Source organism: Coccinella septempunctata, chromosome 1 (assembly GCF_907165205.1).
Source record: "Coccinella septempunctata chromosome 1, icCocSept1.1, whole genome shotgun sequence".
NCBI classification, from domain to species: Eukaryota; Metazoa; Arthropoda; class Insecta; order Coleoptera; family Coccinellidae; genus Coccinella; species Coccinella septempunctata.
In genome coordinates this window covers 38977452-39265809 of record NC_058189.1, presented here as the reverse complement: position 1 = coordinate 39265809, position 288358 = coordinate 38977452, and the positions used below count along the sequence as shown (strand labels likewise).

Here is a 288358-nt window from a genome sequence, read left to right as displayed (position 1 = left end):
TTTTTCCGATTCGTCCCTGAAAAAAATATATAGCCATTTTAAGTTTTGATAATGAGCTCCCAATAAACACAGATACGTGGAAGTAACGTTGAGTTCTTCAAGTAACGCTACGTTAGAAACCGGCAAAATGTCGTTAGGAAATACGTTTCGTTCTAGTGGTACAGTAACGTAGCGGACAATCTTTTTGGAATGGAAATTCTACGAGAATATAACGTTGCCATTCGATTGAAATAAAGTTGCAACAATACGAAATTCAAATGTTGATTCTAATATTAATAATTATTTTTTTTCTGCCCAGCATCCACTAGTCTTGTAGTAGTTACCATTAGCCAACATTATATCTTTTCCCACAATAGGTTCATCGAGACAACCGCAAACATCCATCACCGCCGGGATTCGAACCTGCTACCTCTGGCGTCCTACCCTACATCGCTGCCAACGAGACCACTGCACCCTATAGTTATTATTGTAGTAGTAGTGAATATTCCATTAGCTTAAGGCTACAAAGTTCATAACATTATATTTACAATATATCTACATCAACAGTCATCCGCTCAATACATATTCTTTATTACCATTACCAGAGTCTTGAATTGATTCAAATTATAAGCAGATCTCATAACTAATGGTAACTGGTAGAACATACTCAATCCATTATAAAAAAGTGATCGCTATTGCTCTTACAATGCCAAATACAGGACACTCATTTTTTTTCGATATATACTACTTGGCAAGACAAGGAAACGTTCTGAAATAGTGGCTACAAGAAGGGGATGTTCGTTGCTTTTAATAGAATATACTTTGAGAAAACACCACATATCCACGTTTCATATTCGTGAGTGCAGTAACGAGTTGTTGAATGATTTCGTAGAAAACGTTGATGTAATGTTATTTATTTCCTATTGAATATACGTTGAGGAAGTATGCTAAAGAAACGCTACATATTGGTGACTACAGTAACGAGTTGTTGAATGATTTCGTATACAACGTTGATGTAATGTTATTTATTTCCTATTGAATATACGTTGAGGAAGTACGCTAAAGAAACGTTACATATTGGTGACTACAGTAACGAGTTTTTGAATGATTTCGCATACAACGTTGATGTAATGTTATTTATTTCCTATTGAACATACGTTGAGGAAGTACGCTAAAGAAACGTTACATATTGGTGACTACAGTAACGAGTTGTTGAATGGTATCGTATTCAACGTTAATTCAATGTTTTTCACTTCCTATTGAATACACGTTTCATGTTAGTGGATTCAGTAACCAGCTTGATCATAAACGTTGATTATATGTGAAATCAACCTATGGTGGAATTTAGGTTTCGAAATAACGTTACAAAATTCAACGAGTAACCTTGAATCAACGCCCCCCACCACATATAAACGTATAATACACGTGTGTGTGTGTTTATTGGGCTGTGTCACCCCTGGAAAAACAAAATTACTTTCAGAATAGTCAGCTAAATCTGTGACACTACACATCTGTGAATTTTTTAAACAGAGTTGTATTCAGCCAAATTACCCAATTTTTAACATTTCACGGATTGTGAAAACGGCGCAATATACGAGAAAATATATATTTCATTTTACAAAACGTTCAAATATACATTAGATAGCGTCCAGCGTCCAACTTAGTTTCGAATGTTGGGTTCTTTGAATTTTTGGTTATTTATGGTACGTAATGGTCAAAATGAGAAAACTGGAAGACGTTAGATGATATCTTGTGTTGAAAAAAGATTCAACAATTGAATGAAAAACTATTTTCCAAAATTGGTTTCATTCGGTAGAACCGGTCGTGAGAAAACGAACAGCCGGTATATTTTAAACCCGCTTCGGAAAAAATGGTAAGAGAAAAAAGTGTTTATTTTGACCTCAGAAATCTACTGTTAAAATATGTGTACGAGTCAAAGACTCACCCTATATAGATCGATAGTTAGGACGTTCATAAGATTTGTATGCGATTCAGATGTGTTTTTGAAGACGATGATCCCAATAAGACAAATCGGCCCTAACATATCGAGCATATACCGGGTGACGCAGGTTTACTATCGCACCCATATAACTTGTGTGATTCGATGAAAAATTTTTCCTATAAAGTAAGTATATATTTCCGAAAATCCCACATCGAATTGTATGAAAATACTCAACTCTTTTCTTCATGGATCATATATTTGTCGACAAAATACGTTTAACCATATCGTATTTACTCAGAATTATTGAATTTTGATAATCTCTCATTGCTTTATTGGCATTCAATTCCCTTTATAATCTTTAAATTATTTTGACAAGAGTTTTGTTAATTGAACAAACATGCTTTTGCGTGCGAAAATGAATGATGAGGAAAATTCATGAGGAATTATAGACATTTTCGACTTGCATTGAAAAATGCTATTTCTTCATATATAATGAAAAAAAAGTACTATCATTCATTAATTTTCCTCATTATTCATTCAAACAAGCCATAGCAGGATTATTCATTTTAAAAAAGTAATTCGTGCATACACGTATTCTGAAACATTTTCTATTATAATAATTTTTTTCCTTTTTAATTTATTTAATACGTACACCACTAAACAGCAGAAGCCAATTAGACAATGGGAATATTCTTGCTGTTTAGACCAGTTTTCATTATCCTTTTTCATCTGGCTCTGATTGTTCCCTCTAGCCTGTTTGATCCCTAGATCTTGTACGTATCTCCCTCCTTCAATGCTCCGTTTTCTGCACCTTCCTTGAGTTTGAATGTACTGTCTTCTATTTTCTTCGAGTCACATTGAGAAGACAACATTCAGTATTCCGTAGTATTCAATCTTTGAGACAAGGGATTCAGACCCATGCAGAAACATAATAGGCTCGCTCAGCCCACTATTGAAAATTCCTACTTTTATTTGTATAGGTCCAGTTGTGGTAGGTCCCACTTACTATTATTATTCCATTATTGAACTAGAAATGAAGTACTAAGATGATATTATATAACCACAGAGTGAGCAATAAGTAACGCAGACCATTCATTTCTTCGGTACCTGTTTGATATTTGAAAATTGCTAGGAGAGTTTCCGTTTTGTATTACGCAACTTTTCATTTACAATTGAAGGGTTTGTCATGCATCCTCTACGAGTGGTGTACGTTTTTCCGAAAGGCAACCCCACTACTTTAGTCCCTGAGGATGATTTGGACATTTTTCATCACAAGGGTGTGATGGATGAACACGTCAAATTCGAATATTTACTTTTTTGTGTAAAAAAAAATAAACGAATTGATTTTTGTCAGCCATACAAACCTTGTTTGAGTACCTATCAGGAAACTTATTATAAAACAGTAATTTTTGAGTTGATCCCTTATATCTTCTTATCTATACTGCATTCACATTTATTTTAGCAGTCGGTTGGCCATGAAATAATTTTCTCAGGTTTTTGTAACTAGAACGGAGTAAGGTTGGCACTCATGAAATGTCGTTAATGTCATAACGCCGTTGCCACAACTTGTATCAATTAATATTACGATTGAAAAAAGAGACAGGGTTTCAGAAATTGCTATTTAGAATTCAGGTCCCCTCATTCAAATAGTTATACCCTGATATTCTAAAATCCACAATACGTCAGACGGTAGCGAACATATTCAATGTAAGAGAACGGAGAATTTATATAATGTTTCATCTGGATCAAAACGACTTATATTTCAGCTGAATATTTCCACAATCAGAAAGATTGTGAATGAAAAGGATGACAAAGAATTTTCTTCTATTGGGAGACCAAAAAAGTGGTGGCATTTGAGAATTTTATGTTTGAGTGAATTAATAGGAAAAGTTACAGGATTTTCGATGAATGTCATCATAGAATAAGTTCCCGAAAATTGATTTTTCTATTTTTTATTTGACTTGTCCTATATGTTGTAAATGTCTTAAGGTACCAATAAATACCTAATTATTATCATTATATCAATGCATTGAGATGAACAGCCACAAATAAACGCCAGTTGTCTTGCTAATTGTTTATTCATGTGAAATTTGTTTTCAAAGGTAAAGTTCATCTTGATTGAAACTTCCTTTAATTCCTTTTACCTATATTGATAAAGATGATTTTTGTTGGAGAATTTAACATTATTGTAATTATCTGTTAATTCCTTCGAGAGATACCCATTCCCAACCACTGCAACATATACATTTCATCTTCGGGTTAATATTTTTGAAATCTACAACTGATATAACGTATTCAAACTTTAGCCAAAGAAGGTAACGAACATTAACTCTCTCAAGCTAGTGCATATTATGATATTATACTGATCTCTTTTATTTTCCATGCAAATAACTGGATTTGGTATGCCTTCAATCAGTTTGTATAAACTTCAATTATGTTCGTCACATATTTTCCGAAGAGATTCGACATTGTGATGAAATACGTAATAACAGAAACTTTTACGTAGAACGGGCAACATAGCGTTGATTTAAAACCCAAAAATGTTTTGACAAGCTTCATAACCCCACATTTTCGTACTATACAGAGTGAAATGTGTCAAATTTCCATGGCCAACCGACTGCTAAAATAAAAGTGAATGGAGTATATGTTTGAAACCCTATTCTGGGGCTTATTTCACGTTTGTTTAATGACTTTAAATGACTCGACCAATCCCTAGGCGCTATGTATCCCCGTTTCAAAACCTTATTTAAGAAATGTTTGAATAATTTATGTTGACCTATGCCCGTTTGCACCTCATCTCATTAAACAAAAATTCAACCTTTAATCACGTTTATTTCATTAGAATTTCTATGAAATGAAGATGGTTTAACAATTTGATCTTTGTTAATGAAAATCTGCATACGGTCATTAGAAGTAAAATATATTAATTTCGCCACCAATTAACCCCACTTATATTGAATATAATGAATCAACAATTTCATGAAATTGTTGATTTTTTATATTCAATATGTTATGTAGGGTTAATTGGTGGCGATATCATATATTTTACTTCTGTTTGATTCGAATGTATTGGCTGTCGAGTCGGCTCGACAGCCGAATAAAGTATCATTGCATGTTTCCTCAGATCAGGGGACTCCTAATTTGAGTAGTATTCAAAAGAATTATTTTCAAAATTTTCAAATTTAATATAACGAGCCTTGAAAAAGGAACAAACCGTTCCGAAACGTCGGCGATGTTATAAGTACAACTTTGACAATAAACTATTGTCCAATTCCCTGTGAATTTTATTAATATAATTCAATAATTGTTGAAGCCAGTATATGAAGGTATCTTCTCTAATCAAAAATTTGTGACATATAACCAATATTTTCCAATTGCATTACGAAACCGTTCGACACATTGAAAAAACTCCTAAATGTATAGATTGATAGCGTAATTCGACAAGAACTTATGAAGTGGTTCGAAGGCATCACAACATGATCTTATTACATGACCTCAGCCCCGAAAAAACACTGATGAAGTAAATTTTATGAGACTTTTCTCGCGAGGATTTATTGCCTCAAGTAAACAACATGTTGGGACGCAATATCAATCAGGGGTAAGGTCGAAGGAAAGCAGCAGGGAAAAGAAAATTATTGGGTTTCACGGCCATGCTTTAAATTGAAACTCAATTCCGACAACGGGTCAAGGTTGTCAGATGTTCTAATTTCCCGGAAAATCGGAAATGAGGGGAAAAGTTTTCTTCCCGAAATTGAAAAAATTCAGCCTACCATTTTGATTTCTTCTTAGTGATAACATATGCAAAAAATTGTGTTACTTACACTTGTGTCGTGTACTAACGTATGCACTCGAAATTTTCACGAAAATCTCTTGTTTTTTTGTCGAAAATTATCTAGGTCAAATTGAATTTACATTATATAAATAAAGAAGGTGTGAAACAAGATAAATTATGGAGGAACGACGTCTTTTGGGAGGTCGGAATGAACGATTATGTAGAGAAATTCAGGGATATAGATCTATAATTATTCACTTTTTCTTTCAGAAGGCGTATAGTATCTGGCAGTCTTTATTTATATCACATTCATGCTAGTTTTTGGTCTCATTATCATCGGACAGGAAGATTTTTGCAGAAGTCTATCCCATATTTGGTTAAATATTTACCAATAATGAAGAAACTACATACTCAATTATCTGAAATTCAAATTAAGTTCGTTTATTAAAAGAAAATGAATATCTCAGATATTGTATCACTAATGTGATAATTTGATTGTCAATAAAATTTATGAAAGCAACTGTTATTCTTTCCGAAAACAAATAACAATTTCATTCCTTAAGGGGAAGTAATAGGTACCTCAAGAATCTCCATTTAAAAATGGCATTCACTGGTTCTTAATTTACGCTTTAAATTTTGTACGTAAAGCCCTGATTTTTTTTAAATTGAAATTAAAGGACGTCTTGATATCACCCCGTCTCTTTTTTCCAATTTAATTTTTCATGAGAAAAAATAGTTGAACTTTAGTGTCTATAAAACTTGTTTTCTGAATCATTTTTCAACATATTTCGATAAAAATAGCGGCGGGGTGACAACGATTCAATTCTTCATATATTGCAAGAAATTTCATAGTGATATATACCAAAATTACGCTGAAATTCAGGAATAACTGAAATCAATATTCCTTATATTATTTCTCGCGTGGTGATTTCTATTTTTTCAACTGTATCAGTTCGTAATTCAGGCTTTTGCTCAAAGACGTGGCACATTTCCGTATTTGGGGTAGCATCTCCATAGCAACCAATGACGATCGTCTTGATCTCGAATCGTATGTACTATACTTCATTCACTTTTATTTTAGCAGTCGGTTGGCCATGGAAATTTGACACATTTCACTCTGTATAGTACGAAAATGTGGGGTTATGAAGCTTTTCAAAACATTTTTGGGTTTTAAATCAACGCTATGTTGCCCGTTCTACATAAAAGTTTCTGTTATTACGTACTTTATCACAATGTCGAATCTCTTCGGAAAATATGTGACGAACATAATTGAAGTTTATACAAACTGATTGAAGGCATACCAAATCCAGTTATTTGTATGGAGAATGAGAATACAAGAGATCAGTATAATATCATAATATGCACTAGCTTGAGGAGAGTTAATGTTCGTTATCTTCTTTGTCTTACATCATTTGTAGATTTCAAAAATATTAACCCGAAGATGAAATGCATATGATGCAGTGGTTGGGAATGGGTATCTCCCGAAGGAATTAACAGATAATTACGAGAAGGTTAAATTCTTCAACAAAAATCATCTTGCATCAATATAAGTAAAAGGAATTGAAGGAAGTTTCAAGTTAAGATGAACTTTACCTTTGAACAAAAATTTCACATGAATAAACAAGTAACAGGGCAACTTGCGCGTATTTGTGGCTTTTCATCTTAATACATTGATGTAATAATAATAATTAGGTGTTTATTAGTACCTTAAGACATTTACATTGTATAGGACAAGTCAAATGAAAAATAGAAAAATCCATTTTAGGGAACTTATTCTTCGATGACATTTATCGAAAATCCTGTAGTAAACTTTTCGCATTAATTCACTCAAACATAAAATTCTCAAATGCCACCACTTTTTTGGGTCTCCCAATAGAAGGAAATTCTTTGTCATCCTCTTCATTCACAATCTTTCTGATTGTGAAAATATTCAGCTGAAATATAAGTTGTTTAGATTCAGATGAAACATTATATAAATTCTCTTACATTGAATATGTTCGCTACCGTCTGACGTATTGTGGATTTTAGAATATCAGGGTTATCAGCGCCTATAACTATTTGAATGAGCGGACCTGAATTCTAAATAGCACTTCCTGAAACCCTGTCTCTTTTTTCAATCACTTTCGGCATTTTCGTAATAAAAATTTATATAAGTTGTGGCAACGGCGTTATGACGTTAACGACATTTCATGAGTGCCAACCTAACTTCGTTCTAGTTACAAAAACTTGAGAAAATTATTTCATGGCCAACCGACTGCTAAAATAATTTTGAATGAAGTATACTTCCCCTTAATTCACTTTTAGAGATGAGGCCTTTTTTAAAAGAATATAGAACTGGTCAAAAAAAAAACGTAACACCAGAAATCCCCTATACAAAACTTTCGAAACGACAAAGGACAAAGCAGTGGAAAAAACAATTATCTTGCGATGACTGCCTCGGCTATATGGTTTCGTTTAGGATATCAGTTCGTTCGATTTTTAAGTGGGAATGAAAATGGGAGAAACTAAGGATTGCCGAGTTTATCTAATTATTTAGTAATTCTAACAATTTTATGAAAAGGATCATTTCGATACCAAACCGATACCACCCTGTACTCCTGTGTTCATTTCTTGACATTTGATGCAAACTCCCTCAAATATCCAACATTGAAAGACGGTATAGGTAATATTTCCTGAAACACTCTGTACGTGTCGCTCGAATGATCTGATGAGTGCCTTAGGAATGGAAATATTAGAATAAACGTCCTTGAAAATTTCGAGCCCTTCATGGATATGTTAAGGCGGATAATAAATCCCTCAGCATCAGATGAATACCTTGCTAGTGAAGGATTAATCCAGTTGAAAAACTACGTACGTGATATCCACCAACCCAGCCCCTCGAATTCGTTACAGAGAAGGCTTAATTTGGTTCAACTCTCGAGTCACACGCGGATTTGAATTTTCGGCTGTTTTCCTCATCTATCTACGACCACCTCACAGCCGAAGAGGATCCGAATTATTATCCAGGATTTCAACTGTGAATAATTCATAGAATCAATTCGAGCTGACAGGAGCTGAAATAAATTCGGGAGCGCTGTTCGGCATGCCTTGGCTGAGGTATTCGAACGGATCGATTGACCATTTTAATTTGAGCTATAGGGAGAGGTGGAGACATAAACAGCATAGGCCGAAGGTGTAGAGTAAAATGGAGAGACGGTTGGCGAAGTTAATTTCAGTTTGGAGTTTGCCATGCTAAGTGTTAGATAACACCCCATCAATTACATCAAGAATTGAAACTAGAACGACAGACTAAGCTAACCAACAGAGGTTCATTCAATCACTTGAATGAAGACACAGGTTGTGTCTATTCAAATATTTTCAGAAAATAGTGAAGAGAATAATATTCCACAAATGGTGCATGTAGCATCAACACCAATATCCTAAAAAAGCAATCAAAAACCAGGTTAACTTTAGCGAAGTAATTTTCTTCTATTTTTAAGATAAAATTAATAAATTGAAGAGCGGGAAATACATGTGGATGACTCATCATAAACAAATAAACAGAAGGTCCTTTTTTCACAAACTTTATTTTGTTGGCTGACGACCAGTTTCGAGACCTTTACCTTGTCTCGAAACTTATCAAGTCAAAGCTACAAGGACATAACCGAATTCAGTACAATAACAAATTAAGGTACAGATACTCTCACATATACCGGATGGTTCGAAAGTCTGGAAACGGTACATTTATTTCGCGAATAGGTGAAAAATCGGAATTCTGATAATGGGGTCTTTGGTAATTTCTCCCGAGGAATCGAATGGGTCCATAAAATTTTGGGCCCAAAAAGGACTTATACAAGATATGAAGCCCAAATTTTAAATTCAAACCCATCTTTTTTATGGCAGAATCGGATTCAGCGGAAAATTTTACATCCGAATTGGTTGAACATTTTTCCGTCCATTTTTGGGCCCTTTGCAGCGTTTTTTTGCAACGAACTAACAATTCGTTCAGATGAATACATCGATGGTTATGTTCTCCCTTTGTGAAATCTCTACGAATTATTCGTTTTTATTTTCGACAACATTCATCGTATAAAAGTTTTTTTGAAGTAATATTATTCTGACGCCTGAAGAAGGCCCAATAAAGGGGCCGAAACGTCACCGAAAGAATAATTTGTGTATATTCTTGTTCCTTTGACCGATACAATTGATCTTACTTATATAGCTTGGGAACGATACTTATTATGACTTAACCTATCAATTCTCGTAATATTCGACTCGAATTTTCTCCGTCCAATTCATAGATAATGAAAAAGTCATAATCCAGGTTCAGCACTGAAAAGTTTAATGAGAAAGTTTCGAGTCGAAACAACACCCTGAGTACCAATGTTTTAAAATTTCATCCTCAAATTTGGAAAGAGCAGATGAACATAAATGAAACTGATTTGATATTTCTGCACACAACTTTTTCACTTGTTAGCTTGAGTCAAATCTAGATGTTTGGAAAATGATGCGGCAAAAAAAAAACTTAATTGTTTTACATATTTCACCTTTTTTGTATTCTCCTAATTTGTGGAAAGCGAGAGGACATGTCCGTATTTGGGACAAATTTATCATAGTGAATGACGATTTAAGATCTATATTAACAAAAACTAAACTTTTGAATGAAAAACAAAAATCAAAAAATTGTATTTACAACATTCACTGTATTTGTGGTAAAACTTATACAGGTGAAACGTCTAGACCCTAGACCTCTAAAAATAAGAAGACGCGAACATAAAAATAATATTTAAAATAGAGAAATTTATAGATCACAGATCGCAGATCATGTTTGTTCTAATCATAGACATAGAGACATGGACTGAGCAATGTCAACATTAAATTGGCTTTTTTTATAGAAAGAGAGAAATGATCGTCTCTTTTTTGTTCACATAGAGGTGAGTTGGCCCAATCAAAATTCTAGAAAAAGACAACTGCATGCCCGATTTTCAGTTTCTCTCTGTCACTTTTTTTTATGGTATTTCATGCATAGATAGAAAGGGAAGGCACAGTCCACGTCTATATGTCTATGGTTTTAATACAGGAGACCACATGATGGATTGGAATAACACTAAAATTGTAATGACAGAACCGGATCATTATAAACGAAAGATTAAAGAGTCCACGTGTATTTTGTTGGATCGAAATAATAATTTGGCCAATTGTTCGGTAGGAATAGATCATATTTGGATTAATTTACTGAAGAGGGAAGTGTCATCCGGTAATTTCAAAATTAAATCAATCAACTTTTCTATGCAGTTTCTGTTTCTATGTATTGACAATTGATGTCGAATAAAAGCTACGATTCAGAAGATTTTCGGAAATTGATTTTCGTCTGATAAAGGAGTATGATATAGACTCCAAAAGTCACTATACATAATTATAATTTCAAAGTTTTTTTTTCAGTTCATTGTCAGGTAACCACTTTTTCTACTTGATTTGCTCTTGACAAATAAGTGCAAGAATTTACTCAGGAGCAAATCGTTTATTTCAATTTTTTTATTGATTTTGGGAGTGAAAACCCTAAAAAATCCTTTATCAACCCTGACTGCGTATCTCCTTTTATTTTCGGGTTAATTTTGATTCATCCTGGAGAGTATTTAGATGTTTTATCTTCAGAATTAATGAATGTGACGCGATGTCAATGTATATTCAGACGAAATTTTGGTTATTGTTTATGCTACATTAAAAATTCCAGATCAGTTTTCATCCAATCTACGAAAAATTTTTGCATTCATATTTGCTTCTTGTGGCTAGGGAAAACGGAGTGTACAATACAGCATTAACCGAACGATTTGCAGGAAAACTCCACCCCTTCCACTAAACACGATAGCCCTGGTTCGAATATCAAGGAATCGGGTAATTGTCCATGAAAAAGAGAATAATAGGCCAAAACTAGCGTTGTAACCTTTGTGTTTGGCATCATTCAAAGACGATTGCCGCACGCCTGGAAATGTCAACCTGTAGTCCCTTTAATTACCACAGCACCATTGTACGCCTAGCACAAAAGCGCTGTTTGCTGATGGCTCATTAGGATTTCAGTTCGAGAAATAATATCCTCCATCCACAAGTGCCGGCACATTCCTGCGATCTTATTATTGTGATTCAGCTAGCTCACTAGCAGATGAACAAGATGGACGGCGTGGCTTGAATCCAAGAGAATATATTTATATGATTTGGGTCCACTATTCGCCGTTTGTTTGTTATTATCGGGATGGGAATGATAGAAAAATTATCTAATACTAATTAGAATGAAGCCTAGAATGCAAGACAATCCTCGGAATTATTTTAATGAGTATTGACTACATATGTTATTCATAATTACCGCAAATTCTTGCAATGCTCAAATATTTGAGCATCTCGCGTAGCTAGTAATAATATAACCCAAACAACACACACACATATTTAAAACATTTTATAAACCATAGCTCATAGACTTTTAGATGATCTATAAAACATCAGAAAGTATCGAATCTGTAACCTAGATTCGACGGAAAAATGTCCGCGAGATTTACGTTGAAAAGTATCACTTCTTTAGACGTCTATTCGACGTAATTCTAATTATCTCTATAACAAGTACCATTTCTGATATTCTCGAGATTATACTGATTTGGTATTTTGTTTGATATATAATAGACGTTTGAGGATGTACTTTATTAAAATCATTCGATAACGTTTATATATCATTAGATTTTTGACATTTTTCTTCGATCAACAATCTGATAATATATAGATGATCTGAAAAACATGGACAATCAGGACATCTAAATCATGTAGCACCAAAGATCTTCTTTAGACTTTGGAGCATTGTCTTTATCGTTGAAGAAATCGGATGTCTATTAGAGAAAAGATTATTTATTGAAAAAGATGGTGTTAGTATTCACCTATTTTAGATGATCAAAGATGAACGTCTGTTAGATATTTCTAGAATGACCTTGTATTGTATATACAGTTTTTGTCCTCTAATTGTTGTCAACTTTGGAATTATATTAGGATAATTTGAAGAACGTGATATTAATGACCTCTTAACTAGACATATTTATTTCACAAGATATGTTTCGAAGAAGGGTCCATGTGAAAGAAAATGGACGTTCCGTAGATTCAAGATCCACATCTTCGAATCATATCTATAAAATCTGACCACTTGAAAATCTACAGATTAGTGATGGGCGAGTTCATATTTATACGGAATGGTTGACAGTTTGTATGGGAGTTGGAAGAGAAAAAACAGGTTCTGATGAATAAATATATTTATAATAAAAAAAACAAAAATAAATATAATTCAAAAACATAACACAAATCCATAAAATTGGAAAAAACATAATATAAATAGATGAGATTATTGTATATGTGTTTTTATTCCTCTCATATTCGTACCGTTGATTGGCTAGTCGTAACCAGTCTTGAATGGCCCGTTTTATGACAGCATCATTCAAGTCTGCTGGCGTTTCACTTTCGAAGAGAACATATACAGCCTCTGGAAGCAACATAAATTACAAATAGCTAAATGTTTCTTGATTGAATATCAATTACAAGTTGAGAAAATATGCGAAAAAATATTCTTTTGAAGAAAAGAAAGCGATGAACCAAAACCTGGAGATAGAAATTATAAATCAATAGGATTCAATTTCCGTACTCTTTAGATACCCTGTAGTATTTTTTAGAAATAAAAAACGCTGCTCTAATGAACTCCTATGGATTAATTGATACAGAATTTTCAATTCGAACATCGAAATACGAAAAAACATTCGAATTCTTAAATGATCTAAAAAACATCTAAACATTTCCTCGAAGATTTCAAACTCCGTATATTCAATTATTCGTCAAATTTCAGATTGAATCCTGTTTTGTAAGTACCTACTTATAATAATAAGGGTTACATTATTCAGCAAGTGTTGAGTGAGGTGATTCAAAATTCACTTCTGAATCGATGTCTGAAGATGTCTATCAATAGACTTTTTCAGATAACCCTCTTCACCAAGTGAATTCTACATAGAAATAGAAAACGCTGCGGTAACGAACTCCTATGGATTAATTGATACAAAATTTTCAATTCTAACATCGAAATACGAAAAAACATCCGAATTCTTAAATGATCTAAAAAACATCTAAACATTTCCTCGAAGATTTCAAACTCCGTATATTCAATTATTCGTCAAATTTCAGATTGAATCCTGTTTTGTTAGTACTTATAATAAGGGTTACATTATTCAGCAAGAGTTTCCTGAGTGAATTGATTCAAAATTCACTTCTGAATCGATGTCTAGAAGATGTGTATCAATAGACTTTTTCAGATAACCGTCTTCACCAAGTAAATTTTACATAGAAATAGAAAACGCTGCTGTATAATGAACTCCTATGGATTAATTGATTCAAAATTTTCAATTCGAACATCGAAATACAAAAAAATATTCGAATTCTTAAATGATCTAAAAATAATCTAAACATTTCCTCGAAGATTTCAAACTCTGTATATTCGATTATTCGTCAAATTTCCGATTGATATTCCTCAGAGGAGCGCATTTTAAATATAATATATACCATTAATAGTACCTATCTAACAAAATAGTATTGACTCGTCAATGGTTATCTAAAAAATATCATTTAATAGACTTTATTAGACGATTGATCTATGAAAAATATTTCTATTTTAAATCTACCTATATCTCAATTTATTGTAGCCAAAAATTCAGGTAAGTATTTGAAAACGATAACTGGATATCATTTTTAACAGAGAGCACAAATCCAAACTAATACCATATCGAAGTAAATGGTATTTTACTATGTTCAAGCAATTTGATTAATGTGTGAAGGGATTACCTGCTGTAACTACCCTAAGTAGAAAATGCACTCACCTTGTTCAATTATTACAGCACAAATCACTAATCAAAAAACGAACACAATCACTAGCCGACTTGACCTTCTTACAAAGAAGGGTTGTATACTAACGGAAATGTTGAATGTTCAAGTTCAAATGGCTATGCTTTATGAACTTTAACTCTATTGGCCCATGGCCGGTTCGCGGCTTCTTGCGAATTGCGATAAGAGTTCGCCACCAAGCGATCCAACCCGATCGAAGTTCGTGTCTAGTCCTTCTCATCGCATATCTCTCGACCCTTCAACCAAACACCTATTTTCTGCAAACTCGGAAAAATATCCTTTTTCCTCAAGACTATCAAGAGTATCTTGGGTTAATCAATAGTTTCGTTCGAAATTGATATTTAACATATTGAATTCAGGAGTCAATCATTCTTCACCATTATTGTTTTTGGAATAGGTACCAATATTCATACTCGATTTTCGATTTATATTAAAAAAATTGTCCAATCAGTTTTATCATATGAAAATTTTCACGAATTTCAATATCCTGATACTATGTCTCCTAGAAAAACATCCCCATCAGTAGGAATACGAATACTTACATGTGCTTTTTAGCATTGATACTTAGATGATAAAACACAATATGAATTTGAAAAATACACTAGGAAGATGTTGATTAGTCCAAAATGTTTTGACTATCGTAGAAATATGGTTTATGAATAATTAATTTCGGAAGTCACTTCAATAGATGACATTGACTTCTTATTATTATTTGGGACACTTGGAATCGTTAAGCTTAAAGACGATCTAGCAATGACAAATCTAGAAGAAATTTATTTGTTCACTGTTTTTCGACCATTTTACTTAGATGTTTTATATATGTAATCTAGGCGTCTAAACAAAGTCAGATATTGATGTGTCATATCGATATGGTATATGATATCTATTTCCCGTCTGAAAACTAATTTCATCATGATTATAAAATTAAGATATCCAATAAACGTTTTTTCAATATATGGTCTTCTTTGAAGATATTAATCGACATATTTGGTACAATTTGAAATCTAATGTTCATAGACGATACAAAATGATATATCTGAAAGATATTCATCTGGTCACTGGTTTTCGACCATTTTAGTTAGATGTTCTCCATATGTGATCTAGATGTCTTAATAAAGTCAGATATTGATGTCTAATATTGGTATGGTATATCATATCTATTAGTTGTCCGCCCAGTGATTCTTTCGCGATTAATACAATTAGATATAAGAAAAACGTTTTTCAGATGTATATTTGGAAACTAATCTATTTTCAGATATCTTACTGACATAAGAATTCTGCCAGGCATAAGACTAGACATCTAAAAGATATTTCAAAAACATCAATCATAGAAAACGTCTTATTTAGATAATCTAATTTTGATCATAATTCAGAGCAAGATCATTTTAGATCCCTTTTGACATAAATGAGATGTCATTTAGACGGAAGTGTGTTGTTTGGGAATGAAAACTGCCCACTTCGCGAAAGTCGCATCGGACCAGAGATTATAGAATTAGGAAGATGAAAATAGAAACGAAGTGACTCAAGTGATGTTACCGCCATCTAGTATTTCAAATGTGTACCATAAGACTGGTTCGAATATTAATTTGAGGGCCATTTGCAGAAACATATGATATTTTTTCAACGAGGTTTTCTTCTATTTTCTTGGCGGAAACCTCAAAATGTCATTCGAAAATTATTGCATGGTGAAGAACTGTGGATCAAATAAGAATTATTTTCCTAACAAGTGCGGAAAGTGGTACTTGCCCAGAGCAGAGTTCGGGTAAGCAGTTGAGTTAGGAACAATATTTTTTTCTACAAGCGCTTGAAATATATGAATACATATATCCATTATAAAATGACAATTTTATAATTCTGCATGTCATTATCAAATTTATCTCTTCGTTCGGTGCTCAAAGACATGACAGAATTTAATTTACTTTAGGATATTTGAATGCGGGAGAAACCCCTGCTGTTACCCCGCACTGCGCATGTGTAAACCGGTTTAGGGATCATTGTCCCTCAACAGTATAGTGTAGCGCTAAAAATTCCATCCTCTCAGAGTAGCAAATTGAGTGCCAATAGTTATACCAAATTTTATACATACATCCTAAATTTCGTTCCCCTGAAGGGTTGGAGCTCCGTCTAGAAATATTTTTCGAGAAAAAGTTTTATTATTATTATTTATTAATCAAAGAATGCGAGGGTGACTTACTGACCAGTAATTCTAATAACCTTAATATAAAAAATGAAATGAATCCAGTAGTAGTAGTACCACAAGCTCATGACAATCGACTCTTCTTTTTTCGTCGAGTAGGTGAAAATTGTTACCGCAGATGATCGATTTTTGCTGTATGTATGCAAACATTTTGTTGGTGAAAAACCTGTGAGATGTAGATATTTAGATTGCTTACAATGGCTTATCGAATCCGACATCGATAAGTTGCCGATAAATAGTCCACTCGGTGGCGACAGGGCCAGCAAAGATGTAAATTCTCACTTGTGTAAAATTACCAAAATCGCATTGCCTATATGTAAACAATGTATTGAATATTTTAAACATTGCATTGCATTGGAGAGCCGACGATGCTATATCGGGATTTACTCGAGCGTCGTGGAGACCTAGTGGATTTTGAAGATTAGATGGTAGAAAGAAAAAAAGGTTCTATGATGTATACACTTTCAGCGGTGGGAAAAGCGTCTGCAGTCTCAAAGATGTAAAAAAAATCGTCAGGTGTACATACTCGAGCGGGTCAGATCAAGATACTGTATATGCTCTTCGTGTCTCTGATAATGAATTTCAAGGGACTGACAATTTGGACGTGACGCAAGGTCACAGCGGTCCTTTGAAAATGTAAAAGAAAATTGTTACTTGTACATACTCGACCGTGTCAGATTTTCATACAGATTGTTAATCTGGGTGTTGTAGACGTGTTGACCCATTAATCTGAAACTAATCAGGGGGGGTTTTCTTAATCTCACACTTTGAAGATGATAAAAATCCCTTTTTTTCGAATATTTTCCCTCCCTGTACCTCTAATCGTTTTTGTATTCATTATGAAAGTTGTAGATAACAAAATGCTACACAACTTTTGTCTGAAGCAATTTTACATACCCTTAACCGTTCTCGAGTTAGAGGGCGATAAGAGCGAAAAGTTTAGCCACACATGCGAAAGGGCAAGGTCAATGAATCCCAGTCTAATCTACAATTGTCAAAATGACAAGGTATTTCTATGATGACAATTTCGAAATTAGTCACGAAAATTTTAGTGTTGTCTGTGACTGAACCTTAGAATGTACTATTTTCCAACGAGTGAATTTCCGCTCCAGCATGTATCGCTAAACACCTCGCATTAATCGCCATATATCTCAAAAACGTTTGAACGTAGAAAAAATTGCTTGGGACAAAATTTGTAGCAAATGTTATGCTCTATAACTTTTATAATGAATGCGAAAAAGATTTGAAGGCCAGGGGAGGAGATAATTAAAAAAAACTGATTTTTGTGATCTATATGGCCAATTTTTATTGTTTCGGCTTGCTAAAACTGTCAGATTATATTTTTTCTGTAATTCTTGAATCATTAGCTTCAAAATAAGAAAAAACGCCACCGCGCTCGAGAATGTATACACATTGAACTCTAAAAGAACTGGAATGGCATCTCGATGCAGGCAAACTAAGGAAGACTGAAAGGGAGGATGTAGAGCAATCTATCTCTCTCTGCGCTCTGTCAATTGGTTTATAACGATGTAAACAAAAACAATTCGGGGCGTTGAAGTGAGACGACAGCTGCGTCCGACGTCTGATGCGGTTATTCGATTGGTTGCCGAACCATTAGAAAGAGATGGGTTGCTCTACATCTTCCGTCTCAGTTGGACACACTTTTCGTCGTATTTCGGTACCTAAGAGGCCCTTCCATTTCTTTTAGAGTTCAATGTGTACACATGACGTTTTTTTTTGCAACTTTGGTGCCCTCCCACACATTTTCGACACGCTTAAATTGTCAGATTAAGAGAATATATACCTTTCAACATGTAATTAACCACATATACCTCAATCTGACACGCTCGAATATGTACAATGATCGTTTTTTTTTTACTATTCTGACAGGCTGTCCTAGACAATTCCCCCTATATACAGGTCTAATTTTTGGTAGATGTACTCTACAGGGTCCAAGGTATGTCCCCTTATATTAATCTGACACGCTCGAGTAAATCCCGAATTTCCCTCTTCGGCTCCCCAACTAATGGCTCTTAATCAATTTTATAAAAATCTAAGAAGTCAGGTATAGATACGCACGGAATGGTAATTGATATCCAATAAAAGTTAAACTCGGTTAAACCACACGTGTTTCATAGCGTTGAATATTTCAGAAACACATGGCAGACTTGTTTTAACAATTCCATGGCTTATGCTAGACTGATAGGAACAGAAAAAGTATCAAATGAATATTCATGGAACGAAGGCGTTAATTCCCATCTGCATTATTCCTTTCCATTGGGACGTTGTATCTGAAGCGGGAACTAATTGTGTCAATTAAACAGCGGACATGTAATGCACTTACGTGCATTGCAAGCAGACGTCTTTGTAGTGAAGATAACTGTTACATTAATGAGCAAGTTGACAACTTATCTGAGGAAACAGATCCAAGACGCAATTCGTGTTAATTTCCTAATCTTGTCATTTTATCGTATCAAGATGAACCCATCCATTAAGCTGGGTTGACAAGTACAAAATATCTCATATGTCACTCGTGTTATACAAATTCATATCGATTTATCTTTCCCTTGGATTTATAGGATGCCGTTAGAATCTGAAACGAAAAATTTTTTCTCACGAATCGAATTTATATTTACAATTGATTTCTCTAACGGCCATCTGATAGATGGGTTTATTGAAAACAGCCGTAAGTCTTCGAAATCAAAAAATTTTGCTCATGGAGTGGGGGGTTTTTGGATTCTTCACTTCCTCATATTCTGAGAGTTGACAATATCCAAAAAGATTGAACCAGACTGCATCGGAAAAAAAATGTTTCAGGTTATCAACGAATTAGTTGAGAAACTACTGGCAGAAGGCCATCCTACATCTTTTCTGATAACAGGTCAATCCACAGGGTCTCCTGGGAGATACTGTACATACTCTTACCAGAGATAGAGAAGTACTAGCTCAGTACGGATTGAATATAAAAAATGTATTTCTGGCTTTCCCCAGAAAGCTACAGGGTGATTTATAGGAATACTGAGACCATCATCAACACCAAACTTTCGGCGGAATTTATTGAAACTGGGGAGGTTATTGACACATGCTGCAATATCAATTATGCCAATATTCCAGGGTCGGATTTCTTAATTGTCATTTGAATTGTTGGAGATCAAAATATCATTTTATATTTCGAATTTAAAATAATTGTTTCGCTTTTTAGAAAGAAAATAAATTAGGCTTCAATACGTAGTACGACTCAAAGTTGTCACATTTACAATTCTTTTTTATGAATTTTTTAAATTGGGCATGGATTTAGGTATCTATCTCGTGGAAGTCATGAATAAATATGAAACGTGGGAATCTTCTTAAAAAACTCAGAGAAGAAAACCACGACACGTGTTTTGGTATCACAGTATCATCTTCGAGTGGGTGAAGGTTTAAAAACTCTTGTTTGGGAAGACAATACAGGGTGTACCAAGTTCGAGGGCCTATTAGACGTTTCTGGAGAACTGAACCTATTTGAGATCTGACAATTTGGATTATGATATTGTTCGACATTATCTACTGAGCTAAAATATTCTTGAAGCCTAGGCACTTTCAGTTATACAGGGAATGGAAGTAAATTTTTCCAAAAATTTTTTTATTCTTTTTCTTTCCTGATATGATAGAATATTCAATTCTGAATATATGTACTTCTGTTCAAATCGTTGCATTTGGCCAAATGGTTTCCAAAATATTGTGAAAAACTGAGTATTATGTTCGATATTTCTATTCTAAATATCTTAAGCACAAACCGTTTTCACTTTTTTGAAGTCGAAGAATGAGGGAATATTGTACATTTTCTGAATTTCGAAAAACTCGCCACAGAGTGTTTCGAATGCTGAGCCAAAAATGGGGATCAAAATTTATCCATCACTTTCGTTTTTCAAATCAGAACTCTAATTTTTTATGATTGCGTTGCAGTCTGCGAAGAAAAATAATGACAGTGTTTTAGTATGTTAATGCTCCTAAAATGAATAATTCCTGAGTTATTTAGGATTTTCTGATTTTATGTCGTACGTAGAGTAAAATTAATGAAATCTGTTTCATATCAATAATCTATGGTCATAGAAGATACATTTTCTCTTTTTCTTGTGAATTATTGGGAAAATAACGTTGTCATAAAAATAGGAAGCATCACCGTCTTCAACATTTACAAGCCGCCAGCTGTATCCTGGCCAGCCCAAGTCATCCAAACACACCCCCATCCTGTTATATACGTGGGGGATTACAATAGTCATCACGAGCAATGGAAGTACAGAGAATGCGACCCAAATGGCAACACAATAGTAAAATGGGTAGAAGATGAACATCTCACCCTTGTGTTTGATGCTAAAGACCGATTCACATTTAGATCAGCAGCGTGGCAACGTGAATACAATCCTGATCTATGTATTGTCTCGACTGACAACAGAGGCCAACCAATAGAGACCACACGGAACGTTCTCCCCGACTTTCCGCACAGCCAGCATCGTCCAGTCATAATAGAGGTAGGAATACAAATCCCCCTAATTACCTCTTTCCCTCGCCCAAGGTGGAATTTCAAAAAGGCCAACTGGACAAAGTTCGTCTAAGTTCTCCACGGAACTAGACAAATGTTTGGGTTGGATTCCCCCTACCAGCAGAAACTACAACAGATTTGTTGGTGCCGTAATAAGTAGTGCCAAAAAGTGTATTCCAAGAGGATGCCGCAAAGAATACATTCCCGGATGGTCCCAAAACAGTGACGAGCTGTACCAAAATTTTTTTGAAACCGGTGATCAAGAGATAGCAGACGAGCTACTTCATAGTCTAGATGCGGCGAGGCGAGAAAGGTGGACGGAAACTGTGGAAAGCTTGAACTTCCAGACATCGAGCAGACAAGCGTTGGCACTACTAAGGAAAATAGGGAGCGGAACCACCACACGAAGACAAAATACAACTGTCAGCCCAAACGCTGTTGCTTCACACATAGTAGCGACATCAAGAGCACCCAAGTATAAAGAACACACAGTTAAGATCAAACGAGAACTTAAAGCCTTAAGAGCTGAAGCCACAGAATCAGAACATTCTCGCCCTTACACATGCGAAGAAGTTTCGAACGCTCTCAAAGATGTCAAGCTAGGAAAGTCTCCAGGGTTTGACAATATTCACCCTGAATTCTTAGTAAACTGTGGCAAGTACGCAAAAGTCTGGATGGCTCATCTCTTTACGGATATCATACAAACCGGCAATATTCCGAGAGAATTTAAGCCATCGAAAATAATTGCCATATTAAAACCAGGCAAACCAGCTGACAACCCCAAGAGTTACAGACCAATAGCTCTACTGTCTGTAACCTATAAGCTACGGCTAATTTATAACAGAATCAGCGAAAGAATACTTGAAGCGATTCCGGTCGAACAGGCAGGCTTTCGACCTAAACGAAGCTGCGCAGATCAAGTCCTGTCACGCACCACCTATATTGAGGCAAGATTTCAAAGAAAACTTAAAACTGCAGCTGTATTTATCGACCTATCGGCGGCTTACGACACAGTGTGGAGAGAGGGCTTAATACACAAGCTCCTACGCGTAATTCCCTGCAAACTAACAGCCCGACTGATAGACAGCATGCTAAACGACCGAGTGTTTCAAGTGGTTATGGGATCCGACATCAGCTCCCCAAGGAAACTGAAGAACGGGCTACCACAGGGCTCAGTCCTTGCGCCGCTCCTCTTTAGCCTGTATATTGCCGATATGCCAGAAACAAGATCTAGAAAGTTTGGCTACGCTGATGACTGGGTACTTGCGACAAGGTGCAGTTCTATTGAACAGTCAGAGGAGACCCTAACAACAGATCTGGAAGTAGTGGGAAAGTATCTTCGCAAGTGGAGGCTTCAACCTAATGCCATCAAAACAGAAGTCACCTGCTTCCATCTAAATAACAAACTTGCCAGAAGAGAACTCAACAAACAATTTGAAAACACCTTACTAACCCACAATAAAACACCTAAATATCTAGGCATAACCCTTGATAGAACACTATCTTTCGGAGAGCATCTATCGAGAACTGCTGAGAAGTTGAAGACAAGAAACAACATAATTCAAAAACTATGTGGCACAACTTGGGGAGCATCGGCTTCCACTCTGCGTTCCTCTGCGCTGGGTCTTGTCTTTTCAACTGCTGAATACTGCGCTCCAGTCTGGTTAAACAGCCCACATGTACATAAAATAGACGCGCAGCTAAAAAACACTATGAGAATGATCGCTGGTGTCATTAAATCAACTCCCACTCAATGGCTTCCAGTCCTAAGCCACATTCCGCCCCCCCAACTACGACGAATAAACGCTCTTGCGAACGAGTATAAAAAGATCGTGGATAACACGAACTTACCCATCCACCAAGAATTCGAAGATGCCAACCATACCCGACTTCGGTCTAGACGACCACCAACAAGAACGGCAAGGGTGGCTGTGGAAGACGAGTTTGACCTTACTAACGCATGGACTCAAGAATGGACTGCACAAGAAAACAATAACATGCCGTGTATCAACCAAAAGCCACCTGGTTTTGATTTATCACGTAAAACATGGTCCATTCTTAACAGAATCAGAACCCAACATGGCAGATGTGCATACTCTCTACACAAATGGGGCAAGCAACCATCACCTCTCTGTGACTGCGGAGAAATCCAAACGATCAGACATATTACAGAAGAATGTTCCATACGATCATATAATGGCAGAACTGAGGACTTCCTGGTAGCGCCCCAGAGTCGATAGATTACGTAAATAGTCTAGATGTTCGTTTGTAACCTCCTAAAGTATGTTTTATACTATAATATATCCTGTTTTGTATTGTACTTTGTATTCTAGTAATGTTCTATACTCTTTGTTAAAATTTCTATTTTTAATGTTTCAAGGCCATACGGAAAATAAATAAATAAATTGGGAAAATGTATCTTCTATGACCATGGATTATTGATATGAAACAGATTTTATGAATTGTTATGCATAGTTATCGGACAATAGAGACGAAATTCAGCCTCACAAGTTACAGGTCTTCAGGTCGAAAGGGGTTTTCGCACCTCCAGTCAAACTACGTCCGGGAGGATGAGAATTTGGACAGAATGGAGTTAGTTTAATCTGAGGTTCAAATTTAATGGTACAGGACGGCGATTTATCTCTAAACTCACCACACTTCCTACGCAGTCAATTTAAATTCTTCGTGATAATAATTAGTCTGTCAAAAAAATTGAATTATCACTAGGCGTGACTCATAATCGTAATCCTCCTTTTAAACGATATTCGCAATACCTCTGGTTAAAGGAACGAAAAATTTCACATTATCAAGCAGCGTGTCTGGAATGTTAAGGTTTTCCTACAATTTCTTAATTCTGAATCGGAATTAAAATTATAATATTCAATGCCAAAACGAGCAGAAATCGAAGACTCATCTTAAAAATTAGATGAATTGAAGAACTAAATCAAACTTCATGTCAATGTACTGATACAAGGATTGTGTGCTTTATATTGAAAATATACTCGATACAGTGCAGAATATCATAGTGCTCACCAGCTTTGCGTAGAATCCAATATGCAATGAAATGCATTTCTTTTGAAATGAGCAGGGAACCTTGAAATTGACATAATATGAGATAACGTAGACCCGATGCGAATTACACTGCTGAAAATCCTAAATCTGCAATCCAACAAATGCTATTTTAGATGTGAGGGGGATATACAACTATAAAACTATTCCTTCCTTCCCCTGCCATTTACGACATTGAACAAATAGATGACAAGATTTAAATTACAGAGATTATTTCAAGATCGATACCTAATACAAATTCAGACCCTTCCACCGATAAATCCCAATTTATAGGCGTACCTATAGTATGAACGGAAATACCACACTAGCCGTCCATATCCACACGCCGCCGTAAAGGTCAGTTGGGTCTTAACGGCCGGAAAAAAATGAAGACACATATAAATTATTATTTATTCAGGAGGGCCAGGATGCCGAAATCAATACTGATCTGCGCGCGATCCTTTATTCCGCAGCATCCCATTCTGCCATAACGTCGTTCTGGCAACGTCTGCGGTACGTAACGCCACAGTGGCCTTATTTTCAGCAAACAGTGAAATATTTCCGCTAGCAACAGATCGTTTGTTCGGGGCGACTTACTGTGTCGCCGTCAAATTGCTTCCATGGAAAACGAGGTGAGATATATGGTCGAGACCAATGGTTTAAACTGACAGAAGAGAACACTTGTTAGTATATCCATTAGTCTTGTCGAAACGGAAACGCCGAGTCAGTAACTTTAAAATTTTAAAAAATAAAAATACGAGATGAAATTGAAGAGAAAATTAATATAATAATGCCAAGAAATTATTTCAATAACGGAAAGAAATGAAACGCTTCATAACATATTTCTCGTTAAAACAAATTTCGTCGTGTTTCGCTATCACAGAAGCGATAGAGTAGAGTAGAGTAGTAGAGATCTAAAGGTATAGCCATTCAAACATTTCATAACGTGTCATATTGAAAATAAGCTGAATTGAAGAAAAAAGCCAAACTCACTTCTTCCAAGGAAGAGTATTCATCTTTATGAATAAAAATGTTATGGGTTATGGCATAACGTAAAAATGGCTGAACCGATTTCATTCATTTTCTCTTTGAAATCTTCCTCATACTTTGTAGAATTTGCTAACGGAAGAGATATTGGAAAAAGCTGCTTGAGAAACTGGGAAAATCAAGAAAATTAAACGAACTTTAAATTTCGCAAGCACGTGTATATTGGGTGATTTACAATCCACAAGTGGTGATCCACAGTTGCTGACGGTTGACAATTGATTTCAACGTTCTCAAATTTCAGCATTTTGATAATCAGTTAATTGATTATTTTGAGTCTTAGTGATCAGTATATTAAATAAAGTCCTATATGTATGCATAACAATTGTGCTTTGCAGTTTTCTATTTACTTTAAATTTCGGTTAGACGGTATAATGCTTTCAAATTACATTTACGTTAAATGGACAATTGGTCTTCTTCAATTTTCAGAGCGATTTGCATTCAAAATAACAATGAATATATAGTGCTTGAGCGTTTACAGCATTAGTTTCGAAAATCCATGCTTTTCACGCAACTATATGTAACCTGTTCCTGTGTTGACAAACTCCTAAATTTTATTTGTTCATGAAGAAGACAAAACAAAAAAAGTTGTTGACAAATGAAAATGTTCCCTTAAAATAAAAAAAATTACATAATATTACATATATGTATGTAGGTATCTACTTAATCAATTTTTTTCAATGAAAAGTTTAGATTGAAGACTTTTTCCACTTTTCATACTATTCTAACTCAATCTCTTTCATCTCTCATTTTACTTCCAATTACTAAATATTTCTTCACCTAGGCAAGACTGCTGGGTCTGCTAGTAATATAATAAATGGGGTGCCGTGGACAGTATACATTGAATAATCTTCTCTTGATTTCTATTTCATTTTTAATTATGATGTATTCAGCTTGCAACCAACCAAAGTAGCTCTGATATTTATCTCCACTGTGTAATCATACATTATTGTTGTTTATTTCATTTTTTACAACAGTTACCAGATTCTAACATAATCCTCTCAGCAACCTTTCATTTTCATATAAATAAATAAAAAAAATTTCTGTGAACCGCGTAAGAATTATATAAGAAAATATGAAGAAAATTTTGTTCTCCAAAATGATCTATTCGTTAGTGAGTTATTTGAATTTCTGGTATTTTTATTGTATGGTCATATGAAGAATGTGGGTGGAACTTTTCAAAAACGATATGCCGAAATCAATCTGTTTCATCCAATCTTTGTGAGATATAACAGAAAATTGCATTTTCTTCGGATATTCTGTATATTTTCAGTAGAAAGTTCGGCTCAGTAGAGCCGAATTGAAAAAAATTGGTAAGGCAAAAATGTTTCTTTCGACCTCAGGAATCTTCTGTTTGAATATATGTACAAGACAAAGACTCACATTTATTTATTTTTATTTTAGAACACATCGTTGAAATCTATTATTGTTTTCCTAACAAGTGCGGAAATTGATACTTTTCCACAAGAGATTGCAGTTGCGGTCAAGTTGTCGAGTGCGGAAAATGCACTTTCCACATGTGTTAGGAACAATATTCTTCCTACTAACGTAAATGAAAGACTTCCGCGGTAGACTTATCGTCTTGAAACTGACGATATGAGAAATTATATTTTTGTGCGCTCAGCCTCATAGAGAAAAGTTTGAATTTTATTTTTGGCGCATAGAGACATGCCAAAATTTTATGATTGATGCGACTCTTTAATATTTGCGTGCGGAAAAGTTCTACTCTACAAACATCAATGCGTGTGGAAAGTAATACTTTTGAAACGCTAGTAGAAAATAGTTATTTTGCTATCAAGTGAGGGCAAGACACTTTCCGCAATAGTTAGGAACAATATTTTTTCTACAAGCGCATGAAATACAATCCCTGGCCAGTTTATTAGACGCACTGAGGATTTTTTTTATATTTACTGGTATTGCCCGAGGAAAAAGCAGAATATTTGAGTTTAATTTCCACATAATGTCAGTTTTATCTACGACTCTCATTAAATTGTCCTATTTGGCATCTACTTTTGATGTTGTAATATTATAGTACTTAAGTATGAATCAGTACTATGTCTTCCAGTGGACATCTTGCATGCTGCCGGTTCGGACGTTATTTCGATAATCCACATATGAAATCATCATCCTCGAATGCAGCAAACCGAACAATTCTGCATTGATAGCTGTATCTTGTGTAATTCTCATAGTTACACAAGATGGCTCAGCAAAATATTAGAATTTCATGTTGAATCATCAATAAATCAATATTTTTTATTGAATATGATATATTATATGTGAAAACCATTTACAGATGAAGTATATATAACATATACATTCAATCTAATAATTCAATATTCAAAAACCAATAACCTAATAACCAATTTCAAAGCGTGTTCAACTGAGATTTTGCATCGAATCAATGCGTCTAATAATATGGCCAGGGACTGTATATGAATATATCCGTTTTACGAAACAAATGAAAATTGATTTGATCAATTCATATATAATGACAGGCCTAATTCTGCATGTCGTTACCATGGATATGTCATCGTTCGCTTTAGGTGCATAGAGACATAACAGAATTTAATTTACTCTATAATATTTGCGTGCGGGAAAAACAAGCACAGGCTTGTAGAAAAAATTGTTCTCAATTCCATGGAAGAACATATTTTTTATTATGCATAAATATCCAGTCTTCGTTTCTATATTTGTCAACCGATCCCTTGGTTTTTATGTGCTTTATAATTGCTTTGAATGATCTTAACTATCATTACCTGCCTCTAATAATATGAAGTAGAGTTAATTGCTTGTTCATCTATATTTTCGTTCGGTACCTTACTTTCACCCACTATGATGATGATGCTATTTTACTGTTAGACAATCACATGCGAATTTTGACCAGAAAACACAATTGTCGCTTACTTAGGTTCTTCTTTGTGGGAATCGACGATAACACAAAACCACTCTGTAGATTGGTTGAAAAACTGATAGTCGTGATTATCGAGACAAAAATACATACAAGGTAATTCATTGGCAAATGGGCGGATGCTTTGATTAGATATGGGACACGAAGGTGAATCAAAATAACCTATATTTAAAGGGTTTATCTGTCTTTATAATCAAGATACAGAGTGTTTTATTGATTTGGTCAATTTATTCAATTGCCTTTCGAACCACCCTCTATATTTTAATCAAATTTTGATGCGTTCATTTTCCGCAAAAGCTTGTTCATACTGATATAGTACCTGAGTTTTTTCAGGTCCGGCCTGGAAAAATTGACAATAAAAAATAGCCCTTTTTTAATGAAAATTCGATAGGAAATTCAAAGAAAGCAGGAAAACCTGGAGTAAACAAGTTACTTCTCGTACTTCCGCATGCGATTTTAATAGTCAATTAATGTAGTCAAATTTGAATATTCAGGCAACACAGTAACAAAAATTAAAAAAAAAAGTTTCGTTCGGTATTTATGAAATTCATTAATTTATTAAAAATTTTGGGAAACAAACGTGAAACAGTGGGAAATCACAGGTCTGATAACAACTGAACAAATGTTATCGTTCTCAGTGGTAAAATAACTTAAAATTATCACAGCACAGATCAACCCAAATACAAATCTTTTCGTTTCTTGTGTTTCTAGTTTGTAACCCAAAAAATAAGCGCCTGATGAGAGGCTGGAGATTCAATTAAATCAGGAAAATTACTAAATAACGAATAAAATTGTATTTCATAAAATTTCGGTAATTATGTTGTCAGAAAATTCCAATTTGACTAGATTTATTGAGTTTTATAATCGCATGTGAGAGTACGAGAAATACCTTGTTCCCTTTAGTGTTTCTCCTTTTTCGGATAATCATAACAAATATAAGGAATTTTATATAGAGGGTTTTTTATTTGAGTTGAACCTTATTCATCATTTTTTCCTATGACGGACCTGACCAAAAATTCATATAACGTATACCAAATATGAATCATCAAAATATATAGGGTGGTTCGAAAGTTATGGGTATTTGAAGAAATTGGCAAAATCAATAAAACAGACTGTATCTTGATTAAAGAAAGAGAGATAAACCCTTTAAATATTATAGTGTATTCTGTCTCACCTCAGTGTACACCGTATATACCCTCAGCTTCCTCCTATTTACCAATTAATCACATTGAATATACCCAAAACTTCTTCATTATACGTTTATTAAAACTGGGTGTTCCGTTTTCTATGTCACTCAGTATATTTTACATCAGGATAATAAGCTATTTCACCAGATATTAGGTATTTAAGCAAAAAATGCTCATGTCAAGGTCAAAAGCATGAAAGAGATTTTGAAAATACGACTCACCTGTGACAGGGGCCTCAATGTCGATCATCGTTTTCTCTGCCCTGAGTAGCTGCGCCCCCTCGTTTACTATCCGAAGGGCGGCGGCTTCATCGATGCGGCCCTCCAGGATAAAATGTTGCTTGAGTACATCAGGCCGAGGTTTTGCCGTCCTTGGGTCAAATACCTCGGCCACCGTTAATTTGTGGCTGGGTGGAAATGGGACAGCTGGAACAAAACAAATATTTGTTAATTATGATCGATAAACTTGGTCAATCTTACTGATGTGGTTAATATTCATAAGTCCGGGTACGACTAGGACGAGAAGATTCAAGGAATGTACTGAACGCCAGTTCGAACGGTTGTTGTAACAGCGGATATTTCGAAGATATTCAAGACTTGTATACACTCCACTCACCTTCAGAATTATTGACATCGAAGCAGTCTTTGAAATGAAAAAAAAACGAAATTCAAAATATCTCTGGTCCGGGACTTATACAGGGTGTTCTGGGAAGAATGCAATAAACGGAAACCATAAACTGAGGCCCTCAAAGTGGCCTAATATCAAGAGGTTTCAATTGACAAGAGCCTTCGTTTAGGATGTACAGGGCAATAATAATAAATTCTTGAACAAATAAACACACTGATTTAAAATTTTGCGGAGGTGTCACACTTTACGAACACCTTCGCACAATATTTTGAGAATTAAAAAATAAATACCTACTACCGGAGTAGAATATTTTTCACTTCTTCTATATACGTTAATATTAGATAATTCTGTACATTGACATTATCAAATTTTGTCACTTTTATGACCATAGAAAATCATCCCAACCATAAATTCTAAGAATTTTGCTTGGCACGATCATACAGGATAAGTAATAAATTTTCAAATTTTTCAATTAGCTTGATTGATATTCCACTCGGCTTCCTACGAACTATCACTTATTACTGTTTTCTCCATTCATTTAGCTGAAATGTTATACAAAAATAAAGTTCATTATTTTCCAAAATCGCAGATGTTTTGAATGAAAATTAATCCTTTCATTGAAACATTCGAATTCTCATGAAAATCAAAAGTTATAATTAAATATCATTTCAACATTAAAAGATTTTTTTCACAATCTAACAGAATAATGGTGTCACTTTGAATTGAGGATTCAGAATGAGAACTTATGATTGATGAAGTATTTTGATTTTTCTATCATAAATAAGAGAATAAATGGGAAAATTAAAGGTGAAATAATAACAAAATGTTTGAAGTAGAAGGTAACTGAGAAAAAGAGAACAATAATTTTCAGTTTAGAAATTGCTCAAAGTGGTACTTCGTACTTCTAAGAGTCTATGTGGTTCAGATACATAGAACTACTAAGTAAGGGTGACCGGCCACCGAATGCGAATTGAGCGAAGCTGAGCTTTTTCAATGCTAAATCACGAGCTACGTCACTCGATTCGTAGCTTATCAATTATATTAGTACTGAAAATGCTCAGCTTCGCTCAACTTCGCATTCGGTGGCCGGTCACCTTAAGGCTTTCAGATAAATTCACCGAATTCGGCAAGTTGTTCTCGTTTTTACTAGTTCAATAATTCTATTATAGTTTCTTCTTCAATTGAAGATGAAGATGAATAGAAAGAGTCGAAAATTTTCCTACTCCGGTCCTGATTTTGATTGATTGGTCTTTGAAATTTCGCTCAACATCTGATTATCGCCCTTTATATCATAAACGAAGGTTTTCATAGAGTCCACCTTGATGCCTCAGTTTATAGTTTCCGTTTGTCGCATTCTTCCTGGGAAATGCAATTGGTCTATGGCTCAGTATACCAACCTGAATTTCGCAACTCAAGATCTTACCGGATGATTTACTATCAACATAATTCCGATTTCCTCAGTTGCCAGAGATGTCCATAATTCTTGGATCGAGTAAAGATCTAACGAATCGAAAAAACTGTGTAAGTACAGTTGAAAATTATGGTTCGATCAGAGTACAGTGTGTTTCACGTTCATTGGATTTTATGACTTATTACGGCGAAATCAAAAAGTGAACCATGAATATGACTCGAATATACAGAAGAATAGAACCAATATCTACCTAATCAACGACATGGTTTTTGAAAAGAAACTTCAGGAATAAAATACTCCATATTTGTATGATAATAATGAAAGAACTTCATAAACTCATGTTTATGATATCCAGAGCTAATCTCATCTATATACGTAATGTCAAGGTTACAAGTGTTTTTCATCGTCATTCCGCGAATTCTATTTGAGTATCTTTATGACTGTGAAACAAGAGCAGTGTAAATTAATCTAAGTATAAGATAAATGCGAGTAACTTAAAATCAATGGTGAATCTTGAAGCATTGAAAACAAATACGGAAACGCCAATCATCTGTGGAGTGATTTCATTTTCGAGACAAAAAGAGGGTCAAAACGTCCAACATACCCTGAAATAAACTTATTTAAAGAGTAACCAATCATTTGACAAAAAAAGAAAAATACCATAAGATTGCAAAAGGGTTGAAAAATATATTTATGAGAAATTGAATAGATTAAGTTAACAAACAGAGATTTACAGTTTTAGATTGAAATGGATAAATAAAAATATATGAGAATATGAAACTATGTCGTGAATCTATGTTACATATCACAGGCAATTCTGGTGAACATCATCATCTCTAAAATATCTGAAATGAGTTTTGTAACCATTAAGAAGTGTTAAACATAAAAGGAAAATTTTTTACGTGATATTTCCACGTCCTAATGATGAATCCATCTTGATTTTTGAAATAAAATTTATCTCTGATTTATTTTAAAAGCTTTTAAGTACCTAGTAACCAAGACCTGAGCCCGTTACATTTTTTTTACGTCCAAGTCCTCAAAAACTCTGTGTAAGTGTTGAAAGCGTAACAAAATACACTGCGCAAAAAAATTAACGCATATTCTGAAAATCTCAATTTTAATGAAAGTTAACTCTACATTGACTTTATAACTTAGTTTTTATGTTCTCTCGGGAAGGTTTTGAACGAAACAAGACACATTAAATGGAAGAACAATTCAGGATTTCACCGAATCTTATGTGAAAGAAGAGAAATGAAGCATTTTCAAAATACTGAAATGCTGATAAGTGATTTAATACTTGGTATTTCTACCCCTTGCGTTAATTACAGCTCGGCAACGACGGTTCATATTCAAAATGAGTGATCTTAAAATGTTCTGATCTAATCCTTCCCAGATTTCTCCGAGTTGGATTCCTAAGTCATTAAGAGTAGCTGGATGTTTTTCTGAACTTCTCAGCCTTCTATTGAGGTTGTCCCAAACCTGCTCAATCGGATTGAGATCTGGACTTCTTGCTGGCCATTCCATTCGGGAGACTTCAACCTCTTCAAGGTACTCCTGAACGATGCGCGCACGATGGGTTCAGGCATTATAGTCCATAAAAATGAAATTTTCACCAATGTATGGGGCAAATGGCACTACATGCTCTTCAAGAATGTTCCTTATATACTTATCCGCATTCATAGCTCCATTATCAACGACCACTAGGTCTGTGCGAGCAGTCAAAGATATTCCACCCCATACCATAATCGATCCTCCCCCGAAACCAGTAGTATTCAGGAAATTGCACTGAGCATATCTTTCATGTGGACGTCTGTACACAAGGGAACGTCGATCACAATGGTAGAGGCAGAATCTAGACTCATCTGTGAAGAGAATTCTTTCCCAATCGGCCTCTTCCCAATGGATATGCTCTCTCTCAAAATCCAAACGCTCCCTTCGATGGGCTGCGGTAAGAGATGGGCCTCTTGCCGCGACACGAGGCCTTAAATCATATTCTCTGAGGCGATTTCTTATTGTCTGAGTGCTAATTTGCACCTCATGAGTTTGCTCAAGCTGAATTTGAAGGAGGCGAGCGGTTGCAAACCGTTGTCTCAAAGTAGAAACTCTCAAGTAACGTTCTTGAATGGCAGTTGTTACCCGTGGTCTATCCTGTCCTGGTCTTCGAACATTCATACCTGTTTCCCTGAATTGCTGCAACATTCTGGACACACTTGTATGGGAAACTCCAAACCTTTCTGCAATTCTTGTGTATGTCCATCCTTCTTCTCGCAAAACTACCGCTTGGGCACATTCCCCTTGGGTCAAATTGCGTGTTTCGCGTTGCATAGCGATCGAGTATAGAAAATCAAACGAAAGAAAAACTATTGATCACTAGAATTGATCGAGAACAACTGATTTTAGAATGGAGCCAATACATTCAAAATCTGATAATATCTTTTTTTTATTCCTGCTGGGAAAAAACATCTGTATTGAAGAAAACCGTTGAAAGTGGATAACATATGCATGCATAATTCTGATAAAAATAATTATCATTGACAACACCTTCAGTTGTAGAATAAATTTGAGATTTCCATAATGTGCGTTAATTTTTTTGCGCAGTGTATATCCAGTTGAAGAGGTCTGTTGATCATGTTGATGGCATCGACAAGGTTGAAATTTTTGCCTATCGAGCTATTGTTTTGAACCATTCGCCGCCTTATTATGATTGTTTTATTGACATTATTTGTCAACTCTTCAAGATTGTCATCGAAACTAAAAACTGAAATCAAAAGCTTTCTACTAGCATGAGTTATTCAACCACTATACGTGTTTTCGCATCTTCAGATGGGTAAAGGTAAATGTTTCACCTCAATTTATCTTCAAGGGCCTAGCGTAAAGAGAATGCCAGTCGTCGTGTTCTGGATGGATATCATAATAATATTTTATTATGAGATTAAGATGAAGGTCAATGGCGTTTCCAGCATTGATTTCCTATCAGTGTCGATTTCAACTTATTTATAGATCATGCGAACACCTGCTGGGAAAATTCATGCGGAAATTTTAACACGGATTGGCTCCAAATATATCCCACTCAGCAAAATTGACAGAATTTATAATTGCCACATAGATTAATATAAAGAGACAAATAATAGGGCTAATCGTATTGAAGTATGAATTGTCGTTCATACCGTTTGTCCAATCACCGAGCGTACTCTCTCAAGTATCATTGCCCAAATCATTATTTCGTACTGTCCAGCGTGCTATCAAGGTGTTTACAAGGGTAAATTGTTTTTAACAAGGAGTTCTCATCAAAATAAATCATTTCTGAAAATCAAGATTTATATGATAATGAAGAACCTGAAACTATGCAAGATTCAGACGAACTTGATGAAGGAATCTATATGATGAAGAAAGCTATATCAGCTTTAAAGACGAATAAGAGAACCATTCAAAGAAAATGTTTCTCAAATATTATTTATTTACTGTCAAATAATCTGTCAAAAATACGAATTTTAATTGATTTTCAACAGAATAATTTTATGAAGTTAAAAATTGAGCAAAGCTCTCCTCCGACCTTTCTCTAGTCGACGCTTCTGACCACGTATAGTACCGGTGGCCACGTATAGTACCCTGATTTTGCAGTGCGCTAATTGAACAAAGCAGCAGCCACACTCTCAGTGTTTTCAGAAGCGGAAAACTACACATTAACATCATTCTCTTTGTTAACTCTCTGAAATTCACTCCTCATTGTTCACATTTAGATTTGTAACACTTCTTTCGTAGTTCATCTCATCAAATTAATATTATTTCAAGTCTTCTCAGTCAATTCTGGTGCTAGTTTGTTCATTTCACAAGGCTATGTACGCACAGTTTCCCAAAATTATTAATTTTACCATTTTCATGAATCACGAGCTGACGAGTTTTCGGAAACACGAGCTGACACGGCCGAAACAAAAAGGATGGCACGCACAAATGAGATGAAAGTACTCAGGTCAATTACTAGTAATACGCTTAGAGATCAGAGGAGAAGCAGTGACATCAGAGAGGAATGCCAGACTGCAGACGTGGTGAGGTGGATGCGAGCGAGAAGGAGATATTGGAACGAGCATGTGTCACGGATGGGAGATGACAGACTGGCGAAGGTTGTAAGAAATGGAAAACCAACATCAAAGCGACCTCCAGGAAGACCGCCAAAAAGATGGAAAGACAGTTGGAGCTCCATATCGCAGGAACGAGAAGAAGGGGACTGAAATGGGTGTAACAAGCTGTTAGCTTTCGTTAAGAAGAAGAAGAAGAAGACCATTTTCATATTCATTTCATTCTGATAAAATGAGTCCAGGTGCAAGATATTTCAGAATCTTCAAACAGATTACTAATCCTTGCTACTACCGCTCAATTGAAACATTCACTCGAGACAAATCAATTAAATGCCTTCTCAGGATTATGTATTTTATTATATTTTATAATTTACATAGATTTTCAGACCTCTCTCGATCTTTTCACATGAAAATGGGTATGTAGCACCAAAATTGAATCTTCTCAAGACTTCCTCATTGATAATGAATACTGATTTACTGTCTTCTCTTGCTAATTCCTTTTAGTTGAATCAGTTATTTCATTTCTCAGCCAACTCTGTTACCTACTCAATTATTCATGACTTATTACTGTTGTCGAGTTTCAGATTAATGAATCCTCCTATGTTCTTCAGGGTGGACCCTGCATTCAGTAGTTTTCTTTCAAAACACGATGTGAACTTCTCAACTATGGTTCAACAATCAATGGTAAACCATAATACAGATTGATACACTCTCGTCCCTGCTCCACCCTGGAAAGCCTGCTTTGGTAATCGTGCCCACTCAATTGGTATGATCTACTTATTGTAACTTGTACTCTTATGATATATTCTCACGTTCATTCACGACGAATGAACGACAATTGAGTGGGCACGACAATGTACAAGAAGAAATTAACCGATCAAGGGATGAATGGTTTATAGGCAAATGCCCGGAACCAAAAAAAGCAGATTAGGTTTAGTGGGTCGCAAACTCGGAAGAGTGAGTAACCCCACAGTGTTCCCTAGAAATGGGTTCCTCTGGGCGAGAGATAGAACCCCGTGTTTTCACGGTCGCAAATTCCCCCTGCTATAAAAAAAAAAAAACGTTCATTCGTCTTGCTTGACATGCATGTTAGTTTTCGGCCTTCTGCACTTCTCGAAACCAACGATTAGTGGTCATCTCGTGGTACTCTCGATTTGCATATCATAATTTATCAATTGTATCTTCTGTTTTTGTGATGGACGTTCTAATCCTAAGAAGTCCGTTTCTTTAAATGTTGTATTCATTAATAAAATTCAGCACTCTTCAAGACCAAAGTACTGTATATTAATTATACTATTCTTGCTCTTTTCAGATTAATTATGATTGTTCTTCTCATTTTATTAATTAACTATGATCTTGTTATTTCATTGTAACATTCTAGACTTTCTCAGATTAATTAATTTCGCATTTCTCATTTAACTTGTATGATGCATGCATTGCTCATACTGAAATCATAATTATTAGTCAAATCACATTTAATGTATTGATCTCTCATTGATCATCAGACTTAGACAATGTAGTTTCACCTCTAGGCCTATTTCACTGTTACAACTCGGTCTTCTCATTAAAATTCATTATTCTTACCATCTGTTTTTCTGATGGAATAAAGAGGCTCTCGCAATCAATTTTCAATTGCTCTGTCAGTGTAAACACAGTGTTAATTTTTAATTTATTGAACTTCTCAAAGTCTGAGACTGACTTCAAGTGACTTCTCATTTGAACTGCTCTGGATTATCTCTTATTTCAGTTGAATAATGTCTCTCTGGATCTATAGATGTTATTAATATTTGTTTCTTATTACTGTATTAGCTTCATGCAGGTGACTTATTCATTTTATGATTGTGAAAGATATGCAATGAATATTTTTATACCATCTCCAACTCAATTATCTTGTCCACTACTCTTTTTTATCCTAATCATAACACTCCTGATTTTGAACAATGAGAGATGTAAAAAGATTTTCCAGGGTCCGAGCTGATGCATCTATCTCCAGCATAATGTGCAAGTAGGATTATTGTTGGAACAAAGTTTCAGAAATTCTCAAGTTAGTGAAAGTTTTTCTGTGAAGTTTGTTCAGTACCACCAAGAAATGCACTCTTTTTAATTCAAACCAACATATGTTTGATGAAACTGATAAACAATCAGAATTCATAGCCTCAATCGAGGAAACAATTCTTGAAATAATTCAATTTTTCATTTTTTCGTTCTGAGCGATATGTTTTCCACGAAAAATTTATTTTATTTCGTCGTTAAGTTGAGATTCCACGAAAGAAAATTAAAGCTGGTAAAATTGAAAATTCGATAACCAAATTGTTTGCTTGGAAATTCGTCTTTTGTTAATTTGGCATCATAAAAATAGAAAAATGCATATTTGGCTTGAAAAAACTTACTGATCATCAAGCAAATCTGAGTTCATTGAATTTCATCCAAATCAATAATTTTTGTTGCAAGAAAAAATTTGAAACGTTTATTGTATTTTTCACAATGAATTTGAAGTTATATCGAAAATCGGTAAATGAAAAAGTTATAGATATGGCAAGTATCTGAAACTATCATTAAAATTGAAAATTCGATAACCAAATTGTTTGCTTGGAAATTCGTCTTTTGTTAATTTGGCATCATAAAAATAGAAAAATGCATATTTGGCTTGAAAAAACTTACTGATCATCAAGCAAATCTGAGTTCATTGAATTTCATCCAAATCAATAATTTTTGTTGCAAGAAAAAATTTGAAACGTTTATTGTATTTTTCACAATGAATTTGAAGTTATATCGAAAATCGGTAAATGAAAAAGTTATAGATATGGCAAGTATCTGAAACTATTACCTTCAAACTTTTTCGATACGTGGTATAATTTAGCCGGAAATCGTAAAAACCGTTTTTCGGCCCTTAAAACCAATACCTACTTACACCGAGTTCCTTTCATTGATATAGTAGTTATTTATTAAGAGGGAGTGTTAAAAGTTAGAATTTATTTTGTGAGTGGAAAAAGTAAAACGTTTCAGAACGTCAATGAGTTTCAAAAAGTGTCAATTTATAGGTCAAAATTGGAAAAAAATAAATATAATAACTTATAATTTATACACAAGTTTCCGACCAACCACATACTGCTAAGATTTTTTTCTGTCAATTCTGTTTGACCCTGATATATAAGCAATCTCGAGGAAATTAATCAAATGTGGTTTTTAAACACCTGTTCGGGTATGATCAAATTTTTGACGAGCTAGAGAATATCTTCATGTACAGGATGGGCAAAATTGGTGATACATGAACTACAACTTTTACGAGATAGAGGAAAACGAATGGCACATTACGTTCGTCTTTTTTCGAGAAACTGATAAGTGATCAACTTCACTCTTCTATCTTCTTTTGTTTTCGAGTTATAGGCCAAAATTGAAATTTGGGTGATTTCAACTTTGGTCATCATCTCCGTTTCTGTTTGTGCTAGGATGTTGAAATAAAAACATTATGGGGACACTTTTTTGATAACAATCCAGTGGCGTACTATGATTTTTTTCCAACAGGTTTATTTGCTGAGCTATAACATAAAGTTTTTATTACTATGGCACGCTTCCAGATGTAAGGGAAGTTTCCATCTTCAAACGGTTTCAAAAATTTTCTCAAGGAGTGTACTAAGGTAGGCAACTCTGTATAAATTGAGAGGGGATAGTGTTATGATCAGATCCCTTACGTTTGTCAAGGTATCGTATAAAATTTTCTATTTCCTCGTCGGTGAATATTGTTGAAGTACGGAAAGTAACATGAGTCAGAATCGTAAAAGGAAATTCACTAATCTTAACCTACTGGGTTTTATCTCAAAGTTTGTTCAATTATTTCAACATGTGTCGAAAATTTCGCCAGGTGTAAGATGTGAACGTGGAAAACCATGCAAAAATATTTCGTTATTTGGTCATTTATTTTTTCTTCGATAAGAGGATATGATATCAATTTCCTTTTTACGATTCACTTTCGCTTAAGTTTTACCTTGTTCCACGATATCATCCGATGAACATAATTACGGATTGATAAACCTAGGAGACATATTATATATGGATCGTATTGCCTACCGCAATATCATATTGATAAATAATGAATAAATTATAATTTAAAAGATAAGGATGACGACAACGCCGATGATATGGATAACATATTTTAAGCACGTCATTTTGTATTCGCGAAATTGCATCATCAACTGACACTTCATCTCGAGTTTCTCCAAATAATAATATTTGCGAATCATTAGGTTGTTAGCGTTTGAATACCTAATTGGGTAACGACGCACTCTATCTCGAATTTTAGATGCCCCAGTTGTTAAGATACATAAAGTAACAGGATAATCTAGGTCAATGCTTCCCCAATAGATATATTATCGATAATTATCGAGTTGTCCAAGTATTTCGCTGGAAATCCGCTCGAACCAGAAGAGTCGTGCAGGAAAGTCTGTCACGACAAAAATAAAAACATTGAAATTTTACGCAAATTATCATTTATCATAGTTCCGGAGAAACAGTGGCATGAAAGGCTGAGAACGATTATATGCCATCTGCTTTTACGTGTTTTTTACCGACCAGAATATAATTGACATGACAAATAAATGAATCGTCGAAAACTGTGAGAATTATCGAATGATAATGATGAGCAAGAGTGCACAGATCTTATTTAGGCCAACTAAACCGGCACGTTTTCCCTTTACCTGCCACAATGAGATAATAAGAATAACAATTTAAATATTTTGATATGATTTATTTTTATTATACTGAAATGAGTACGTCATCGGCCGAAAGAAAATTGAATTCATTCCCAAGAAAAATGTGAAAATATCCCAAAACACTGAAGTTTTTCCAAGCATTAAATGAACCATATATTAGAAAAACAAACATGAATTCTATTTTTCTATTGCATTTGGTCAACGAAGGGGTATTCAAAATACTATTAATGAGTTACTCCAATTTCGTTGGCGATAAATATTAAATTGAGTAGTGGAATTGATGTCTGAGAATTAAATATCAATGAATATATTAACGGCATGCAGACAAATTATTGAATTCTGAAAAAGTACACCTCCGGGCAGGATTCGAACCCGCGCCCCTCCTGATTACCGGTCAAGTGCTCTACCCAACTAAGCCACCAGAGGTCACGGTTTCCATCTGCGTTGACGGACCTATACTGAATCAGAATCCATGTTAGTACGGGTCTCCTTGTGAACGTTTTATTGTTCGCAAGGGTTAGAGATTGTTAGGAGGTGGTAAGGGAACAACATTCACTGTCAGTGATCATCAAGATCCTTTTTACCCATTACCCATGGCATCGTCGACATTTAGCGACATCTGTAGGGAGCGGATGCGGATTCTCCGACCACTGAACAGAATAAGCCGAAATTTTAAATTGAGTAGTGGAATTGATGTCTGAGAATTAAATATCAATGAATATATTAACGGCATGCAGACAATTATTGAATTCTGAAAAAGTACACCTCCGGGCAGGATTCGAACCCGCGCCCCTCCTGATTACCGGTCAAGTGCTCTACCCAACTAAGCCACCAGAGGTCACGGTTTCCATCTGCGTTGACGTTGACGTTTTCAGAATTCAATAATTGTCTGCATGCCGTTAATATATTTATTAATATAAATATTAAATATTGTAATCTCGATTTCTAGTTCTAGTTATATATAGTGTTTCATTGGAAAACGAAAATACTCAAGAGGCGAATAGAGGTTACCGAGGGGGTTCAAGATATAGCACATTTATTGGCTCTGACTGTCTTTGTAACGGTAATACGAAGTTTTATATGGATTTCGTTCCTTTTTCCTGGAATCATAACATACCATAATTTTACCTCCCTGGTGGACAAGAGATCAAATACTCTTTTTTATGAAAAATACTGCGAAGGCATCTTTTCGATATAGTCTGAATCTTTTGAAAAAACCATAATTGTCGTAAACTTCGAAATAATTCGGTCTATGACGGACCACTTTAGATCGTCGATCGGCCTTCCTCAGGGCACCGTAATTGCTCCTGCCCTATTTAACCTGTACAGGGTGGGCAAAATTCGTTGTCTACTGAAGGGATCTCGAGAACTATAGCAGCTAGAAGAAAACGGACGATACATTCCCGAGCTCTTTTTTCCTGACTAATCCAAGACTGAAAACAGATCCAGCTTAACGTTCATAGATTTTGAGTTATGAACGAAAATTGAGAAATTGTCATTTTCAATGAAGCTGAATAACTCGCTTATTTAAACTAGTATTCGAAATCTGGCACTTTTTTAAGAGGAATTCGAATATGATATTATTGAATTTTTTGATGCAGCCATTTTCGACATACGACAGAGATTTCTGATTTTTCAAATGTAAACTATAGTTGAAAGTGCTTTCATCTTGATGCAATTTTTCTGCTGATTTCAAAAATGTATCATATGTCGCTATTCATATGAATATAACATTAGAAACAAAATTCAATACTTTTTCCTGCTTTTCGATTCACTGTTGAATTTTCAGTAGGCTGGTGTAACCATAGCGACCGTTGAAAATGCATCATGTTTCGTGAACTCCACATAATTCTATGTGAACTCAACCTTCTGTGTTAGGAATTACCGACTGTCGAATAATTATTTATTTTTTATATCGATATCGAGATCGATATCCTTCAAAAGAGAGTAAAAGATTTTCGTCTGATGATTAAAGAAGAAAATTTATTCAATTATCGTTTTTCTATTTATGAAAGAATCTTAAAGAATCAGGAATAAAAATAAAATACGATAGCTATCTATAATTACAATTTTTACAAAAGTATGATGATGAAAAATAGGTACTTCTGTCAACGGTAATATTCGAATTGTGAACCATCGTAAGATAAGCATGCCAAACATCGCGCGAACAAACGATGGTTTAATCATCGAAATATTTATTCAGCAATCCGTGATTCCAATCATAAAGGCTCAGGTTCATAAAATATAATGCATATTCAACGGTTGCTATGGTAAGCCAGCCTACTGAAAATTCAACAGTGAATCGAAAAGTAGGAAAAAGTATTTAATTTTTTTCTCGTGTAACATTCATTTGAATAGCGACATATGATACATTTTTGAAATCAGCAAAAAAATTGCAGCAAGATGAAAGAACTTTCAACTATAGTTTACATTTGAAAAATCATAAATCTCTGTCGTATGTCGAAAATGGCTGTATCAAAAAATTAAATAATATCATATTCGAATTCCTCATAAAAAAGTGCCTGTAGAATGTAACAACAGATTTCGAATACGAGTTCAAATGACAATTTCTCAATTTTCGTTCATAACTCAAAATCTATGACCGTTAGGCTGGATCTGTTTTCAGATTTGGAATAGTCAAGAAAAAAGAGCTCGAGAATGTGTCATCCGTTTTCTTCTAGCTGCTATAGTTCTCGAGATCCCTTCAGTAGACAACGAATTTTGCCCACCCCGTACAGTGCATCCCATTTTGGGTGAGACAGCCAGGTTTCTCGCTTGTTATTCCAGATAGAGCCTTGCGGTTTTCACGTTCCTGTCCTACTTTTTTGTGAAACCCAAGTAGGCATATTGGAGAGAAATAAACAAATCTGCAGTGGTACCATGATCGATCGACAATCTAATCACACCCGACAGTTTTCGTGTTAACAAGATGTTCATACAGAGAAAACTGATCATCTTTGGTACAAATTTTCCACCATTCGACTTAAAGATAAGGCAGGAAAAAAGGGGAAAAACTGGATTATTGTCGAGTCGTGCGCTTGTCGTGAGCTTGTGGTACGTGGGCTGATCTAGCTGTCATCGCCATGAATAATTATTGTCTTTCAGACACAACAGTCCCGTCCGAAGAACTTCGTGCATCAACAGAGGCAGCTTTCCAGGATTTACAAAACCTTCCTTTTTTAATATTGAATGCACTCAGCCGTATATTGAAAAGGTTTGTCAATTATGTAATAGGTAAAATGGACAGCAATTTGAACAGTTTAATTAGTAAGATATTATGTAATGGTGAAAATTTGTATCAATGATAATAATATTTTATGGGGTATTTCTTCTGTATCTAATTTGTATTATGATTTCATCTAGGTAGGTACCTACGTTTTGTTTTCGTGTTAGTGATGAATGTATTATCTTTGTTCGCTTAGTATCCTATAAGTAAAAATCACAAATGAAAATTATCCACGTGGCTCCGTGGAGGCCAACTGACTGGCCCATTACGTCCGATCCTTCTTTCTGGAAAATTATTAGCCAACCAGTTCCTCACATTTGGCGATTTCTTTATGCATGAGAATGTGTTTTATTTTTTTATCCGAAAACGGTGCCTCTTACTGCAAAAAGTCAAGAGACCATATTTGCTCCAAATTAAATAAGGATTTAAATAGTAATTTTTATTGTCGGAAAAACAAGTGGCGTATCATTTTTTTATCTGAGAATATTCAGTCTAGCTCAAGTACGGACCCCACTGGTAGAATAGAAAAGAAATGATATTATGCAAAAAGTGCTCTTTGACGCTCAAAGCCTATGTCTCAAATTTCATAAAAATATATCAAGCAGTGTGAAAGTTATTAATAAAAAACATTTTTTTTTCTATATTTTCTATAATTTTAACACACCGTATCTCGGAGAGAAAACATTTCTCGACATATGTTTATATGACAAACTAACCCTTATTTTTGATATAGAATACGTGGTTAAAATTTCTTGGTTACGATCTGGATCATCCTGTATATCAAGACTGCACACTTACGGCTTACCAGGAACCAATTACGGATATGTATATACTCTCTACCTCCGGCAGCGATTGAATGGATAATGAACTTACCTGTTAGTTTTTGATAGATGTTTGTGGACTTGTTACTACTTGATAACGCTTTGCTTTTGTAATTTTTGCTATATGTTCTCACACTTGTTGCTGTGTGTTCTTGATGTTTTAAGTTTTAATTTCGTGTTTTTATGATGCTTATAAGACAAACCATGTATACTTTTGCCAAACGCTAAATAAATAATTAAATTAGATCGTCGAGGTACCTCTTCATCACTTACGTCCGGTTTTACAATCGATGGTTAAGGATTTCGGTTAGGTTACCACCACTGGATGGTTAACTTTATACCTTACGTTTCAGCTTGTTAGGTTTCCGTAACCCTCGGTTCGATTTATATTTTCTAATGTTGGTAGAAATAAATGATTGATTCTACCTGAAAGTGAGTTATCTGATCAGTTTCTCTGCGGAAGATGTGACATTTGTCTGAATTCGTGGATATGAACCGAACATACACTGCGCAAAAAAATTAACGCACATTATGGTAATGATAATTATTTTTATCAGAATTATGCATGAATATGTTATCCACTTTCAACGGTTTTCTTCAATACAGATGTTTTTTCTCAGCAGGAATAAAAAAAAATGATATTATCAGATTTTGAATGTATTGGCTCCATTCTAAAATCAGTTGTTCTCGATCAATTCTAGTAATCAATAGTTTTTCTTTCGTTTGATTTTCTACACTCGATCGCTATGCAACGCGAAACACGCAATTCGACCCAAGAGGAATGTGCCCAAGCGGTAGTTTTGCGAGAAGAAGGGTGGACATACACAAGAATTGCAGAAAGGTTTGGAGTTTCCCATACAAGTGTGTCCAGAATGCGATTCAGGGAGACAGGTATGAATGTCCGAAGATCAGGACAGAGTAGACCACGGGTAACAACTGCCATTCAAGAACGTTACTTGAGAGTTTCTTCGTTGAGACAACGGTTTGCAACCGCTCGCCTCCTTCAAATTCAGCTTGAGCAAACTCATAATAACAATAAGAAATCGCCTCAGAGAATATGATTTAAGGCGTCGTGTCGCGGCAAGAGGCCCAGCTCTTACCCCAGCCCATCGAAGGGCGCGTTTGGATTTTGCGAGAGAGCATATCCATTGGGAAGAGGCCGATTAGAAAAGAGTTCTCTTCACAGATGAGTCTAGATTCTGCCTCTACCATTGTGATCGACGTTCCCTTGTATACAGACGTCCACATGAAAGATATGCTCAGTGCAATTTCCTGAATACTACTGGTTTCGGGGAAGGATCGATTATGGTATGGGGTGGAATATCTTTGACTGCTCGCACATACCTAGTGGTCGTTGATAATGGAGCTATGAATGCTGATAAGTATATAAGGAACATTCTTGAAGAGCATGTAGTGCCATTTGCCCCATACATTGGTGAAAATTTCATTTTTATGGACGATAATGCCAGACCCCCATCGTGCGCGCATCGTTCAGGAGTACCTTGAAGAGGTTGAAATCTCTCGAATGGAATGGCCAGCAAGAAGTCCAGATCTCAATCTCTTGCGCAGTGTAGTTGAATCGGAAAATTATGAAAATTCTAAATAAAATCGAATCTTTTCGTTACTAATCAGTTCAAATTTGGCCATTCGATCAATACCTTTTGAATACCTAATGTTTGTGTATATGTTACGGCTAAAGATAGGTGTGAGCATAAACTTAAGATTAGCCGGCTAAACTTAGGTTTATATTCGAGGATCGGCTAAAGTTCGATAAAATATTTATCTGCGTCAGGTCTTTTCATCTTTAGCCGGCTAATGTGCACATTACCCAAAACGGAACGGCTAAAAATGTATTCGATGGACACGCGGAGAGGTGATGACCATGAATGGTCGGATGGGAGAGGACTAACGCACACGACCACTTTTTTGTTTTAGAATTGAAATATGCAAAAGAGCATTGAATATATTGGGATTGTATTACGTAACGCCCATGGGTTTTCAATTCAACATTTAACCAGTTATTTTCATCTGTTTAGGAGATTAATGCTCTTCAAATCAAGCCCAATTTGTGAAAAACCATAATATGACCCCACAAGGAAATGAGATATTAGACATAGAAAATTCTTCCTATTAACAAAATTATATTTTCCCTACCATTCAATAATTGAATTTATGGAAAAATTACGAAATAGGAACTATATTTATAAAGTTGCAATTTCTTTCGAACCAATTCTTTCGCCAAAAAGAACAAAAAAAACTATGAACATGAACATAGTTGAAAACACTTTCTCCAGCTGATTTTGTTGAAAATTTCTTCTCGAGTCATTGAACATATACGGGTTCCAAAATACGCCACCCTTGATGAATCATCCCGGGGGATACAAGTGCATTCATCGTAAAGCTTATCAGCCAAATAGTCCGGTTAACTACAAACAATTTGACCTTTGGTATTTTGATGAAGAAGTTTGCGGCATCATTCTCGTCTTCATTCTATCCTTTTTATCATTCAATTCCCCTCAAATTATGAATAATAACAAGATGAAAAATAATCATTAACACTACAGTTTTCCCTCGCACTCAAAAGAGCAATTCTCGAAATTTGTCATCAAGCTTTTAGATTCGTCAATAAGAATTCGTTGAGACACAGTTGAAACAAAAATATATGTTCATTCTCCAATCTCTCAACTGCTTAGCAGAATGCTTTTCTTCTATTAAAATTTGTGAAATTCATACAAAAATTGCATTGCATTAATAGTTTGATTATACTCGTAATTCTATTTCTTTACATTCTTTTATAATTTGCGCCTCTCAAGCCTTGTACATTTTAAGCCGATGGGATGTGGTTACACTTAAGTTTAGCCGGCTAAAGATAGAAGAAACTAACATTAGCCAATACCCGAAGCTAAACCTAAGTTTAGCCGGCTAATCTTAAGTTTATGTTCACACCTATCTTTAGCCGTAACATATACATAGCAAGAAACATGAATATTCTCTACAGTTCGGAGAAGTTTGGAACCACTCTACGAACAATTTTTTGATTATACTTTCCTATTGGATGTTGGATGAGCGATCAAATGCTATATTTCATCTAAAATACCAGAAAACGAGCTGAAAAATGGTCCTTTCGATAGTATGCCATTGAAAAAATCATAATTGTCGTAGACTTTGAAATAGTTCGGTATATCGGTATATGACGGATCACTTTAGGTCGTCAAAGTTGCTCTTCATCACTGCGATATGTGCTATATACGTCAATATGTATAAGGTACATATAAACAATCTAATAATTTTTGAATCAATAAAACAATTCTTGGTAACTCCAATCTTCATTATTATAACGGTGATTGAAGTATACTTCAAAAAGTGATTATGATGGATTTCGAATAAAATTCATAGAAAAAAATTCTGTGATTTTACTGCAGGTTTACCCATATTTCAGGTATTGGTTAAGTTTATTGATAGCATTTTTGTGTGATTGTAAAACACCTTACCTGTAAAAGTTCCTTAACCGAAGGTAAACCTTTGATTCTTAAACCAGGCGTTAATATTGAAATCCTTTATGCCCATTCTAACTATTTAATTTTTGAATCAATAAAACAATTATTGGTAACTGCAATCTTTATTATTTTTATATCGTTGATTGAAGTATACTTCGAACTGCGATTATGATATGTTTTGAATGAAATTCATAAAAAAAATCAGGTATCAGTAAAATTTATTGATAGTTTGTGTATTATTGTAAAACGCCAAACCTGTGAAATTTCCTTAATCAAAGGTTATAACCTTCAATTGTGAAACTAGGCTTTTACCTTTCATTGCAATTCATTGAACGCTCAAAAGTTCTTTTTCTCTGCCAGGTTGACTATAATAAAAACAAAATTCTATTCCGAATAACAAGCTTATGGTTGTATTCTGCTTTTCATCTGTAAGTTACAAATCTGTATCGTAAATAGTTGCGGATTCCTGTAAGCTACAAATCACAAGAAACGTCCAGAATTACAATTTTCCTGTAAGCTTATGAAAAGTTAGAGTTTGGCTTACACATAAAAGCAGAATACCACCATTAATCTATGACACTACACATGTTTTAAGTTTTTAGGTTAATTGTGTGGATCTTTGACATAGAGTTGCATTCAGCTAAAGCATAAGATCAACTTAACGCTAAAATAGGCACTTTCTGATGTCGATTTCTCGAAAGGCATTTCAAAGTTCACCTCCACCCACCTGAAGATGCTATTGGGAATTCAAAACAAGCGATACGCCCCCTGGTGTCAATTTTTGTAAATAAAAAGTTAATGCACTTTTGTTTGTTTACATCGAGAAACGGGGAATATTTTGGGGTTTCAATGAGATCTGTCATAAAAAAATATATCCTAATCTGTTGAAAATATTTTTATCTATCTCGTGATAATGGGGAAAGCTTAGTGAAGTTTTCATAATTTGTATTCTTCGAGCAAATCTTCGATTACGAATTTCTTGTGAAGATGTTAGTTTTTACTATTTTCCACGATGAAATGAACTTTTAGTCAATGTTTATGGACATATGTAACTCGTCCTTTTATAGCATAATGAAGGTTTTGTAGATTTCAGGTCAGTTGAGAAGAATAGGAGGTGAATTGAATAACCTGGATATATAACCTCAAAATGAAAGGATTTACACAAAAAACAAATCTGTTTCCCTCAGACAGGACTTTTTTCATCTAGTAAGTGGATATACATATGAACTAGCTGACCCGGCAAACGTTGTTTTGCCATATAAATAATTTCCATGTTGTATCATAAAAAAATAGAAATTAAAAATTTTGTCTAAAAAATAAAAAAAAAAATTAGGGGTGGACTACCCCTAACATTTAGGGGGATGAAAAATAGATGTTGGCCGATTCTCATAGATAGCCAATAGATAGCGTTGTTTTGCCATATAAATAATTTCCTAATGATTAAATTACTAAAATGGCTATTAAAAAATAAGGGTTGATCGTAGAAGGGTGAAAATTGAGGATTGTATGTATTTTTGTATGTTGTATCATAAAAAAATAGAAATTAAAAATTTTGCCAAAAAAATAGAAAAAAAAATATAGGGGTGGACTACCCCTAACATTTAGGGGGATGAAAAATAGATGTTGGCCGATTCTCATAGATAGCTGACCCGGCAAACGTTGTTTTGCCATATAAATAATTTCCTAATGATTAAATTACTAAAATGGCTATTAAAAAATAAGGGTTGATCGTAGAAGGGTGAAAATTGAGGATTGTATGTATTTTTGTATGTTGTATCATAAAAAAATAGAAATTAAAAATTTTGTCTAAAAAATACAAAAAAAATTTAGGGGTGGACTACGCCTAACATTTAGGGGGATGAAAAATAGATGTTGGCCGATTCTCATAGATACCGGATAAGCACAAAAAATTTCAACAAAATCGGTCAAGCCGTGTCGGAGGAGTATGGTAACGAAAACTATGACACGAGAATTTTATATATTAGATTTCGATAACATTCACACAAAATTCATTCAGAAAATCATTTCTGATTCCCAGTTCAACTTGGACAAGTTTTCTTAGCATCAATGTTGCAATTTTAGCCATTGTATATAATGGAGAAGGTAAGATATCATAGTTGTGGCTACCATAAACCAATTTCCTTCTTTATAATCGTGTAAAGAGCTAAGAAGTTTGGATTCAAAAAATATTGCTCTTATTTACCAGCTGATTCAGAACATACTCGGTTTTTTTTTTAAAAGTACTAATACTTCATGACATTTATTTACCTAAAATTGATAATAATTAACACACTTAAATTCAGTTTCGAAAACCAATCTTCAAAATTGAGAGAAAACAACTATGAACTGAGAAAAAAGGATTTATTGGACGAAAATCTCAAAATCCTCTTCAAAAATGACATTTACTGCATTAACTTTTTATTTCGAACTGTCAACACCATGTCGCTGCCATCTACATTTGAATTCCCAATTGTGATAGCGAAACACATGTCGTCGTTTAAAAAACTCATTTTGTGAAAACCGTATAATCTGTTTCAAGTTCAAAGAAAATGACGACTCTTAATCAATAATAAGTGGATTTCTCGTTACGATAGCTGAGCTGGGAGGGTGAATTATTTTCATCATTAAGTCTCATATGAATTCGCTCTTGGCCATTACTCCCAGACAAAAGTTTATAATTTTCCGACAGATTCAGATTGTCGACGCCGCTCTGCCTGCCGTTCAAAGACATTCAGCGATAAAAGATGCGTCCGGAGTCTGGGGTGTCGTTAACTACCCTTCTCCAGATAAACGCCCTCCATTTGCTTTAGTTGTTATTCATTTCCCTCGCAGACAGTACTTGAAGGCATTGTTTGAGTCGTGACCGAATTCCCAGCATTGAACCCTCGCCTATGAATTCCGTCCTTTATTTCACGAGAATGATTCCTTTTCTTCTTTATATTCGTGCGGGTTCGGGTTTACACATTTGGCGGAAAGTAAACTTACGCTTTCTATAATTTTTAATTATGAAAGTTTTAGAAAGTGACGAGAGGATGTAATGGTGGTAAAAAATTATATTATAGCCGAGCGCCAAGGTAGCCGCGAAGCACCAACCTAAAAGTTATAAAAACGATGCTGCAAACCCTTCTGAACTGACATATGATCAATCAAAAATTAATCAGAAGAAGCTGATCTGATAGATAACCGTGAATTACCGTGGAAATAAACCATGAGGTTCATTTGGTTTCCAGTAATGATTCCGACTCTCGTGTACGGCAGAACTGTTTCAATATTGAAATTTCGACTTGTTGAACAATTCTTCCACTTTTAGAGAACACAGGTTAGTTTCCAAATTTCTTACTTTAATGCATTCATGTTGCTCCTCGACTATAATATTTTTTATATGATAAGCAATATATTTGTAAATCAGGGATTCAAACAACTTAGGAATAAATTATATAATGCTGATAGGTCTATAGTTTCGAATTAAATTAGTTTTTCCACTTTTGAAAATAGGTGTTACAGATGATAATTTCCAGTCTTGTGGAAAAACGGCCGTTATCAATGAATGGTTAAATATTATGCTTAATGGCTCGATCAAGTTATCGGCGCTGGTCTTGAACCTTTCGACGTGTTGATGAAAATGAATAAGTCAAGTGAAAATCCCAGTGCCATAGGTAATAGAAATAGTACCTACTATTTTACACATAAAAGGGTTTTTCTCGAAATTACATACAAATAGAAATGCAAAGATGGTGAATTCACCGAATAAGAAAAAGGGATCCGATCTCAAACGCGCCACGGGTGTAACGGATTCGTTCGCCAGTCAGAACCTAGCCTCACACTTAAGGGGCAATGATGTCAGAACTCAGCGGGGGTAGGGTTTGAGCAAGACGGCACAGAAACTTGGCGGCTCACCTCTGAGGGCTTACTGTTCCTCTCAAGTTTCCATACCAGCGGAGATTCGTACTAACAGTAAAGGTGTACAGTGGCAAATAAGGAAGAAAAAAGAACGGCAGTTCACCCCTGAGTGCGTTCTGTTCCCCCTGGGTTTTCACAACAGCAGAGAATCGTACTAAGATTATGCCGTCGTTGTGGCAAACGACGGATAAAGGTGGAAGCTGAGGTTCCCAGATAATAGTACGGAGTGCTCTCTTATCTCTGGACTCCTTACGGCTCGTCAACAATTGCCCTTGCACCGGTGTAGTCTTTGGCAATTTACTATGACGGTAGTGAAAAAAATGAATGATAGCAGAATTACGGAAATAATTAAAACGGTAAGGAATCGCGGCTACAAAATTATGCTTAGACGTACCTTGACACAAATCCACAGACTTTCAGAAACGGGCTTGGCACGATATGGTGCAAGCGGAATACACGGAATCACTTCCTAACACCGGGCCAATAAAAATTTGAATGAATATCAGTTAGAATAGCGAAACTCTGACAGAACCATAGAAATACCAAACGTTACTTTAGCTCGTTGATTCATTCATTCATTGCTGTATCCCGTTACCGGGAATAAATCTACAAAAAGACTCAAAAGACAAAAGTATCGGTGCGATCAAACTTATAATTTCTTAGGGCTAGTTGCGACTATGTCGCCCTCCTGTGACAGAAGAGACCCAACCGTGACCTACAAATCCTTGAAAATCTGGTCATGGACCGTCACCAATCAGATCTGGCCGCAGCTATATTCCTCTCGAGTCTCCATTATAACTGTGTACCAAAGACCTTCACTGTGACCTGTCTAACGCTAGTTGTTCCCAGTTATGATTGGCATTAACTGATTTTAGGGATTGATGCAGTATATCCTTAAACCGCTTATACTGGCCGCCTGGTTTCCGAGCTCCCTCTGTGAACTCGCCATACAGAGCTATTTTGGGGAGTCTTGTGTGTTGCATCTTCAGAATGTGGCCGCTCTATCTGAGTCGGGCCCTCGTCTCAATTGTTGTACAACTCGCGCGTTCCAAGACTTCTGCATTTGAAACATTGCGGTACCATCTGATTTGCGATGTGTTGCGTTTGTTCAAGCTCTTTGATATGTCGCCTGTAGGGCGTCCTGCTTTAGCTTCCGCGTTGGGAGGAACACTGCTTTATAAACAGCTGTCTTGGTCTTCAGATTGAGGTCATGATTTCGAAACACTCTGTCCTTAAGCTTCCAGAATGCCCGTGATGCCGAATTGATACGGTTGTGTATTTCCTTGTCTAGGTTAGCCCTAGTATTTATAAAGCTTCCCAAGTATTTGAACGGCTCGGCCGGTTCTAGAGATTCATCCTCCAGGCTTATATCTGTCTGAAGGCTTTCTGGGGGACTTACCAGGATTTTGATGATATTGAGTCTAAGGCCTAAAGCTTATATACGTTTATAGGTGTCCAACATTACCTGTAGATCCTCTGAGCTGCTAGCTCAGTCGCAGTCGTCAGCATATTGAAGTTCCGTGATAAACTTTGTACGGGTTTTTGCTCTGAGGCGCTTCAGGTTGAACAGGCCTCCATCAAATCTGAGTCTTAATCCAACACCTTTTACAGGCATACTCATATCAGCAATTATCGAGACAGCTATGGCGAAAATATTGGACAGTAAAGGCGCTAACACGCAGCCTTGTTTTATTTCAGAGTTGGTTGTAGAGCAATTATGCTGTATTCTAGCGGTGTTGGTATGGAGGCTTTTACACACTGCTAAGAATTTTTCGGGTACTCCAAAGCGTATCATGATTTTTCATAGCGCTTTCCGATTTACCGAGTCGAAGGCCTTACTTAAATCGATGTAGGCTGTATAGATCCTTGATTGTTGATCACGGGCCTTCTCTTACAGCTGTCGCAGTGTGAAAATTAGGTCCACCGTACCTCGATTGGGTCAAAAGTCGTACTGGGATTCAAGTAATAACTTTTCTAAAAGTGGAATCAGACGATTAGCCATAATCTTCGAGAGAATTTTACCGGCCACACTAAGCAACGTTATGCCCCTGAAAGTGTTGCAATTTGACGTATCGCCTTTGTTCTTATAGAGGTTGATAACTAAAGCGTCTCTGAAGTCATGTGGAACATCTCCTTGTTCCCAGATCTTGCGGAATAGGAGACTATTGGCAACATCTCCATCCAGGGCTTTAAATATCTTAACTAGTTTCTGTGGATTACATATTGGTAGTGCACCTTGAGAATTTTCGAGGAAGTTTGTAATATTTAAATTGAAGCGGAAATACTTTTTGAAGATCGGAGATCGATTGATGTAAAAATTGCATTGATATCGTATGTTTTTAGTTGGACACAACTGCAGGAACTAGGTAATTGTTGTATAGTTTATGGTCATGATGAAAAACAACCAAATTCTGTATATCAAAAAATAAAATGTCCGAAACTTCGACAACGTTTGTCTGAGTTTTATTTATTTTCCCAATTGAAGTCCAACCTAGCCACGACATATTTATAAATTATTTCACCGTATCTACCCGCTTTGCAGCTCTGGGTTTTACTATCTGTGATTCTTGAATTCCTCATCGGTATATTACCTTTCGGCTCTCTCCACCAAGAAATAGTTTCAATTAGGCACACATTCAGAAATAAAATTGATTCAGACGTTTGCCTGTATGACTTGGCAAAACTTGTAATTTGCGATAAAAAATATGCGATGTCTCGAACGAGAAGGTCAAGTTTGGCAATTTTTTTTCATTGAAAATGCAACTGCAAGAAAATTAGATTCGGAAGAAATAATTTTTTCATTCTCTAATAAGAAAGCAACAAGAGTCTATTTTTCCAGTTGACCTGTTCTGGTAAGTATGCAGAGTAGGTGCCAAGCAGTGAGTTCAAGGTCATGCTTTTTATTGATAGTTTATAGAACTATGAATTTTTGAAACTTGGAATATTTCAGGGTTTCGAACTACGTATTTCATACTTCAATAAATATAATTTTTTGTTACTATTATAAATATATAGTTTCTTTGAAATCTCAATTTTCCAACCTAAATATCCCCACACTGACGAATTCCAAAAAGAAATCGACTTTTTCTGAATACAAAACACAAATTAATTGAAGAAACTAAACTCTTGACGCGCAGTTTATTCGAACTCATTTACGGTGAATGTGAAAAATATAGTTCAGAAATCTTGAAAAAATTCTTCGTGTACTTATATTATTTACCTGACAATACAATTGTTATGGCTAGCGAAAAAAATCTTATTGTTCACCGTATTTTCGTTCTATTGCCAAGTTTTCTGGCCTTCCTCATAAATTTAATTGTCGTTAGCATGTGCAGCTTTAACTAAAAATAAATCTTTCAGATTGCCCGATCATCAACAGAGGTAGTTCAAAGAAAAATCGAATCTTCATCGTTTGCCGCGTCCAGGAGAATCAGATTTATTTTCGGGAATTCTTAATGGATTTTGATATCCACTAAAAATCGCCCACGTGATGTGATTCATTGACTGACTTTGTTACTGTAAAATATCCCATAGAAGCCCTTCTATACATGGTGAGTATTTGACTCCTACAGATATTTCAACAGTAGAATATTGAGGTGAATAAATCACTTTTTTCCTATATCACCATTTCCGATTCGGCCCTGATAAATTGATATAACCATTTTAAGTTTTCATAATGAGCTGTGCCACCTCTGGAAAAATATTACCTTCAGAATAACTAGCTAAATCTTTAACACTACATCTATGGATCTTTTAGAAAGAGTTGCATTCGGTCAAAATACCCAATTTTTCGAATGTAAAAGATATTTTTTTATCTTTGAACATTAAATTACTCGAAAACGGCACATTATACGAGAAGTAATAAAATATACTTTTTTCGTCGACCTGAAAAAAAAATGAGATTTCACATACTAATTTCAGAACGAAAAGTCGGCTATTTTGGAGGTGAGTACTTTTCGTACTGATTCACTTTTCATACTGGTTTACTTTTAGTCCGGCTTTCGTCACTAACCAATAATTAGAACCTGCAGAGATTGAATCAATGTTTTGAATACAGAATTTGATGAAAACATAATAGTCCGAGAGCTGGCAGCAAAAACAACTACCTCATAAGTTACCAAAAGTTTGGTTTGGCACTTTGGTTCAACTTTATTACCAAAACTTGAAACCGCCCGTCTGCCGGGCGTGAGTGGTCGCCTTATGGGATAAAAAAAATTGAAAAGATGAGAAAAAATCGATTGGAACTTCCTAATAGTTACCAAGATGAATGTTGTGTCAAAATGGTCTAGGATCTTAACTGAATTGAAATCGTAAGCGTCTGCCAACAGGGGTGGTCGCTATTTCGAAACAGACGCTGTCAAATACAGGCTGGTCCAGATCATAACCAAGAAATTTTAACCACGTATTCTACATCAAAAATAAGCCCTAGTTTGTAATATAAAAATATGTCGAGAAATGTTTCCTATCCGAGATACGGGGTGTTTAAATTATAGAAAAAAAAATGTTTTTTATTAATAACTGTCACACTGCTTGAAATATTTTTATGAAATTTGAGACATAGTTTTTGAGCGTCAAGGAGCACTTTTTGCATAATATCATTTCTTTTCTATTCTACCAGTGGCCTCCGTACTGCAGCGAGACTGAATATTTTCAGATAAATAAATGATACGCCACTGGTTTTTCCGACAAAAAAAATTACTTTTCAAATCCTTATTTAATTTGGAGCAAATTCGGTCTCTTGACTTTTTGCTGTACGAGGCACCGTTTCCGGTTAAAAAAATAAAACACATTCTCATGTATGAAGAAATCGCAAAAATTTGATATAGCAATAAAAAGCTTACTACGGTTTTGTAGCAATTTTCTAAGATTAGATAAATTCAACACACACCCAACTCCTATTTTAGGGTAGATTAATTTGATTAGAAAACTTAAATGACAGTTTTGGTTTCCAATTACTCGTTTCAATACAAGCATAACCATAAAAGACTGTAATTTCTTTATTGTGGAAAACAAAGTGTGCCATGGAGGATACTTCGTGAATTTGATAGGAATCCAACAACAAGCAGTCGAATAGCAGCTCGCACACTTCTATTTTCTAAGTCAAAAATTCTTGCAACCCGTCCAAGGTTTACGAGAGGGTGATGAACAGCGAAGGTTATTTTTTTGCCAATGGATTCTTCGTTCAATTGAGCAGAATAGAGACTTTTAAAATACCATATTATGGACTGATGAATCGTGTTTTAGTCGTCGGGGCGTGGTAAACTTTCATAACCAGCATGTATGGGCCCACCAAAATCCACATACCATTCGATCAAGAAATTTCCAATTCCAATAATGTTTGCTTGGAGTTTATAATAATCACCTATTTGGACCCTATTTCTTACCAGAACGAGTTAGTGGTGAAAATTTTTTACAATTTCTAATGGCAGAGCTTGCAAATATGTGGGAAAATATTCCAGTAGAATCAAGATTAGCGGCTTGGTTTCAACTTGACGGTTGTCCATCCCACTTTCATAGAAATGTGAGGAACTAGTTGGATAATAATTTTCCAGAAAGATGGATTGGACGTAATGGGCTAGTCAGTTGGCCTCCACGGAGCCCCGATATTACCCCTTTGGACTACTTCGTATGGGGGTTTGTGAAAGAAATCGTATATATGACTCCTGTGAACTCAAGGGAAAAACTTATTGGCCGTATTCAAAATGCTTGCGACGAATTAAGAAATCGAAATTTAGCTGCTGCTGTCGGATCTATTAGACGTCGAAGTAAATTATGTGTTCAGCAAAATGGGTCATACTTCGAACATCTTCTTTAAGTTCGTTTTGACTGTGGTTGTTAATGCTTATTTCTTTTTAGTTGCACGTTTCGTTCACAAAAATAGTCTTATTATTATTATATACCTACCATATCAAATTTTGGCGAATTCTTCATGCATGTTTTATTTTTTTATCCGGAAACGGTGCCTCCTATAGCAAAAAGTCGAGAGACCGAATTTGCTCCAAATTAAATAAGAATTCAAAAAGTAATTTTTATTGTCGGAAAAACCAGTAGCGTATCATTTTTTTATCTGAAAATATTCAGTCTCGCTGCAATACGGACGCCACTGGTAGAATAGAAAAAAAAGGATATTATGCAAAAAGTGCTCCTTGACGCTCAAAACCTATGTCTCAAATTTCATAAAAATATTTCAAGAAGTGTGAAAGTTATTGATAAAAAACATTTTAACACCCCGTATCTCGGAGAGGAAACAATTCTCGACATATGTTTATATGACAAACTAGGGCTTATTTTTGATGTAGAATACGTGGTTAAAAATTCTTGGTTATGATCTGGACCACCCTGTATTTGACAGCGTCTGTTTCGAAATAGCGACCACCCCTGTTGGCAGACGCTTACGATTTCAATTCAGTTAAGATCCTAGACCATTTTGACACAACATTCATCTTGGTAACTATTAGGAAATTGCAATCGATTTTTTCTCATCTTTTCAATTTTTTTTATCCCATAAGGCGACCACTCACGCCCGGCAGACGGGCAGTTTCAAGTTTTGGTAATAAAGTTGAACCAAAGTGCCAAACCAAACCTTTGGTAACTTATGAGGTAGTTGTTTTTGCTGCCAGCTCTCGGACTATAAGTACCTGTGACAATAACTGTCATTTGATGTTGTCATATTAATTCTTTACAAAATCTGCTAGATTTTACCAGTGAATTAGGTACCTACGTGGTCTGAATGTTAGTTCAATATAATCAAGAATGGATAGCGATATAGATAGCAGTAACACTTCACCAGAGCTCAGGGAATCGGCAATTACGGACACCTAGATGAGGCCATGAATCGGATAATTTCTTACTTTCATAAAGGTATGTGAGGTCGACGAAAAAATGTAATATGCAACTCGGGAAAAAACTGTATATATTGTCTCGCCTGCTTGCTGTCCTCGGCTGCGCCTCGGCTATCAATTTGCAGGCTCGACTGTGATAGACAGTTTTTCGTCCTTGGTACAGAAATTACTATTATTTTAGGTACAAAACGTTCAAATATTCATAAAAAAGGGTCCAATTAAGTTTCAAGAGTTAGGTTCTTTGAATTTTTGTCGTACTTAATGGTCATAATGAGAGAACTGAAAGACATGGGGGTGATATCTTCTGTTCGTAAAATAATTATAAATTAAATGAAAATCTATATTCCGAAATTCATTTCATTTGATAAAACCATTTTTCATGGTTTTTCAACGGCCTATATCTTTTAAACCGAGCCGATTCGAAAAAATTCTAAAAAAAAATGTTTTTTTCGACCTCAAAATACTTCTAAAATATTTGAACAGGTCAAAGACTCACCATGTATAAGAGATTTAGCAAGACCGAATTGTATTTCTTTTGTGATAAAACCGAATAAAATGATACCTGCTATCTTCCTTTACTTTTTCTTGTTACCATTATTTTTGTCTTTGTTTCTAATGACACCCTTTTTTGTTTAAATTTGAACAGCTAGATCTCGTGAACTATCAAGCCTATCAATAAGATTATGTAGCCCATTATTTAAAAAATTTTACATACCTCAAAAAAGAATATAAAGAAATGTCGTTGTCAAAAAGTACTCCTCCATTATCAAAAAAGGCGAAATGCGAAATATATGCAAGATTTTAGCGATTTTCACGATTTTTTACGAAAGCTGTATCTCGTAAACTATGAGTCCTACAGTCATGATATTGTTCTCAGAATTAAAAAAATTTCATGGATCAAAAATGATGTATTGAATTGATTTTGTTGAAAAAGTACTCTTTCACGGTCGAAACTGACGAAGTCTTAAAAAAGTGCCCCGGAAGTTCGCTATAGTCGAAAAATTGGATTTTACAATACCAAACAATATAAACGAAAGAACCTACCACCCCAAACTATTCAATGAAATAGGTGAATGGGTTAAGTTATATCATAACAATTCGATTCGTGTTATTCACGACATATCGAAATGAAAAGCGCGTGAAATAATTTAAGTGCTTTCAATCATATAAAATACCGAACGTGACGATACGAACCATTATACAATTTAATTTTCACTCAATAAAATGAGCGATTTCTCTAAGAATACCTGAGAAAACATATTTCAAGGAAATTCTGACGAGACGAAATGAATGAAATCATTTGAAAAATCGTTAAATTTTCTTCATTTATTTATGTATGCTCGTTAAGCGCACAACTACATGAATAAACGACTTTATGATCATTCATGTCGGGAAACTTTATATCGTCGCACGAAGAAATAGAATTATTCGTTTCTCCTATTAACCATTTTATGATCTACCGTGTGGCATATGACTTCATTCCGTTCCTCCCACATCGCGATATCGAATTACGGAATTCATCATCGATCGAATACCGTAAAATGATGTACTCGTACCAACCGATTTTCATAATAAATCAGGGAATAATGTAATTGTAGGTGATCCAATTCAAGATTCAAATGTTGAAATCATCGTAAATTGAAATGATGTCGATAATAATCGAAAGTGCTTGAAAAGTCAAAAATTACCAATATGCATAAATGATGTTTAATATATATTTGGTTATTGGGTATAGGTAACCGAATTTATTCCAGTGAAATACTCTTTATTTTTATTCAACAATGACGACGTTTCGGCTATTGGTTGTAGCCATTCTCAAGTCTAAAAAGAAATTACTCTACTTCAGATCATACAATAATAATTACAATAATACTATACAGTTTTATATACTCTTTAGGAACACAAAAAAAGGACTTTGAAACAATATCACAAATAAAAGAATACAAGACAGGAATCTAGAGAATTCTCTCACCACCATGAAATAAGTATTCCTACAACAGAGCAAGCACTATCGTTATCTGTATTCATGATCTCTGAGATGTTCTTATTTTAATCTCTTTTTAATTGATCTCTTGGTCTCCTTCGGTAAATTCGCATTCTCCTTTTGTCTTCCTCTGGGTCGTAATCAACAAGTCTCCTGAGTTCTTGATTCGGATGGTTTTTCGCTGTTTCGAATAATTTCTCTGCTTTTCTGTTCATGAATTCCGTTATGGTTTCCCATTTCAGGTCCCCATAAATCTGTCCATTCCTGACAAACCAAGGTGCATCTATTGCACATCGTAGCTTGTTTTCAGTGGCCTGAATTCTTTTGATATGGCTCTTTGCCGCGAAACCCCAGGCAACTGATCCATAAGTCAGTTGAGGCCTAGCAACGGCTTTGATTATCTTCAATTTTGTCTCTTTCGACATGTGGCTTCTTCTTCCTATCAGAGGGTAGAGTCTATTCATCGCTGCTTTCGTTTTGTCGATTGCTTGTTTGATATGACTTTTCCAAGTAAGTCCTTTGTCAAGCGTTATTCCTAAATATTTGGCTTCATTTTTCCAGTCGATTTCTTCGCCGTCAACTTCTAGATTCGTTGTGGGTCGCAGTCTTCTCTTCTGTAGTAATATTGCTTGGCTCTTTTGTCCATTGAGCTTGATTTTCTACTTTATGCACCAGTCATTTGTTTCGTCAATCGTTTCTTGTAGAACTCGTTCTATTACTACTGGGTTGCGGTGTCGAGTTGCTATGCCTGTGTCGTCAGCATATAACGTTAGCATGGTTCTTGGATTCTTCGGAATATCGTGAATGTATATGTTGTACAGAAGTGGCCCAAGTACTGACCCTTGGGGTACTCCAGCCTATATATCTCTTGTTGTGGAACATTATTTATCCTTCCACTTTCACGTAAAATCTTCTATTTTTGAGATAATTCCGGATCAACTTGCATATTTTGATCGACTATATCCAGCACATCACATCTTATATATTAATCCTTCATGCCATACTCTGTCGAATACTCTGGCGACGTCTAGTAAAACAAGACCTGTAGCTTGTTGATTTTGGAATCCCTCTGTAATGTATTCTGTGAGCCTTAATAATTGTTGCTCTGTTGGATGCTCTCTTCTGAATCCGAACTGTTTTGGTGGTATTAGTTTCAGATTTTCGGTTTCCTCATTTAGCCTCGTGGCTGTAATTCTTTCTACTACTTTTCCTAACGCCGACAGTAGACTTATCGGTCTGTAGTTTTGTGAGAACTTCTTCTCTTTCAATGGAACACTTTTGTGAAGAATTTTATCAACTCAAAGCCATATCCGACGTCGATTGGAATGAGCACGTGAATTTCATGCTGCTATTGGACCAAATTTGCTAGGCCCGCAGAAGGTTCAAGTTTCAGAGCTATACAGGGTGAGTCTTTGACTCGTACAAATATTTCAACAGTAGATTCTTGAGGGCCAAAAAAAAAACACTTTTTTCCCATACCATTTTTTCTGAATCGGCTCGGTTTGAAAGATACAGGCTGTTGAAAAACCATAAAAAAATGTTATTTTCAGTTCTACCTCGCAAACAATTTTATCGAATGTCGAAAGTCTCAGCTTATTATGATACAGGTTGCGGCAGTAAAACTTCCTTATTTAAAAAGGAATAACATAGACCGTCTGTTCCGATATTCCTGAACAGTACTGTCAGTATTTCAGAGACGATGCCTATTGGCCCAGTCGTTCGAGTTCTATTGTTATACGATTGCGGGCCAGTAAAACCAGCAATATCGGAACAGGCCCATAGTAGTATAAAATCTTTCGTTCAAGTTATAGAGACAACTGAAGTTGTTGATGTATTATGTTCTTAAAGTTATTTCATTATGGTGGCCTCTGCTCTGAGCAATGCATTAGATAGTCGAGTTTTTGTTCAGCCAGAGTATTTTTAAATAAAGGTAGTTCTTCTGCCAAACCCTGTAGTTAGTTCGGGTAACTTGGTCATCTACATTTATGGTTAAGGTCAAAAAATTCTCACCTTAATTTACTAGAATTCTCCTTGAAAATAATACGAGTGTGCTTTAATGAAGCGAAGTAAAATTTTGACATTGGAAATATATCAGAGAAATTGAAATTTTCGAATAGATGGAGTACGCTCAGCAGAAAATCTACCAAGTTGAATTGTACATATTCTGAAAAATGGGTGGCCCTATTGGTTCAAGTAAAATAAAATTTATTCATTTGATATCGTTCATCATCTCAACTAACGCTGGAATGCAGCAAAATAACCGAGAACATAATCATGCATGTCGATCCTAACATTAAAATCTGCAATACCAAAATACCATTTGTATGTTCGATAAACACATAGAAGGCTAAGAATAACCATTGTTAGGAGCAGAATAGCACATCCATAAATAAACTTAGTGATTATCCACTTTATAAATATCAATTATACAAACAGGACAACCAATTAACTGAGATAATGATCTACGACACACAGACCGTAGGTAGACACACATACCGCAATAGGAAGCTCTGCACAAGTTATTTATTCAGAACAAATGATCGTTTTTCCGCAAAACAAACACCACTCCAGGCTCTTTCGAAAGGACGGAATTGAAATGGCTGCGAGAACATTAATTGTTTATATGATGACAAATCCTAATTCCTTTCGACACAATTTCAGAAATGGTGAGCATATTTGTACTCAGAAAGTATGTGAAATATTATTATAAATATGTACTTAAAAACGGAATTCATTAGTTCTTAATTTACGTTTAAAATTTTGTACGTAAAAGCTTGATATTTTTTTCATTGAAGCTAAAAGACGTCTTGATGTCACTCCGTCTCTTTTTCTTCAATTTCGTTGGTTTTTTATGAGAAAATAATATTTGAATTTAGTGTCTATAAAACTTGTTTCCACAATCATTTTCCGACGGTTTTTCAACACTGTTCGATATAAATAGCGTCGGGGTGACACCGGCGATTCACTTCTTTTCATATTGCAAAAATGTTCATATTGATATATACCGAAATTACGCTGAAATTCAGGAATAACTGAAAATTATTCAATATTCCTTATATTACCTATCGCGTGGTAATTTCTATTTTTCAACTGTATAAGTTCGTAATTCAGGCTATTGCTAAACGATGTTGCACATTTCCGAATTTGGGGTAGCATCCAAAGCAACCAATGTCATCTTGATCCCGAATCGTATGTACTACTTCTCTTTAACAAAATTAAGAATAAGGGGTTTCATTTCATGAAGCTCGATATTCTGGCTTGAGATGTCAACTAAGATTTATCCCACTAGAATAAATAAAACATACGCATCAACAAGGCTATTGAATTACTTCGTGTATAATGTATAAGAAGAGTTATTTAGGTGAGAGAAAATAAAATTCAAAGAATGTATGTATTCACAGAGACAAAAAGACAAAATTTGAGAAGGTAGAAAAATTAAAAAGGGGCCAATAGGCAAATTGCAAATGGGAATACAAGAAAGGCTACACTGCTACACAAAGATATTGAAGCCACACAACTTGTCAGGTGTTTGAACACCTACAAAGAACGAATGAATGGGTACCTTCACCATGAAAAATAAGAAAAGGTAGACCAAAGGAAAAGGTATATTCGGGGTGATTCACCGCGATCCCAATTTTGTGGTGCACATTTGCATGTCAGGGTTTTCGATGATTAACTCCATCCCTTGAATATTTTCAGACCTCTTCGACTTCCAGTTATACTGGAAACAACCCACTACTTCCTTATTTCAAATGGCACACCCAGTACACCTTTGCATCGTTGTAGCTGATTTCAACAGCAACAGTAACAGCAATTTCAACAGTATACCATACCTTGAGCAGAAATTCTATGGTTCATGAGTTATTTGGATTCTTATAAAAAAAGTGGTGAATACGTGGTGCAGAGAGGTTTTTTCATAATGTTTTTTACCATTTTCTATTTTGCAACAGTAACAGCAATTTCAACAGTATACCATACCTTGAGCAGAAATTCTATGGTTCATGAGTTATTTGGATTCTTATAAAAAAAGTGGTGAATACGTGGTACAGAGAGGTTTTTTCATAATGTTTTTTACCATTTTCTATTTTGCGATTCTTTAGTATTTAAACGCTGTTTGCTGTTTTGACCAGAAATGTACAGGATGTTTTTGAGAAAATCATCAAGTTGGACAAATCGAATTAATCAAAACCCGAGATTTTCAAATTAAACCTTTTTTTCGATCGATTCTACGTAGAAAGAAGGGTGTTGCCTAAACAAACCCTAAACCTAAAATGGAAAATTTCAAAGTAAGGAGAGAAGCCATTTCGAACTGCTCAATCAGTCTGACATACTGTTGCAATTCAAAACTGATCAGCTATCCAACGATGCAATGGTTGTGCTTTTTGAAATAAAGAAGTGGATGTATGTTTCTGTTATAACCGGAAGTTGCAGAGGTCTGGAAATATTTTTGAGATATTTCATTGTCTCCCACAGCCGAATTTTCAGCACATAATTGTGATTAGTTTAAATAGGCCATCGTGATGAATCACCCTGTTTTGGTGAGTAAAATTGAACAGGCCAATCATTTCATATTGAGATATAGATATAATATCTATAATAATATGTTCTGAGATGTTAATTGATAATTATTCATTCAATTTACTTACAAAATTTTTGTGTGTAATTCTTCTAGCAGAGAACCGCCTTATGAAAAGGGGTTTCGGGAAATTTCAAAATTTATATTGGACTAAAGAGCATATTTTTTTATTATAATTTGTGTTTTCGTTTTCTTTTCCATCAAAGATTTTTCTGTATGAAAGAAATTATTTATCACGAGAAGAAAAAAGAATAATAACAATTTGGCGCCGAAGGTGGGTTCATATTCAGAAATGTGAATCTGAAGAAGCTGCATTATCAGCAAACAATATTTCACAAAGCTAAAACAACATAAAATTATAATTTCAACGTTCTTTATTTTCAGTTTATTGTCAGGCAACAATTTTTTCTAGTTGATTTGCTCCTGACAAATTAGTGCAAGAATTTACGCAGGAGCAAATCGTTTATATCAATTATATCTTCTCCAAGATGTAGGTACTCTAAAAATAAATGAATAAAGTGATATACTGCATCATTTCTTTCGAATCTTATGAGTCTCAAGTCTTGAACGATGTACCGAAATCTTTCCGGGCTTGCACACACAACAACAAATAAAGTGTGCAATCAGAAAGTTTGCTGGTTTCCCGTTTCGTTGGCGAAGTTTCCTTTCTGATTCCAATTACACAGCTTCTATTTCTATTCCAGGCTATCTTTCCTGTTTCTTCAGGAAGTTAGAGAATACGGAAGAGTCGTAAACTCAATCAAACTATGTTTAGAGCTTTTTCACAGTAGTTTGGATACCCAGTTTAGTCGAGTGGGGGTTGATGTTTTTCAAATTGACAATACTCTTTCCGGTAGCATCCAATTCGGATATCAATAAATTATTTTTCTACAAGCGTGCGCGTTCAACCTTTTTCCCGCACGCATTTCAAGTTGCAAAGAGTCACTTTTCCCGCACGCAAATCTTATAGAATAAATTAAATTCTATCATGTCTCTATGCACCGAACGTCAACGATGAGTAACCCATGGTAACGACAAGCAGAATTACGTCCGTCATTTTATATGCATTAATCAAATGAGATATGATCTGTATCGTGCAATTGATATATTTATATATTTCAAGCGCTTGTAGAAAAAATATTGTTCCTAACTCTTGCGGAAAGTGTCTTGCCCGCACTCAACTGCTTACCCGAACTCTGCTTCGCATCGTTCGGGAAACGGCAGTTTCGTGCGGGCAAGTATCACTTTCCGCACTTGATAGGAAAATAACTATATTGTCCTCTATAAAAGTACCTATTGCCTCTTCACCAAGAAAACTTGGATTTACGCCAGTACAGCATTAACAAATCATATAAGTTTATTTTGATTATCATTCATATTATTTATCATATTTGTTTGCAGCATAATCCAATTAGATGCAAAGTCGACAAAAAAAAAGAAAAATATTATGAAACAGCAATTAATTCATTTGAAGCAATATCGCGACTTTCGGACGCACCCTATAGTTTATTTCGAGCACAAGTAACACAAGAAGACAAGACATTTCCTCTTGGAAATGAAATTGTGCAAATTTGACCAGCTTCAACTAGCTCACAATGCATCTCAATCTGTTGCCGAAAATTTATGAGAATCAACAAACATCTTCAGTTAGGTGAAGATTAATTAAAGTGAGGGTGAGCTCCCGTTAATCATTATAGCGAAATTCTTGTAGTGGTAAATAACGCATTCTAGTGAAAATCACGTAATTGCTGTTTTTATGGTAAATTATAACTGAGGCGAGAACACAAAATGAAGTTTGATAAACTTGTTGTTAGCAAGTTTTTAGGCCATTAATCTCTATACGGGGTGTAAATATGCCTCATAAATATGGGACCGCAAACTGTTCGTTTTCGAGAAAGTTTTTCTTTCTCTTATAGTATCTACACTTCACAAGATATTCAACTGAAATTTGTCATAAATATTACAAGTGATAGTTCACACAATGTGACATGCAAATTTCGATAGCAGATTCACAGGGTGATATTTTTCCTAGAACAATGTCCTCTGTTTTCCTCTAGAACTTTTTTTTTCTGTGTGCCACCATTAATTTGAAAGAAATTAAAAATCAGTTTTGTTGTTATACTAAGCTTTATGGTCAATTGTAGTTTTTTTTGACGATTCTCTCAAAATCCTCAAAAAAATCCAAATTGTCATAAAAATTCAGTTAGTAAGCTGTGGTGAATAAATTCATTGTTAGTTTTGACATATCGAATTGAACTCGGTATTTTTAATAATTAATGTGTTTTTACAACTTCTATGTGTCTGCGTATAATCGAACTGAGCGGTTAATAAGTAAACGAACTAATGAAAACTTCAGATGTCTCGTTTACAACATAGAGTCCATTCAAGAATGATTGACATCCTAGTAGGTCTTGAAAGTCCAGGCGCAGCTTAATATCTGGTCACAAAAGATCTTTAAAAATTTCTGTACTTTCAATCACAGAACTGGAATATATCAATATAACCTAGAAAAGTATATGAAAATAAGAAATATTCAGATTTGCAGCATATTAATCAGTATTCAAAATTGTGTTTTCAATTTATACGATTAAATTAAGAGCATAAACAGCTGTACAAAATTGAAATAACCGTCGGTAAGTGCATAGATTCACATATATATAAATTCGATTTTCCATAGCCACCCGAGATGTCAATCATTCTTGAATGGACTATACATATGTTCTGAAATACTCAAACTTTTGGTTTTTAAAACCTCTGAAATTTCATCAGTCGAACAAGTTTCACGTTATCTACCTCAGTAGCACATAATTAAAAAATGTCTCAAAAATTAGGACAGGACTACATCAGCCAATTTTTTAACTCAAACTCAAACAAAACACCCGGCTTTGAAGTACTTTCCATATTTTCGTTATCAGCATATATTACCACTTCCAAATTGATGATTTATTATAATTCTTCATTTTTGGCCTATTTTTAATGAAAACTATAAGAAAATATATCATTTATTTTATTTTTCCTGAATGACTTGTCATTCCATGGATAACCTAGTACTTTTTATGGCGAATGTTCGACGACGTTTTCAACAATTTCAACACACTTAGATACTTTTCCATTCGATTTTTCAGAAAACAGGGTATTAATTGAGGAAAAATGCGTTTTCGTACGAAACTCGGACTATTGGTGGTGTTCTGCTTTCATCTGTAAGCCAATCTGTAACTTTTCATAAGCTTACAGGAATATTGCAATTCTGGACGTTTTTATTGATCTGTAGCTTACTGGAATCCGTAACTATTTACGATAAGTAGTTCGCTGTAAAGAAGATACTTACAGAAACATTTCTAGAATTGCATTATTTACTGTGAATCGGACACTGACAGACGTACGCTACAGATTTGTAACTTACAGATGAAAAGCAGAAGCATAAATCTTTTTACTCAACCTGTGTAAACGAAATGACTCTGCGGCCTTCTCAACATCAGAAAAGATTGGACATATATACATGCAATGTTCTTCTTTATACTAACATAAGAACAAGGAGTTAATATACCCCTCGATACACCCCTATTTTCGAACTATCTTGCATGAAAAAAAATAACAAGATATCCACATGCTGTTTCCAATCAATCACCTTATTAAGTTTCAATTTGTCCGTTTACTCGTAAAACACCTTATTTCTAATGAAAAGGTGAGGATTCATTCAGATGAAATAACCCCACCTGAACACACCACAGAAACTATGGGTTCTTTGAAGTTATTCCCAAATGACTTCATCTTAATTGCTGTCTCTAAAATATAACTCTGCTATTATGAAAGCATTTCACTAAGGAGCCACTTCAAGGATAGCAGAAATCTATCAACATGTAATTTACCCAGCTCCGGCAATTGTTACTCTTATATATATGATATATCGGCAGATAGTCGATTCTTAATTGATTTCAAAATTGCTCGTGCGGAGCTGTGACGGTTCAGCTAGTTTCCGATAATCAATTGCCCATGTTGAACCTCATTTGAATATGAAATGTGTTTATGCAAATATCGCTCACTTCACGACCTGAACACCTACTGTTTTTCCGTAGATAAGCCGATAAATTTTACTTTTCATCTATTGAACCGCTGCAACTGCAATGAATAGAGAAATCTCTACACAATAGACTACCATGAACTAAAATAGTTTCAATAGAATTGCATGAAATATTCATTGTGCCGCTTTTAGATCATTCTGTCTCCACAGCGTCTAGATCAAATCTCCTATTTTCTTTCACTCAGAGGATACGCATAGAAAATGAAAATACTTCAGGATGTGTATTAACTGTTATCTTCAAGGAACCTTTAGAAAAACTAGTAATTTGGGGATAAGCAATCTATATCTTTCTCGATTATAATTTGTTTCGGCCTATGTTATCACGAAAACAATGGATTGAATTAACAATAAATCTTTCAACGTCAACAATACTCAAAAAGACATAAGTTAGTGTCCTTGAGCATTAGTTGCTTTTCCTTTAGAACGAATAGCTATATACAGGGTGTGGCGTAATGAATGGATAATATGGTGCTTTCGGGTACAGGACCTTATGGCGGTTCAGAAAAATATATTTTATGTTCAGTAAAAGTCCCTTGGTTTTCGAGATATTCGAGATTTTCGAAAATTCAAGAAAATCACACCCTTCGCCACTCTTTTTGCAGGCAAGACTCCAAATGGAGGAATTTTTTCAAACTGTTTTTTGGATAGTATTCCTGGATAGATGCGCTATCGAATGTAAATTATTATTTTTGAGGAGCATGAATATTTTTTCATAAATAAAAGACTCGATAAAAGATAAATCAAATTTTCCGTTTTGCTTATTTTTTTTCCTAAGTTCAAACCAGCGTGGTGTGAAAAATAATATGGTTACCTGAGTTCCAAAGCAAGAGAAAACATGCCTTTTTCACTGAGATTTTGAAATGGTATAACTCACTCTATTTTCAGCATTAAAAACAAAATAAATTTCATGAGTCAAGGCAGAGTTTGCTGTAAGCCTTTTTCTTTAATTTTCAGCAACTGAATTGAGACTTGCAAGCCGAATAAAGCTATTATTCATAAGAAGTTGTAGAGCATCTAGTAGAGCTCCTGATGCACACTTTGAACACTTTTTGTAAAACTCGATTCAATTAAACGATATTTTAAAATTGGTTTTTTTCTCTCGTATTCTTTCATTATTAAAGCCCTATAGTAATAAAGTTAATAGTTTTCAAGCGAATTTCAAGTAACGAAGTGAATTTTAGCACTTTTGTAATTAAAAAAAAAAGCTGAAAATTGGGTAATTTCTATTACATTGAGTCAAGACCCTTGTTACAAAAATGCTGAAATTTAATGCATAACTTGAAATTAACTTGAAAATATTGATTTCACAACGTTGGGGTTCAATAATAAAAGAAAACGAGAAAAAATAACAATTTTAAAATATCGTTTCATTGAATAAAGTTTCATAAATCACAAATGATGCTTAAATTGGCCACAATGAGTTCTGATACATGCTCTATAGTCTACACTTTGTAATGAATCATAGCTTTATTGCATATCAACAATTTTAAAATGAGTATCGTTCCATTGAATTAAATTTCAAAAAAGATGCTCTAAGAGGCCACCATGAGCTTCAGTATATGCTCCATACCTTCTTATAGATGCATCTATGATTGCTTCATACTGCTTGCATTTCTCATTTTAGCTGCTAAAAATTTTAGAAACACTGTTTACATTAAACTAGGCCTCAACTGATTGCCATAGGAATTTATTTTGTATTAAATGCTGAAAATACAGAGAGTTACACCATTTCGGAATCTGAATGAAACGGGCATGTTTTTGCTTGCATTGGCTCTCAGGTAACCATATTATTTTTTACACCGCGCTAGGTTGAACTTATGAAAAAAAATTAGCAAAACGGAAAAGTTGAGTTAGATCTTTTTTTCATGAAGAACTATTCATGCGCCTCAAAAATAATGAATTACATTCGATAGATCATCTATCCAGGAATACTATCCAAAAAAACAGTTTGAAAAAATTCCTTCATTTGGAGTCTTGCCTGCAAAACGACTGGCGAAGGGTGAAATTTTCTTGAATTTTCGAAAATCTCCAATATCTCGAAAACCAAGGCACTTTTACTAAACGTAATAGTTATTTTCCTATCAAGTGCGGAAAGTGATACTTGCCCGCACGAAACTGCCGTTGCCCGAACGATGCGAAGCAGAGTTCGGGTAAGCAGTTGAGTGCGGGCAAGACACTTTCCGCAAGAGTTAGGAACAATATTTTTTCTACAAGCGCTTGTTATATATATAAATGTATCCAATTCGCGAAACAGATCATATCTCAATTGATTAATTCATATATAATGACAGACGTAATTCTGCATGTCGTTACTATGGGTTTCTCATCGTTGGCGTTCTGTGCATAGAAACACGATATAATTTAATTCACTCTATAATATTTGCGTGCGGGAAAAACCCCTGCTAATCCAGAAAAAGCAGGCGTTTTTCCCGCACGTTTTGGGAAAGTGACTCTTTGCAACTTGGAATGCGTGAGGGAAAAAGGTTGAACGCGCACACTTGTAGAAAAAATATATTTTTCTGAACCGCCATAGAGTCCTCTACCCCCAGGCTCAATATCATCCATTCATTACGGCACACCCTGTATACAGGGTGTTCCTGAATTGGAGGTACAAACGAAAAGAGGAGGTTCCTTGAGTAATTCAAAAAAAAGTCTCAGATACATGGATCCGCAAACGATTCGTTTTCGAGTTACAGAGTGTCAAAGTTGAAAAAATTTTCAAGTTTTCTTCTTATAGTATCTACACTTCACAAGATATTCAACTGCAATTTGATACAAATATTAAAATTGACACTTCGTAGATGTGACATGCCGATTTCGATATCAAATCTACAAGGTGATAATTTTTCTGGATATAGTGTGATATAGAGGATAATTTTTCTGGAACACTGTAGCCTGTTTTCCCTCTGAACATTTTTTTGTTGAGCCACTTTTGATTTGAAAAAAATGTAAGAAGAAGCTTTGTTGTTATACTAAACCTTATGGTTTTTATCTTATCTGCTACCGATTTCGAGAAAAAAAAATTGAACGATTCTCTCCAAATCCTCAGAAGAATCCAAATTGTCACAAAAATTCAGTTAGTAAGCTGTGATGAATAAATTCATTGTTAGTTTTGACACATCGAATCAAACTCAGTATTTCTAATAATGAATGTGTTTTCACAACTTGTTTTGTACCAATCATAAAATTCAAATTTTGTTAACACACTGTAACTCGAAAACGAAACGTTTGCGATCCTATGTTTATGTTTTCTTAAAATTATTCAAGGAATCTCCTCTTTTCGTTTGTAACTCCTATTTAGGAACATCCTGTATAATTATTTACGACAATAGTTGTGTTTCGAACTTCTTGAAATTTTCGGAAATTCCATTTTATTAGCATGATGAAGGAAGTTCAGAGCAGCTCTTATAACAACTCATTATTCAAAATGACATTTGATGGGAATCCATTATCAATCTAATAAGAAAATTGAAAATAAAAAAATTAATAAAAACAGAGTGTTGTGTTATGAATGGATCATATGGTACCTGTGGGTAGAGGACTTTGTAGCAGTTCAGAAAAATATGTTTTACGATTGGTAAAAGTCCCACGGTTTTCTAGATATTCGACATTTTCGAAAATTTAGAGGAATTACACTCTTTGCCACTTTTATGGCAATGAAGGAACTTTTCAATCAGTTTTTGCGTTAGTATTCCTGGATATATTCGCATTCAAATGTAACCTGTGGACACTGGATGAAGGCCTAGTTTAGTTTGAATCTTATTTTTAAAATTGTAAGCAACTGAAATGAGACATGCTAGCAAACTGAAGAAAGCATTAGTTAGAAGGTGTAGAGTGTAGAGCACATAAAAGAGCTTAGGGCGGCCACTTTGAGCACAGTTACTTGAATAAAACGATATTTTAAAATTGTTATTTTTTGTCGTTTTCTTTCAGATTTAATCATCACAGTTATGTAATCAATATTTTCAAGTTACATCAGAAACATTCAAAAGGCCTGTAGCAGTACTGCGACCCATTCTGAACCCTGACTGACAAACCGGCAATATACTGTTTACTCCAAGGTGATTCTGTGATTCATTAGCTGCTCATGGATGATCGTTCCCAGAATCTTGGATAAAAGTGGAAGCAAGTTTATCGGGCATATGTTGTACTTCTAGTTCGAACTGATCCACCTATCTATCAACTGTGTCAGCCCCATAGAATTTTATCAATTTTATTTCTGACAGGACTCTAAAATCAAACCAGTCAACCATGATTCTCACAAACACAACCCATTCATAGCAACGTTAAAAATCCAATGAATTAAAAAATTTACAATCCTATATTCATTTTCCCATTTTCAGAACATTATTTTTTCACACGGAAAAAACTATTGATTACAACACAGGAAAAATGAATACATTTCCCACGGTTGTCTTTACAACCTCAGGTAATACTATTCATATTTCCCTAGTTTTAATAATAGCTATTTTTTGAACCGCCACGGCGCCACAACGTACTCTACGTACCATATTATCTATTCATTAGACCACAACTTGTATGTGATTCGGTAATGAACATGCATTTCATTAATATGTGTCAGATTTCTAAACGCTACTAGTACTTCGATTTCACAATAGGTTCTTCCTCGTTTTTTGCACATAGCACAGCATAGGAATAAAATTGTTCATATGATTTATTAAAATTTTTCAAATAAAAAAAAACTTTCCGAGACTTCCAATTATTCATAAAGAATGGAATAAACGTACTATTAGCTCTAAAAATAAATAAACATAATTCTGGATTTCCTTGTAAAAACCTTTGAAACACGATGTAACGTGAGATTTGATATGCTTTTTAGTTTTTGAGATGATATGAATCGGCTAAGGAACTCCCCGAACACCTATTTTGCAAATGCAACCCACCATATGGATCTCATCTTTTAAATGCCAGAATTCATTCACAGATCAAAATATTTGGTCAAGTTCAAGGTAAGGAAGTTTTTGTTATAATTTTTAATATCGCAGATAATCCGGAAAGAACTACCTACTGCTAAATTATTCATGAAGGTAAAGTTCGGACTATGGAGTGAATGTACTCTGAACGTGAGAAAAACAACACTATTTACGTCACTGAAGAGTATTTTTTACTGGTCGAACTTCACGGAATAAGGAACTAAAAACTGAAATACACAAAAGTTTTCCTGCTAATTAATGAGCGTGCGTCATAATATAATATTTCATGATAATCAATTCACTGTTCAGTAATTTTCTCGAATCACACAATGGTAGTCTCCAAGTTGGAATGATTTAAATATATCAAGAATAGTTTTATTTGTTATAAAAATACGCGCAGTGAAATTGTATACCCCTATATAAATCTTCATTCCTTTATAAAAATGAAAGACAAAGCGCTGAGGCTCAAATTTTTACGTCCGCCATTATTATCATATACATGTATGAATATAGATTCCTATAAACTCAATAGAAAGAAAGAAAAACAAAATTCCAAATAAAAAAACGTAATGTAGACTCAATCATAGGTCCAAACTGTTTTTGAAGGCATACACGGATGGCGTGTCAACAACGCTCTCAGGAAAGCGATTCCAGAGGTCAAATACGCGGTTGATCAGAAAATGCCCGCTGCAAGGAAGCCTCAACTCAACAGTGAGCGAGGATTAAAAAAATCGGTCCAAGTACCGATCCCTGGGGTAAACCACTAGTAACGCTTGTGGCTCCCGATATAGACAATCGCCCACACGGATTCAAAACATTCTATTGGAAAGAAAATCACTGATCCAGGCAAGAAAGGAGCCACGTACGGTAAGTTCTTCAAATTTCGTGAAAAGTCTTTCTCATAGTACACGGTCAAACGCCGTCCAATATCGACCGAAACTTGCTCGCTAGAGAAATGGTGGTGAATGCTCACTACCTTCGATACGGCCTCAGAAGTATTTTGGGAAATATTTCGGGTAGCGTGAGTAGAATTGGAAGTGACAGTGGCAGTGGCATGAGCGGTGGGCAGCGGAATTGACGTACGAGGATGTCCTGATATCTAGTTAGCCTAGACCAGTTCCATGCATAAAAAAAATATTGCGTTACCATAGCAACGAACAATAACTCATCAGAACTATCAGTGTGAAGTTTGAGGTCAAAAAAGTAAACCAGAGTTACGCAATATATTAAGAGAAAAATGATGTCCACCGAAATTGTGAAAATCGAACAATTGGAGTATCGGACCATCATCAAGTACCTGTATTCAAGAGGGTTAAGAGGTAAGCAGATTTACGAAGATATGCTTTATACCCTTAGAGATCAATGTTCGTATGCGACCGTGAAAAATTGGACTGCAAGCTTCAAAAGAGGTAAATTTTCCATTGAAGATAATGACCGATCGGGAAGGCCAGTTGCTGTATCAGTCCCCGAAAATACATCAATGCAGTTAATGACATGATTTTATCAGACCGTCGAATTGGGCTAAAACGGATATCTGAAGCACTGAATATTTCATACGAACGCGTTCAAGTCAATTTGGAAATTACAAAAATTGCTGCAAAATGAATCCTCAAATGTTTGAATGTTGACCAATAGCGTACAAGGGTAGAAGCATCGCGTTCGATCTGTGCTCGATTTGAAAACGATGTAGACTTCTTAAACCGAATTGTTACTATAGATGAGACTTGGGTACATTTCTACGATTCAGAAACAAAGCAACAATCGATGGAATGGCGACACTCTGGTGCACCAAGACCTAAGAAGTTTCGTGTCCAAAAATCTGCTGGAAAAGTTCTTGCGTCTGTTTTTTGGGATTGCTATGAAGTAATCATGATTGATTTTTTGGATAAGGGTGGAACAATAACCAAAGATCACTATTCGGCATTACTGACCACTCTACGGGAAAAAATTGAAGAGAAAAGACGCGGAAAGCTATCTAAAAGTGTTCTGTTTTTGCAGGACAAAGCCTCTGCACACAAATCTCATGTTGCCATGCAAAAAATTCGTGATTTAGGGTTGAATTACTAGAACAGCCCCCTTATTCACCAGATTTAGCTCCATCCGACTATCATCTCTTTCCTCAACTGAAAAAAAGTTTAAAAAGTCGTAAATTTTCTTTCAACGAGGAGTTAATAAAAGCTGTGTAGGTCTGGTTTACAGAGCAAGAAGAAACATTTTTCTCGAAAGGTCTATAGACGTTGCAGGTTCGCTGTAATAAATGTATCCAATTAAGAGGAAAATATGTTGAGTAATGAAATATTTTAACATTGAAATTTTGTTTGGTTCTATAGTAGGCTAAGAATTTTTCAATATATCCTCGTAATTACATTCTCGCGCCAACTTTCCTATCGAAATCCCTGATGCTCACTGCCGCTGAAGTGAGCTACATGTGAACCGAGTATTACACTATAGACTTCGGAGCAAAATTCCACAATTCAAAATGCGTAATTTCGAGGTTAGGTTGAAAAAACTAGTAGGAGCCATTTCCTCACGTGAACTTTCAAGCGATGTGAGCCTTCGTAGAATCGGTAAATATCTGCGCTTCCAATAAATCGAATCTCTCTCATTCCATGTTGATAATCCATTAAAACTCCATGAGAAACTCGCCCGTGAACATTTCTGGTTCACCAATTGCTACTTCTTCATGCCTAATGGAAATTTAAGGTAACGAGTGTTTTATCGATTTTCTGAACGTCGAGTGCTTCGAGTCGTAAATAATGATTACACCGTGTAATTTTATTTTAATATTCACCTTTTCGGGCACCGAATGCGCGCGATGCATTAGTGATATTGCTATTCTGGCTAAAAAATTGATAGAGAAATTCATGTTATTTCCATGAAATAAACACATGGAATGAAGTTAGGGTTATGCCGAGAGGGGTTAACGTTTAGGGTTAATTGTATTCCAACTACTCAACCATTGGTATGCATTAGACGACCGGGACCAAGTCTCATGAACTATTTTGTATTATATAATAATGAAATATTTGTGATTGTAAAAACTGAAAAAACAAGTTTCCAATAGAAGGCTAATAAAAAGGGTATGCAAGTTGCACTCTGCTTCCTTCGTAGTGTTAGATTCGAATTTTAAACTCATATAAAAACCTCGATAAAAACACTCACTTATCCATGAACATATCGAATATTCAACACTGAAAAATATGTAGTTCCAAAAAATTACAAATACAAGCTTCAATGGAATATCACTAAAAATTTAAAAATATACTATCAAATATGGATAACATTGTTATTGAGGCATTAATTAAAGTTTAATTTTTTTCAAAGCTGAAATATTTGATACGTCATCGATTAGTTCTCGGTCTTCTTATGGTCATTTAAAATTTGAATCGAGGTGGAATCAATAATTTGCGAGTTGTGAGAATGTGTATTAACGTCCCTCCTCACGTTCAATCTACAATAGTCTCTTTATTTCAGCAGTAGAGTGACGTCGCTGATGGCAAATATCATGTTGTCGCACTCGCACACAAGTTGGCAACTCCTAACTCTTAGTTTGTCCATGTGATAATACTGATTGCGATTTGGTTTCACAAACATAGAGGATGGTCTTCTCTCAATTTTCCGATTTTGAAATGAAAATTTTACAACTTTTCCGCTCTTTGCATCCCCGTAATTCCAACCTCCTAACCGGGTTGAGCCCAAACCATTGATTTTGACTAGGGATGAGGGGTGTTGTGATAACTAATTTTGAAGCTAGTATCGAATACTATCCGACAGTAAGATTTCGCTTCAAAATATCCATCGATAATGAAATAACAGCGAAAATAGTGAAATGAGTACCTAATGTAGAATTTATCTCGAGAATATTATTCATATCCGATACATCTCAAAGGTCTTTAGTAGTTATGTTGTTAATTTTTTGTCTAAAAAGTAGACGGACCATATTCTTGATTCATCTAATCTGAATTTTCAAAAACATTAGTGTGTCAAAGCGATTGTGAATTTGTAGTAGGATTAAGATGGTGTTTTCAGTAGATAAAAGGGTGAAAATGATAAAATTATTTTTCAAAAATAATGGCTCTGCGCGGACGACAGTGGCTTTATTTAACGAACGACATCCTGAAAAAAATGTATCAGCTGCTTACGATGTGCGTCGAAAACAAAAAGAAGATGCATGAAAGAGACGAAGCGAGGGACTTGGTTGTCTTTGGCCATGTAGGAACGGATCCGACCTAGTATTAGGAAATTCTCCGATATATCTGGTATTTCACAAGAATCATTACAACATAAAGTCCATCCGAACGATTAATTCAGGAACTGAATGAGGATGATCCCGATCGCCGACTTCAGTTCTGTGGTCAGTGAAATGATTAATAGTTGGGGAGCCGACGATGCTATATCGGGATTTACTCGAGCGTCGTGGAGACCTAGTGGATTTTGAAGATTAGATAGTAGAAAGAAAAAAAGGTTATATCATGTATGCACTTTCAGCGGTGGGGAAAGCGTCTGCAGGGTCTCAAAGATGTAAAAAAATATCGTCTTGTGTACATACTCGAGCGTGTCAGATTAAGATACTGTATATCGTCGTTAAAACCTGAAAAATGTGTAACTCCATTTTAGTTGATTTGACAGGAGAGGCAAAAAACTTTTTATTATTACCCGTACTCCCTTAATATTTACCTTTGTTTTCACAGCAAAGCAGCACTATTTTTCCACTACTTCTTATGTTATCCACTGATGTGATGTGGATATATGCACTGACGCCGTGCTAGTGTAAGGGAGGTACACGTATTTCTTTTAAACAATTTCAAGCACGGAGATACACATTATTCTATTTTGCGCGGGAAAAATATTTAACTGTTCGATGGAACTACACAAATTTCAGAGCATGTAGATGTTGAAAACCGCTAAGGGATGGCACCAAAATCTCTTTTTTGATTAAATTGGGAGTTACACATTTTTCGGGTTTTAACGACGATATGCTCTACGTGTCTCTGATAATTAATTCACTCTGACAGTTTGCTTGGTGGGACTGGCCGTACGGAAGAGTTGAAAATGGTAAAAAAAAATTGTTCCAGCGTGTCAGATTTTTGGAGGATATGTTGATTGGACCCAAAGGAAGCTACTTTTCAAGGGACTGACAATTTGGACGTGTCGCAAGGTCACAGTGGTCCTTTGAAAATGTAAAAAAAAACGTTACTTGTACATACTCGAGCGTGTCAGATTTTCATACAGATAGTTAATCTGGGGGGCTTCCCTTAATCTGACACTTTGAATCTTTATCATCTGATAAAAATCCCTTTTTTTCGAATATTTTCCTCCCTGTACCTCTAATCGTTTTTGTATTCATTATAAAAGTTGTAGATAATAAAATTCTACACAACTTTTGTCTGAAGCAATTTTACATACTCTTAACCGTTCTCGAGTTAGAGGGCGATAAGGGCGAGAAGCTTACCCACACATGCGAAAGGCCAAGGTCAATGTAGAAACCCAGTCTAATCTACAATTGTCAAAATGACAATGTATTTCTATGATGACAATTTCGAAATTAGTCACGAAAATTTTAGTGTTGTCTGTGACTGAACCTCAGAATGTACTATTTTCCAACTATGAATTTTCGCTTCAGCATGAATCGCTCAACACCTCGCATTAATCGCCATATATCTCAAAAACGCTTGGACGTAGAAAAAATTACTTGGGACAAAATTTGTAGAAAACGTTATGCTCTACAACTTTTATAATGAATGCGAAAAAGATTTGAAGCCCAGGGAATGAGATAATTCAAAAAAACTTTTTTTTGTGACCTTTATTCATTGTTTCGTCTCGCTAAATCTGTCAGATTATATTTCTTCCGTTATTCTTGAATAATTAGCTTCAAAATAAGAAAAAACGCCACCGCCCTCGAGAATGTACACGTGACTTTTTTTTTGCAACTTTACGCCCTCCCACACATTTTCGACACGCTTAAATTGTCAGATTAAGAGAATATATACTTTTCAACATGTAATTAACCACATATATCTTAATCTGACACGCTCGAGTATGTACAATGATCGTTTTTTTTACTATTCAGACAGGCTGTCCTAGACAATTCCCCCTTATGTCCCCTTATATTAATCTGACACGTTCGTTAAATCCCGTATTTCCCTCTTCGGCTCCCCAACTATAACGGTAATCAAAATAACATGTTCGAGATGTGTTTTTCGGACGAGTGTTCATTTTACCTTAACGGCATTGTAAACCGCATAACTGTCGGTATTGGTCAGATAAAAATCCAAGATTATATCGTGAGGTCCATATTCAGCTTCCCTAAAAATCAAATGTTTGGGCGGGTATTTATGGAAATCATATAATTGGCCCTTTTTTATAACCAGTAATTTCACTGACCAAATTTATTTAAATCTATTGGAGAACGCTATTAATCCAGCCCTCGTGCAGGTATTGAAAAATGCAGTAGACCATCAAACGATCATTTTCCAACATTTCGTTCAACCGGTGCACCTGGATTGGAAGAAAGGGATAAATTGAGTGGCCACCCAGATCATGCACTTGATCTGGATCTGAATTGAGTAAATATTAAAATTTCCATTTCCATAGACAGGGATATTCCTCATTCATCGTGATAACTAGAAGGTTATTTTGACCTGTTGGCAACCCTGTATTTCATTCGATCCCTGACATCATGGTTTTGCTAATGTGTAGACCATATTTAAAAACCAGTTTCATCTTACCAAATAAATAGCATCTCATTAGTAGAAAACCAACCTGAAACAAGAAAAATAAAATATTATCACCTATTGAAACATAAACATGTAATGCGTCAATGAATAAAACGACGTACTTATGTAAAGGGTGGATGACCGAAAATCAAAAGTGATGGTAGAAGATAAAACTTGGTCATATTTTACCGTTTACAAGTCGGAATATTTGAGTTTTTTGGATTTGTTGCACGTTATTTGAGCATCCTCAATTCTTTCTTTTTTCTAGTTCATCCATGCAGGGTCGGGGACTGACAGAACCAATTTTCAAGAGAATTCAGGTATTTCAAAGGGAACAATACAAATAATACTTCAAACTACTTCACTACCCTGTTGAAATAGGATGAAGAATGAGGAAAATCTTGCCTCTTTTAGCCTCAAGTTATAGATTTTATTGATTCGCATATCAAAGAATAGAATTCCTACTTAAAGTTAACACAAGACCTAAGCATTCTTGTTCAAAAATGGATTGTTCATTATCATAAGGCGCTTAACATTCGTGCACTGTACGACTGCACTTGAAGTGTCATCTTCAACAGAAAACTGTTGAGACAAATATAGTCATTAGGATAATCGATCGATATATGAAGGGAAGATTAATTGATAAAATGCTCATTCAAACGTGAAAATTCAATTCTCTTCGAATAAGAACCCCTTTGTTTAGCTATAATTTGATCTACATGCAAAACGAACAAATTTCCCGATCATATTTCTAATTTTATTGTTCCCAAAATACAAGCTGAAGTGGAATTTAACTGTTTCCTGGAATATTCAGATTTCAATATGCTGGTCGAGACATTTCTCAATATTCGATCTTGACCTTTCGTATTTCGACGACATCTAAATCATGAAATCTGTTCTTTATTACCTTTGCGTAAATTTTTTCCACAATTCTGGAGATCGAGGCTGTCAAAGAAAAGCACCCCCCAAAGATCTTCGAATTATTCCCTCAACATCTGATGAATCTTCTTGGACGAATGGATTGAAGCGTCATCTATTCGGAACCACCGATTGGATGACATTAAATGCCATTTCATTTTGCTAACCTACTGATAGCAAGACAAATAGCACCTGTCAAATCTCAAGTTTATATCTCTTGTGGAAGATATTGGTATTTTATAAATTTTGGTCGCCACTTTCAATGATTTAACCTACACAATATTCATTTCCTTAGTGTCAAGCAGCGATGGTTCGATGGTTGAATTTACGTGGCAATAAATTTAAAGAAGAGTGTAAACGTGAAGCTTCCAGGCTGAAAGTCAGAACTTTCCTCATTCAAAAAACAATGTGGAAAGACTGATTAGAAAACGCAATATTGTTCAATTACAAGTGAGTTATGGAATACATAAAAGCTGAAAAACTCTCCGACAACTTCTCATTCCGAGAATATAGAAGCCATCCATAAACCGACTCCATATTACATGTTTTCCTTGGTAGAAGCAAGCATCGTACGTCATCTGTGCTGAATGTATGTTCTCGACAAAGTTTCTCCGATGATAGGAAACCATAAAATGTGACGCTTACTGTTGGGAAGCTTATTTGACAAATAAACTTGTGTAGTAACGTAGTTTAGGGTCATATTTCAAACATAAGTTCAGAACTGCAACATAGTTCGACCGACATTGAAGTAGGTGAACTGATAGTTCCATTCCGTATATGGCTCCCTTTTCACCATTTACATCGACACCTGTTTTCTAACGATTTCCATAACCGGAATACATGCAAATATTTTATGTTTATACTGCCACTAAAACTTTCGTTGTACAAGCACTCGGGTAATTCAACGCCATAAATGAACTGATATATCGACATACAATTAAGAATGCGCTAATGTGGAATGCGAATATGTTGTTAAAATATGTTACCCTGAATGGGTTTCATTTTTTAGGTATAAAATATGAGATGCTGCAGATACGTACGGGAATTTTCTGACAAGGATTGATTTGATTACAGTAGCGAGGACTGCAAATAGTGGAAGGAAAAATGTGATAGATGAATCATTCTATGACAACCTTTCACTTAATTCTTACATACTGATTTATAACAAGACTAATGAACTTTTTCTCAAGAAAAACCACCTAGGCAGAAGACCGCCTTGTTGTCAAGTCACAAGATATAAGAAATGTCAGTTTTCCCATTTTCTTGTAAAGTTCTCGGAATAGCGAAAGCGCGAAAGCATATAGTTCGGCAGTTCCAGGGTTGAGAGCAACGCTGGACCTGTGTCTGTCGACACTAAGATGTCTAAAACTCTGGTGTATTCACTGATTCGATTTTGTTTTTAATTTCGTGGGGATATGGGATCAGTTTCGTTTCTCCCACTGTAGGTAGCGCTGTTTGGAATTTGACAGAGCATTGTCAATTGATATTTGAAAATAATTTGAATACTTCCTTCGACTCACGAATATGTTCTATTTATAAACGATTATTGGTGTGTGAAAATATATTAGTTTCGAGAAAGGGATGTAGAACATTCATTTATTCAACATTTCGTTCAGTTTTCTGTATGGACAATCAAGAACTACAGCTAAGAATTCGGTGTTGTTGGAATTTGAAGCAGAACCAAATGAGATGAACGAACATTCGGGACCGATATAGCTAAGTTTTATGGAAACTTCAGCAATGTTTCAAAGAAACTGTATTGGAAATACGTAATGTGAATTGTGAGCACGTATTGAGAATCACAAATACATAAATCTATTCGAGTCCGTTACTTAAAATATTCTTCCTGAGTAGATATAGTGAAAATTCCCTTTCCGTCAACTGAATATATTGGATATTTGACCAACCAACTGTGTTTTATTAATATCATATTGAATTATCCCCCTCACGAATTCAATTTGTCAAACGGGAATTATCTTGAAGAAAAATAGTAAATACTCCTTCGAACCCTTATTCGATAGTGTTGAAAATATTGAAGGATTTGTTTTTACAAAGAAAATTAAAGTGTAAATCACAAATAATCCTTAACAGCTGACAAAATGGGCCAGTTCATATTTTGAACTCGTTGATCGATATTCGATATTTGAACGCAAAACAAAATAAAACGAGAGATCATTGGACTTCCTTTGGTAGAACAAGGATAGAACGAAGCAAATGACATGGTGGCGCCGCCACGAAACTGATCCCATATCCCCGATTTTCTAAAATGTTGATGCTTGCAAAAAGTGACAAGTGCACACACCAGTGTTTTAGACATCTTAGTCGACACAAACAAAATAACCGCTGTAAAGCAGTTGTTCGATGAAGCACATTTAATTTCTACAGTTTCCGATTCCTACTATTCAGGTATTTGAGGTAATAAGTTGACTCTATTTTTGTGTCAAAGTGTGCTTTCCCACCTTATTGTGTCGAATTCATACAGAGTATTTCCAAATAGACGTGAACCTTGGAGGAGGTGTTAGTATCACTCATTTGCTGTGGTTTGAGATATATTTATTTATAACCAAAAATCAGCAGTTTCCGAGATATTTGAGTTCTTGTGTTTTTCAAAGAATTTCTCACCTTCCTTAATTTTTCGTCAATTTTTTCTATGTTGACCAAGTTTGTTTATAATTTTGGATTATCTTCATCAGAAAAAGATATGAGATGTATGAAGAAAGCTATCCTGTATTAGATGTTGACAAAGAAACCTTTCGATTACTCATTCACCATTTTTCATACTGGACATTCAAAAGGTTGTTTATGAAAAAATCTGCTGTAACGAAACTAGTGATTGCATTCTAACGAAAACTTTTTTAGGGAATGAAGAAGGAATTTGGCAAGTTAAAATAATTTTTTTATACATGAATTTTTTAATTCAAAAGTTGCAGGCAAATTGATATTTTCTTTTCTTCATATACCAACTTTTAAATCATACTAACATCTGATACTGGATAGTTTTGCTTTCTTCATACGTATCATATCTTTTTCTGATGAAAATAATCCAAAATTATAATCAAACGCGGTCAACGTAGAAAAAATTGACGAAAAATGAAGTAAGGTGAGAAATTTTTTGAAAAACACAAGAACTCAAATATCTCGGAAGCTGTTGATTTTTGGTTATCAATAAATATGGTTCAAACGACAGCAACTGAGTGATACTAACATCTCCTCCAGGGTTCACGTCTTATCTGGAAACACCCTGTATATTAACTGGTAGTTCCGAAAATTTACTGATATTTACTAATATTTCGGATTGACTTTGAAGAAATAAAAATACATTGTACATACCGCTACTTTCGAAGTATTTCCGATAATTCTGAAAAATATCTTGTATTCTTGATATTGTCCACCTATATTTCTTTGACCTTGAAAGAATAACGATTCATTGCGGATATTTCTGGAAAATGTCCGACGATCTTGAGATATTTCTGCAATTTCTGGAGAAAATGTCCGATATTCCCGAAATATTTTTTTAATTTCCGGACTATTTCTGGTATTCTTTCGTTTTCTTCAAATATGTCTGGTATTTGCAGAGCGAAATCAATCCATACAGTTACAATCTCCTTGAAGACAAAGCATACTTCATAAATAATATCACTTCATTACAAATGATGTAAGGACCAATAGATTTATTTAATATGGAGACGACAATTCGAAGAATTGTGGTCGCTAGTGATGAATCTGCGAAGGAATTCCTAGAGAAGCAGAAACATATATACAGGCCGGTTTCGGCATTATGGTTCCTCATCTGTACAGTGCAATGTAACACATCTCAGCCAAAGGATGGTGTCTTCAAGCGAGAAAGGGGGCCCGCCATGAGGGATATTTTTCAATCCTCATCACGCACCAGCTGTCCCACCAAGACTGAACCAAGCCTCTGTAGAATCCCACACCCATCCATGACTCCCAAACAATATCACATGACCTGCAGTCAACGAAAGTACATTATTCGCCGAGAGACTGCAGGAGAGTATAAGGCCGACTACAGTGACTATATACTCCCCAGTATACAGTATGTAGTCACTGTAAGGCCGACCGGCCACCGAATGCGAAGTTGAGCGTTTTCAATGCTAAATGACAAGCTTCGTCACTCGATTCGTAGCTTGTCACTTATATTGGCATTGAAAACGCTCAACTTCGCATACGTTGGCCGGTCGGCCAAACTTGCAAAAAAAACGTCACGTGGACATTCTCAAGCGCGGTGGCTCTTTTTCCTATTTTGAAGCTTATGTTTAGAGAATAACGAAACTAATATAATCTGACAGTTTCAGCAAGCCGAAACAATAAAAATTGGCCATACAGATCACCAGAATCAGTTTTTTTTTTAATTATCTCTTCTCCTGGGCTTCAAACTGTTTTCGCATTCATAATAAAAGTACAAATTTTTTTCGAAACAATTTTTTCTGCGTATTTTGAGATATATAGCGATGAATGTACATCAGACTGGGTTTATACCCAGCCTGACCTTGGCCTTTCGCATGTGTGGGTACGCTCCTCGACCTTATCGCCCTCTAACTCGAAAACGGTTGAGAGTATGTAAAAGTGCCTCAGACAAAAGTTGTATGGAATTTTATTATTCGCAACTTTCATAATGAATACTGAAAAGAGTAGAGGTACATGAAGAGGGATATTTAAAAAAATTTCTTGTTATCATCCTCAAAAAGATTAAGAAACCCTCCCCCCTGATTAATGTCAAATTAATGGGTCAACACGTCTGCAACACCGAGACTAACCATCGGTATGAAAATCTGATACGCTCGAGTTTTTGCATTTTCAAAGGACCGCTGTCACGTCCGAATTGTTAGTCCCTTGAAAAGTAGCTTCATTTGGGTCCAATTAACATATCCTCTACAAATCTAACACGCTCGAAGAAATTTTTTTTACCATTTCCAACTCTTCCGTACGGTCAGCCCCAGCACGCAAACTTTCAGATTAACATGACTTTATTATCAGAGACACGTAGGGCATATACAGTATCTTAATCTGACACGCTCGAGTATGTACACCTGATGATTTTTTTTACATCTTTGAGAACCTGCAGACGCTTTCCCCACCGCTGAAAGTGCATACATCATAGAACCTTTTTTTATTTATACCATCTAATCTTCAAAATCCACTAGGTCTCCACGACGCTCAAGTAAATCCGGATTAAGCATCGTCGGCTGCCCAACTATTGAGTATCTTTTGTGTTTATAGCAAACAGACTGCCAGATACGCGAAGGCTTTATTTTATAATATGTAATACTGGAATACACCCTCGAAGTTGTTTCCTGAAATATACATATTATTCGGTTGATTACTATCAGTTGAGGTCATTGGAAATAAAAACAATTTTGATGGCTTCAAGAAATGAATATGAGATTTGATATGCGTAACGTGACCATTTATTTTCTGACTCAAAACGGGACACTGGTTTATTTGGGTCAATATATATGTATATATAACGGGTATTCAATGAAAAAAAAATTAATTTATGTATTCACAGAAAATAAACTAGCAGGTATTACAAATAAAAACATTTCCAAATGTTTAGTTGTATTTATATTTATCAGGGGAACAAATTTCCTTCAATACTGCTTGTATAGGTGATGATTTTGTAAGAGTGGAACTCTAAGGGAATTTGTAACTGGGTATTTTCAGATGTCCACAATTTATTCATCATAGAAAATACTCTCTTTACTGGAGCATCTGTAGCCGGCAAACATAAAATATATTCAATTAATATAATGATGTTTTCATGCCGAAAATTGTTGGTGAGAAAATGTTTGGAATGTTTGGATACTTCCATCCAACGTTTCCGTGGAAACATTTAAATTATTCCATTCGATTATTTTTTGCTCTGTGATGTACATAGTTTGAAATCAATGAAAATCCATCAAAAACTTCTGAATCTTTATTAGAGTCAATATATTCCTTCTCAATTAATACATCCAGAGATTTCTGAACATTTTCCAGGGTGGTAATTATTTTAAATCTACCCAATAAAATATCTCCATGTCTTTGGTAAGGAAACAAGTCCACTGCTCCAGATATTTACTGGCCAGCTCTTTAATTTTAGCGCAGTTTTCGAAAACGGGACAATTTCGCGTCCCGGAGTTCAGTTCGGGGACACCGGGACAAGCAATCAAAAAAAGGGACAGTCCCGTTCAAAACGGGACGTCTGGTCACGTTAGATATGCGCCTCAGTAACATCCGACAACTTTTGGTTACGATTTCTGAGGTTCTCTAATTTAAAGGTAGTTGTTTGGGATGGTAAAGGATCGAGGCAATCTGTAAGCTCTCAATGAAGCACACAAAAAACGCATAACATCTATACTTGGTGTTTCATTGGGAAACGGAAATACTTAACAGGCAGATAGGTGGCACCAAGATGGTTCTGAAGATACCACATTTATTGGCTCTTACTGTCTCCGTAGCTGAGAAACAGGATGTTTCTTCCTGATGCCATATCAGACTAACCATCGGTTATATTTTCGTGGAATAAGACTATTCTCCACGTGTTGACGATTTCCGTTATTCTCATTATTTTTGAGGAAACATTGTTCATCGTTCATTCAATGATAATATACATGATGATTCATAACTATTGGACATAGGATAGACACTAAGGATAGAAATATATCTAGCGATAGGACTAATTATCCCTTGAAAAGCTTTTGGTGTGGGAAAAACATACAGAGTGTTAGTTAAAGTTGAACGATAATAGATTATAATATCACAGCGCAAAAATAATTCACCTGGAGAAAAATATTAAATCACACAGCAACATTTTTCTGGGATTCGAGAGCCTACCTTTCATGAATTAAAAAAATGGAGATTTTCCTCTGAGATAATGAAGGCAATGGAGTCTAATTCCCTTTAATATCACCAATATTCTGAGCAAGAGTATTACGGTCAATAAATAACAAAGAATTAGTAACTAGAATTAATCGAATAGCTGCACACATCAAAATTTAGTTGTGTTTGTAGAAAGCTTCATATAATACCTTCGAATTTCAATTTTCATATTCCGAAACTTTTCGTGATATTATAACATTAACTTCAGAACGAGCTTCAGAATGAGCCAATTGAAACCGAAAATTTTTCGGGAAGCATTCGATTGATTTAACAAATTCAAAAGAATCATCACTATTAATTATAATCATACTACCAAAGGCAAATAATTGAAAACATTACCCAGTAGATTAACTAGAGTAGATATGCATTATAAATATACCTAGTCAGATTTAATTATTTCGAATATTGAGTTGATGTGGTCGATACTTGATGAAAATCCATATTTGAACTTGAAACACATTATAAGATTATCACAAAATGAGTTTTCAAACCATGAAACGTGTTTCTCTGTGACAATAGCATTTTCAGGTGGATGAAGATAAACTTCACCTCACCGTCACCCACCTGAAGATGCTATTATAATAGCGAAACACGTGTCGTGGTTTAAAAACTCATTTTGTGAAAATCGTATAATCTGTTTCAAGTTTGAATATTTCGTTTTCACAAAACGTTATGAACCTCGAGACTGCGAGAATTTTACGAGACTCTCGCACGAGACGAGGCTAGAGCCTGCGAGACGAGACTCGAGACGAGACTCGAGACGAGACTTCATGACTTATAGGCGAGACTAGACGAGACTTTAGTAAAGTCTGGAAAAAAAACTCCGTGTTTCAGAATGGCTTCTTCATCCCAAAATTCTATATTTGATTCAGTTATTAATGTGATTTACGTGAGAAAAAGGAGCTGCATTCAGAAACTTTTCGTAAAGAACCCTTCACGATAAAAAGTGTTTTCGTAAAAGAAAAAGAACATTGGTTTCTGGAATATCGTTTCACGAATAAGTTTCCTAACCCCCAGTGTAGATCTGAAAGTTCAGAGGAAACTAAATCGAGCGCATTCTCATTCGGCTAGAAACGCAACTCGAACTTTCCCGAAACTTTTCTGATCTTCGTGTCGAAAGAATCCGGTTCGTAAAGCAAGACTGAAAAGAACAAATTCATTAACTCAGGCTGCCATGAAGATAAACAAATCGTTTGAACCCGGTTGTTTGCATTGTCTTGTTGCAAAAAATACGACGAATTTGGAGATTCAATCGGATGCTGACAATTCGGAAGGGGTCACAAATATTTGTAAAGATAAATATTGAATGAGAATATTTTTCTCCTGAAGTATGCCTTTGTATCTCGAACAATGTGCTTCTTACTGAATGATGGTCCTCTGCATAAACGAATTGGAATACTCGACAGTAATAAAATGTGAAATGCTCGTAAAAAGGATGTTGAAGCAGCGCATGCTTTTATGAATTACTTATCAAGAAGATATAGGAAATAGTATAGAAAACACCCTCTTTATTGAATAGTGACTGTCTAGGCCTAGGCGATAAAAATTAATGACATAAATAAGGATAGTCCCAAACTGATCCACATCAGCCTGTAATCTCTCCGCCCAAGGCACGTGTCTACTTTTTGAGCACAAAGCAAAAGTGCTCAGCAATCTCTAGCACTGATCATACGAGGATGTATTGATATCTAGTTAGCCTAGACCAGTTCCATGCATAAAAAAATATTGCGTTACCTTAGCAACGAACGATAACTCATAAGAAGTGTCAGTGTAGAATTTGAGGTCGAAAAAGTAAACCAGAGTTACGCAATACATTAAAAGAAAGAAGATGTCCATCGAAATTGTGAAAATCGAAAAATTGAAGTATCGAGTCATCATCAAGTACCTGTATTCAAAAGGGTTAAGAGGTATGCAGATTTATCAAGATATGCTAATACCCTTGGTAATCAGTGCCTTTCGTATGCGACCGTGAAAATTGGACTGCAAGCTTCAAAAGAGGTAAATTTTTCATTGAAGATGATGACCGATCGGGAAGGCCAGTTTCTGTGTCAGTCCCGGAAAATATCGTTGCAGTTCTTGACATGATTTTATTAGAACGTCGAATTGGGCTAAAACGGATATCTGAAGCACTGAATATTTCATACGAACGCGTTCATCATATAGTTCACGTCAATTTGGACATGAAAAAAATTGCTAGAAAATGGATCCCCAAATGTTTGAATGTTGTCCAAAAGCGTGCGATTTGAAAACGATGTAGACTTCTTAAACCGAATTGTTACAGTGGATGAGACTTGGGTACATTTCTACGATCCAGAAACAAAGCAACAATCGATGGAATGGTGACACTCTGGCTGTCCAAGACCTAGGAAGTTTCGTGTCCAAAAATCTGCTGGAAAAGTTCTTACTTGTTTTTTGCGATTGCTATGGAGTAATCATAATTGATTATTCTGATAAGGGTAGAACAATAACTGGAGATTACTGACCACTCTACGGAAAAAAATTAAAGAGTAAAGACGCGGAAAGCTATCCGAAGGTGTTTTGTTTTTGCAGGACAACGCCTCTGCACACAAATCTCATGTTGCCATGCAAAAAATTCGTTATTTTGTGTTTAAATTACTTGAACACACCCCTTATTCACCAGATTTGACTCCATCCGACTATCATCCCTTTCTTCAACTGAAAAAAAGTTTAAAAGGTCGTAAGTTTTCTTCCAACGAGGAGGTAATAAAAGCTGTGGAGGTCTGGTTTGCAGAGCAAGAAGAAACATTTTTTTTGAAAGGTCTAGAGACGTTACAGGTTCGTTGTAATGAATGTATCCAATTAAGAGGAGAATATTTTGAGTAATAAAATATTTTGACATTGAAATTTTGTTTGGTTCTATAGTAGGCTAAGAATTTTTCAATATATCCTCGTATTTCATATTATCCTGATTCTCCGTAGGTATCGAAGTACCCATCAGAAGCTATGTGGCTTGCCAAAATTTTATGATTGATGCGACTCTTTGATATTAATATTTGCGTGAGAAAAACCCCCTGCTATTCACTTTCCGCACGATATTGTAAAACTACTACTTTCCAAACGTCAATGCGTGTGAGGTCAAAAGAAACACTTTTTTCCTATACCATTTTTTCCGATTCGGCCCTGATAAAAAAATAAAGCCATTTCAAGTTTTCATAATGAGCTGCGCCACACCTGGAAAAACGAAATTATCTTCAGAATAACTAGCTAAATCTGTGACATTACACATCTGTGGATCTTTTTAACAGAGGTGTATTCAGCCAAAGGAAACAATTTTTCGAATTTCACACATATCTACCTTTTAATTTTTGAACATCAAATTACTCGAAAACGGCGCATTATACTAGAAAATGTGAAAAATACTTTTATTTTACAAAACGTTCAAATATTCATTAGATAGCGTCAAATCTAGATTCAAGAGTTGGGTTCTTAGTATTTTTGGTATTTTTATGTACGTAATGGTCATAATGAGAAAACTGAGAGACGTGGGTGATATACCTTTTGTGTTAGAAAAAAATTCATCAAATAAATTAAAACTATATTCCGAAATTCATTTCACTCGATAAAACCGTTTGTGAGAAATAAAAATTTCGTTTTTTATGGTTTTTCAACAGCCAGTATTTTTCAAAGAAAGCCGATTCGGAAAAAAGTGTTTCTTTTGACCTCAAGAATCAACTACTAAAATTATTATTATTATTATTATTATTATTATAAACATGGAGTAGAGTTGAGATAAAATCTATAAACTCAATAAAATTACAACATATGAGGAAAAAGAAAAAAAATGAATTGTCACAGTCGTTAAGCACAGCACAAAGAACTGTCACTGGGCGTTGCTAGCGAGCCATCTGTCCAAAGAATTCCTAAACGCGTTTACCGAAGGAGCGTTAACCACGTCGGTTGGTAGTACGTTCCAAGAGCCGAAAATCCTGTTGGTTAAGAAGTGTTCTCTACTGGCAGACTTGAACCTTTCTTTCGCCAATTTTAAATTGTGTCCTCTTAAATGAGTGATAGGATTGAGAGTGAAGAGAACCGATAGATCCACATCAAACAGATGATGTAAAGCCCTATAGGATATAATTAAGTCTCCTCTTAAGCGTCGAGCTTCGAAAGTTGGTAGGCCCATCAAACCCAATCTTTCCTCATAACTAGGTCTTATCACACCGTAAGGCATCCTTGTGGCCCTTCGCTGGACTGATTCGAGGAGGTTCTAATCACGGGATAGGACTGGTGCCCACACTGGTCCAGCGTATTCAAGAATAGGACGCACATAAGTGGAATATAGAAAGTTGCTGGTCTGAGGATCACAGCGTCCAATATATAACTCTGTTAGTTAGCGATATCATTCTAGTCATTATTCACGCCAAAAAAGTCATCTCTCATACCGTGACGTGATATAGCTGGATAGTAAGTCATGTTCACCTTTTTGTCTCCCCTTATAGTAGCTGTCCAAGAAACAATGGTCTGAACTTCATAGAGTACCATCATTCTTACGTGTGTGTGATGGGAAATATGCGCCTAGCAATTTCATCTCTCATAAAAAGGGAGGTCTGACTGTCGTGAGCTTTTCAGACTCCTTTCTAAATGTCATACAGTCCCTGTCGTGATAAATGCACAAATCAGACGCTTACTTTCATCATTTCCATGCACAAACGTGATATCGTTCACATACGAACCATTACGGCGAGTATTCGTCCTGGCATATTAATGAAGAAAATCTTGTCAAAAGAAAATTGGATCTCACTCCTTTCCATGATACAATATACGGGTTTTGCCCCGAGGGGGCATGTTATCCTCTTTCTGAGTTCAGAACGATGTCAGATGGCTGGGGATTATAACGGAGTCTATTATGGAACGTTGTTGGCTCGAAATCCCGCCGAGATCATCCGAATGAATGAATTTATTCGCTGGTAATATTTCCCTGCCACGGCTCCATTTTATAACAGAATCTAGCTACATCTACATATCGCCATTGGACTGGAAAATCGTTCAGGAAGCAGTTACCCGAACCCGGAGACACTTCTCTTCATTTGCGAGATACTCAGAAACTTGTTTGATTATTACCAACTTTGCACTATAGCTCCCTTGTCCATTCGATATAAACTTGGACATCGATTTTCGAGCATTCATCGTTCATTTGTTCTAAAATGACGTAGTTCCTGTCATTATATTACCCTATAACTATACTGCATTCAAATTTATTTTAGCAGTCGGTTGGCCATGAAATAATTTTCTCAAGTTTTTGTAACTAGAACGGAGTAAGGTTGGCACTCATGAAATGTCGTTAATGTCATAACGCCGTTGCCACAACTAATATCAATTTTTATTACGAAAATGCCGAAAGTGATTGAAAAAAGAGACAGGGCTTCAGGAAGTGCTATTTAAAATTCAGGTCCGCTCATTCAAATAGTTATACCCTGATATTCTAAAATCCACAATACGTCAGACGGTAGCAAACATATTCAATGTAAGGGAATTTATATAATGTTTCATCTGAATCAAAACGACTGATATGTCAGCTGCATATTTCCACAGTCAGAAAGATTGTCAATGAAGAGGATGACAAAGAATTTCCTTCTATTGGGAGACCCAAAAAAGTGGTGGCATTTGAGAATATTATATTTGAGTGAATTGATGCGAAAAGTTTACTACAGGATTTTCGATTAATATCATCGTAGAATAAGTTCCCGAAAATTGATTTTTCTCTTTTTCATTTGACTTGCCCTATACATTGTAAATGTCTTAAGGTACCCATAAATACCTAATTATTATTATTATATCAATGTATTCAGATGAACAGCCACAAATACGTGCCAGTTGTCCTGTTAATTATTTATTAATGTGAAATTTTTGTTCAAAGGTGAAGTTCATCTTGAGTTGAAACTTCATTTAATTCCTTTTACTCATATTGATGCAAAATGATTTTTGTTGAAGAATTTAACATTGTTGTAATAATCTGTTAATTTTTTCGAGAGATGCCCATTCCCAAGCACTGCATCATATGCATTTCATCTTAATTTTTGAAATCTACAACTGATGTAACGAATTCAAACTTTAGCCAAAGAAGATAACGAACATTAACTCTCCTCAAGCTAGTGCATATTATGATATTATACTGATCTCTTGCATTTTCCATGCAAATAACTAGATTTGGTATGCCTTCAATCAATTTGTATAAACTTCAATTATGTGCGTCACATATTTTCCGAAGAGATTCGACATTGTGATAAAATACGTAAATTTTACGTAGAACGGGCAACATAGCGTTGATTTAAAACCCAAAAATGTTCTGACAAGCGTCATAACCCCACATTTTCGTACTATACAGAGTGAAATGTGTCAAATTTCCATGGCCAACCGAGTGCTAAAATAAAAGTGAATGGAGTATTGTGTTCAAAGATATTTCTCGACGATCTGATGTTCAAACTCTCACGACAGTTATATAGGGTGGTTCAACTAAAACTTAAACCCTCAATTTTCCGAGTTTAAAATAAAAATGTGGGAAACCACTTGGATCCGTCAATTTCTGATTCGAGGAAAATCAATTTTTCAATATATATATTGAATTGAATATTATTACTATCCGACACATTTATTAGGTATGTTTCTACTTTTTTATCCGGTAAAGTATCAATTTTTTGTTCGAAAAAGTAGACGAACCATGTTTTAGATTTACCTTAGTCTCGTGAATTTTGAAGAACGTTACAAGTGTGTCAAAGCAATTGCAAATTTGTAGTAGAATTAAAATGGTGTATTCTGTAGAAGAAAGCGTGGAAATGATAAAATTATTTCTCATAAATAACGACTCTGCTAGAACAACAGCGGCTCTTTCTAACGAAAGACATCCTTGAAAAAATGTATCCGCTGCTTACGTTGTGCAACTGGTTGGCAAAAACGCTACTGGTTCAGTCGGAAACAAAAAGAGGGTGCATGAAAGAGACGAAGGGAGGGACGTGGCTATCTTAGGTCATCTAGCAATCCATCCGACCTTCAGTACTAAAAAATTTTCCGCGCAACAATCATCAGAATCCTTAAACAACATAAATTCCATCTTTATAAAATACGATTGGTTCAGGAACTGAATGAGGATGATCCCGATCGCAGATTTCTGTTCAGTGAAGTGGTCAGTGAAATGAATAACGGTAATCAATATCTGTTTTTCGGACGAGTGTTAATTTTATATCAACGACAATGTAAACCGGCATAACTGTCGGTATTGTTCAGATGAAAATCAAAGATTATTTCGTGAGGTACATACTCAAAAAAAATTAAATGTTTGGCCAGATATTTATGGAAATCAAATAGTCGGCCCTTTTTTATACTCGGTAATCTCACTGGCCAAATTTATTAAGATCTTTGCAGAACACTATTCATTCAGCCCTCGTGCAAATATTGGAAAATACGGAAGACTATCAAACGATCATTTTCCAATAATATGGCGCACCACTCCATTTCGTTCAACCAGAGCGTCAGTTTTTAGATGAAAAGTGGAAGAAGGAGATATTGAGTGGCCACCCAGATCACCTGATCTGGCTTTACTGGACTTTTTTTTATTGGGATCCCTGAAATCCAAGATTTAAGCTACCAAGCCTGAGTCGCTGGATGATTTGCTAACTCGGAACATTAATGAATGCCGTCAAATTACACCAGAAATCTTGAGTAATGGACGTGAACTTTTTCACCAAAACTTATATTACTGAATGGAAGTGAATGGTGCCTATTTCCAGCATTCAATAAACTAATCACAAAAATAAGTATTCTTCCACTATTTTACCTGTTATTCCGTTATCGATAAAAATTTTGAAGCGAAATTTGTGGATTAGATAGTACTCGATATGATTATCAAAATGAGTTATCGCAATACCCCTCATCCCTATTCAAAATTAAGGGATTGTACTCACCCTCGTTATAGGGTTGCAGTTACGGGGATATAAAGAGCAGAAAAGTTGTTTCCCATCTAATGAGAAATTGGGGGCTACTATCGATTTTCTACATTCAACTTTGAAAGCTGGAAAATCGAGGTGTTAAGCTTTCGTTGGACTACACTGTATAATATTTATGTTTTGAACACTGATCATAAGCCTTCGACTATGATATATATATATATATATATATATATATACTAGCTGACCCGGCAAACCTAGTTTTGCCATTTAAATTATTTCTAGGGTAGATAATAATGACTAACTCATCGTGATTGTGTGACAATGTGGCATATGAGTAAAGGAGACGTGCTGTGGATGATATTTCATAAACAAAAATGTGTCGAAAACCTATAAGTACTCTATGATTGCTCGATTGGTCGTAAGAAAAAGGAATGCCTTTTTTTCTGTTCTGTACAATTTGTTGGGAATATTTTGTTATATAAACCTTGCCCTAACAATAATAAACACAACAAAAAAAGAATTGTCCAATTTGGTGCGATCGTTTGAACAATAAAGCATTTTGAAGTAAACCATAGATCCTCTTTTATTAATATAGATATATATTCAATTTTATAAAAGCACTCGGTTGGCCTTAGCTATTTGACGCATTACACACTGTATAGTACGAAACTAAAAGGTTATTAGGCTTATATCAAGATATTTTTGGTTTTTAAATCACCGCTATGTTGTCCTTTCTACGTGAAAGAATACAATTACGTATTTCCAACAATTTCCATTTATTAAAGAAGATGAATTCATTCAAAACTCTGTGATGAACATAATTAACTCATTCCTAATCTACTTATTTGCATGGAAAGGACAAGAAATCAGTTTCCAAATATATTTATTCTGCTACGGAGGAAAATTAAATTATTGACACATATATGTAGTTGCTTGAAAAGAGTTAAAGTTGGTCATCTTGTTAGCTAAAGATTGAAGTTATTGAATTCAAAAAAATCAACCCAACCCAAAAAAGAAATGCATCTGATGTAGTGGTAGGGAATGGGTATCTCTCAAAGGAATTAATGGATAATTAAAAGAATCATCTTGCATCAATGGAAGTCGAAATAGAGGAAGTTCCCAGGCAAGAGGAACTTCACCTTTGAGCAGAAATTTCACATAAATTAATAATTGACAGGACAACTGGACATATTCATGACTGTTTATTTTAAAAATTTTAATATAATAATAATAATATTGTATTCATTGATACATTCATAATGTATAGGACAAGTAAAATGAAAAAGAGAAAACTTAATTTTCTAGAACTTATCCTACGATGATCTTCATTGAAAATCCTTAACGCTGTAAGGTGACTTTTCTGGTGGAGATACATTTGATGGTTTTATTGATCAACTTAGCAGTGTTAGTTTTTTCAGTTTTCTCGATTAAGACCGTTTTTAAACTCCTAAAAAACCCGAGAATGCAGTGTTAGGCAGATGATCATACAAGTTTTCCTTTTCGAAATTATAATCCTAAATATGCTGTTGCGAGTCTTTTTCTAAAAATAAAGTCCTCAAATGCCACCACCTTTATGGGTCCCCCAATAGAAGAAAATTCCTTGTCGCCTTCTTCCAAAATCTTTCTGATTGTGGAAACATTCAGCTAAAATATAAGTCATTTATATGCAGATGGAACATAAGTAACTTACAGTGAATATTGTAAGTTCGTTATCGTCTAATATATTGCTGATTTTAGAATGTCAGGGTTATTAACTGAATGAGCGGCCTTCACTTCTAAATAGCACTTCGTGATATTCTGTCGTCTCTCTTCTTCAATCACTTCCGGTATTTTTGTTATATAAACTAATATTAAATGTAGCAATGTCGTGTTGACATACACGACATTTCATGAGTGACAACCTTAGTCTGTTTTAGTTACAAAAACTGGGGAAAATTATAACATGGCCAAACAAGTGCTTTTATAAAAGTAAATGGTGTACACTCATAAATAACAGGTCCCTCTTCTCAGATAAAACAACTAGTTTTTCTAGGTTTCTAAAAAGAAATATTCGATAAGTTATTTCAGGGTGAAGTTTTCCCTGAATGAGTTGTTCATATGCTCCAACTGCAGGTTGATAATAGTCATTCGATCCAGTCAGCGTAGGACACCTAGGTTGCCTATCACTAAATTTCATTTCTCAGTTTTTAATGTGAAGCATCTATAGCGGCATGTGAAGTCGTGTATAGTCCATTTACTTTTATAACAGCAGTTGATTGTTCATGGCATAATTTTATTGACTTTTTGAAACTGGAACGGAGTAAGGTACCCTTGAAATGTCGAGAATGTCAAAACGACTATGCACAACCATTTGCCAACTTCTATTCGTTTACGCTGCAGAAATGCCGGAAGTGCTTGTTCAAAACCAAAAAAAAAATCGCTCATCCTTATAGTAACCCGGCTATTTTGAAATCAACTCTTTATAACACGGTACCTATCGAACATATTCGATGCGAGTGAATTTTTAGGTATTATATTGAATTGATGTGGCTGATACTTGATTAAAATCAATTAATATCTAATAATAATCGAACTAAAAACAGAATAATTCGATCTCCACCAACATGAATTGTTAAACGACCTTGCCAACTGTATAGGTTGGGCATATTACTTTATAAATCAGTTTTATGTTGTTCCATAAAACCTTGTTGGCAAGAAGATTTAACAACTCATGTTAGTGAAAATCATATAAATCTGTTTTTAATTATAGGTGTTCTGTTTTATCTGCACCTGAACGACTACTATATTTACTACATGTCTCGAGGATCATCAAATAAGTGAGTGAAAAGAATGACAATGAATTTCCTTCTATTGGTAGACCCAAAACGATGATGGCAGTTGAGAATTTCATTTCCAAAAAATATCTGCAACGACAAATTTGGAATTTAAAATTGAAAAATGAATACTGCATTGGCACACTACTCAATTATGGCAAATATATTTTGGAATACGGGGAACGGATATCAGTGTTCAAAATTTTCAAATCAATGGGTTATAAGTGCAAAAGGAATAGAACAAAAGTCGTTGCAGCCAAAATTACTGTCCTGCAAAAATATTCTGAATATAAATTTTTGGATGAAAATATCAGATTGACGTCGTGTCGTCTTAAACTGTCCAAAAAATTAACCGACATTTTCTCAAGGATCTGGAAATATGTGTTAATAATATGATTATCATTCAGAGCAGAGATGATCTCTTCTACTTTCTATTCAAATAACTAAATATGATTCTATCGGTTTATATGGAAGTTAATTATGTTCATCACATATATTTGATAATAGCCAATATTTTTATGCAGTATAGCATCTATTTCGGGAGTAATCTAAGTAGAAAAAAAAGATTATCTTGAGGCTATTTCAAAGATGGCAGAACATAAATTTATTCGACCTTCTTTATGTTCTTCCCTCAGAAATGTCGCTCAAAATTCCCGATCCTCCTTCTATAACCTAACCAGCTTCCAGATTTCTATACGTATCGAAAATAGGTTGAATATTACACAATAGCGACTCAACATCGACAAAAAATTCTCCTCATTAGGTTACGCTGGAAAGTTTGGATTTCATCGTTAGTATTTTATATTTTCCTTGATTATAAAGCATCGTTCTCATTAGGAAAACCATAACAAAGGTCGAGGTAGGTATGATAGCTCAATTAGCATTCCATTTATGATTTTCATTTCAGTATTCAGCGCCCATCAATAAAATGAATAGCATTTGATTCAGTTCAATACAATGTTTCGAAACAGAATTAGATGGAAGATGAGAGAAAGAAACTCCTATTGTTTATATTTTAATAAAATGAAATCAAACGATTCTTCTCTGTTCCAAGTTATATTCGAAAATCTGAAACGAATTGTGTCATTCGAACAAGGAAAAAACTCTCCACCAGGTGACTTCACACTTTTATCAACTATTTCGAATGGCAGCAGATATGAACGAATTGCCAAGGTCGAACAGAATATGTATGATTATATTTGACACTACTAGTAAACGAATTCCCTATCTACAGATAATTTCGAAAACATCATGGTGAACAACGAGTCAATTCATTGACATAATTGTTATCTCTTTGAAATGATTTAGTTGCACAATGACAGAATATTGATTAAATTTTTCGGAATACACAAAAATAAAATGTCCCAGTGAATTCCGAAGAACAAATTGAAAACTCTATCATAACTCATAACGTTTTCCTCTCTGAAACGATGGAAGATGAATTTGTCATTATATCAGTCGTTCCAAATTTGACAGAAATCAAGTAAAAAGAAATATAAAATCCGATTTAATTCGGTAAAAACTTGTTTTTCTTACCACAGAAAAAATAGAATAGAAAAATATATCCAAAATAATGGAATGAATTCACCTGGAAAATTACAAATTTTATTAAATGAACAAATAGACAAAACAAGAGACGTTTTCTGAACGACATATTTATTGAAATTTCTTTCAATCTTTTTATATTGATGTAACAATATTAAGTAAGAAATTTGAGTGTGAAGAGTCTATTTGACGAAAACACTTCCGACTATTTCGGTTTGAATTGAAAACGATGAGTAACTTCTGATTTGTTATCAGTAAACGGTACCACTCTCGTGAGGCATTATAATCAGAGTACCAACTCGATATGACATGTGATAACAAAAAGCCGAGTACAAACAGGGCTGCCATTTGAAAATGGAACAGAGCCATTCACGGGCAAATTGGCCACATTCGTTGAAAACGCCGAAACAGGTCGACTTTTGTTTGGAGGAAGACACTTTCTGACGCATAATTCATTAGTGAAATAAATAAACATGGCGGCTCCTACCTTCAAATTTTGAATAGAAAAGATAGGTTTCGATTGAAATTTATTCTGGGAGGATTCTGCATTTCCTGGAACTTTTGAGGGTTTTCACTCCCAATCTCTGAAACAAAATCAATTAAAAAAAGAAATAAACGATTTGCTCCTGCGTAAATTCTTGCACTAGTTTGTCCGGAGCAAATCAACTAGAAAAAATTGTTGCCTTACAATGAACTGAAAATATAGTCCATTCAAGAATGATTGACATCTCTGGTGGCTATGGAAAATCGAATTTAAGTTGGTAATAAGTTCAGACTTTGTGTTGCGGAATTCAGGTTGGTAATGTGAATAAACGGCAATGCACATACCAATTATTGTGAATCTATGCACTGACCGAAGATAATTTGAATTCTGTACAGCTGTTCACATTCTTAATTCAATCCAACAAATCGGAAACATAATTATATCAATTTTGATTGCTGATAAATATGCTCTGAATTTGAATATTTCCTCTTTTCAAATACTCTTCTAGGTTATATTTAAATATTCCATTTCTGTGATTGAAACTACAGAAATTATTGAAGATCTTTTATGACCAGATTTAAGCTGCTTCTGGACTTTCAAGTCCTACTGGGATGTCAATCATTCTTGAATGGACTATAAAGAACGTTGAAATTATAGTAATTTGGCAAATTGTTCGGTAGGAATAGATCATATTTGGATCAATTTACTGAAGAAGGAACTGTCATCCGGTAATTTCAAAATTAAATGAATCAACGTTTCTATGCAGTCTCTGTTTCTATGTATTGACAATTATTGTCAAACAAAAGATACAATTCAGAAGATTTTCGAAAATTGATTTTCGTCTCATGAAGGAGTCTGATATAGATTCCGAAACGTTACAATATAAAATTATAATTTCAACGTTCTTTATTTTCAGTTTATTGTCAGGCAACTAGTTGATTTGCTCCTGACAAGTTAGTGCAAGAATTTTCGCAGGAGCAAATCGTTTATTTCATTTTTTAATTGATTTTGATTCAGAGATTGGGAGTGAAAACCCTTAAAAGTTTCAGGAAAAAAAAGGAAGGTTGTGTAATACCTCATGTGGAAGCTTATGACGTCGGCTTTCTATCTTTGTATTTTTCGCGAAATTCGGAATGAATTTGACTAACTAATGGATTCTGATTCGTGATAAGACATGAATATTTTCTTCGAGTTGTGATTATTTTTTTATTTCAAAACTATGGGTTCTTAGAAATTGACTTCTAGAAGTGAAATAGCCACCCCCTAAGCGGGGTGGCTACTCCTCTCGAATTTTCAATACGGGAATTGGCCATTTGATACATCATTTGAAAGCTCATCACTTCAATTTTTCTTAATTTGCACCTTTTTGTACCATTGAATGGAATTTTAATAATTAATGGATGTTCATCATATCCTCGAAGAATATTTCCTGCTTTGTGATCTTGACTGAATATTTTTTCACAAATATCAGATATTTTGATTTTGTTTATTATGTCTTTTTTTGACTTATTGAATCAGCAAATATTTGCTTGCGAATCACTCAAATAGTCCTTGGATGGGATCAGTCAAATTCAATCTGATTTTCACAAAAAGTATGAAAATGGAATGCTGACGTCTCGGCTGACGTCATAAGCTGTCATATGAATTATTACACAACCTATCTTCCCTTTCAAAAATTTGGAGGTGGAAGCCGCCCCGTTGCCACCATTCAGGGGATGGCTATTTCAATCATGAATTATATGTCAAAAAGTGTCGCCTTCAAACAAAAATAGATCTGTCTTAAAAATAGATCTCTTATTGACCATATTGACGAATGATCAATTAGGCCGTAAATAGCTCTGTTTTCGAATGACCAACGTGTATATTGACTAACACGCAAGAATCTTGCCAAATCATTCTGAAATAACAGTTTCTTCAACATTATTCCTTATCACCAACACAATGTTGTATTTTTTCCTCAATAATTATGGAAATTATATGAAATTTTCCATTATACTCACAAATCATTTGAAACTAGTTTTCTGATTCAGGCTACGCAACATAATTATTCCAGAGATGATAAAAATGAAAGATTTTTATGAGATACAAAACAGAGAAATTTGATAGCAGAACCTGTCAATTTCATAATCTTTTTCACTCGACTATATTTCAAACAAAGATTCACATCCTTTCCACATGTTTGATGAGATTCTAGATTATAACAGGCGCAATCCAGGGGAGTACCAGAATGAGGATAAGGAAAAAATCATTATGATTATGAGATTACGTGGAAACCTAAAGATTTCTTTCTCAATGAAGACATTGTTTCATTGACTGGAGAAAAATGTTGGTAAATGATCAACATAGCAATGAATATCTTGATTGAAACAGCAAACGTAAAACAAAGATCAAACACACAATTTATTATTAGTAAAAGAGGGGAAAATGTACTTTATGGGAAAATCAATTTCGAAAAGAAATAATTTTGTACGAAACGAATAACTATTATATTCATTGTCCGCACGCTTGCAATTCTAAACTTCTTCATAATTTTTTGCGTAAATCCTTCATTTACAACGAAATCAAATGTTGCATTGCGTAAATAAATAATGTTAAAATTTTCCTCATCATATTCGAAACCAAACCGGATGTTATACCACTGGTACCGATAGTGAATTTTATGTATGTAAGTATATTCGATACAGTCTGAATTCGTCAGAACATGAATGTAGAGCGTGTCCCATGTTCCATAGTGCCCCCAGTATCCAGTATAGGGCCTCTTCCGATATTGCTGGTTTTACTGGCCCGCAATCGAATAACAATAGAACTCGAACGACTGGGCCAATAGGCATCGTCTCTGAAATACTGACAGTACCGTTCAGGAATATCGGAACAGACGGATAGAACAATATGCCAGAGCCAGAGCAACACAGATGGCATAGAACAAGATCCAGCTGCAGAATCACTACGTTCATTACGTACAGAGACAAACACACATTTTCACATACGTTTATGGACAGGAGAATACAATGATAACACCGCAGCCTGTCCAAAGTGGCCGCAAGTAATTTTAATTAAATTAATGTTAATCAATATTCCAAGAAAAATTTCGTTCACTCCGTTTTGAAATAAAATATCATCCACATCATAGCAATGCATGTAAAGAATACTAAAATCCATAGCTGCCGTTGCACACTCGGCGGCCGCAACTACCTCGCAGCCAGGTGTAAGCAGGTAACATTTCGATGTATTCCTACGTTCATGACGTACATGGATGTTTTTGATATCAAATTAAAGTTAATTTTTTTTCGAATATGATGATATATGGCTGCCTGTGAAAAAATAGCCGAAAGTTAGGTCTGCCATCTGTTAAAATAGCGAGATATCCGAAATAAAGTGAAAGAGATGGCGCGCAACGCCACTTGTTAGATGAGAATGGCCAGCCATGTGAGTATTTAAAGCCATTGCGCATGCGTCGATAGATAGGGTTCTTAGCCGGCGGCTCAAACAATAGTAAGAACGACTTGAAATTTACAAAATCATGATTACGTAATGAATATTATGAAAAAATCTTAAAGTATTAAGAGATTTATTTTATAATAAAAAATAGTTTTCATCAAGTACAAATGTAATTAAATCTCAAGAATTTTTATTCGTGTTTCTTCAAAATCAGTCTCTTGAATCAAGTTATATTTTATATCAGTGTCTAGTCCAAGTCCGATTCCTCGTTGTTTTCACAATCGCAGTTGTCACTATGGTCGTCGCAATCAGAGTTTTTTTCATCATCTGAAAATGCGTTAGCTCAATTACATATTACATTTTCTACTTGTATCGGAGTTGAACTTCCCAGAAAACATGTTTATTTCAGGACACCATCCAGAGGAAGCCAACCATTTATTCTCCGCACTAAACTTTAAACAGTGGTACTTAGTAGCATTGAGCAATATCGAGCTCAATTGACGAAAATCGTCCGTAGCACCTTTTGTTTTAATGACTTCCAACACGATAAAATGTGGGTTGAAACAAACCCTTCGATTTTTTTTATAAATTTTTCATTATTCTCTTTTGCCGCATACATCTTGTTGAACATGATAAATCGTCCAGTGTCTTTGAAATGAACTTTGGTGAGACTTATCATCTTTTAAAAAAGTTCTTCTTATGTGTCAATTTTAATTTATTCAGACCGTATTCTTATTAGAATCTATTATATGCATTGCGCCCGAAATCTCAATATTCGTATAGCGCCCGACGAAGGGTTAATACATTATAATATAAGAATAATTCAGCTGCACTGTTGAGAACCCTAAGACTCCTTTCACACCACGGGTTTTTATCGTCGAGTTCTTACCGGAAAACAACCGAATAAAAAATTATTCATCGGGTTTTATCCGTACGGTGGACACATCCAGCTCTCGAATTTCGTGACGATAAGCGCCGCCGAAAGTGCAATCCGGTTGTTTTCCAGGGCGAAACTAAACCGGAACACTTGTGAAAGATCCCATTATATCAGTAGATATAATTCGGAACATCGGGTAAAAACCCGATGGTGCGAAATGAGTCTAACTCTCTCTTACTTTATTTCGGATATCTCGCTATTTTAACAGATGGCAGATCTAACTTGCAGCTATTTTTTCACAGGCAGCCATATATCATCCTATTCGAAAAAAAATTAGCTTTAATTTGATATCAAAAACATCCGTGTACGTCATGAACGTAGAAATACATCGAAATGTTACCTGCTAACACCTGGCTGCGAGGTAGTTGCGGCCGAGTGTGCAACGGCAGCTATGGATTTTAGTATTCTTTACATGCATTGCTATGATGTGGATGATATTTTATTTCAAAACGGAGTGAACGAAATTTCTCTTGGAATATTGATTAACATTAATTTAATTTAAATTACTTGCGGTCACTTTTGACAGGCTGCGGTGTTATCAGTGTACTCTTCTATCCATAAACGTATGTAAAAATGTGTGTTTGTCTCTGTACGTAATGAACGTAGTAATTCTGCAGTCGGATCTTAGACTAGTACCTTTCTATGGAAAAGAACTATGGGAAAACAAATCCTTCTGAGATTAAAGAAATTGAGATTTTAACGGTTTCCCAACTTTCAATTCTTCGAAGATAGAGACCTGAAATGCGAAACTTCTACTGGATTTCCTTACAATAATTCTGCATTTTGCAGAATTTTAATCAAGATTTCGAATTATGCAACAAGGTAGTACTTTTTTCAAGGCGAATTATTGAATTTCTCATCTTTGAATTGGAAAAAAATACAGAATCAATAGTATGAGTACATCTCTACTGTTTTTTCTTAACAGAGCTACAAAAACCTGAAATTGAATCAAATGGGAATATTTTCTTGCCTTAATTTCATCGAAAGCATTGAGGTGAACATAGGAAGTTGTGAATGGAGTCTGATGCTTCAATATTTCTAATATCTAATGGTTGAATTGCAAAATTGCTACAATTCGTTGTAATTTCGTGATGCATAATTAGGCGAATTATGAAGAGTATAATTTGATCGAATGAATATGATGGATCGAATTCCATCCGAACAAAAATTGTATGGATGCCTTGGAATTTATCCCCAAGGAAAAATTGCCAAAGTTAAAAAATTCCTAAAATGGTATACTGCAATCTGGAATGCATGACGTCCATAATCTTCAGATCTGATTTTACGACAATTTCTTAAAAATTGTATAGAAAAAAGAAAAGAAAAATTGTAAGAATTGTAAAGAAAGAGAAGTAACGCATTTTTTTAAATAAGAACCCAGTCCTATAGTCTTTAAACTCATAGAGCATCTTCCTTTTAAGCATTGGCCAAATTCGAGTAAATGAAGAAGAGTTCACTGAAATTACGAATGAGTGCACACTCTTCGAAACCATATCTACAACTATGTAGATGCAGAACATTATTCGAAACTTGTTCAAAATCGTACGTCCGGTTTGATTTAATGTCTCTTTAAGCTCTTCAATGCCATTTTTAGTAGGATCCAAAGAAGCTAAAATTAAACATACTTCAAGTTTGACTATGAAACTGACCGTGAGAGAGCAAAATCATAAATATGCTCCAAAACAGAATTTTCAAAGAATAGCATCAGGATCTGAATGATCATTCGGCAGATTCCATTCCCTCTACTGTAATAGAGAGTAATAATTCCCACATAAATAACTATAACAAGTGTAATCCTCACTTGAAAAGTTGATTTAAAAAACTAACATATTCCAATTTAATAAGTACTTCAAATCTTGGGTTTTCCCCAGAATCGTTGTTTCCTTGGTTTTCTTAAACATTATCGTAGCACTTTCTGACTAATTTTCTCTGGAATAGTCATGTCGACTACTACTCGAGATGAAATTCAAGCCCGTGAAATTTTATCTCTAGTATTATTACATATTAGAGAATTTTTGCCAAGACAAATACAGAGTGTATTTAAAGGTCAGGTAAAGGAGGTAGAACTGATCAAAATAAAGCGTTCCACAAAAAATCACCTAAACAAAACTTTCAAAAATGACAAAGTGGAAAATAATCCAAAAATAATAACTGAAATAAATCCTAATACGACCCTATGTCATTTGTCGTCCGAATTATCTCAAAGCAATGGAAAAAACTAATCTCGTGATGACCGACCATATGGTTTAGTTTAGGATATTGGCCCGTACGATTTTTGGAATGAAATTGGAAACTTAGTTTTGCCGAGTTTTTATCTATTAACTTAAACGATTTTATGAAATGGCTCATTTCGATAACAACTGACAAAAAAATATTTACGACAAGTGCAAAAAAAATATAATATTCATTCAGAATCCCACCAATAATGTTCGTCTAAAGTATTCACAATCGTCGTCACAATCTTCTTCTTGTACGAACCTTCCAACAATGGCGTAAAAATAGGGTTAAATAGACATAAGCACTTTCAGTAAACTATCTCAATTTTCATAACTATTTTCACCCCAAATCGCAGTATACAAAAATTTCTTAAGTGACCTGATGCAACTATTCAGATGAACTCGTATGTACTGAACTATTCATTGTTGTGCCATGTGTTTATGTTTTGTTTAGTTTTTCCGATCATAAAGTCACCTTCCACAGTCCAGTACTTGAAATTAAATGAAATTTTGTCGAAATTCTAGGGGTTGTAGTTCAGCCATCTTGAATATTTTATATAAAGGATTTCTGTTGAAATGACTTATTTTCATGACTTCTACCTTCTGTCATAAAAAACATCAGATATCGATTGAAATTCAATCTGGAAGGACTCTGCATCTTCTGAAGTTCTCTAGAAAGAAAACCAATTGAAAAATTGAAGTAATCGATTTGCCCCTGCGTAAATTCTGGAATTTCGAAATTATAACTTCGTCACGATTCGGAGTTTGTATCAGACTACTCACTCGATATCGAGCTCGATATGCAGTACATGACCTATCAGATTTTCATCACAAACATAATGCTTACATGTATACCTACATAATACCTACATGCAACGATTCTCGTGTTTGTATACTGTCTGTAATGTATTAAATTGAAATATTTCCGAGGTTTCCGGTTGGCACTTGAAGGAGTACTGTGTACTCCATTTCCACGTTATTTCCTGACCGAATGTGGTCTAGCGAGCGAACCCTCCTGCTCGCATTGAATATATGAAATGGTTGTATTAATAACTGTAATAAATTCAAAAGTTTTGGCGGAATGAGTAGTTGGAACAATTTGACCTTCATCATACAGTCCAATATCTCTGTTCTCCCAAATAACTTGATATTGATATTGGATAGCACCCACAAGTTTTCTTGTTACCTGAACTGCTAGATTTAACAAAGTTAAATGAAATCAGCATCTACGTAGTCGTTTATGCTTTCAATCTATGATTATAGTGAATCATGAATCCTTTGCCATCTTATCTTTAGGATTCGACCTTTGATGGTAAAATTCACATATTCTTGGAACAGACTCAATCTGCTTAACGAGTTGATCATCGTCTAATGTTGCTAAATGGTTTGAAAATATTCTAAACATAAAAATAGTGATTTATCGTCCCCAAATTCGTATTGTTGTACCATTTAAAACTTATTGAAATTTTTCCTTTAACCTTGGGAATTGTTATTGGATTGGAATTCCTATTAAAATTTCCTCATGAATAAACATAGTTTTCCTCAAACGTGAAATGCATACTACTTACTGCATTATTCGATACATATACACACTAATTAAATTTGAGTGTATTAACTGAGAAGTTTTGTTCGTATGTCTCACTAAATATAAAATAGGTAGGAAATTTGTGACTTTTCATGCTAGCCCAATTAAAACAGTCCACCTGAAATATTTCAAATGAGAGATGTTATTCTCAAGAACATTCAGACTATAATAATTGGGACTGCTTTTCATCAGGAATTCATGAATGAACGGCAATTTCCCATAAACAGGAAACACTTTTATAAATCTCGATTGGCACCGAGAGTCAAGTGGCACACTACAAGAGGCTTTTCAATTGTCGTCGAAAACATTTTTACGACGAGCTGTGTTTTTTCGGAATTTTGGGCCTAAAATGGTCTCAAACGAAGGGGGTTTGCGTCAAATGCTCGGTCAAATGTGAAGAAATCTTGATCAAAATAACCTCAATCGCCTGAAAATTCATTCATTTAATACAAGGAATACAAACAGGCGTAGCCCACAAAATAGTATTCACCTTTTAGAAACTACAAATACATCGATTCAACTGATAAAAGAACTCTACTAGTACTAGTTTCTGTCTTTTGCATGACAAACTCCTGAATTATACAGAAAAAGTTGCGTGATTTGAAATAAAAATTGACTCCCTTTTTTCTATGAAATAATAAAGAAGTACCGTAAATATGAATTCTGTAAGCAATTTCTTAACCACTATGTTTACAAAAATACCAATCCAATTGAATTGAAGAGATAGTAAATATCACTAGAAAATCAAAAAGGAAAAAACTGGGGGTATCTCAGAAATATTGAGAATTTTTTGTCTGGAGGTCAAGCACAGTTCGGGAAAGTTAACCATTTTGGTTTGAGCAAGACGCATAAGGTGCTAATTTTCATATCCCATCCCTCATTTTCTTCATTTTACATCTGTGCGTTATCAATCTTGAAACCAGACAAGTATGTATCCTTTAAACGTTAAAAAATGACAATAAACACGAGTGCCATTTAGATACATTCAAGGTGATGGACCCATGACCTCTACAGATATTTCGATATATGATCTGCATTGTTGCACCTATAACCTCTCCTGAACGCGAACTGTTATATTTTTAAGTCGAACGACTTGGCTACACTTCAAAAATTTAATTTGTTGAATAATTTTCTGAATTCACGAAATTCATCGAATCGTGACAGACGAATATCAATTAAGCATAATATAATCGTTGAATATTTCGGCTAGAATTCTCACACATAATAACTGTGAAGACACGCGTTGTTGCAAGATATATCGAGTTATAAGATGAAAATCTTTCTTATTATTTCATTTCAGAGAGGAAAAACATGAAATTTATATGTATAAATATGACTGTACCAGGAGTTGTGTAATATTATGTAAGTTGAAACTTTTTCGTCCATATATTAACACAAATAATATGACAGATATTACCCTCGTATTTGTCAATTTAACTTACGCACGGAACCACCCATTTAGGGCTATTCTCTTCCACAAAGTTCCTTTCAAAATGAAGTTGAAGAATATAATTTCAACAAAAATCCTAAGATGAAGAAAAAATATTGAGAAACAGTAAAATATTATTTCTAAGATGAGTTGGATATAGAATGAGTAATTCGAGAGGAAGAAAAGATATCTCAGAGTGCCTTTAATTCATGATCGCGTTGCCAGGCCTACCTCAGTTTGAGGAAATGATTACCTACTTAGAAATATACTTTTCTGTAAACATAGTACAAACTTACTGACTTGATAAATCTATTGAGAGTAAGATATGATATATGCTCCTACTCTAAAAGCCACAGGAGGTGTTCAATTTTCTGTACCGCCACTTGTTATCAAAGATTGTAGCAAAGCAAGGAAGATCTTTTTGATATGAAATATGATTCAAAATTTAAAATATCTTCTGTCGCTCTAGTGACCCCTTATACACCCAAAATGTCATAGGATTATGAGATCAATTTTCATTATTCTTTTTTATCGCATAGGTATGATATGAATAAGGAATAGGTATTTTCCTATCAACTGCGGAAAGTGAAACTTGCCCGCACGAAACTGCCGTTGCCCGAACGATGCGAAGCTGAGTTATGGTAAGCAGTTGAGATGCATGAACAAAACCAGCCGCGAAATAAAGAGAAAAAATATTTATTTTTCTTCACCACCATTTACGTACCATTTCTCCTCTAATCCCTTCCTGTATGTACAAGTCGAAGACTTACTTTATATAGCGATGTTATTAGGTATATTTGTATATGACCAGTAAATAAGAGCTCATTAAGTAATCAGTTGTGGTTATACAGTGTGAATCTTTGACTCGTACAAATACTTTGACAGTAGATTCAAAAAGTCAAAAGAATAACTTTTTTCGTATACCATTTTTTCTGTATGCACTCAGTTGGTCGTTATCCAACAAAGAAAACAAAATGTCGTGTATTGTGAGCAATGTTGCATGTGTGTTTTCGAGATAACAATAAGTATCGATCGTCCCACATAAACTGCATTTGCCAAAACGGACACGAAATCACATACGGTAAATCTAATGAATTCCGCAAATTAACATAAAGCTCTTATCCGGAATATATTAATTCACGATTTTCTTTTCAGAACGATGCTTAACTACGACTACAGACGATATTTCCGCTATCGGCGCCCGATCATTGGAGAAAAACCTGAAAATTTAGTAGGTTAGAGTTCGCGGTATTATATTCAAATCACGTTTCAGATTGGATCAAGTTGCATTATTAAAACTAAGTTTTAATGAGATTTTGCCTGCGACTTTTCACCCTAGCCAAGTCGAAAGGTAGTTAATTAAGAGGGGAAACATTTAAAGATCTTTTATGCGTCAAGGGAAGACGCTGATGGAAGCGTTTCTCAGTCAATAGACTCATTTTCCACTTGCTTTTTCAGTCTAGGATGTCACAATAGAAAATTAAAGAGAACAAAAACAATAATTATTTCGGTAATAGTACACTATGCGATAATACTCTTTTCAGTCTGTTTATTTGTTAGTATATTGTATTGACTTCAGCAACTGAACAACTCGTTTTTTTCTCGGCATTTAAGAAAATTACAAGGAGTTGTTTTCACTATCACTCCAACCTTTACATATCACCTATGAGACGTAATCGGAAGAGCAATTCTCAGAAAAATTCACTAAGTTTGAGTTTTTAGTCATTTTTCAGTGTTTCTCATAAGCAGAATGTTCACTGAAGACGCTGCTAAACTTCAGCAGGTGATTCCGTTTCCCAATATAAAATATTTCGTGAAACATATGGGGTTGAATATGCACCCCTCCTGAGAAATATATAGGGATGCCGAAAATCGAAACTTTCCTCACAGCCTAAGTATGCAAATTTGCAGCTGAAAACCTCACTCTCTGAAAACTTTTTGTTCAGAATAATAGAAGGCTACATATCTACATATCGAAGACTGCAACAAAATATCTCTTCATTTCATCAGAGGAAACGCGACACCCCCATATAATTTTGATCACTTCAATCACATGATTTTTTTTTCGAAACGAATTTATCATTGTTAATTTATTGCTGTTCGTTGTTGGTCTTGGTTTCCCCTGACATCCATCATAATGTACATATGTTTTATTATCGTTGAATTATATGGGATCGATCGGCTGTAATCAGAAATAGGAAACTTCATGTGATTCACACATCTGTTGAAATTTTTTTTTATTCAGTGAACACATTTTTCTCGTTATCGTCGCCTTGGACGTGAATGGGTCTAATACACAATTTTAGATTTTCTGAGTTAGAACTGTAAAAAACTAAAGAATAAGAAATAAGAAGGTTCCATTCCAGTGTTTTCGTTTTGGAAATCGGGTGACTCTCAAATAGGTGATTAGGTTTTGTGTAGCCCGCGAAAAATGTTAAGCATTGAATTCGGAAATGGACGTTTAGTAGTTTGGACATTCTTTTGCATAGAATGCGTCCAAAAATTCGACCACCGAAAACGACAGAGGACATAAATTTGTATCCATATTCATAAACAGATTGCTATAAACCTTCAAAATGCTTTATAACTAGACAGTTTTCCTCCTACAACATCAATTATCTAATGGTTCATTGTACAATCTAATCACAAATATGAAATAATCTTAATTGAATAAGAGCAACAACACCACTCTATGCATTCATATAGTGATTATTAGTTCCACTATCTAATCCATCTGCTGTAGAAATCGAGATTGGGCGGAGTCGTAACTATCTCAATTGAGTACAGATATTGTTGATAAACTACGATCCTTTCATATGTACAGGGTGTTCGCCAGAAAAGGACCCTACATACCTTATATGCGAAACTTCAGAAGCTACTGAAAAAATTTTCAAATAAAATTTGTTCGGCATAAATCAGTCTTCAATAATTCATTAATAATAATAACTCATTTGTATACAGAGCAATACAATACAAAGTTACCTTTTCTTATATAGAGTACCCTATACTTCATTCGACATAAAATGAATAGAGCTTATGAAGACGATATCAAATATTTATAGTTCCATGGGTCTCGTTTCAGATTTACTCATAATTTTTAGCAAAATTCAGTGCAATATTCGAAAAGTAGGTTATCTTTCTAGATATAGAATTGAAGCTTTCACCAAAAAAAAATTAGAAATATCTAACTTTGAGCCCTTTTTATAAACAGATCCTTTCTGAGAGGTCAAAAGCAGTGTTGTCACATTGTGAAAATGCGTCATTTTCCTTTTTTCTCCAAATCGGACTCCTCATATAGATGGCATCATTTGAAAGCTCTTTGTATTCCGAATCTAACCATATACATATGTATCATCACTGTCATGAAGCCAGGTTTTTTGTTCGTTTGATTATTTTTATGAATGCCCCAATCATTCTTATTCTCGTTTTCGGAGTTTTTGCTGGTTCCTAGCAACAAGAAGCATTATATAGGAAATACAGGGTCTTTCACGAGGAACCTCGAACAGTTTTTTGTGAATAACTCAGAAAATATCCACTTTAAGGCAAGGGTGTGATGCATACACTCACATTATTTTTTAACGTAGATTCAATATCTGCCATAAAAAAATGGGGTTCTAATTTGAAAAAATTGATTTTTCAGGATTTTGTCATCCCTAACTTTGAAAGCGATTTTTTCACCCCCTGTATAATGAATCGCGATTTCGATTTTCGAAGTGGATACATCAATCTTATATCTTGAAAAATCCCAAAAATGAAAATTTTCCATCCAAAAACCTCGAAGTTATTCTTGTTTCAGCGGAGCTCTATTTTCGATTTTTTTTTTCGAATTTTCCCGCTCAGAGAAAATTATTCAACCAAAACTGAAAAATGTTACATCAAAATAACTTGAAATTTTCTAAGGAATCTATTTCTGCAATAAAAAAATGGTGTTCTAATTTGAAAAACGGAAGTTGACGTCATTTCCGGAAAAACCGGAGGTGCTCATGCCTTGAAAATATTTTAGATTTCATCAGCATCGTGAAATACTTATAAGTGCTGAATTTCATGAAAATACGTTCAGTAGTTTCCCGTATAAATATGGGTGAGATTCCTCGTGAAAGACCCTGTATATTGTTTACCTATGTCATTATTGAAATTGTTGCCTTTCCCGTTGAAGTAAAAGCGAAAATGATACATTTTCAAAATGTGGCAACAGTGCGTTTGAGGTCTCAAAAATTATCTGTATACATATATTCTCAATAGTTTTTGGCTGAATGAATATGTGTTCCACCTTTGAGGTGATCATAAGAACGTAGCTGCTTCGTATTTGTGCTCCAAATGTTATTTTAATGCGACAAAAAAGGCACACTTGAAACATTAGATTTGTTCGTAGGGTGGTACAGGTTCGTAGGTGTACAGAGCAAGCGCATTTCCATTTTAGGGTAAAGAAAATCCATTTGCGCTTGCTTTACGAACAAGCCTATTATTTCTGCATCATAGCTGCTCGTTTATATGGTCACCTGGAAATTGTTGTATATATATGAAGTAATATCCGTCAGTCAGTTCTATAATAGGTCCTTCCGTCTGTTTGTCAGTGTAGTGCGAGGTGTAGTGTAATCTACACTACACTTTGCAGCAGCTGATTTTCAATGTAATTGCGCAAACGAATGAAAAAAATACTGACGTTAGGTTGTCACGCTCATAGACTCATAATTTTTATTTAATATATGGTAACGTTTCTCAGAAGATTTGTTACTTTTTCATCCTCTTGTAAAGTGATGAACTTATAGCAAATTTTAAATTTAATCGTATCCATTTTGAAGTAGATTACTGGGATATGGAGAATAGAGAGCTTTGAGACCATAGCTTTTTTGTCTCCTAAAATATGTACCAATAGGGTAGTTCATGCTTTTGCCAACAGGCTCGCTGGCCATCACACGGAATGGCGAAATTTTGATTTAAACTAATTGTAGTTGGCTGAGTGAATTGTCTTCCTGGTGACAGATGATTAGAATATAAATTAATTAATTGTTTTCAATTTTTGATAAGAGAACAACCATGGTGAAATGTTGAAGAGTGCGCTAGTGTAAAGCCGGGTCCAGACTATGTAACAAAACCTTTTATTAACAAAGTTATAAAACAAATGTGTTATACAACTTTGTTATATAACTTGTTATAAAATAGCAGAGACATCCAGACTATGTAACAAAATAAAACTAAACAAAAGTGCTCATCTGGAAGCAGTGCCATCTGTAGTATTGAAAATGTCCTCAAACGTAGAGGATGTCATTTTGGCAGCAGCAGCTTGCTTGATTTTATGTAGACGACGGGTGAAATCTAAACGGAGATTTTGGGTACGGCTATCGTTGAGAGCTAGAGGAACATATAGTGGAACAACTCTTTTGAAGGATCTAGCAATGGATGACATAGACCCATTGACAGGGGACATTAAATGTGATGGTAGTTTTAAAAATTTCCTAAGGATGACAATGCAGCACTGGCTGGCTGGCGCTGCAGTAAATGTTGAATAACACAAGTGTGGACAAGTTGCGGCGTGTTATATAACAAAGTTATATTACTTTCTTTGATCTTAAAGCCGAGTACATACTATGTAACAAAACAGGTTATAAAGCAAAGTTATAAAACTTGTTAGAGAAATTCAATTCAAAAAGTTATATAACACAATGTTATACAACATTTTTCCTGCTATATAGCAAATTTTATGTTATCCGTTGGGTGTCGGTAAAGATCAAAGAAAGTAATATAACTTTGTTATAAAACACGCCGCAACTTGTCCACACTAGTGTTATTAAACATTTACTGCAGCGCCAATCTTTCTTTTACTGGTATCGCATCTCGAAATGTCGTGTCTTTTTTGTCTATTTTATGGCCGATTTGATTTATAAGGTATTCGAAATCAGAACTTGTCATCCCTAGGAAATTTTTAAAACTACCATCACATTTAATGTCCCCTGTCAATGGGTCTATGGCATCCATTGCTAGATCCTTCAAAAGAGTTGTTCCACTATAATGTTCCCCTAGCTCTCAACGATGAGATTTCACTCGTCTACATAAAATCACACAAGCTGCTGCTGCCAAAATGACATACTCTACGTTTGAGGACATTTTCAATGTCCTACAGATGCCACTGCTTCCAGTTGAGCACTTTTGTTTAGTTTTATTTTGTTACATAGTCTGGATGTCTCTGCTATTTTATAACAAGTTATATAACAAAGTTGTATAACACATTTGTTGTATAACTTTGTTAATAAAATATTTTGTTACATAGTCTGGACCCGGCTTTACCGACACCCAACGGATAACATAAAATTTGCTATATAGCAAGGAAAATGTTGTATAACATTGTGTTATATAACTTTTTCACTTGAATTTCTCTAACAAGTTATATAACTTTGCTATATAACATGTTTTGTTACATAGTCTGGACCCGGCTTAAGAGTGTTTTGGCATCGGAAAGAAAGGGAGAATAAAATTTCCGAGAGCATTTTTCAGAGAAAATTGGAAAAAACCTTACCTCGAAAATCGACTCGGAGTCAATTTGTGTGTCAAGAGCACTTTTGCGATGAACATATCAAAAAGATGATGGATTCATTATGAAAGAAATCGAAATTGTCATACCTCTTGGGAAGTGGACTCTACTGAATAAGAATATCTAACCAATAAAACTACATGGTTCAGAAGTGGATATTCTTGAAGAATTTTGTTGGCACAACATAATATATCATTTATAACGGTTTTCAGCTGAGTATTGGAAACAGAATCACATTTTTAGTACGGCGATCGTTCTCCTTCTCTCTACTCTCCATATACTGGGTCGTCAGTGACATAAACATCAAATTTTGCATTTCACACCACAGAATATAAATATTACACCTCATTTCGATTAGCTGTCGATAAACTACCCTTCCTCTACATTGGTGTAAATCCAATCAGCAAACGAATACTAAAATCGAGTGTAAATTACACCGAGTGTAGAAAAGAGCTACACTTCCTATTCAAACGAAAGGAATTCTTATTTTTTATTTTCAAACATCAAACAATGTAAAACATTCCTCTTTGCCCTCTGATTTTTTAAATACTTATTCTATAATAATATTATGTGTTATATGATAAAATTTTGAGGGTGCCAATAAACGGATATAGGCTGCTCAACTATAATGGTAACATTCACATTAGTATACCAGTGTGAACAGAAATTTAACCTTTCGGTAGATATATAGAAGTAAGTATATGGGCTTGAGCAGATTTTGACAGAAAAATTCAATAAATACTAGTTCTAGAACTCATCTGGGTTATCTTCCAGAGATAAAAAAAGTGTTTCGTATCGTCTCAAGGTATTGTGAGTAGGTTGTGTAGGCATTTTTATTGTTTCCCAGAATGGCTGATCATTTATTACTTTATCTAAAAGTAGACCTCTTCACAACTTTCAACTCTTCTAGGGAATAATTTTTCCATAAAATAAAAAGTAGAATAGTTGTTTACGATGGAATCAGAGAGTTTGTTTCTGTTGCCGTTGAATTGTGTTGTATAATATCTGACATTTGACACTTGATAGTTGCGGTATTGCCAATGATAGTCTTCCATCAAAGGACTCTCGGAAACCTTGTTTTATCGAGTGGAAAGTAGATAAAATGTGAAATTTCCTGCATGAATCGAAAATGTTGAAAGAGTTCAACTATAGATCAATGGTGTGTATCCAGCAGAGAGCATTTTCAGAGAGAGGAGTTATGCTTGTTTCTTAATATGGATTATGGAGAGGGCTTCTGATAAACGTCACGAACGCTATATTTTTTCGAAATGAAACAAATTTTCCTTGTGTGATCTGAATAATTTATTTCGATATATTTTCTCAAAATTTTATATCTTCCTATCATCTACATGGAGATCCGCCATTTTCAATTTGTGTTGATGAAAATACCTATTTGCGTCAGTCTACCATTGACCGCAACCTGCCAGCAGTCCCCACGGTTTATGTAATTTTCACTTATTTTTCATCACATATATTGCTGAAATTACTTCAAACATACGAAACCGTTTCCTCAAATACGTCCTCGATATAGAAATATTTTGTTGAAAAGATGTTCCACTGCATAACGAATGTGTTTACATTCAATAATTTTTACGATATTTGCTATGTTGTCTGCCTCTGCCTACCATGTTGCCATTGTTATATTAAAATGTTCGTTGAACAAGAAAGATGGAAAAATATTTATTCAATATCTTCAATAAATGAACACTAAAAAAATATTGTAAATATTTGCGAATAATAAGAATTTATTACATTAGCACAAAAAGCAATATAGAAACAGTCATAACAGTTATACAGATACAGAAGAGGACAAGTAGTGTAAAGGCAAAAGGAAATTCATTTTTGGTACCTAGTTTTAACTACATTCCGCCACAGAATTTTACGTTACACTTAGGTGTCTAATTACTGAATTCCGGAGGTATATGTATGATATGCAATGTCACTCCTTAAAATTAAAACAAATTGATTTTTATGAGAATTAATATATTTCCAAGTATATTTCAAGCTTTCATTGATGTACAGATAGATGGCAGCGTATTTCTGCTGAAATGAATTTTTCGTGTTTTATATCATTCTTAAAGCCCCCTTCTGCAGAAAAAAACAATTTGAACGCATCAGGTGAAATTTCCCACACCAAGATATCACATTTTCAACGGGTTTCACGTTCGATGATGATTACCTGATGAACGATTTAATACTCACTCTGTTTCTGATATGAAATCACAGAAACCCAAAGACCAATTATTGAACCTGTAATTTCGGAAATTGCCTGAGTTCAGTCTTAAAAACTTTTCAGGAGCACGGCATTGGCTCGGTGCAGGTATAGTCCATTTTTCGAAACAATGAAATGAAGTCATGAACGGCGGATCAGTCATGCCAACAGTTTAGCACCTTGGAATCAGCACAAAACCAAGCGCCTTCTGACAGTTTATGTTTTCAACTCTGTGCTACGTTGCCTGTGCACTAACGATTCATTTCAATCATTTTGTTCTCGTCAGAGTAAGGTCAACACCGTACAATTCGATTTTGGGTGTTTTCGATAAATTCTCGTCTGTTATACTTATATGTTTTTGTTTTTTCACAATCAGTTCTTTTCAGAAAAACCAAGTTCTATATTGAGAAGTTCCATTTCGATTCCTAAGAAAACATGCCCAAATTTTGTCAAATCAGACTTGAAATTTATGGTAGTTTCATTTCTGAATTATTTTGAGGATGAAACTGATGATGCGGGCCCATTTGTGACCAATTATTTCATAACTCACAATAAGTTTTAAATGTCTGCAAGAGTTTCTTTACTTATCTTCTACAGTAAAGTGCTGCTGCCTTAGAAATAAGTTAATCAAATGTTTGCAATATTGCTTCTCAGGTGGACCATAAGAGTGAATGAATGAAAATGTACAAATCCAGTTGTTGATATCAATAACTTAGACCATACTGCTATATGCAATCTGATATATGGTATATACAAAAATAGTAAGTATTCAACCTCCTCCGATGGTTGTCATTTAATAAATTTGTAATCGTTTGAGGGTAGGTTTCAACTCTGTTCTTGAACCTCTGGTTGTCCTTGATCACTGATTTATCATTGGGTTGTTGCATGAGGGAAGTTCTGGACTCTCGAAATTTTCACCATTCGATTTTGAGGGTTCAACAAAAGGATGCACAGAATTCATGTTTGTATATGTATAAAATCACAGAGTATGGTACAACCTAGCCTAAATTCAAATAGTATTTCGCTGTTCAAATAGTTCTATAGATGAATTTTTCGTTTTTTATTGTTAGTATTTCATCAAACAGCCTCTATAGTCAATGGTGTTGGTAATATTGGATCAGCACAATGAGTCCGTTCACCCAATTTCCAATGGAATCTTTGTCATTGTTTCCTTGAGGTTCGCAGGAATCTTGGGAATAACAATCCCTAAGAAAATTTTCAACTCTTCCGTTTTTGACATTATGTCGTGTTCCAAACAAATCTTGCTTGCTGGTTTTAATAAACATTTCTACAAAATTATTGATTGTTGGAGTTTCAAAACAGGACGCGAGGAGAAGTAGTCATCTCGCCATGACAAAAATTGTGAGTCACTATTATAATCATAGATTCCATTACTATTACTGAAACTACAGTAATCTGTGGTGCCAGACATCAGACTTCTTCTGGAGATTCGAGGCCTGCTTCGATGTCAATGATTCTTGAAGCTCTCTGGGCCACATGGAATGCAATGATCTTCTTCAGTCTGATCCTGAATAATCAATCTCATCACTCGAAAAATCAAATTAACTTATTTTTCTCATGCTCAATAGTATATTAAAACGAACAAACTCTTGAGCACAATCAGGGTAGTAAAAACTGCTGAAGACTTCACATAACATAATTAATGAAATAAGAAAAACTACTTCGTGATTGATTGTAATGATCCGTTGAAATCAGCCAAAATTATAGTCTTTTCTGTTTTATAAAAACAGTCGGTTGGCCATAGAATAATTTCCTTGAATTTTATAACTAGAACGGAGTGAGGTACACATGAAATGTTGGTAATTTCAAAACATGGCCACAATGATTTATACACTTCAGTATTGACACACTACTTAATTATGCGAATGATAATTTAGAATAAAATGGAAGACAAAAAACGCAGAACTTTATTTCTTCCGAGAATTTTCACAATATAGATGTTCAGATTCAACTATCAGATTTGTGTTCCTATATCAACCTTGGATTTCGCAAAACTCATGTCGTTACGTCTTCAGAGAACTAAAGATCGACATGGTTGCAGTTCTTGAAAGTCTAATAGAGCCCGGTTCAATACTTCTTCAACATTTGGTCCAAGATAACAAACATTTACTTTCTCAAGCATCTGCATATTATGTCTCAATAATTTGATTTTCCGTGGTAACAAAAATAGATATACTTTAACATTGATCTGTTGTACTTCCAATGTTCATCACATATGTATATAGTTAGTATATTCACATCGTGAGAAAAACGCAATTAAGTACAAAGGCTTTCACGTAGAAAGAACAATATAGGGATGATTCGAAACCCAGAAATATTTCGACAAACGTCATAACCTCACGTTTTTGTACTTCACAGTGTGGATTGTGTCAAATTTCCAAGGCCAACCGACTGCTTTCATAAAAAAGATGGACTATTATGCCTGAATACGAATTTTGATTGCCCATATGGGAATCGATTATCACAGCACTCAAGAAATGTCATTCATGGCTATGACACCTGTTACAGCTGTCTAGTTGGTTCGATTCTTCCTTCGGAGTATAATTCTAATACTCGATTTCCTTTTCCTTCTTTCACTCCAATACCAAATCATTTCTTGTATTAGATCTTCCAAAACTATTTCAATTTCGAGAATAGAAACAAATATGATCATCACTAATCGTTCGTTATTGAACTATAGTTGCATCTGTTTCCAAATTGGAGGTGTAATAAGATAATACTTGTTTTTTCTTCCGACTCCTCTAGGAAAGAGGCCACTCCCTCTTCATTGTTCATCAGTTCTTTATTTTATTTGAGAAACTAACATCAACTGTTATCATACAAGGGATTAAAGGTTAGGAGTTCGATGGGATAATGTGAGGTTAGTATGTCACAGGAGTCCTCTCATTCAGCAGCTTGGATTCTTCATTGTTTCTTCATTCATACCTTTAAGGGTTAGTTTCAAATGAACAAAAAGGCATACACCTCCCTAAAAAACAACACATAAAATTAAAATTGTTCAAATAATAAAAAAAAATGAACTTGAAAAATCAATCTCTTGCTACAATTCTGATTGTAACAATTTTCTACGAAATAAAGAAAGTACTCTGAATATCTGGCATGCATCAACACCTCAGTTCTCCATAACAATCATATACTCTTGAGAAACATTCATTTCTATTCTCTTTTTCCTTTGTAAATCTTACATACTTATTTTACCCAATTTCATTTGACCCTATACTTCCACGCCCTCTGGTATACAAACTCACCACCTGGCAAATTCCTCTCAACCTAAATCCGATGACAATGAAGGGTGAAACACCTTTTAAATTTACAGAACAAACTTCACCTACAAAAACTACTTCAATGTCATAACCAAATTGAAAATGCCAATTCAAAACGAGAAAGCAAACAATTGGAGGCACAATACAAATATTGCATACTTGATAATGATGTATCAACATATGTAGACAGCGGAATACGAAACTATACTCGAAAGTACAGCTGACTTGTCACGAAGCCAAAAAAAAATCGGAGTTGGGTGGGCGCGATACAGCTTGAAAATATTACAAATTGTGTCAGTAGAAGATTGGGTAGAAAATAGATGCACAACAGAAATAAATATATCTACCTAAGTGGACACATTCATCGAAACAATTTCGATCGTTAGGAAACTATTGAACGATACATAAAGTGTAGAGATTTGAAGGTATGAAATGGATGGAAAAATTATATGGAGTCGGAAATATCCGGCCGCAATGTAGGTTATGGGTTATTTCGGAACAACAATTCATTAGGAATGTTATCACAAGAATAGCACTTGTTCGTATACGAATTATATTCATAAGGAGGTGTGTTTACATTCAAAGTGAAAAAGTGGAGGTCGAAATCGATAGTCATGGCGCCCAAAAATCAATCCGCGACGAGCGAAATGCGCAAGAAGAAAGTAGAGATTGTTACGATGAGAGTGGTGAGATATCTTAGAAGTAGGTAATATGTTTATAAGTTAGAGAAATGATGGTTGTAGAGACTGACCTTGTATCATCCGTTGCGTTGTGGTGAGCTTTTGGTTCGTAGAAGACATTTCTTGAATTTGGATGGGATCGAAACACAGAACTTTACACTATAAACATCGGGTAGTTGCGGATCACCGGTGGCACAGAATTATCTACTCGACTCGGTCGATTCGGTGCCCGTAAACTCGGACTGCCTTTCGACGCGGTCAGGCTAAAATCTACACTCAAGATGGAGCGCTGTGAAGCGGCGGCTAAGCGAAATAGACGTTTGACCCAGCCGGAGCGAGCTCTGTGCGCACGTCTACAGCGTCGGTCGAAATCGCGGCACTGTGCCTACGCCGCCAGCGCCACCACATTTCATACGACCTGTCAAACGATGTGTCCGCAATGCTCGATTCGCATTGCCGGTTATAAGAGAATTTCGGCAATTCACGTGAATTCTTATCATAGAGGAACGGAGCAGATAACCTTCATTCGCATATTTGAGACTATGAAGGCGAAGAAAAGTTGAGGCGCATCCACCATATAATTTTAATGTGTGAACATTTCTTTCGGCGGAATTTTTCAGCGGCTTTATAATGCAGTGAAGCAGTTTCACGCAGTAGCATGGGCGGAGTTTGCAGAAGGGAAGAGATGTTCTATATGTAGGAGCAGGAAACTCGGGCCGTAATTGCCGGATCGGGTTATGCATTCAAGTTGAGAATTGAATTTTCTCTTTTATGTTTCTAGAGTAAGTGGCGTACTGAGGTAATTGGAGACCATAAGGAAATTCTTTGAACAAGGCCAAGTTTTCATATTGCACTATGCCACCCCTGGGAACTTGACACTGACATTTTTACAAGCATTGAGTATACCATATTAACCTTGGAAATGTGCTACTAAAGTAGAGAAACAAGCATAAAAGTTATTTTCCTATCAAGTGCGGATCATACTTGCCGCACGAAACTGCCGAACGATGCGAAGCATACTTCGGGTAAGCAGCTGAGTGCGGGCAAGACACTTCCGATAGAGTCATTCGGGGCAACTGTGCGCACTTTTGCCTTTCAAGCCATACCTGTTTCAAATGTTTAAGCTAGGAAAATTAAAACATATTCATAAGATAGAGAATTTTCTAATCTTTAAAAAAACATCAAGAAGCAAACAGACAAAAACGTTTTTTTTTCCGCCAAAAAAAATTCAATAGTGAAACTCGGATTGCGTTCACATGTCCCTTATTGCGGGTAAGTGTGCGCACCCTCACGGGGTAAGTGAACGCGGTGATTAGTGAAGCACACAACCAAAACAAATCACAAAATAATGTCATCAAAATGTTACAATATTAGAGAAATGCTGTTTATTGTCAATACAGAAGCGCCTTTTTACAAGCACTGCATTATTGTTCGTGCTATTATTGTTCGTCCTAGGGCGGTGCCAGCGGTGCGATCGCACCGGGCGTTGCCATGAAGGGGGCACCGAACGTTAGGTACTACAGGGTGGGATCTCTGCCTGTGAGCGCCTCTACTTTCACCAGCGCGAAACGCGACAAGTGGACAATCGTTTTGGTATGTACGCAATAATCAAAGATAATAATCTTTGGCAATAACATTTTGTCAATGGTGAAATCGGCTAAATATTTATCATCCTGGACTGTACACCTGATGTAAGCCATGTTGAACAACTATTTATGAAATTCCGTTTTGTTGATATTTATGAAGAAAACGTAGATGTGAGAGAGCCTTTTGTGGCTTATAAAACGACTGTTAAGGAGCGAGACTCACTGGCATTTTCCTTGTCACATGAATGATATAATTCATGTCAAAGTCAATATTATCTAGGTTAAGGGTACGAAAATGGAGCTAACACAGTGGGAGTCAGAAAGCATATCCAAACAAGAATTTCAAAAAATATCCTTATGTATGGTCGTTACCTTGTTACTGCTCAAATTTAGTTGACGGAGCAAAAACTTCGGTTAAATCGGTTTCTTTGTTTGGATTTCTTCGGACTCGTTATACTCTCTGGCTCAACGAAGCGATGGGACATGATATCGGACCATTGAAGGGTCATCCATCAAAAAAATTTGCGGAACTCGCTAGGACAGTAGGGTTTCAAGCATTGCTTCTGTTCGCTTCGTCTTCGCTTAAGTTCATGATGCTGTTTTTGAATCTTCCTGCTTCCTGAAGAAATAAATGACTCAGTATCAGAGGCCTTGTCTTTAGTTCGACATGGGGAGCTATTTGAGTTCATAGTTACGATGATGGCTTGGTACGACATATTGTTTCAAGTAAACATTGTTAGTAAAGCTATCCATGGATTTACCGAAGACGTTGCAGTTCCTGAAAAATTGCACGGAATTACCGTTTAAACTGCCTTAATATATTAGCTACAGCTAGGGAAAGACCTCTGAAAACTGGAATTAATCTGATTCTCGAATTTGTTCGATCAAGAAGAAAAACAAACAAATATTTGATTACGAAGCTGCAGATAGATACTGAGTAATCCAGAAGATTTCTCCAAAATAATCCAATGCTTGACGCTTGACACAATCAAAAGTGCACCCAATAATACCTGGTCATTTTTGTATGATGTAAAAATTCCTGAAAGGTCCATAATAGAAGAAGACAGTGCTCTTCAATTCAACAGATAGAGCACAATATGACGTGTCTATTTGCAAATTTGTTGAAAAACTCTTGAGCTTGAAACCATTACCGAAAGACCTTGAACCAGCAGGGACATTTTAAGTTCTACGAGTTATCAAGGAAAATGAGGATTTTCCCGCATGTGTGAAAGGCGCTTCGTATAATACTAACTATACTCCTAATACCTACTGTCGCAGGAGGTGAACTCAGCTTCAGGACCACCGCTGTTCGTGCTACCATTCCTGGTGAACACAACACTTGATACATTCCCCTGTTGGTGGCTCTTCATATTTTTATGAACAAATAGGACAATATTGATCAAGTCTTAACCAAGAAAATCAACAATGTCATAATTTATTCCCCACTATGAACTAATGCCCATATAATGAATCTATGCGCACACTTTCCCCAGTAAGCCAAAATTTAAATTGACGTTCTTATAGAGTTGAGCAGCCAAGAGAACCTAAAATTTTTTATTATATATTTAGATTAATATGCACATGATCGAATAAAATATTGTTTAAAACTGTTGGACTCAGAACTTTGACCTGGCAGAATTGCTAAAAATTAACAAGAAAACTAGTGAATTTGATTGATTGCAAATAAAAAGTTAACGAAACGTCGCACAGCGCACTCCTATGAAAAACTAATTTGGCGATTCTGCGCCCTTGCTTCACCCAAATGAACCCCTCTTTTATACATTGCATAGTCGAGATATACGCACTACGCACACTTACCCTCTGCGCTCAGTTACCCCGAATGACTCTAATTATTGAAAATGTCGGAAGGAGTCGTTGAGAAAACTATAAGAGATAGGGAAAAATTACCAACTAGAATTTTGTAGATATCAGGAATTTCCATAAAAAAAGTCCGCGATGCCCTATTCCATATATTCATCTCTCAAGGATAACCCACAATAATCAATTTTAACATTTCAAATTTGATTCGAAAATATGCTCTATTTGAAGTGTTCTTTAGACTGTCTTGAAATGAATCAATATACAAATGAATATGACCTTCATCTTCGGCATTTATTCCTGACGAAAAATGCTCTCCGCACCATCTTCCTTCAACGAATAGTTCGCGAGATATTGCAGGTTGAAAAGTTTCATATTTTGGCGAGTAATTAATGCAAGGGTGAGTCTCAATTAGGGTTGTTGAAAAAATATCGATATATCGATATTTTCAGTTCGAGTGTGTCGTTTGTTCTCGAGAAATTTCGAAATTTGAATTTGTGTTCTGTGGCCCACACATCTTTGGACAGAGACCCTTTCTCCATGTCTTTGGAGTTTCATCGGATGAAGTGGCACAGAAGCCGAGGTTTACCTCTTGAGGCGGACCCATAGACCAAACACTTGGGGTTATATCTATGGATAAACCTTTGCGGTACACCTAAGATGTCTAAAACTCTGGTGTATTCACTGATTCGATATTGTTTTTAATTTCGTGGGGATATCGGACCAATTTCGTTTTTCCCACTGTAGGTAGCGCTGCTTAGAATTTGACAGAGCATTGTCAATTGATATTTGAAAATAATTTGAATACTTTCCTACGACTAACGAATATGTTGTATTTATAAGCGATTATTGGTGTGTGAAAATGTATTAGTTTCGAGAAAGGGGTGTAGAACATTCATTTATTCAACATGTCGTTCAGTAAGTTCAGGTTTCTGTATGGACAATCAAGAACTACAGTTAATAATTCGGTGTTGTTGGAATTTGAGGCAGAAAAAATCAGATGAAAGAACATTCGGGAAGGATATAGCTAAGTTTTATGGCAACTTCAGCAATATTTCAAAGAAACTGTATTGGAAATACGTAATGTGAATTGTGAGCATGTATTGAGAATCAGAAATTGATGAATCTATTCGAGTTTGTTCTTCAAATATTCTTCCTGAATAGATATAGTGAAAATTACCTTTCTATCAACTGAATATATTGGACGTTTGACCAATCAATTGTGTTTTATTAAAATCATATTGAATTATCCCCCTCACGAATTCAAGTTGTCAAACGGAAATTATCTTGAAGAAGAACAGTAAATACTCCTTTGAACCCTTATTCGGTAGTGTTGAAATGTTGACAAATTTGTTTTTACAACGAAAATTGAACTGCAAATCACAAATATTCCTTAACAGCTGACAAAATGGGCCAGTTCATATTTTGCACTCGTTGATCGATATTCGATATCAACGCAAAACAAAATAAAACGAGAGAGTATCTTGGACTTCCTTTGATAGAAAAAGGATAAAACGAAGCAAATGACATGGTGGCGCCGACACGAAACTGATCCCATATCCCCGATTTTCTGAAATGTTGATGCTTGCAAAAAGTGACAAGCAAAGATTATAGAGTAGGAAGATGGAAAACGACCCTATATCTCTAGTAATAAAAACCGACTACACTTTGGGCCTGTGTTACAGTTGTCTGCTTTATAATTTAAGGGCGCGAAATTCGAATTTTATTCCTTGTATTGGATTCGAATATCGACTTAGTCGAGACCAGAAAAAAACATCCTGAGCGACAACACAAAACCAGGGCTTTGTTTCGTGATCAGGATGTTTTTTTTATGTAAACATTGTTTTGAATCAATTAATATTAATGAAATACTCTGTTAGATTTGCTATATTTTTATTCGAAATTTATAAAAAAATATGACAGAATTGAAGATTTTACAGGGTATATTTAAAGGTGAGGTTTTTTTTGACATGTACAACTGGTGAGAATATTTGTGTTGAAATTCTCACCTTTGAAAACACCTGTATACAAATAATACGGCTTTGAATAAAGGATACAAAAGTACATATTGAATATTATATATCAATGTTCTTATTTCCATGCAATAAATTTTTTTGAAGCAATAGAATTTGTTGAATTTGTACAATTTTTATCAGAAATGGAAGTACTCTACAGAGTGTGGGAACTTCTTTCAGGTACACTCGAAAGAATATCTGAAAAAGGGGAAGTACTTGTAATCTACTTTCATAATAAAACAATTAATTCAATATATTGCATAAATTTTCTCATATATAAGATGATAATTCATTGAATTATTTTTGTCACAGATATCTAGGATGACTTACCATCAGTATTTGTCGTAACACTTTCAATCTGCTTGCTTTCCATTTAATGTGACCCCTCCATGAACGGAATGCTTCCTGCATATAAAAAGATATGCATTCAATATATGATAAATGAGTAATGAATTCAGTTATGCATTGCAGATATCTAGGAAGACTTACCATCAGTTTTCGATGTATCAGTTTCAAACTGCTCGCCCTCCATCACATGTGGTTCCTTTGGTGGCCCTTTCATGCATGGGATGCTTCCTGCATACAGCAACTTGCGTGGATGAAAAGATTCAAATTGACTTTAAGTAAAATGCAAAGATTATAGATTATAGAACCTAACTCTTTGGTAGAATGTTCACTGCACATGGTGTAGCTTTTACTCAAGTCAATGTCTTGACGCCCGGAAAATTCTATCCACTTCAGAACACTGAAAATAAAAATCAATCAACATCCGAGTCACATGGTACTAGTTTCAATACTTACAATTCCATTTTCTTTGGTAAATTCAAAAAACTTATATTCGGAGAATCCCAAACGGCAGTTTCAACAGTTCTTCACCATACAATATTTTCCATACTACATTTTGAGAAAAATCTGTGATTTTGAAGTTTTCACTATATACACAAATAACATTGAAATAAGGTGACTAGAACGAGCGAGTTGAACGAGCGGTTCACGAAAATCAAAACGTAAACAAAACGGCCATGTTGAAATATCTCCATGAAATGCCAAATGGCCCTTGAATAAATATTTTAACCAGTCTTAGTATTTTAATACACAACGGAAGCACCAGGCGGCGCTCACGCAAGTGTAGTCGCTTCGTTTCCCATCTTCCTTCTCTATAATCTTTGGTGACAAGTGCACACACCAGTGTTTTAGACATCTTTGGTACACCTACAACGGCCGGTTTCACAATCAAACGTAAAGTCGCTTCAATTTTAAAGCTTTCTTTAATCCTACTAAAAATGACACTAAAGGAAGCTTCTGAACGTGAGTTTAGTGTATGGCCATAGCCTAAGGCGAGCGATAGCGCAAGTGTCTTCGTGTTTAAATCAAAAGTGTCAAAGTGAATTTGCTGTTTATGTAATTTATATGTATTTTTCTTCTTTTTGGGTGTTGTTGGAAAGTTGCGATTGCGATTTTGTTCAGGTTGATAGGTGCTCTTTATTTGGGTTCAATTTACTTTTTCATGTTTCATGTTTCATATTTGTCGTCTGCCAAATGAGTCCGTTCAAGTCAAATCAAGAAAATGACGAAAAAGAGGTTTTCCGTTTATCCTTAGACTATAAAAATCATAGTCCATGATGAAAATCATAGTGTAAACACCGAACGTTTTTGACATATGATACTGGGTGAGTGGGTGCATGTCCAATGGACGAGCCCAAGGCTCCCCAACGTGACAGTTTGGGAAAAAAAGAAGAAGAAGAAGAATCTTGAGAGGCAAATTTTCAATACGAGTAAAAAGCGTCGGAATGATCCCCTTCATTTCTGAGTAAATTACAAACTACATAAGAGTTGGAGAAAAATGTTCAAACACAATTTTTTTAAAGCTGGAAAAAATCTATGAAAAAGAATGTCATAAACTAACACCGGAGGATCAGTTTCAGCAGAGTAAATTTGATTCGAAATGTGGTATAATAAAATGAATTAATATACAAATAAATGTTGCTTTAATTTTCGGCATTTATTCCTGATAAAAAATACCCTTTACAGCATATTCTTCCAACGAATATTCCACGAAATATGGCAGGTTGAATTAATGAAAATTTTGACTAGAAATTAGATGAAGGTGCTGCTTCGGAGTTCGGATAAATGCCTGAAGGGCGATGTCTATAAGGCCCATTATCTCCATCTATTGGTTATGACAATGATCAAAGAGTTTTCCTTACTTGCATTAAATTCGCTATTTTATCCTTATTTCGTAATCGTGAGGCGTGGGGCTCAACCCAAAAAAACGACCGCAATACGCCGACAAACACGACCAAGTTATTTTGCAGCGAATCGTACAAACCTATCGGAAATATTTTTGGTTATGATAAAACACCAAATAAAGGCTCTTTATGTGATAAACCGATCATTAAAGGTACTACAATCCTGTCAGCATCTTGAAGTGGGTGAAGGTATGCAACAATAATCAGTTTATCTTGCATAACTCACATAACCGAAATGAAAGATTCCAAAAGTGGGTTTTATTTGAAGATAGAAAATAATGTTATTTGATTCCCTAATAGCACAAAGTAGTCCTATGGACATCCATAGGACGTCCTCTTCGGACATTACGGACATCCATGGGACGTCCATTTCTGGTACAATGGACGTTCTATGGACATCCGAGGGACGTACAAATGTCACAACTTTGAACAGAATTCGGACGTCCATCGCGGACGTCCAATGGATATCCCGTTGGGACCATCATTAGCAATCTCAACGGTACAAAAATTTACCACGACGTTGGCTATCCTATCTATTAGAATTTTATGTCCTAGACATTGGGTGTCTTACACTCAGACGCAGATATTATTTTTTCTGTGTTGTTCTCATTTTCATCCATACTTACTAGAAAGTTTTTACACTTGGCCCGGATTCGAACTCGCGAGTACGTGGGGACACCGCATTACTGAGTCTTCGGTGCAACCGTCCTAGCTACCGAGACCATACGATATACCTACTTGTAGGAACATATTCATTGTATTGTTAACTGATTTATGGAATAGTAGTCGATTAATACAGAAATACCATATAATAAAAACTGAAGTCTTGAAACTCAAATATAGATTATTTTATAATAGTAATTACTCAAGTATTTAGTCTTCGTTCATCATAACGTTATACATAATATAATATTCATAAGATATTCATATACTACAAAGCGGAAAAATGGAGTTTAGTGAAAAATAATATTAAATTTTGGTGTTCATTGATATACATGTATGTATTATTTGGTCCATATTACGGACTCCTAGTGAATATCCGGTATGGACATTCAAAAGATGTCCCTACCGGATATCCACTAGGTGTCCTTGATGGACGTTATAAGGACCATGTAACATATACATGTTATTTGGTCCATATTACGTCCCTTACGGACTCCTAGTGAATATCCGGTATGGACATTCAAAAGATGTCCCTACCGGATATCCAATAGGTGTCCGTCATGGACCTTATACGGACCATGTAATATATACATGTTATTCAGTCCATATTACGTCCATGACGGACTCCTAGTGAATATCCGGTATGGACATTCAAAAGATGTCCCTACCGGATATCCAATAGGTGTCCGTCATGGACGTTATACGGACCATGTAATATATACATGTTATTTAGTCCATATTACGTCCATTACGGACTCCTAGTGAATATCCGGTATGGACATTCAAAAGATGTCCCTACCGGATATCCACTAGGTGTCCGTGATGGACGTTATACGGACCATGTAATATATATATATATGAAAAGTTATATGGTCCGTACTATGTTCATCTCGGACAACTAATGGATATCCAGTAAGGACATATATTTGACATTGCATGTATCAAGTCGGTCAGGGACCATTTTGGGACTACATGATACGGACATGTGTCATATGGTCCGTATTATGTCCATCACGGGCATCCAATGGATATCCGATACGGACATTGTACATAAATTGGACTAACAATGGATATCCATCTTGGACGTCTTAAAACTGTCCGGAAACGGACGTCCAAAGGACATACAAATCAAGTACATGGACGTTCCGACGTTAAATGGACATGAATTGGACGTCCCAAGGACGTTGTGTGCTATTAGGGTTATGAATCTTTTTTCGAAATCACAAAGGGTAGTTCTCGACGAAGTAACTCTTTTCTGTAGTGTTCTCAGTTTTTCTCTAGATATTGCGTATGAAAATAATACTCTTTAACTATTGATTTATCAACAAAAACTAAATCTTTCCCAAGAAATTCAACTCTAAATAGATCTGTTCGTTTTTACTTTTACTTTCGACCGTAGGTACTGTTCAAGATTTTTTGTTCAACTTGTTGTAGTTGTACTTTCGGAAGGAGAACATGCCCATCTTTAAACTCAAATTACTAGAAAACGGTCAATTTGTCAAGACTACCTACCTCTTAAGGCAAATTTTAGATCAATTGTTCCAAAAATATTGCGAGATTACAAAATATGGTTGACGTTAGATATATGTAAAAGATCATTCATCTACAGATGGAATAGGAGTGAAATTCGTCGAGGCATTTTTTAGAGGACGCATTATTTGAGTCCTATCAAGTAGGTTATATGTAGGTATTCTCCTTCGTGTTGGAGGAAGAATTTGAAAAATTTGTCCTGCGAAGCGGGCGGGTACAGCTTGTTCATTTATAATACAATGTAGATATGACTTACCGCAATTTCGTTAGTGATCAATATTGAATTTTCTCTTCTTGGTTTTCTATTTCATTTTCGATAATGATAAAACGGATTCAGCCTACCCATATTAGGGCGCCAGTTTGGCTAGCGACGGCCCTGAAGTGGATTATTCAATATATTCAGATTTTCGGATATTCTGTAAATTACTCACAAATACCTTACAATCGACTATTATGTAACAGATACTTCAATTCAGGTTTAGCACGCAAAAATCACTGCATATATGCAGTATCAAGAAAAATTCGCAAAAAAACAAAATGATGAATCAGTTGAAACTTTATTCAATATTAAAGAAGCAATTGCATAGCTTTGTGAGGAAACAGAAATCGAATACCTACCCAAATTCAGCGAAATGCGAAATGTGCAAGAAAACTATTGTTACCCTTTCAATCTTCATATTCAGCTAAATGTGGATTTAGTGCTGAGAAGGATTGAATTGCGAAAAAAGAAATCATCTGGATTGGGTTGCATCTCTGGGCAAAAAACATCAAAGGCAAGGATCTCAGTAAATTGAAATAATAAATAAATATAAAAATCTTCATTGAAATTATATCGAATTATAATTTGTTTGTTTGAGTAATTTGATAAAAATTGATTACAGAAACATCATTGATGGACACCATACGTTGAATAAGAATAATAAGATGAATACTGACTAGAGATATATCATTCAAGAAAAGTGCCAAGGTTCTTTCTTTACTCCGCTGGACTTTCTTCTTTGATTGGATGAAATCGATCGGTTGATTTTATCAATCGACGTCCGTGGAGCTGAATGATCAGGCAAAGAGTTTGCTTGTGAACTTCTACGACACCCAATTTCAGCTTGATCACCATTTCCATAAGTCATGTTGTTTCCTATTGCTGAATCTGTTTTAATCCTGAAAAGCAAATAAGATTATAATTTTTGGGATGAACTAGATATGTTGCTGAATGAACAGGAATACTTTTTTGAACTTCGTGAAATTAAAGAAAACATATAGAGATTTATGAGAAAGAATATTAGGCTTATTCCTCAATATATGATTGTTTGAACTCATTCGAACAGAAAACGACATCACTGCCAGCTGGAAGACATTGCTTTCCTTAGGGCGTAGTGCACCTTCACAGATTGAAATGATGAATTTGCAGTCATTCAAGGACGATTTATTTTTGTTGCATCTACTCTGGAACACAATTGAGAATATGAATTTTTTGGCAGATGGTTTGACCATTGCTAAATGTACGGCAGACACCATTTTTATGAAGAAAAAAAAGTGAAATTTTAAACCGTTTCAGGAAGGCTGACATTTTGATATATCATTTGGATATTCAAGAGTAAAACATGAAATTGTCCGACATTAATTCGGTTGCTAAAAGAAAGCCGATGTCCTGAAATGCTCAAAATACTACGTTATCGGACATGGCATCGAACTGAATGATGGCAAAAGAGTCAAGGAACCATTTCGGGAAGGCAGAAATTTTGATATCACATAATTATATCATTTAGATATTCAAGAGTAAAACATGAAATTAACGGACATCAATTCGGTTGCTGAGAGAAGGCAGATGCCCTCAAACTCTCAAAATACTGTTCCATCGGACATGGGCTTTTGCAAAGGGATGATCTCTACAAATCCTATATCAGGAAATCTGATATTTTGATATTATACATATCATCTGGATATTCAAGTGTAAAACATGAATTTGGCAAATTTTGATTCGGTTACTAAAAAAAGGCAGGCGTCCTCAATATCTCAATATACTACATTATCGGACAGAGCACTTCTGAAGAATGATCGCTAGTGAATCCCACGAGACCAACGAAACAGACTCTACTGTCTCGTCTCATTGAACTCTAAAAGAACTGGAACGGCATCTCGATGCAGGCAAACTGAGGAAGCCTAACCTTTAGGCCTTTTAGATGTAGAGCAATCTATCTCTCTCTGCGCTCTGTCAATTGTAACTGTCGATGTAAACAAAAACAACCCGGAGCGTTGAAGTGAGACGACTGCTGCGTACGACCAAAGAGTATCAACTCTTTCTCTGATACTCTTTGGTACGACGTCTGATGCGGTTATTCGATTGGTTGCCGAACCATTAGAAAGAGATGGGTTGCTCTACATCTTCCGTCTCAGTTGGACACACTTTTCGTCGTATTTCAGTACCTAAGAGGCCCTTCCAGTTCTTTTAGAGTTGAATGAGTAGACTACTAATCTCGTTTCGTCTCGAGTCTCGTGCGAGAGTCTTCAAGAGTCTCGTTGTCTCGTGGTTCATTCTAATTATTAATTCTTTGTTATTTAGAAACCGCATTACTCATATTGAGTAGCAACCATCAAGTTACATCAAAACTGCGCTCATGTTATAAACTGTTCGTATGAATTGGGGAAATTTAAAGAAGCTATATTCAAAGAGAAGACACCTCACCTGATATTACCCTAATAGCACACAACGTCCATGGGACGTACAATTCATGTCCATTTAACGTCGGAACGTCCGTGGACTTGATTTGTATGTCCTTTGGACGTCCGTTTCCGGACAGTTTTAGGACGTCCACGATATATATCCATTGTTAGTCCGATTTATGTACAATGTCCGTATCGGATATCCATTGGATGCCCGTGATGGACATAATACGGACTATATGTCATATGTCCGTATCATATAGTTCCAAAATAGTCCCTGACCGACTTAATACAGGCAATGTCAAAAATATGTCCTTACTGGATAACCATTATGTGTCCGTGATGAAAATAGTACGGACAATATAACTTATACATATATATTACATGGTCCGTATAACGTCCATCACGTACACCTAGTGGATATCTGGTAGGGACATCTTTTGAATGTCCATACTGGATATCCACTAGGAGTCCGTAAGGAACGTAATATGGACCAAATAACATGTATATGTTACATGGTCCGTATAACGTCCATCACGGACACCTAGTGGATATCCGGTAGGGACATCTTTTGAATGTCCATACCGGATATTCACTAGGAGTCCGTAATGGACGTCATATGGACCAAATAATACATACATGTATATCAATGAACACCAAAATTTTCCACTAAACTCCATTTTTCCGCTTTGTAGTATATGAATATCTTATGAATATTATATTTTGTATAACGTTATGATGAACGAAGACTAAATACTTGAGTAATTACTATTATAAAATAATCTATAATATGTTTGAGTTTTAAGACTTTAGTTTTTATTATATGGTATTTCTGTATTAATCGACTACTATTCCATAAATCAGTTAACAATACAATGAATATGTTCCTACAAGTAGGTATATCGTATAGTCTCTGTAGCTAGGACGGTTGCAGCGAAGACTCAGTAATGCGATATCCCCACATACTCGCGAGTTCGAATCCGGGCCAAGTGTAAAAACTTTCTAGTAAGTATGGATGGCAATGAGGACCACACAGAAAAAACCATCTTCGTCTGAGTGTAAGACATTGGGTTCTAGGACATTAAAATTCTAATAGATAGGATAGTCAAGGTCGTGGTTAATTTTTGTACCGTTGAGATAGCTAATGATGGTCCCAACGGGATATCCATTGGACGTCCGCGATGGACGTCCGAATTCGGTTCAAAGTTGTAACATTTGTACGTCCCTCGGATGTCCATAGAACGTCCATTGTACCAGAAATGGACGTCCCATGGATGTCCGTAATGTCCGAAAAGGACGTCCTATGGATGTCCATAGGACTACTTTGTGCTATTACCCAGTCAACCAGAAATGTAACAGTAAGTCGCAGGGAGTACCCAAAAATATCGCATTGAAGATCGCAAATAGATTCCTGAAGTTCTTCAAGAAATTTAAAATTATTAATAATGCACAACATGGTTTTCTACAGAATAAAGGAACAGACACTGCTATGTATGAACTAGTAAGATCGGTCTTACATGGGATTGAGATGGGGAGGATGCCTCTTGGCATCTTTCTTGATCTGTCAAAGGCTTTTGACCTGGTGGATCACACATTACTAGTACGGAAGCTTGAACGATATGGTATCAGGAATGAACAGCTAAAACTGATAAAAAATTACCTAACAAATCGCAGGCAGAGAGTCGAGGTTACGGTGGATGGCGTTACGTATGCCTCTGGAGAGGAGAGTATCACCCGTGGGGTTCCCCAAGGAAGCATCCTGGGGCCGCTTTTGTTTGTTGTCTTTATAAATGATCTTCCGGAAATCCTTGATCAAAAAACTCAGCAACCCTATCAATACGCTGATGATACAAACATAATCGTAGAATCCCCCAACATACCACAGCTACAAGTGAACTCCTCTGATGCGCTGTTAAGGGTAACGCAATGGTGCGACAGCAATGGTCTGATGCTAAACATAAATAAAACCGAATATGTTGCTTTCTGCACTGATCGTTCAAGACAACCCCTGCCGCAGATACAACTTCTGGACGGCACTGTCGCTGGAATTTCGCCATCAACTAAATTCCTAGGAGTCCACCTAGATAAGGACATGAAATGGTTTGGCCACATCGATTATCTGAATAAAAAGCTATCGTCAGCTGTCTTCTCTCTACGTGCCCTCAGATTGCATGTGGGAGTGGACATTCTCAGGATGGTCTATTTTGCAAATTTCCAGTCTTTACTATCATATGGAATTATATTCTGGGGTTCTAGTCCCAGAGCCGAAAGAATATTCATAACTCAGAAGCTAGCTCTAAGGGGCATGCTGAGGATGAAATACAGGGAATCGTGTCGAGGAAAGTTTAAGGAGAATGGGATTCTTACAGTAACAGCATTGTACGTGTACAGATGTCTTCTGTTTCTTCGAAGCCATGGTTGTTATTTTGAGCGGTATAGAAGTTTGAGCTGCACTAGACATACTCAACCATATCTCTATCCATCTGTCAAACTCACGCTCAGTAAGAATAATGTGGAGTTCATGTGTATGAAACTGTACAATGCTCTTCCTTCATTCATTAAAAATATTGATGATTTCAAAATATTCAAAAAAGAAGTGCTCAAATTCCTTTTGGACATGGAGCCATATAAGATAGGTGAATACCTGGATGGGTGTACCAATTAATTTGATATTTTTTTGTTGACGTGTTTTCTCTTCACTGTTTGTACAGTTATTTGGAAAATAAAATGCATTATTATTATTATTATTATTATTAAGAACTTCTTTGAGAATTTTCATGGATGTACTTAAGATTTCACATTGTGGACATTAACGTCCGCATATTGTTAAGTTTGCGAATTCCTCAACTTTAGATCCCTAGATTCCCTAGTGGTTGCATGTAACATCATATCGAGATGTTCCGATGAAGTGAACATAGCTACTACTATGCGACTTCTCTCTGTTGATGTTTTTGAAATATTGAATCTGTGATATTTTTAGAACATGAAATGAGGTGTTGTGAATAAATTTCGATGAACTCTACTCAGCGACTTCTCTAAGAAAAACTTTCAGTAACTGTCTGAAATATTCTATTTATCAACACGTGGTCTCGAGGTTAACTCATAACCTAAATCCCGCTATGCAAAACGTGGTGTGACTATTCGTGTTTCGTGCTGTGACTGCGTTGTGTTGAGAGAATGTACAAACAAAATCTTTATGAAGGAATTTTGAGAATAATTTTTTTAACCGAGCTGTTCTATTATTGAATTTCGTTTTAGTTAAGTGTAACTTGACGTTGATTGATTAATTAACGTGCAGTAAAAGGTGAGTAGTTATATAACCTATTGAAATAATGACTATATCATGATCACTTCTTGGCCCTCTTATCGTCCCCATTTTTGCACCTTTGTAACGTTCAACTTTCAACATACCTCATATGAATTTAGGTGAATGTCATAAATAACATTCACAACCCTCAAAATCAAACTTGGAATTGATTTGAATCATCGAGAGAACTTCAAATTATTATTTTAGATACTGTGCCGGAAAAAATCACCTTTTACTGTTGTTAGATAGATTTTTCATGACACTCAATTTATTACTATCAATACAGCTCTGATTTTTTCTTCTTTAGCTGGACCATGCCGTTCCTGAAGTGGAATGAAGATTTATAACAAGATATATGTTCTTTATTTGGATTTGTATGAAACATATTAATCATGAATAAAAAGATATCAGTAATTCATATAGTTGTTCCATTTCCCTTTTGAGAATGAAATATATGTAGGTAAGAGTAAACACAGGGTACAAAGGAGGCGTTCAGAGCTGAAGAGGCCCAAGCTACAATTTTTCTGAAATTGAGGTTACGAGTATATAAAATTTTGATTCATTTTTAGGCAGTTCTTACTGTTAATTCAATTTCAGAAAAATTGTAGCTTGGGTCACTTTTGCTCGGAACGCCTCGAATATAGAGTGCAAATTGATTGCCACGATGGTAATTATCAAATTGAACATGAATATAACTTCAATAGAGGATACATTTTGGTAGTTTATTCTGTCAAAATAATCGTTCCAAAAACCTCCAAAATGAGAAGTCGCAATGTTGCCGTCTATGGTGCTTTTTTTACACCTACTATGTGATGTATTGGGTAATTACCCGCGATATGCGATGTTGCGGACATTAAGCACTCTCCAGTAAGTACTGGTGGCCTCTTTTTAAATCAACATTGTGAAGTCGCATTTCCACAGTGGTAATTCCCAACAACTTCCCTGTGACTGAAACTGGTTGACTGGGTAGGGTATGCATCAATGTATGAAAGGAACAAATTGTAATAATGCACCCCGTATCTTGATCAGTGGAAGAGCGGCTTTCCACTGGTCATGGGGTGATTATTTTTAAGATGTTAAATACACAAATCGAATGCCCTCGAGAGGGGAAAAATGGGGATCCGGCCCGTCGCACGAAGGACAGGTCTTGAAGTTGATATTTTTTTCTGGGGAGAAGTTTAAATGAAACTCATGAAAAACTTTAACAAATAAATCTCTTGGCAAAATAAAAATTGGAACTTCTCTACAAATACGTACTCGGTCGAAGACGACCAACAAAAAATCTTCAATTTCTTAAACGTAAGCAAATGCTTTTTGCCTCCCAACTTAGCCCACAATTTTAATCGATACTTAATCAATGAATTTTTAGAGGAGTTTCCAGGACTCTGGACGAATAAAAAAAAAATTGGAATTTTCTACCTTTCTCTGCGACTACTGTTTGTCCGACGCTGCCGATGAAAAAACTTTTCGACACCAGACTTTACTCGCACCAATCGGCGAATTCTTTACACTTAACCGAACTTCCCGCACTTTACCGTCGCAAAATTTTTCGCTTTGAGTTTCCCTATCCAAAAGTTCAACACAATTTTTTATATCGAATCTTACTACAAATCAAAATCAACGATCACTCCTCGTCTACTACTTTACTAATTTCCGATATTCAGTTCCTACTTCAACAAACCATCAAAAACAAAGGACTGGACTTTTCTTTATACTTAACCTTTCCAAATATATATGAGCCGACCGAGTCTCCTATTCTATTCCGTGATCTACCTATACTTTTCTCGTATCTCGTGAAAACCTATTTATTCTAAGTCCCTTTTCCCTATCTTTAATTACTGACTCTACAAAAGACTTATAATTCCTCTACTATTCCGCACCGACTCGAAGGGGTATATTTTCGATATTTTTCAGATCACGTCCCCGGACCGACTGAAGGGGTATTCTTTTTTGATCACTTTCCTCGGACCGACTTAAAGGGGTATTATTTTTGATCACGCTCCCCGGACCGACTTGAAGGGGTATTCCTTTTTGATCACTTTCCTCGGACCGACTGACTGACTTTTTTCCGATGTATAATACTTTTTCCCCGGTCTTTCTTTCCCACGCTATGGGTGGCACCAAAACGTCCCAAAATCGAAATCATTGGACGATCATCCTTGCTGAGTTGAAAAATCAGCGTTCCCAAGCTCGGCGGTTACAAGAAAATTTCGGCTACTTCGAATTCTGAGAACTGTTTTCCTCTCAGGGTCTCCAGACTAATAAATTTTTCTTAATCTACATGACTGACCGTTTTCACCCATTCTGAAGTCCTTATCACCGGATATTGGAATCAATTACATAGGCCAGCGATCGCCGGTTGCTCTCCGAAAACGTACATTGTATCAATATCGGCAGAATTTCTGACTGAGTGACACTAACTCTTTCAACTCCTATCGAGCTGGTTATTATTTAAATTCCCGCGACTTGATACCGCCTGATCTCAAGCGCCTCAAGGTGTCATATTTCCAACTAAAAATCGCCTCTGCAGCACGGCTGCAACAATGTATGAAGGTTCCAGCGATACCTCGTTTCAATTATCCCAAATTAATTCGAATTTCTTATTCCGATTTATTACAATACTCCCCCCTTTTAAAAAGTTTTGGCATTGGATGCCACAACTTTTCAAATCATCATTTATTCGTCCCAAAGTCCATCATCTTACTCTTTCCTAAAACTAACATTCACCAAAAATTAAGTTTCACAAACAAATTTTCCTCACAAGCTACAGTTCCTTCCTTATCACTTAATCTACAAATTCTATAACAACTCTACTTATGTAGTACTCCTTTGAATCACACATCATCTTTAAGCTCTATAAACATAAAATAACAAGAAAAACAAACATGAACAAACTAAACCTAAATAGTACATTATTCGGACAACGGTCATCAAAACAGTTTCTACCCACATCATTCGATTTATTACAAAATTCTTTTTAGATATCAGTATAAAGGTTGATTCATAATCATTATGACATTGCCGATACAATAATAAGTTGAATCGGAATATGACGATGAGATCGAGTATGAATGAAATATTGCTCTAGAAAAAGATCAAAGTTGTTTTTTTTTTTCGTTTTTTGCTGATAATAGGTCCTTTCGTTTGCATAGGAAGTGTAGCACTTTTCTACACTCGATTTGATTTACACCAGTGTAGAGGGAGTTAATTTATCTGCATATAGTCAAAAGGAGATGTAGTTAAACTACACCTTCTTTACACTGGTGTAAATTCAGTCAGCAAACGAATACTAAAATCGAGTGTAGAAAGGTGCTACACTTTTTATGCAAACGAAAGGACCTAGTGTCATCACAGAAATCAGCACAGAGGTACCTATAACTTAGCTTATTTTATTTATTACTTCAAATTTTGTTATTCCGATCGCCACCTATGAGTAATTTCTCCTGATGAAATAAAACGGTGGCTATTTTCAACAAAACTTCCTAGTAATTTAGATTAGAAAGTAGGATATAAAAATCATTCAAGACAAGACGTCATTGTCTCAGAGGGAAATTTCAATTTTATTTAATTCATGAAAAGTTTGCTCTCTAATATCAGAAAAATGTTGATGTGTTGCTAACTGTTTTTCCTCCAAGTGAATTATTTTTGGTGTGACATTATAATCTATTGTCGTTCAACTCTAACACCCGTCTGTATGGGGAGTCCGGGAGAGTTGAACCACTTTTCACTCTTTTTCACTCCACTTAAGTTGACTCTATAAATGGTATCAACTCGTTTTTTGCGTGAAGATATCATTCCCAAATAGGTTACGATAGATAATTGCAGAGAGTGATGGTGAGATGAAAATGTTGAGTACAGCAATTCTTTTTTTTTTGGAATCGAAAATTGGCTCATGTCTTCCTTACCCATGGTACTGTTGAACAGGTGGCGAGAAAGACTTGACCATAAGTAAGTTGTTCAGGAAAAACATTGAAAGAAAACAATTTTCAATGACCAACGATTGTCTATGTCAAGGTTTTCATCATAAGATGTATCAGCGTATGAAAAACATATTTTCTATTTCAGAGTCACGCTCACTTGAGGTGTATGTGTTTACGGGAAACATTAAAACACTTGTGGAAACGAAGGAATATGTTTATTCATCGGGAGATCTGTTCTAATTACAAGAATGTTTCGACCGTTGTCGATAACTGCTAACCAGTCTCTGTAACCACTGTCCTCTTTTACCTATATTTTAGGTATTTATATACCTGCCCAATGGGCTCCGTGGACTTGCGCCTCCCAAATCTTTCTAGTCCCTTGTACCTGAAGTGACTCATATGACATGACAACGAAGATTTCATTGCAATTCGGGAATTTCCTTGACGGTGGAGAAAGTTGAGGGTCAAGTCCAAGAATGCCATTGTTACAATGTGCAGGTATCTTCTGGTGATGACAAACTTGGTTCGACACGTACACTGTGTCGAATCGCTTTTATCACCACATACCCCCTTACCAGTAATAACGTTACGATGAAAAATGAAACAATTTATATTTGTACATTATTACTATGGAAAATTGTGACAAAGAGAGAAAAAAAAAAATTAGTATTAGATATGCTTGAAAAAAAAAATGTATATATAAATGGTGAATGTAATTGGCTTAATCTAATCCGACTTGTAATCTATCCGGGAAACGTACTCTTCTACCTGAACGTGTAGTGAAATGTTCGCGATTACTATTTCCTTCAGTATGTTCGGGTTTGAAAGTTTGATCGGGTACAACTACGGATTGAGAATTAAACTCGCTTTCGGGTTCGCAGTCTTTCGTCAAAAGAAAGGCTCGTTTCAGTCGGTCTAATGAGACGGTCACTTTTTTGTCGCCTATTTTGATTACGAAATATTTATCATGGCGATGTACTACCTCGTATGGTCCGTCATACGGAGATTGCAAGGGCGCGCGAATATGGAGGCTTCCATATCTTCGATTGGCGCTACCTCCGACCACCTTGAAAAACGGTCAATACATGTAAGGCAATATCGGTAGCCTTGTGAATATGGCATTGTGATAATGTCGATGTGGACATGTTCGAATCTACCAGCTAAACTGTCAAACTGTTTGATTGGCGTGGAAACGTGGCGAGTTATTTTATTTCGTTGACACGGGACACAACAGCGCGTCCACTCGCGGCAGTCTTAATTCATCGATGGCCACACGAAACGCGAACTTATTAATTTGTTTGTGGCTTTTATACCAGGGTGCGAAAGGTTGTGCAAAGAGTCGAAAATGTTTCGGCGAAACTGTTTTGGCACAAATGGTCTAACGCTTTCGTTGGTTAAATCGCAGTAAATTTGGACGTTGAAATCGAGAAAATAGACTTTCTTTATGTTGAGGGAGTTTTCATTTCCGGATTCGAGGATTTTGAGTAATTCCTCGTCGATTTCTTGCGCGACTGCGAGAGTAAGATGGTCAACTACCTCGGAAATTTCTTCGATTCGCGATAATGCGTCGGCTACACTGTTGTCCTGGCCTTTGATATACCGTATATCAGTAGTGAATTGGCCAATATAGTCGAGTTGCCGAAATTGTCGAGGGGAACATTTATCCAAATTTTGATTGAATGCGTATGTGAGTGGTTTATGATCGGTGAATATCACGAAGTTTCGACCTTCCACGGCGTATCTGAAACGTTTTACAGCGTAGTACATTGCTAATAGCTCTCTGTCGTATGCGCTATATTTACTTTGAGCTGTAGATAGAGATTTTGTATAAAACGCTAAAGGTTGCCACGAATTATTAGTCAATTGTTGTAGAGCTGCTCCTATCGCGTAATCGGAGGCATCTACCACAATGCTGATTGGTGCGCCAGGGATAGGGTGCGCTAACATAGTTGCGTCAACTAGAGCTTGCTTTACCAAGTTCAAAGCGTTAAGTGCGCTTTCATTCCAGGATATCACCGCGTTTCTTTTGATTTTACCTTTCAATAGGTCGGTTAAAGGTTGCAAGATTTCAGCTGCGTTGGAAATGAACCGTCGATAAAAGTTTACCATGCCTAAGAATCTGCGAAGTTGTTTGATATTTTCTGGTTTGGGAAATTTCACGATAGCATCTACACGTTCCGCCAAAGGTTTTATGCCTTGTGAGTTAACAGTATATCCGAGAAAAGCTATTTCGTTTACTCCGAAAACACATTTCGCCGGATTGATTACAACGCCGTACTCATTTAAACGTTTGAACAAAATGTTCAGGTGTTCGTAATGCTGCGTCTCGTTATCCGAAGCAATTAAAAAATCGTCAATGTACGCATAAACAAAATCTAAACCACGAATTATTTCGTCGACAAATCTTTGACAGGTTTGTGCAGCATTACGTAATCCAAACATTGTGTTAACGGCCTCGAAAAGACCGAACGGGGTAATGATCGCGGTTTTTTCGATATCTTCTTCCGCGACAGGAATTTGATGGTAGGCTCTCACTAGGTCGATCTTAGAGAATACTGTCTTACCATACAATTTCTGGGAGAAATCCTCGATATGAGGTGGTGTGTACCTGTCGGGTATCGTCCTAGCGTTTAAGGCGCGATAGTCTCCACATGGACGGAGAGTGCCGTCTTTCTTGGGAACGCTGTGAAGTGGAGATGACCAGGGACTCTTCGATGGGCGGATGACTCCTTGTTCTATCATAACTTCAAATTCCGTCTGGATCTGTTTAAGACGGTCAGGGGCAAGTCGTCGTGCTTTACAATGGATTGGTGGACCAGGTGTCGTTTTTATATGGTGTTTGGTTCCATGCTTAATTGCTTCCTTCCTGAATACCGGTGGCCGAGTAAGTTCAGGGTATTCTTCTAGAAGTCGATGATACACTGATTCGCCATTTACCACTTTCACGGAAGAAACGTCTGTTTTTACTGGTTTACCGTTCGTTGAAAAGTTTGTTATCGAATCGATCAACCGTCGGTTTCTCGCGTCCACTAATAATCCATAATACGACAAGAAGTCTATACCGATAATAGGTGTGTTAACGTCCGCCACTACAAATTTCCACCCAAAACTTCGTCGAAGGGACAGGTCCAATTTCAACGCGATAGTGCCGTATGTACTGATGCGTGTGCCGTTCGCTGCAGAAAGTTCATACGTGTGTTTTTGCATCGGTTCCTTTAGGCGATTTCGCGGGTAAACACACAAGTCCGCACCCGTATCGACAAGAAAAGATACTCTTGTCTGTCTGTCGGTAACGAAAATGCGGCGAGCTTTCGAGTCGTCATCGTGAGCCGCGTTTACGGACGACTTTTGTCGTTTCCCGACGACCAGTTACACGGAGGGTTACACTTTTTGGCCTTATTTCCAAACCTAGAGTGGTAAAAACAGAGACCATCCTGCTTTTGGTATCGACCGCGGCTTGAACTTTGCCGCGTCTTCGTGAAGGTGAGCGTCGCCTGTTTAGCGACAAAGTTTCAATTCGCGAACGCAACTGTCTTAATTCTTCCCGCAATTCACCAAGTTCACTGCATCCGCGATCGCTGGACATTGCGGCGATTCGTCGCGGTTCTTCGCGTATTTCGCGTATACGGTCAGCCATCTCGATGATAGCTGCAATGCTTGTCTCGGTAGACGCGGCCAAAACTCGCTGAATGTCCGTAGGTAGACGACTTTTCCACAGCGTCAGAATGAAATCGTCCGGGATTGTCGCGGTCGCAAGCTTTTTCAAGTCTCGGAAAAACTGCGAGGGCGTTCGGTCGCCGATTTCCTCACTCTCGATCAACTTTTTCACTCGCGAACTGTCTGATTCGGTTAGTCTCTTCATCAGTTCTTGTTTTAAGTACGCGTATCGATTCGTCACAGGTAGATGCAGGATAACGTCCTCGATTTGTTCGATGTATTGTTCGCCGAGGTTCGCGATAGTTATGCTAAACTTCGTGTCGTCGTTGGTTACGCGAGCTGAAGTGAATTGAGCTTCTAAAAGCTTGAACCATAGCGCGATTTTATTAGGCTAGAATTGGGGAATTTTGAGGTCTCGCACTGCACTGATGGAATCTTCGGTCGCTTCCACGTTGGTGATTTCGTCGGTAGGATCAGAAGCCATTTTTAACACACACTTCCGTATCGAAATTTCGTAAACGCAAACCTCTTTTTTTACACGCGGATCACGTCGGGGCCACCAGTTTGAGGTGTATGTGTTTACGGGAAACATTAAAACACATGTGGAAACGAAGGAATATGTTTATTCATCGGGAGATCTGTTCTAATTACAAGAATGTTTCGACCGTTGTCGATAACTGCTAACCAGTCTCTGTAACCACTGTCCTCTTTTACCTATATTTTAGGTATTTATATACCTGCCCAATGGGCTCCGTGGACTTGCGCCTCCCAAATCTTTCTAGTCCCTTGTACCTGAAGTGACTCATATGACATGACAACGAAGATTTCATTGCAATTCGGGAATTTCCTTGACGGTGGAGAAAGTTGAGGGTCAAGTCCAAGAATGCCATTGTTACAATGTGCAGGTATCTTCTGGGGATGACAAACTTGGTTCGACACGTACACTGTGTCGAATCGCTTTTATCACCACACACTTATTGCCGAGATGTTTTTTACTTTTTTGAATTTTTTTATATTTATTTCTATTATTCAATTTTTTGAATGGCATGGGTCAAGTCTCCCGCACTCCCTTTTAGTCTATTCAACGGATATTTTCTTGAATAAACTTTTACAACAATTATTAAAAAAGCTTATAACACAAAGAACCTATTTAATTTTTCAGACAGTGTAACAAACAAAAATTCTTCATGTTCATACTTCCTAACAACAAAATTACGTTTAACCATCTCACTCCTGAACTTTTCTGATGGTGGCCAGAATGGAGCCGCCACTAGTTGTGCCTTATTACGAGTTATTCGCAAGCTATTTAAGATACCGGCAGCGCGAAATTTGAATTGAAATATTTGAGGAGCTTCAAGTCCCCTCCCTGAGCAAGTCTCCCGGACTCCCCCTTTGTTTTTTTTTTCGCAGCAAAACCTTTTCAAGGCTTATTTGGTCCAATCGCTATATTTCGATCCTCAGAGTATGACCCAATAGTTATGAATCACCACGTATTTAATCATTTAATGCTAACCCACAATGTTTCCTCAAAAATAATAAGAATAACTGTCCCTAAGAAATCGTCAACAAGTGGAGAATGGTCTTATTCCATCAATTTATTGAAGGCTGTCAGATGGTATATCATGAAATTGGCAGACATCAATTCGGTTTCTAAGAAAAGTCGGACACCCTCAAAATTTCAAAATTTATACAACATGATCGGAGAGAGCACAAGGGCGATCCTAGACTGAATTTCTGGGGGGGGGGGTTGATAATAATGGGCTATTTTCCTAATTTTCAAAATATACGTCATTAAAATTCTTACAACTCAAATATTATGTCTAAATATATTTTTTCGAATCGTCCAGGATGTTGTGCGATGGGGAAGACAGAGAAGAAGGGAGTAGAACCAGCATGTGAGCAGAATGGACCCTCACAGATTAGCCCGAATAGCGAGGGATTTGAAGCCACTAGACAAGAGACCACCAGGACGTCCCTTCAAGAGATGGCGAGACAGCTGGCAGTCTACATCGCAGTTACTTCTGCAGAACTGACCATTAGATTCTAAAGATCGTCAAGAACAGGCCTAAGGCCTAACATAAGAAGAAGAAGAAGAAGAAGCATTTTGTCAGTTGTTCAGTTACGAAAATTCTGATTTCCGCAGTGCCCTCTTACGAACATTCTACGTCATTTTCACAATCCGGCAACGCCCATCGTGTCAATAATGGTCATGAAAGTTTTTTTTATCACCATAGACTTAATAAATATTAAGTTTGGTGATCACACTTCACAAAAAAAACAAACAATGACTCAAAATGTGCCCGACGATCATTTCTCTCTTTCTATAAAAAAGACAATTTCCTGCTGACATTGCTCAGTCCATGTCTCTATGTCTATGAGAGTTATAGACACAGAAACAATTTTTTGCCATCTGTGGACTGTGGATACAGAATTTTATATCTTCTTGATGGTGATCAGTTCCACTGTTGTCGAATCAAAAAAATTACTAGACTTTAGTAAAGGCATTCTAAAGGTTTGTGCAAAATTATCGCGAATTACTAGATTTTATCTAGATTGAATATTCATTGCATTAAAACCCGTTTGCACCGACTTATTCAATACAGGATTAACGTAAATTCGGAGATTGCTACGGTAACTGCTATAGAAATCAGAGAAATAATCAAGTATTAACGTTAATCTCGCCTTAAAAGTCGGTGTACATGGCTGTAATTGAATTCATTGTATTGCAAAACAGAGATTAGTGAGTATTTAATATAAATATAGGTAATAGAATTAATAATTTATTCTGGCCCCATTCGCCGCAATGCAGGCCTCTAAGCGGCGATTCATACCACCGATGAGAGACTCCAGATGTTTAGGTACGATTTCGTTCCAAATTCTCTCGATAATTACCATCCAGTTGTCGATGGAGCGCTGCATTTCCTCTTTCCAGGTCATTCTTCATAAGTCCCCATAGGTTTTCAATCGGATTGAGGTCTGGAGAACACGCTGGCTACCCCAGAACTTCATATTCGTGATCCTGGCTGGTACCATTCCATTGTTGACCTGGCTTTATGGGCGGTCACATTGTCTTGCTGGAACACCAATTCGTCGGGATAAAGGACATCAATGCTAGCAATATTCTCTTCTCTTCGAGTGTTTGCTGGTATTTTTCAGCAGTGATCGATCCTTTTATCATCTTTATTATTGTGATCCCGCTCGCAGAACTTCCAGCCCAAACCATAATTGCAGGTCCATGCTTAGAGCACTGGAATTCTGACCTTTCCTTTCTCCAGACCTTTACTTTGGCGCGGTAGAGCTGGAAATAACTTTCATCGGTGAAGACGACCTTGGACCAATCCCGATTCAAGCACGATTCCACCCGTTTTTCCATGTGAAGAGGTGTCATCTACGGCACAATTTTGGGCAGCCATTTGATGAATGCTGAGTTCTTCAATGACCGATATATCGTCCATTGAGACACTTCAGGAGTTCCTCGGTCTTTGGCCACTGCGGAAATGGTCACGCAGTTCATCATCGGGTTGTTATTGGCCAATAGGGAATACTCCTTCTGACGAAAATGATGTATTTTTTATGAAATGTATATGAAACGTTACATTTTGAAAGAACCATTTCAACCGTTTCCCAAAAAAAAAATTATTTTAAGCACTTGAAAATGAAAAATAAATAATTTAAAGCGTTTCATTTCGATTGCACAAGTTGGCAACATCGACTGAAATATGCCTTGATAATAAAGGATAACAAATACATTATATTGATGAGATAGACAAAGATAGGTGTCTATGAAGTCTGCGACGAACGAGGAAGGTAAAATTTTATGGGATTTTTATGGCCGGTTGTAGTTGAAGCTCGCCAATAAGTACGCGCCTGTAAATCAACAGCTGTTATTTTATAAACAAGCTGATCGGACATTGTTCTTTTCATTGTCTAGTAGGCGCTGTTGCCAAATCGTAAACTCGAAACCAAGCAATTTAAATTTTAAAACCCCATATTTGAAGAATGATTTTGAATAGTTTCCGCGGTGCATTTGAAAAAATCATGAATGAAACTCATAATTATTCAGTTCAAACTTGCATATGCAGTGATAACTCAAATTGAGGAGAATTCCCCATTGGGATATCCTTCGTCGGTCGTTAGCGTTGAGTTTTGAAGGTATTTCGGCTTCTGGCTTCACCGCTTTGGATCCTCCTGATGGTTCGGTAAATTGTGGACAGATGTATTCTTGTTGCATTGGCCAGGTATTTCGGGTCTTCCTGGCCGGCGTTCCATAGCCAGAGGAGTGTATTGCGGCCATCCACTTTCAGCGATTCCTTGTTTAACTTACTTTGATTCGCCATTTAATTGAAGTTTAAATATTAACATGTGGCATATCATTGGAAACTTCAAAACGAATGCTATCCAATGCGCTATTTTAAACTTTAAAATAATAACGTACGTTAATATTGAGAGCATAGAACAAAACCCTAATTTTTCGCCATAATTATGCACAGAAGTATACGTCTCAAGCTTTTACTTATCCGAACGTTTAGTAAGTTTCGAAGGGTGTATTTCTGAAATTTCTGTATTTTGAAGCGAAACTTTTCTTGTTGGATAACTAATGGAAAAATGTTTCCATAAATAATCTTAAATTCCATTTTGGAGATTTAGGAAACTTGCCCATTGAATGAACAATTTAAATTTCAAATTAAAACTTCAAGTAACACCCTGTAGGTACCTAATACGAAGCATTTGCAGTCCCATATTTATAGGACTTTTTTCTTACAATTGTAAGAAGGAATCTCTCCTTTTCATTTCATCATTATATTATTTTTTCTCGGTTTTTTCGTAAATAAAATTCAAAAACTCGAATCGGTTGTAGTGCCCCTCCGTAGGACCGCCCTTGAGAGAGCACCTGCGAATTTAATGTAGTGTTTGTAGTGCATATTTATCAATCTTCCAATTTATTTTTCACTTTCAGTCAGTCGATCCTTGATATGTTTAATTGGTGAGGAACACTTTATAATTATTTTTAGTGGATTAATCGGACGAACTCATACTCAAGCTCTTAAATGAGCTTACTTGAGTTTACAACGAGAAATTGTATGTGGTTCCATTTTATACGTTTGTATGTATATATGTATGCTGTTGTTGAATTTTTCAGTCAAGGGCGTGACAATCAGCTGACTTCCTAATATTTAAATTTAGCTCTCTTACAATTTTCAATATTCTTACTTATCTTTTCTAAAACGCAATATAACATACATTACTAAAACTATATGTTGAGGTTATCCTCAATACACATGTCCACATTCGTAAGAAGAAATATCAAAGAATCATCAAACATAGACGCTACCAACCAACAGATGGAAATTACACGAAATTACCCGATTAATGGTTTCGATGACATTGTGGTACAGTAAAACGTGTCGTAAGGGTTTCATAGACAATATAGGTACCACCTTGAGATTTCGCATATCGTAATACTCCTGTGGACCAAATTCAATTATTTTCATATGACCAAGAATTAGTTAGTAAGTGACCTCTCGAATAGAGTTCTTGGTTTTGTTCTTCCCAGGAGAATATATTGTATTCCGAATCCTATAAGAACAGGTCACGGACGTTGAAACAGTATGCTTTTTCGATGGAATTCAGTTGAAAGCCCTAGTTGTGAATGAGGGGAACAAGAAAAAACCAAAAATCATCTGGTTAATCATTGTCCCATTTGTAAACTTCATGATGGTTTTAGGTCTATTCATGAGCTTTTTCGAAATGGGTTGTGAATTTAAGATCAATCTAACATACAGGATGTTTTCTAATTGAGTGTCAATATTTATTAAGGTGATTTTTGGGCCCATTTTAAGAAAAAAACTTTATATGAACATATGTCCTAAACGTCTTACCTTTTGAGATACAGGGTGGTAAAGTTTTCAAAAATAAATCATTTATTATCAATATCTACAATACCACTTCAAATATTTTAATGAAATTTGTCATACATGTATAATATGAATCAAGAGGCATTTTTAATGTATCACTTTTTTCTTAATTTACACCAGTGGCGTTCATACGTAATTTGATCTACCTATTTTGGCAGACATTGGTGGTGCGCCACAGATTTTTCCTGAAATAAAAATTATTTTTGAAATTCCCCATCATTTCTCACCAAAGTTGATCACTTGACTCTTTTCAATCCGATTCACGGTTTCCGCTTAAAAAAATAAAAACCGTTTCTCTGCATGATCATAACAATATCCTTAATACATACATATGACAATATCACCATGCAGAGACATACGTAGATTATTGGCGTGCCACTGACTGTCTAAATAATACCACCCTGTATCTCAAAAGGTAAGACGTTTAGGACATATGTTCATATGAAGTTTTTCTCTCAAAATAGGCCCAAAAATCACCCCCATAAATATTGACATTCAATTAGGCAACAGCATGTATGGTTAGAACCTTAGAACATAGAATATCAGGAAGGAGCTTTTTCGAATAAATGTGACGGGAATTGTGCGACGGAAACGGCCATATTGGTCTTCCAAGTTTTTTTTTTAAAAGTGGCAGACTTGAAAGTCAAATGATTCTGTTATCTGTGGCCAAATGAACAAAGTGATGTTTTGAATTAATTTTGGTAATTTGGATTCTTGAAATTTGCTGGAAATGAGGATTTTGGATATTGTAGCGTGAATAATTCATAGGTAGGTGATTTTTTTTAACTGAATAACAGGTATTAATTATTCCTGAATTTCATGACATATAACAAGGTTATCCCATGACAATAACACTCCATGGGCGTAGGTGATGTTAAGTCATAGACCTTAATACCATTAAGTATCTAGCCAAGCATTGTTAGGCGGGGTGAATTTCCGCTTTGATTATCAATTTGAACGAGCTTGAAAAAGCTTCTGACTTTACGTCAGTGCTTTCCTAATTTTTTTGATTAATCAGAATCAACTGACTATTGAAGTTAGTTTTTTGGAAACTTCATTGTCCTACGTCATTGTTGAAACGGAAATATATGTCGGCCATATTTCTCCTCCATTCCGGTCAAATTGAACTGAGCAATATGCTCCTTCCTGTTATTCTATATTCTAAGGTTAGAACTCAATTTTATTATCTCACATATTTCAGTTTTTTTCTGAGATGTGAAGAAAAGAATAGGGAAACTCTAGTGTATATAATAATTTTGTTTTCTCCTCTTCAATCACCTTTAAAAAAATACAGAAATAGGAAGCAAGTTTCTTCTTCTTCTTTCAATAGGACCAGATCCTGTACAATCCTCTACATTTGGCCTTCTTCTGGGATCTTCCTGTGATACTGAGTTCCAGCTCTCGTACCACCTTTTCGGTGGTCTGTCTACAGGTCCACCTATGTTTGGTATCTGATTTTTAGAACACTTTGCCCATCTGTCATCTGTCACCTGTGTCACCTACCTGCGTTGTACATGGTCCCTCCAAAATTGTCTTTTTGCTCTGACCCATCTCACCACATACTGTACTTCCAATTCCTGTCTTATGTTATCACTCCATGAGAGTGACACCCTTGATGGTGCGCAATATTTTCATTTCGGTGGTTCTCATTATTCTTTTTGTTGTTGATGTCTCCGCTCTGGTTTCTGAGGCATATGTCAGTATGGGTCTCACACACGTTTTGTAAATTCTGGTCTTGCTGCTTTTTTCTTCCAACCTATGTCTGTCCGATAACCGCTGACTCTTGATGCTTTTATCGCTTGTGTTCTGGCCTCCTCTAAGAGGTTTCTTTCACTTGATATATTCAATCCCACGTAATATACTTTTGATACATGCTGTATTATCCCTGCCTTAACAATATTGTAAAATCTGATAAAGAAGATTTTATATATGTAGGTAATGAAAAGACAATTAGGCAGATTATATCATTGATTATTATAAAATAAATTGAGGAAATGTGATTCGGATGAACTTTTCAACGAAACTTATTAATTTAGAGATGTTTTCTGTTTTTATATCTGACAGCATTATACATGATAGAATATTGTGGAAATCTTATTGCCAACACTGTTTCTAGTGATTGTTAATTTGACAGTTGGTAGTGTATTTGTGGTCAGTATGTTTTGCCTTTCACAATGTATACAGGGTGTTTCATTGGTAAATGAACATACAGTAACCTGAGCTAGAGCTACCCTAATCAATTCCATAACCGAGATACAGGGTGCTTCATGTATTCACCTAAAATTTGAATTTCTCATAACTTTTGAACCAACCAGTATAGTCGGTTGATATTCGGAATATATGATTCGCTTGCCTAGGTCGTAGAGCGTACTCCATTTGGGGCCTTGACGATGGCAAATTGGCTAGTTCAATTCAGATCGTAACACTTGTTGATATTCATATCGTCGGGTGCAAAGATTATAGAGTTAGGAAGATAGGAAACCAAGCAACTACACCTGCGTTAGCGCCATCTGGTGGTTCAATTGTGTTTCTAAGATGCTAAGAATGGTTAAAATATTTATTCGACGGCCATTTGGAGAAACATAATTTGTATTTTGTAAGATTTGAAAAAACATGGCCATTTTGTTTTGATTCTCTATCCGCTCGTCGTTTATTTAGCTCATTCTAGTATTTTATTATTAAAGTTTTTTGTGTATTTTCTTAGTGAAAACTTCAAAATCAAAGAAAAATATCTTTGCTTAAAATGTCGTATGGAAACTATTGTATGGTGAGGAACTGTGGAAACTGTAGTACAAAAGATTCTCAGAATATAAGTTTTTTGAATTTACCATAAAAATGGGAACGTAAGTATTGAAACTCGTACAATGTGACTCTGATATTGATTGATATTTATTTTCAGTACTCTGAAGTGAATAGGATTTTCAGTATGTCAAGACATTGACTTGGTGAACTGCAGTAAAATAGTTTCTCCTGGAATGAGTAGAGTCATTATTGATTCTTAGAGGTTGCATCTCCCAAATACTGAGCAGAAAAAAGAAATTTGTTCTCTGATGTTCGATGAAATTAGTCTATGTGAAGAGTTGCACTTTGACGATTACCACATTGTCTATGAGTAAGTGGTGGGACAAGCTGAGGATGATATGAAAGAGTAAGTCCAAAACTTCAAGTGAAAAAGACAGAGCAATACAAAGTACTTGAGAAACCAACAGGTCGAATTTGGGAATAATTTTTAACTTTAAATCTGATTTTCTTAAAACCAAATAAAATGCACTCGTACTCCTAGGCTCTTACACACCGTTTTATGAAAAATGAGCGCTCTTCTAAATTTTTAATTTGGACTGCTGAAGTTGGGGCAAATGTCTCGCAAACTTTTTGATTGAAAAAAGCCTGACTTTTGAATACACCATATTCAATCTTCAATTTTGTGAAATATTTCTATATATTCCAAATAAAAAGTATAGCAAATCTAACACAGTATTTCATTAATATTAATTGATTCACAACAATGTTTGGATGAAAAAAACATCTTGATCACAAAACAAAGGCCTATTTTTGTTTTGTCGCTCGGGATGTTTTTTCTGGTTTCGACCAAGTCCATATATTCGGATTCAATAAAAGGAATAGAATTCGAATTTCGCGCCCTTTTATTGAGGAATAGAATTCGAATTTCGCGCCCTTCAATTATGAAATAGAAAACTGTTATTTAACAGTTTGACAGTACGATTTCAGCGCCATCTGATTGTCAATTGTGTGCAACACAGGCCAAAACGTAGTCGGTTTTTAGTACTAGCGATATGAGGCTGTTTCCTATCTTCCTAACTCTATAATCTTTGGTCGGGTGGTATGCATCTGAATTTATCCTTATTATGAAATACGATGTGCAATAAGTGGGACAAAAAAGCCAATTTGATCACAATGAACGAGTTTTCTGAAGATTAGAGGAATTCAAATATATTCAATTTGATGTTTCCCTGGAGTTTCCTTTGAGCAAAATGACGTGCGGATAATGAAATCTGCTGAATCTCATTGAAAATTTTCTGCTCTTTTCAAATATCTCAATCAAATTCCAAAATTTTAATTTACAGGGTTTTGAATTTCAGCTTGGAAGAAGTCCCATATTTTTCAAATACGGACCTGGAATTTTTTAGAAATTTAAATGTGGATCTATCGACCTGTGTAAGTGAATCATATATTTCAAATATCAACCGACTATACTGGTTGATTAGACCTATCAATTATGGGTTTTTTGGACTCGCCTAGGGTAGCTCTAGCTCAGGTAACCGTATGTTCATTTACCAATGAAACACCCTGTAGACTTATTTCAGAACAACGCTTGCAAATTGTGCAAATTTGTTTTGAAAAAAATGGTTCAGTTCGTTAATCTTACCGCTCCCAACGTTTATCTTTGTTCAAACGGCTACATCAATAAACAAAATTTTCGAATTTGGAGTGAAAAAAATCCAGAAGCCTTTATTGAGACGCTCTTACATCCATTAAAAGCCACTGTTTGGTGTGCTTCATGGGCAGTTGGACTCATTGGTCCCTATTTTTATAAAGATGATACCAACATGTTTCCGTCAATGGAGAGCTCTATACAGCCATGATTGCCGACTTTTTTGTTCTCCGCAGTTGAATGATATTGATGTGGCAGAGCTGTGGTTTCAACAAGATGGTGCAACATGCCACACAGAGCGAAACTATCAATTTATTGCGGGAAACATTCGAAGAATTCATAATTTCGCGAAATGAACCTGTGATGTCACACATAAACCTAAGGATTACTTTCCTTGGGGATATGTGAAGTCACACGTCTACGCAGACAAACCACAGTTGTTGGACCTTATAAGCCTTGTTATTGTCGATAGAAGGCCCCAATTGCTCGAAAAAGTGGTCGAAAATTTGACGCTTCCTTGGAGCCAGCCGTGGCTTCCATATACCCGAAACAATTTTTAATGGCATAGAAATATATTTTAAATAAAACCAATACCACTATTATGAAATTTATTTTTAGGTGTTTTATTTCATTTTAAAGTTGTATACCTTTAAAAAAAACATCCTTTAGAAATACTTGAAATTATTATATCGGTTATCGGGTTATATTACAGGTAGGTAGTTTCAATGTGATAAATTCCGGTCAGCTTATAATATTCGGTATGTTCACTACAAGTCTCACTGATTTTCACATTATTCACTGAAAACTTTCCCGATGACGATATTCTAAGATCCTGAGCTCGAGACCCACTAAAAATCCTTAACTGCTTCTTGAATATTGGTTCCGGGCATTTGCCTATAAACCGTTCATCTCTTAGTCGGTTTTCTTCTCGCACACTATCGTGCTGGGATTTATGTGTTTATCCTCTATTGGATAACACTTTATTGGATTTTTCAATAAGTTTCTGTTCTTATTTTAATCTCTTTTTAATTGATCTCTTGGTCTCCTTCGGTAAATTCGCATTCTCTTTTTGTCTTCCTCTGGGTCGTAGTCGTAGTCTCCTGAGTTCTTGATTCGGATGGTTTTTCGCTGTTTCGAATAATTTCTCTGCTTTTCTGTTCTTGAATTCCGTTATGGTTTCCCATTTTAGTTCCCTATAAATCTGTCTATTCCTGACAAACCAAGGTACATCTATTGCACATCGTAGCAGCTTGTTTTCAGTGGCCTGAATTCTTTTGATATGGCTCTTTGCCGCGAAACCCCAGGCAACTGATCCATAAGTCAGTTGAGGCCTAGCAACGGCTTTGATTATCTTCAATTTTGTCTCTTTCGACATGTGGCCTCTTCTTTCTATCAGAAGGTAGAGTCTATTCATCGCTGCTTTCGTTTTGTCGATTGCTTGTTTGATATGACTTCTCCAAGTAAAGTCCTTTGTCAAGCGTCCTAAATATTTGGCTTCATTTTTCCAGTCGATTTCTTCGCCGTCAACTTCTAGATTCGTTGTGGGTCGCAGTCTTCTCTTCTGTAGTAATATTGATTGGCTCTTTTGTCCATTGAGTTTGATTTTCCACTTTATGCACCAGTCATTTGTTTCGTCAATAGTTTCTTGTAGAACTCGTTTTATTACTTCTGGGTTGCGGTGTCGAGTTGCTATGCCTGTGTCGTCAGCATATAACGTTAGCATGATTCTTAGATTCTTCGGAATATCGTGAATGTATATTTTGTACAGAAGTGGCCCAAGTACTGACCCTTGGGGTACTCCAGCCTCTATATCTCTTGTTGTGGAGCATTCTCCTTCCACTTTCACGTAAAATCTTCTATTTTTGAGATAATTCCGGATCAACTTGCATATTCTGATCGAATATCCAGCACATCTCATCTTATATATTAATCCTTCGTGACATACTCTGTCGAATGCTCTGGCGACGTCTAGTGAAACAAGACCTGTAGCTTGTTCATTTTGGAATCCCTCTGTAATGTATTCTGTGAGCCTTAATAATTGTTGCTCTGTTGAATGCTCTCTTCTGAATCCGAACTGTTCTGGTGGTATTAGTTTCAGATTTTCGGTTTCCTCATTTAGCCTCGTGGCTATAATTTTTCTACTACTTTTCCTAACGCCGACAGTAGACTTATCGGTCTGTAGTTTTGTGGAAACTTCTTCTCTTCGAATGGTTTATTGAACACTATGACTTCCGCTGTTTTCCATTTTTCTGGGTAGTTCTGTCCTCATAATTCCATTCGCGATATTTGTTAGAGCGGCTATACCTTTTCTAGGTAATTTCTTTAACATAACATTCGTTATTCTATCGCTTCCGTATCCTAAGATCATCACTGGTTGATGTAGGTTTTCCTGGGTAGTTTTCGTACTTTTGGGCAGATCCACCAATCCTCGATTTTCGAATATTCTTGTGGGATAGAACATTTGGCATCTTCCTTCTCGGTTAGTAAAGGTGGAGGTTTTTAGAAGAGGGTTTTTTGGAGAATATAGTGGAGGCGGTAGGTATCTAATAGATTTAGAGAAGTAATGGATATTCCGATGACGAAAATAACATTTTCATTATTGAATTTTAGCGAGGTATAACAAATGCATTAAAAATCTAGTTTGAATAGAGGGACTCATCTTCACTATCTACTTAATGTACCTAATAGAACTTTCGCTATAAGTCCGCCTAAGTTAATTGAACCTCTATATAGGACAAATTATCCAAAATAATCTGATTTTGATGGAGTTGATGCTTTATGTTTTTCACAAAGTTTCTTAGCATTATATTGAAACTGAGTGCATTAATCTGATCAACTAAAATTGAATGAACTTGAAGTACCTATGTTTTTGAAATTGGTCAAGTTATAATACATACATCAATATGTGCTTTGATTGACTCACAAGTCGCATGTTTTTCCTACGTAAAATGGAAGAATTTCATTATGATTTCAGTGAATTTCAATGAGAGGGAAAAATGAGCAAATACGATGAGAAATATCAAGAGACTGTGTTTCATGTATCTTGAAAGATAAAAGAAGTACATTATTTCCTTCTTTGTTTCATTTTATTCTTATGATACGCCTTTTGGGTATTATAGATAAGATTGATTCGAGCTTTCTTGAATATTAGATTGAACTTAGCTTCTTTAGGAATAGCTTTTGACTCATCCAACACTTTGTCGGGATCCTTTTCTGATTAATTTGATCGAGTTTCGCCACTTTTTCTGAGAACCAAGATACCTACTCGGAAATATCATTCATGTTTTCACGGTACTGTTGGAAATAATGCGATATCTTGTTAACAGATGGGCTGAAAAGTTCGTAGGCTAGCTCAGAAAAAACTTTTTTTTGATAGAATTTGGTTTTATTATTCAATATACATATACTCCATTCACTTTTATTTTATCAGTCGGTTGGCCATGAAAATTTGACACATTTCACTCTGTATAGTACGAAAATGTGGGGTTATGACGCTTGTCAAAACATTTTTGGGTTTTGAATCAACGCTATATTGCCCGTTCTACGAAAGTTTCTGTTATTACGTATTTTATCACAATGTCGAATCTCTTCGGAAAATATGTGACGAACATAATTGAAGTATACACAAACTGATTGAAGGCATACCAAATCCAATTATTTGCATGGAAAAAACAAGAGATCAGTATGATAACATAATATGCACTAGCTTGAGGAGAGTTAATGTTCGTTATCGTCTTTGGCTTAAGTTTGAATAGGTACGTTACATCAGTTGTAGATTTCAAAAATATTAACCCGAAGATAAAATGCATAAGATGCAGTGGTTGGGAATGGGTATCTCCCGAAGTAATTAACAGATAATTACAAGAATGTTAAATTTTCCAACAAAATCATCTTGCATCAATATAAGTAAATGGAATTAAAGGAAGTTTCAAGTCAAGATGAACTTAATTTTTGAACACAAATTTCACATGAATAAAAAATTAACAGGACAACTGGCGCGTATTTGTGGCTGTTCATCTTAATACATGGATATAATAATAATAATTAGGTATTTATTGGTACCTTAAGACATTTACAATGTATAGGACAAGCCAAATGAAAAATAGAAAAATCAATTTTCGGGAACTTATTCTACGATGACATTCATCGAAAATCCTGTAGTAAACTTTTCGCATTAATTCACTCAAACATAAAATTCTCAAATTCTACTACATTTTTGGGTCTCGCAATAGAAGGAAATTCTTTGTCATCCTCTTCATTCGCAATCTTTCTGATTGTGGAAATATTCGGCTGAAATATAAGTAGTTTAGATTCAGATGAAACATTATATAAATTCTCTTACATTGAATATATTCGCTACCCTCTGACGTATTGTGGATTTTAGAATATCAGGGTATAACTATTTGAATGAGCGGACCTGAATTCTAAAAATAGCACTTCCTGAAACCCTGTCTCTTTTTTCAGTCACTTTCGGCATTTTCGTAATAAAAATTGTGGCAACGGCGATATGACATTGACGACATTTCATGAGTGCCAACCTTACTCCGTTCTAGTTACAAAAACTTGAGAAAATTATTTCATGGCCAACCAACTGCTAAAATAAATATAAATGGAGTATAGTTGCCTTCGAGGGCGATACAACGATTTTAGCGGACATACGATTTTTCGATACCACTTTTATAATAATAATAATAACGTTTATTGATCCTTTGAGACATTTATAATGTATAGGACAAGTCATAAGGTGGAAAATAGAAATTACATTAGCTAAGCAATATAACATCATTAAGGTATTCATTTACTGTATAATAACATTTGTTCAGCATCAAGTTCTTAACAGTTTTTCTAAAATTTCTGGAATCGAGAGATCGAACACTATGAGGCAAATGATTATAAAGTCTAATACATTGATAGGAAGGAGACATCTCAAACTTAGTTGTTTTATGCTTAGGGACAAATAGAGTTCTTTCACTTCTGGTACCATAGTTATGAAAACTAGACAACCGAACAATATTTTCCTCATTTTCTTTCACGTGCAGAAGACATTTGAAAATAAAAATGGAAGGTAGGGTTAGTATTCTATGCTCTGTAAATATGGGTCTACAGGATGAACGTGAAGGTATACTGAATATCAATCGCAAGATACGCTTCTGTAATATAAAAGCTCTTCCAACGTCCGAACAGTTTCCCCACAGCAGAATATTATAGGATAAGTGGCTATAAGCCAAACTGTAGTAGATGTTTATGAGTGACTCTAGCGGAAGTAAGTTTTTAACCCTATTCATGGCATAGTAAGAACTGTTCAACTTTTTGCATACGGACTCTACGTGCAAGCCCCATTTCAAGTGGTTGTCAAGGTGAATGCCAAGAAATTTAGTATCATTCTTAGACAAAATAACATTATTTAAATGGTCAAGCACCAGAATACGATCACTTTGCCCGATTGTAAAGTAAATACATTCGGTTTTATTTATGTTTATCATTAAGTTATTTTTATGACACCAGGTTACGAAACTTTCTATTAATAGCTGACATAGAGCCTGAAGCTCATCGAATGTTAGGGCTGAAACCACTACCGAAACATCATCAGCAAACAGACTTATCATAAAGTTCCTTATTAGCGACGAAAAGCCTCTACACGTGAGCACTTTCAGGAACATTGCTCTCAAATTAACGGGGAGATCATTGATGAAGAGCAGAAAAATAAGAGGCCCAAGGACCGATCCTTGTGGTACTCCAAGACTCAGATAATTTTCGTCAGATACGCAGCTACCAACTCTAACAAAAATTGATCTACCCTCAAGATAGCTCCGGAGCCAATCCGAAAAAACACCTCGAAAACCCAAGTTGTAGCATTTGTCGAGTATGAACTTAAGTGATAAACTATCGAATGCCCGCGACAGGTCAAAAAATAAACCTGCTACATGTAGGCCATTGTCGAGGCATTCATAAACATAATCAACAAAGGAAACTGCAGCTGTCTCTGTTGAGCGACCCGATCTAAAACCGTGTTGAGCATCATCAAGTATATTGAACCTGTCAAGATACCCAACCATTCGGTTGAACACGACTCTCTCAAATACTTTAGAAAATATGCTCAAGATAGATATCGGTCTATAATTAGTGATGTTATGAGGATCGTTTTTCTTGAATATTGGAACAACTAGAGCTTTTTTCAAAATAGTGGGAAAGATTCCAGAACTTACAGAAACATTAATACAATGAGCAAAATGTTTACAAATCTCAGAGCTTATCAGCTTCAGAATCCTAGCAGATATACAATCAGCTCCTGCGCACTTATTACTCTTCAACAACTTAATTACATCAGCCACCTCGCACTCAATTACAGGATGAAAAAAAAAAGTTGAGTGCAACATTGGTGACAAAGTGCAAGAGGGAGATAAAGAATTCTCATAGTAGGTATGTAAGGTTTTCTCTGTTACCGTTGAAAAGTAGTTGGCAAAAATTTTTGTTAATTCCACAGTATCACTGTGCAGGATACCATCAACGAGAAGCTCAATACATTTATTATTTCTGTCCTTTCGGCCAGTCAAATTATTTACTATGGACCATACCGTTTTGTTTTTATTATCCGATCTATTAATAAGCTCATTATGAAATTTTAATTTGGTATTTTTGATTAACGAATTATCTCGCATTTGGCCTTCTTGTATAAAAAATATGTGTTCTGGCACTTTACATTTGAGTGTAACCAATGCAAATCCATTAGTTGACGTTTCGCTAGAACCACTTCCGTAGTGATCCAACTATTTAATTTGTGAGCGTTAATGGGCAATTTTACCATCGGACAACATGACACAAAAGTACTATGAATGGCATCAACGAATGCTTGAAAACATTCATCAACATCAATGACGTTATAAATGGCATGAAAATCATAAATTGAGATATGATATACAAAATTGTTGAGATTTTGTTGACTCAAGTTTCTGATCATCTTCGAACCACCCTGTGTATTGACTTGAAGTATGCAATTAAATTCCACCAAGATAGCACGGTGGTCACTCAAAAGAGGTTCAAAAACTTTAACATTGGAGCCAGATATGTCTGCACTTGTTAAAACATAGTCTACTTTAGAAATAGATGTATGACCAGTGTTGTCAGTGAATACTCGCGTAGGATCTTGCGACGATATCTTTAAATCAAAACAATCCAGCAAATCAACAAATTGCTTACGGCTAGTACTCTGAGTATCCAGGAAATCAACGTTCAGATCACCACAAACAAAGATAACTTCTACAAGACTTGAACAGTAGCTGAGGGCATCTGATAGTCTGTCCAGAAAAACTTTGAAATTACCGGAACACGGCCGATAAACACCTTTAATGCCTATTCGGAGCACGCTGGTCACCACAATAATTCCGCACATTTCACAATGCATCTCCTCGGAAAATTGAGACACGCACAAACTTTTCGATTTCATGCCAGCTTTAAGATATATCATCGAGCCCCCATGTGCACGAATAGGGCGGCAATAATAGTCAGCTAACATATAACCAGGTAGAGTCATTGATTTCACGCTCTCGGCACTGCACCAATGTTCAACAACACTCAATACATCGGGATCATTCTCATCTAGAAGTAATTCCATATTATCTAATTTATTTGATATACATTGGGCGTTTAGCTGTAGAAGTCGCAATTTATCAACTTTACTAGGATTTAGTCCGTTGGACGGTTCTTCATTCTGCGGTGAAAAAAACGGTGTATATTAGCGTTATTTGGCCAATTTGATCCATCCAATGCTTTTTCATATTCGGTACTTGGAATAATAACCTTAAAAGATGAATAACTCTCAGGATATCTAGAGATAATTTTCTCACACTGCACGGAAGAGAACTTCTTAATTAGAAATTCTTTTAGATCTTTATCCGTTGTTTCAGGTTTTAGATTCGAAACGTGGAATATGCTGAGCTTCCCTATGCCCTCAACAGCCACATTTTCTGTACAACTTCCAACAGCTAACGTTTTATTACGTTTTCTAACCAATCTCTTATGAGAAACGACATTCCACTCATCATTATGTTTTGTTGTCTGAGTATCAAAATTTTGCTTGCTTCGATGATCCTCCATCTGATTGTCCACCGCCACAACCGATTTATTTGAAACATTCTGTTTTGATTTCGGATTTTTAATGATTGGTATCATATTTATATTTGTTGATGTTTTCGCATCCGCAACATATAAATGGGGAGTAGCACTCGAACAGCCAGGACGATCTGTTATCATATTATTATCGGAACCTGACTCACCACGTCTCGCCTGAGATGGCTTGTTTATATTTTTATTCGCCGTTTTTTCCACAAATTGATCAATTTCGGCATTTTTCTTCAGAATTTCACTTTCAAGTGTTGAAATTTTGAATCTCAGAAGAGAGTTATTCTCCATCAGCAATGAGTTTTTTGCTTCTAACTCGCAGATAATCTTCATTAGGAGGTCCTGTTGGGTAGACTCACTAGATATTATGTTGTTTTTATCCACAATGTCAGCCATCGGTGAAATATTACCGGCATTATAATCAGCGGCAGATGGTAAATCGCAATCACAGCACTTTTTAATTTTATTAGCACATCCAGGATGGTAGAATTTGTTACAATTTTTACATTTTATAGAACTTTTGACAATTGTTCTCTTGCAAGCAGCACATTCGGGAATTAACAAATGAAGAGACTCGCTCGACACAACCTTCTTATTCGACGACATCTTGTCGTCTTCTATAATAGGTACGAGTCGTCTTCAACTTCAAAATAGGATTCAGTTTTGGCGATAACCTCTCCATTGGCGCAAAATTTTTGTCCAGCTAGCATTCTCTTGAGGTCTGAAGACAGGAAAAAGATGCTGGGGCCAGATCTGGAGAATACGTTGGATACGCAAGCAATCCGAAGCCCAATTCATGCAATTTTGCCATCGTTTTCATTGATTTGTGACAAGGTGCATTGTCTTGATAAAAAATCACTTTCCACAATTTGGAGTCGGTTCAATAGGTGCAGTGCACACGGCTGACTGTCGATTGGACTCCGGTGTGAATTGACGAAGCCATATTTCATCCACTGTCACATATGGGCGCAAAAATTCAGGTTTATTACGATTGAAAAGCTCCAAACACTGCTCAGAATCATCAATTCGTTGTTGTTTTTGGTCTATTGTGAGCTCACGCGGCATTCACGATATATCCAACACGTTCCTTCGCTATCTTTAGGGTCTCAGCTATCTCAATCAACTTCACTTTTCGATCATCCGAAATTATTTTGTGGACTTTTTTGATGTTTTGGTCGGTAACAGCCTCTTTGGGGCGTCCACTGCGTGCATAGTTCTCGGTGCTCATTTCGCCTCATTTTAAGGCAAACCACTTCTCAACGGTTGATTTTCTTGGGGCAGAGTCCGAATAATGTTCATTAACCCAAGCCCTGGCTTCAACAGTATTTTTTTTTTCATTAAAAAGCAGTGCTTTCGTAACAAACGATATTCCTTTTAATCCATTTGTTTTCAAAAAATCAATTCTGGGATTCAGTAACGCTTCTCGTACTCTGCACTTATGTTGGAATCTCGTACTTGGTGTTTCTTTCGAACTCAACGTCGTACTTGAGATGCTCGTTCGTTGGATGTTACACTAAGAAATGTATTTCACGTGATTTTCTTCGAATCTTGATGTAGTCGGTTTCTCCTTTTCAGAGATTAGATAACGTTACACTTTCATTTTTGGGTTTCTACTAGTAATATCCCATCCTCGTCGCCAATTATTTTTTTGTCTCTTCAATCACGTTTTTGAAAAAACACAGAAATTTGCCGAAAGTAAGTTTATTCTTTGGAAGTCGAAAAAACATTCCTTTCGCATCTAGAAGCAACTAGCAACTAGATAAATGCTGCTCTAGACAAGGTTCTTATTAAGAATACTTCAGGTTACGATTGCGTAATACCTAATATGCAGAAACGCCAACTCTGGTCATTAGAGAAGTGCGTTAGAGTAAGTAACAAAATTACAAGTAAAAATTTATGCACCGAGATTACGAAAATATTATTCCGAACATGGGGATTGCCATGAAAAAAAGAACAGCGGAAATGCACTCACTCAGTTTCGAGAATAATTTTATTGCTTACGATAAATTATCGAATGTTCATATGAACCTCTCTGAAGAGTTCCTACAATTTTTTGACACCAAAGTGGGGACTTCATATTCGTGGTGGGTGTACAGAAGCAGCAGAACAAGGATTTTAAAGTTATAGATCTTTGCAGTAGAATATACGATCACGACGGAAAAACTTCACAGATATATTTACTGATGATCGGTTAAACTCGTTACCGATAAGAAAGGCGTAGCCCACTTGAAATAAATGGGGAACATCCATAGACTGATAAAGTCTATGGTCTATGGGCACACATCAAATATGGAGCAGTCCAGTTGAATATTGATTTATCTATAACAAGCCATAAAATTATTCTCGCATTGGGCGATTCCATTTTTTCTGTACTCTTCTTTGTCATGGCATTCCCTAATTATTTTTGTGTTCTGTATATGACTGCTTCATGGGCGCCTTTGCTAGCCTAGGGCGCTCTCGGCTTTTAATTCGGCTTAGATACAATTACAAGCTTCGTTCATATATTCAAACGAAAACAGTTTTATACTATAATTTATGAGTTTAGGGCTAAAATTTGGTTTTACAAAATGTGCATAGTGCGAATGGAATAATCTGAAAATCTTACCTGTATAATTGATTCTTGTCTATTGATATCTCAATTTTTCTCATTTCTTCCCACACATCCTGTTCACTTATACTGAATGCGAGGTGGTGTCCCCTATATTCACTTGGAATTAAGAATAATTTTTTCAGCAAGGTTGACACTATGAGAGGCCTGAAGGATTTGTTTGATTTGGATTCCTCTACGGCAGTCACAATTGAGGAGAAATCTTCTTTTGTTCCATATTTATCAAGTGTTCTTCTCAAACCTTCCATGAATTGTTTACTTTCTTCGATATCTGCGAGAACGGTTAATCATTATCACTAAAGAAAATACTAACAGCATTCCGAAAAATTGATGACTTCATGATATCATTGAATATGTCAGATTAGGTTCGAATATGTTAGGGATCATATAGAAACTTCGTATATCTCGAAAATCAGTGAAAAGGGGGTGAACGGTGAAGAAGAACTTAAACGCGGTATTGTAAGTGCTTATGAAATTGCTCGAAATCAAAGTGAGATTATTGCTCCCCTTATTTTTACCATATTTCCTCAACGAACAATAGGTTGTTAATGCAACACTCTTAGTGAATTGAATTTCTAAATTCAATATACATATATATTTTCTTTTGTTTCGAAACGATCGTTGAATCAACGCGTCAGTTTTTATAATTAATTATCCTTTTTTTCTTTCATTCATTCATTTGTGTATATTTCAATTCATCATCGGCAAATACGCTGGAAAATCTCGGACTGCATATGGAGACATATGGGCGAGATTAATATAACTTCTCGATTGACGAAGGACGGAGACAGTGCGAATTACAACCGAATTTCGTCGATTTTTCTAAATTCAGATTCCGTTTTTTTCTCAAATAGTGCTTTCAAAGATAGTGCTCTCAAATCGGACTTCGAAAGATAGCAGGAAGTGCGAGCTCCCCATTTTTCTGGTGTTCATCCCAACAAGGTAGGTCGAGTGCTTCCAGCGTATCTTTATATTTTCTATTTTTCATCTTTTCTTCTCATATTCTCTGAGCTATCGTAATGTTGGTCCAATTCGAGCCAAATTTTCTTCAATTTCCGTTGCTTCGGCGATTGTTTCGAAATTATTTCATTTCTTTATCCACTTCCGATACTTTTTTCATTGCTTTTTCTTCGGTTCGCATATTGAGTGTTGCATTTCAATTTGATCTCTCATATTTACGCCTTATTCAATTCATTCACCATGAGTGTTAATAAATTAAAACAAAATTACGCTATTCGACAGTTACAAATTGATGATATTGAGGAAATTCTTTCTTTGGCGACAGCAGCTGTCGATGATGCAAGTCGTCATGTCAGATTTCGACTTCGATATGAAGAGTTGGATGATATTCATGAAAAGTTTCATACTGTTCACAATTCGATCATATCATTTCTCTCAGTTTCGGAAAACCCTGATTTAGAGTCAGAAAAACAGATAAAGTCGACATTCAATGATAACTATTTCACTATAAAAACAACTTATAGTAATTTATTTCCTTCAACAACTATTGATGATGTTTCGGTAAAGTCTTCGAAAGCCACACCTAATGTCAAACTTCCGAAGATTTCGTTGCCATCATTCAGCGGAAATTATAAAGACTGGACAACCTTTCATGATATGTTCACCAGTTTAATTCACAAAAATGCTAATCTGTCAGACATTGAAAAGTTCCAATATCTTCTAAGTTCTTTAAAATCTCAGGCTTTGTCATTGTTCAAAGGTTTTCCATTAACAGCACAAAATTACCATATTGCCTTCGAAACTTTGACTAAACGATATCAAAATAAACGTCTTTTGGCAAATTCATATTGGCAGGAGATCACAAACATTTCAAAGTTGACAAACTTAGGTTTGCCTGTTGATCAGTGGGACTTTATACTTTTCCATATGATGATTCAAAAATTAGATAATGCTACGATTAAACGTTTCGAATTGCAAGAATGCTCTTCAGATATTCCATCATTCACAAATTTACATAATTTTCTTCTAAATTTGTGCACCGCTCTAGAATCTGCAGCTCTTTCTACCTCAACCAAACCCAAATACAGTCCACTTTCTCAAACTCAAACTAAACAAAAAAATCGTTCTTCAAATAAATCAACTTCTATTTTCCTTGCTCAATCTAATAATACGCCTTCAAAAATAAAATGTATTTATTGCAATTCATCGCATAGTATTTATAAATGCTATTCATTTCTGTCCAAAACGCCAACTGAAAGATTGAAGATCGCCCAAAGTAACAATTGGTGTGTAAATTGTTTGCATTCGGCACATGACATTTCGAAATGCGCTTCTAAATCCTGTTGTCGTTCTTGCTCTAGAAGACACCATTCTTTGCTACATATCGATTCCGATGAAAAGGAAGAACAAACTTTACCATCTTCAGAAAATAATTCATGTAGTTCTGCTCAGAGTTTCACTACCACGGCATCTTCGATCACTTCCAATTTTCTTCTCGCTACAGCTCAAGTAGAAATTCTCGATGCCTGGGGAAATTATAAAACTGTGAGAGTTCTTTTAGACAGTGGTTCCCAAACTAATATCATCACTAGAAAGTGCGTTGCTTCACTTGGACTTCCATTATCCAAATCATTTTTATGCATTAAAGGAATAGGGGAAAGATCATCTCCATCATCTTCTACTGTCACTTGCACAATCCGTCCCCGAGAAATTACGCATCCAATCTTTACTTTCGATGCTGTTCTGATCCCAAAAATTTGTTCAGATTTGCCAAATTTCACAACCAAATTTTCATCATATGAATCACTGAAGTTGGCAGATCCTAATTTCAATAAACCTGGTAGTGTTGACATACTACTAGGAGCAGAAATCTTTCCTTCTTTACTTCTTGATGGTCGTCAGGATGGTGGGGTAGGAGAGCCTTCAGCGCTCGAAACTGTTTTCGGTTGGGTCTTGATGGGCAGAACTCATTCTTCTTGTAATGTAGTGAATTCATTGCATGTAACCCTAGATTCATCTCTGAACGCAACTTTAAAGGCATTTTGGGAACTCGAAGACCTTCCAATTCCGGATTCGGAATCATATTCTTCCGATGAGATTCTCTGTGAAGAGATTTTCAAGAAAGATATCTCTCGCGATAGTATAACAGGTCGTTTTAGTGTCTCACTTCCCTTCAAGCAGTCTATTCCCGATTCATTTGGCGACACTTATTCATTGGCATTGCGTCGTTTCTTGTTGCTGGAGAAACGACTCGATAAAGATTCCTCTCTCCGGCAACAATATAATGACTTCATGCAGGATTATTTAGAATCTAACCATATGACGTTGGTAGAGTCAAAGCCTTCTGATGAATCTTCTTATTTCATTCCACACCATTGCGTTCTCAAACTCGATAGCACTTCCACTAAACTCAGGGTTGTGTTTGATGCTTCAGCGAAGGTTGCTGGTCACTCGTCCTTGAATGATTGTCTTCTTACAGGTCAAAAACTGCAGAAGGATATTGCCACTATTCTTCTCCGATTTCGTACGCATAAGTTTGTGTTCACGGCCGATATACGACAAATGTATCGCCAAATTCTGATTCACTCAGGTCATCGTAAATATCAGCGCATTCTCTGGAGATTTTCGCCCTCAGAGTCAATAAGGTGTTATGAGTTAAACACTGTTACTTATGGGTTGTCTTCAGCTCCTTTTCTGGCGCTTCGAACCTTGCGTTGGCGGTTGGCACGAATTGAGAAACTACATCCAGGTTTAGATGGAATAGCTCGTGTACCTACCGTTCGTACTAGCCAAAGTGTGATGCAACGTCCTATAGTAAAGTTGTGTCCATTACCCCAGCAATAATCATTGCTGAATTTTAATTTTTTTAATTTTTTTCTTCTCTTTAAAATATGTATATTTTAGGTGGGCGGTTATGTTAATGCAACACTCTTAGTGAATTGAATGTCTAAATTCAATATATATATTTTCTTTTGTTTCGAAACGATCGTTGAATCAACGCGTCAGTTTCTATAATTAATTATCCTTTTTTTCTTTCATTCATTCATTTGTGTATATTTCAATTCATCATCGGCAAATACGCTGGAAAATCTCGGACTGTATATGGAGACATATGGGCGAGATTGATATAACTTCTCGATTGACGAAGGACGGAGACAGTGCGAATTACAACCGAATTTCGTCGATTTTTCTAAATTCAGATTCCGTTTTTTTCTCAAATAGTGCTTTCAAAGATAGTGCTCTCAAAACGGACTTCGAAAGATAGCAGGAAGTGCGAGCTCCCCATTTTTCTGGTGTTCATCCCAACAAGGTAGGTCGAGTGCTTCCAGCGTATCTTTATATTTTCTATTTTTCATCTTTTCTTCTCATATTCTCTGAGCTATCGTAACATAGGTACTTTGCGAACTTCAAACTAATGGTGGTAACGAACAGTTTTTGTGAATCATTCAGAGCAACTTCATTGGTGGTATTGAATGAGTAATCAGAATTTTATGAAAATACCTAAAGTTGCCTATTTTCGAACTATTTTTTTCAATCACAGGGCCAGTTTGTGACAAAGGATAGCGATTTTAAATCATATTAATCCTAGATTATTGTTTTATCACACCTAATCAAAATTATTCCAAGTAGTTCATCGAAAACCCAAGTAAAAGTAAATTGAAACAATTGTTTTTTCTACATAATTTTTATTAATCAGAATAAACCCCCTCTATAGGGGTGATAATATGGGCGAAAAACGCTGTCCTTAATCACAAATTAGCCCTGTGATTAGAAAAATAGACCAAAAATCGGCAATTTCAGGTTAGGTTTTTTTGGAAACGGTACATTTTCGCTCAACTAATTTTGGTGTCATTATTTGATCTACTCTACCGTGATGTGACGTTTGATTCACTAGTTTTGGGACACCCTGTATACGTCATTAAATGCGTTTCTTGAAAATATCAAATATATCGACAGAAACGACGAAGAATTTTGGGACACCACAAACTAAGTTTTTTCAGCTTGATAAAATATGAAATGTCTTTTCTCTGCCTATTTCCTTGGATCTATGTTTTTGTCAATTTTTTGTTGGAAAATAGTTAATATCTCCGAGATTATCAGGAATAGGGATAATAATAATAATAATAATAATACTTTATTAATCCTGTCAGACAAATACATGTATAGGACAAGTCAGAGAAAAAAACAAAATCGAAATAGAAAACTACTCACAAGAATCAGAAAAATATTCAGCAACAGAATAATAACATCTACTAACTAAAATAACTTTAACTGCTTTTTTGAATTCATTCAACTTAAGACTTCGCAATGATCTAGGTAAGTGATTAAAAAGTTTGATACAGTGATACATTGGTGAACATTCGAATCTAGAGGAATTATGTTTTGGTACACACAACAATCCTTCGTTTCTTGTACTGTAGCTATGAAAGCTAGAAAGTTTGGTGAACTTATTTTCGTTTTCTTTGGTATAGATCAAACATTTGAGAATGAAAATCGAGGCCAAGGTGAGGAGGCCATTTTCAATGAAAACCGGTCAACAGGAGGACCTAGGCTCAACATTAAATATCATACGCAAGATCCTCTTCTGTATAACAAAGACTCTGCCAACGTCCGATGAATTACCCCACAGTAGGATGACAGTATGATAGGTGACTGTACACCAAACTGTAGTATATGTTGAGAACGGACCGCAAAGGAAGTGAATTCCGTACTCTACTTAAAGCAAAGTAAGAGCCATTGAGTTTTCTACAGACAGAATCGATATGAGTGCTCCACTTCAAGTTGGAATCGATGTGGACACCCAGGAACTTGGTATGGTCCGCAGATGAAATAACCTCGTCCAAATAGCGTACAACCAATCTGTGTTCGCTGGATCTTAGAGAAAAATGAACGCATTCAGTTTTAGCAACATTAATCATTATTGAATTAGAGCGACACCAATCAACAAAGCACTGGACTGAAAGGTGACATAACCTGTGTAGCTCGTCAAAGCTTCGCGCAGTAACCAATGCTGAGGTGTCATCGGCGAACAGTAGTATTCTGATCATGTTCAATAGACGATGAAGATCGTGGCGGGATGTTGCAGCGATCATCATCTTTTTTAAGTTGCATGGTAGATCGTTTATGAAAAGTAAGAATAGGAGCGGCCCCAGGACTGAACCCTGAGGGACACCCAAATTCACCTCATGTTCATCCGAAAATGCGTTGTCAACTCTGACGATCATAGTTCTGCCCTCAAGATAGCTGGAAATCCATCTCAAAAACACTCCTCTAAAACCCATACTGTAGCATTTTTCGATTATAAGTTGGAAGGAGAGACTGTCGAATGCCCGTGACAGGTCAAAAAACAATCCCGCGACAAACAATCCACTATCCAGGCATTCATAAACGCACTCAACAAAGCAGAGAGCTGCGGATTCAGTTGAGCGGCCCTTCCGAAAACTATGTTGTGCGGTGTGTCAAGACATGATGCTTATCGAGGAAATTCATCATCCTGTCCAGCACAATCCTCGCGAAGACCTTGGCAAAGACACTGAGGATGGAAATTGGTCTATAGTTGGCGATTTCGTTCAAGTCATTCTTCTTGAATATGGGTATGACAATAGCCTTCTTGAGATGGCTGGGAAATATGCCACTACTTATTGAAAAATTGATAATATGGGCAAAATGTGGAGCAATGAGCGCCCCGATCAGTTTTAAAATTCTGGCGGAAATAAAATCCACTCCACTGCTTTTATTATTTTTGAGAGACTTTATTGCATCAATCACTTCAAATTCCAGCACAGGATGAAAGAAGAATGATGAGCTATTCATTGAAGATGTAGTGCATGAGGACGACAAAGAGTTATTATAGTACACACTCAACGTTCGCTGGGTGATTGTCGAGAAATAATCTGCAAACACAGAGGCCAGATCCCCAGCCTCGACATATGAAACACCATCGACTAAAATCTCCTTCGGCCGAAGTCCTTTATTTCCTCTGCCAGTAAGAGTATTATTATCGGATTTTTCGATCAATCCAGTATGGTAATCTAACTTTGCCGTCCTGAGTAAGGAGTTGTAGGAAGATTTGGCACTCCTATACAGGTCACAGGTGGACTGACAGGCCATACTAGTACGCATCCAGTGAAGATGCTTCAGATCGCGCTTTGCCGATACGATCTCTGGAGTAATCCACTTCTTGGGCTGATGAGGAGAACCATTACACTTGAAGAGTGGACAACACATCTCAAATGTCGTCTGAATCACATCAGCAAATTCACCGAAACATCCATTCACATCCAGAACGCCATACATCCCACGAAAGTCACTTACAGATATACGGTACACAAAGTCGTCGAGATTATATTGACTCAAATTTCTGACCAACTTTGACCCATGCTTGGCCACCGGCGAGAGACTAATGGGAAATTCAAGCGAAAGAGCTCGATGATCGCCCAAATAAGCTTCGTATACTTCGGTGGTACAGACGGACAGGTCCACATTACTCAGAATATAGTCCAACTTTGATACGGATGTGTGGCCTGTTATGTCCGTGAAGATCCTAGTAGGTTCTCGAGAAGAAATATGCAAATTGAAACATTCAAGTAGATCTATAAATAATTTAAGATTAGGACAATTATTATTTAGAAGATTGACGTTCAAATCGCCACAAACAAAAATTTTATCGGCTAAACCGCTACAATAGTCCAAAGTTGCAGAAATTGCATTCAAAAATATTCCGAAAACTCCAGAGGATGGTCGGTACACGCTGAGAAAAACCAAGCGGATTTTTTGGACGAGAACTATTGTCCCACTCACTTCAAACTGCATCTCTTGGGAGAACCGCGACACGCACAATTCTTTCACTTGAACACCATCTCGGATATAGACCATAGATCCACCATGAACTCTTGAAGGGCGGCAGTAGAAATCAGTCAGGTAGTATACCGGAATGGTCATTGTTAGGATCGCCTCAGGACAGCACCAATGCTCAGAAATACAAACGACATCAGGACGCTCGTCGGTGAAAAGAATTTCAAGATTTTCCAACTTGTTAGAAATGCAGTGGACATTTAATTGTAGCAATTTGAATTTATTTTTGGCATCAGGGCAATTATTATTGGCGATGGATGTTTGAAGCGGTTCAGAATCAGCTTTAAAGTTCAGTTTGTGACCACAGGTTGATGTCGCTTTATAAAAAACTTATTCACAGCAATTCCTTCAGGCCAAAATTCAGGATTCATAACTGTGTTGAAGTATTCTGTAGGTAGTGATACCTTGAACGAAGAATACAACTCCGGTTGTTTCGAATTAAGTTTTTCGCAGGAGACATTCTGTATATGTTGTTTAAGGAAATTTTGCAATTCAAGTACGGTCGTCTCTGGACTGAGCCGTGATACGTGGAGGTAAGATAACTGCTTTTTAGGTGCTACATGCAGGATGTTCGACTTGAGTGTACCAACCAGAGGCCTATTAATTTTTTTGGTTACTGTCGTTGTTTCAGATATTGGAATTCTCGGAGAAATAGGATTTTCAGCAGGTGAATTTCTTGGGTTCTTATGTTTTCTTCTTTTAGTGACAGTATTCCACTCGGAGGAATTCTCACCAGTTACACATAAATCGCCGGTCAAGGTTTCATTCAATTTTGGAATTTCCTTATTCGGAATGCAAGCAGGTGTAACATTCAGTGATACCGATGCCGAAGATAAAGATGAATCATCGGGGATGTTCCGAACCGGTTGATTGCTGGGTGTATTACTGTCATGCGGTGCAGCGATAAGGTTCTTTTGTTTTTTGAATGAACGTAGTTCTGATGAGAGTTCTTTTAACTGTTTATTTTGGTTTGTTATAATAGTCTTCAATTCGTTGATCTCTTTGAAGAAAATAGCACTGATATCAGCGACGATTTGTTCCCTCAACTTGGAAAAGTCCATTGTTGAATGCAGGTATTCAGCGGTCTGTGTTTCTCGATTGATGAAATTAGACGCGTTCTCACCCATTTGACGGCAATTCTCACAGATCCATTTATCGGCACAATTTTCACGGAGTTTATTGTAGCTTACAAGTGATAAGTTAGCACATTTTATGTGATAGCTATTGGCACAATTTGCACACTCTATAGAATCATCGTGGCGATCGATTTTATTAGTACATTGCGTACAGCAAATTCCGCGACCTCGCGTCATGCTTGTCGAATATCGAATATGATAGGAAAGTACAAGACAAAATACTTATATGGGGATAGGAAAGCGAAAAAAATTATGATAAATAAGATGTCCCATTAGAAAACGAAGTAAATTAGTAAAGGTTCCACCGTTGGACACCCTTTACTTACATCCTGCATATGAAATATAGGTACATAATAGCAAATACTTGCTGGATTTGGAGAACTTGTTAAAGAGAAGGAAAGAATTTACCCACTGTGTGAAACATAATTCCAAGTTCACTCATTTCAATTTGAGAAGTATCTACTCACCTCCATTTCTTTTAAATATTATAAGCACATCCCCTTCATTTGGTGTTTCAAATTCTGTTGGTTTGTAAAGAGTACCTCCATCTCGCTGTATCTGGGATTTATACATCACAACCTATAAAATAAATCTTTTCATAGCTATTTTATGAGTTTTTAACAGTAACAAGGTATCCATAAAGCAAGGCTTGTAAATAGAAGAAGAAGAATTTAAAAAAATTCAAATTAGTTTCTATATCTTCGAGAACATAGAATACAGGATGATTATACGTTTATGGAAAACTGATCACAATTTGAATTTTGGGATTTTCGACAATGAACTTTCTCCAAAAATATTTCTTGAACTTGAACTTGTCTTGAAATCAAGGCGGGATCCAGACAAGAAGTAAATAAAGAATTTCAAGACAAGAAAAGAAATTTAATGTTAATTCTGGGAGTTTCTATCAATAAATCTCGAAATATCTTGTCTAAGCATGTTATAACCAATTTTCTGTCAAAAATATACTCTGAAATTTTATCTTGTCTCTTAGTTCTTTCCGCTTCAACATTTCATCATGGTTGAATATTTTTTCCTCATCAAAAATTTTAAATAAGGTAATAAAATATTCTAATCATTTGTCACCACTACCGGAAGGCAGTTCACTCAGCCAACTTCAACTCTAGTTTAAATCAAAAGTTTTTTTCTATGAACGCTAATTCATTAGATAGAATTAATTCTATCTAAATCTAAATTAGATAAAATTATTTCTATCTAATGAATTTTAGTTTCCGGAAGTCACAGATTTTCCTTGATAACTCTGAAAGTTTCTGTTTTAGGTATAGGGTTTATTCAGGTCACCTCCCTTTTTTTTAAGTAGGTATAAAATAGTCTGATGTAATACAAAAAAATTGTTGCATTCGAAATTCTCGAGTTCTGATCAATTCGATTTGTCCAACTTGATGATCATCTCATGAACTCCATGTACATTTTCCAAACAGAAACAGTGTTGTTATACTACATAATAGAAGAATTAAATATGGTGAAGAATTTTTGAAAAATCATATACAAAGAGATACATTCTAAAAAGTGTGATCTCTGATCTCACGTTTCACTATTCATTTCATAAGCATTTCAATATCTCATAAACCATCGAGTTGCTACTGAAGTTTTGGTATACTGTTGAAGTTGCCATCAAGTTACGGAGCTATCTCACAATTCGAAAATATACATTTGAAATAAAAAAAGTAGTAGGCTGGTTTCAGTAAAACCGGTATATGTAGAGGTTAGATAATATTTCAGGGAGAAAGTTCGTTGTTCAGAACCCCAATTTTCAAATTGTCAGTTTTCGTTAACGTCTAATATATAGGCCATCACAGTGAATCCCCCTGTATACAGTACCAGAACGTTCTTGACTTTTTCTATACCTATATGTTAATATCAGATCAACCCTTAACACGGTTCCTAATTATGTCTGGAAATAAACTAAAATTCATTGAGGCCAATGAGACTCTTGGTATGACTACAGAATTCTTTCAAATTACTGACAACGTGATTTCTAAGGTTGTCTATATGTATTGTACAATTAAAATACTTAATTGAAATTCAATAATTTTCATTGTATCCTAGATAAGCCAAGTAAAGGTCTAGGGCAGGGCCGGACGCATATACAGAACAACAAAAAAGCTAGGCGAAGGTAGCAAGCCAAAGTTGTAAACAATAACAACAACTCTAGGATTAGGGCGGGTTATAACCAGGGACGTCGAGGGTTTCGGCAGGCCCTGATGAATACTGTGATTATGGCTCGGAAATATATATATATAGGTACAATAATACGAGTAATTTTAAGGGTTTAACGACTCTTTTGTGGAATGGAAATACTCTTTTTTCTCAACCAAGCTTTCGCAATTATTTTATTGCTTTCTTCACTTTCGAAACCCTGAAGAAGCAATAAAATAATTGCGAAAGCTTGGTTGAGAAAAAAGAGTATTTCCATTCCACAAAAGAGTCGTTAAACCCTTAAAATTACTCGTATTATTTATAGTATAGACTCTGATAGTACATAAACTAATTATATAGGTACATATTACAAATTTTTTAAGTTTTAGAAAATATAAAATAATGAAAAAAAAATGGAGTTCGTCGTTAACTAATTTCAGAGGAATGTGCAAATTAAGCAGACACATAAAATAAATAAACATTTTTTCATCATCTGATGATTGTCTGAATCTGCGCCAACATTTGAGATAGATGCCAGGATCCGTCTATGTTAGTTGAAAGTGTGATGAACCTATTTTTGATTTTGTCCCTTTTCTCAAAAGAAAGGTACCACTTTAGCCCAGATCTTAAGATTTCATCATAATATGCCTAGTCACACACGTAATGACAGTTGATGAAAAAAAGTACTCACATTCAAAAGAAAAAGTTTTGGTGTATTCCTCCAGTGTCCATTGCAGAAGGTACTCCATATTTTATAAAATGGTAATGGGGCATCTCCATCCATAATGAACTGTCCTTCTACCTCTACACCCCAAAATATCAGTAGCAGTAGACTCTTATCCTTCTGGGATGTTTTCGACACTGAAATATTAAAATATTTCAGTTCAAACTGAACTCTGATTTGCATACGTATTCTATACGAAGAGGCTCTACGGAGGAGTCAAGGTGGGCTAAACGCTAATAGTAATAGTTATCTTTATTCTTGCTTTACAATTGATCAATATCGTTTGCACTCGGCAATATAAGATCTACTGTATATCTATATTATGATGAATACAACGAATATAAAAATGCAATAAATAAATTAACAAACTCAACAAATACAATGATCACAAACCAAAAAACAAAAGTCCTCAGAGGTATTGGGTAAAATCACAGTTAAAAAACGCCTCAATGTCATGAAATGCACACTCGCAGTCAAAATATTTTTAACTAAATTTTTGAAACGGTTCAAGGACGTATTCTTGAATTGAACTGGAACTCTACTATACAGGGTGTTTCATTGAGAAGCGGAAATACATAACACTCACAATAGGCGGATAGGTGGCAACGAGGTTGTAATATTGCACCCCGTATCTTGATCAGTGGAAGAGCGGCTTTCCACTGGTCATGGGGTGATTATTTTTAGATGTTAAATACACAAAAGTTGAAGGCCCTCGAAAGGGGAAAAATAATGAGGATCCGGCCCGTCGCACGAAGGACAGGTCTTGAAGTTGATATTTTTTTTCTGGGGAGAAGTTTAAATGAAACTCATGAAAAACTTTAACAATTAAATCTATTGGCAAAATAAAAATTGGAACTTCTCTACAAATACGTACTCGGTCGAAGACGACCAACAAAAAAAAACTTCAATTTCTTAAACCTAAGCGAATGAGCGCAAAACAATAAACATAATTTTTGTAACCAAAATCTTGGGTTAAAATGCAACTTCCCAACTTAGCGCACAATTTTAATCAATACTTAATCAATGAATTTTAGAGGAGTTTTCAGGACTCTGGACCATTAAAAAAAAATTGGAATTTTCTACCTTTCTCTGCGACTACTGTTTGTCGCTGCCGATGAAAAACTTTTCGACACCAGACTTTACCCGCACCAATCAGCGAATTCTTTACACTTAACCGAACTTCCCGCACTTTTCCGTCGCAAACGTTTTTCGCTTTGAGTTTCCCTATCCAAAAGTTCAACACAATTTTATATCGAATCTTACTACAAATCAAAATAAACGATCACTCCTCGTCTACTACTTTACTAATTTCCGATATTCAGTTCCTACTTCAACAAAACCAACAAAAACAAAGGACTGGACTTTTCTTTATACTCAACCTTTCCAAATATACCGGGTGTTCAGAGCTTTTAGGCCAGCAGATATCTCAGTTACCTGCGGAAAAAAAAAATTGAAAAAAATACTTGTCGTAGGAGACCATACGCTCTTTCATGCAGCATAGCAAAATCCACCCCTTGACAAACAACCCCTGAGAAACAACCCCTAACTTTTGTTTTTCAAATGGCACCCCCATGTTTGTTTGGCTTCAACTGACAGCTCTTTTTAATTCTCAATCAATGATATATCATAATATGTAGTTGTAAAGATAGTCACTCGATAAAATTGAATTCGTTAGTGGGTACTGTTAATTGGACTGATCGAATTAGTCCACATTGTAGAGTCAAGAAAAAGTGGATGTTGAAAAAAAAAGAGTCAATAAAATGTTAGAACTTTTTGTGCTTTGTTTTATTCCTACGGTATCGGTATCTTTAGTATAATGTTGCAGTAACAATACAGCTGAGCGTATAAATTCGTATTTCATTTGTATTTTTATTTTCCATAATTCTGCATGCCATTCTAGCTACCATGATACATCATTGAATGAGAAATGAAAAAAACTGTAAGTTGAAGCACAACAAACATGGGGGTGCCATTTGAAAAACAAAAGTTAGGGGTGGTTTCTCGGGGGTTGTTTGTCAGGGGGTGGATTTTGCTATGCTGCATGAAAGAGCGTATGGTCTCCTACGACAAGTATTTTTTTCAATTTTTTTTTCCGCAGGTTACTGAGATATTTGCTGGCCTAAAAGCTCTGGGACACCCGGTATATGAGCCGACCGAGTCTCCGATTCTATTCCGTGATCTACCTATACTTTTCTCTTATTTCGTGAAAACCTATTTATTCTAAGTCCCTTTTCTCTATCTTTAATTACTGACTCTACAAAAGACTTATAATTCCTCTACTATTCCGTACCGACTCGAAGGGGTATATTTTCGATATTTTTCAGATCACGTTCCCGGACCGGCTAACTTTTTCCCCGGTCTTTCTCTCCCACCCTATGGGTGGTACCAAAACGTGCCAAAATCGAATTCATTGGACGATCATTCTTGCTGAGTTGAAAAATCAGCGTTCCCAGTTTCGGCGGTTACAAGAAAATTTCGGCTACTTCGCATTCTGAGAACTGTTTTCCTCTCAGGGTCTCCAAACTGATAAATCTTTCTTAATCTACGTAACTAACTATTTTCACTTGTTCTGAAGTCCCTATCACCGGATATTGGAATCAATTACATAGGCCGCCGATCGCCGGTTGCTCTCTGAAAACGTAGGGTATCGAATATCTGCCGATTTTCTGACTGAGCAACACTAACTCTTTCAACTCTTATTGAACTGGTTATTATTTAAATTCCCACAATTTAATACCGTCTGATCTCAAGCGCCTCAAAGTATCGTATTTCCAACTAAAAATCGCCTCTGCCGCACGGCTGCAACAATATGAAGGTTCCAGCGATACCTCGTTTAAATTATCCCAAATTAATTCGACTTTCTTATTCCGATTTATTACAAGGTGGTTCTGGAGATACCACATTTATTGGCTCATACTGTCTTCCTGAGGCCATATCAGACGAACCACTCGGTATATTTTCTTCATATTTGACAAACGTGTTTCTTATTGAAAGCTCAAATGCATCAGCAATAACCGCAAGGAAAATCCAGGTGCGGGTTAACAAAAAATTATGAATTGTTTCAATAATCAACACCCTGTAAATCAAAATTATGAAAATCTGATTCAATATTCAAAAAGACCACAAAAAACTACACAGAGGCGTGTGCTTTAAATTTTCGCGCAGATAGTTTTACTGCATAAATATCAACATTCCGATATGATTTCACAAACTAATAACAAGTCGGTTAATATAAATCTATCGGCCCAGCGGTTGCCAGCAGAAAGTCTTCAGGTCTAGCGTTGTAGGACATTCCTCCGTGATGTGTTTAATCGTTTGATATTCTCCGCAGTCGCAGTATAGTGATGGTTGTTTGCCCCATTTGTGCAGAAGGTACGTTCTAATTCTATTAAGTGTGGACCAGGTTCTGCGTGGAAGGTCAAACCCTGGGAGCTTTCGGGTAATGCAGGGCATTCTATTGCCTTGTTGAGTGGTCCATTCTTGAGTCCATGCCTTGGTCAGGTTGAACTCCTCTTGCATTGCTGCACTTGGCGTTTAGTCGGTGGATTTCTGGAGCGGAGACGATTGTAGTTGGCGTCCTCAATATCTTGATGTATTGGGAGATTTCTATCCTCCATGATCTTTTTTTATTCTCGTGTAAGGGCATTTATCCGTCGCTGCCTTGGGAGTTGGATATGGTTTAATACTGGGAGCCACTGCGTGGGGGTTGACTTAACTGGGGTGTAAAGCTAGTTCGCCTCCTCGTGGTGCACCCTGGATAACGCTAAATGAACTAGCACATACTGGCTGTCAGACAATCCTAGGATCTCCTGACCACAAGACACAATCTCAACCTCACGAAAACATATATGAACGAGATAAATTTTCTTTACGAGAGATATGACTTATTGTGTGAGATATCTTCACTCTCCGAAGAATTTTATGTGATTGAAAAATGCATTCTGCTTCATCGCCTGCACGTGACAGGTATAGTGGGGGTCAAGTACCTGCGCTGAATTGTTTGGATGAATCAATCAAAATGTGAGTGTGAAATTTAAACAATCCAGTTGATTAAATATCTATTAGATTCAAATATGTCGTTTTTACAAAACGTTATAAACCACGAGACTCGAGACGAGACTATAGATATTATAGATCCCATGAGACGAGACTTCATGTTCATTCTGGGGCAATGAATGGCCACCTGTTTAATAAACATTTTGAAAAAATGGGTCTGACTAGTTGTTCTCTGTGCCGCTGGTGCAGGAGCACTAATGAAGCTGTTGAACATATTATGTTCATCTGCGGAAATCTTGAAGAGGTGACTTCATGTTCATTCTGGGGCAATGAATGGCCACCTGTTTAATAAACATTTAAAAAAAATGGGACTGACTAGTTGTTCTCTGTGCCGCTGGTGCAGGAGCACTAATGAAGCTGTTGAACATATTATGTTCATCTGCGGAAATCTTGAAGAGGTGACTTCATGTTCATTCTGGGGCAATGAATGGCCACCTGTTTAATAAACATTTTAAAAAAATGGGACTGACTAGTTGTTCTCTGTGCCGCTGGTGCAGGAGCACTAATGAAGCTGTTGAACATATTATGTTCATCTGCGGCAATCTTGAAGAGGTTGTCATGCTTTCCTATAGGTTACACAACAGCCAGTATTCCTATGGTGATGCCCTCTCTGTCGACTTGTGGCATTTTTGTCCACGTGTCTCAGGGTTTGAGTCTCTTCAACTACAAGCGGACGAACATTGGGCCACTAGGCCTCAGTTCATGCACGTGGAAGAAGAAGAACTCTGTCTCAGTATTAAAAAAAATTGATGCTAATTAAGTAAGATACTAGACTCACTAAGAGGGGAATGTTATTGATCAATCAATAAAAGTGAATGAATGTTTGTCATCATTTATATAAATAATTGAGTTCATCAGAATCTGAATGAATCATAATTAATCTTCACACGAAAATTCGTTGTGAGTTATTTCAGCATTTGATTAATAGTCGTATTGGTATCAGCACGACCGATCACCATCGCATGTTGGAAGTTGGAAGAAATTTTGTCGCCTGTTTAAATAAAAGTTTCAGTACGATATCGATTGGTCAGCGCGGTTAGATGCTATGGCCTGCGAGATCCCCTGATTTGAATCCTTTGGATTATTTTGTATGGGTAATTTAAAACAACAGGTCTACGCACTGGTCATTACTTATCAAGAACATGCAATTACATAGTTATAGTAATATTCCCTTATTTTTCAATGGCCAGCCTGTATGGATGATAATGGTAGCGTTTCGGAACCATTGCTTCAATTATTTCTGTGTTTTTTTATTATGTAGTGAAGTTGAAAATTGATAACACGAAAAAAATTTGAAGTTCAATATCTCGGAAACAAAGACATAAAGTTAATCTTACATTTTTCATCAGGAATATCGTCCCGTAGATATATTTCCTTAGTTTTTCGGGGTGATAGTTGTTGACATACAAATTTCTAATTATACCGGATATTCCTTGGATGCATATTTGGCACGAGTGATGTAAAATAGCTCATCGAAGTAGAAAAGAGTAGAATTAGTGTATGCCGAGTTTCTCGTTTTTCTTTCTTATTCCATTATATTGAATTGTGACGTTGCATTGTTAATTAAAGTTCTGAATATTTCTGAAATGCTAGATTTCATGATAAGTATTTGGTATAACCGCGTGGATCTGAGTTTCATGTACCTACTGTCTGAAGTCATTCGGTCACTACAAGAAACGCAGCTAAGCTAAGTCAACCAATTTTTTATCAATTAAAATTTGCTACAAATAACCGGTTGTGTTCAATTGTAGGGAAGGCTATCAAAGCTCATGTGTTCGCAAACCGGTTACAAAAATATTTACTCACCCGTATTCAAGGTTCGCAGAACATTTTCTGTAGTATCCATTTTATGTTTGTTTGTTTCTGGTAATTTTATATTGAGTGATTTTAGAAACACAACACATTTTTCAAGAAGTTCGTCAGTCCGTGTGAAAATATGTACACACTCCCTTCCATCCAGTTCCACATCATATTCATCTGGTATAAGCTCTGTTGAGGGTGGAAAATCAATATTTTTCATCCCTGAAAAATTCATTAGATTCTCAGTCGTCGCACAATTTTCATCACCTACTGAATCAGAGTCTTTGTTCGGCTAAATGAGACTATTATCATATCTAATCAGATATTAATTTTGATGGAACATCGAGATGAATCATTTCAATGGGAGTCGTTCACCTATTTATACAGGGTGGGCGTTGGTCGATCGTATATTAGGCAAATTTATTGAAAATTGTGTTTCTTGAGTAGGAACAGCTGCTCTATCAATCTGAAATATTTTCAATGTGGCTCAAAAAATTAATAACTACCTTCATATTTCTAATGAGACAACCTGTATATTATCCACTGATTATTCCAAAGCATTTCCATATAGCTTCTTTTTAAAAAGATCTGATTCAATAATATGCCAGTTCAAAAAACTGATTTTTCATAAAGAACGGAATAATATGTTTTGTCCATCTTAAGAATGAAATAACGTCAGCAGTTAGAAGTACAATATATCGTTGCCAGACTGTCAAAACAATCCTACCTTCTACTGCTGACATTAGTTATAAAGAATTTTCGTGTGAAATAGAAGATTAAAGTGATCAACTGATTTAATTCAGATGCATACCACCCGTTGATATTAATATCAAGTGTTACGATATGAATTGAATTTAGCCAATTTGCCATCGTGAATCAGTTTATTAATCTATTGCCTTTAGGCGTGACCTTTCTGAAGTGAAGTTTCTGTAATGATAAACATTTCACTTTTATTGATTGTTTTCAGTATCATTTTCTTCAATCATTTCTAAATGAGCTTTTAAATACTAAGACATAGGTGAAGTTGAAAAAATTTAATTAAGTAATTAGGTATATACTGATCAAAACCTATTCGACAACTTCTAGGTCTCTACAATTAGGAGGCTGAAGCTGAATGACTTATCTAATCCCAGTTCACTTTGAATTCATTGAAATTTTGATTAACCTAACTATTCGACCAAAACAAAACGATCGAAATAAATCGCTAGTCCACTTGCCATTGGACTCAAAACTATGCTACGTTACCACGTAGCATAACCCAAACTGTGAAAAATTACTCAGTTTCGTGCGCATTCTAATAGATACAGTTGGCAGAAGTGATCCGCCTTTTGTGACGTCATTTGCTACTTTTCGTCAATGGGGTATAATACGAATTGATCCTTGATTGACAAAGCCTTGGTACGACCAGGATACTGCGATACAATAATTTTAAGAAAACACACTAATGAATAACTATTTAATTATTATACATTTGGTTTTCTGAAGAACATAGCATCGCTCTCCTCCACTTTGAGCTAAAAAATTTATGTTCGATTGAGGAACTTCCATAATCTGCCGATGAACTTGTTCAACAATCTGTAAATAATAATTAATTATCTGAAATAGTTATTTATGTAACAAGGATGAAAAACAGTCAGTTATAGTCAAGCTTGTAGTCGCAAGCGAGACAATATAGATAGTTTTTTGACAAGGTGCATATTATTTTTTTTCGTCTAACTCACATACCTTTATGAAAATAAGTATTTAAGTACCCGTTTGATGGACAGAATTTTCTCAGCTCTAGAGATATCCATATCGCTATCACTATCCATTCTGGATTATAATGAACATTCAAACCACGTAAAGTCCGTTCTAGGATGATTGACATCTCGGGTGGCTATGGAAAATCGAATTTAAGTTGGTAATAGCTCATAAGTTGAGATTTTGTTTAGCGGAATTCAGGTTGGTATTGTGAATAAACAGTGATCTATAGTCCTATTCTGTGTGAATCTATGCACTGACCGACGATAATTTGAATTTTGTACTGCTATTTATGTTCTAAATTTAATCTTACAAATTGGAAACATAAGTGTTTCAATTTTGAATGCTGATTAACCCTTTCCAGCCCGATTTATTATCTGCCCATTGAAAAAAAATATTTCTTAACAATAACTATGTATAAGAAGTATACTAAATACATTGGTGATAACCCAAATTTTGGTAATGTCATCTACCAATGAACGATAGATCCAAATCATACAGAGCTCATTGTGGAATAGCTTTCTGTTTTAATGAAATGGACACTCTTAACCCAATGATGCCATATGCCATCATTGTGCTGGAAAGGGTTAATATGCTCTGAATTCAAATATTTCTTCTTTTCAAATGCTTGTCTAGGTTATATTTGCATATTCCTGTCCTGTGAGTGAAACTACAGAAATTATTGAAGATATTTTGTGATCAGATATTAAGCTGCGTCTGGATTTTCAAGACCTACTGGGATGTCAATCATTCTTGAATGGACTATACCTAATTCGCTCGAAAAATAGCAGATTTCATAAATAATTAATTTGACAACAGCAAATTACAGTTATTGTCAAGGCCACTTATGTTTTCATAAAATTCTGTTGATTCAATCGTTCCTCTTGTATTAGTATCTTAGTGACGAACAGCCAGACGAAAAGAGTTTGCGGACGAAAAGTACTATACTCGACATTTCATTCGGAAAATAACACAGGGCTTATATTCAAAAAAATAAAAGTTATTACTGCATCACTGAAGTGGAGGACTGAAAAAAATCTTCGACTACGCCACTGCATTCTACATGAAAAACTGTATGTAGAATGTAACGTTTGTTTTCCGATATCACTTATACTTTACGAAAGGGTAATGAGGATGAATTTGTTTACGCAAAAAGGCCCCATCATTTTAGAAGAATTCTTTCGTTTTGAATAATTCTTATTTCATTTCGATTTTTAACATGAATTTCAGTTTACAATTCAGGAACGAACGAACATCACGAACGACATCGTTCGAAACTGTTAACATTGGCGCCGTTTTTACACGCCTTTTTAACCATTTTTTCAGTTCTGAAGAACGATGTCGGGCCGTGAAAAACCTCCTGAATTGAATAATAACCGAGTTTTTTCTGTCGGTACCGATAGACAGATCGACGCGAATGTTACCGATTTTCTACATCTGAGGCACATTCAGTTTCCAACTTCCCCTCAGGTAATTTAATTCGATAAATTCTGTTAATTTGATACAAGCCGTGAAGACCGTTCAATTGAATCTTGTTCGAGTAGTGTTTAAAATTCGATAAAGGCTGCGAATTCGATTAATCCTGTTGAGACCAAAGTGCCATTTGAATCTCGATAGAGTTGAGTGTATGTGGAAGCTGTTTTGACCCTCAACCCTAACTGTTCGGGAAGAATTGTGCTGAGAGACGACGATTTAGAGTCAAAACCCCCGACTAGCCGCCTTGAATCCAGAATCACACCGCAATCGAGCCCAGAGGTAAGATAACCTTCCATATTTTACTTGAGAATTTCAGTTTCAGCCTATTGTGTACTATTTACCCCGTGTCCTTTCTTCGTGTTGGGAGTAAGTTTCTGGCTGGCGTGAAAACACGTCAGAAACATAAACCAGTGGGGTAACCTGTTGTGTACCCTTTATCCTATTTCCTTACTCCGTGTTGGGTGTAAGTTTCTGGGTGGCGTGAAAACACGTCAGAAACAGAAACCAGCGTGGTAACCCGTTGTGTACCCTTTATCCCGTTTCCTTTGTCCGTGTTGGGAGTAAGTTTCTAGTTGGCCTGAAAACACGTCAGAAACAGAAACCAGCGTGGTAATCCTCTGTGTACCCTTTATCCCATTTCCTTTCTCCATGTTGGGAGTAAGTTTCTAGCTGGCATGAAAACACGTCAGAAACAGAAACCAGCGTGGTAACTCGTTGTGTACCTTTTCTCCATGTTGGGAGTAAATTTCTGGCTGGCGTGAAAACACGTCAGAAACGGAAACCAACGTGGTCAACACATGTAGACCTTTTTTCCTTTCTTTGTGCTGTGAGTAAATTTCTGGCTGGCATGAAAACACTTCAGAAGCGGAAAACAGAATAGAGGACCGTTGGCTAACTCCGTACAGTGTTTTCCCCAACCTCCAATCTCGTAGTTTGAAACTGAGCCCCAATTACCTTGTCCGTTCAGGGTATCTTTGGTTCTGTTTGGCGAACGATTCCATACCATCCGTGACACGTTTGAGATCGGATCCCCTTTTCTTTCTTTCCGTCCGTTTCACACCGTGAATCCATCATTTTTGTATTTGATTCCGAGGGAAACATCTTTAGTTTTGTATCTTTTACTAGACCGAAACTATAATTGTGCCTGTTGTATTCCTCACTACGAATCAACGAATAAATATGTGAACTCTGGTTTTGACTTTCACTGGTTACCGCTAACACCCCAGAATAGCTCTGGCGCTCGAGATACCCGAGAAAAGGGCGTTACAGGCTCCAGTACCTACGGAAAGCCGAAAAATAAGTTTTCACTTATAACTTGAAAACAAAAGAAGATAGAAGGATGCGGTTTTGGCCATCAACAATCTTTTTAAAATCGAGGTCGGAAACGTGTCATCCTTTTTTCCCTAGCTCTATCGGTCACAACCTTTCCTGGAATAGGCGACGAGTTGTTGCGCTCGACACAAGAGGCCATTTCCTGGCTCGAACAGTCGAACAGCTATGCCTGGAGCTGTGATAGTGGCGACAATGATTGTGATTGTATTTGTGAAGTGTGTTCTAGTGTTGTGTTGTGTGTACCTGTGTTTACTTTCTCTTCTTCTTTCAGGGTGGGGAATATTCGTTATCTACTCAGAGGATCTCGAGAACCGAGCTCTTTTTCAGAAAAACAAATAATGGTGAAAACCGAAGCGATTCTTCGTTTTTAAGTTATTAGCAAAAATGAAATTTTGACAATTTCGAAAAGTTCTGATAACTATATTGTCTTTGAAGCTACAGATAAATTTTTTCTACTTGTAAAAGCCCTGTATTTCTTCTTTTTATAGATTTTCATAAAAAATACGTCATGAAAAGCAGAAAAAGTTATCTAATACAAAGTATTTCGTTTTATTTCTCACTATTGATACAAATAACAACGATTTATTTATTTGAATGGATTTTTTTTCAAATGTACAAAAAGACTGAATTTCTTCTTTCTACAGATAATTTTTACATGGAACCCGATATGGACAGATCCGAAACAAGGTGCACTTTCAGAATCTGCAGAAATATACAGGGTGTCCCATTCAAATAAAAAAAAGTTTCGTCATTTCCGGTTAAACCGGAAGTATATCATTAATGAAAATATTCTCATCAGATGCATTGTGGTCCATTACACTCAGCTGCCAAATTTCAAAAATATCGCCCGTTTTGTTTTAAAGATATTAATTTGGTGCCAAACTTTATCCCAACCCTGTATATATGTTTCAGCTTCTCTGGGAATTCCTTCGCTGATTAATGACTAGCACGCATTAATGGAACGACAATTCTTCGAATTGTCATCTCCATATTAGAGACAAATACTGCTCGCACGTCGAAACTTTCTGAGAAAATATACTATGGAAATTTCAATTTTCGAGCTTTCAGTACCACATTTCATCGGGCAATTCCAGTTTTCCCGGTTCTCAATACATAAATAGCAACCCTCGTATGTAATGAAATCTTCCTATCTCAGAACGCAGGAAATAAGTATAACACGCAAATTATAGTTTTTCCAATGTTGAAAACTGAGCTCGAATATTTCAAAGGTTTTGAAGTTGAATTGACGTCATATTTAATCGAGAAATTATCATTCACTGTTGGGTCTAAATTAAGAGTGCCGTGCCTAAGGTGATGTAAGGACACAATAACAAAGCCAACACAGAACTCAAATCATTCTCCGAACTCGTACAAGCTCACATAGCTTCTCAAGGGTACTTCAGTACCTTTGGAGAATCAGGATGATATAATGTAGTAGTGCAAACAGTCGTTACAAAAAGCTTAGAGCTTTTATACCTACTTATATCGAATTTGAGAAACAATTTCTTCAGTCTTTCTGGTATCGAAAAAGTAACAGAAGCATTATTACCAAATAGATTATAAAAAAACTCAAATCAGCTGAGCCAATTTTACAAATCGAAAAATTGGACTTTATCAATCAATATTTTTTTATTGCAATAATCTAGTTTCACCTTTGGAAAACGTGATTAACGATAAGATAATTCCCCATTGCAGTTAGCTTTGTTTATAGAATGTCAGTACTCGGTGCATTGTGCTAGTTTTTCCTATAGATATCAATGGCCACCTCAAATACAATAGATGCTACTGCCTTTCAGTATGTTCAACCGGAAGTGGTCAAAGTAACCGAGCCATCTACAGTCATAATTGGTGAGTCGTGGATTACGACTTTTATCCGTATTTCAAATCATATATGAGGAAAGTTTGGAAGCCCTTTCAAGCATATTTCTATAAATGTCTTAGTGATTAGTTTTGCAATTAATTCTAATATTATGTTGTAACGTGGAAAAATAAGACTAACTACCAGGAAGTTTATTAGTTGGTGAATTAATACTCATTGCTAATATCGACGATGAAAATGAATCAAAATCACTGAGTATATATAAGCTTTCAGAAACAAGCCACGAGAATTGTACAGGTTAATATACTCAGTGCCCAATGGAGTCAATATAAATATGAATATCTTAGAATAAAATAATAATATGTAAGTACTTATTATATCAATATTGTTTCGAACGTGTTGGATGATAATTAATTTAAATGGGAAGTTACAGTGAGTAGCAATACATAATTTCTCCTCCCTAATTATACGCGATCAATTTCACAACTATTCGCAACGGTTAAATAAGCCAGAATAGGTATACAATTTTCATGAGAATTTATTTGTTCCATTTTAAAGTTATGTTGTTGCTACCGTTCATTTATAATCTACGTTAATTAATCAAAAATTCGTTTCATAGGAAAGACAATCAAATACACTGCGCAAAAAAATTAACGCACATTCTGAAAATCTCAATTTTGATGAAAGTTAACTCTACATTGACTTTATAACTTATTTTTTATGTTCTCTCGGGAAGGTTTTGAACGAAACAAGACACATTAAATGGAATAAAAATTCAGGATTTCACCGAATCTTATGTAAAAGAAGAGAAATGAACAATTTTCAAAATACTGAAATGCTGATAAGTGATTTAATACTTGGTATTTCCACCCCTTGCGTTAATTACAGCTCGGCAACGACGGTTCATACTCAAAATGAGTGATCTTGAAATGTTCTGATCTAATCCTTCCCAGATTTCTCCGAGTTGGATTCCTAAGTCATTAAGAGTAGCTGGATGATTTTCTGAACATCTCAACCTTCTATTGAGGTTGTCCTAAACCTGCTCAATCGGATTGAGATCTGGACTTCTTGCTGGTAATTCCATTCGAGAGACTTCAACCTCATCAAGGTACTCCTGAACGATGCGCGCACGATGGGGTCTGGCATTAACGTCCATAAAAATGAAATTTTCACCAATGTATGGGGCAAAGTAATGTTTCCTTATAAGGCACTGTTTGCGAACAATGCACGCAATATGCACAGGCGCTGTAAACACTCATCGACGCTGAATAAAGTTTACGAAGCCTGTTTCAAAACGTTTAAGAAAGCTCGATCCCGTTCCGTCTCATGCCGGTAAACCGACAAATCATCAAAGGGATTCTGATTTCCTTGCACATCTGGCGTCATATCATCGAAAACACCTGTGGACCGTGATAAGTTATTGGGTCTTGGTATTTAAATTATTTTGAATTTTGGTGATATCTCTTGAATCGTGATTTCATAATTAATCAATTCATTTGAAATGGAGTCCATTTACGATGGCTTCACAGACAGACGGTAATAATTTTCGATATTGATGGTTTTGAAATTCGGTAAAGGTACATGACACTTCCATAAGAATCTTCTGTAGCCAAAAATCGAAGTGTTAGTGCAAGTCTAACCGACGCTGGAATGCTCTCTCGATAATTGGTGTCTTTCTTGGCACTTTTTCCTCAAATTTGGCGAGTAATATATTAAAATCCGATAGTGACATGCGGCAGAAATTTCTAAAAAGTTCAGTTTCGTCTGCTCTCAAGTCATCTAGCAACTGGGTATAATTTCTTCCTTTCAGAAAAGAATTGACCCAGGTTGTTCGTCTCCTCCTTTGGCGTAATTCTTTCAGTCGAGAGAGTATTACTATCAGAGACTCTGATTACTATAGATTCAGTAGAAATTGCAATTTTAGATAATGAGGGCGCCATGTCGGTGCACTTTAGAGAGACCTCGTTGAATTATCAAGAACAACTGCTCGTTCGGACAGGCGCAGGCTGTGTGAACACCTCCCAATCTGAGTTTTCGAACGTTTGAAAACATTTCGAAACGTTTTGAAACGTTCGAAAACAGTGCTCGTTTGGTATAAATGCACCTTTAGAGAGACCTCGTTGAATCATCAAGAACAACTGCTCGTTCGGACAGGCACGGGCTGTGTGAACACCTCCCATTCTGAGTTCTCGAACGTTTGAAAACATTTCAAAACGTTTCAAAACGTTATAACAAATTTCATTATTTCAAATGGAACCCCCATCTGTTATGAATTCTTTTGCTTCTCTATCCCCATCTGAGTATTTTTGTCTAGTACTTCCGTATACCTTTTCTTGATACTTTTTCTATAAACATGGATCCAATGAAATAGGCACAGGAAAGACATTTCATAATTAAGGAAGCTGAAATTTTGAAAATATATCCCTGAGATCCAGAGGATGAGTTTCATGTAGAAAAAACTTGGTTTGAGATATACAGAGCGTTCCAACATTCTTCGTCTTTTCACTCGTTACAAAAACGTCAAAATGTTGATTTTTCTCAAATAGAACTCCCCACTTTTCATTTGTTATTTTCAGAAACAATCACAACACGCATCTAATATAATATCATGTTTTTTTTACAAAAACCTCTTGGTTCTCAGATGGGAATAGAGAGGCGAAAAATGTTGTTATAATAAGTAAATAGGGTGTCCCATTTGAAATAACGAAGTGTCTAGTATTTTTTCGTGTGACAGCAACATTAGAAGTATTTTGAGCAGATATAGATCAGAACCGTAAACCCTAGTAGCCAAATTCTGAGAGCAATCCTATGATCCGTTCTCCGTAAACGTCTAATATGCCACCCACCGTGAGTCATCCTGTAGATCGAGTATTTTTTATTTTGTCCGAATTTCATAAAAGTATAATCTGTAGGTACCAATGCCAATTTGACCGATACTGCGATACTGTTCATGCTGTGTGGGATGCTGCAATTTATATAAAAAAGCTGAACAGCCTTGAATCTATTTTTGTTACCAAGTAGCTACCAGTGCAGAGGGAGCATAGGTTTCTCGGCAACCCTTAGCCCTGAGTAACCGTTTCTTGCTCAAATTCGTATTTCTTCAATTTTGTATTTATAGTTCACCCAGCGTCGGCCATAAAAGCCTGAAATCAACAGCTTCATGCACAACTTATTTAGAACAAATCAATATTTTTTATCATCTTTTCGTTTCCTAGGAATGACACGAAAATTTAATTTCTTGAATTCTCTACGCTATAGTGAGATTCTCATCAAAATCGGACATATAGTTCGGGAGTTACGGAAAGACAAATATACGAACACAATTTTTTCCAAAACTTTGTTAACTTTGCCAAAAGATTAGTGAACTGTTGATTGATCACTTTATGGAATGCATGAAAGTGCCAAAACCTGTTCTGATTTTTCTTGGAAAACAGTTATAAACCCAGCTTGGCATGATGTCATATATTTTTCTGGTGTTATTTCTTGGTACACTATTCTTTTGACCTCAATTTTGTGATCTGAAATAGTTCTCATACTTCTCATATGGAACAAATATTTGCGTGATCCATATTTGAACTATTCATGTTCTCCTCAGAGAAGAGATGTGTTCCTTGTTTGAGGCCAACATAGGAGCATAGCTGCTATATAACTCTTTTATATTTGTGCTTTGAATAATATATTTTTAGGTTACAAAACATCTCACCAATAAAATTTCCTCTATCATATTGTTCACAAATTTTATCACAATGGTCATCACAATCTTCTTCTTGTTCGAACCCTCCAACAATCGTCGTAGAAATGGGATGAAATAGGGCAACAATGATATCACTTTGTCAACATAAGCAATAAACTGTCCCAATTTTCTTCACCCTAAATCGCACGATACAACAATTTTTTCAAGTGACCTAATGCAACTAATCAGATAGTCTCGGATGTACTTTTCCAGCCGTAGGTTTATGTTTTGTTCCGTTTTTCCGATGCCGGAGTCACCTTCCACAGTCCCGTACTTGAAATCGAATGAGATTTTGTCGAACTTCTAGGGGTTGTAGCTCAGCCATCTTGGATATTTTATATAGACAATTTTTTGTGAAATGACTTTTTGATGACTTCTACCTTCTGTCGAAAAAAAAAGAACACTTTTGAAAACACCCTGTATTTCTGCCAGTAACACTGGTACTCTGGAGAAGCATTCCTCAAGGCGCAGATGAAATTAATGTTCTCTGATGGTACTTATTTGATTTTAGTTGAATATGTTACAAACTTTCAAATTCAAAATGGTCAAATATATATTATTATGTTCTCTTGAAGAAACTTTGCTCTGAAGAAGCTTCGAAGTATTTAATAAGAAAACTCTCAACCCTATAGATATCTATTCCTAAGAACCTTCTATCTAACAAAATTTTTTGGCATCGGTGTGATAATCTTTTTTTTATTCATCTAACCTTAGTCCTTTTTTCAGATGATGCAGAACAATTCGGACGTTTCGAAGAGAGGACAACATACATTTTGGATAAATTCGAATATCCTAGGAAAGGAAGAGAGCCGGGATTACTAATTATTTTCAATCAAGTTCATTTCAATAATGAAAAAACAAGAACGGGTAGCTATAAGGACGTGAATGAAATTATTTTATGTTTTTCGAGATTAGGCTTTAATATTCGATCGAAACACGTTTTTACGGATCTGACCAAATCAGAAATGTACTCAGCGATACATACAGGTGAGAAATAAACATATGTCACAATAAAATTCCATTTCTGCCAAATTATTGACCCAATTGGATCACCCTAGAGTGAAATCTGGATTCGTCCTTGAAATCTGAACGTTGAAATTATGATATTGTTTGATATTCTGTGTTGAAATATATTCTGCTTCCTAAAGCCCGTTTACAACAGCCGAGAATTCTCTAGAAAATTTACTCTCTTTCGGTAGCATTCACTGTTCAGTTGCATATAAAATAATCTCTGCCGCATTCTTACCAAAATTTGGTTGAGAATTCTCCAGATAATTCTCGGCTGTTACAAACGGGCTTTAGTTATTTCAATAACACAGACAATGAAAATAAATTGCCTATTGCCTCAAAAAAATTTTTTCTTCAAGCGTGCGCGTTCATCGCTTTTCCACACGCATTTCGAGTCGGAAAGAGTCACCTTCCGCGCCCAAATATTAAAGAGTAATTTAAATTATCTATGCACCGAACGCCAACGATGAGACAACCATGGTAACGGACATGTAGAATTACGTCTGTCATTATTTATATTATGAAATCAAATTTGATCTGTTTAGTAAAATGGATATTGGTTATATATTTCAAGCGCTTGTAGAAAAAATATTGTTCCTAACTCTTGCGGAAAGTGTCTCGGCCGAACTCACATTGTTCGGTCAACAGCAGTTTCGTGCTCTTACTATTTTCTTCTGTGAAATGATTAAGTATCGTCCATTTTTTTCAGATAAGTCGGTTCTTCTGTTCTCCTTGTAAATTTGGCACATTCCTCACTGAAAACACATGAAAATTTGAAGTTATCACGCTTTCCGAAAAATTTTTGGGTTGTATTGTGACGTTTTCTTCGTTTGATTAAAACGTCCAACTGATTTAAATTATTTATTTACACTTAATACACTTATAACTCACAAACTAACTATGACACAACTATTTATTTCCACTCGTATTTATTTCCACTAGTCGCTTGCACTCTGAACTATAACTGTACTTGTACTTCCTACCAGCTCCTCCGCTGGGCTTATATAGGCGGCGGAAACATTCAGGTACCTTCGCGGTTGTTCCAGAATCTCGCGACCGCTCTGGTTCTCGAAAGGTCCTTCCGCAAGGGCCGGACTGGTTACACTGTCCCCTCCTTAAGCCTGTTCTGTCCCAGAACAGATTTAGTGAATTTCTCCGAGGACCGTGGCGAAACTTGCACTCATCACCATTCCTACAGTAGCCATTCTGATGGAAGTAGCACTCCACAGTTTTTCCAGGCTCCCTGGCCTGCTTCGGGTTGAAACTGCACACCAGGATCCGTATACCGGTCCCCTGAAATACCACCTCCAGCATGCTTCGCACAACTCGCCAATTCAGCTGGTCCAATCCACAACCGAGCTTGGGAACAGCTAATTTCCTAACTCCGAAGCGTTGAAGGTCTTCTTTCAAGCTATGCAGTGCCGTCCATAGATTCTGATAGGTTGGCTTCTGATAGGAATGTTGCTTGGTGACTAGGTAATAAATGAACCGACCTTCAGCCTTCAATTTCAAAACTTTTCCGATTCTTGGCTGCTGTCGCAATAGTTGTTCCTGACGTCCAAATTTATTTCTGAATACTCTTGCTATTCCTTTGCTCATACGAAGGTCCTTCGCTACGCAATGAACGAGAGAGTATTCCTCAGACACGGTAAAGAGATCTTGATGTACTTCCTGTGTAACGCCGAACCGTGCAACGCGTGTCTCACCATAACAATCCATAAACTTCTGGTAATCGCTGCTACCTTGCATCGGGGCTTCCACAAGACGTACTTCTTCTTTGTCCTGCGCGTACGGGGCTAATCGGTTGAAATGGACAACCTTTGGTTTTCCTCTGGGGAGCTTCCTTATCCGGTAAACTACATCATTTATCCTCTTGATTATTTCATACGGTCCCTCCCACTGTCTCTGCAGCTTTGGTGAAAAACCTTTCCTCCTTTGTGGATTATGTAGCCACACCAGATCTCCAGTGGTGAATCCACCTTCAATAGCCTTGATGTCGTAGCGCATTTTCATTCGGTCACTTACTTGCTGCATTTGATTGCGTACCTTGTCATGAATGTAATCCAGCTTGTTCCTCAATTTACTAACGTAGTCCTCTCCAGCTACGTCTTCTCCAGGCTTACATTCAAACTCTAAGTCGCAAGGCAGCCTTATTTCTCGGCCGAACATTATACTGGATGGTGTTTCCTTGGTAGATTCTTGAACCAAAGATCTATATGCCATGGTGAATAGATGTAAATATTCATCCCAATCCCGCTGGTGATCAGAAACTATTTTGGCTAGATGTTTTCCCATGGTCCGATTCATTCGTTCGACCATGCCGTCTGATTGTGGATGAAGAGGTGTAGTCCTTGTTTTGTGAATCACCAATTTGCTGCATACTTTTTGGAATAACTTCGATTCAAAATTTCGGCCTTGATCACAATGCAGCTCCAGAGGTATTCCGAATCTGCAGAAGAATTCTCTGACCAATTTATCAGCTACCGTACTTGCCTCTTGATTAGGAATACCGTAGGCTTCCACCCATTTCGTGAAATAGTCCATCGCTACCAAAATGTACTTGTTTCCATGGTCTGTTTCGGGAAAGGGGCCAGCGATGTCGATAGCTACTCGTTCCATAGGAGATCCGACGTTATATTGCTTCATTGCTGCTTTTCCTTTACCATAAGGTCCGTTAGCAGCAGCACAAACCTTGCATCTTCTACACCAATCTTTAACGTCCCTCTTACAATTTAGCCAATAAAATCGCTGCCTGACTTTTTTCAACGTCTTGGTTATCCCGAAATGTCCACCTGAAGTTCCATTATGTAGTCTGGTCAGAATGTCTGTCACACGGCTCTTCGGCACAATCAACTAAAGTCTCTGCTCAGTTCCATCTTCATTTTCCCAACAACGTTTCAGAAGACCTCCATCAATCTTCAGCGTTTCCCATTGTGCCCAATACGACTTTATATTCTGGCTCAGTCTGGATTCTTCTTCCCAAGTAGGTCGTCTACCGCTCTTCTTCCAACTCAGGATTACTTTCAAGTCGTTATCTTCTTCTTGTGCTCTTTGAATTTCTCCAGCCAGTCGTGTTCGATTACGGTGGTCCGCCTTAAATCGATCTTTCCTTCCAGGCGCGAACAATGGCTGGAATTCTGGGGACACTCAATGGTTTTGGTCGAGCGATTGTCTACCACAACGACTCCTTTTATTTTCCCAGCTGTAGCCCTTTCAAATTCTGGACGATTTTGCTTGAAATGCCTCCTTTTGTTGCAGTTCCAGCACACAGCATCCTTTTTCCTAGCAAGCAATATTCTGCGGACTTTTTCTCTGACAATTTCCTCGACAGATCGATCTGTTTCTTGCTCTTGTCTTACACGAAGGTGTTCCCTATGCGACGCTTGCTTCGCTGCTTCGATTTCCAAGGCCTGGGCTAAGGCATCATCTACGGTTCTAGGGCGTGCTAGTCTCAGGGCTTGTTGTATTTCACTATCCTTTATCTCATCCACGAATGTCTGGATTGATAGCTGTTCCAGGAAGCTATCTGGAGCAGATTAGTCAGCCAGCCTGACTAATCTCACCACATCAGCTTCAAACTCCTGGAGATTTTCCCCTGTTTTCTGCACTCGGTTCTTTATTTGTGCATGGTAAATGGTAATGTTGAAGATGAGCATCGCCATATCTCATCTGAAGTTTCGATGTAAGAACTTCGTAACGCTTGTTGACTCTCCGGAATCGTTTGCAGAATGTTGAGTGCCTCTCCTCGTAGAGCTAATATTAATGCCGTGGCTTTTTCGTTATCGCTCCAATTGTTCGCCAGCGCAGCAGCTTCAAACTGTTTTGGATATGTCGACCAGGGTATTTTTCCATCAAAAGTTGGAGGTTTGATCTTCATTCTACTACCTTCGCCATCATTTACCGCTTTCGCTGTGCTGTACGGTGATGAAGCCAGAATATTTGTTCTATTTGACATTATTTTCAAGGAATCTATCAATTTGGCATGATGTTTTATTCCTGCCATTTCTTCAAACTTTCCGTTAACCTTGTCAAACTTTTCATCAACCTCGTCAAATTTTCCACTGACTATATCGAATCTCTCGTCCACTTTATCGAATTTTTCATTTAAATGTTTCCAGTTGCTCATCCAATTTATCTGTAAGTTGACTCACCACATCGTTACAATTTTCCCTAATCCGGTCCATTTTCTCATTCAATCTTCTAGAATTTTCTTCCAATTGTTCATTTAACTTACAAGAGTTCTCGTCCATTTTCTCATTCAATTTTCTCAAAAAGTCCATTACCGCTTGAGTCTCCATCGCGTTCTGTAGTCTTGTGGTCACTGGCATGTACTCCAAATAACCGAAAATATTCATTTTATTCGAGCGATGTTGAACCCCACACCTGACACCAATGTAACGTTTTCTTCGCTTGATTAAAACGTCCAACTGATTTAAATTATTTATTTACACTTAATACACTTATAACTCACAAACTAACTATGTCACAACTATTTATTTCCACTCGTATTTATTTCCACTATTCGCTTGCACTCTGAACTATAACTGTACTTGTACCTGCTCCTCCGCTGGGCTTATATAGGCGCCGGAAACATTCAGGTACCTTCGCGGTTGTTCCAGAATCTCGCTACCGCTGTGGTTCTCGAAAGGTCCGACCGCAAGGGCCGGACTGGTTACAGTATATTGTCCGCTCTACAAGGCATTACGGTATTTACATATTTCTCACAATATGAATTTACAGAAAAAAGTTAATACGACAATATATGCTGAAGGTAATTAATTAACGTTTATATAAACTGCTTCAAGGTATTCCTTATTTAGTTATACTATCATTTCTATAATTAAATCTCAAGAAACAATAAAGTTTTCAAATGGAATTTTTTTTCAATACCATAATTTTGAATGATAAAATTCGAAGCCTGTGAAAAGTTATGGTGAAAAATATAAAGGGGCTGCCAATTTTCCCTTCTCTATCTATGAGATATGACTGAAGAAATGAATTTCAGGTGCATTTCTATTCGAAACATAACTCTACAAAAATTCATCCGTTTATCTTGGTCGCACTTCGCAAAAATTGAATAAATTTATAATCTTGTTTTCATCTTTGAAGCAATGTAGCTCTTCAACGAATCTCATCCGGGCATACTTCCATAGAATCTTTTCGTCTTATTTTGAGGTTATGAACCTATATCCAAATTTATTCCTATTAATCTTGGGACACCCTGTATGTTCGGAATTATCTTTCGTATGAATAAGTAGTGTGTCAACACTGAAGTAATGAAAATGAAAAAATTTTTCAAAGTATATTTTCAAATTTATCAGTGCAGATCTTTTCTGAAAGTAAAATCCTCAATTTTCTTCATCCTTTTAACTCACTATTTCTTCTTGAATGTGGAAACATGTAGCCAAAATATAAGTATTCAAGATTCCGATGAAACAAATATTCAATTAGGTAATTTACATTCATCGATTTCACACTTACATCGAATATGTTCTAAATCGTCCAATAAATTATTAATTTCAAAAAATCATCATGAGCAGATTTCAATTCAAAAGAGCAATTCCTGATACTTTTTCTTTGCTTTTTGACAAGTATTTCCTGCATATGCTTGTAGGAAATTGTGTACCGTCGTTTTGACATTGACGCAATTCCATGTGTGACTAGAAGTAGGATTGGCATCCTACAAAAACTGAAAATTATTCCATGGCCAAACGACTACTACTACTTACTTCTATGAAAGTAAATGAACTATTATAGCCAATTCTGAATGTCATTTCATTGAAATTATTACATCCGTAATACAGGGTGTTCTACAAGCTCTATGACAAACTTTGACAGATGGTAGCTGTGCTTATTCTGAACTTTTTTTTTTCTATGAACATATGTCCGATTCGTTTTTGTTTAGAAGATACAAGCATTTGAAAAATCATATTTTTATGTTCAAATCATAATAATAAATGGAAATTTTGAGACTATAAAAATTTTTCAGATTGTCCACCTTCGGCTTGAATGCAAGCTTCACATTGACGAACTAAAGATGCCGTTACTCGGCGGATCAGATTTGCGTCGTTTCGTATTTGATTCGCTGGATCTTGAATCCTATCAAGTAATTGTTGATGAGATTGGATTTCAACATGATAAACAAGCTGCTTCTTATGTCCCCATAAATAAAAATCTAAGGGATTTAGATCAGGCGAACGAAGTGGTCCTCCTTGACCTATTCATTTATTCAGTCAACTGACTACTTGCCTCCCTCTATTTGGTAGTGCACCATCGTGCTGATACCACATATTTCAAACAATGTTGAGCTCTAAGTCATCAATGATTCGAAAAGATTGTGCTCCAAAAAATTTTTATACAAATCTGCATTCAAACGATCATTTAAAACATGTAGTGGCATCAAATCATTTTTAAAAATCCCACCCCAAACATTTACACTGAAACGTTGCTGAAATTGTTTTTGTTTAATGCTATATGGATTCTGAAGTGCTCATACATGTTCATTATGGATATTGTTGATACCATCCTTAGTGGGACAAGTGTCAAATGAATAATTAAAAACCGATATTTTCTGTCCGCCTACTTAATCAGAACATGATAAAAAATTTTCAAATGCTTGTAACTCCTAAAGGAAAACGAATCGGACCTACTTTCATAGGAAAAAATGTTCAAAAGAAGCACAGCTACCTTCTGTCAAAGTTTGTCATAGAGCTTGTAGAACACCCTGTATATCAAATATCAAAAGCAACTGAATAAGTGGAAACATGCATAGTCAGTATAACGTTAATTACACAAAGCAATTAAAAAGTAACGCATAAAATTGATATCTTCAGTAATTGCTATTTTATAGAAAAAAGGTCGAACAACTCGATTTTAATTTTGAAGCAAGCACCAGTTCATGTCTACTTCAAAACTACTACATAAGTCACATATTAGCTAGCTGTGGCATGATTCAAATATCATTCATTAAGGCAGTTTAATTTTTTTTTTTTTGATATTTCAATAAATTCCTAATATCTTATCATTATGTGGTCGAGTGCAGCAATTCCTCCTAATAGAGCACAGAAATATGTAAAATAATTGCTTCTGTGTTGTTTCATACGTCACCTCTAGAGAAATAAAATCCCTTCACTTTCCAATAGAATTGCAATATTATAACGAAGATGTTGATAAAAGACTGCATCTAGACACATTCGTGGTTTCAATAATATTATATGATCCCATTGGGGGAAAAAACTTTGCTACAAACTTGTACTCTCGCACAGTGTGCGAGCATGGCAGTGTTCTGCCATGAATCAGAGTAATGTACAGCTAGCATAATTCCTGTTTCTATCAACATAGTCACGAAAACTTTTCGACGCTTATGGTGTTATAATATGCTCCTCTCAAAAAACATTTGGCCTTCAAATTCATTTTTAACTTTTTGTATTCTTTTTCAGTACTCGAAGATGATCTCAGTGAATTCAATTGCCTCATTGTATTTTTTCTCACCCATGGTACAAACAAGAATAAACTCATGACAAGAGATAAAACATTCAGTGCTACAGCTGTGTGGAAACAGTTTGCTGAAAATAAAGATCTGCTCCACAAACCAAAATTGTTCATTTTCCAGGTATGTGAACATCTCCAATAACAGCTCTATCTCATACTGTCATATCTAAATCTTTTTTAAATAGGCATGCAAGGGCTCCAACCATCCTAAGCCGTCAGATCTTTTGAAAAAAGTATTTATAGTACCTCATACAACATTCACTGTGGATTCCATACTTCCGGATATGGTGATAGTTTTTTCTTCTGTAGAAGGTAAGAATAAGACTGATTTTCCGAAGCTTTCCAGAGTTATTATCTATCCAGAATGATCAGGAAAATGGTTATAGGTTGGAATATTGGAAGGATGAAATTTTCAGAAACTGTTGAAGCAATGTTGTATGACACAGATATTCAATAATAGCTATTTATGTAACAAGTACATAAATTAGGTCTTTATGGACGAGTCCAGAAGTTTATGGCAGAGCGAGCAAAGCGAGCGAGGCCAATAACTTGGGCAAGTCCATAAAGCCTAATTATGTACGAGTTGCATACAAAGCTTTATGTTCGACTGCAATGCAGCAATTGTATTTTCCAAAATGGCTTATTACTGAAAAACATTAAGTGTGCTTTTGATTTTCTTACCTTAGTAACCAGCGACCTTAGCAACCTCAGTAAACACAGTTGTTTACTTCCTTGATTCTGTGACAAACGTCATAATAATCCAAAAAATGGATAGTACTGGAGAAGAAAACGTAGAAAATTTAGCCGTAAGCGACAAAGAATCTTTCTTTGTGCTAAAAAGCACAAGCTAAAAGTGCTTATGAAAATATGTATGCGGCCTATAACAAGTGGTATAAAACGAAGGAAATTGTAAAATCAACAGAAGACAGTATTGTGGCTTATTCAATAGTGAATTGAAAGCTCACTAAGTTTCTTCGCTATGGACTACATAGATGAATCAGAAAGTACTAAAATAAGTGTTGCCACCAGAATATTGGGCCAGGAAGTAGTTGATCAAAAGTATTGCAGATCGAAAACTGTGCTTTCACTTCGAGCTCGACTTTTTATGATAACAAAGAATGTGTTTTTAATATTCACTACCACACTAATGCTTAGAATAGTTATTCATACTTTTGTTTTAAGGTCGAAGTTCATTTCGTCTTCCTTGAATAAGGTGTTATTCGCATCTAGTATATTTACTTGACAGAATGATAGTGACAGTTGAGTCCAATAAAGTGGTGTCCAATAAAGTAGTCAATTATGGACACTAAACGAATTCATAAATGAAGTGTTTATGATGCAGTCGAACATAAATTACATTTACGACTTCAATGACAACAAAATCACAATTGTGGCATTACTTCTTGTGAAATACAAGAATTTCAGATATCGATTGAAATTTATTTTGGGAGGATTTTGCATCTCTTCACAAACCTTTTAGGGCAGGAGCAAATCGTTGATTTCATTTTTAATTGATTTTGTTTCAGAGATTGGGAGTGAAAGCCCTAAAAGGTTTGTGAAGAAATACAAGAATTACTTCAATTCCAATTATCCTAAAGATTGAATAAGAAAGAAGAATGAATTATAAAGAAGAATACATAATAAAGAAGTAAATAAGAACATTGATTCAAGGATGAAAATATCTAGGAAAATGTTTAAATTATCAATGGATCAAATTCAAAATTGAATTTTTCAGGATGTATTTAATGTTTCTTCAAAATCCACCTGACGCTAGAAAAACAATCCTAGATTCTGGTCAGTATCATTTCGACAATCAGTGGATTGAGAGGATCCAAAACTTTAATTTCTTTATTTTCGTCAACCACAACATTTCTCTTTTCGCTGATTTTTTTTATAAAAAGAAACGAAATACTTCGCGTTGTCCATTATTCTACTGATGATATCTCTTGATGGTCTTGGACAGTCAGGATAACGTCCAATGTACAGTTTGATTGTTGTATTCACAACTCGATCACTAACGTCAAGAATAAATGATACTGAGTGAAAAATCACAACTACAAGTGACTTTTGACTATCATAAGTCCATGGGAACGTATGGATTATAATAAATCACTTCTTGCATGGATGGTGGATATTCTATATTCATATTAAAATATAAAATATTCGTTCTAAATCACGCACTAATTATTTCAGATTGGATGTTTATTACAACTAAAAATGGTCTTTACTTGCAGGTTCCGTATCCTTCAGAAACAACGAATCTGGATCGTGGTTTATTCAAGAACTCTGTCGAAATTTTTCTACATACGGTAGAAGAGATGACGTCATCACATTACTCTTACGAACTAACAAGTGCGTAGCAAGAAATTACGTCTCAGAGTATGGGTGCCAGCAGATGCCTGTCTTCATATCCACGTTGAATAAAATGTTTTACTTGAATAGAAATAAGGACAGGAGTGCCCTTCAGGAGTTCAACCAAAATAACGATGAAATATTGAGATCTTTGAACGATTTAAACATGCGAGTCGAAGAAATGAAGGAATTGACCAGGAGAAAACATGGAGAAAATTACCAATCGGAAAATAATACATGATTTACATCTGTGTTTGCTAGAATTATGTTGTATCTGAATACATATATGATGAGAGATTTAGTTCAATTTTCTGAAGTTGCCTACACCTTCATGAGAATGAATCTAACCATTGACATTGTCGAGACTTCTGAAAGTCTTACCTCGACGATAGTATATGAAGTCTCGTCTCGTCGACTCCAGTCTTATCTAGTGCCGAATCTCGTCTCAGGTGTCCGTGAACTTTTTCGAAAATGAAGAAATTTTTTTTTGCATTCGTTAGTAACTCGTTAGTAACTATTTGTAACACCAAAATTTTCGTTTGTACCTTAAAGATACTGGTAGAAAAACACCGCATTCCGCTGGGTGCTAACTTCACGGGCACCAAATGTTCGATTTTTCGCGAAAAATAAAATACACTTTGGAAGTCCATCGTTAGTAACTATTTGTAACACAAAAATTTTCGTTTGTAACCTAACCTATGATGGGAAAATGACACCCCCAAAATGCGAAGTTAGCACCCACATTTTCGAAAATGAAGATATATTTTTTTTGCATTCTTTTGTAAATCGTAAGTAACTATTTGTAACACAAAAATGTTCGTTTGTAACCTAACCTATGATTAGAGAATGACACCCCCAAAATGCGAAGTTAGCACCCACTTCTCGAAAATGAAGACAATTTGTACAACGAAAATTTTCGTTTGTAACCTAACCTATGATGAAAAAATGACACCCCCAAAATGCGAAGGTAGCACCCACATTTTTGAAAATGAAGATAATTTTTTTTGGGTTCGTTTGTAACTCGTTAGTAACTATTTGTAACACGAAAATTTTAGTTTGTAACCTAACCTATGATGAAAAAATTACACCCCCAAAATGCGAAGTTAGCACCCACTTTTTCGTAAATGAAGACAATTTTTTTTGCATTCTTTTGTAGCTCGTTAGTAACTATTTGTAACACGAAAATTTTCATTTGTACCTCAAAGATAATGCCAGAAAAACACCGCATTCCACTGGGTGCTTACTTACTTATTAGAATATCCATCGTTAGTAACTATTTGTAACAAGGTTTGTAACCTAACATATATTGGTAAAATGACACCCTCAAAATGCGAAGTTAGCAAATACACATTTTTAGGAAAATCTCCATTTGCTCTTTGTTTCCAATAGATGTACGTCGTTAGTAACTTTTTTTATTTGTAGAATTTCGTTTGTACCCTCAGCTATGATGAGAAATTGACACCCCCCCAATATTCGAAGTTAGCGCCCACTCTTTCGAAAATGAAGATAATTTTTTTTACATTCGTTAGTAACTCGTTAGTAACTATTTGTAACAAAAAAATGTTCGTATTATAACTCAAAGATAGTGCTAGAAAAACAACGCATTCCGCTGGGAGCGTGTTCGTAAAACAAAATTTTTTATTTGTAACCTTATATGCAATAAACTAAATAGCACCAATAAAATGTAAAGTTAGCACATACATATTTTGGAAAATACTGAATTACTTTATTGCTTTCGATAATACTTCATCTGTTAATATTCGTGAAACAAATTTTAATGTAATGTATGGTAGATATAACTTTCGGGTATAATCATTGCATTAATAGGTTATATCACACATTCAGTTTCTCAAAACTTTCAGAATTTCTCAATTAATAAATATGTAGTTACAGAGGAAGTACTCATTTTACGGAAGCAATACACTAATTCAGAATTCTCCAAAATGTGTATATGCTAATTTTGCACTAAAGGGGTGTTCTCAATTGAAGAGTAGGTTATTAATGAAAAATTATGTGTGTCGAATATTTAGTAACAGGGTACTAACGAGTTACAAACGAATGCAAAAAAAATTAATAGTAACTTACGATGAACTTTTCAACCGTACTTTATTTTTCGTGAAAAATCGAACAGTGGCCTTGAAGTTAGCACCCAGCGAAATGTGGTGTTTTTCTACCAGTATCTTTGAGGTACAAACGGAAATTTTTTTGTTACAAATAGTTACTAACGAGTTACGAACGAATGCAGAACGAATTTTCTTAATTTTCGAAAAAGTGGGTGTTAACTTCGCATTTTGGAGTTGTCATTTTTGTGTTACAAATAGTTTCTAACGAATTACAAACGAATGCAAAAAAATTATCTTCATTTTCAAAAATGTAGGTCTAACTTCGCATTTTGGGGGTGTCATTTTTTCATCATAGGTTAGGTTACAAACGAAAATTTTCGTGTTACAAATAGTTACTAACGAGTTACAAACGAATGCAAAAAAAATTATCTTCATTTTCGAAAATGTGGGTGCTAACTTCGCATTTTGATGGTGTCATTTTCCCGTTATAGGTGAGGTTACAAACAAAAATTTGTGTGTTACGAGTCGTTAGTAACGATGAACTTCCCAACTCTACTTTATTTTACGCAAAATTTTCGTCATTTTCGAAAAGTGGGTGCTAACTTCGCATTTTGAGGGTGTCATTCTCTAATCATAGGTAAGGTTACAAACGAAAATTTTTGTGTTACAAATAGTTACTAACGATTTACAAACGAATGCAAAAAAAATATCTTCATTTTCGAAAATGTGGGTGATGACTTCGCATTTTTGGGGTGTCATTTTCCCATCATAGGTTAAGTTACAAACGAAAATTTTTGTGTTACAAATAGTTGCTAACGATGGACAGCCCAAGTGTATTTTATTTTTCGCGAAAAATCGAACAGTGGGTGCCCGTGAAGTTAGCACTCAGCGGAATGCGGTGTTTTTCTACCAGTATCTTTAAGGTACAAACGAAAATTTTGGTGTTACAAATAGTTACTACCGAGTTACTAACGAATGCAAAAAAAAATTTCTTCATTTTCGAAAAAGTGGGTGCTAACTTCACGGACACTCGTCTCAGCCCCGTGCGAGAGTCTCGTAATCTTGTTTGTCTCAAGCTTTTTCGGGAGCGGAATGTTTATATCCATTTATAACTAGATCCTAATATAATAATAATAATAATAACTTCGAAAATATTTCCTAAACAAGGCTGTTTCGTCAGAACTCCATCGAGTAGTTTGTGTTGCTGATAGTTCTACTCCGTTGGAGGTACAATAGGACCACCTGAAAACTGTCGAACACTCTGCAGAAAGCAAAATGCAGAAACTGATTGGCCAACCTTTGCATGGAAGGCACCAGAACGAGGTCAATCATGATTACGTATAGGGACGGATTAACCAATCCGTCCAATCATTTGCATTTTGCCCCATGGTTATGTGGGGGGCCCCTAGGCAGTGCAATTTTCGGGGCCCTTTGTCAAACATCATAATAACAAGTACATAAAATATTTATTTACACCGGACCTTAGAACCTTTTTTTGAAAAAAGCGGAGAAAAAGTAAAAATTGAAGAAAATTCACAAATTTTTTGGGGGGCGATAGAATATTCCGATTTGAGTTCAACTATAGCTTCTTTTGATCATAGAACTGATCACCAATTTTGCGATTTTTTTTATACTTGCCGTTTTTAGACTTATAAAGATCCAAATTTGTGTTATTTATTACAGAGGTTGTTGCACTCAAATCATTCCTGATAACGCTTCTCAAGGAAGTTGTTGCAAAGTAAGTCGATAGATCTGCTGTATAAAATAATAATAAGGGATCGACTTTCTCCATCAAATCATTATCACAAGTATAGAAACAAGGACACGAATAACGTTATATTTTGTAGTTTTCACTCCCAGAGATCTATCGTTCAATTACCGAATTAAAATATCCTTGAAACTATAGTTTCAAAAATTTTCTCTGGGCCGCTATGAGTTTCATCAGTGATGATCAATAATTAATACAATTTTATAGGCAAGAAGTAATAAAGTGTCACAGATGTTAGTTGAATGAAAAGAATTTAATACTTTCAAATAATTGAGCTTTCACGAACGTAACTTTTATTGTAATATCTGTACCCACCCGTTAAACATATTCACTTCCGATCATGTTCCAAAATTTCCTGAAATACTATGATATGTCATTCTAGAGAAATAGCGAAAATCAAATTATTGAAACTTGTTTTCACCGAAGAACATTGAAAATTAAAGAATAGAAAAGGCGCTCAACGAAAAAATCAGCTACGTTTTTAATTATGGAGCTAACCTGCGATGATAGAGTACAGAAATCCAAATACACTTAAGAAACTGAGAAATATTGTCTCTTAACTCAATCTCAACGTGGTTTCGAATTCTCTAGAATGAAAAGAGGAAAAACAATATTCTGTAATATTGTTCTCCTTCTCGAGAAAATATCTTGATTGGAGAATGGATAATCATTTTTGAAATATAGAAGATGACGTCTGAAGACTCCCACATCAAAAAAGCTGCCTACTTATAAAACTATCATCTGTTGGCTTTATTTTTCTGGTATCATTGTACCTTCCTGGGGTACTATTGAATTTATTTGTTTTGCGTATTATTATCAGAAAAATATCGCGAATCGGGCAAGTTCGTGATAATCGGGGGCCCTGCTCTTTCGTTTGGCTAGGGGAACCCTTTTGTTCCGGAGCCCCTCTGCATTGTTGGGTCTGCGGGGGCCTCTGCTACGCCACTGATTGTCAACCCTGCAAATCGCTACGTATTGAATTCAACATAATGGGAATTCCCATAATGTGCATGAAGTCTAGTATTCTCTCAGCTGGCCTCTCACGTACAGAATCATGCCAATTAAGTTTTCCCTGTATGAAACATTCAATTTTTTTCGTGCACAAGCACGGAGCAGGGGGTCCCTATTTGGCTGAACAGAAAAATACAGATTTCGTATAAAAAGAGCCCTGTTAAAGTAAGAATGTTGTGATTTCTACAGGTTTCTAAGCGTATCAAGTTCAATATGGTTCCAAGAGTACGCTTTTGCACCATGAATACATTGTTGGGCCTATTTCCTCAGAAAATTATTCCAAATCTGGCTATAGATTGGAAACTCGATAAATACGCGGTTTTCAAAGTATTTTGGTCGGAGTAAGGTTTCAAAATACTGCCAAAGTAAAGAAAAAAAAAGTTCATCCTCCTTCTCAGGCCTTCAATATGTAGATTCCACTGAATATGGAAGATTGTGATTAATGCTTTGACACCGTCATTTTGATTAGTGAATATGAATTTCTCATCATTGAGTTATTTCAGTTATGTAGACATTTTTTCAATTGAATAGTGGATCACTGAAAGAAAAGTGCAGATATGAAACTTCATTTGTGTGTTACAGAAACTTTTCAGTTGAATTGTGAATATTGAAAAGGCAATGTAATGGATGTAGAACTGTTAGGTCAATAAATCATTTCTCTTGTTTTCATAGCAGCCCTCTGGAACATAATAGGCAATGATATTGTTGTATCCAGCATACAGCATATAAAAATTAGGTATACATATTTCAATATAAAATGAGCTGTTTGATGCGGATTAGAGATATAGGATATTTTATTATATTATTTTTTCACTTGCTGCATATAATGTGTAGAAATAAAGGAATGAATCATTTCTTTCGAATTCTCTCCAAACAATTGTGCATATAATATTCTATATAGATGCTCTGTAATAAAGTCACCTGGAAAGAGCTTTAGTTTATATGACAAACTCCCTTTGATTCTCGACAAGGATTCACCACTTTCGCATTAACTTTGTAGCACCTGGTATGAAACCTTCCTTTCGCTCTTCGAAAATCATTCGAGGAGTCTTTTACAAGTTACCAGAAACTTTTATCTGAATATGAAAGAAAATAAAAGGACAAAATGTAAAATAATGAAATTGAGTGCAATATGTCAAATTGATCTGAAATTCACAACCCAATTCAAATATCATTCAGAAATTGCATGTGTAGATCGAAGACCTGAAAATTATAAATGGGGCAATTATCAACCAGATGATTTATAGATTCACAGTTGATAACAAAAGGTAATGAATCATCTATATCAAATGTAAAAAAAATTAAAACTTTATTGAATGGCATAGACAATAAAATTTTAGATGATTATGAAATATGACATCGTAATATGAGAAACACAGCACTCCCATTGATAATAAATGTTTAGGGAATTATTCCATTTTTCCAGATATCACCTTCAATTGATTCAGAATACCATTTAGAGTTTCTGATGATTTTATGACGAAGTGTCTATCTTTATTCCTATTCAGGTAAAATTTTTTGCTGAGTGTAGAAACTACAACTGGAATCTGTTTTTCCACATCTCCTAGATTTTGAAGGTAATAATTCGTACAAATGCATTTGGTAACTCTCGTCGAAAGGGTCAAAATGTCATCTCTCCGTCCATAGGCAGTAAAATTTTTACAGATTTCTTGAATTAGCCAGGTTCCCTTTTCTATGTCTCTGAATGCATATTTTCCTGGAACAAAAATGTTAATCTTTCATTTGCAGAAAATGAAATTAAACAGGATCCTGCAACAAACTCGCCTCAGCCCATATCTCAATTCGGAATGGAAATGAATTTTTTTCTTTGTCACCTAGCGGTACCAACTCTACAAATTAAAAAAAAATCGGACACATAGTGTTCAGTTTTGCCATGGGTGATCTCAACTTTGCCTTTTCCTAAGGCCACCTATATTTTTTAATTAAGTTTTTCGATTCTACATAGAAAATATGCCTTTTTTTCGAAGATTTTCAGCAGGTATTTTCATTCAATATTCGTCACTGATATTATCTGCAAATATTAAATTGTGCAGAATAAACTATTAGAATTGAGATTAGGTCAAATATTGTTCGATAGTGACTCTTTCGAGTGACATATCAAAAATCCACCTGAATTATATAAGGTGGAAAAACAGCCTGCCAAACATTTTAAATAAAATATTGCGAAATGCTCTTTATTACCGAAGAAACACTATATACAGGTTTTTCCTAAATTGGAGATACAAACGAAAAGAGGAGATTCCTTAAGTAATTCAAAGAAATAAAAGTCCCATAAGCATGGGACGATTAGGGCAATTCTATTTCGAGATACAGAGTGTTACAGTTAGACTTTTCAAGTTCTTCTCTTATAGTATCTACACTTCACAAGATATTCAAGATAAATATTGTAATTGATAGTTCACATCATGCGACATGCCAATTTCGATAGCAAATCTACAGGGTGATATTTTTTCTGGAACACTGTCCCCTCTTCTCCCCCAGAACTTTTTTTGATGAGCCACTGTTTATTTGAAAAAATATAAAGAAAAGCTTTGTTGGTATACTGAGCTTTATGATCTCTTGTAGTTTTGTCGTACCTATCTGCTACCGATTTCGGGAAAAAAATTTCGAACTGTTCTCTCGAAATCCTCAGAAAAATCCAAGTTGTCTTGAAAAATCCAGTTAGTAAGCTGTGGTGAATCAATTCATTATTTTTTTTATGAATATTTTCTCGATCTGTAGCAATGATTCATAAACTTGTATAATCATTACAAAAAATGTATTACTCAAATTCAAACTTTACCCCTCCCCTGTATCCCGAAAACGAAAGTTTTGCGATCTTCAAGGGACTTTTTTCTCAAAATTACTTAAGGAATCTTTCCTCTTCGTTGATGATGAACATAATTATAACCTTTTTATAAACTGATTCCTTATCTACTTTTATTTGCATGGAAACTACAAGGGATAAGTGTTGAAGTAGGTATAAGATTTATATTTGCAATGAAAAAATATTAAATTATTAAAATTATCCATTTGGACTAATGCTTAAAGAAGTTACAACTGTTTCACACAAATCTGATATTTTCATCTGAACATTTATATTGTAAAAATTATCACAAGAAAGTAATTTTGGCTGCAAAATTATTTCCAGATGAAATTTTGCGTGTCATTTGTATTCATATAATCCATTGATTTTGAAATTTCTGAAAGTGATGTCCGTCACTATAATGAAATTATATGGTTCCGGAGTTAAATATGAAAAGCATCTTCAAATGAAACATTATTTTGAATTGCATTAAAAATGTTAAAATTGGTCATAGTGGGTGACCTAATCCCGGGAGTTAGATATATGACATCTCGAAGTTTTTATAGAACTTTTGGGGCTGTACAAAATTGTACTTGATCATTTTCCTTTATCTCTTATAGTTTCATCCAGCGTAAACTATAAAAGCCTGAAAGCAACAGGTTCATGCACTTCTCCCTATATTGAAATTCCCATCAGAATCGTATATCTGGTTTCGGAGTTATGAGAATACAAGGAAACTAACAAACATAAGGACTTTCACTTTCATGAAATAAATAAGAAAGAATAAAGATTTCGTCATGAATTCCATGTTCATTTCCTCTAACAGAAAGAAACTCACCTTCCATCGTGCTATAAATTATGATTATATCTGGATATATTTCGCTGAATGTTGATAAAGGTACAATCTGCTTGTTCCCACCCTCGGTCGAAATTACAGTTCTTTCGTCTCCTTTGCAAGCCTGAAAAAGATGGAAAAATTAAGAGAACCGATGTCAGTTTGGTGGAAAAATTCTTTGCATTTCATTTTTATCTTGATAGTCGTGAGTTTCGCAATTCAGAACATCTGTATTATCTGTATCTAATCTGTGTTCATTCTTTATCCATTCATAATTTCTATTTGACTCTTGATTCGATTTATTCATATCTTGATTTTTTCACCCCGATCTGTGTATTATTTCCGCTTTCTTGTTTTTCAGTTTTGCATTTTGCAAAGAGAGCAGAAGCCCGGTGTTTGAGGTAGGTCCCTGAACGAACAGTAAGTTCATAGCCATCATCCCCAAATAAAAATTTGCTATGCATTTACTTTAATTGATTAATTACCGTGTGTATGCAATCATAGATTATAAAGAAAAAATATAGGAAACGAAATTATTTAAATGATGTGTTTCAAATTTATTACTAAGATTAAGTTGAAATATTAATTTGATGGGCCATTTGGAGAAACATATGAAATTTTGTAAGATTTCAATGGCTATTTTGATTCTCGTTTGTTTATCTCGCTCCTTCTAGTTGCTGATTATTGAAAATTTTTGAGTATTTTTTGGTGAATCACGAAAATTATTGCATGGTGGAAAACGAATACAAAAATTTTCTAAGTTTCATACTCCATCAAAGGAATTGGAAATTTTAAAAAAGTATTAAAACTCATCATAGAGGGGAGGATCGAAGGAGTAGAAGGACGAAGTGGACCAGATTGAAGAAGGGTATACTAGCTCAAAAATTTGAGAGAATAGTTTGGAGTGACGAAATTATGATCTATACAAGGCGACAATTTGAAAACTTGCCAGTGAAATTATGTCACGACGATGATGATTTAGAGAAAATGCCGGAACAGGTCAATTTCTATTCGTAGGTGGACATATTTTGAGGAGAATTGTAAGCCGAAATCTCCTCAACCATTGGTATAGGAGCTATCACCCCTAAATTCTCAATAGAGAATAGGGGGTGAGCTATACCTCAATTGAAAGATCACTTGACCCTCTACATGACTACTATGATTTGCAAATTTTTGAGTCCTTTAAGTAGTTACAGGGGCTGACAATTTGAAAACTTGCCAGGCCAATTATGTCTCGACAAGGATGTTTTCAGAGAAAATGCCGGAACATATCAATTTTTATTCGGAGGGGGACATGTTTCTAGCAGAATTGTAAGCCAAAATCTCCTTAATCTTAGGTGTTGGGGTTCTCACCCCGAAATTCTTAATAGAGAATAGAGGGTGCGCTACACCTCAATTGGAAGACAATAGTATTATGTAGAGGGACATATTGTCTTCCAATTGAGGTTTAGCTCACCCTCTATTCCATATGAAGAATTTAGAGGTTATAGCCCCTACACCTAGGTTTGAGGAGATTTTGGCTTACAATTTTGCTCAAAATATGTCCGATCCCTTTAAAAGTTGACCTGTTCCGGCTTCTCCTTTTCAAATTCTTACATAGATTTTCAGTAAATTACAAATAAAAATATAGGCAATCCAACAGTGTATTTCATTTATATGAATAAATTCCTAATTCAGATGAGGATAACATCCTAATCACAAATCAAAACCATACTTTTGTTTTGCCGCTCAGGTTATTTTTTTTTCTGGTCCCGACAAAGCCGATATTCGAATCCAATATAGTCCATTCAAGAATGATTGACATCCCAGTAGGCCTTGAAAGTCCAGACGCAGCTTAATAGCTCAATATCTGGTGTCAAAAGATATTCAATAATTTCTATAGTTTCAATCACAGAACTGGAATATATAAATATAACCTAGAATAGTATTTGAAAAGAAGAAATATTAAAATTCAGAGCATATTAATCAGCATCCAAAATTGTTACAATAATTTTTTCGATTTGTACGATTAAATTAAGGACAAAAAAAGCAGTACAAAATTCAAATTATCGTCGGTTAGTGCATAGATTCACATATAGATCACTGTTCATTCAAAATACCAACCTAAATTCCGCAACACAAAATCTCAACTGATGGGCTATTACCAACTTAAATTCAATTTTCCATAGCCACTCGAGATGTCAATCATTCTTGAATGGACTATACAATAATAGAATTCGAATTGCCTGCCCATCAATTATAAAACAGAAAATTGTTATTCAACATTTTTTCTGCATTGAAAGTACGTTTTCAACACCATCTCATTGTTAAATGTGGGAAATACAGACTAAAATATAGTCGATTTATTACTATATATGAGGGCGTTTCCTATCATCCTTACTCTATAATCTTTGGTTTCATACACCTCTATGTTCCTGATTCCTAACAGCCTAAAAGACCATCGCTCAGTCTGTAAATTAGATGTTGAAATAGATCTAAGGGTGCCGTTAGTTACGTTCTCATATCTTTTCGTATCGTATCAAGATATGCAGTTTTGTTTCATAATACGATGGATCAACTTTTATCGAGAACTCCAGAATAAGAAAGTATTACTTCTAACAAACATCTCGTCTAATCTATTCTGGCCATGTTTCAAATTTAAAAGCACAAACTGTTTTTAGTACTCAAACGTTTTAGATTTTAAATTTTGCTATTATTATTCTGGTAATTAATAAACTATAAAATAAAGTTACAAATGGATTATTCATCAATTCACATGTTTATTTGAACATAAAATTTGATGACTTGATGGTTACTGGTAAATTGAAATTGAAGAAAATTATAAATATATATATAATAATATAAATATATATGAGTTCTTCGCAGTTCACAAGCTAGCACGAGAATCAGGTTGATAGTATAGTAAATTATCACAATAATGGTTTATGCCTTCGAGAGTAAAGCAGGTAAAAATAAACGAAATCAACCACCAAACTCAAAGGGACCATCAATTCTTCGAGTTGGGAGTTGTTCTGCTCTGACTTAGAACTTAGACTGTGGGTATTATATATACTGCATTCACATTTATTTTAGCAGTCGGTTGGCCCTGAAATAATTTTCTCAAGTTTTTGTAACTAGAACGGAGTAAGGTTGGCACTCATGAAATGTCGTTAATGTCATAACGCCATTGCAACAACTTATATCAATTAATATTACGAAAGTGATCACAAAGTGATTAGACAGGGTTTCAGAAAGTGCTTTTTAGAATTAAGGTCCGCTCATTCAAATAGTTATACCCTGATATTCTAAAATCCACAATACGTCAGACGGTAGCGAACATATTCAATGTAAGAGAATAGAGAATTTATATAGGCTGTGGTCCGTATATACACTTTGGTTTCTTCTGGTTAGTAAGTGGGCGGTCCGTATATGCCGAATTCCGGACAATTCAGTTCAATATCTGTCACCAGAGTAAAGGTCAGTTCATATTATCCGTCCGTCTCGGTTCAGTTCAGCTCAGTCAAAATATCTTTCAATGTGTTTTATATGGATTAATTCATACTATCCGTCTCCGACCCTTCAGCACCTATCGGCACGCTTACGACCGTCCGACGGTATTCTTCCAGAGAATATTTTGCAGATGGGCTGAAGGGCGTGGTTGGACTGAACGAGACTGAACGTATAATATGAATAAGCAACCGCTCAGTTCAGCTCAGTCAATTGAGGGTTTTCCTTTGTCGTGAAAGCTTCTTTGAACTTTTCTTTTGTATTAATTGCGACATTTTTCACAGTATACAGGATGATTCATAACTATTGGGACATAGGCTAAGGGCAGATTGATTGCACCAAAATATGGCGATAGGACTCAATAAAATATTGCTGTGCGAAAAAGATAGAGGGCGTTAAAGTTTTTTTTCGTTTTTTGCTAATAATTTCACTGTATATTTTTTCATCCGTTTTTAAGGAAAACACAATTGAACAGTTCAGAGCAACGGAAGGGGATTTGAAGTAACGACTTATTTATTTTATTTATTTATTTCGACTATAAGGCATAATTAAAAACAATATAACATAAAAAGAATAAACTTAAATTAAATGTTCTACGTGTCCTCCCCCTACTTCTATGCCTTTTCTAATTCTTTCAATAAAGGACTTTCGAACTTTGAAGAAAATATTATTCTCTCCCCTTATAAAAAATTCAACTTTAACGCCCTCTATCTTTTTCCACAGCAATATTTTATTGAGGTATATTTGGTCCTTTCGCCATATTTTGGTCCAAACAATCTGCCCTTAGCCTATGTCCCAATATGAATCACCCTGTATAATCGAAATGATGTCCTGTTCATTCTAAAATAGTGTGGACCAATTTTTTTATAATGTCCAATATTCACCTTCAACTTTCCTCTTTTCAAATATTGGTTAGACACCCAATCTTTTTACCGACTTTTTGTTCCTCTTCATCTTCGTCTAATAATAATGCAAAAGCACATCATTCATTCAGGCGTGCTGTTTTGAATGTTTTGATCAAAATGAAAGGCTTTATGTGTCAAGTGCTGGTCGATTCGAATGCAACCGAAGATTCACGACACACGAAGCGGAAGGTGACTGAGATCGTGACTGATAATATGAACGCAACCTCCGTCAACGGCTAATGATCCTTCCGCCGGCCTGAACTGAGCGGAACGTATAATATGAATCGACCTTAACCGCTCTGGTAACTTTCGGTTACCAAATGTGTATATACGGACCATACGCATAATGTTTCATCTGAATCTAAACGACTTATATTTCAGCTGAATGTTTCCACAATCAGAAAGATTTGAGGATGACAAAGAATTTCCTTCTATTGGGAGACCCAAAAAAGTGGTGGCATTTGAGAATTTTATGTTTGAGTGAATTAATGCGAAAAGTTTACTACAGGATTTTCGATGAATGTCATAGTAGAATAAGTTCCCGAAAATTGATTTTTCTATTTTTCATTTGACTTGTCCTATACATTGTAAATGGCTCAAAGTACCAATAAATACCTAATTATTATTTAATATATTAAGATGAACAGCCAAGTACGAGCCAGTTGTCCTGTTAATTGTTTATTCATGTGAAATTTTTGTTCAAAGGTGAAGTTCATCTTGACTTGAAACTTCCTTTAATTATTTTTACTTATAGTGATGCAAGATGATTTTTGTTGAAGAATTTAACATTCTTGTAATTAAATGAAATGAAAGAATATTGGGACTCTTGGACTAATTTTCTTTATTGTTCTTCAATACAATGCCGACGTTTCGAAACGACTTGAAAAAGAAACAAGTCGTTTCGAAACGTCGGCATTGTTTTGAAGAACAATAAAGAAAATTAGTCCAAGAATCCCAATATTCTTTCATTTCATCTAACTAAATGGACGATAACCTAAGAACAATTATCTGTTAATTCCTTCAGGAGATACCCATTCCCAACCTCTGCAACATTGATATGCATTTCATCTTCGGGTTAATATTTTTGAAATCTACAACTGATGTAACTTATTCAAATTTTAGCCAAAGAAGATAACGAACATTAACTCTCCTCAAGCTAGTGCATATTATGATATTATACTGATCTCTTGTATTTTCCATACAAATAACTGGATTTGGTAGGCCTTCAATCAGTTTGTATGAACTTCAATTATGTTCGTTACATATTTTCCGAAGAGATTCGACATTGTGATAAAATACGTAATAACAGAAACTTTTACGTAGAACGGGCAGCATAGCGTTTATTTAAAACCCAAAAATGTTTTGACAAGCCTCATAACCCCACATTTTCGTACTATATAGAGTGAAATGTGTAAATTTCCATGGCCAACCGACTGCTAAAATAAAAGTGAATGGAGTATAGGTATCGAAATTTATTGCGTTAATAAATAAATAATTGTAATACTTTACCTGTACCACAAACATCTTAGGTTTTCCTCTAAGCGCTTCACAATTCGCAAACTTTGACAGTAAATCCTCGAGTTTGAAGCCATTTGAGCTGGTGTGAATTAAGTTACAATTGCCACCATGAGAAAGAATGAACACCAGTACAGAATTAATTTGAGATAGGTCAGAATTCAGCACTGAAAAAAATATTTTTCTAAAGCTGATCTGTACGAAACTTCCACCACTGAGTACCTATCAAACCAGTTTAATACTGAATGCTTATATCTAAAATATCATTTCCTCAAGAAATTGATGTAACCTATGCTAAATTATAAATTCATTTAAGGTAGTCCTTCGATCTGTGACGGCCCAAAGTTCAGTATACTTCATTGGGTAAAAAATTTTGAATTTCTGGGGCCTATTATTATTCACTTGTCGAATTGGTTGAGGGTTGAATGATACATAACCATCCACTTGTATTTAACCATACTCATGTCTCAAGTGAATCTACAGAGTGTTAGTGAATAAGTGAAACGAATTTCAAGAAGTGAATCTGCATCAAACAATATTGACAGTTTGCTCCATAACTTTCTTCTGCAAATACATGTTTTACGAAATACCTACAGGATGTTAAAGCTTCTCTCAAAAACTTATTTTTGTTCTAAAATCGGTATGGAGAGGCTTATAAAATTTGATATTTCAATATGTAATTATTGGGCATTTTTTGACATACACTTTAGATTGAATATTGATTGTTAGCGTCATACGGTTAATCAACTCAATTTTTTCAATGAAATTTTAAGTACGCAACTGAGATATTGTAAACCATAATCATTTGTGAATTTCTCCTTAAATGCCTTTTGTTCGTAGGAAGCGGAGTTTTCTGAAAAATTCAACATCTTTACGAATGATTCAATATTATTTTACCATGTAGGTTCTGAAGAAATGAAAAATTTGCTTTAGACGTTTTATTTTCATCATATAAGCGGCGCCTCCAGCGGAAAAAAGGTATGACTACTTATCATAACCTGAACAAGAAATCAGTTTTATTCAGGAATATCTTAGTGGCATACCAGTTTTTTTTTTCGAAAGATTAGGATCATTATTCGTATGCGGCCTATGCGGGCCAATGATGAACATAAAATTTTTAATTGCATGTCAAAAATGCGTAATACCCACTAAATTTCGTTCGATTATCTCGACCAGTTTCAGAACAATAAATACCTCCGAAAAGCATTTGTAAACAAACTGTCTGAAATCGAATAAATCAGATCTGTAGTAGAAATATTTCAGACTATTCCTATTTTCGTATATAGTGGATCACCCTGTACGTGCACATGATGATATGATTTTTTTCACCACAAAAAATTACATAATCCAAAATAAAAATTCTTAATCTCTGTTTGGTACTGTCATACAGGGTGATCAATAAACATTTCCTTTTGAGTTAACTTATCGGTAGAATTATTTCGAATTTTGCAGTTTTATCATCCTTTACGATCGTACCCCAAGACAAAGTACAAATGAAGTGAATACAATCCTATAGGTAGTGACAGAAAATCCATCTACCAGTAAGCGCAGAATAAGCAAGCAGATGAGGGTCCCTAAAATCAGAGAACTTAAAACAATAAAAAAAAACCAGAATGCATCCCTATCATCAACAAATAGTGCAAAAATTAAAAGAAGGTGATGAAATTCCAAGTCTCATTTTTTCTCAAGATATCATAGGCCATAGATGAATGATTTCTCGGATTTTTTTCACCTATGAATCGCAATTCACTAGGGATGGAATAAAAAATTCTCGTAATTTTCATGATTTTAAATTCGATCTCAGAAGTTATCCCCCTTTAATCAAAAACTGACGTGTTCGAGGATTTTTTCGAAATACGATTACTCCGCCTGTTATCTCATTCGTTTCGTTCTCAAAAGCCTACCCTGTATGTATGTATGTTTTTTGTCGAGAATGACAATTCCTAATGCTTTTCACGGAAGGTACTTTTTTTCCTTCAAAAATGTTTGATTAAAATTCAAATTAGATCACTCCATAAAAACTTATAATTAATTTAATGGAAGGCCCCTCCCTATTTTCCTTGCAACTGAAGAAATCAGTAAGTTCTTTTTTATCAACAGACGATTCAGTTGAATTTCATTACAATCCGCCAAATTACGACAAAGCTATCGCAAATTGAATGTATTTTGGAGGCCATGTCGAAGAGGCTCTAGTGCCTTCAAGATGCATTTTAGGACCTAAGGTGATATAAAGTTTCCTTCATATTTCAACCTCCAGGATCAACCCCTGAAATACCCCTTGAAATCAGGACACCCCATATATGGCTGACGAGATTTTTTGAAAGAATGTTTTACCCTTTCCACATTCCCAATTTGAAAACTTGAGAGAATAGCTACACATGAGGAATGAATTTTGTAAAGCGAAATTCCATCAAAACAAATATCCCGGCAAAAACGGGATTTTGAAAAACAAATTATGACAACTACCTAATGAGGGTGTCGTATGGTTTGGGCAAACTTTATAGGAGTGTCCCAATTACTTGTTTTAGAATAAACGAAAAATTTAAGAGAATATATTCATTTTCATCAGTAAATTTACCTTCGTCAACTTTTTGAAATAATTCTTTTTCCGAACAGTCCTTAAAAATGTGGTTTTTTCGTATGTTGAAACCTAATCTACCAAAACAAGTGATTATATCTTGAACGTCCTTTTCAGATCCTTCTCTTGTTTCGTTGCTTCCTTGGAAGTGTTCCTGGTTGAAAATGAGAACCAAACCGGGATCATCACCATCCCGTGGATATTCGAGGGCATCCAAACAGTATTCACGTTTATCGAAAAATCTTCCGAACACATCTGTAGTGCTTGTTGATTCCACTGAATTCCCTATGGGGTCTAAATTTTCTGCCTGTGGATTGATACCACCTGAGTCTTTTCGATAAGCTGCTGTTGCGTTCACTTCAAAAAAATACATGAACATTAATACAAGTGAAAAACTTGAACAATTTGTGGCAATTTGGAACAATCACCATTTCTACTTCATTTAAATTCACTTTATAAGTATCTATATTTATCATTCAAGTGCAAAAAAAAGAGTTTTTTTATGACGTGGAAAAAAACCAGAAACTTAGTATAAAGTTTTCACATCACCAAGGTGCTTGTAAAGTAGGACTGAGCAGATGCAAAGGTATAACGTTTTAGGCAAAGATTATAGAGTAGGAATATGGGAAACGAAGCGAATAAAGTTATGTGAGCGCCTTCTGTGTCTCAAATGTGTTATTAAGACCATAAGACTAGTTAAAATATTAGTTTCGGGGCCATTTGCAAGACATATGAAATTTTGTAATATTTCAGATGGCCACTTCGATCAAGATGTTTTGAATGTTTTAATTCTTGTACCGCCTTTTGTTTATTTAGCTCCTTTTAGTTGCATATTATTAAATTTTTTTGTCCAATTTCTTGGAGGAACCTCGAAATATCTTTCAATATGGATCAAATAAAATGGATTTTCCGAAATTAAGATTTTTACTTCACTTAGGAAAATGGCAATGTAGTATTAAAACTCGTATGTGACTCGGTTATTCATTGATTTCTAATTTTTCTGCAAGTCATTGAGAACTGTTCATCCAAGTAAATTGTTGAATACAGGAAGCATTCCTTGAATGAAGAGATCATTTAGGGAAATTTTTATTGATTTAGTTTTCTTATTTGCTTTTAGGAAAGCACTTTCGGTATGTTTGCGCCGTAAAAAATAGTAGTTGATACATGGTTGTGGCAACGTCGTTTTTACATTAACGACATGTCGAGTGTAGCAACCATACTCCGTTCTAGTTACAAAAATCATTTCATGGCCAAACGACTGCCAAACTGACTGAAGTGAGCAGGCCCGGATCTAGGGGGGGGCAAGCGGGGCGCTTGCCCCGGGCGTCAGCTTGAGGGGGCGCCAAAATCAACCAGAGGTTGATATTTTTTTTTTAGTTTCTCGGAAAAAATTAATTTCCCAGAGCTTAAATCGAAACTGTAGAATGGAAACTTGATAAACCATCACTATGCCAAAAATCTTCAAAATCAATGAGGGATGGATCAATTAACTGTATATGTATTATTCAGTCATCTAGGAATGACCGCCACACTTGGGTGAAATAGGTTAAAAGATGGGATATGTCTACAATGTGTCGCAAGCATAGAGCCATTAATTTCTTTGCCTGGGGAATTACCGACTCATCCCAATTTCATCTGGAACTAAGGGCCAAAATTTCCGATTTTTTATGGACCATAACTCAAAAACTAATCCTTTCAGCAAAATTCTGTTCGCATATTCATAATCTACGCCCTCGATTTCGTAAATACAACAATATTAGTGGAAATAGTGGAGATTGAAAATTTTTCAAATTTTCAATACTGTATGGATTTTTTGAAAAATATTTTTGGTCTCCGATCAAAACCAAATTTATACAGTACACTAAAATGAGGGCGTAGAACACGAATATGCAAACAGATATTTTTTAGAAATTAAGTTTTCAAGTTATGGTCGATGGAAAATGGGAAATTTTGGACCTTCGCGGAAAAAATTCTAAAATCTAAACTGTTAGCGGTAGATGAATGAGGTGTGCTTTTTTCTATTCGCAAAGAACCAATCTATCACAAAAAATCAGCATATGACTAGTGCTTTTTTTCTGGCTGCTACAGCTCCTCAAAGTTGACCAATTTCTTCGAAATTTTGCACTTAAAGTGATTTATTTCTCAAAATATACGGATCCTACAAAAAATCAAATTGCATATTCGTGATCTACGACCACGAATAAATAAGTAAAATGACCCGGGTCGATATATGTCGCTGAAAAAATTAATTTTCGTTCGGAATAATTTCGTTCGTAAAGCGCGGGTAAAAACGATAGGTTGCAAACGACATTCTTGTAAAAACAAACTTTTTTATTTTTCGAACGATTTCAACCCGAGTCATTTTTTCTACTAATTCGTGGTCGAAGATTACGAATAAGCAATTAGATTTTTCCTAAGATGAGTACTTTGAGAAAAAAATAACTTTTAATGGAACAATGGGAAAAAAATAAGAGTTATTTTTTTCCTAAAGTACTCATTTAAGGAAAAATCTAATTGCATATTCGTAATCAACGACCTCGAATTAGTGGAAAAAATATCTCGGGTTGAAATCGCGATGACGAATATGCAATTATATGTTTCCTAAGAACCTTAGAGGGGAGGGGGGCGCTATCATGAATTTTTACCCCGGTCAGAAAAAATCGTAGATCCGGGCCTGGAAGTGAGTGGGGTATATAATTGTTATTTTGACTCAAGGAACACTTGCCATGGGCACAATTCTATTAGGCTAATTTTAAGCTAATTCATTACCCTAGGAAAAATTCTTCTGCTCTCCAAGTGTTGGGGAAATAGCCCGAAAGCTAATCGAAGCAGGGCAAAACATCAGTAATCGACTTTGTATTATGATTCTGATCAAAACAAAATTTCAGACTCACTTTGGACCACTGCAGATTTTACTAATGTCTTCATCCTTTTATTCGTTCCGCTTGATTCTGATTCTGTTCCCAGCTTATCAAACGAAAAAGTGCAATTTTGAAGATTAGGCCTAAGCAATGTCTATCAAATTAAATTGGAGAAAAGCAGTAACTAGTGTTTCAAAGTTCGGCGGTAAAGAATAATTCATAAAGATGTATTTTTGTTTCAAGTTATATCAAAATTGCAATAGAAATAGAAGGTGTTATTTGACTGTCTCTATTGTAAATAAAAATGGAGCTCTGTGGGGCCCCATTCTCAAACGTCTATCGGGTCTCTCTCGCATGCGACATCACTAAATTGTCGAATGAAATCGAAATTTGGTATTCTCCAATGTCTATAGTCGATATCACGCGACTCGGGGCCCCAAGAATGATAACGACCACGATTCCACTCGAGATTGGGTACAAAGCCATTATTGTGGGTTTCTGACTCATTTTGAAAATGATGGACGAAGAAATAGAAATTTTACAAGCTATTCAAAACCTGGAGGATAATGAAGAAGCTGCAGAATTTGGGAGGCATGTTCACCGTTATAATAACTGTTTCAGGGGATTAAATGATAACTTGTTTGTGAAAAAATTCCATGAAAAATACCTGAAATAATAGGTTGTATTGACTGTTCACATATAGCCATATTTCTCCCCAAGAGAAACAATATATTTATATTAACAGGAAGAATAGCATAGAGTTCTACATTACCTTTTAGTATTCAACTCAATGACATTACTCTCCAGAAAAATGTAGTAAAATCATAAATGCAAGTGTACTTCTACACAATATTTTTGTTGAAAATAATGTAGAACTGCTGCAAGATTAAGATAAAAGGAATGAAGAAATCGATTCGAGCTATATTTCTGTAAAATATACTTATAAATGATCAGGGAGAGGGTAATATCAGAAGGCAAGATCCTTTGTTGGTACGTGGAGAAAGAAATCAAAGAAGAATTATCCAATCCATGAGACCTCAAAGAGCTCATTTTATATTTCACAACATTCTTTTGCTTAACAGTGTAAATAAGAGGAACAATAAAGATTGGCGACTTATTCTTTCGATGAAAATAACGTTTATCTCAACACTGTTTCCAGTCTTTCTGAGAATCGAATTAAGAATTTGAATTTCTGTCCATTTCCTCTCCGCATCTCTCATTGTAAAAGATTGGGAGAATTTTCCACTAACTAACTTCCGGTTTCACAATCAAACCTAAAGTCCCTTCAATTTTAAAGCTTCCTTCAACCCTACTAACGTCCAGTTTCATAATCGAATTAAACGTCACTTTAAGCGTGAAGCTTCCTTTACTGTCATTTTAGAAGCTTAAAATTGAAGGGACTTTAGGTTTGATTATGAAACCGGCCGTAAAAATGAAAGTAAAGGAAGCTTTAAGCTTGAAGTGACGTTTAATTCGATTATAAAACTGAACTCCTGTTCATTCTGTAACATATCCACCAACTCCTCTTTTTGCGTTGCGAAACAATAAGTTTTCTTGAAAATTTTCATCATGACTTAAATCCAATTAAATTAAAAATTACTGTCAACTACAAACAAATATGTGTATGTGCTTGTGAATGAGCAAAGAGTATTTTTTGAAAATACACAACATTGCAGTCGTTCTTCTTCTTATTACATGGTTGTCAGATCTTACCATTCGACATGATAATCAGGTCGATTCTGTTTGGAAATAGTAATATGGTTATAGAAAAGATATTGCTATCACAGCAAAGTTTGAAAAACTGGTATTCTAATCATTGATTTTGAGCAATATGATCTGTCAATTTTTAGAAGATCTTGTCATTTCAGTTTGCTATATCAGCAACATCATTTAAGTACTTGCTATTTCATAACAAAGTTGAAAATGGCAGTGAATCTCTTGTTTTTACATTTTTTCCAAGCGTTAGAAATTTAGAAAAGAGGAAGTAATTATGAACAAGCTTCGTTTTAGTAACTTTTTGGAAACCTTCACTTGAACTTTTCATTTATAGCGAAAATATGAGACTACAATTTCGATACATTAGGGACACCAGTAATTCATTTGAATTGCCTGATGAAAAGTTTCTGGAACTGTTTCGCTTGAATAAGGAAAGAAGAGTTGGATGGATTGGTTGAGGAACCGACCAGTAAAAATACAGTTCCTTTTTACATACAAGTGGGTGAAAATCCATAGAGAATTTCTAGGAGATTGATTATCAAATCAATTCCATCTGATTTTTTGTTGTTTTCTTATTTCCAGACATGATGCACAGTTCAACCAAAAACTCACAATCCAAATACCGAATAAAACATTAAACCAAAGAGTATCAATTGATGATACTCTTTGATTAAACACAACTTATTCTTCTTTTCCATAGAACAATTATAGAATTACATGTTCTATTCTATGAAATGAGAATCTTACCCTTCAAAACAGTGTTGTCAGCTCAAACATTCGTTTATTTTTCAACAATATTGCTATGGCCAAAACTCATAACCAATCTTGCGTAAAACGGTGAAACAGAATATTCGTTCGCTCAGTCATATTTCTATATTTTATAATTATAACAATGTTGTAGATTTAGCAATGTTATAACAAGATGCGAACAGAATCGACCAGATTGTCGAGCGACTTCCAATGCCGAGTAGTACCCGAGAACACCGATTTCAAAAGTCAGTCAGTCAGACATTTGTACTCGACATTTTGTCACGTTCTACATTTTTGATAGACATTTGAGAATTGCGCCCTGTTTATTTTGGCATCATGGCATGACGTAAAAACGTCTGAACGGATTTCATCCATTTTTTTTAAAACCTTCCTCTAATACCGTAGCAGGTTATTCCGGGAAACTCGCTTGGAAAACTGGAAAAATCAAATGTTCACGCACAAGTGTAGAGCTGTGAGGCATAGAGGTGAAGGTAAAAGTAGTAGGTTTTCCTACCTACATGACGATTGGCCATCTAATGGCGGTTGACAGTTCTCAACAATAATAATAATTACTTCCTATGCACACAAGTTATGACGAAGCATTGTACCATTTCGAAATCAGCATAAATAGCGCATATTTTCGAACAAGTTGGCCACTCAGGCTCTCAAATTTGAAGTTATGTTTTATTTTTGAGACCTTGGACCTCAATTAAATTTTACTCAATTCGTACTCCACTTGAAATAACTTGCAGACCCCTGGTCTAGACGTTATTGGAAAACAAATTTTGAGCATTTGAATCAAAGTTCATTCTAGGAACGTAAAACAATAACTGATCCAAAAAAAAACGCAAACCTAAAGTACCTACTTGCCTGATACTGAAAAAGTTCTCAAACGAGGAGCAAAAAACATTCAGAGATAAAAGAATAAACATAGCTTTTGAAATGGTCATTAAATTTCACACTTCTCCATAACGATATAAATGTTGAAAATAAAAAGCAGTCCTACCTTGCTTAGTAGAATTTTTTCTTTTTTGTGGAATCAGTTTAGCATCTCTTCGTATATTATTGTTCTCCATCTCCATCACTCGTTAAAAAATAATGGCTTCAACTTTTTTCACGTTATACTGCAGTTTCGATTAATATGAGTCACAAATGGAGTGCTTACTATCTTATCTAATATTCGATCCGTTCAAGATCATAACACTTGACATTCGGAAATAGGTATTTATTGTTATCCGATGCAACTTTTGGAACGACCTCAACTGCCTTTTTCATGAACGAAATGTGGATGTGTATCTCAACCTTCGAAAAACCTCAGATTATATAGGGTTTGATGATTTTTTATCTCTAATTGCTTATTATAAAAGTGAATATTTTTCCAAGGATAGTGTAAAATTATTGTTACTTTCGATTATTGTTACTTTTGATTTGAGATCGTACATTGTTTCGAGATGCTAATGTAATCACCTTATCGGATACCCTCATTGTAGTACTGTCAATCATAAAATAATATTTTAAACGGAAACCAATGTTACCATCGTTCGGATTTGGTCAAATACAGACGATAATTGGTCAAATACAGACTGAGTAAATAGAAAACCTACCATGCATATCTTTGGTATTTCCTGTTTTTTAATTGCTTATATTCAATTATAGTTGGCGAGCCGAAGAGGGAAATTCGGGATTCATTCGAGCGTGTCAGATTAATATAAGGGGACATACCTTGGACCCTGTAGAGTACCTCTACCAAAAATTAGACCTGTATGTAGGGGGAATTTTCTAGGACAGCCTGTCAGAATAGTAAAAAAAAACGATCATCGTACATACTCGAGCGTGTCAGATTAATATATAGAGTCATTCGGGGCAACTGTGCGCACTTTTGCCTTTCAAGTCATACCCTGTTTCAAATGTTGAAGCTAGGAAAATTAAAACATATTCATAAGATAGAGAATTCTCTAATCTATAAGAAAACATCAAAAATCAAACAAACAAAAACGTTTTCTTTCCGCAAAAAAGAATTTAATAGAGAAAGTCTGAGTGCGTTCACATGCCCCGTATTGCGGGTAAGTGTGCGCACCCTCACGGGGTAAGTGAACGCAGTGCTTAGTGAACCACACAATCAAAACAAATTACCAAATAATGTCATCAAAATGTTACAATATTATAGTAATGCTGTTTATTGTCAATACAGAAGCGCCTTTTTACAAGCAGTGCATTATTGTTCGTGCCACAATTCTTGGTGAACACAACACTTGATACATTCCCCTGTTGGTGGCTCTTCATATTTTTCTGAACAAATAGGACAATATTGATCGAGTCTTAACCAAGAAAATCAACAATGTCATAATTTATTCCTCACTGAACAAATGCCCATATAATGAATATACGCGCACACTTACCCGCGCACACTTTCCCCAGGAAGCCAAAATTTGAATTGACGTTCTTATAGAGTTGAGCAGCTAAGAGAACCTTAAATTTTTTATTATATATTTAGATTAATATGCCCATGATCGAATAAAATATTGTTTAACACTGAGGGACTCGAAACTTGGACCTGGCAGAATGTGCAGAGATGCTAAAAATTAACAAGAAAACTAGTGAATTTGATTGATTGCAAATAAAAAGTTAAAGAAACGTGGCACGGCACACTTCTATGAAGAACTAATATGGCGATTCTGCGCCCTTGCTTCACCCAAATGAACCCCTTTTTCATACATTGCATAATCGAGATATACGCACTGCGCACACTTACCCACTGCGCTCAGTTACCCCGAATGACTCTATGTAGTTAATTACATGTTGAAAAGAATATATTCTCTTAATCTGACAATTTGAGTGTGTCGAAAATATGTGGGAGGGCGCCAAAGTTGCAAAAAAAAACGTCACGTGTACATTCTCGTGCGCAGTGACGTTTTTTCTTATTTTGAAGCTAATGATTCAAGAATAACGGAAAAAATATAATCTTACAGTTTTAGCAAGCCGAAACAAAAAAACTTGGCCATAAAGGTCACAAAAATCAGTTTTTTCGATTTATATTCTTCCCTGGGCTTCAAATCTTTTTCGCATTCATTATAAGAGTAGAGCATAACATTTTCTACAAATTTTGTCCCAAGCAATTTTTGCTACGTTCAAACGTTTTTGAGATATATGGCGATTAACGCGAGGTGTTTAGCGATACATGCTGAAGCGAAAATTCACTCGTTGGAAAATAGTACATTCTAAGGTTCAGTCACAGACAACAATACAATTTTCGTGACTAATTTCGAAATTGTCATCATAGAAATACCTTTTGACAATTGTAGATTAGACTGGGATTCATTGACCTTGCCCTTTCGCATGTGTGGCTAAGCTTCTCGCTCTTATCGCCCTCTAACTCGAGAACGGTTAAGGTTATGTAAAATTGCTTCAGACAAAAGTTGTGTAGCATTTTATTATCTACAACTTTCATAATGAATACAAAAACGATTAGAGGTACAGGGAGGGAAAATATTCGAAAAAAAGGGATTTTTATCATCTTCAAAGTGTGAGATTAAGAAAACCCCCCCTGATTAGTTTCAGATTAATAGGTCAACACGTCTACAACACCCAGATTAACCATCTGTATGAAAATCTGACACGCTCGAGTATGTACAAATAACGATTTTTTTTACATATTCAAAGGACCGCTGTGACCTTGCGTCACGTCCAAATCGTCAGTCCCTTAAAAAGTAGCTTCCATTGGGTACAATTAACATATCCTCCAAAAATCTGACACGCTGGAAAAAAATTCCTCACATTAAAATGTTTCCTATCTTATCCGGGACATCCTGTATATTCTGCATACACATTCTGCAATTTTTTTCAAGTTGCTTAATATTCCACGTTCGAACCTTTTAGAAGTCTGTAAAGGGTTCTTTATAAGATTCTGATCAACTTATAATATTGAAAGACGTTTTTTCCTTTTCTGAAGAAAGCAGCAATCGACATTTCGTCAGAAAATCTTGTCATTCAGTTTAGTTTTAAACAATTTAAATGTAAATTATTATCCGGTGATATGAATGATTCTGTTGGTAAAGACCGTCACTTCATTTTCAGTATCAATTATAAGACGCTCCTTTGCACTTAACCGCGCATGTTTAGGACGCTGATTGACGGTCTTTCCACCGTTGAAGATGCAGCTGACAATGGTTTTCATTCGTTTTGAGGTAAAAACAGTCAGTTGACTGAAATTCATGCGGTATCAAATGACTTTTATTTCTTAAATTTGGTCGAGTTCATACACGCGGCAGAGGTAATAATCCACCATCATTCATGCAGCTGACGGTTATTTTCCCATTAAGAATGATCCGAATTATTACGGATTATGGTGCGGTATCAAATTACTAGAAAAATTTTCTTTTTCGGCAACTTTAAAATTGAAGAAGGTGATTACCCTCGTAATTTCTGCCAGTAGCCGATTATCAATCGATTAGGGGTCAACGAGACAAGAATTCTCATCTTGATGTCAAACTTCTTGTCTTGTCTTGAGGAAAAGTCAAGAAATTCAAGAAATCTTGTCTTGACGCTCTCTTGAGATATAAAATCTTGTCGTGACTCAAGAACTTGAAATTTCTGGATTAACCAGCGACACCGTAGGTACATGGTGATTCCTCGGCGAGTTTTTCATTGCGTTTCGTGCTAACGCGACAACCTGGTGGTTCCCCGATATTAATTTATTTGTTTTCTGACGAACTTGAAATGACGTCAAGCAGTTGCACACTCTACCCCATCTAATTATGAGGGGTCTACACCGTTTTAGTGATCAGTTCTAAAAGAGAATAGTTATTTTCCTATCAAGTGCGGAAAGTGATACTTGCCCGCACGAAACTGCCGTTGCCCGAACGATGCGAAGCAGAGTTCGGGTAAGCAGTTGAGTGCGGGCAAGTATCAAGAGTTAGGAACAATATTTTTTCTACAAGCGCTTGAAATATATAAATGTATCCATTTCACGAAAATGCGTGCGGGAAAGAAATAGCAGGCGTTTTTCCCGCACCTTTTGGGAAAGTGACTCTTTGCAACTTGAAATTCGTGCGGGAAAAAGGTTGAACGCGCACGCTTGTAGAAAAAAGAGGTTTCATTATAATTCAATTCAATCAGTTCGTCAGCTCGGAAAGTCAGAAACTTTTTTATTTGTCAAACGGAAAAACAAAATTTTTTTTATAATTTTTTTTTTCCTTGAAGAACAAAGATTCATTCATGTTATTAACTTTCCGAGGTGAAATAATCTCTTAAATGAATTTCCACATGAAAAACTTTCTCGAAAAGTCTTGCTATTGGCTACAATTCTTATCCTGGTGAAATTGAAAAAAGACGTCCGTTAAGTGCTGCCAGTTTTCCGACTAAAAAGTTGAAACTATTGTAATATTCGTAACTTCTACTTATCGTTCGAGTGTTCTAGCAACACCCCACATTCTGAAAGTCTTTCCCCCTTTACGCCTTATACGGATGGCGGGAAAGTCCCGTGGTATAAACTCCTCTTAAGTGAGGATATAATTACCAAGAAAATATAAAAAGAAAGCCTAATAGAAGATCGAAAATACTCGGCTCAGGCAGTGCAATTTAAATTATAACAACTTTTTGGCACAAAATTTATTTCAAATTATCTTATTTTTAACTTCACGTATTACTTTTATCTATCGATACGCCTCTGCTAACGGACCCAGTTCTCCAAATTGATCTTGACTTTGCCACCTTCCAATCGGCTTTGAACTGAATTTCAATTTATTTCTGTAGGTACTTACTCTTGATTATCATAAAGTGGTAGTCTTATTTTACCAGGAGTGACATTTACCCTTCAGTAAACAGAACTACTTCTGAACCATTTGGCTCCCGATTGTGACTCAAAATATTCACTGACATGGAATACAGAGAAACGTAAGTTTTAGTAAAAATATAAAAGCATCAGTGAAACTGAAGCGACTTCGACTAATGCGAGTGAAAATGATAAATCTCAATCTTAAACCGGAGCTGTGAAAGCGTTAGAGTAAAAGGAAAAAGCAGCAGCATTCACCAATGCAAGATAGTGGTAGTATTGCTACTAGAAGATAATACTGACAGAAAGAAATTCTGTTATTCTTTAGAAATACATGAGTACCAACGACGAAAATAATAAATAAGCAAAATTATATCATGTTTTCTTGAACATAAAAAAGTGTAGGTACTTATGCCTGAAGGTAGTGCAAATCTAGAATGCAATTAGAGTTTCAACAAGATTGTGATTAATTATTTTCAATTCACATTTTTCTAGCAAAACTGTGTGTAATAAGTGAAATAAGTGTTTCATGTTAAAATATGGTATCTTTTTCACAAATAAAAAATTCGTTTTCATGGTTAGACAAGATATTTCAAGATTTCTGTTTGAAAAGATTATAGATTACAGATCCGTAATCTGTGGTTGCAATTTAGACTATGTCAAGGGCGGATTTAGGGGGGCACGGGGGCACGTGCCCCCCTTCCAGACGGACGGATCTTTCTATACATACTTGAACGCTTTAAAATAAAAGTGAAGTTCATTTCTTACATTTACTGTTGATTTTTTGCTCGTCTGCCCGTTGTGCCCCCCCCAGAAAAAAATCCTGGATCCGCCCTTGGACTATGTACACGCATATAAATGTGGATGCGTCTTCTCTAGTTGGCTTTGCCAATCGGCACACAGCGGTATTATACTAAGAGCTAGCAATATTTACGAGCAAGAATTTTGGGAAGGCTGATTTTTCAATATATGATTCCTTAGACTCACTCGAACACAAAACGACACCTCTGCCAGCTTGGACACTTTGCGTTCTCCAGTGCGCAGTGCTTTTTTATAGATGAAAAAGATGAAAATGCACTCATTTCAGGAATACTTATTTTTGTTGAATCCACTTCGGAACACAATTGAGAATATACATTTTTTTGTTGGGCAGACGTTTTGTCTGTTGCTAAATGCCTGGCAGACGACATTTTTGATGAAGAAATTAGTGAAATTTCAAACCATTCCAGAAAGGCTGAAATTTCAATAATATTAATCGTAATAATATTCAAGAGGAACACATGAAATTGCCAGACTTCAATTCGGTTGCTAAAAGAAGGCAGACGCCCTCAAAGTTTCAAAATACTACTTCGAGGGATCGAACTTCAAGGGGTTTTATCTCAGCCATCTTGGATATTTTATATAGACAATTCAAGGTTTGACTTAGTTTGATGAGTTCTACCTTCTGCCAAAAAGAAAGCCTCACCTTTGAGAACACCCTGTATAATTAAGGAGCTTGAAAGAACCGGTAAGTGGTAGTGGCGAAAGTGTTACTTACTCCACGTCTTTGAGCTATACGCTCTCCGACAAAGAGTTGTATTTCACAGTGCGACAAATAGTGAAAATATATATATATATATATATAATAACAAAAGTGAAGATAAATTGTTTATAATTCAAAAGAAGAGGATGAATAAATGAATTACCTAACTATAAACGTTTCACTATGAACAACTTATTTCAAAGAATACATTTTTCTTCGTCTTGATTTTGCGCTCATGTTTGCTTGTGTTTTTTTTTTCTTCATTTGTTTACTGAATTATTTTCGGGTTAGATGGAAGAATAGACGCATAGTTAAATTAACTTATTTGCACTCTAAACTTTAAATTGTATTAGACTGTGCGAGCTAAATCTCGCCCTTTAAATGTATCATTGTTTAAGTTGTAATTACGTTTTGATGAATAAAGACCTTTATTATTATTATAATCCACTGACAGTAGAATCAAAATACCGGATATGGTATTATCACAACCTTCCAGAGACGACTGTGGTATTTATTCATATGGCATATTCATTGAGTAATAAAAATACGTAACATCAACACTGGCATAAAACGCGTTGACGGAACTTGGAAAATCCTCATATTCGGTATTTATTTTGTAAACGTTCTATCCTCGAAATATGAACTTTGCGGGTTGTATCAATATATTGTATAATGTGTTACTTATTATTTATGTTCGATAATTAGATAAAATAAAGTTTGGTCACACATCCCAATTTGCCGTTACTGCTACAATCTAATACCTCCAAGCAGGCTTATGATCTGCAGATCCTCTCCTCTTGTGAATATATTTATCAATATCGTTCAAACGGGATGTCGTATTCGATCTCGAACGAAACTTTGTCAGTGCATCTTGTTTAGGTATTCTCCTCTGCAAATTTCCCTCAATCGACGACGATCTTTTCAACTCAGCCACTGGCTCTGGCACCTTCGTATTTTCTTCGGTATTTTCGGGCAAATCTTTTTTAGCCTTCGTGAGATAGATAATATTTTCTTTGACTTTCTGGATGGCCTCCTCAATTTTCGAGTACTTCTCTCTCAGAGAAAGCTGTATGCCACGGTGTGCGTTCGGTTTCAGATAAAATTTCCTAGTCATTGTGGAGATTAATGTCGGCTGACTTGAAAAATGGGCTATTGTTAGAAGCGAGGAAATGTCTTCACGTTGTGCGTAATTTTGAAAATTACTACAGAGTGAATCCATATATTCCACTGAAGTTTTCAGATCTGAAATTAAACAGAAGTTATATCCAATCCAATTACACAGGTCTACGATAAAAATATAAAGCAATAGATTCAAGCAATTTCTTTGTAATTTCGTGTGCTGATTCCGTAAATAATTCTCAAGAAGTCATACATTTCTTACATTTTTATGTGTTCATCAGCTCATCAAAAGTGTCAATAAGATAGAAATAATTCAGAAAAATACTTAAGTATTCAACTCAAAGTAATTGAGATAGACCATGCAAAACTAAGTACAGGGTGTCCGAGTTAAGGTGTCCCTATACCTTATTGTGGAAACTAGAGGAGCTAGAAGAAAAAGTCAAATAAAAAACTTGTCTATAATCGATTGAACTTTTATTTTTATAACCCACCTTAATACAGGGTGCTCCGTTTTTTCCCTGTTGGTATCAACTTTCTTATTTTAAATGGAACTCCCTGTCTATTATTGCATTTTTGAATTCCTTGTCAAATTTTAAGGTAACTTTGGTATGATAACCATGGTCCTATATAGCACCGATTCTGAGATATTCCACTTTTTCCTAAAATTTTGACGGCTGTAGGTGCTCACTAAAAAAGCTGATACTACTTTTCTAATGAATGTATCAAAACTAAATTCTGCCCAGCTCTTATCAGCATATTGGATCATGCGTTACATTTCTATTTCAAGCAACCTGATATACAGGGTCTTCAAAAATTGAAGTTGAAAATTCAAATAGAAGTTCAATCAAAACTTAATTTTTTCAAATGCAACCTATATTTTTTTGTACTCATCATGTAGAGCAGGTTGAAAGGAGCAAGAAAAGTATTCAAAACTTTTCTGTAGTGAAATATAAATATATATAAATAGTTGATACTAATTTTCTAATGAATGTATCAAAATCAAATTTTGCCCAGCTCTTGTCAACATATTGGATCATACGTTACATCTCTATTTTTAGCAATCTCATATACGGGGTCTTCAAAAATTAAAGTTGAAAATTCAATTAGAAGTTCAATCAAAACTGAATTTTTTCAAATGGCTACCTATATATATATTTTGTGTTCATCATGTAGATCAGGTTGAAATGAGCAAAAAATGTATCCAAATTTTTTTTCTGTAAAGTGAATAGTTTCAGGAATATGGACGAAAAAGTGCATTTTCCCGTAACAACCAACGTTAATTAACAAATTAAGCTGATAGAATATGGTAACTATGGAAACTAGCACTTATTTAATTGTGTATTTTTGAGTTTTATTTTTTGTTTTCAGACAACTAGTTGATTATTTTGAGAAAAATGTATGTCTGTTAGTTGAGTCTCCCTTTAAAGTTGAAATAATTTAATTTTATTGGGAGCGAGTACTGATTATGAGTAAAAGAGTCTCTTTGTCTTTCATAAGTCAATCTAGTTAATTAAATTTATCAAACAAAATCAAAGAGAACTATATAGCATCAACAGTTATTAATAATTATCGTTGGTTCTTACGGGAAAATGCACTTTTTCGTCCATATTTCTTAAACTATTCACTACAGAAAAGTTTTGAATACTTTTCTTGCTCCTTTCAACCTGCTCTACATGATGAGCACAAAAAAATATAGGTTGCATTTGAAAAAATTTAGTTTTGATTGAACTTCTATTTGAATTTTCAACTTCAATTTTTGAAGACCCTATATATCAGGTTGCTTGAAATAGAAATGTAACGCATGATCCAATATGCTGATAAGAGCTGGGCAGAATTTAGTTTTGATACATTCATTAGAAAATTAGTATCAACTATTTTAGTGAGCACCGACAGCTGTCAAAATTTCAGGAAATAGGCGAATATCTCAGAATCGGTGCTATGTAGAACAATGGTTGTCATACCAAAGTTACCTTAAAATTTGACAAGGATATTGCATTTTTTTATTATTATTGGTATTCTATTTAAAATAAGAAAGTTGATACCAACAGGGAAAAAACAGAGCACCCTGTATTAAGGTGGGTTATAAAAAATAAAAATTCAATCGATTCCAGACAAGTTTTCTGTTCAACTTTTTCTTCTAGCTTCTTTAGTTCCTACAATAAGGTAAAGGGACAATTAAACTCGGACACCCTGTACCTCTGTAGGGTGTAACAAGATTAATGGGAATTAATTTGGATATAGTTGCCGAATCTCATAATGAGACGAAAAGTTGCCATGGAGGCATGTCCAGAAACGCTTCGTTCAAGAATTGCGTTTCTTCAAAGATTATTGCTTGATTATGGAATAGATCAATTCAATTTCCATAACTTCCAAGTCTCCAAATAACATTGTTTTTTCAATACGAATTTTTCATGGAGAATATTCAAGAACTGAATGAAAATACGGTGAAAAATAAGAAGAATGTTGTCGACTTTACCCCTCTGTAGCTATGGGGGATGAGTGAAAATTAAGTTCAAGGTCACCTTCATTTGAAAAATACCACTGCAAATTTTCATTTTCGTCCCACTTTGACAAAATTGAATGAATTCATAATCAAGTCGTCATCTTTGGAGCAGGGTAACTATTCAACGGAACGTTTCCGGGATTACTATAGATACTTTTTGTCCCATTCGAGATTCTGAACCTATATTTTCAAATTCATTCCCATTAATCCTCTTTAATTGAATATGATTCGTACCATCGTTATGTTTGAAGACAATTAGCATATCAGCCTCAGCAGGTATATTATAAGAAAATATGCCACTATATTTCCTACTGATGGGTAAGGCATCTTCTTCTGTGTTTTCTATGTGTTTCACACCCTGAAAAGGATACCGTCTATTAACTCAGAAAATATATATGTATATAGTTACGTAATCATATAGGGTTTTCAGAGGCAGTCCCTAAAAAATGGAGAAGTATTATTAACCTTAATCCGTGTATTAATCAATCAGAAACTCACATTGAAAATAAAAATTTTCGCTTTGTCCTTGAGAAATGGGCAGTTGGATGGAACAAATTTACTCCAAATCTCTATCAATTTCACCGAAGATCCATCTCTCAGTAAGAATTTTTTGTCGTCCCGTAGTAAGCCCCAGAAGAGCACGATGAGACAAGATTTACCATTAGCCTCATTGCCAACTGAAAGCAATAAATTAGTTATTGTTTATAGTGTAAGAGTGAGAGAGTGTAGGAGAATTTTATGAAGGCTGATTTTTCAATATACAGGGTGTTTCCTAATTGAATGTCAATATTTATGGAGGTGATTTTTGGGCCCATTTTAAGAAAAAAACTTCATATGAACATATGTCCTAAACGTCTTACCTTTTGAGCAGTGGCGGATTTACCATAGAGGCTAAGTAGGCTGCAGCCTAGGGCGGCAGATTCCAGGGGGCGGCAAATTTTGGGACAATTTTGCTTGCACTAATTATAGAAACTGAAATACTTGTATTTCATAGATATTTTAATATCTATCTACATCTGATTTTCCCTAATTATAAAAAAAATTTGACCAAGTAGTGCATCATTACTATTTTCCTGATCCACTCTTATTTCGGCCGCTTTGGACTCTATACTGAAATTTCGTGAGGTTGAAAAATTTTGGTGTAACCAGATTCTGAATCGTTGGGATGTGTTTCTTCGGTTCCTACGAGAACACAATTCAAGAAATATTTGTCCAGAAGTTCGTATCTATGGCTCTATTGCCTCTATTTACAAGGTGAGCAAAATTCGTTGTCTACTGAGGGGATCTCGAGAACTATCAGAGCAAGAAGAAAACGGATGACACATTATCGAGCTCTTTTTTCATGCACAATCCAATTCTGAAAAGAGAACCGGCCTATCATTTCTAGATTTTGATTTATAATGAAATATTGGGATTTTGACGAATTCGTTCTCATAGCTTTTTTGTGTTTGAAGTTACATATCTGAAACTTACTTTCTTAGTCACTTTTATACGTAGATTCTACTAACAGAATCTTCTTTTCCAATCCAAAAATTACAAATTCAATTTAAAAAAACGAAAGTTCGCCTAATGTTTCGAAATGAAAAAATATTTGGTGCTCGTCAGTGGATTCTACGTAAAAAAGGGTCTGTAGAAGGTTCAAGTTTCAGCTCTGTAACTTCAAATACAAAAAGTTATGAGAACTTTTCGAAATATTCAAAATTTCATTTTTTGCTAATAACTCAAAATCGGTTTTCACCATTCTTTGTTTTTCTGAGCTCGAAAATGTGTCATCCGTTTTCTTTCAGCTGCCATAGTTCTCGAGTTTCCCTCAGTAGATAAAGAATTTTGCCCACCCTGTATACACCAACGACTTATTGTTCGGGTGAGAGAAGCTTTTTTTGCTTGAAAAAGGTGAAAAGTTAGGTACCTAAGAACCACATTGAGCCAAGAAAAGCTGAACGCTTTCGTGTATAAAGTCATAACTAAACAAAATTTCGTATGACGACATCGCAGAAAGATATTTTAACAGCGGGTTTCATAAAACTTGATTTCTAAAACGAAATCACTGAAACTTTTTCATTGCTAAATATATTGAACAAGTAGCAATTGAGAATAATTTAATGGACGTATGAACATAATTTGATACGAAAATGATATTATGAATGATCATGACTGAATTATCGATTGAAAACAAATTGACGTCTTCTGTTGATCAATCAAGCGTTGATTCCCTGATCAAGCTTTATGAAACCCGAGATGAGACTTTTATGACTTACGTTCCTATTTAATTGTCATCGTCAGTTAGATTGTGGCGATATAATACATATAATAATATGAATAGTAGGAAAGGTCTTTTCTTTTTTGTGTTACTGCTTAGTTACAGCCCCCTGAAGATGGCGCCCGAAAAGCAGTTTTTGTTTTTTTTTTTATTGAAAATCAATGAACTTTCCTGTATTAAATCAAGCAGATATTTTATACGTACGGGAAGGTATCAAAAAAATTTTGGTTCTGTTCGTCTATGATAGAAAGGGGTAGAAAAATCCATCCCTGATCCTTGCTTCGCAAGAAACTTTTTCGATATTCATATCTTCTAATAAAAAATTAATTTTGGAAAACTTAATCCATTCTCAAAAAATCATCTCGAGATTTTTGTCACACATACTCATCAAGATGATTGTGTGCACAAATGCAGAAATATTCGATATGCACTTTGTTTACGGTCTTTTTTTTGTGTGAATTTTCCCAAGAAACTACAAGAGACCTTATTTATTAGGAATGGATCAAGCTATCCAAAATCAATCTTTTATTTTGAAATACGGATATGGAAAAAAGTTTCTTGCGGAACAATGTTTAGGGGTAGCTTTTTCTAGCACTTTCAATCATAGTGGAACAGCACCGAGATTTTCTACCCCGCATAAAATATCTGCTTGATTTCGTTCTTGTCAGTTTTTCGATTCGCAAGAAAAAAATTGAAAACTGCTTTTCGGGCTGTAACTAAGCAGGAGGACTCAGAAAAGAAAATTGCATATTAAAGGTCCACCCTATTTTCTGACGAAGAATAACCCCCTTAATTTTTTTGCAACTATTCCTATGGACCATGTAACCATGTATATATGCTGTGCCATACTTAATGATAATAAATTTCTCCTTTTCGTTTGATATAAAATTTATCTATTCTATTTTGAACTGTGTGCCCAACAAAAATGATCAAGTTTACTGAATGTATATCACTGTGTGACTAATATCAATTAATATATCCATTACTTCACCCTATTAGAAGTGTATGACTAAATTTTTGTTCATTCAGAAATAAACGTTCTATTTCTTGTGAAATCTCAACTTAATCGTTGCGTTGTAAAAATGATCTGGAAACTCGGACACATCGATTCCCTAGGTCACAATAATTATGAGTTGTTATTAGGACCAACGTGTACAAATCCCAAAGTTACATTTTCACTGACACAAAAATTGTCATTAATATTTTGAACTAAATAATTATGGTAAGGGCGGCAAAATTTGAATAGCCTACTGGCGGCAAATATGTAAATCCGCCACTGCTTTTGAGATACAGGGTGGTATTATTTAGACAGTCAGTGGCACGCCACTGACTGTATTCAACTATGAGCAAATTTGATCTCTTGAATTCTTTTAGTCCGACGCACGGGTTTCATCTAAAAATATTAAATCTACGTATGTATCTGCATGGTGATATCGTCATATGTATGCATCAACGATATTGTTATGATCATGCAGAGAAACGGTTTTTATTTTTTTAAGCGGAAACCGTGAATCGGATTGAAAAAAGTCAAGTAATCAACTTTGGTAAGAAATTATTGGGAATTTCAAAAATAATTTTTATTTGAGGAAAAATCTGTGGCGTACAACAATGTCTGCCAAAATAGGTAGGTCAAATTACGTACGAACGCCACTGGTGGAAATTAAGAAAAAAGTGATACATTAAAAAATGCCTCTTGATTCATAGTATAAATGTATGACAAATTTCATTAAAATATTTGAAGTGATATTGTAGATATTGATTTATTTTTGAAAACTTTACTACCCTGTATCTCAAAAGGTAAGACGTTTAGGACATATGTTCATATACAGTTTTTTCTTAAAATGGGCCCAAAAATTACCCCCATAAGTATTGACATTCAATTAGGAAACACCCTGTATAATTTCTCAGACTCACTAGAACACGAAACGACACCTCTGCCATCTAGCAGACTTTGCGTTCTCCATTGCGCAGCGCTTCTTTATAGGTGAAAAAGATGGAATTGCACTTATTTTAGGAAGATTCACTTTTGTTGTATTCACTTTGGAACACAATTGAGAATATAAATTTTTTTTGGGCAGACGTTATGTCCGTTGCTAAATGCCTAGCAGACGACATTTTGATGAAGAAAATAGTGAAATTTCATACCATTTCAGGAAGGCTGAAATTTTAATATCATCCATATTATTTAGATATTCAATAATAAAACATTAAATTGGCAGACATTAGTTCATTTACTAAAAGAAGGCAGACGAGGTAGACGCCCTCAAAGTTTCAAAATATTTTGTTATCGGGCAGGGCATTATGCGAAGTGAATGATCGCAAAAGAGTCGTGAAACCGTTTCAGGAAGGCTGAAATTTTGAGGCTATATTATTTAGATATTTAAGGTTGAATATCTAAATAATTCAATATCAAAATTTCAGCCTTCCTTAAATGGTTTTTTGACTCTTTTGCGATCATTCACTCTCATATGCCCTGTCCGATAACATAATATTTTGAAACTTTGAGGGCGTCTGCCTTCTTTTAGCAACCGAATTAATGTCTACCAATTTCATGTACTCTTGAATATCTGAATAATACAATATCGAAATTACAACCTTCCTGAAATGGTTTGAAATTTCACCATTTTTTTAATCAAAAATATCGTCTGCCAGGCATTTAGCAACGGTCAAAACGTCTGCCCAAAAAAATGTATACTTTCAATTATTGTGTTCCGATCCGAAGTAAATGCAACAAAAATAAATCTTCCTAAAATGAGTGCAATTTCATCTTTTTCACCTATAAAGGAGCGGTGCGCACTGGAGAACACAAAAGGTCCTTTCGTTAGCATAAAAAGTGTAGCACCTTTCTACACTCGATTTTAGTTTTCGTTTGCTGACTGAATTTACACCAGTGTAAAGGAGGTGTAGTTTAACAACATCTCCTTTTGACTATGTGTAGATAAACTTCACTCCCTCTACACTGGTGTAAATCAAATCGAGTGTAGAAAAGTGCTACACTTTCTATGTAAACGAAAGGACCTAATGTCTCCAGCTGGCAGAGATGTTGTTTTATGTTCGAGTGAGTCTAAGGAATCATATATTAAAAAATCAGCCTTCCTAAAATTCTTGTTCTTTCGACGTTGCTAGCTCTCGTACTATTATAGAAGGAACGGTTTTTGTTGATTAAGTATTTCTAATAACAAACCTTTGGAACGGTTACAAACAACTAGAACTTTGTGGTTTTGTTGCTAGGAGTTAGAACTTATTGGATCGACAATAAAATAGATAGATTTGAAAAAATTGAATAATGCAAGAATATTGAACATAGGAGTTTGAGAACTAATTTCAGTTACACCTTCCTGGCAAGAGATTCCTCTTACCATGTTTGTTGAACCAGCCCCAGCTTCTGTGGAGCTTATATGTGCTTGTTTATTCGTCCCTTGGCCAGTTGGCGTAATGAATGTATAATATTGTACCTCCGGGTAGAGGATGTTGTGGCGGTTCTTCTTCTGTCACGTGCGGTGCCCCAACGGGCTGAACTGAGGTCTAGTGACCTATTGTTCATCCGTAGTTGGACAGACTAAAACCCTAAGACACGCTGACAGAAATGCCACAAGTCGATAGAGAGGAGCCCTTCTCATCATAGGAATAGTGGGTGTTGTGTGAGTGTTGTTTCCTAGATGTCTCATCCTTAACTCTTCAACATAATATGAACATATTATGTTCAACAGTTTTCCGGAGAATTTTTGTTTGATCAGGGCAACGTCTTTTCGTGGCATTGTCGGCCAGCTCGATTCGTTTTCGGGGCGTAAGTTTGTAATATTCGGAGTTCTTCTGAGCAGTCATTTATATCGGACATTGCTGTTTATCTCCACTGTCTGTTGATTTACCAGTGGCGTCATGTCGTATCTGAATCACCATGTCTGCTTCCGACAGTGAGAACAAGTGTGGTCATTGTAAAAGGAAGGTTGTGGAGCCTGTGAGCTGTGTCGAATGTGGTAACCATTTCCATTTCAGCTGTTCCAATAAGGCTAATGCCATTGAGCCCGAAGGGGTGATTATGTGCTGTAGCCCGCTGCAGCTGGCCTCTGAAGCTGATCAACTATTTGGACGTTTAAGTTAGCTATTCCAGGAAAAATTTTACGGTTTCAAGAAAGATATTGAAGAGAAATATCTCGGCAAGATGATTGAATTGAGGGGGGAAATTTATATAATAGCTAGTACTCTTGCTGCCCAGGAAGAAAAAATTTTCTCATTGCAGAAAACTATTGCGACTCTTGAATCTAATATTCGACCATCAGAATGTGCTGAAAATACTTTTTCTGCCGAAGAATTTTATACAGAGCTTGAGGAGCGCAAGCTTCGTGCTAGAAACGTAATGTTTCACGGTGTCCCTGTAGTTAAGTCGACACAGGATTCAAAGAAAGTGGTTCAGGATATTGTATCCAAATTGTTCCCAGAAATAAGAGTCATCAGAACCATGCGTGTCGGCAAGAAAAAGGATGAAGACCTGATGTATGTTAAGGTTGTCTTGGGGGATTCCGAGGATGCACTCAATATTTTGCGGAACAAAAATAAGTTAGGGCAAGTCAGGGTGAAGGCTGATCTAACGCTGAAGCAGAGAGATTATATGTCGCAGATACATCGGGAGCTGGAGAACAAGAAATCCAATGGTGAAGAAGACATAACAATCCATTATATTCGAGGTACACCAAAGATTGTTTCCCTCTCAAAAAATCGTCGACCACCTGCAAACGAGCAACTGGAGCATTAGCGTTTGATCACTTGAGTGTTTACGATCACAATGTAAGAGGTTTGCGCACCAAGTTCTCTAATCTTATGCAAAATGTATATGTCTCCTCATACGATGTTATTCTGATGACTTAAACTTGGTTGGATGGCTCAATTGGTGACCTGGAGCTGCAGCTGAGGGGCTATAATATCTACAGGAATGATCGTTCTTCTTTAACCAGCGATAAGAAAGGAGGTGGTGGTTGTCTGGTTGCTGTGCGGAAAAATTTATCTGTGCAGTACGTGACGCGGGTGCAAGTGTCCGTGGAAGATTTATTGGTGGTTGTGACGATCGGATGCCAGAAGTTCTTGTTCGTGACGGTCTAAGTATCCCCTTGGATGACTGTGTCTTACCATGAGAATCACTGTGCGAACATCGAGGCTGCGGTTGAAGAGTTAGAACCAGACGGAGTATTCATTATTGGTGACTACAATCTACCTAATAGTGTGTGGCCTAGTGACCAGTCGAATTTTTCTGTTGAGTCAGGTTTGTGTCAGCGTTCTGCGTTCTCAGGTTCTACTTGAGTCCTTTAGTTTTCTTAATCTTCACCAGAACAGTTCTGTGATAAATGTCGGGGATAAAATGTTAGATTTAGTCTCGGATTTAGTATTTTCAAGATATGAATCACTGAGGGTTAATGCTGTATTTGATATCCTTTCGAGGTTGGACATTCATCATCCAGCGCTAGACTTTGAAATTCCTACTGGTCAAAACTTTAGGAAAATACAAGAAATTATTACTTGTAATTTTAAGGCTGCAGATTATGAAGGTCTGAATGGGCGCTTGTCGAGCATAGATTGGTCAGCGGAGCTCAAGGCAGCGGACGAGAGCGTCAGCTCTCAGGTGGATGTTTTTTACACTAATTTATATGATGCCATTGAAAATTTTGTTCCAAAAATTGCAATCAGACATTCAAATTTCCCCAAATGGTTTTCGAGTGAATTGAAGGATCTTGTTTTTAAAAAGAAATTAGCACATAAGAATTTGAAAATTTCTAATACATGGGATGGATAATTGTTTACCCAATATTATGTTGCACGAGGGTAACGAATGTCGTAGCGAGAAGGAGATATAGCTGATGCTTTCGCAGGATTTTTCCAATCGATTTATAAACAGTATAACGACAACATTTCCTGCGACGCCACTGATGGTGCATTTCGTGATAATGATAACACCATTTCTTTCTCGATGATTCATGTTGAACAGGTGCTGCACGGTATTGAATCTCTCGACATAAACAAGGGTCCTGGACCTGATAATATTCCAGTCTTATTTTTGAAGAAATGCAAAGAATTCATCGCTCTACCACTTCAGATATTATTCAATAGGTACTTAAGTGATGGTGTTTTTCCGGACATTTGGAAGACTGGATTCATCAAACCTATTTTTAAGTCGGGATCCAAGGAGGACGTTTCCAATTACAGACCGATAACGATACTCAGCGTAATCCCTAAGTTATTTGAATCAATCATTCATGAGAAAATAAAATCGAGAATATATGATAATATTATTTCTGAACAGCATGGGTTTTTCCGGGGTAGAAGCGTTGAGACCAATCTTCTGGTTTTTGCTCAGTTTGTTCTTTGGAAAATCACAAACAGGTCGATGTTGTTTACACTGATCTTGCGAAGGCGCTCGATAGTGTGTCCCACAAAATTTTGGGTAGAAAGCTTAGAATGTTTGGTCTCCATGACGGTTTCTGTCGGTTGTTGATGTCTTACGTCTATGGCAGATACCAAACCGTTAAAATAGGTGGAACATTATCCTTATCGATACCGGTAACTCCGGGGGTTCCCCAGGAGTAGTCACCTAGGTCGATTGTTGTTTTTGATTTTTATCAATGACATAAGTCTTGTCATCCGATTTGTTAAGTTCTTGATATTTGCGGATGATTTGAAACTTTTCTTTTCAGTAAAATCGTTATCCGACGTTGAGAGATTGAGGTCTGATTTACGTGCAGAGGAGGAGTGGTGTGCTACCAATTGTCTGACTATCTACGTCAATAAGTGTAAATTCATGACAATATCCCGTCTGGAGCGCCCTATCATGATCGATTATTGTATTGGTGGTGAGAATTTCGATAGAGTGTTTGTTTTCAAGGACCTGGGTGTTTTATATGATAGCACATTGTCTTTCAGGGCACACATTCAGGTCATTTCTGCGTCATCTCTTAGGACTTTGGGATTCATTATTAGAAATACTAGGGACTTGAACATCGAGACTTTCCACCATCTATATATATCTTTAGTTAGACCTATGTTGGAGTTCTCATCTGTCGGGTGGTCTCCATACTCATCGGTTGATGTTTCTTTTTTTTCTGGAGAGAGTTCAAAACAGGTTTCTTAGGTGTGTTGCAGTTAGGATGGGTACTTTTTCAATCTATACTTTCTCAGCTAGTCAAATGCGAGACCGTCTTGGACTGTCCTCCTTGAGGACGAGGAGATTTCATGCGGATGTGATATTCATAGCTAAGCTCTTTCAAGGTCTTTTGTACTCTCCAGACTTGTTATCGCAATTCAATTTATATGTTCCTCCTAGACCCATCCGAAGGTTTGATCTGTTTCGACTCGCCCATTGCAGAACTAATTATTGTTTTCATTCTCCGGTTTCGAAAATAATGCGTAACGCTAATGTCGTGGACTCCTTGGGAGTTATATTTCATGATTCCATTTCGAGGTTGAGGAGAGATTTGAAATACCTGATAAGGCTGTGATATTTTGGATTAATTTGTATTGTTGCCCTTATATTTTCTTTCTATTTTTGATATATTTATATGTATATATGTGTGTATACTTGCATTTACACTACGTCTACTCTCTTTTGTGTTATGCTGAATTGTTTTGTATTTATTTTTTTTTTGTATTTTTTTCTTGGTGAAAAGGTCAATTGCCGTTTATGAATACATACCTAAATAAATAAATAAATAAATCAGTGAGCGGCACAGAGAACAACCGGTCTGTCCCATTTCATTTAGAAATTTATTAAACAAATGGGCTTTTTCTCAGACATAAACTATATGCTCTCACTGATATAGGGATGCTAAGGGTACTTCATGAGGTTTTTGCATAGATATTGAAATAATAAACAAGAGCATTTTCACAATTTTGGTTTCATATCAGGGAGTTCTTCGTGACGAAAGGCATATCTACTTTCTGAGAAAAAAAATTCAGGATTTTGAAATTTTTTATTTTTTTTATTTCGATTTTTGACAGTGGTAAATTTTTGACCATGGCAAAAGAGCAGAGTGTCCTGAATTTGCTGGTCACCTGAATTCTTTTTTGAAATAATTCGATATCAAAAAGAAGAAATCATGGATATTTCAATTCCTTTCCGAGTTTCTGGAGACTTCTTATATTAGCTATATCTTGGTTTATGTTTGAGATATTTCAAAAATTCCCAAACTTTTTTCCTATAATTGTCATGACTTCTAGTTCACTTATTTTTTCTGATCAGATAAAGAGAGTACAGTCCGTTCTTCTGGCGCTTGTACATTCTCTGGGTAGAAGCCAGTGCATTGAATCTTCTGATCCACTTTGAGTTTAGATCTACTACTCAATAGGTGAATCCAATATAGACTTACCCGCTTCTTAGAAGAAGATAGGAGCAGGAAGTTCCTAATTTCTCCTCTAATTCTCTACGGTAAGACTATTCCACTCGTAGAGGAAGCCAAATATTTAGGTATTACCCTGGATAAGATGCTTCACTGGAACTTCCATGTGGAGAGAGTCATCCACAAAGCCAGGCACTCCCTATGGGCCTGTCAAAGGATTTGTGGAAAAACTTGGGGGATAGCGCCGAAACAGCTCCGCTGGCTGTACATCATGGTGATCAGACCATTGATCACCTAGGGCTGTATCACCTGTTGGTCCTGCACAGAACGCGCTCAAACCCAAAACAAACTTTCGAAACTCCAGAGAACGGCATGATTTCGGGGACATTCCGTTCTACTCCAACTGTGTCCATGGAGATGCTATTAGACCTCCCTCCCCTTCACATTTTTGTCCAGGGGGAAGCAAGACTAGCAACCCACAGGCTCCACCACCTTACCGTAAATGAGCCTGACAAACTCATTTTCGTGCCCAATCGTCTTGCAGTCCAATTGGAGGCAGACGAGTTGATGGGCATGAAAACTGATCAGATAATCACAAGATCCAGCACGGGTGGAACCTTCAGTTCTCTGATTCCAAGCAGAGACGAATAGCTCCGTCACAAGGAATTCTATCCTCAAGGACCTTGCTGGTTTACTGATGGCTCCAGAACCAGTCAGGGATCTGGAACCGGAGTTTACAGTCGTTGACCGCTGCCTGAACTCAGTGCCAGTCTGGGAAAGTCGACGACAGCATTTTAGGCAGAAATCTTCGCCATTGATCTATGCGCCAACCATTTACTTAACATGGGTTGGGCGGGTAGGTCAATAAAAATCCTAATGGATAGTCAAGCTGCGATTAAATCTCTCGCAGCAGACAAATGCAACTCGGCACAGGTATTTGAATGCAGATCTAAACTCTCCAAATTGGGAAGTTTAAACAGACTGCAGCGGATTTGGGTACCTGGAGACTCTGGCTTCAGAGGCAACGAAGTATCGGATGCTCTAGCCAAAGAAGGCGCAACATCAGCTCTTATTGGCCCGGAACCAAGTATAGGAATTTCCAATTCTTCAATCAGGGAACGGAACAACAGCTAGAACAGGCAAAAGGTCCTGGAGTACTGGCGCAACCGTCTCGCACAGAGCTATTTCAGTTCCTCCCAGCCCATACACCAGTCTTTGGCTAGGATTTTCTATAACCAATGTGAGAGTAATCATGGCGGTTTTCACATGACATTTTAGACTCAGAGCCCATCTTAAAAAACTCTGCATCGTCAATGACCCGCTCTGTAGACTCTGCTTAGAGGAAGACGAAAGGACTGAGCACATCCTCTGTGACTGCCCGGCGGCAGACAGGGTCAGACTTGGAGTATTTGGTTCTCCGAAAATGGTCCTAGAGGAACTCAAGAATCACTACCCCTCCGACATCATCTCCTTTTTGAGTAGGATGGGACTGGAGGGAGAGATCTATCTCTACGAGCTTGCCTGTGTAAATAGACAATAGACCGCTTGGTCGCAGTGGCAGGTTTGGTTTATCCGTCCAACTCACCAAGCAATCAGTAAAATCAGTAATCAGTACCCGCTTCTTGTTTTAGGGCAATGAATTGACTTGATTGTCTTCTAAATGAGCCCACGTAAACATGGCTACAGTGGCTATAGGTGGTGTACTGAAGTTTGATTTCTGTTTAAAATCGGTCTCTATTTTTGGATGAGTCTGCGGTTCTTTCCTGTTATGTTTCAATTATTATATTTTTATTTTAATTACAATTTAAGATTAAGAAATTGTAGGAAACCGTAAACATACCTCATGGTTTTCATACATAATGAGTTTGGGGATAACCGTTTTATCAAACACAGTTTCACCGGCGCGAATTCTACCATTTTTAGCATATGGTAGACATGCTTTTTTCTCTCCACCGAGATGGTCTATGAAAGAGGATCTTTCCTGCCCAGGTCATTCATTCTCGATAAGTTACGGACCGAGTGTTGGGCTGCTTTAACGTCTATATTTTGTTTTGTTTTTACCTGAGTTATTGCGTATGTCGTTTCGAACGAGATTGCGAATGCAAAAAACGGCTGCTATGAATATTTCATACTGACACTGAATAAATTAGTACACTTCAATAGTTATCGCTGACACTCTAGATAGCAGGAAACCTTGTCTTTGACTAGAAGCCACCAGGGTGGGTTTGCTATTCCCTCTATAAAGAATTGGTGGCTCTCGAGAACTCCAAAGAAATGCCTAGTTCCATGAGCATTAGCCCTCTATACCATTATTCCGACAGTATGGTGCAAAAAGATCCCGTCCTTCACCAAACCGCCTTTTCACTTTGCATATCATATTCCTAAACAGAAGTAATGTTATTCCATTGAAGATGATGCCATATCTGATAATCTCTGCACTTATCCAGTCAATCTCTTCGATGCCTAGGAGTGAGAGGTGGGACAAACTGATGACAGTCCAAAACTCCTGATCCGGAAATGTGCAGCTCGCAGTTCGCTTTTTAATTTGGTTGACAGGCTCTGCAATACATTCCTCCGCAAATGACCTTATGGACGTGAAGCGGTCCTTTATATCCATAAGCCTAAGGCCAAAGATTATAGAGTAGAAAGATGGGAAACGAAGCGACTAAAGCGATTTGAGAGCCATCTGTGTGTCACGCGTGTTTTTAAGACGCTAGGACTGGTTAAAATATTAATTTGAGTGCCATTCGCATATGAAATTTTTTAAGATTTCAGACGTCAATTTTGATCAAAGAGGTTTTGAATGTTTTGATTCTCATTCCGCTTTTTGTTTATCTGGCTCGTTCTAGTTGCTGATTTTTGAATTTTTTTGTCTTATTTTTTGGTGAAAACATCGAAATATTGTTCGAAAATTATTGAATGGTGAAGAACGGTGGATCAAATAATAAAAAGTATTTTACGTGATTAAGTTCTTCACTCAACTAAGGAAAATGGAAGAGTAAGTATTAAACGTCGTAACATGTGAATCGGTCATTCATTGATTCTAATTTTCAGTGCTCCGAAGTGGATAAAATTCTCGAGGCTTGAAGACAATTGTAATAAATAGGAATATTGACGAGATATATATGCTTATAGAATATTGGGCTAGGAAATTCTTTCTCGGGCTCTCAACGTCCAAGATAATTGAAAATAAAGGTTTTGATGACAAGCGTATGAATGATAATTTTCCACTCGGAAGATAAGTGTCGAAGAAGTAGAGTTTCATGTAGGATATAAGGCCGATTTTAAGTTAAAAGGAAAACGGTTTAGTTTAGATAATAACTCGCCCATAAGAGCTTATATATCAATTCAATATTCGAAGATAATTGATTCGGCGTTGTAAGAATTAGCAGGCTCTTGAGTTTTAACCGGCTAATTCAATTAGTTCAGAAAAATGCAAGGTTAGCGCGTCGTAGAATAATTCTGGATACACCCACGAGAGGTGGAGAGGAAATTTGGGTTTTTGGTCTAAGAAGGGGAATGATAAAAAGGAACCAAAAAAGGGAAGGGAGTCAGTGGGAAGTTAGTTGGTCGAAGAAAATATACGTCGGGAAGACGGAAGTAGAATCCGGGATTCTAATAGGGTAGATTTGGAAGTCCGAGAGTAGATTCGGCAGTTCGAGAAATTTAGAAGTATTTTTCGGAGTTAGGTCTCAAAAAAGGGAGACGGGTACGAGCTATTCGGGGAATAGTGTAAGAGATTTAGTACCGTGGTTAAAGTCAGTTAGGGCGTAATAATTGTTTTTATTTGTGGTATAGATCGGGTATAGGATTTTAGGGATTTAGTATAGAGTCGAAACGAATTGCGTTAATCGTTGACGACGGAAAAGTGCGGGAAGTGCGGTTGAGTGTAAAGAATTCGCCGTTCTGTGCGAGGAAAGTCTGGTGATCGAAAAGTTCACCAGCAGCCCCAGGCGAACGACGGTCGCTGGTTGCAGAAAAAAGGTAGAAGGTTCCAATTTTTTGTTTGTCCAGAGTCCTGAAATCTCCTCTAAAATTCATCTGATTTTTGATCATAGTCTTATTGTTGTTGTGAAATTGAGAAAAGAGAATTTGTAATCCAAGATTTTATTGATGAAATTTTAATAATTATTGCTTTGCGCACTTTGCATGTGTTAAAGAAATTGAGATTTTATTGTGGTCGTTATCGACCAAATACGTGCTTGTATTCAAATTTCTGCAATAGATTTATTCGTTAAATTTAACAGATTTTCATTTAAATTTTCTCCCCAGAATATATAGAAAAACATCAAAGACCTGTCCTTCGCGCGACGGGCCGAATCCACCATTTTTTGCCCTTAAAGGGGCCTTCAATTTTGTGTAGTTAACATCTTAAAAATAATCACCCCTTGTTCAGTGGAAAGCCGCTCTTCCATTGATTCCAGGTAAGGGGTGTTTTATTTCACTGGTGACAGCGGTGGGATGATGTTAGTTGATTTTTCTGGGGTTGAATACTAAATTTTTTTTTCTTTGAGAAGTTTGGAATTTAAAGTTTTGGTTGTTTCTGGAGCGTGTCAATCCAAAGCTAATATTTTGTTAGGCGTCATTGTAGAAGTGAAACGTATTGGGAGAATTGTGTCTTAAGAAATTTTTGTTGTTGATTTATTAAGGGTTTTTGAGAGAATATATGATGTTTTGTTTACATCAATGAATTTGAGGAGGACTTTCAGATGAAGGAACTGTGAGTTATTTTATTGTCAAGGATAATTTAATTTTGCGTCGGGTTTTGTTCATTTCAAGAGTTAATTGTGAAAAGCGAAGTGAGTTAGATCAGAATTTTATTTGAAAAGCGGTGGTAGTAATCAAGTTTCAAAATCGGGAGATAATTTTATTTGTGAAGAGCATAGGGGTTTAATAATTTTTGAAAGATTTGATTGATGGAAACCTTGAGAAGATTTAATAGTAGTTGATTAATATTGAAGATTGAAATTTAATTTTTCGCAAGAATTTTATTGTTTGAGGGCGCATTCTTGGCTGATGGTGAAAGACATATTTTTTTTTTTTTTTCAGGATATTTGTATATTACTGTGTGGTATTGAAAATTTTGAATTTGAAGTAGTTTGATGGTTTTGAAGTGAATATTTCGAAATTTTTGTTGTTGTTGAGTATCAAATACGTAGGATTTAGAACGTAGAGTTGATTGATCGGTTATTTTTTTTTAACAGAAAGCGGAGTCGCAAATTAGTTTGTTTCTTTCAAAAAACTTTTGAGAAATTATGATCAATTTAGTTAACGCGAATATGGAAAATTAAGAATTTTTGTTTTTTTTTTGTGTTGTTTTGTCAGAAGTTGAACACGGAATTAAGAGTGAAATCCTTTTAATTAAATATTTTCATTTTTCCAATTTGGACGTTTGAATACTTTGGAATTTCGGTCATTTCAATTCAATTGTTTAAAATCAAGTGAACGTCGGGATAATTCGGAATTTTAAGATAGTTTGATTTAATTTTTCTAATCGATTTGATTTACAGAATAGTTCGGAATTTAGGACAAGATAGGGCTGCAGGATTTTTTTTTTTCACGAATTGTTTATTGAATATTATTTGCTGTTGAGATATAATTTTTTTTTCAGGGCGTTATTTATTTTTTCGGGATATTATTTGCGTTCAGGAGAAAATATCTTTTTGGTAATATATTTTTTTAGGACGTTTCCATTTAAGGTTCATATAATTGTGAATAGTGAGATTATCTGGTGTGTAGAGTTTGACTAATTCTATCGTGTGTGCGCAGCATATTTTGATTTCGAAAAAGGGAAACTTGATTTTCAGTATCTTTGCGGAATTTAAAGATAGTTTTTAGATTTACTTGTTTTTGAGGTTATTTGGTAAGTGTCGAAAATGTTGCCGGCGGCAACTGCTAGTAACACCACCCCTACTGTGGCGGCAAAAAGTTCTGTGCAACCCCCTTTCATGTATTCGTTGGGGATGATCGCGACCACTCTTGATGGGTTCTCCGGTAAAGATGTGAATAGATATTTTGATAAATTAGAATTACGAGCAAAATTAGATGATTGGAGTGAGGAAGATACCCTCATCTTACTAAAACTTAAGCTTGTGGGTGATGCCTACAATTTTTTTAAATCGGATCCTACTCTAAATTCTTTAACTTATACTGATTTAAAAAATAGATTCATACAAAAATTCACTTCAGATAGATTGCCGGGTGAATACCAATGGAACTTGAGTCGTTGTTTCCAAAGACAGGACGAGGATGTGTCCTCGTTTTGTACCAGATTGCGCACAATAGGGGCTAATTTGTTGATCGAGGATCTGGCCGGAGCAAAGAAAGAGGAGGAGCCTGGAATACGGAAGAAGAATAAGAATTTAATTTTAAATCAATTCAAAATTGGTCTCAGGAAGGATGTCATGAAAGAAACCGGAATTTTATTGTTGAAGGAAAAGGATTTGGATTTGGAAAAGGCCGAAGAATTAGTGCGGTTGCAGGAAACAACCAATAGGATGTTGCAGGGGAGGTTAACAAATATGAGGATATCAACAGTTGACACTGGAACGGTGTGTCAATTGTGCGAAAAGGAGGGACATTCGGCGAAGAAATGTAAAAGTACCTGGCGAGGTCAGGGAAACCCAGAGAAAAGTAACGGAAGGAAGTGCTTTTCTTGCGGCCAAACGGGACATTTTGCGAGGGAATGCCGGAATAGCAGGAAAATGGGACAACGGACACAAGGATCGTGTTATAACTGTAATCAACAGGGACATTGGGCAAGGGACTGTCTCAAGAAAAATTCGTTTGAAAGACGAGAACAAAGACAGAATTTTGGAAATGGGTCATGGAGGAGAGAGGAAGTAAGTACACCTGGTGGGCGACGTATGAGCGGGGATAGGGATACAAGGTATTCCAGCAATAGGGAAACACTTCAATTATCAGGAATTAACATTTCTACCGGCGCGATTTCGAAGCAGTCGCGATCGCCGTCTAGTTTTCTATTGGAAAATTCAAAGGAGGATGGGCAAAATCCAGTTTTACAGGTCGACGGACATGTAAAGAAACTGAATCAGGTCGAGGAAAATATACGGAAGGGTATTAACAATATTAGAATAGTGGTACCAGGTATATATGGTCGAACGTCAGGGGATATACCTAATGTTGTAAAGCTGAGGGTAAATGGTATTATTAGTTATTGTATGGTAGATACGGGGGCCGCAGTGACGCTGATAGGAAAGGGGCTGGTATCGAAGGAGGATATAAACTGTGAAGAAATGGACAGTTATCATTTGACGAGTATAACAGGGCAACTTTTGAGAACATGGGGTGTGGCCGAGGTGGCCATAGGACCCGAAAATGGATTATGGGGGACGGCCTGGAGGGCCGTGGTGTGTGATAATTCCACATTAGGGGATGTTCAGGTGATTTTGGGAAGAGATTTTATGCATGCTAACCAGGTGCATATCGATTATGTTCATGGCCCTTTCATAACAATCAGAGGACAAATTTTCAAGTTATTATCGAGAGAGATGATTGATAACTTAGAGAATCCGCACCTAGCAGGGGTAGGTCACATGGGTGGTGATGGATCGGCGAACCTAGAGTCGTTGGTAGAAATTCCGATAAGGGAAAGGGATAGCGCGGTTAAGAAGGAAATTAAGGAGAATAGCGTCGAAAGGGAAATCGCTATGGAACAGCGCGAAGAACAGATTTCGAAGGCTAAAGTAGGAGTTGTGAATCACAGTACACAAACGAGTTTCATGATAGGAGCTGTTGAAGAAATTCGAAAGAAATCAGAAAATAGTAATCGTGATACTAGGAAGAAACCGAGAGATGATAACAAGAAACAGGGAAAAGGGGACACACAAAGGTTTAATGAAATAAGCAGTTCAAGTATATACAGGAATGAAGAGGGGTATCAAGGTGAGAATAGACCCAGGGGGTCAAAGTCGACTAAACGGGTGTCATGGGACATCGATGCAGAGGAATGTCGGATGGCAAAATTTAAGTTAAGGGACCTGGTATATTTAGAAGAGGTATCTGAAGAATTGGGTAAAAATTGGTTAGGGCCGTACAGGATAATTGAAGTCTTTGATTCGGTAACATGTAGGATACGAAAATGTGGAGGTTGAGGGGAACGAATTGTCGATGTAAATAGGCTGAAACCTTATGTCGCTAAGGTTCGGCAAAAGTGCACCGAAGGAGATCTGCTAGGAAGGGACGAAAGATTTAGGGACATCTGTGAGACAGATGCGGAAATGGGGAAAACTAAGAGGTTTCATCCTATGTTGGTACCACAGGCTTATCAGACACATAATTCAGACATGGAATTAGAGAGCAGTGATGAAGACAGGGGAGAACCAGAAAGGATTGCAAGGAGGTCTACCCGGATAAGGCGTCCCACTAATATGTGGAGTAACCTAATTGGATAGGAGTCAGAGAACAGGTTTAGGGTAGCGACAGGAAAATATGTAAGATTGACCTGTCAGGAGAGTTGAATCGACTCCTGCCCTTTCGCAGATTCCAGGGGCTCTCACTGACCCGGAGAGCCACAACCTGAATAGGGTCCGTTTTTTTGGGTAGTGGCAGGACCTTTTGGCTGACAGTCCTGAAAAAGGAATAATCGACCTTTCCCAGTCCACAGATTATAGGTAGAATAACAAGTAGGTCCGGTAATAATGAGTCATAGTGAGGGAACTATGACCGGTATAAAGAAGGGTTTCTTAATTTTTTTTTTTTTTTGCGTCAGATGGGCGCTAGGTAATCTCCGGAGAAACCCTAAGTCATTATATAGAAGTCAGTTTATTTTCATTCAGATTGAAATCATTCAGGTAGCGGTCTTTGCTTTATTTCAAGAATGGTAGTTTTGGGAGAAATGTTGTAAAATAGACAGACGTATTTTGAGTTAAGCTGGACCTAAAGTCATTATGAGGGGATAGATTTCATAGAAGCAATGTACTATGTGTTTCTGTTAGGAGATTCATGTTGGAAGTTAAATTAACGATGAGGGGGTAATTTTGATTTGCTTACTAATGATATTCAGTAATAATGAAGTGCATATATCAGAAAGAGATTAATTATCTGATAGAAATAATCCTGTTCGGAAAAGGATTATGAAGAAGCGTTGTGGTCACCCTTCAATGTGAGCACAACTTTTTGCATGCCATTTAAGATAAGATTTGAATTTTGTGAATATCTATGATAAGTCTTTTATGATGATTGTTTTTACCATGATTGTATTGCATGCTCATGGGAGATTGTTGTTGAGATTCGTTGTTGTATGATTTTTGCATGTGTTTTTCGTTGTTGTTATTTCTTGTGATTAGTCGATAGGTTGGTTTTGGTCAATCAATTATCCAAACCAAGGAATCTTTGAAGACAATCCAGGGCAGGTTTTCAACTAGAAGGAAGGTGAATCATCAGGTCATCATCAGTGGAATAACCTCTGAATGGTGGTTGACCTTAGTTACCAGGTGGCGACGACGATAGTTAACCAAAGTGCGGCTAATAGATCGGAAATTACGGCAATTTCATTCGCAATGTTGAGAAACTTTAAGAACTCGAAAAAGGTTTGCGCCTATCAACTAGAAAGTTCGGAAATTTTTCGTAAGAATGGGACTGACATTCAATTCAATATATGGACTTGTGCCTACAAGGATACTCTGAACTGATCTAGTGCGGGAAATGGAACGATGCTGAGATGGTAATTGTTATTATCAGAACGACGATGGGTCAGCTTAGAAGGAAGGTTCTTCGAGAGATGCGAGTAGAAGGTATCCAGAAGAGACTTCGATAAGGGACGACGGGGCATCAACTGTCCACCATATACCTTGAAGATCAAGAAGCAATGGAGTAAGCTTAGTGTACTGCGAATAATCCAATACATCACTCAGTAGAGAGTTTTACCAAGGGCGAGTAAGTGCGAGCAAATCCAACTTCGAAAGCACGATGCCAAAAACGTTGAAGAAGAACCATCTCCAGGGTTACGTCCATTTTACCCATATTGTTACCACACTGAATTGAAAGACATAGCCGGTAAACGATGTGCTAAGTAATGTGCCGCGTCAAGAATTTCGAACTGAGCAGAAGAGTGTATGCCCAGATGATCATACGAAACGGACACTAGCACGGGTTGAACACTGGCGTTTCGTGTAAAGAATCTTTTTCCACCTGAGGTAACTTTTGGTTTTACCACCTGAAGAGTTATGCCATATGATTTCAAGGATGTCGATGATTGAATGAAAATGTTCGCGATAGTGAATTTGAAATCCGAAGTGGACAAAAAAAGACTCCATGCTGGAGAACTGAAGTGACAGACGAAATTTATCTTTCAAGAACTTGATCAATGAACTTTGAATTTTGCTGTTTTGAATTTCCATGGTTTCGAATCTCAATGATATTGATGTTTGATTTTTGATTGATTTTGTTTAAGTTAAGTAGATAAGGTATTTCCATAGTTGTAAGGAAAATTTTATTACTATTATTTTATAAGGCTGTTTCAGTTTTTTTTTTGCTTGTGAATTATGCTTAAACGCTTGGCACATTTAGTATAGGATGTTTGAGCTTTTTGGTTGGGAGACGATGGACTAGTGGACCAGTGAAAGTCATGATAGGAATTGGGAAAAGTTATGGCATTCAATGCCAAAACTTTTTTTAAGGGGGGAGTATTGTAATAAATAGGAATATTGACGAGATATATATGCTTATAGAATATTGGGCTAGGAAATTCTTTCTCGGGCTCTCAACGTCCAAGATAATTGAAAATAAAGGTTTTGATGACAAGCGTATGAATGATAATTTTCCACTCGGAAGATAAGTGTCGAAGAAGTAGAGTTTCATGTAGGACATAAGGCCGATTTTAAGTTAAAAGGAAAACGGTTTAGTTTAGATAATAACTCGCCCATAAGAGCTTATATATCAATTCAATATTCGAAGATAATTGATTCGGCGTTGTAAGAATTAGCAGGCTCTTGAGTTTTAACCGGCTAATTCAATTAGTTCAGAAAAATGCAAGGTTAGCGCGTCGTAGAATAATTCTGGATACACCCACGAGAGGTGGAGAGGAAATTTGGGTTTTTGGTCTAAGAAGGGGAATGATAAAAAGGAACCAAAAAAGGGAAGGGAGTCAGTGGGAAGTTAGTTGGTCGAAGAAAATATACGTCGGGAAGACGGAAGTAGAATCCGTGATTCTAATAGGGTAGATTTGGAAGTCCGAGAGTAGATTCGGCAGTTCGAGAAATTTAGAAGTATTTTTCGGAGTTAGGTCTCAAAAAAGGGAGACGGGTACGAGCTATTCGGGGAATAGTGTAAGAGATTTAGTACCGTGGTTAAAGTCAGTTAGGGCGTAATAATTGTTTTTATTTGTGGTATAGATCGGGTATAGGATTTTAGGGATTTAGTATAGAGTCGAAACGAAGAGCGTTAATCGTTGACGACGGAAAAGTGCGGGAAGTGCTGTTGAGTGTAAAGAATTCGCCGTTCTGTGCGAGGAAAGTCTGGTGATCGAAAAGTTCACCAGCAGCCCCAGGCGAACGACGGTCGCTGGTTGCAGAAAAAAGGTAGAAGGTTCCAATTTTTTGTTTGTCCAGAGTCCTGAAATCTCCTCTAAAATTCATCTGATTTTTGATCATAGTCTTATTGTTGTTGTGAAATTGAGAAAAGAGAATTTGTAATCCAAGATTTTATTGATGAAATTTTAATAATTATTGCTTTGCGCACTTTGCATGTGTTAAAGAAATTGAGATTTTATTGTGGTCGTTATCGACCAAATACGTGCTTGTATTCAAATTTCTGCAATAGATTTATTCGTTAAATTTAACAGATTTTCATTTAAATTTTCTCCCCAGAAAATATAGAAAAACATCAAAGACCTGTCCTTCGCGCGACGGGCCGAATCCACCATTTTTTGCCCTTAAAGGGGCCTTCAATTTTGTGTAGTTAACATCTTAAAAACAATCACCCCTTGTTCAGTGGAAAGCCGCTCTTCCATTGATTCCAGGTAAGGGGTGTTTTATTTCACAATTACTTCAGCAAACACTACTAACTACATCATGTGCAATGAACATTTTACTGCAGGTCAATTGAGAACTGTTCATCGACGTAAATTGTTGTATGCAGAAAGCATCCCTTGCATGAACGGCCTATTAAGGGTAAATTATTATCTTTATAGGTCCATACAATGATTCACAATTGCTACTCTTTCGATATATTCAGAAATGCAGAGGTTTTATTGATTTGCATTTGGGAACAGAGTGACTGTCAAATTGTTGTTTAGAAAGTCAAAGTTTTATGAAACCTGCTGTGAGTGTTTTGTTCATTCATTAATCAATTTGTATATTGTGTCATGAAGAGACCATATCATAAGGAAATCATAAAAAAAGCACCAAGAAACTATACTGACCTACAGGTCTTGCATATGTCTGTAAAGTTTTTTTTTAAGTGTGGTTCTGAAAATTCTTCAAATGATACCTACATATGTAAGTAACTGGAATATGTATGCTATGATGGTATATTGAATATTGGTTCATATTAATTTCTGATATATGTATATTTTACAAATTCAACTAAGTTCATTAATTCAGAACAACCTATTGTACAGAAACAACACCTTCGACGTATAGCAGATCACCATATACTTTAGTGTCCTAGTTAAATCTTCATTTATTGTCCACAATTTCAATTTTTGTAAATTTTTTACGAATTGCAAATAAACATAGAGTCATTCGGGGCAACTGTGCGCACGTTTGCCTTTCAAGCCATACCCTGTTTCAAATGTTAAAGCTAGGAAAATTAAAACAAATTCATAAGATAGAGAATTTTCGAAACTACAAAAAAACATCAAAAAGCAAACAAACAAAAACGTTTTCTTTCCGCAAAAAAGAATTTAATAGAGAAAGTCGGAGTGCGTTCACATGCCCCGTATTGCGGGTAAGTGTGCGTACCCTCACGGGGTAAGTGAACGCAGTGCTTTGTGAACCACACAATCAAAACAAATTACAAAATTATGACATCAAAAGGTTACAATATTAGAGAAATGCTGTTTATTGTCAATACAGAAGCGCCTTTTTACAAGCAGTGCATTATTGTTCGTGCCACAATTCTTGGTGAACACAACACTTGATACATTCCCCTGTTGGTGGCTCTTCATATTTTTCTGGACAAATAGGACAATATTGATCGAGTCTTAACCAAGAAAATCAACAATGTCATAATTTATTCCTCACTGAACTAATGCCCATATAATGAATCTATGCGCACACTTTCCCCAGTAAGCCAAAATTTGAATTGACGTTCTTAAAGAGTTGAGCAGCTAAGAGAACCTAAAATTTTTTAGGTGAGGGACTCGGAAATTGGACCTGGCAGAATTTGCAGAGATGCTTCAAATTAACAAGAAAACTAGTGAATTTGATTGATTGCAAATATGCAAATAAAAAGTTAACGAAACGTCGCACGGCGCACTCCTATAAAAAAAATTTGGCGATTCTGCGCCCTTGCTTCACCCAAATGAACCCCTCTTTCATACATTGCATAGTCGAGATATACGCACTGCGCACACTTACCCACTGCGCTCAGTTACCCCGAATGCCCGAATGACTCTATAGCACATCCAACAGCGTTTTTCGTTGATATCAATTGATTCCAAACAATGTTTAGATGAAAACTAACATCCTGATCACAAAACAAAACCATACTTTTGTTTTGTCGCTCAGGATGTTTGTTTTCTGATAGAAACAAAGTCGATATTGGAATTCAATACGGGGAATAGAATTCGAATTTCGCGCCACTCAATTAAAAAACAGAAAACTGTTATCAAAAAGTTTTCCTGTATTGACAGTATGTTTTTAGCGCCATCTCATTGTCACGCGTGTTTTCACTGGCCAAAATGTAGTCGGTTTTTAGTACTAGAGATATGAGAGCGTTTCCTATCTTTCTACTCTATAATCTTTGCCTAAGGCGGCGATCGTTCTTCTGACACGTTCTGTATCTCTAGCTCTTCATGTTTCCATATCCGACAACAATAATCCACTCCCGCATTTCAGTCCAACCACTTTAGGCATGATAAATAAATTGAAGCTGCTTTTCACAACGTATTCTACTACTAAATTGATAACTGTATTTTGCGGGATAAGGACAAACTCTCAAAAGATCTTAAAGTATATTCAGCAACGTTTCGCAAACTCTCGTTTGCTTCATCAGGCCTAAAAACATTATAAAAATGTCATACAAAACACTTACAGTAAAGTATAAATAAATACCTCTATACTATAAATAAGACATTCAGATGTAAAAACTTTAAAAAAACCGACGGCATCAACTGTATATTCCACGTCAAATCACAATAAAACAGCTTAAAATACTAAAAGTTTGGCTAAAATTCATTTGGAAAATTCCAGAATATTTACATCTAAAATAAATCACAGGAAAACTTAACCTGAAAACACAACAGAACAAACCAATACAGTAAAACAATATCAAGGTTGTCAAACACAGAATTATCTTCATTTTCTTTCAATGAAATACCGTACATTAATTAGTTTCCACCAAGCTCGCACAGCACTATAAATGCACATATTTGGTCAAGACAGAATTGTAAAGTTTGCTTAAATGTTCAGTACGTTAACCATGTTAAGGGAATGCTGAGTGATGTGAACACATATAAATTACTCAAAAAAGATCCCACATCTTCGTTTCAAAAAAGAGCAAATGCTCTTGTAGACTCTTTATTTGAAAACTCATTCATTTCTGAGTTTGAAAAGAAAAAGTTAAAAAAACACAACTCGGTTCCTCCCCGACTATACTGTCTGCGGAAAACACACAGGGAAGGTCTACACATGAGGCCGATAGTCAGTGGAATTAATTCTCCCTCATCAAATATTGCAACATTCATACACAACACGTTAAGTGATGTAGCAACTACATTTCAACACCAAGTGAATAGCTCTTTTGAGTTTGTTGAATTTTCGAAAAATGTTGTCTTACCTGACGGATACGTCTTGGTTTCATTGGACGTCACTTCTTTGTTTACTAATATCACACATGCCCTCACTGTACAGATCATTAAAAAGAATTGGCAGACAATATCAGCCTATACATGCCTGGATAGAAAAACTTTCCTGATGTTGGTTGACTTTCTGTTTGAATCCAGTTATTTTATGTTCAATGGAGAAACGTACCTACAAATTGAGGGAACAACTATGGGTGGCATTGCGAGTCCCATTTTTGGAAAATTTGTAATGAATGACTTGGTGATAACAGTTGTGTCCCAACTACCCTTTCCTGTGCCTTTTGTCAAGTTCTATGTTGATGACTCTGTCATGGCTTTACCATTTGACATGATTGATGAAACGGTAAAAATTTTCAATAGCTACCATGACAAGATACAGTTCACGTTTGAAGTTGAAACTGGAGGTTCTTTACCCTTTTTGGACGTCTGCTTACACCGTACGGAAGAACAAAAAATCATAACGAATTGGTATACTAAACCCACCAGCTCAGGTATCATACTTAACTATTTATCAAACCATGCTACCAGCTATAAGGTCAGTGCTATTAACAACTTACTTCACAGAGCAATCAACTTGAGCAGCCCCGTGTATCATGACCTAAACATAAAAAAAGTGAAACACATATTACGAGATAATAAATACCCCAAACCTTTCGTTGATAGAATTGTTTCAGAACTTCTACGTAAACGAAACAATGACAAAACTGTCAATACAACCACAATGAGTAAAGCTTACTTCAAATTTCCGTATGTCCCAGAACTGTCCCAAAAAATCAAAAGAACCCTTAAAACGGAAAATAGTGCGCTGATGTTTTACAACATGAAAACAGTTGGGTCGTTATACAGCAAAATAAAAGATCCAATAAATAAAGATCATAGATCAGGAGTGATATATGGGATTCCATGTTTGGATTGTGATAAAATGTATATAGGACAGACGAGACAGTATTTACAAAATAGGATTAAACAACATGCATACGATGTCAGAGATGTGAAAAATAGAGAAAGGACAGCCTTGTGTTCACATTTTTTCAAAGACGATCACAGGTTCGATTTTTCGAATGTAAAAATATTAGACAATGAACAACATTTTAGAAAAAGGAACATTTTAGAAATGATACATATTAACATTAACAACACTGTTAATTTTAGATCTGATACTGAACATTTAAGCAAACTTTACAATTCTGTCTTGACCAAATATGTGCATTTATAGTGCTGTGCGAGCTTGGTGGAAACTAATTAATGTACGGTATTTCATTGAAAGAAAATGAAGATAATTCTGTGTTTGACAACCTTGATATTGTTTTACTGTATTGGTTTGTTCTGTTGTGTTTTCAGGTTATGTTTTCCTGTGATTTATTTTAGATGTAAATATTCTGGAATTTTCCAAATGAATTTTAGCCAAACTTTTAGTATTTTAAGCTGTTTTTTTGTGATTTGACGTGGAATATACAGTTGATGCCGTCGGTTTTTTTAAAGTTTTTACATCTGAATGTCTTATTTATAGTATAGAGGTATTTATTTATACTTTACTGTAAGTGTTTTGTATGACATTTTTATAATGTTTTTAGGCCTGATGAAGCAAACGAGAGTTTGCGAAACGTTGCTGAATATACTTTAAGATCTTTTGAGAGTTTGTCCTTATCCCGCAAAATACAGTTATCAATTTATTAATTATTGTGGTGGACACTAATATTTGTATTCTACTACGTTCAAATGCTAGAAAACACCGCGTACTTACTTTTTTTGTGAAAACAGACGAAAACATAAAATTCGCTCTGGAGATATTGTTGAAAAACTGAGCAATTTTAGCTTTTCTCAAACGAATATGTTCCTAGAAATGTCATTAAAAATGGATGTTCTGTCTATGTCACTCAGTATATTTATAATGAAAATTAATCTCAGGACCAGAGGCGGCGGAAGGCGTAGGCGACGTGGGCTACTGCCTACGGCTTCGCGTCTCGAGGGGCCTCGTGGGCTGACGAGCCCCACGCATCAGGTTTATGCAATAAAGAAAGGGGACGTGTCTAAATTTGAGGGTTTTGGGTATATCCAGAAAATTGTTCTGCCATTTTCAAGTTTCACCAACATGTTTGGTATGAGACATATTCCTGTAGCAATCTGAACAAGTAAATTTAAAAGATCCTTTACTTTACAACATTTGCGTACATTTCCTAACAGTATCAAAGAATATTGACTAGAGTGGAAGAGTTGACTATGAAGAACCGTTTTGATCTTCAAAATTACTTCAGAAAGGAAGGACTAGCCAAAAGGAAAAGAATGTTCTATCATGAAAACAGCGATTAACTTATACATTCACTCAAGAAACTCACTCTATGAAATAGACCGACTTTATAAAAAGCACTATAGATTCAAGAACACGTACCAAACCTGCGTTTACATTAGTGAAACTTTGCGCCTAGTGTAGAGGTACCGAGTAATTGCCGGGCTAGGGCCCTCACTGCGAGTCGGTGGTCTGTTGGTTTTCATCAGCGAATCAAAGGTCTCCACACGCGACAATTTTCGCTCTGCATGAATTGTGCTTTGTTTCAGGTAGTGCGAAATTTCGCTCGAAGCGAATAATTTTCGCCCGAGTGACTTTCGCGATGGAATTTCGCTATAAATATTCGAAAAACAGTATCGTTGCTTTCCGATTTATGTTGTGTCATCAATGCGGTTGCAGTGGACGCACTGACAAAAATTAAGCATTTTTATGCGAGCCGTGCGTTGCGTACGATTCGAAACTGTGGACGCTTACCTTGAGGATCAACTACACCGCTTGAGCTTGACGTCCAACAGCGGGTTTTACAAGACCTTAATTGAGTTATCAACGATTTGACATTAAATCAATTTTCAGAATGAATCCATGAAACCATGAAATTTTTTCATGCTTGAATAGGGATGTTAAAAAAGAAGCCTTTGAGACTCACTAAATTGGGTTATATAGATCATAATTCTATACGAATATGATATTCTGAATGCACATAACTTGCTTAGGCTTAGTTCAGATAATAGCGCGTAAACGCGCGATCCACAAACCGCGCGCGCAATTAAAGATGCAGAGGAGTCATATACAAACGTTCATATGGTCGCGCGACTTCGCGCGTAGACTTCTCTGTATCTTTAGGCTTAGTTTAGAAGATAGCGTGTAAACGCGCGAGCCACAAGTCGCGCGACTAAAGATACAGAGGAGTTAAATACAAATGTTCATATGGTCGCGCGACATCGCGCGTAGACTCCTCTGTATATTAAGTCTGGTTCGAATCATCTGAACTAAGCCTTAAGATACAGAGGAGTCTACGCGCGATGTCGCGCGACCATATGAACATTTGTATTTGACTCCTCTGTATCTTTGGTCGCGCGGTTTGTGGATCGCGCGTTTACGCGCTATCATCTGAAATAAGCCTAATAAATACACTGAGGCCTAGTTCAAAGGATCGCGCGACTCCGGCAAACGTTTAATCGTAATTAATTACGCGCGACCATATAAACGGTTGACGGAGTTCACCACAATCTTGCACTGTGCATGGATCCAATCGCAGGTTGTTGCGCGTTCATTCGAACGAGTCCTCAATAGTTATTTTGAAATTATATTTTTTCTCTCTGAACTAAGCATGATCTAGCATCTCAGGTGGCCATGACTTGCTTATTAATCAGTTCAGTTAGATGAGTTAGGCTGAAAGCAGAAAATTCTATATTTCTTAAATTTTTTCATTTTTTATTATCAGTAGCTTTTTCGAGAAAAACGTCCTCTTGTATCAACAGAGGGCCTCGCAAAATGTATCTTGCCCACATCAAATTAAGGTCTTGCGCCGCCACTGCTCAGGACTTGCCACTTTTCAAGGGGACATAAAGACTAGTTGCTGATACGCCCAAAGAAATGAATCCTCTGAAGAATGTACAATATATACATCCAATATATCAAAAGACGAGAGAAAGCCTTCATGTGTTACTTCAACCGTTAAAATTCCATAGAATCAGAATACTGCCAGACAGGCGAAGAACCAAACTATACCCCTAGCGCTGTCGGTAAAGCCAACGAAGTGGAGAACCTCAAACAATATCTCATGACAAGAAGAATCCAATAAAGGGATTGTGTATGGATGTCTCCGAACTCAGATAAATGATTTCTAGAATTCTTATACGTTGGTCTATTTATTGGGGGTTTCGAACGCATTCTTCCGAGATTCAATGTTTCGAAGCTGAAGCTTATCTCAAATGGAAATACTGTTGATTCCTTGTTTTAAAATATAATTTTTGTTTCATCACCATGATTTTTGCGTTCATCTCGAAAATGATTGATAATATTAAAAATTTTTCATTTCATTTTTCATACATACATGGAGTTTTTACTCTGCTTACGATTCTTGTGATAAAATTTTCGATGAACCATCATGGTCATCGATATAAATACGAAGATCTGCGGTATTTTTTGACTCATTTTGAATTAACTGTATTAACACGTTGACGGACAGTTGCGTCTATAGCCGTCAAGTTCAAGTTCACTATGTGACATGACTGCAATAGCCGTCCAATACGAAACGGTCGTTTTTAGACACTGCGGCTGTAGCAGCACAAATGTGCATTTACCAGCGTACAAGTAGAAGCCTAGTGTCATGTTTTCGAAAAAAAATTTAGTATGCAAGGTTAACACATTGAGTATGCACGTGGTTGTGAACGGAGTAGTGCGATCTTGTTTTCTCTTCAATTTACAGTTGCTATTGATACATTTAACGATATTTTTTGTTTATACTGGTAAGTATTTGTTTATGATTGATTTTACACTTTAAATAGAAATAAAAAAATTTAAATTTAGCATTTTTTGATTCATTTAGCGATATTTATAGTTATACTGTTTACTTTTTGTTTTTTATGATATTACATTTGAAATATAAAAACAATAATGTAAATAATAAATGTATAAATAATATACAATAAATAATAATATAAAATAAAATTGAATGTTTTATTCCATATTTATAGAAAATGGCCAGTTGGGAAAAAGAACAGGCTAGGCTGCTGAAGCTTTTTGAGGAAACAGGTAGTGGGTCAAGCAACAGTGAATCTGAACCTGATGCTGACTGTGCTGAAAATAACAGTTCGGGTAGTGAAGAAAATGAATCAACTACAGATGAGGAATATGAAGCACCAGAAAAACCAGAAAATGATGAGACAGGGCATATCAATACAACACCTATAAGAAACTTTTCTTTTGATGCAGATGAAGAAAATGAATCAACTACAGATGAGGAATATGAAGCACCAGAAGAACCAGAAAATGATGAGACATGGCATATCAATACAACACCTATAAGAAACTTTTCTTTTGATGCAGATGCGGCTGGGATTCTTTTGGATATAGACGAAAATGTGTCTCCAATTCAGGTTTTGAAAAAATTTGGGATGACCAAGTAATGGAAATGATTATAAAATCTACGAATGATTACGGCCTAAAACTTTGCAATCAAACACGGCCACATACAAGGCATAGTAGGAAGGCAAATTTCAAAAATACTGATACGATTGAAATGAGAAAGTTTTTGGGTTTGTGTTTGCTTCAGTCCCAGCTAAAATTCTCCATTATTAGAAAACTCTTTTCCATTGATGCATTACATTACCACCCAGCTTTTCTTTCACAAATGTCTGGAAGGAGGTTTGAGCAAATATTGAGATGCTTTTGTGTAGAAGAAGAAAATTCAAACGACCGTGAGGAAAATAAAAATATTTCTTGATTTGCTCATAAAAAAGTTTGCGAATGCATATGCACCAAATGAGGCATTATCATTAGACGAATCTTTGTTATTATTTCGAGGAAAGCTTTCTTTTCGCACGTACATGAAAGGCGAAAAGGCAAAATACGGAATTAAATTGTACGAACTTTGTTCTGCCCAAGGTTATGTTTTGAACATAGAAATATACAAAGGCCATCGAGAAAACGAAGAAAACATGACAACTATTGAAAGTCTTGTGATGCGATTGATGCAGTCATATTTAAACAAAGGGCATCATTTGTTCATGGATAACTATTACAACAGTGTACCATTGGCTAACAAATTACTGAGCAAAAAGACACATGTGACGGGAAATCTTCGTGTAAATAGGAAGGGTCTGCCGCAAGAAATAACAGGTCGTAAGCTTAGAAAAGGAGAACATGTATGGCGACGCCAAAATCAGACATACGTGTCCAAATGGAAAGATAAACGGGATGTGCTATGTCTAACAACAGCTTACCACCCAAGTATGATAAACACAGCTAACCGTCGACAACAGGAAAAGAGAAAACCAATTGAAATAGTGAATTATAATCAGAATATGTCAGGTGTCAACAGAGCAGATCAGATGATGTCCTATTATTCCTGTCCACGAAAAACAATTAGATGGTATAAAAAGATAATCTTTCATCTACTGGATGTAGCAGTGTGGAATTCTTACTACATCTTTAAAGAAAAGACAGGTTCTCAAATGAAGTTTATAGAATTCAGGGAAGCAATTATACGATCTCTAACTGGCATAGATTATAAACAGGATGGAAGGTCTTTGGTTCAATTTAAACGTGCACGAATCCAAACCAATGAAATCAACAACAATGGAACACAGCATTTTCCTGAGAAAATTTCTCCTCCTGAAAATTATCAGCGAAAAACATATTTTCAGCGTTGTAAACAATGTTATAAACAGGGAGTAAGGAAGGAAACATCATATTGCTGCAAGAATTGCATATCAAAACCTGCACTGTGTCCTGCACCATGCTTTGAAACATGGCATACCGAAAATAATGTATAATAATTATAAAATTATAATAAATTTATTTGTCATTTATTTATTTTTGTTTGATCATGAACTAACATTTCGTGTAAAACTCCCAAAAGTACTTTGTTGCTCACAAAAAATTGCTTATTTCAGTCATTAAACCTGTCACGTTTTTAAATTTTTGCTGTTGTAACCAACTTCGTTCTATTACATAGTGTCTAGAGTCCGCTGGCGCCATGACGGTTGTAGCCGCAACCTAATTAAAGGTGCTGAATTAATCAAAATTAAGTGTATTTAAGCAGAAAGAGTAAAACTGTACTTCTAATATTCTAAAAATTACAAAAACATATATTGTCAATTTTCGAATTTCACTTGTTTCTACTGTCCGTCAACGTGTTAAGAAATCAGGTGCTTCATTACCCAATGATGAAAGCGCTTTGAATTTTCCAAAGAATATCAAAATTTTTCGAGTCAAAAAGAATATTGCACTATTTCAAATGAAAAAAAATTGAGAAAATTTTGAATCCGAACGAGCCTCTTGAGGACTTGAATGATTCGCAACAATATGAATTATTTCATTTCCGCACTAGAATCTACATTAGAAGAAATATCAAGTCTCATCCCGAGTGGGACATCCTGGTGCAACAGAATTTTGTAGCGTAACACAAATTAGCCCGGTATAATTATAAATTGTAAATCATTCGATCATAGAAAAAATTCCACCTAACATTTAGTGCCGAAATAGCTTCAGATATGTCCCAATATGAATATTCCAGTAGTTGGGGAGCCCACGATGCTAAATAGGGATTTACTTGAGCGTCGTGGAGATCTAGTGTATTTTGAATATTAGATGATAGAAAAAAGAATATGTTCTATGATGTATGCACTTTCAGCTGTGGGGAAAGCGTCTGCAGGTTTTCAAAATGTAAAAAAAAATCGTCAGAACTTGAAACAGATTTTACGATTTTCACAAAATGAGTTTTTAAACCACGACACGTGTTTCGCTATCGCAATAGCATCTTCAAGTGGGTGAAGGTTAAGAAGTAAAGAGTTTACTTTCACATACCTGGAGATACTATTGCGATAGCGAAACACGTGTCGTGGTTTAAAAACCCATTCTGTGAAAATCGTTTAATCTGTTTCAATTTCAATTACGGATCAATTATACATCAAGTACCTATCGGCCAAGTCAATTCAATATTTCAAAAATCGTCAGGTGTACACACGGGAGCGTGTAAGATCATGGTTAATCTGACAGTTTTCATGGTGGGGCTAGCCGCACGGAAGAACTGAAAATGGTAAAAATAAATATTTAAACAAGCTAGCCAAATATAGAGAAATATACAGGGTGTGCCATTTGAAAAAATTAAGTTGCAATCAATATGTTGCCCATTCTGTATATATTTGTAATTAACCTTTTTTGTACCTCTCTTAGTAACAAAGTTAAAGGGGGGGTCAAATTATGGTGAAAAACCCTTTACATACATTGAAAAGTATTTGAGATGTTATTACTTCGCTGACAGAGAAGTAAACTTTGATTGTCCGATCAATGATTTGACAGTCTGTCGATTTCTAAAACGAAATCACTGAAATCTTTTCATTTCTGCATATATTGAAGAAGTAGCAATTGAAAATAATTGAATGGACGTATGAACATCATAATTTGATGCGATAATGATATTATATATTCTGAATTATCGATTGAAAACAAATTAACGTCTATTCGTCAATCAAGAGTTGATTTCCCGTTCAAGCCTCATGAAAACCGGGGATAATCTACATATAGATCACGGTGCAAATGGAGCTTGATATTGTGTGCTTCATCAACATTATGCTCACATTTTTTATTTTTCGAATTTCATTACTTGGTTCAGTTTTTGAAGAGAATCTGATAAGGATTTTTCTAAAGAGGTTTTATATGCAGTTAGGCTATAGATTAATTTCATTATGATGTCTAAACATTTTTACTACGCTGAAAATACAGCTGCCACGCGCCACGTCCAATATACAGCATACAGTACTACCACCAAGAAGTGGTGGAGGTGTGCTAGTTCAGTATCTACAGACCGTTCAAGAATTATTCCCTGTAGGCCTTGAAAGACGTAGCTCAATATCTGGTCACCACCTTCTCCAATAATTTCTGGAGTTTCAATCACAGAACTCGAATACATAAATATAACCTAGAAAATTATATTTGAACTGGAGAAATACTCGAATTCAGAGCAAATTAATCAGCATTCAAAATTGACTCAATGATCTTCTCAATTTGTTCGAATAAACCAAGAACATAAAAACACTAGAAAATTCAAAATCAGTGTCAGTGTTTTTTCTCGATACCAACCTGAATTATGTGATTCAAAATCTTGCTTTGTATTTTATTAACAACTTAAACTTGATTTTTCATGGCCACCAAATGTATCAGTAATTTTTGAATGGAGTATAGAAATAAAAGTAATAAATTTGAAGAAGCGTCCAACAGTTCCTGACTTCCTGTCAGCACTTAAAATGATACGTACTTCTTTGTAATGTTGCAATAACATCCATTCTAGAAGACAATGGATGAATATTCTTCTCTGGGACGATGTATCCTAAAGATCTCATACAATCGACGAATTTTCTTTCCATATTTTCCTTAAATATGAAGACATGCACAGATGCACTTTCCTGATCATCGTGTTCATATTCGTCGGGAATCAACTCGGTCGAGGGTTTCAAAAATATTTCACAATCTTCTTCCTCGAAACTCATTATTCGATTATTTCAATTTCACTACACTGATTAAAATAATGATTCAAACGAAAGGTATCATAGCGAAGCCTGAGATAAGATTCGATATGATTTTTTCTTGTTCGATACGCATCTATTATCATCATTCCGGAAAATAGGAGGATGACATGAATATTTATTGTGCATGACGAAATTATTGTGAATCATATTCTGGTTTCGAAAGTTCATATTTATTTACAGCGAGGGAAATGTATTCTGACGCTACATTAATTCAGTGGCGATTGTCAAACAGTTCGTTTTTGCTTAGAGTGAATTTTCTATCACATAGTATTCAACACATCGCTCATCTGCTACCAAATCATCACTTTTGGGTTCTTCTACTGTATTGACGTCTCGTCAGGGTATGGACCGGGTCGACCCAAAAATAATCGAGAAATGGAAAATAATTATAATTATTTTATTCTTCAACACTTATTCTGAATGATCAATTTCGATATTCAAATCTCGATTATTTCCCTCGTATAACATAGTATAGCTGATTTCAATCAACATAACGCCCCATTCGCCTCGAATTATTTGATTTCGAATCTCTCTTTCATTTTTCCCTTCACTAATCATGCTGGGACGGCCAGACGGGCGAGCGCTTCAAGTTATGGAACTATTATTTTTTTTTTGCTTCACCTTCGCAGGTTATGGCCATGATGATGCCGGTTCCTCAAGAACAAGACACTTCTCAATCGCTCACTACGAATCTTCGAACAATCCTGGTTGTCCACAGAATCTCTTCCTTCTGCGCGTCTTCTACCTGTTTCTCGTCAAGCCCGAGCCCCCTCGTGTTTTCCTGGAGAAGAATCTCAACCAGGCCCCTTGTGGTGATAACCAGTGGAAGTATTGTTATGTTGGTGAGTCTATACAGTTATTCCAACTCAAAAGCCAGATCTTGATGCTTTACTACTTTCTCAGCGTACGCTTTTTCTGCATTGTCATCGGCCTTCCCTTTTTTTGAAGACAACAATGTCAGGACGGTTATGAGCGATTGGCCCCACCATGAGCGGGTGGTCCCAGCATACCTTCACCTCATCGTTTTCCTGAACCACTCTTGGTAAGTATTCATGGATTTTCTTCTTTGTGTTGACTTATCCATATTTCAGGGAGATGATACATGTCGGTCGATGTACTCTTTGGGAGCGAGGACAAGGCAAGACGACGTGACATGTTGCCTGAGAGCATTTACGGCATTTGTCGCTTATAAGGTTCCTTCCCGTTATGTTCTTCTGGTATGATCTTGTGGGGACTACTTGATCTTGGATCGCTGCCAGTCTGTCCTCCGTTTCCGGAAAGAGGTATCCAGATTTCAGCGATCAGATCGATCGATCTATCAGACGCAAGCGATCTTTCTTTATCGATGCTTCTCTTTTTCAAGACCGCTGGATATCTTCCATGCAATGCTTCGCTGTGCCACACCTCAGATAGTTCTTCGCTGGTAGGAGATTGATTCAGATGGTGTTCAGATGCCAAGTTTAACGCCGTGATGTTCTGGTCTTCCTTGGACAGAGCTTTGTAGAATTGTAAGTTCTTTGATCTGAAATACTCTCTCATATCTCTGACTGTGTTATGGTGTATGCTTTCAATGCTTTGCATACCTCTTCCCCACCCTTCCTTGGTATGTACAGCCTATTAATGGAAGCATGAGGATGGTGAATCCTATGCCTGGTGACGAGCCCTCGCACTTGGTTGTCCAGGGCTTTGAGGTCTGAGGCAGTCTATTTGACAACTCCGAAGGAACAAGATCACCCAGGAGCTTATCGCCGTGTTCATTGCTTTGGCATTGAGCTTTGCTTGGAGTATCTTCTTCAACCTATTCAGCAATTTATATTTGAATGATTCCTTGGCTTCATTTGCTCTTATTTAAATTCCTTGTTGGATTCCTAGGTACTTTTACAAGTATCTACACACTAATAACACACTTACGTGTCTCCTGGTGCTAATTTTTGAATGCCCAAGTCATCCTGTATCATCATTGTGCTCCCTTCGAATAGTTTAATATGACGGCACATTTGTCAAGTCCTAGCTCCATCCTCATTGTCTTCGTGAATGACGTTACAATTTTTAGTTGTCTTAGGAGCTGTTCTTCATTGGCGGCATACAGCTTCAAGTCGTCGATGTAAAGGAGATGGTTTATCTTTATGTTGGTGCTTTTCTCTATGACATAGCCTGACTTATTAGGAAGTTGATGGCCAGGCAGAACCATAACGTGCTCAATTTGTCGCCTTGGAAGATTTCTTTTCGGATGTTATTTCGCCTATTTTGTAGTTGTTCTTATTGGTTTTCACTTGTTCTCCACGTTTCCATAAGATGTTGCAGTAAATTGATCATAGCCTCTCAGACACCATATAATCTAAGGGTTTTCAGAAGCCACGAGTGTGGTATCCAATCAAACGCTTTTCTGCAATCAATCCATGCCATGGAAATGTAATAAATATATTTATTTTATATATTATATATTTTACAATCTTGAAAAAGGCTTATATACGCCGCAACATATGTCGATTAAAAATAATAAAACCTGAATATCTAAAGTTTTACTGTGCTCTTAACCCAAGAAAATTGCACCTGTACTTTTCAAAATTCGATCGAAAATGGCCGAAAAGAATACCCTTCACTTATAGAGCCTCATATTACCGGAAATTTACAGTCAACCGAGATTATAAATCTGAAATTTTCAAATAAAACGAAAGTTTTCTTGAAACAGGTCAATGATAGACATCAAGAAAATAAAAGAAAAAGTAAGGAATTGAATTTTCAAAAGATATGTGCACAAAAAATATGACTGTACAATTCTAATTACATAATACAGATATTCGAATTTCAAGTATGTATTTCAAAATAATGAATTTATTGCGACAAGTCAACTGAATGTCTGCATTCGAATGACTCCAATTAAAAAGTAGGAAAGAGAGAAAAATCCATTTCTGCTGAAAAATAAATGATTTCATTCAAAAGTCCAAAGATGGTAGCCACTTGCGGTATAACCAGAATTAAATTTTTATAAAAATATTTTTGGAAGGTTGCTCCCATTAGAAATAGGGGACGCCAAATTTAAAAAAAAACACAATTTTATCTGGAAGTCGAGAAATGCGCATAGTGCACGCTGCTCGCATTGTTATAGTAACCTTTCGAATATATAAATAAAGCACAAACGTTTTTCAATCTTATTTTTATTCAACCATTCTCGATATGATAATCTTCAAAATTTCAATCAGACTTCATCATATCTAAAAGCTTAACAACTCTAACAGAGAAAAATTTCGGAAGTATTTCTATTCTCAATAGTTTCTTAAAGATGAGTTGCAGATCATTTGTCTTCTCTATATCAATCTTCCTCATTTTGTGACTGTCCAAAACCTCAATAATATTGAAATATCTATTCAAACATTCCGTTGCATTCACAATATCCTCGGAAAGATATGTTGCCTCCTGACTACTCAGGTCCTGCGTAACGTCATCTGAGTTTTTTATTATTTCCTCCATAATCGGGTTCATCAACGTTCGAATAGGGAAGAGTTCGGTTATTATGAAGACGAAGAGATTGTGGACGTGAACCTAAAATAGATCAAATTTATCAATTCACTGGAATAGAATAGAATTAAACAATATTTTTCCACGATCAATGCACAAAGGCATCATATTCTATGTATCTCCTCATGTGTTATGATACTCATAAATCACATTGTGATTATCCACTAGTCTATCAAACTTTATGGTTAAAACCATAAACAGAGGCTCTGAAGATTAAGATATTACTATACTGGGTGAGTCTTTTTGATTAGTACGAATATTTTAACAGTAGATTTTTGGGGTCAAAAGAAAAACTTTTTTCTTTACTACTTTTTCCGGTTCAAAACAAACAGGCTGTTGCAAAACTTTTGAAAAATGTTATTTTTAGTTCTATCTGACAAAAGTTTTATCGAATGATAGGAATTTCAGAATGTAGGTTTTGATTTACTTGATAAATCTTTCTCGAATACAAGATATCACCCATGTTTTCCATTATGACCATTACGTACCATAAAAATACCAAAAATTCAAAGAACCCTACTCTTGAAATTAAGTTGGTCGCTATCTAATGAATATTTCAACATTTTGTAAAATAAAAGTATTCCCCATATTTTCTCGTATACTTTGACCGAATGCAATTTTTTTATATATGTTACGGCTAAAGATAGGTGTGAACATAAACTTAAGATTAGCCGGCTAAACTTAGGTTCAGCTTCGGGTATTTGCTAATGTTAGTTTCTTCTATCTTTAGCCGGCTAAACTTAAGTGTAATCACATCCCATCTGCTAAAAATGTAGAGGCTTATAGAAAAGGAGAAAAGTATTGGCAAGGCTTGAGGGGCGCAAATTTTCGGCAATTGAAAAAAAGTGAAGAAATAGTAATATAATAAAACTATTAATGCAACGTATTTTTGTATGAATTTCACATTTTTTTAATAGCGGAAAAACATTCTGTTATAAGCAGTTGAGAAATTGAGAATGAACATATATTTGTTTCTAATGTGTCTCAACGTAATCTTATTAGCGAATTTAAAAACCTGATGACAAAATTCAGGCAAATATGGTACTTTGAGTGTGAAGGAAAACTGTTAATGGTTATCTTTCATCTTGATATTATTCATAATTTGCATAAGAATTGAATAAGCAAAAGGAGAGAATGAAGACAAGAATGATGCCGCGAAGCTCTTCATCAAAATACCAAAGGTCAAATTCTGGGGATATATAAGTAGCAGTACCCAATATTTTCTATAGCTAACCGGACTATTTGGCTGATAAGCTTTACGACCACTGCACTTGAATCCTATGGAATGATTCATCAAGGATGGTGACAGGCCGAATTTTGGAATCCGTATGTTCAATGACTAATGAAGAAATTTTTAACAAAATCAGCTAGAAAAACTGTTTTCAACTAAGTATATTCATGTTCAAAGTTTTTTTTTTGCAAAAGTATTGATTGCAAATAAATTGAAACATTAGAACTATCTTTTTCATTTCGTAGAAAATATTTCCATAAACCCAATTATTGAATGGTGAGGAAAATATACTTTTGTTCACAGAAAAAAATTTTGTATGTCTAATATCTCATATTTCATTTCCTTGTGAGGTCACATTCTGGTTTTTTACACAATTGATTATTCACGTTCCTATTGTCCTGTGTGAATTGTTTTTAAAAAACTTAGGCTCGATTTGAAGAGCATTTGATCTCCTAAACAGATGAAAATAACTCATTTAAAGTTAAATTGAAATCCCATGGGCGTTATGTAACAAAACCTCAATACAAAAGTAGGTATTCGATGCTGTTTTGCATATTTCAATTCTAAAAATTGAAACAAAAACGTGGTCTCGTGCTTTAGTCTTCTCTTATCCGATCATTCAAAAGACATCACCCCTCAGTTTATGCTCACACCTATCTTCAGCCGTAACATATATAAGATCCACAGATGTTTAGTGTTACAGATTTAGCTAGATATTCTGGCACAGCTCATTATAAAAGCTTAAAAAGGCTATATCTTTTTATCAGGGCCGAATCGGAAAAACTGCTATAGGAAAAAAGTGTTTCTTTAGACCTCAGGAATCTACTGTTAAAATATACGAACGAGTCGAAGACGAGTATAGCAATGTTGAAATGTTAGGTTAGGAGATACAGACGCGAGTACTGAGATGTTTGAAATAAATACAGATATTATTGAAAATAAAATGATATATTTCAGAAATAATATTTTCACCGTAATGTATAAAGTAAAATATTCTACTCCCATATTATGGCTATTATTCACGCAGATGACCAAACGAGACTTGATATGCAGTCACAAAATCACTTTTTTTCGAGAATGATGCTCCGTAACGCTTTCAACGAGGGAACCTTTTTTCTCCAAATATATTGGAGTTTACTTCTTTGATTTAAATTTCAATTGGATCACTTTTTCGAAAATTAGCAGTTTTATGAAAGACCCCCTTTTTTATCTTCCACTGATGGGAAATAGTAAGATCTTTATCAACAAACAATGCAGTTTATCCAAAACCTCAATTTTTCATGTGATCCTCAAATGTTGACAAATCTAGTACAATTTTGGAGGTCATGTTGAAGAGAACTTCATGGGATGGATTTTAGGTCCTAAGTTGATACGAAGTTCAACCTGGCCAGCCTAGCGAGCGCTTCAAGTTATGGTACTATATAACAGCTACATACATAGCCTATCTCGCTATATTTTGGACGCCAACGTTTTAGTTTTTACAGTTTCTTATTGTCTATTCTAAGATATCATATTATTAAATTAATAGCATTAAATATTATGTATATCCATTTTAGAAAACAGCGTATTCGTATCGTTAAAAAGTCAATAAACGGGGATTTAAAAGCTTATTTAATACGCGGTAAGATCGGCCAGCCGATCCTCGGAGTGGGGATATTAGAATCGCACCCGCATCGCAATTCGCATCAAAGATTATAGAGTATAATCTTTGATTCGCATATTATGGAATTAGGTCAGTGTCGTAGAATAAGAGAAATGGATGCAGGTATTTTTCAATTTTCTTCAATTCATTTCGTGAATTTTTATAATCTGAGTGGTTTCTGAATTTCTTGGTTTGTTGAATAAATGGGGTAGTAGTGAATCGAAACAAACTTTTCATCCTTTTACAAGATGATGTGGAAGTAGAAGGAGGAATGTTGAAAAGAAAGGGAAAAAACATTATCAAATAAAACTCAAAATCAAAATTCCGACTGCACTTATAATTAGAAACTCTTTTTAGTCCAGTAACTTTATACATTAGAGCATGCGTCGAATTCGGTAGTTCTGACTTTTTGCAAACTTGGCCTAATAAATAATCCAAGTTTGTGACCTCCAGCACCGAATGCAACTTTGTCAAAAATCGAAAAAACCGCAGAAAATCGTTAATTTTTAAAATTTTGTCTGTCTCTTGTTACTCGATGGAGCAGCCACATTCTGGGAATGCAATGCAAGACACAAGACTCCCCAAAATGGCCAAAATAGCTCTGTATGGCGAATTCACAGAGGGAGCCCGGAAACCAGGAGGCCAATCATAACTCTGGGAACAACTAGCGTTAGACAGGTCACAGTGGAGGTCTTTGGTACATAGTTACAATGAAGAATCCAGAGACAATCCCTTTCTCTATGGGAGAATCGAGAAGGATACAACCACAGAACACAAATAATACACACAGAACGCAAATAATACATAAATGTAAACAGTATACAGCGGCGGCCAGATCTGGTTTTTTTCGCTTTTCGCAATTTTTTACAATTTTGTCGGTTTGAATGGATTTTGATCCTAATTTTACTATCTGTACTTTAATGATGAGATGTTAAAAAAGGGAAATGTGAACGATGATGTTTAAGCTAAGCTATGAATAATGAAGTGCAAAAGATAAGTACAAAAAAGTTAAGTTTATTCTTTAGGAAATTGAGTAATACATATTGAAAATTAATTATTTTTATTAATTCAGCCCTCTTGGAAGTTCCCGGTTAAAGTTCGTCCTTATCTGGATTGACGTATTGGATGGCATATCCCAATCTCCCATCTCCCTATTAGGAGATGGTGAATATGGTATATGGTGATGAATCTTAATGTTCTCGAAAGAAATACTCGACGCAAGCAGGTTCTTTACACCCCTTTCCTTCACTAGGCGCACTTCGCCTTCACTTAAAGTCTCCTTGCATATAAAACACAAACCAATGCTGGTAGTGGAATAGGGCATATTCTGTATATTTTGAGTTCAAACGGCACTCACTTGATGCGGGCAGCGGTCCAATTGAAATATTGATAAGTCATGGGAACGGAGTGAACGGACAAAGAATTTCTTCTTTTTAAATCCTCAAGTAGGTCGAGTGTACCAACAATTTAATAATCTTACAGCATTGCCAAATGTCAGTGTCCCTTAGCTAAGTTTCCGTTAAGCGTTACCAATTCAAATGAGATTATTTTTGAGTGAAACGTCTAAGTAGAAAGTTTCTTCTTGGGTCAAATTTTTGATGTTTTGGTGAATTCCAGCACCTCCTGCCGACACACATTTCTGTCCACGCACGTTTTCTCTGAAGAATTTTCTCGAAAGTATGACATAATTCTAGCCCAGCCGAGTTCGGAATGATGATAAATGAGGACTGCATAGCTGAAGTGAACCAAGTCCATACAGCCTAGTTTTAAGATAAATGGCTTAGAAGTTGTTTATTACCAATTAATTCAAAAGTAACTTCTTTCGATTTTAAAAGTTTAGAATAAGCTAGGCTTACATTCTTCTTATTCTAAAGAAATCACTTTTGAATTAATTGATGATAAACAACTTCTAAGCCATTTATCTCAAAACTAGGCAGCATGGACTTGGTTCACTTCAGCTATGAACCCCTCAAATATACAATGTGTTTCGATTAATATAAATATTTTAGTGTTAAAATATGTATGTGTTGAAGGTTTAAGACATATACTCACTCTGTATACAGACCTACTGAAGTAATGTATCAATTCTAAAAGGGCTACTATACCTATACGGTATCACAGTTTCAGATTTTTTATACAAAACTGAAACACGCTGTTTAGATAACGTTTTCGCTCAAAATTGATACATGTATATTTATATGAAAATCTTAAATATCCTATTCAATTCACAAAACCAGAGCATAACTCTATTACAATGACATAGTAGAGCATTCACTCATACGTATCAAAAATGAATAAATTACGTAGCTGTAAATAATGGATTCAATTTATAAGATCATAGGTACCTCTCTGGGATAGCTTTTCATGTCAATCATCCTTAATTTTTTCAATAAAATATCTACAAATGATTTCATGATTGGTATCAGTTCCTTAGCATACTCTTTCTTCGAACAGAATACGAGAATACAGTCTCTCAATTCAATGAATTTGGTATACCATTCCATCAATTTCTGATTATCTTCCTTATCAATTTCTATTCTAATGATTAACAATTCCAGCAGCAACTTCACGTATTTTTTGACTTTTCTTAGCATCCCAACTTGGTGAAAACATTTCCAAAGTACCATATTGGAAATATTATTTCCCGAATCTGATTCATGAAGAGTAAGGTGTTTCAGACTCTCCTCGATAAATAAAATATTAGATTCCGTCGACTGTGAATCTTGTACAAAGCTCTTCACCTTAACCAAAAACTCCAATAGCGAAGAAAATTCGCAATTGCTTTCAGATGTTCGGTTATAATCTAAATCAGTGAATTTGAAATCCATCCTCAAAAAGTTCAAATTTTAGTATAATATTTCTTTATACAGTTCAAAAACCAAATACGATTGAACCATGATGGAACTCTACATTAATGAAAATAAAACTCCTATTTTTCAAAAATCGAAATTGATCTGTGTAAATATTTAATTTCACATAGAGAAAAACAAATAACGTTTTGTTTTCAAAATTTTCTGAAAACAGTGAAAACTGATGTGTGAAAAATCTGTCAGGATGTCATTATACGCACAGCTATAGAAAATGGAAGTTGTTCGCTTGGGTAAGAAATTTACTTAGGGAAAATTGAATTAAAAAATTCTAGTCTGAAATTTTCATTACTTTACAGATTTAGGATCATAGAACAGCAATAGCATTACATGTTTATTGATACTGATTTTTAGTTTTGTACGACAATGTTATCTTGATAACAGTGTTCATGACATCAAACATCCCAATAGTTATTGCTGCAATACGCGCTTTCTACCTTGCTTGTATATATGGAAATTGCAGACAAATCAGCACTCAATAATGACTAAAATTGGCTATTTCAATTTTCTGTGGATTTATACTTTTCAGATTCTATGTGTAGATGGCGCCAGCCAGATACATAACAACAAAAGATAGAAGAAGAAGAAAAACATTATCTATGATATATGACCATGACAGATGACAGATAACCTCTCTGAATAAACTGCTTAAATTTTTAACCTCTCTTTTTTGGAAAATTTTTGAAATTACGTTACTATCTATTTTCTTTTTGAAATTCAGTAGAAGCAATGGACGATACATCTGCATTATCAAGTTTAACTGGCGCTCAAAAAGATGAACTTATGGATCAAGTCAAACAACAAATTGCTGTAGCTAATGTGCAAGAACTACTAACTGTAAGATTTTTTGAAATACATAATTCGAAAACTATACAGTTTGTTTTCAGAAAATGACTGAGAAATGTTTTAAAAAATGCATCAACAAACCAGGCACTGCTTTAGATAGTTCAGAACAAGTGAGTTAAGGGATTTATTTACTGCTTCAAATACTCTTATTTACAACTTCCGTCTATTTGAGAACACTGTTCCAGTTTATTTGACTTCAATAGAATTAAAATTGAGTCACGTTTTTCAGAAATGTATTGCAATGTGTATGGATAGATATATGGATTCTTGGAACCTAGTTTCGGAAGTATATCGTCAAAGAATTCAAAGAGAAAGGCACAGAATGTAATCAACTAATTCAGACGGACAACTCTAAATTAGTTTAAAATAGTAGAATGACCTAGGAATGATTCTCTGAAGGAGCTTGGCATTTGAACTATTTGCCATTAATTTATATTAGGTACATGTTATTTCTTTATGTTCTGAAGGTGTATTCATTAAAGAAAAGTATGATATGTTATTTCCTATGGTAAATAATTCATTTAAATCACCTGTAATTTCCAATTATTTCTATTTGAAAATACCAAGTGATAAATATATCATATACTGATGGCCTTGGGTATTGATGTTCAATAGCTTAAATTAGTTGTATTATATTAGCACTCCTCCCATCCAACTACTTGTTATACTTATGAAATCCAGTACGTCAAAAATGATATTCAGGTTTTGTGAAATATATCATACATCCACCCTGAATCTTTCTAACACATTTTAAACTACTGTTTTCATAAGAAAAAACACATCTTTATCTTTTAGCTCAGCAAATATACCTGTTGAAAGAAATCATAGTACGCCACTGGATTGCTATCAAAGAAGTGTCTTTATAATGTTTTCATTTCAATATCCTAGCATAGTCAGAAACGGAGATAAGAAGAACAAAGTTGAAATTTTAATTTTGGCCTATAACTCGAAAACAAAAGAAGATAGGAGGAATGCAGTTGATGACATTATTAGTCTTTCGAAAAATGACGTTGTATTGAAAAAGTTGTAGTTCCAGTTACCTATGACCATAGACATAGAGACATGGACTGAGCAATGCCAGCATGAAATTGGCTATTTATTAGAAAGAGAGAAAAGCTCGTCGGGACATACCTTTCTCTTTTTTGTTCACATAGAGGTGAGTGTAGACCAATCAAAATTCTAGAAAAAGACAACTGCATTCCCGACGTGTTTTTCTCTCTGTCACTTTTTTTGACCGTATTTCATGCATAGATATAAAGGGAAGACACAGTCCATCTCTCTATGTCTATGCCTATGACCAACTTTGCCCATCCTGTACATTTCATAATCATATATAATTGTTCAAATAAATAGCTGCTATGGTAAATAGTTCCTCAAACATTATATTAATTCTACATAAGTTATGCAAAATTGTCATTTCCCAACTATCAGAATAGATCAGTGGTTAAAACAATAGGTAGGTTATTCAAAAACAAAAGTGGGGTTAATTGGTTAATAAATTGACTTTCGAGCACGAGTTAACTCGTGGTCTGTAATCTGCGTCCGAGTGCCAACCATGATGAGTTATTTCGTTTTTGAAAAATTTCAGCAGGGTCGATACCGAATAAATTCGTAGCGTTTGCATTTAAATTTGTGGGGCTGGATATCTGTACTAAAAGGCAAAGGGGAGTCATAAAAAGTACAGGCTTTACCTCGCACACAGAACAGAAATAACGTGCAATTTTCCCACTGTGCCGTCCAGGAAGTGATATAACTCGTTAAAGCGCTATAAGTTTTCTTAATTTTTTTCATTGAAAACTCGTTTATCTGAAAAGTGAAATAGTGCTGGCATATCCCAAGCAGACTACAACACAAGTATTCAAATTTTGATATTTATAAACAGGAAATATTCCATCATCAATTTGGAAGTTTTGTCTCCGCTGCTATATGCTATATGAGAAACTTTACTTTCTGCGGTTGGAGAAGAATTTTTTTTCAAAATGTGTGTATCTACAAAATGCTTGATACATACTACACTGCCTCGTTCCACATTTTAAAATAATTTTTTCTACAAGCGTGCGCTTTCAACCTTTTTCCCGCACGCATTCCAAGTTGCAAAGAGTCACTTTCCCGCACGCAAATATTATAGAGTAAATTAAATTCTATCATGTTTCTATGCACAGAACGTCAACGATGAGAAACCCATAGTAACGACATGCAGAATTACGTCTGTAATTATATATGAATTAATCAAATGAGATATGATCTGTTTCGTGAAATGGATACATTTATATAATTCAAGCGCTTGTAGAAAAAATATTGTTCCTAACTCTTGCGGAAAGTGTCTTGCCCGCACTCAACTGCTCACCCGAACTCTACTTCGCATCGTTTGGGCAACGGCAGTTTCGTGCGGGCAAGTATCACTTTCCGCACTTGATAGGAAAATAGCTATTCTCTATGAATTGTGTTTTTTCTCCTTGCGGGGCCTTTCAGAAATCCAAATACTTACCAAAACCTTGTTGTTTGCGGCTTTATCATTACTTTAGCATCCAGGTGTACTTCACGAGAGTACTAGGTCTAGTTCCTTCTCAAATACAAGATTTCCTACTTTGAATTGAGAAATTGGTATATCGCCTACTAGAAAGAAATAGACCACAAGATTGCTCTAAAATGCGGCGCTGCCGAAGTGCTATCGGAGTATTACACAAACATTTAGGACAAAAATTATAGATATCTTTGATTTAGGATTTTTGGAGTGCCAAGGGTATATGTACCTGTTGATTATCTCACATATAGACACTCATACAACATATAACTCCAAGATGAATAGTTCTTCTACTGCATACAAACACTGTTATCGTAATTTCAACACTTATTTTCACTTAAAGCACTAATACAACCGTGGCTTTCAACACGTTTTCCGATTGACTTCCTTATTTGAATTACCTACCTGCAACTAAAAGGCACTCCAAAAATCCGATGTCATTTCGGCAAAGCCGCATGTCATAAAATAAACTGGCCTGTTCAGAGGCCTAGGCCTGCTTTCTTCTTAAAGGCTATATCAGAGCCTTCTCTATAAACGGCTGTGGATATATACCAGCTTTTCCATTTTCTAGGAAAACTTTATTCATAT

At 35.7% G+C, this 288358-nt stretch overlaps 7 protein-coding genes and 1 long non-coding RNA gene across 9 annotated transcripts in view; 2 read left to right on the top strand and 6 right to left on the bottom strand.

Annotated features, from left to right (window-relative positions):
* Positions 1-124102, bottom strand: part of LOC123307787 (serine/threonine-protein phosphatase 2B catalytic subunit 3-like) — a 292638-nt gene extending 168536 nt beyond the window's left edge. The window contains exons 1-2 of the mRNA XM_044890221.1: positions 123819-124102; positions 29716-29919 (exon numbers count right to left, since the gene is read on the bottom strand). Of these exons, the coding sequence (XP_044746156.1) occupies positions 29716-29919; positions 123819-123867 (253 nt within the window). The 5' untranslated portion in view covers positions 123868-124102. The remainder of the gene's footprint in view (positions 1-29715; positions 29920-123818) is intronic.
* Positions 124103-134507: 10405 nt separating this feature from the next.
* LOC123322543 lies at positions 134508-186139 on the bottom strand. The gene is made up of 5 exons (XM_044910487.1): positions 185882-186139; positions 179987-180156; positions 177606-177717; positions 168185-168458; positions 134508-134766 (listed from the first exon to the last, which is right to left on the bottom strand). Exons 1-5 carry the CDS (start codon positions 186108-186110, stop codon positions 134559-134561), a joined length of 993 nt encoding a protein of 330 aa, XP_044766422.1. The 5' UTR covers positions 186111-186139; the 3' UTR covers positions 134508-134558.
* A 5974-nt stretch (positions 186140-192113) lies between these two features.
* On the top strand, positions 192114-207123 carry LOC123313484 (caspase-6-like). The gene is made up of 5 exons (XM_044898395.1): positions 192114-192271; positions 196702-196962; positions 204423-204595; positions 204660-204786; positions 206709-207123. Exons 1-5 carry the CDS (start codon positions 192181-192183, stop codon positions 207065-207067), a joined length of 1011 nt encoding a protein of 336 aa, XP_044754330.1. The 5' UTR covers positions 192114-192180; the 3' UTR covers positions 207068-207123.
* Positions 207124-212956: 5833 nt separating this feature from the next.
* LOC123322388 (caspase-3-like) lies at positions 212957-230417 on the bottom strand. The gene is made up of 5 exons (XM_044910334.1): positions 230127-230417; positions 223794-224150; positions 221210-221382; positions 215313-215433; positions 212957-213385 (listed from the first exon to the last, which is right to left on the bottom strand). The coding sequence occupies exons 1-5, from the start codon at positions 230200-230202 to the stop codon at positions 213078-213080; spliced, it is 1035 nt and encodes a 344-aa protein (XP_044766269.1). The 5' UTR covers positions 230203-230417; the 3' UTR covers positions 212957-213077.
* Positions 230418-237056: 6639 nt separating this feature from the next.
* Positions 237057-275147, bottom strand: LOC123318717. Of its 2 annotated transcripts, XM_044905428.1 has the most exons (5): positions 274871-275147; positions 240533-240711; positions 240444-240473; positions 240269-240392; positions 237057-237654 (listed from the first exon to the last, which is right to left on the bottom strand). In XM_044905428.1, exons 1-5 carry the CDS (start codon positions 275100-275102, stop codon positions 237167-237169), a joined length of 1053 nt encoding a protein of 350 aa, XP_044761363.1. In that variant the 5' UTR covers positions 275103-275147; the 3' UTR covers positions 237057-237166. The 2 variants fall into 2 exon arrangements, with proteins under 2 accessions (XP_044761363.1, XP_044761373.1); XM_044905438.1 differs by lacking the exon at positions 240444-240473.
* On the bottom strand, positions 264739-265007 carry LOC123318725. The gene is made up of 2 exons (XR_006538391.1): positions 264853-265007; positions 264739-264795 (listed from the first exon to the last, which is right to left on the bottom strand). It is a non-coding gene; the product is annotated as an uncharacterized LOC123318725 (long non-coding RNA).
* Positions 275148-278298: 3151 nt separating the features above from the next.
* LOC123313069 lies at positions 278299-284552 on the bottom strand. Its single transcript, XM_044897767.1, has 2 exons — positions 283879-284552; positions 278299-278684 (listed from the first exon to the last, which is right to left on the bottom strand). Exons 1-2 carry the CDS (start codon positions 284359-284361, stop codon positions 278337-278339), a joined length of 831 nt encoding a protein of 276 aa, XP_044753702.1. The 5' UTR covers positions 284362-284552; the 3' UTR covers positions 278299-278336.
* Positions 284553-285016: 464 nt separating this feature from the next.
* Positions 285017-285745, top strand: LOC123313075 (mitochondrial import inner membrane translocase subunit Tim13). The gene is made up of 3 exons (XM_044897774.1): positions 285017-285237; positions 285288-285356; positions 285476-285745. Exons 1-3 carry the CDS (start codon positions 285130-285132, stop codon positions 285572-285574), a joined length of 276 nt encoding a protein of 91 aa, XP_044753709.1. The 5' UTR covers positions 285017-285129; the 3' UTR covers positions 285575-285745.
* The last annotated feature ends 2613 nt before the right edge of the window (positions 285746-288358 follow it).

Coding starts and splice junctions, on each gene's coding strand:
- LOC123313069 (XM_044897767.1), bottom strand. CDS start 284,361: ATGGATTTCAAATTCACTGATTTAGATTATAACCGAACATCTGAAAGC. Junction 278,685..283,878: donor TGAAAAGCTATCCCAGAGAG/GTACCTATGATC, acceptor GATCTATTTTAG/GTTCACGTCCACAATCTCTT.
- LOC123318717 (XM_044905428.1), bottom strand. CDS start 275,102: ATGAGTTTCGAGGAAGAAGATTGTGAAATATTTTTGAAACCCTCGACC. Junction 240,712..274,870: donor TATTGCAACATTACAAAGAA/GTACGTATCATT, acceptor TATTGCTTTCAG/TTGGCAATGAGGCTAATGGT. Junction 237,655..240,268: donor TGTCTTCAAACATAACGATG/GTACGAATCATA, acceptor GTTTAATTTCAG/ATCTGAAAACTTCAGTGGAA.
- LOC123322388 (XM_044910334.1), bottom strand. CDS start 230,202: ATGGAGATGGAGAACAATAATATACGAAGAGATGCTAAACTGATTCCA. Junction 221,383..223,793: donor ATTTCAAAAAGTTGACGAAG/GTAAATTTACTG, acceptor TATTTTTTTCAG/TGCTGAATTCTGACCTATCT. Junction 213,386..215,312: donor AATTTATAGCACGATGGAAG/GTGAGTTTCTTT, acceptor TTTTTGTTCCAG/GAAAATATGCATTCAGAGAC.
- LOC123313075 (XM_044897774.1), top strand. CDS start 285,130: ATGGACGATACATCTGCATTATCAAGTTTAACTGGCGCTCAAAAAGAT. Junction 285,238..285,287: donor ATGTGCAAGAACTACTAACT/GTAAGATTTTTT, acceptor GTTTGTTTTCAG/AAAATGACTGAGAAATGTTT. Junction 285,357..285,475: donor CTTTAGATAGTTCAGAACAA/GTGAGTTAAGGG, acceptor CACGTTTTTCAG/AAATGTATTGCAATGTGTAT.
- LOC123322543 (XM_044910487.1), bottom strand. CDS start 186,110: ATGAATTTTTCAGGGATGAAAAATATTGATTTTCCACCCTCAACAGAG. Junction 177,718..179,986: donor CAAAACTTTTTCTTTTGAAT/GTGAGTACTTTT, acceptor TTTATTTTATAG/GTTGTGATGTATAAATCCCA. Junction 168,459..177,605: donor AATATTTAAAAGAAATGGAG/GTGAGTAGATAC, acceptor CCGTTCTCGCAG/ATATCGAAGAAAGTAAACAA.
- LOC123313484 (XM_044898395.1), top strand. CDS start 192,181: ATGGCCACCTCAAATACAATAGATGCTACTGCCTTTCAGTATGTTCAA. Junction 204,596..204,659: donor CAAAATTGTTCATTTTCCAG/GTATGTGAACAT, acceptor TTTTTTAAATAG/GCATGCAAGGGCTCCAACCA. Junction 204,787..206,708: donor AGTTTTTTCTTCTGTAGAAG/GTAAGAATAAGA, acceptor CTTTACTTGCAG/GTTCCGTATCCTTCAGAAAC.